Genomic DNA, 254838 nt, shown 5'->3' with positions numbered 1-254838 from the left:
AGGCACCAGCCAGAGGACACATGCTCTCCAGACCCACCTTATCACACCCTGTAAAAAAAATTTGTATTTCAATGAGATCACCTCTTGTTCTTTTGGATAGTTTATGAATAAAGTATATTTTTGCTAAAAATAAAATTGACCATAGTACAACCAAGCAGCAAGACATAGCTTGGTTGGTGGCAAGAGACACCTTCATGTCAGATCTTTATTACATGCCTGGAATCTCATCCCCTCCTCTACGTGGTTATGTTGGAGAAAAGTTGTTGTCTACATCATTGTGGAGTATAGCTTGGCAAATAAGGTCTGGAGAGAGATATAATGGTTTATGTCAAGGTTCATGCTGAGCAGTCTGGGATTCAGGATTCTGTTTTACACACTGTGCCCAGGGATGTACACTGAGAAAAACAAATTGGAGTACCATCACCTTTGGTCTGCTTAAACCCTACTAGTATTCCATTGCAAAGAGTTGTCCTTAACTGAGTGTTGCAGACTGGTGCATTCTCAGGATCAAGACTGCTGAGGGATACATTAAAGTTGGAGCAACTGCTTCAGCAGTGCAATGGGAAAAAGTCATTGCCTAGGACTTTTCAGCCACAGTACAGCAAAGGGCTGGAAATTGTAGTGCTGCCCCTTGGCTGTATGATTTACAAAGAATACACATTGTAAACAAGAGTATTGAAAATGTTTTGAAGCTCATCAGAGAATAACATTTGAACATACTAATAAGGAACAAGAGTGGGCTACTCAGCATTTCGAGCCTGCTCTGCTGTTCAGTAAGATCATAGCTGATCTATTCTAACCTGAACTTTACATTCCTGTATACCCCTGATAATCTTTCATAATCTCAAGAATCTATCTATCATGGCCCTGAAGTTATTTAGAGATTTTGCAGCTGCTGCCTTTTGAGGAAGGAAATTTCAAAGATTCATAACGTTATTTATAGAATTGTAGAAACTCTACAGTGTGGAAGCAGGCCATTTGGCCCATTGTGTCCCCTGACTCTCTAAAGAACATCCCAACCAGACCCACCCGACGCTATCCCTGTAACCCTGCATTTCCTATGGCTAATCCACCTAACCTACACATCCCTAGACACTTTGGTCGATTTAGTATGGCCAATGCACCTAACCTGCATATGTTTGGACTAAGTTAAAAATCACAAACAACAGGTTATAGTCCAACACTATATTTGGAAGCACTAGCTTTCGAAGCACTGCTTTTTTGTAACCACCTGATGAGGAAGCAGCACTTCGAAAGCTAGTGCTTCCAAATAAACCTGTTCGACTATAACCTGGTGTTGTGAGATTTTTAACTTTATCCGCCCCCGCCCAACACGGCTCCTCCAAATCATATCTTTGGACTGTGGGAGGAAACCAGACCACCCAGAGGAAACCCATGCAGACATGGAGGGAATGTACAAACTCCACATGCACAGTCACACAAGGGCTGATTGGACCCCAGATCCATTTTCCCTTTTGTATACTTCTGGAAGCTTTCGCTATCTAATATGTTTTGCACTAGTTTTCTTTACTCCTTTGCTCTTTGCTCATTGTTGATCTATAAAAGTAGCCTAATCTTCCAGCCTACCACTTGCCTTTGCAACATGGTATGCCTCAGTTTTTGTCTTTATATTATCTCTAACCTCCTTGCTTAACCATGGGTATTTTTTTCACTCTTCCAATCTTTCTTCCTTTCTGGAATATATTTTAGTTGGGACCAATTGAGTATCTCCTGAAATATTTGCCACTGCTCATAATCTGTTTTATCTTTTAGGCTTCCCACCCAAACTCCTAGGGTCAAATTTGTCCTCATGCTTATGTAACTACTTTTATTTAATTCCAGAATGCTACTGTAGGACTTCAGTTTCTCACCTGCCAACCTTCCTTTGAAATTCTAGCATGTTATGATCACTCTTCCCTAGATGATCTTTTCCTATTAGATCATTAATTAATTCCACCTCATTACACAATTCCAAATCCAGAACAGCCTGCCTTCTAGTTGGTTTCCCCAACATATTGCTCCAAGAAACAATCTCTACTATATTCAATGAATTTTCCCGTAAGGCTACCCCGCTACTTAATTAATCCAATCTATATGCATATTAAAATTACCCATGATTATTGCTGTATTATTCTTACTAGCCCCAGTAATTTCTTGATTTATACTGTGCCCCACTGTGGAACGACTGTATGGGGACCTATAGATTACTCCCTCCATGGACTTCTTTCCCTTGCTATTTCTTATTTCTCCCCAGACTCATTCTACGTCTTGATCTCCAGTACGACAATAATTTCTTAGTACAGCACTGATATCTTCATTTACTAACAAAACTACACTGTCTCCTTTTTCTTTCTGCCTATTCTTCTGAAAAATTGAGTTCCTTGAATACTGAATTCCCAAACCTGGTCTCCCTGCAACCATGTCTCAGTAATCACCATCAAATCATACCCATTGTCTCTATTTTTATTCTAAATGCTTCATGCCTTTAAGTTTACCCTTTTATTAAATTTTCTTGCTCATGTACGATCAGTTCATGCAACTTAATGTTCTCACATTCTGTTCCTTTCTTTTCAGATAACCATCAGACTCATCACTAACCTGCACCTCCACCTTCTTCTGTAAATTTGATTTTCTAATTTTTCATTTAACTGAACCCTCCCACTATCATTTACTTGTAAACCCTTTCTGCAGTCCTAGTTATGCAATTTGCCAGGACTCTGGTCCTAGAATGATTCAAGTGGAGCCCATCCAATTGGATCAGCTCCCTCCTCCAAAGTACTGGCACCAATGTACCATGAATTCAAACCTATTTCTCTAGCATCAATCTTTGAGCCAGGCATTTACTTCTTTAATCTTATTGACCTTATGCCAATTAGCTCATGGGTTAGGTGGTCATCAGAGATTATTACCTTTGTGGTTCTGCTTTTGAGTTTAGTCCCTAGCCACTCATTCTCCCGGCAGAAATTCTTCACTTGTTTTACCTATATTGTTGCAACCTATGTGGACGATGACTACTGGATCTTTCCTCTGCAGCTCAGTTGAAATATCCTGAACCCAAGCACCAGGGAGGCAATACAGTCTTCAGGACTCTCAATCCGAGCCAAAGCAAGAACACTCATGTTGTGTTGGGATTGATTGATTTTATTCCTTTTATGATCTGCAGATTGTAACACATCTTTGGTAAGAGACCTCTTTTCCTATAATGTGTCCATTGTTGGTAAAGGCTGGACAGTTTTGTCTTCACTGATGTGGGGTTTTGGAACAAAAAAGGTATGGGGTACTGTAGTATTAGATTGTTTAGGATTTCCCATTGATGTCGTTACTCGTGTTCAAATGAGATTTCTGTCTTCTCTGGCTAAACGTTCTATTGTGTTTTGAGTTGTCAAAACGCTGTGTAAAGTCTTCTGCATTAAATGGAACTTTTGTTGTAAAATGCTTCTTGAACAATTTTTTAGACCTTAAATCCTATTTGGATTTCTCATTCTAGAGTTGCAACCTCTTTTGATTAAGAAGTTCAGTGATTGATTGAATGAACAGCCTTATGATAATTCTCTCAAAACAAGCTCTTGTAGTAGATTTCCATTGTCGCGTGTTTGAGATAGTTTTTTTCGATGTGTATACTATCTACAGTTTCACCTGAAAGTTGACATCTGTTATTGAAATGTTATTTGACCTTGAAGTGAAATATTGGTCAAAGGTTGTTAGGAGCTTGCCAAACATTATTTGTTTTTCATTGATCTGTTGCCTGTGCATTATATGATCTAATGTTCACATGTAGTAGAAAAGTGTGCTTATCTGTTCTAGATTTGATTTAGTTTCCAATGTCAAAGCTGTATGAGTAATGGATATGGTGTCATGGTAATGACATTTGACCAGTAATCCACAGCCACAACAGATGGTGATATTTGGCCCCTACTTGCTCTCCATCACCTTCGATTGTTTGCATTGACCTTAATAAGCTTTGAATGTAAATTATTTAATTGGGAAAAACAGGTGAGTTACTATATATATATATATATTTTAAAAAAACAGTGCTTTGGTGATGGAGAAAAACCACCGTTCAGTTGAGTATAAGAGCACTTCTAGATATAAAAATGTTGTGGCTGTTTGAAATGTTCGTAATTTGTTTTCTGCATTTGCTAATTTGTTGGTCTATTGAATGGCACTCAAAGTTTAAACTTTTCTGGTTTGGGGGAATTTTGATGTGTTGGTTGATTGTCTTGAACTTGGTTTGCCTGACTAGTATTAGGATCTTGATCTTCTTATACTAAACTCATTTTGTTACCTTATAGCATTCTTTGTTGACGGAAGATTTTGTTGAATTTTTCTTGTTGCACAGATTGTTGCTATAGCACTAAAACTGATGACTGTTGAAGTTTCTACACTTGTAAAAGTGAACCTCAAAGTAAAGTTCAAGCTTCCTTCACCAAAATAATGTCTTCAATGTCTTCATTGAGGTAAAAGAAAATGAATTTTTTTTTGCAATATCACAGATGCACGGAGGTGTTATAGTGCAGATGGAGGCCATTCAATCAATGAATTGGCTCTTTAGGTGAGCATTATTACCTAGTGGCAACTTCCTGCTTTTCCCCCAAATACTACCGCATTATTTCTCTCCAACTAATTGTTCAAAGACCTCTTGAATGTCTCAATTAACCCGTCTCCACCATACTATGAGGCATTCTTTAAACTGACTTCTTGTTCTGTGAAAAAAATTGTTTCTAACAAAACATTTGCTTCTTTTACTAATCATTTTAAATCTATACTCTCTCACTTTTATCCCACAGGAAATGTTTCTCCAAATCCCATCAATCCAGACACTCATGATTTTGATCTCTAAAATGGCTAAAGGATATTGGTTTTCTAAAATGGCTTCACTTAGTAAGAGTCAATTATTAATTAACTTGCATCAAAGGTAGTGAAATAACTCCAGGAATGTTGGTATCCTGTCACCCAGTCACCCTTTTACACGTGCAGAGTACGTGACAGATTTTAGATTAGAGACTGTTGCATTGCTGTTGCATTGTTTTGGAACTTTGGAAAAAAAAGTCAGAACAACAGCAGTTTTAAAAGGGAGAAGATCAGACAAAGGACGCACATGGTGAGATCATTGCAAGAGAGAGAGAGAGAGAGAGAACCTGCACAGTTACTGCCTTTGATGTTTGAATTCGTGTATCGCTGGACATCGGAGTGCATCTGGGAAAATGATCAAACAATGAAATTCACAACTTTTCTTGGAGGAACTGTTGGGCAAAGTTCACAGCACAGAATCAGATAAGTTAATCATTGTTTTAAGTGTGGCCTACAGAGAATCTGCAGTTGTGAATAGAGTAGGTTCTTTCTTGATTATATGTTTTTGGAGATATGTCTCTTGATTAAACTTAAAATATAAGCCATAACTATTAATTTAATCTGGGGCAATGTTTGTAGAGGAATAAGATGGTTTATTTTCTGGGTCTGTAAATTGTGAAGGAAGAACAATGGCCTTTAATAGAGTGATATGTACTTTTTCTCAGATGTGAGAGTTTAAAGAGAGTTTAAGGGTTACTGCGGATTATATCTGCCATAAATGCTGCTAGCTGCGAATCTTATCAGATTGAGTTGATCGGTTGGAGAGACAGATAGAAGCGATGAGGAATTTGCAATAGCAATAGTATGTGATGGATGACAGATATAGAAGAGGGGAAAGTCTCAGATACAGTCACATAGATGGGTTAACTCCAGGAAGGGTAAGAGAGGTAGGCAGCTAGTGCAGGAGTTTTTTGTGGATATATCCATTTCAAACAGGTATGCTGTTCTGGAAAATGTAGGGGGTGATGGATTCTCAGGGGAACATAGCACGAACAGCCAAGTTTCTGATGTTGAGACTGGCTCTAATACAGTGAGGGGTACGTCGGCTTCCAAGAGATCAATTGTGTTAGGGGATTCTGTAGTCAGAGATACAGGCAGACGTTTCTGTGGCCAGCAGAGAAAAAGCAGAATGGTGTGTTGTTTCCCTGGTGCCAGGATCAAGGATGTCTCAGAGATGGTGCAGAATGTTCTCACGGGGGAGAGGGAACAGCAAGAGGTCATTGTCCACATTGGAACCAAGGACAAAGGAAGGGAAAAGGTTGAGATTCTGAAGGGAGATTACAGAGAGTTAGGCAGAAATTTAAAAGGGAGGTCCTCGAGAGTAATAATATCTGGATTACTCCTGGTGCTACGAGCTAGTGAGGGCAAGAATAGGAGGATAGAACAGGTGAATGCATGGCTGAGGAGCTGGTGTATGGATGGGGGATTCATATTGTTGGATCATTGGAATCTCTTTTGGGGTAGAAGTGACCTGTGCAAGAAAGACGGATCGCACCTAAATTGGAAGGGGACTAACATACTGGCAGGGAGATTTGCTCGAGCTGCTCAGGAGGATTTAAACTAGTAAAGTGGAGATAGTGAGGAAAGAGATCAATCTGAGACTGGTACAGTTGAGAACATAAGCAAGTCAAACATTCAGGGCAGGCAGGGACAAGTAGGACTAATAAATTAAACTGCATTTATTTCAATGCAAGGGGCCTAACAGGAAAGGCAAATGAACTCAGGGCATGGTTAGGAACATCGGACTGGGGTATCATAGCAATTACAGAAACATGGCTCAGGGATGGGCAGGACTAGCAGCTTAATGTTCCAGGATACAAATGCAACAGGAAGGATACAAAGGGAGGCAAGAGAGGAGGGAGAGTGGCATTTTTGATAAGGGATAGCATTACAGCTGTGCTGAGGGAGGATATTCCCGGAAATACATCCAGGGAAGTTATTTGGGTGGAACTGAGAAATAAGAAAGGGATCTTAACCTTATTGGGATTGTATTATAGACCCCCCAATAGTCAGAGGGAAATTGAGAAACAAACTTGTAAGGAGATCTCAGCTATTTGTAAGAAAAATAGGGTGGTTATGGTAGGGGGAATTTTAACTTTCAAACATAGACTGGGACTGCCATAGTGTTAAAGGTTTAGATGGAGAGGAATTTGTTAAGTGTGTACAAGACAATTTTCCAATTCAGTATGTGGATGTACCTACTAGAGAAGGTGCAAACTTGACTTACTGTTGGGAAATAAGGCAGGACAGGTGACTGAGGTGTCAGTGGGGGAGCACTTTGGGGCCAGCGACCATAATTTTATTAGATTTGAAATAATGATGGAAAAAGATAGACCAGATCTAAAAGTTGAAGTTCAACATTGGAGAAAGGGTACTTTTGACGGTATTAGACAAGAACTTTTGAAAGCTGATTGGGGGCAGATATTAAAGGGATGGCTGGAAAATGGGAAGCCTTCAGAAATGAGATAACGAGAATCCAGAGAAAATTTATTCCTGTTAGGGTGAAAGGAAAGACTGGTAGGTATAGGGAATGCTGGATGACTAAAGAAATTGAGGGTTTGGTTAAGAAAAAGAAGGAAGCTTATGTAAGGTATGGACAAAATAGATTGAGTGAATCCTTAGAAGAGTATAAAGGAAGTAGGAGTATACTTAAGAGGGAAATCAGGAGGGCAAAAAGGGGGCATGAGATAGCTTTGGCAAATAGAATTAAGGAAAATCCGAAGAGTTTTTACAAATACATTAAGGACAAAAGGGTAACTTGGGAGAAAATAGGGCCCCTCAAAGATCAACAAGGCGGCCTTTGTGTGGAGCCGCAGAAAATGCGGGAGATACTAAAAGAGTATTTTGCATCAGTATTTACTGTGGAAAAGGATATGGAAGATATAGACTGTAGGGAAATAGATGGTGACATCTTGTAAAATGTCCATATTACAGAGGAGGAAGTGCTGGATATCTTGACATGCATGAAAGTGGATAAGTCCTCATGACCTGATCAGGTGTACCCTAGAACTCTGTGGGAAGCTAGAGAAGTGCTTGCTGGGCCTCTTGATGAGATATTTGAATCATCGATAGTCGCAGGTGAGGTGCTGGAAGACTGGAAGTTGGCTAACGTGGTGCCACTGTTTAAGAAGGGTGGTAGGGACAAGCCAGGGAATTATAGATCAGTGAGCCTGGTGGGCAAGTTGTTGGAGGGAATCCTGAGGGACAGGATGTACATGTATTTGGAAAGGCAAGGACTAATTAGGGATAGTCAACATGGTTTTGTGCATGGGAAATCATGTCTCACAAACTTGATTGAGTTTTTTGAGGAAGGAACAAAGAAGATTGATGAGGGCAGAGTGGTAGATATGATCTATATGGACTTCAGTAAGGCATTTGACAAGGTTACCCATGGGAGACTGATTAGCAAGGTTAGATCTCACAGAATACAGGGGAACTAGCCATTTGGATACAGAACTGACTCAAAGGTAGAAGACAGAGAGTGGTGTTGGAAGGTTGTTTTTCAGACTGGAGGCCTGTGACCAGTGGAGTGCCACAAGGATCGGTGCTGGGTCCTCTACTTTTCATCATTTACATAAATGATTTGGATGCGAGCATAAGAGGTACAGTTAGTAAGTTTGCAGATGACACCAAAATTGGAGGTGTAGTGGACAGCGAATAGGGTTACCTCTCATTATAACAGGATCTTGACCAGATGGGCCAATGGGCTGAGAAGTGGCAGATGGAGTTTAATTCACATAAATGCGAGGTGCTGCATTTTGGGAAAAAAAATCTTAGCAGGACTTATACACTTAATGGTAAGGTCCTAGGGAGTGTTGCTGAACAAAGAGACCTTGGAGTGCAGGTTCGTAGCTCCTTGAAATTGGAGTCGCAGATAGATAGGATAGTGAAAAAGGCATTTGGTATGCTTTCCTTTGTTGATTAGAGTATTGAGTACAGGAGGTGGGAGGTCATGTTGTGTCTGTACAGGACATTGGTTAGGCCATTGTTGGAATATTGTGTGCAGTTGTGGTCTCCTTCCTATCGCAAAGATGTTGTGAAACTTGAAAGTGTTCAGAAAAGATTTACAAGGATGTTGCCAGGGTTGGAGGATTTGAGCTACAGGGAGAGGCTGAACAGGCTGGGGCTGTTTTCCCTGGAGCATCGGAAGCTGAGGGGTGACCTTATACAGTTTTACAAAATTATGAGGGGCATGGATGAGGTAAATAGGGGTTGGGGAGTCCAGAACTAGAGGTCATAGTTTAATGGGTGAGAGGAGAAAGATATAAAAGAGACCTACGGGTCAACATTTTCAGTCAGAGAGTGGTACATGTATGGAATGAGCTGCCAGAGGAAGTGCTGGAGGCTGGTACAATTGCAACATTTAAGAGGCATTTGGATGGGTATATGAATAGGAAGGGTTTGGAGAATTATGGGCCAGGTGCTGGCAGGTGGGACTAGAGTGGGTTGGGTATCTCGTCGGCATGGACAGGTTAGACCGAAGGGTCTGTTTCCATGCTGTACATCTCTATGACTCCATGACTGTATGACATGCATAATACATGGCAGTGGCCCAGCTAGCAACGAGCCAGCTCAGCGAGTGAGCAGAACCTTTGACCTCCTGTTTATATATGTTAACCCCAATCAGGGAATTTTTATTTAATGAGATCTACCTTGCTGACATGATTCCGAATACTGCATCCTTTCCCCTCTTAAATTCTGGGACCTAGGTCAATTCTTTCTCCTGGAGCATTTTTGTACAATGTCCAGTTCCTCCAACTCTGCCTTGGATACTGGCAGTATGTACCGGACCATAGCCGACCTGTTGCGCCAGGAGCTTCCCAGCCGAAACTCATCTTCAGGCAATAACAGTGTCAAAGCACAACATCTGCTGTGTCCATCTCGTCCTCAGAGGTTTTTTCAATGCTAGGCAGAGGGGTGGAATCTACGGATCCTGACAGCTTTGCCGGATATATTTTGCTCCTGCCCCATTTGCGAGGTTGCAGCTTTCATACAGTCTATGTTCTTGTTCAGGACCGCTTCTCCTACCTAGAGTTTGCAGTCATGTGATCTGACCTCGCATTGAACATGCCTCTTACCCTTCAGGGTCATTTCCATGGTTTTGGCACCAAACTTTGTCCCTGAAGTAAACTGCCTCCCTTACTTAGAGAAATCTTGTGTATGGCTTTGGCGTTTCTAATGTGTAAAGCATCTTCTTCCCATTAGAAACTCTGCTGGAGCTGTCCCTGTAGAGGTGGTCTTATAATCAAACAAGGACCTGGATTGTTTGGTATCAAGTGAAGTTGTAGGCCGTTTTTTTAAGTTTGCCTTCAAAGTTTGGACTGCTATTTCCACCAGACCATTGAATGGTATAGAGCTGTCCTTACATGCCGACTGCCATTTGACTTTCAGAAATATTTGAATTCCCTGGTGATAAATGATGGCCTGTTGTCTGTGATCAACACCTCCAGGAGTCCGTGTATTGTAACTGATGCTCGTAACTTTTCAATCGTCCCTCCTGTGTTTAATAAACTCAATGCACGTCTAACCATTTTGAATGGGCATCCACAATCACTACAAACATAGAGCCTATGAAAGGACCAGCATAATCAACATGTAACTGAGTCCAGGGTTAATCCAGCTATTCCCAGTTAGGGCAGCTGGTGTTGGTAATTTCTGTCCTTGTTGGCGCTCTGGGTACTGCCCCATCAATGCAGCTATGTTTGCATCCAGTCCTTGCTACCAGACATAACTTCTCACCAACATGCATTTGGATGCCCTTGGATGGGGTTCAGTCAGTATCTGGCAGCGACCTTTGGGGGACAATCACTCTGGCTCCCCATAAATAATATGCTGCCCTGTACGGTGACTTGATCTCTCCGGGTTCAAAAAGGTTTCAATTCTGGCTGTGATGGCCCTTTTGTTTCTATCATCACTACCAGTTTTGCCAGGACCAGATCCTTTTGTGATAATAGTCTGATATTGTCAGCAGTGATCAGAATGATGTCCAGAAAGTTTAAAACCATAATGGACTCTTTCAGTGGCAGATCCACTGGTGGTGTTTTTGCCAGTGGGAGGCGGCTCAAAACATCTGCATTTCCTACTTGGCCTTCAGGACAGTCTTCCAACTTGTAATCATATGCACTTAGAACGAGAGCCCACCACTGAATTCTACCTGAAGCTATGGGTGACATGGTCTTGACCTCTTTAAGTAACTAGCAGGGTTTGTGGTCCGTTACTATAAAGGTATTAATGGAACTTTCTCAGACCAAAGATGACCTCCAAGTTTTACTTCTCAATCTGGGCACATTTGCGTTCGGCATCAGCTGAAGTCCAGGAAACACACGCTATTAGCTGTTTGTCTTTATTGGGCCACTGGTGAGCCAATACTACCCCAATACCATATGTGGAGGTATCATATGTCAGTACCACATGTTGTTTGGGATTGTAACGTGCCAACAGTTTAGATAATAGCTGCTTCTTTATGTTCTTAAAGGCTACAAGACCATTTCTAGTGCTGACCCCCTTTCAGTGGCAAATGTAAGGACACCAGGATGGAGGCCAGGTTTGAATTTTCTGTAATAATTCACCACCCCAAGGAAAGACCTAATTTCTGGTACAGATGTGGGTACCTTTGATCGCCTTCACTTTATTTTCCAACATGTGTAACAACTCTGTAGCCCACATAGGTCACTTGGGATGCCAGGAACACACATTTTTTCCCTCCTAAGGCATAACCCTATCTTGGAGAAATGTTTAAGCACTATGTCTAAGTTCTCTAAATGCTCTTTATTGATCCTTCCTGCAACCTGGGGGTAGACCTTGTAAAATGGTCTGCCGGAAAATGACACAAACTGATGATACCTCAAAAGGCAGATTCGTATATTGGTACAAACTTTTGTACCTCCCGCCAGTTTTGCATTATAAATCCTCTATGTGAGGCAATTGAGTAGTTATCTAGCTGTGAAAAACTGTTCACTGTTTGAAATCTCACAAAGGCCAACTGACCCGTTGGGCTTCACAATCGGTATGACCGGTGCTGCCCATTCCGTAAACTGTGTTGGTTTGATGATTCCTTCACATTCGAGCCTTCTGACTTCTGCCTCTACTTTTGCATGGTACTGGGAGGCCCTTGCGGAATCATGGAATTGCTTCTTGGTCAACGTGTAAGGTGGCCTTGGTCCCTTTGATAATCCCTATACCTTTTCCTGAAAACCTTCCAGGTATTTAATTAGAACTTCATTCAGGCAGCCATTTTCTAATCGAAAAATGAGAGTCAATCAAGTTGAATCTTTCTCAAACAATTTTACCCCATCAAGCTTATAAGACATAGGAGTGGAAATTCAGCCATTCAGCCCATCGAGTCTGCTCCACTATTCAATCATGGCTGATAAATTTCTCAACCCTATTCTCCTGCTTTCTCCCTATAACCCTTGATCCCCTTGACAACCAAGAAGCTATCTCCATCTTAAATATACTCAATGACCTGGCTTCCATAGTCTTCTGTGGCAGTGAATTCCATAGATTCACCACTCTGGCTGAAGACATTTATCCTTATCTCTGTTCTAAAAAGTTCTTCTCCTTACTCTAAGGCTATGCCCACCGGTTCCTAGTCTCTTCTACCAAAGGAAATATCTTCCCAACATTCACTCTGCCTGAGCCTTTTACTACAATTAGTGGTAATTGGCTGCTTCTCATAAGAGATCAGAGAACCAAAGTTGCACCATTAATCTGTAGGGGTTACTTGGTATAGGTGCTCAGCCTGGCTGACATCTTCTGCAAACTTAAAGATTGAAATCAACTAGGTAAAACCAATGACTGCAGATGCTGGAAACCAGATTTTGGATTAGTGGTGCTGGAAGAGCACAGCAGTTCAGGCAGCATCCGAGGGGCAGTAAAATCGATGTTTCGGGCAAAAGCCCTTCATCAGGAATAAAGGCAGAGAGCCTGAAGTGTGGAGAGATAAGCTAGAGGAGGGTGGGGGTAGGGAGAAAGTAGCATAGAGTACAATAGGCGAGTGGGGGAGGGGATGAAAGTGATAGGTCAGGGAGGAGGGTGGAGTGAATAGGTGGAAAAGAAGATAGGCAGGTAGGACAAGTCATGGGGACAGTGTTGAGCTGGAAGTTTGGAACTAGGGTGAGGTGGGGGAAGGGGAAATGAGGAAACTGTTGAAGTCCACATTGATGCCCTGGGGTTGAAGTGTTCCGAGGTGGAAGATGAGGCATTCTTCCTCCAGGCATCTGGTGGTGAGGGAGCAGCAGTGACGGAGGCCCAGGACAGGGCTGAGCTGGAAGTTTGGAACTAGGGTGAGGTGGGGGAAGGGGAAATGAGGAAACTGTCGAAGTCCACATTGATGCCCTGGGGTTGAAGTGTTCCAAGGCGGAAGATGAGGTGTTCTTCCTCCAGGCGTCTGGTGGTGAGGGAGTGGCGGTGAAGGTGGCCCAGGACCTCCATGTCCTTGGAGGAGTGGGAGGGGGAGTTGAAATGTTGGACCACAGGGCGGTGTGGTTGATTGGTGCGGGTATCCTGGAGATGTTCCCTAAAGCGCTAGGAGGCGTCCAGTCTCCCCAATGTGGAGGAGACCGCATGGGAGCAACGGATACAATAAATGATATTAGTGGATGTGCAGGTAAAACTTTGATGGATGTGGAAGGCTCCTTTAGGGCCTTGGATGGATGTGAGGGAGGTGTGGGCGCAGATTTTGCAGTTCCTGCGGTGGCAGGGGAAGGTACCAGGATGGGAGGGTGGGTTGTAGGGGGGCGTGGACCGGACCAGGTAGTCACGGAGGGAACGGTCTTTGCGGAAGGCGGAAAGGGGTGGGGTGGGAAATATATCCCTGGTGGTGGGGTCTTTTTGGAGGTGGCGGAAATGTCGGCGGATGATTTGGTTTATGCGAAGGTTGGTAGGGTGGAAGGTGAGCACCAGGGGCGTTCTGTCCTTGTTACGGTTGGAGGGGTGGGGTCTGAGGGCAGAGGTGCGGGATGTGGACGAGATGTGTTGGAGGGCATCTATAACCACGTGGGAAGGGAAATTGCGGTCTCTAAAGAAGGAGGCCATCTGGTGTGTTCTGTGGTGGAACTGGTCCTCCTGGGAGCAGATACAGCAGAGGCGGAGGAATTGGGAATATGGGATGGCATTTTTGCAAGAGGTAGGGTGGGAAGAGGTGTAATCCAGGTTGAAGTCCAGAACGAATTTTGTTAAAGACTATTCGACAATCATTGAAACAGCTTCTACACAAACAGTATCGACCTCCATTAGAACCATGTGACACTTTAATCAGACATTTCTTTTGATTGGTTCTGATTTGGATATTGCTGAGCAATTTAACTGTTCCAAACTAGCTGCAGGTAGACTTTCCAGCATGTGCAATCTCCTGGTTACTGGCCTATAAATTCTGTTACTCAAGCCAGGTGTAGTGGGTTTCTTGTGCTGTAATGTGCTCACATACCAGCACCAACTACAATAGCCAGCCAGACTCCCTGAGAAAATTTTCACTCTTTGGCTATTTTACCTTGTAACTCATAAGCTTCACTTGTCACATTTTCTAATGGCAAAGCCAGTTGTAGTGCCTGTTTGAAGTCCAGTTGGGCTTTAGCTATTAGGTGCTTTTGCATAGTCACATCATTAATTTAGCATACCATACAGTTTCTCAACATTTTGCTTAGAGTTAAGCTAAGATCACTTGCCTCTGCCAGTTGTCTTAACCTTGTCAAAGGTCCTGATACACATTCTGAACTAGTGTTTGAAATGTCAACTAAAACCAAAAACATCTTAAAATTAGAGTAGGGTTGGAGGTGTAATATTCCTTAATTAAATCTGTCAACTATTGAAAGATTTTAGTACCTGGTGCCTCCAGGAAAGTTAGGCTCCTATTAACTAAGAAAGCTGTGAGTCCACACACTGTCAGGAGAATTATTATTACTTTTCAAAGTAATTTGCCTAGAAAAAAATGCATTCTTTCCACATATGGGGCCCAGTCTTCAACAGCAGGATCAAATGAGTCAGTTACCCAAATACTGGCTTACCCTAATTTAAAGACTGTTGTGAGTGAATCTCTGCAGGATCGTGTTTTTCCTTCATCACCGATGAAATAATTCCACGAAGGCAGATATTCAGTCACAAAGTCACCGCTACTAAAATAATTCCATGAAGGCAGATATCCAGTCACCAAGTTATCTTTTATTTACACATGCATAGGACATGACACTGACCCAGCTAGCACAGAGCCAGCTCCTAGAGTTAGCAGAACACCTAAGACTCCTATTTATTTTTTTCTTTTCTTTTTTTTTAATCCACTGATCCAGCTCCCTCAGAGCCAGCTCTCAGAGTGGACAGGATGTGTGACACTTTCTTTTGAAGCACCACACACTACCACCTAACTGCGGTAGTGCTTATTTTTCCCCAGCACCCATGTTGTGTGTGTGTGCAGGTGTGAGACACAGTGAAATACACAAGGTGTACAAATCTTTATTCAATTTCAACCACCAGGAAGAAAAGGAACACCCAAGTGGCCAGTGACAAGCAGTGCCCTTCACATCAAATTGCAATGCTGCATGATTAAACAGTGAAGGGGAGGGCAGGGATTAAATCAAAATAGAATTGGACAAGGAAATAATGCACTCCACTCCCTGCGGCGCCCACCTCTCCCTGAACAGCTCAAGGGTGTTGGTGGACATCGCGTGCTCCCTCTCCAGGGACACCCGGGCTCTAACATAACCACGTAAAAAGGGCAGGCAGTCGGCCCTAACGACCCCCTCCACGGCCCGCTGCCTGGACCTGTTTATGGCCAGTTTGGCCAGGCCCAGGAGCAGACCCACGAGGAGGTCCTCAGACCTGCCCTCCCCCTTCCATACTGGGTGCCCGAAGATCAGGAGTGTGGGATTGAAGTACAACCAAAAACAGAGAAGAAGGTTTTTAAGAAAATCAAAAAGGGAGTGCAAGCGCTCATATCCAATATATACATGGTCCACAGACTCCACAGCACCACAGAACAATCAGTTGGGCTCGAAGTCCGTGAACCACTGCAAACTGCGGTTGCAGGAAGACTCCTGTTTATTTTTTAATTCTTCACTCCTGTTCTTCTTTCTTTTTCCTTTTTTTTCTTTTTTCTTTTACCTCCACATTACCTCCTAACTGCGGTAGTGCTTATTTCTCCCCAGCACCCATGTCGTGTGTGTGCAGGTGTGAGACACAGTGAAAAACACAAGGTATACAAATCTTTATTCTATTTCCATCACCAGGAAGAAAAGAAACACCCAAGTGGCCAGTGACATCAAGGACAGCAATGCAGGAGCCTCAAGCTTTACAATTGCACAACTAGTTTAAGCTCTTTCTGTTTGTATAGATGGGGACTGCAGACTGGATGATTTAACTAATTATGGCACTATGGCAGAAAAAGCCAGGCAAATGGGGGAGAAAGAAAGAAAAATTGGCGGTGCAGTGGATAGTGAAGTGAGTTATGTCAGAGTATAATGGGATCTTGATCAGATGGGCCAATGGGAGTCACAGGTAGATAGGATAGTGAAGAAGGCTTTTGGTATGCTTTCCTTTATTGGTCAGAGCATCAAGTATCAGAGTTGGGAGGTTATGTTGCAGCTGTACAGGGCATTGGTTAGGCCACTTTTGGAATTTGTGTGCAATTATGGTCACCCTCCTATTGGAAGGATGTGTGAAACTTGAAAGGGTTCAGAAAAGATTTACAAGGATGTTGCCAGAGTTGGAGGGTTTGAGCTATAGGGAGAGGCTGAATAGGCTGGGGCTGTTTTCACTGGAGCATCAGAGGCTGAGGGGTGTCCTTATAGAGGTTTATAAAATCATGAGGAGCATGGATAGGGTAAATAGACAAGGTATTTTCCCTGGGGTGGGGTCCAGAACTAGAGGGCATAGATTGAGGGAGGGGAAACATTTAAAAGGGAGCTAAGGGAAAATTATTTCACATAAAGGGTAGTGTGTGCATGCAATGAGCTGCCAGAGGAAGTGGTGGAGGCTGGTACAATTACATCATTTAAAAGGTATCTGGATGGGTTTATGAATAGGAGGGATTTGGAGGGATATGTGCCAAGTGCTAGCAAATGAGACTAGATTAGTTTAGGATGTCTGGTCGGCAGTTCTGTTTCCATGCTGTACATCTCTATGACTCGAAATGTAGTAAGGTGCAGTTTAGGAAGGGGGATTGATACTATTCTTCACAACAAAGTGCAAGAGCCCAGAAGCCTGTGTTGCCAGGGTTTCAGTAATCTGCTCAGGGCTGGAGAAGAACTTGGAGAGTGTGGAACAAATCATTGGGGTTCATGCAGGTACAAGGTCAGGTCAAGGAAAGAGATTCTATATAGTCATATGAAGAGCTAGATACCAAATTATGAATTGAAACATGAGCCAAAGACAATTGGCATAATTTGAGAGAGAAAGAGAGTGGGTCCAAGACAATTTTTTAAAAATCTTAAAAAGAAATTGAGAGCATGAAAGTTGCTAAAGTGATCTAGCAAATTAGGTTAAGGGCTAGGTCAAGAGACATAGTTGCAGACATTTAAGGGGACATTTCAAAATATATAAAATACATTCTGAGAAATAAAAAATTCAAGGGAAGGAGCCATCATCCTAACCATTGATCCCATAGAATGTAAGCCTCAGGAATTCACCATGGAAAATAAGGAGATGGCAGATGAACTGAACAGGTATAGAGGTTATGACTAAAATTCCAGAATTAGCTGGAAAACAGGAAATGGAAAAGAGATGAGAAAGTTACAACTGGCAGGAAATAGCATTAAGCAAACAGTTGGAGCTGCGGGCTTCATCCTACAGTCTTAAAAGAAGTAGCTAGTGAGATACTTGATGCATTGTATTCACTTTTACAAAATTCCCGTGATTTGGAAAGAATCCATTAAATTGGAAAACTGTGAATATAACTTAATTTTTCAAAAACGAGACAGAAAGCAGGAAGCTTCAAGCCAGTTGGCTTAACATGTGTGGCCAGAGAAGCTATTCGAGGTGTTGACCCACCTTTTTTTGTAATATCAGCCAACTGAGAAACATTATCTTCAACCCAATCCTCCAAATCATTGGTACAGATCATACGGAGGCTCAATGACTGATCCTTGTGAAACTGTACCAGTTACATTTTTGAATTTGAAAAAGACCCCTTAATCTCAACTTTCAAGCTTCTGCGTGTTAACCAATCTTTAATCCATGGTATCGCACGATCCCCAATACTGTAAATTCCTATCTTGTGCGACAACATTTTATGTGACACCTTATCAAGTTTTCTGGAAATTGAAATAGACCTTCCCTTTATCAGGCCTACTTGTTATATCCTCAAATTTGTCAAACTTGATTTCCCTTTTACAAGATCAAGTATGATTGCATCAACCTTTGTTACATGTCAGGCTATTTCTTCTTTAATAAGAGACATACTTTTTTTCCAATGATAGATGTTTAGCTAACTGGCTTATAAGCTTCCTGCTTTCTGTTTCCCTCCCTTCCTGAACAGGGAATCAAATTAGTAGTTTTCCAATCAGCTGCAACCCTCCCAGAATCCAGAGAGTTCTAGAATATTTTGAATAATCCCTTCACTATCTCTGCAACCATTTTCTTAGAATCCCTACAGTGTGAAAACAGGCCATTCAGCTCAACAAGTCCACACTGACTCCCTGAAGAATATCCCACCCAGACGTATCCCCTCCCCCCATCCCTGTATCCCTGCCTTTCCCATGGTTAACCAACATAGCCTGCACATTCCTGGACACTATGGGCAATTTAGCATGGCCAATCCACCTAACCTGCATATCTTTGGACTTTGGGAGGAAACCCATGCAGACACGGGGAGAGTATGCAAACTCCACACAGACAGTCGTTCAGGCTGGAATTAAGCCCAGGTTCCTGGCGATGTGAGGCAGCAGTGCTAATCACTGAGCCATTGTGCTGCCTCAAACAAAACCCTGAGATGTGCGTGTCTTAAGTCTCCTTAGTTTGTCAAATACTTTGACCTTTATCATAAAAACTGTTACAATATCTTTTGTCCTATTAACACCTTGCTTATCTAGTATCTTTATGATATTAACAGTAAGACCTGAACACCATAAGACACTGGAGCAGAAGGAGGCCATTCAGTCCAAGTCTGCTCAGCAATTCAGTTAGATCATGGCTGATCTGATAATCCTCAACACCAAATTCCTGCCTTTACCCCATACTTGGAACTTGTCGTTATCAGCCTTGAATATACTTAATATCCAGCCTTAGTCTCTGTGATAAAGAATTCCATAGATTCTAACCTTCAGAAAAGAAATTCCTCACCTCTGTATTAAATATACAGCCTTTTATTCTGAGTTTATGTTGTCTGACCCTAGATTCTCCCACAAGGGGGAACAACCTGACATCATCTACACCGCCAAGTCCACTATGAACCTTAAATGTTTCAGTAAGGTTGCTTCTAATTCTACTCTATTCCGATGAATACAGGCCTAAACTACTCAACTTTTCCTCATAAGACAGCCTTTCTATATCTGTTATCAGGCTTCTCTGGATTCCCTCCAATGTCAATCTATCTTTCCTAAGTGGACCATGAAGTCTGACTAGTGCCATGTGTAGTTCTCTATTCATTCCCTTTGAAATGAAGAACAACATTTCATTGCCTTCATTATTACCTGGATTTGGATGCTGGCAATTCTTGTGATACATGGACAAAGTCTCCCAAATTCCTTGGATTACATTAAATGTGGGCTGAAAATGCGTTGCTGGAAAAGCGCAGCAGGTCAGGCAGCATCCAAGGAACAAGAGAATCGACGTTTCGGGCATCAGCCCTTCTTCAGGAATTCCTGAAGAAGGGCTGATGCCCGAAACGTCGATTCTCCTGTTCCTTGGATGCTGCCTGACCTGCTGCGCGTTTCCAGCAACACATTTTCAGCTCTGATCTCCAGCATCTGCAGTCCTCACTTTCTCCCCTTACATTAAATGTTACCTATCTCCATTTAAATTATATCCAGTTTCTCTATTTTTCCTGCAAATTGCATAACTTCACATTTCCCCAAAGTATATTCCATTTGCCAAGTTTTTGCTCACTCACTTCACCTGTCTGTATCCATCTGCACACTTCTTGTGTCATCCTCACCACTTGCCCTCCAACATTTTTGTAACTTCTGCAAATTTGGCTATAGTACATACACTTGCCTCATTTAAATCATTATAACTAATTGTGGCCCCAGTACTAATCCCTCTTGTACATCACTTGTTACAAGTTGCCATTCCTGAAAATGCCATTATCTCAACTCTTTGTGCCCAAGATATTGGTTTAAATAATCTGCAATGGTCTCCCTCTGTATTTGCTTCCTAGTCATTTGCTGTTGGTGCCTTAAAAAGTCTAAATCCTCTAACTTTGCAATTGTTTTCGCTGCTTTGTATGTCTTAGTTTTTGACTGGCTACTCTCCTTAATTATCTTTGTTTGCCATAGGTGGTTCATCCTTCTCATTAAATTCTTTTGATCAGAATACACTTTTGTTAAGTGTGATGAAATATCTGCTTAAATGTGTTCCACTGCTATCTACTGACCTTCCTCTTTACCTATTTCCCAGCCTGATTTAGACAACTCTTTCTTCATACCTCAGTAATTGTCTTTATTTAAGCTGAAGGCACCGGTTTGACCTCAGTTGTGCTTCTTAAGACTTATTTTGAAATTATCTCACATTGCGATTGCTACCTCTTTGAAGATTCAGTAAGATTATCCAAGTTAATTACACATTACTAGATCTAATAACCTGTTTCTGTGTAGATTGTGCAGCATACTGCTGTAAGAAACAACTCTTGACTCACTCTATAAATTTGTCTTCTGTGTTACTCTTGCCTATTCTATTTGCCTAGTCAATATAAAGAATAAAATCATCCAATTGTAGTACTTATTTACACAACCTTCTTCCAAGACTCCATTCCTTCCTGATTCACTTTGCTGTAAAATGAGGCAACTCTTTGAGAGCCGATACACATCTCCCATTCTTTCTTACGTCTGAATCAGCTTCTGTGGTACCTGCTCACTACTCACTGCATTGATACTTTCTTTATTAACAAAGCTATGCATCTCCTTTTCTTTTTGCCCATTTTTCTCGAACTAATACCCTCGAACATTGAATTCCCAGTGTTCATCATCTTGCAAACACATCTCCATAATAACTATCAAGTAATAGAATCATAGACTTTTACAGTACAGGAGGACATTCAACCTATTGTGTCAGTACCAACTCCTAAAAGAACTACTCATCTAGTCCCATTCTCCAGCCCTATCTCCGTAGCCCTCTAAATTAATCACTTTCAAATATATAGCTAGTTCTCTTTTGAAACCTCCCATGGAATTATGGAAGTTAGTTTGGCAGTTATATAGTTAACTTAATGGAGTAATGCATGCACAGGATCATGTAACAGATGAGCAACAGATGAACTCATGCTGAAGATAATGGGAGCAGACTATGATAGGATAGTCAAATCGTGTGATAGATGAGCTAATGCTAAAGATGATGGTGGTGTAATGTGATAGGTTAAGTGTAAAGTAGCAGACCAGTGTGGCAGAGGATGATTAGTTTAGAAAGACAAAGCAAGCTAGTATGATTAGTTATGCTAATTACACCAGGTAAGCACGGGAACTAGAAAAGAATAAAAAGTAGTCGCTCCAAGAATTGGGGGCAGTTGGGATGCCATTTTCTGAGTGTCACAGTTTTTATTTGCAAATAAAAGTTTGACTTTGTGAAGGATTTTCTGTGTCTCCTGGTAATTCTCACAGAGTATCAGGTGATTTTTCCACAACAAAATCTGATTGCACCACTCTCCTAGGCAACACTTTCCAAATCTTCACAACTCTCAGTAAAGAAGTTTCTCCTCATCTCACTCCTAGTTCTTGTTGACAATCTTGAAATTATGACCCCTAGTTATGACATATCAGGTAATGGAAACAAACTATGCTTCTTTACCCTGTCAAATTGTTAATAAATTTGAATGCCTCAATAAGGTCACCTCTTAATCTTCTCTGCTCCAAGGGAATAAGCCCATTTTTTTCCATTCTTTTCCTATATCCCGGCGATTTGCTCCATTACCTCTCAGTAGTCGAGGGTGCTGGGTCACCTGGGTCTGGTGACTTTTCTACTTGGCATGTTGCCAGGCTTCTTAACATCTCTTCTTTATCTATCACTGCATTGCTCAGTTGCTCAACATGCACGTTTCAACTAGGCCATTGTCACCATCTTCTAACTTAGTAAAGACAGAAGCAAATATTCATTTAGTGCCTCTGCCGTATGCTTTGCTTCTGTGAGCAGCTTACCCTGTGTGTTCTTTATGTGCACTACTCTATCCCTCAGTAATCTTTGACTATTACTGTTTGAAGAACATTTTACTGTTGATTTCAGTGCGGCCTGCCATCATTTCCTGATGCTTTCTCTTAGCCTTCCTTATTCCTCTTTCCTACATTTGAGATACTCTTCCTGATTTTGATTCCTATCAGGCTGCACCATATGTCTTTTTTTCCCCTTACTTTCTCATCAATATTCTTAGTCATCCAGGGTACGTTAACTTTGTATACCTGTATTTATGTCTTGTGGGTATGTACCTAGTTTGCACTATATTCATTTCTCTTTTGAAATCTTCCCATTTTTCATGCACTGTTTTATCCACCGAAATGCCATTTTCAATCAACTTGATCCAGTTCAAATTTTAGACCCTTAAAATCTCTTTTCCAGCCAGACATGTTAATCCTTTACTTATTTTTATCCTTTTCCAACATAGTATTGAATGGTATTATATTATGATTGTTATTTCCAAAATGCTCCCCACTCTGATGTTCTCCCATTGGCCTGCCTCATTTCCGAGGATCTCATCAAGCACAGCTCCCTCCCTAGTAGCACTGGAAATACAGTGGAAATGCGATTATCCAAATGAGACGGGCGGGCACTACTTCGTTTGGATAATTGATTATTTGGAAAATTGATTAAATGCCTTTCCTCTGGGGCTCGGAATCTTTAAAGTCTGCTCCCCTTTCAGGAGACTGCAGCAGCACACAGCCTGTGAGACCCCGCCCCCAACTCCATCCCCGCCTGTCCCCCGTCCAACACCACCTCCCTGCCCCTCCCCTGTCCAGCATCACCTCCCAACCTGGTGAAACCCCAACCTCTGCCCACCTCCCCCCCCACCTGGTTCAATCTGTCCCCGCCCCCCAACCTGGTCAAACACTGCCCCCCCTGCCCTCCAGCACAAAGTGCATGAGCCCCTGCCCCCAACACAGCCCACCGCCACACACACAACCCTCCCTGTCCACCCCTGGCCCCTCTCCGGGACAGCCGGAGTGTACACTAACAACAAGATTGCTAATACTGCTGCAGCTGCCTTTGTGGGGTAAGTCTCCAAATAGCACACAGCCAGCCACAGCCACACACACACAATTTTTTACTGCAAAGTTTTGACAGGTTCCGTCTCTGCGCTGCACAGGACAATGTGGGAAGCAGCGGGGGGCTGGGGGGTAGGTTAAGTTAGGGTACACCCCTTTGTAGAGCTCCAAGGAAAGTGTGGGGAGAGGGGGAGAGAGGGAGAGAGAGAGAGAGAGTGGGAGTTCAGTCATTTGGAAATGGTGCCTGTTTAATCACTGTAACAAAAAATACGATCACTGTTGGAAACACGGCTTCGATGTAATGTTTCTGTCGGGACCTCAAGCTCTCCTTCGGATAGTCTGATTTTTGGATAATTGGTATTCGGATAATCAAGGTTCCCCGTATACCGTTGCAGAAAATTCTCCTACAAACGTTGCAGGAATTTCTTCCATTCTTTTTTTCATAGTCTATCCTAGGGTAGTTGAAATCACCAATTATCACAACCCTACTTCTATTGTAGATTTCCATAATCTGCAAATGAATGCTATCTTCTACTGCCTTCCCACTATTTGGAGGTCTATCGTAAATATCTAACAAGGTCACTGTCTTTTTTTATTTCAAATCTATACTTTGTTCATAAAAATATCTTCAAATACATATGTAGTCACTAAAGCAGTTTGGTTTTGTACAGCAGCATAAGAAGAAACAAACATTGGAGTTTGACTCAAAAACCAAAGGCATTTCTTAATTGTACAAGATTATATTACATGTATATGAGGTATCGGGAGGGTCTAATAACTGAATGAAACCCAATTTAACTTCAACAGAAAGACCTTAGACAGTGGTCTTTACCCTCTTGTGCCTTGGTGGTAACTGTCCCAGTCTTTACTGCATCCTTCAGCACATAGTCCTGGACCTTGGAATGTGGGTCGAGAGAGTGGTAAAGCGCAGCAGATCAGGCAGCATCTGAGGAGCAGGAGAATTGATGTTTCAGACAGAAGCCCTTCCTCAGGAATGAGGCTTGTGGGCTGGGGGGCTCAGATAAATGGGAGGGGTGGGTGGGGCAAGGTGTCTGCAAATGTGGTAGGTAGATGCAGTTGGGGTGGAAAGGTGATAGGTTGGCAAGGAGGGTGGAGCAGATAGGTGGGAAGGAAGATGGACAGATCAAGAGGGCAATGCTGAGTTGGAGACTTGGGACTGGCATAAGGGAGGAGGGGAATTGAGGAAACTACTGAAATCCAAATTGATCCTATTTGGTTGCAGGGTCCCAAGGCGGAAGATGAGGTGTTCTTACTCCAGGCATCAGGTGGTTAGGGTTTGGCGATGGAGGAGGCCCAGGACCTACATGTCCTTGGTGGAGTGGGTGGGGGAGTTAAAGTGTTCGGCCATGAGGTGGTGGAGTTGGTTGGTGTGGGTGTCCCAGAGATGTTCTCTGAAATGATCCGCAAGTTGGCACCCTGTCTCCCTGATGTAGAGGAGACCACATCGGGTGCAACTGATACAGTAGATGACGTGTGTAGAAGGGTAGGAAAATTTCTGTTGGATATGAAAGGATCGTTTGGGTCCTTGGACAGAGGTGAAGAAGGAGGTGTGGGTGCAGGTTTTGCACTTTTTGCATTGACAAGGAAAGGTGCCAGGAATGGGATGTGGGCTGGTGGGGTTGGGGGGGAAGTAGTGTGGATGTGACAAAGAGGTCATGGAGGGAATGGTCTCTCCGAAACATAGATAGGGGTGGGGAGGGAGATATTCCTATTGCTGGGGTCTGTTTCAATGTGGCAGAGGATGATGCAATGTATCCGGAGGCTGGTGGGGTGGAAGGCAAGAACCAGAGGGGTTCTGTCCTTGTTGGAATTGGAGGGGTGGGGTTAGGGCAGAGATGCAGGAAGTGGAGGAGTTGCATTGGAGGGCATCATTGACCACTTGGGAAGGGAAATTGTGCTCTTTGATGAAGGAGACCATCTGGGATGTTCTATGGTGGAATTGGTCATCCTGGGTTACAGATGCAGTGGAGGCGGACAAATTGGGAATACGGGATGGCATTTTTACAGGAAGCAGGATGGGAGAAAGTGTCGTCCAGGTAGCTGTGGGAGTTTGTGGGTTTGAAGTAGATGTCCATGGTTAGTCAGTTGCCGGAGATGGAGATGGAGAGGTCCAGGAAGGGTTGGGAGGTGTCTGAGATGGTCCAGGTCAATTTGAGGTTGGGGTGGAAGGTGTTTGTGAATTCGCTGAACTGTTCAACCTCCTCATGGGAGCACGAAGTAGCGCCAAAACAATCATTAATGTAGCAGAGGAAGAGGTGCGGAATGGTGCCAATGTAGCTGTGGAAGATGGACAGTTGCATGTACCCGAAGAAGATGCAGGCATAGCTGTGGCCCATATGGGTGCCCTTGGCTATCCCTTTGGTTGAAGGAAGTAGGAGGATTGGAAGGAGAAGTTGTTGAGGGTGACCTTGGAATGAGCCAGTCTACAACACTCAGCCGACATCAACTCCTTGATCTGGAAGATCAACACGTTTTGGGTAGACCAAAGAGTGTCTTTCCCTGACCTGATGGTCTTACAGGCACAGTTAATGTTATCTCGGTGTGCATCCCAGGGAACAGACCACAGAGGCTAGAGTCTTGTGTCACAGAGCTGTTCGGGACAAACCTCGACAAAAAACACTGCATCTTTGTCCAGACTTCTTTTGCAGAAGCACATCCCAGCAAGAAATGTGTGACTGTTTCAACCACCCCCCCCCCCACCAACCACCCCCACAAACCCTGCACAGCCGCTTCAAAAGTAGTGGCAGTGATGCAGAGAGTCCAAGCACACATGAAGGATCTCTCAGATCGCTCCCTTCTCACTATCAGCCAAGGGATGTCTTGGAACTTGTTGGAAAGTTCTGGTAATGAGGCATTCTGCCAAATGACTTAACCAGTCTGCTCAGGGAACAATTTGACAGGGTTCACCATCTCCTTTTCCACGGGATCTTGAGGATGCTACACCTCCTGGTAGACTTGTGGTTTGCTTTTCTTTGCACATTTCTCAATGAAGGACAAATGATACAGAATGGTTCAATTACTTGGAATGTTCCATGGCACCAAGGCCGACTCATCCTTTGTAATACCAGGGACAATTAGAACCTAGGTACGAAGTGACATTTCGTTTTTACATACTGAGAGTCTACACACTGCTTGGTACAGCCACACACAAAGGTGGCCACCAGGATGAGTGCGGTTTCAGGGGCTAAGTTCTTTTTCCCACCTTAGACCTCCAGTTGAAGTAGAAGATGGCTCGGTTGACTGCAATGGCGCAGGTTCTGGGAATGGGGCAGACCTGCACCATGTACAATAGAGAGAATACCTCACATGACCAGGTTTTTTTAACCTACATTGGAGAGAGAGAGGTGCTCCCAAAAGCCCAGTTTCTGCCTTACCTTCATGATACTCTCCTCTCAAGTTTTTACAGCCCCTCCAAACCATGTTCCCAAACCTTCGGTGACAGTGAAGGGAATAAAGGATTGTTTCTCAAAGAACATGGCCTCGCTCTTGCCTTCATTTACCTTGGCTCCCGAGACTAGTTCAAACTGGTCACAAATGCTCATGAGCCTTTGCACTGAGAACAGATCCAAACAGAAAACGGCAAAGTCATCCACATACAGGGAGGCCTGCTTCGAATAGCCACCACTCTCAGGCTCGCATAGTTCCTGAAGAATTCAGTAAAAGGCTCTGTACAACATGCAAACAAGGCAGAATAGAGTGCCAGATTCTGGATCTGATCAGAAACGTTTTGATTCCCACTCACTGATTGAGACTGCACTACTGATGTTGGTAGTTGGATCTAATTATGGATTCCTTTACCAAAGCCTAAAGTCACACATATAAATGTGTGATATCCTGTCAAAGACCTCCTGGTCCAGGCTGATATTACAAGCATCACCCTCCTGCCCCTTCTGCCCTCCCGCCTGTCCTGCACATAGCTAAGCGTATTGCGAGGTTCTCAGAGATCATCCTGCTTGGTACAGCACAGGTTTGGTTGGGGTGAATCACTGCTTCCAGAGGAGACCTGACTTACTTGGTAATGATGTTAGATAGGATTTTGTAATTTGTATTCAGCAGTGAAATTGGTGCTAATTTCTTATATCCTTGCTCTCCCCCTTCCATTTGTAGATGGATTCACACATGCTAACTGCCAGAAACATACTATCATACACCTCCAACAGGTCCTGGCCAATCAAGTGCCACAGAGATGAATGTAACTCGGCCAGTAAGCCATTGATTCCGAGAGTATTATTCTTTTCGAAGGAATTGATGACCTTGGTCAGTTCATCCAGATATAACAACTGGTCCAGTCTCTCACACAAGTTATTGTTTCAGACCTCCGTGGTAGAGGACAGGAATGACTGGGAGGTTTTCTACAAAGTATACTTGTCAACAAATTGAAACCAATGACTTAAGGGAGTACTGGTGACACAAGTAGGAAATTGGCCTTGGAAAGCAGGAAGTTGTATTAATCAGTTGCTATTAATGAAATTGGCAAAAGAATCAGAGGCGACATGATATAAAAAAGTGTATATTTTTTATTCTGGAGTGCAGTGCCTGAAATAATGTGCAATAGTGGGCTTTGTGTCAAACAGTCGGCATAAAAGGATTTGCTGAGATGACTGAGATGACATTTCTTCAGATTGCTGAGCACAGAGATCTCCCTGTGCCCCTTCTGGATGAAGAAACAGGAACACATCACATTCTGCTCCACAGTTACAGACCCTAGAGCGGTAAATTGCCTTGGAGCCTCCGAGGCCTACAGCGAGTTTTGCTGGCTCCTCACCTTTTGATGATCCTTTACGACATTGACTCTCATTGTCTGCAGCAGGAGAAGGTTCTGCATGTTTTCTGGAGTTTGAACAGTTTTCCCAATCTGTCTCTTACCTTCTCAATGCCTTTGAGAATAAAGAACCCCTTGATGTTTTCCTTGTCTGTTTACCACCAGTTCACTGGAGAGTCAAAGAGGGGATTCACATTTTCCAATCTGTGTAATCCTTTTTGAGCTCCCCAATGTTTTCTGGAGTCAGCAGTATCACATTCAGCTTGCTAGTCCGCTGGTTGTCATTTAGGTGATAGTTGGTCAGCAGGGGGCAGTGGTTAGAGAAGAACACCCACTTGTGGGGTGACATGGTGGCTCAGTGGTTAGCGCTGCTGCCTCAGGTCCCCTCCAGGGACCTGGGCTCAATTTCACCTTGGGCGACTGTGTGGTGTTTGCATGTTCTGTGTGGGTGGGTTTTCACCAGGTGCTCCAGATTCCCCCCACAGTCCACAGGCTAGGTGGATTAGCTTTCTCTTTATTTCAAAAATATACTTTATTCATAAAATATTTTGGTGATCTGTACAATTGGTCATGCCATACATACGTAAACATTCCATTTCTTTGCATACAGAGATCAGAATTTATCATTTGTTATACAGGTCTGTACGTTTACCATCGTATATCCATATGTCTAGCTGAGGCATCAGCGGAGCCCACTTACTGAGTGGGTCCCTTGTTCTTCTTTGGCAGGCAGACGTTACACAGTGGTCTTTTCTCACCACGCCTTGGCAGCAGCTGCCCCAAGCTTCAGCGTGTCCCTCAACACGTAGTCCTGGACCTTGGAATGTGCCAGTCCGCAACACTCAGTCATGGTCAGCTCCTTCAGCTGGAAGATCAACAGGTTTTGCACAGACCAAAGAGCATCTTTCACCGAGTTGATGATCCTCCAGGCACAGTTGATATTCATCTCGGTGTGCGTCCCGGAGAACAGACCGTAGAGCACGGAGTCCCGCGTCACGGAACTGCTCAGGACCAACCTCGACAAATACTGCTGTGTTCTTCTCCAGACTTCCTTTGCGTAGGCACATTCTAGAAGGAGGTGTGTGACAGTCTTGTCCCCTCCACAGCTGCTTCGAGGGTAGCGTGCGGTGCAACAGGGAGTCCGAGTGTGCATAAAGGATCTCACAGGCAGAGTCCTTCTCACCACCAGCCAAGCCACGTCTTGGTGCTTGTTGGAAAGTTCTGGCAATGAGGCATTCTGCCAAATGTCTTTGACAGTCTACCCAGGGAACCGCTCGATAGGATCCGCCCTCTCCTTTTCCCGAAGGGTTTTAAGGACAGTACGTGCTGACCACTTCCTGATGGACTTGTGGTCAAAGGTGTTTTTCTTCATAAATTTCTCCACAAAGGACAGGTGATACGGAACGGTCCAACTACTCGGAGCGTTTCGCGGCAGCGAGGCCAGGCCCATCCTTCATATCATCGGGGACAGGTAGAACCTCAGTACGTAGTGACACTTGGTGTTTGCGTACTGGGGATCCATGCACAGCTTGATGCAGCCACACACAAAGGTGACCACAAAGGTGAGGGTGGCATTGGGTGTGTTTTTTCCCCCATTGTGCAGATCTTTATACATCGGACCCAGTCCATCTTTGACCTCCATATAAACTGGAAGATGGACCAGGTGACTGCAGTGGCACAGGTTCTGGGAACAGGCCAGGCCTGTGCCACATATAACAACACTGTCAGTGCCTCACACCTGATGACCAGGTTTTTACCTGCAATGGAGAGCGACCATAGCTTCCATCTGCCCAGTTCCTACCTCACTTTGCTGATACATTCCCCCCAAGAATTGGCGCACGCCCCAGCCCCCCCGAACCAAATACCCAGCACCTTCAGGTGGTCGGTCCTGACGGTGAAGGGGATCGAGGATTGGTCGGCCCAGTTACCGAAGAGCATGGCCTCGCTCTTGCCTCGGTTTACCTTGGCCCCCGAGGCCCGTTCGAACTGGTCACATATGCACATGAGTCTGTGCATGGACAGCGGATCCGAGCAGAAAACGGCGACGTCATCCATGTACAGGGACACCTTAACCTGCAGGCCCCCGCTGCCAGGAATAGTCACCCCTCTCAGGCTCGCATCCTTCCTGATGGACTCGGCAAATGGCTCTATGCAGCACACAAACAAGGCCGGAGAGAGAGGGCAGCCCTGCCTGACTCCAGATATGACTAGGAAGCTATCTGATTCCCACCCATTGATTGAGACTGCACTGACAATGTTGGTGTAGAGCAGTCTGATCCAATTGCAGATTCCCTCCCCAAAGCCCATTTTGGAGAGAACATCTCTCATATACCTGTGTGATATCCTGTCAAAGGCTTTCTCCTGATCCAGGCTGATCAGGCAGGTGTCCAAACCTCTGTCCTGCACGTAGGCGATCGTATCTCTGAGGATTGTGAGACTCTCAGCGATCTTCCTGCCCGGTACAGCAGAGGTTTGATCAGGGTGAATCACCGACCCCAGAGCAGACCTGACCCGGTTGGCGATAACCTTTGACAGAATTTTGTAATCCGCATTCAACAGTGAAATTGGTCTCCAATATTTGAGTTCCTCCCTCTCCCCCTTCCCTTGTAGATGAGGGTGATGATACCTTACCTCATGGACTCACTCATGGTACCTGCCGAAGCATACTGACATACACCTCCAGCAGGTCCTGGCCAATCAAGTCCCACAGAGCGGAATAGAGCTCGACCAGTAAGCCGTCGCTTCCGGGAGTTTTATTATTTTTGAAGGACTTGAGGGCCTTGATCAGCTCGTCCAGAGATAGCGGCTGGTCCAGCCTCTCACGTGGTCTGTCATCTAAGACCTCAGTGATGGAGGACAGGAATGACTGGGAGGCCGTGCTGTAGGTTGGCTTCACGTCATACAGGCTGGCATAGAAGGATTTACTGATCCTCATGACGTCAGCCTGAGATGACGTTATCGAGCCATCTTCTTCCTTCAGGCTGCTGAGCACAGAGCTCTCTTTGTGCACCTTCTGGAAGAAGAAACATGAGCACGTCTCGTCCTGCTCCACCGAGCGGACCCTGGACCGAAGATTATCTTGGAGGCCTCCGAGGAAAAGAGCGAGGCTTGCTGGCCTTTCACACCCTTGAGGTCCTCCGTGACATCCACCCCCATCGTCTGCAGCAGGAGTTGGTTCTGCATACTTTCCTGGAGCTGGGACAGTTTTACCCCGCCTCTCTCTCGCCTCCTGAACACCTTTGAGGATGAAGAACCTCTTGATGTTCCATTTTACTGTTTTCCATCAGTCCGCTGGGGACTCAAAGAGGGGCTTCATGGTTCTCCAACCTGCGTAGTCCCTCTTGAGCTCCTCAATGTTTCCCGGGGTCAACAGCTTTGTGTTCAGCTTCCACGTTCCCTTACCAGCCCGCTGCTCGTCCTGTAGGTGACAGTCGGCCAGGAGGAGGCAGTGGTCAGAGAAGAACACCGGCTTGACGTCGTTGGATCTGACCGAGAGCATTCGGGACACAAATAGGTAATCTATCCTTGAACGGATAGACCTGTCTGCCCGTGACCAGGTGTATCTATGCTGCGCTCCGTCTGCAGGGGTGCTGAAGATGTCATGCAGCTTGGCATCTTTTACCGTGTCCATCAGGGCTCTGGACATGGCGTCCAGTTTACTGTCTCCCCCACCGGATTGTCCATCTGCATCAATGATACAGTTGAAGTCTCCGGCCAGAATGACTGGCCTGGACGTAGCCAGCAACAGTGGAAGCTGCTGCAGGACGGCCAACCGTTCACTCTTACCCACTGGGGCCTACACATTAATCAGTCTCAGGGGAGCATTCCAGTACATGACGTCGGTGACGAGGAGGCGCCCGCCCACCACCTCCTTAACCTCAGAGATGGTGAAGTTGCCTCCTCGCAACAGGATACCCAGGCCGGAGGCGCGGCTATTGTTTCCCCCCCTGACCAAACTGACGGCCAATGGGCCCACAAGCTCGACCATCTCCTGTAGCTGCTGAGGTGCAGTATCCCACACTCCTGCAGGAACAGGATGTCGGCTTTAACGTTGGCCAGGAAGGCCATCGTAGATACACATCGCATAGCTGATTTGATGCTACGCACATTGATGCTGGCAATTCTTATCCCCATTTTAACAGTTTATGAGGTTACCAGTGTCCATTTGCTGCTGGTCTTGCCTCTCTGGGGTAGCTGTGTGCATCCCCGTGGTGACGGCAAACTGCTGGACCCTCCCAGGGCTGAGGTAGCTGTCCGGCTCCACACTGGAGCCATTTCCCCGCTCTGGTGTCTTCAGGTCAGGCCCAGAGTCCGCACAGTCCAGTTCTCCATCTGACGGCGGGGCTGTCACAGGACCGCCTCTCCCAGTTACCTGGAGCTGTGGGCTGGTGGGTACATCTTGGCTCTCACCGGGTGGGGGGAGGCCTTTACCCATCCCCTCAGAGGGATCGTCTTTTCCTGCTTGGGCGGTGCTCCCTCCTTTTTCCTTGCGGCGCTCTGTCTCTTCCTCTGGTGATGACCCTCCTTGCGCCTGTCCTCACCGTCGGAAGAGCTACCTATATCCTCGTTGTGTAGGTGGCTCTTCCCCCTTTTCTGGGTGGCTTTGGGGGCCTGGCGAGATTTCCTCTTCCTGCTTTTGACAGTTATCCAATCCTCTGCCTCCTTTGTTCCCTCCTCTTCCATTTCCTCCGTCTGTCTTGAAGGAGCTTGGATCGGCTGCTGCACCTCCCCGCTGTCTGCCATCTGCTCCGCTACAGCCTGCCCTTCCTTCTGGGTGCCTCCAGACACCGTTCCCATGCTGTTTTGTGGTGCCTTGCTGGTCTTAGGTGGTCCACGGCTCGTGTTGCCACCTCCGGACATCTGTGCGTAGGTGGCAGCCCCTCCTCTTGGGCAGGCCTTGTACATGTGACTTGCCTCTCCGCACAGATTATAGTTCTTGGCCTCCTTACATTCCTTGGTCTTCCTGCTTGTAGTTTTGGCAGATGGTCACCTTACAATCCGCCGCCATGTGGCCTGACCTCCCGCAGGTTCGGCACACTTTCGGCTGCCCTGCGTACGTCAGGTAACCTCTGCTTCCTCCGGTGGCAAAGCTGGAGGGTGAGTGGAGGATGTTCCCACTGGCATCGACCCTCAGCGTTACCCTGACCTGTTGTTTGCTGCTCCAGATCCCGAAAGGATCGACCACATCGGTAGTCTTTCCCTCGACCTGGACATATCTTCTCAGGAAGGTCAGGACATCTGCTGCTGGGATGTGGGGGCTGTACATCTGGATTGTTACAACCCGACTCCTCTGCGCAGGAAGCACACACAACGGGACCGCCGACAAGATGGAGAACAGAGGTTCCCCTTTCTTCTCCTTGAAGACCTTCAGGAGCTGCTCACAATTCTTCACGTCGAAATAGCCTGCCACAGGGAAATCCTGCAGGCAGTACACGTCCGCTGCTTCAAACCCACAGCACTCCAGCAAAATCTTCTTCACAAACACTGTCCGACCGACCAGTGTGTTCTTCCCCACCTTCTTCACAGTCACCCTGACTGTGTTGCGATTGCCCTGGCCTGGGCTACGAGCTAAAAAGGTAAAAACAATGACTGCAGATGCTGAAAATCAAATACTGGATTAGTGGTGCTGGAAGAGCACAGCAGTTCAGGCAGCATCCAACGAGCAGCGAAATCAACTTTTCGGGCAAAAGCCCCATTCCTGATGAAGGGCTTTTGCCCGAAATGTTGATTTCGCTGCTCGTTGGATGCTGCCTGAACTGCTGTGCTCTTCCAGCACCACTAATCCTGGGCTACGAGCGGCTGCTGAGGCCATTACTCTGAGGTTGGCTGGTACCTGAATTGGCGTTAGGCCGAAGCCAGCATAAAGATCCACCATGAGCAGGTCAGCACAACCAAGCGATCCTCCAATGTCCAATCATGATCCAGCGATGGTCTCCAGCAGCTCCGACGACTCGCAACACAATCCCTGTGGTTTCTTCCCCGCCAGCACACATCCGCTGCATCGAACCTGCAGCACTCGAGCAGAATCTCTTCCTCTGGTCCTCAGAAACTACACATATTCCGAGCCAAAAGGCTGCATGGGCCCCCTGTTCAAATTGCCCATAGTGTCTAGGGATGTATAAGTTTATTTCGGCAGATCTGATTAAGAACTGGCAGACTAAGCGACCCCCTTCTCAGATGTTGTGACTGAGCTGACTTCTCCCAGAATCCTCCTCAAATGCTCAACATCACCGCTCTCTGTTGGATAATCTTCTTCCTATTGAGCACACAGTCCTCCATAAAACCCTTCTCAGATGTGGTCACCAAGCTAACTTCCTCCAGGATCCTACTCAGTTGCTTCTCACTGCTGCCCTCTGATCATTTAATGTCATATTCATTTCTTTTTGTGACGGTCAGCTCATCTTTCTTGTCACAAATACTGTGTGCCTTCAGAGAAAGAGCTTTAACCTTTGACTTTTTAACCATTTATTCTGGCTCTTATTTCTGCTGCTTATATTTTTCTACCCCTTGTGATATTTGATTATTGTTTCCCTCTTCACTATTGCTCCTTTGTTTCTTTATAATCTTGCACACTTCCCTTCAATTTGACTTTCAAAATATATTTGTTTTCAGTAGCAGGAAGAGTGGGAGCTTGGACTAGGGGCCTGCCAGGAAAAATGAGTCACTAATTTAAATCTTTAAAATCTTACCTCCAGATTCAAGATGGCGGCGACCCAGCAAGTCTGAATCTGTAGTGCTCTGCCTAAGTCTCGGGCAAAGTGGGTCACCCACCTTCACCTCACCCTTTATATCATTTAAGATAGCTTTTGCCCAGCGTAGTCAATCATTTTACATCAAACTTGGATAGTTTGGTGTTGTTTCTAAAATGACTAAGGGCAAAAACTCCTGCAGCTCGCAACAGGCAGGGACCCCTCCTCCACCCCCTCCCGCAGCAGCGGAGATGTCCGCTGCCGCCTCGGGGGACTTACCTGCGGAGGCGAGCCTGATCTATGTGATCACCAAACTTCAAGAGAAGATCGACGCTTTTATTGAAGAGCCCTGGTCCAGGTGGGAGCCAATCTCAGTCATGCTTCTGCAGCATCACCGAGAAATCAAAAAACTTGAGCAGCGTGTCAGAGGGGTGGAGCAATGGGCCTCGGCCTCGGAGACTGCTGCCGCGTCATCCGTGGGTCGGGTCTGGGCTCTCGAGCAGCGAATCTGAATCCTGGAGGAGTGCATCGACGACCTTGATAATCGGGGCCGTCGGAAAAATATTCAGTTGCTGGGCCTTCCCGAACGGAAAGAGGATGGCCAACTTGTAGACTTTTTGGAGCGATGGCTCCCACAGTTATTAAAGTTGGAGTCGGGACTGGGCTGGGTGCGGGTGGAGTGGGCCTACCGGATTGCTATACACAGGTCCGAGTCAGACCAGCGCCCCGCCCGGTTCTAATCCAATTCCAATGTTGTAGAGATAAACAAATGCTCCTGGAAACCTCCAGAGTCCTGGGGAAGGCTCCCCAGGTCATGATGCACAAGGGCTCCAGAATAATGTTATTTCAGGACTTTTCTCCAGCCGTGGTCCACAAGAGCAGGGCATTCATTGAGGGGAATAAGCGTCTAAGAGATCTAAATATCCAATACTCCATGCGTTATCCAGCAACACTGCGCTTCAGTCGTGGAGGATCGCTGGAAAAAGCAAAAGAATTCTTGGACTCTTTTAAATAGACTGCGGGACTCGAACCGTATGGATAACGACTTTATTTTGCCCCCCCCCCCCTTTGTTTAACCCCCCTTTTTTCTTTTTTTCCATCCTTCTTCCACTCATCTCTCCCTGGGGGTTGGGGGTGGGAGGGCTTGTTCCTTACTCTTCCTTTGATTTCCTTTTTATAGCTTGCGTGGCTTACTCGATTTGTGGGCAAAGGGGGTTTGTTTTGTCTTGCCCTCTTCTTAAGAGTGGGGTTTTCCTCTTTTCTCATTTTATTTAGTTGTCTAATACTTGCCGGGATTGTAATTTTATATATTCCTATTTTGTACTGTGTTTGCTAAACACACCCAGGTGTTGGTCTTATGGGGGTGGGGGGTGGGGTTAACTCTGGTTTTATAAAATATTTGAATTTGTATACTCCATTCTATAATGCCTGGGCCGAGGGCAGGGCTCTAACTAGGAGAGCTTATGGTGGGGTTATTGATAGGTACATATGCCCCCGGGAGCAAGGGGGAAAGTCTCCTTTCAAATATGTTTTGCGTTGTTTTTTTTACTTAGGAATAGTTTTTAATTGAGTTGGTTTAAATGTTTTAAAGAATTTTCGTATTTGTGAATTTCCTACCATCTTTATTCAAGGTTTTCTGAGTGGGGTTCTTCCTCCTAGGGGGTTTCAAGCTTACCTGAATGATCATGGCTAGTGCACCTGGAATGTCAAGGAGAGTAATTCACCAATCAAAAGGAAAAAGATATCAAGTTTCAAAAAAGAGAGGGTCGATATAGCTCTCTTACAGGAGACACATCTTCTTGACAAAGAACACTTAGAGCAACAACAGGATGGATTTGATCAGGCCTTTTTCTCACCTTTCAGTTCAAAAAGCAGAGGAGTAGCCATTCTTATTCGGAAGAATCTTCCTTTCCAAATGTTAGGCCAGATAAAAGATGAGTCTGGACAGTATATACTGATCAAAGCCCTAATACATGGAGAGGAATATGGAATTTTGAATCTCTAGTGCCCCCAGCGCATCCCTTTAAATTTGAAATGGAAGCATATCCTAAGTTGATGACTTTTGGAGTCCGCCATACAATTATAGGAGGAGATTTTAACTGTATTATGGACCCAGAGACAGATAGGATACCTAAGGACACTACGGGTATATCTCTGAGATCTAGACAACTGGCGGATATGATTAAGCAGCTGGGGTTGGGGATGTATGGAGGTGCCTTCACCCCCAGGGTAGAGACTTTACTTTCTACTCTAATTCACACAAGTGCCATATCAGAATTGATATGTTTTTTGCCACCTCAACCCTTTTGAATTCCATACAGTCTTGTAAAATAGGTAATGTAGCTATTTCTGATCATGCCGCAGTATATATGGAAGTCAAGATTAGAGATGACGGGATAGGCCCCCGACATTGGCGTATGGATCCCTTCTTATTGAAGGATAGCAAATTTATGAAGTATTTTTCTCAGGAATTTAAAACCCTCTGTGAAATTAATTCAAGCACGACCAGTAACCCGTTGATGATGTGGGAGACCACTAAGGCATATGCACGAGGCTTAGTCATCTCATATTCTGCGACCCAGAAAAGACAAAAGGGAGAGCAACAGCTCCTGCTCGAGGCTCGCTTGAAGGCAGCTGAGACAGCGTATCTTAACAGGCCTTCCATTACTAAGTTACGAAGGATCACCCTTCGGGCAGCCTTGAATACTGCACTTACCCAAAGAGCAAAAAGGGAAATATTATTCGCAAAGCAGAGATTATTTGAATATGGCGACAAGCCTGGCAGATACCTAGCATACCTTACTCAAAAGAAAAAGGCTCCTCAAGCCATTACGTCCATTAGAGAAAGTGCTGGTACCCTAACTTGTGATCGTAAAAATGAACAATACAGCATTTAGAAAGTTATATTGTGAACTGTGTAAATCACAGGACTGTGAGGATAGAATTGAGAAGATGGAATCAAGATGGAATCCTTCTTTAAAAATTTGGCCCTTCCGGGCTTAACCTCGGAGCAGGTGTCGATCTTGAATGCCCTCTTGACAACTCAGGAAGTACTCAGTTAGGCAGCTTCAGAGTGGCAAAGTGCCGGAACCAGACGGATTCCAGGTTGAGTTCGATAAAGAATTTATAGGGGAACTGGCCAGGCCACTCATGAATAGGTATAATTATTCACATAGCCAGGGCTGCCACTCATCTTCGTTGAGAGAAGCAAACATCTCTCTTATTCTTAAAAAGGGAAAGGTCCCAGAAGATTGCTCATCATATAAACCCATATCCTTACTAAACATGGATTTCAAAATTCTTTCTAACATGTTAGCATTAAGATTGGAGAGGGTTTTACCATACATCTTAAAAGAGGACCAGATGGGGTTTATAAAGGGCCGCAGGTCAACTAATAATATTAGAAGGGTCTTAAATAAAATACAAGCCTGTCAACAGGGAACAGGGTTTAGCTGTCTCCTTGGACACAGAGAAGGCATTTGATCAGGTAGAATGGCCATATCTTTTTTATACACTGGAAAGGTTCGGTGTTGGAGAGGTATTTACTAAACGGATTTCAGTATTATATAATGATCCCAGAGCAGCAGTGATCACCAATGGTTTAAGTTCGGATAGCTTTAGTATCGGCAGGGGTTGTCGTCATGAATGTCCTCTTTCACCATTATTGTTCACGCTAGTGATTGAACCGTTGGCGGAAGCTATACGAACTGACCCTAATATAATGGCTCCGAGGGTTGGATCAGGCAAACATAAAATCGCTCTATATGCGGATGATGTCCTCCTCTTCTTAAGTGATCCTTTGATATCCGTGCTCCGTCTAATCCAAGTGATCAATTTATTTGGGATGTTCTCAGGCTATAAAATTCATTTTGTGAAATCTGAGGACATGCCGTTGGGAAGCCTTGCCAGTGTATTCAATTTACTGGACAGATCTTGCTTTCCCTTTCGGTGGTCACTAAAAGGTTTTCTGATTTTAGGTATTTTTATCACCCCAGTATTTGGTCAGCTGTATAAAGCTAATTTTGTGCACCTGTTAGAGAAAATAAGTCAGGACCTTCAGTGCTGGGGAGATTTCCCAATATCCTGGTTAGGCAGAGTAGGTAAAAACAAGGACTGCAGAGATGCTGGAAACCAGATTCTAGATTAGAGTGGTGCTGGAAAAGCAGAGCAGTTCAGGCAGCATCCGAGAAGCAGGAAAATCGCCGTTTCGGGCAAAAGCCCTTCATCAGGAATGGAGGCAGAGTACATGCAGGGTGGAGAGATAAATGAGAGGAGGGTGGGGAGAAAGTAGCATAGAGTACAATAGGTGAATGGGGGCGGGGATGGAGGTGATAGGTCAGGGAGGAGGGTGGGGGAAGGTAGCAAAGAGTTGCAGTGGGAGAGGGACTCCCTGAGATTCTTGTAGAGGAGGAAAACCTCTTCAAGGCAGATATCCTTGCAAGAGGATTCGCAGTAGGGTTAAAATCAACTAGGTAAAAACAAGGACTGCAGATGCTGGAAACCAGATTCTAGATTAGAATGGTGCTGGAAAAGCACAGCAGTTAAGGCAGCATCTGATGAGTAAAGTAGCCCCAGTTAAGATGAATATTCTACCTCGTTTTCTATATCCTGTGAGAGTGCTCCCCCTGATGTTGCCGAGACAGGCATTGCGTACGTTCTACGGCTAGTTCGGTTCCTTTCTTTGGAATCATAGATGGCCCCGTATCAAATTAGAAAAGTTGCAGCTCCCACAAACAAGGGGAGGACTGGACTTTCCAGATTTTACGAGGTATCAATTAAGTTCCTTATTATCTTATGCAGTTGATTGGGTCTCTTGTGACCCACAATCAATCTGGTTAGATATTGAGACCTCCCAGGCAAAATGTCCCCTCATCAATCTTTTATATATGGACAAGATAAGAGCTATTATCGACTATTGTAAAAACCCTATTGTATTGAATACAATTAAAGCCTGGAGGATAATGCGACAAGATGAGGGTAACCTGCAAAAAAACCTTCCTTATACTTCTATAGTGGGAGCACCGGGATTTCAGCCAGGGGTGACAGATACTACATTTAAAACTTGGAAGTCCAGAGGTATCTCCAGCTTGGGAGACTTGTTCGATGGGGAAGTTATGATGTCCTTTGAGCAATTGCACCAGACATTTTGACTGCCTAACAGGGACCTTTTTCGATATTTCCAAATACAAGATTATACACAAAAGAAGACCACACTGATAATTAATCCCTACAAATTGGATAGGGAAAGGAGAGTGCTATCGCCAATGGGGTCCCCCTTGGTTAGTACTTTTTATCACTCATTATACAATAAAGTATCCAAGGACATGGAACGATTATTTAAAACTTGGAATCAAGAATTAGGGTTGGAAGTTTCATTAGAAATGTGGGAGGACATCTGGGAAAATGCCAGAAAGATTTCTATTTGTAATAGAACTCAGGCTATTCAATTAAAGGTACTCCACGGGATTCATATGGCACCTGAACAACTCACAAAATTCAACGCAGGAGCATCCCCATTGTGTCCTAAATGTAAAATAGAAGTTGGCACTCTCATGCATTGTCTATGGACATGCCATAAGATCTGTAGATATTGGGACAGAGTAACGAATGCCTTGACAGAGATCTTGAGTATAGAGATTAGATTGGATCCAACGTTCCTGCTTTTGGGCTCTTCAGATTTTTCCTCCCTGGATGTGTACAGGAGGAAATTATTTACTATTCTTTCTTTCTGTGCAAGGAAAAATATTTTAGTGAATTGGGTAGTTGATGGCCCTCCAGAACTTTCGAACTGGCACAGGTTAGTCATGGAATATATTCTCCTTGACTTCCTCACAAATATGGTGCACCAAAAAACGGAATTATTCTATAAAACATGGCAGCTCTTTTTGAACTACATCAACATAGATATTCCAGCCACACTGTCCAGGGCTTTTGTCTAGGTGTGGTAACGGTTCTGGCTGGTTCGGGGTCCCGGGAGGAGGAATCCCGTATAAATACGGGTTTTAATATGATTTGAGGTAAATCTATTTTGAGCATGTATCTAGTTATTTAATTATTTCATTGTTTATTGCTGGTAATGTATGATATTCGATTTTATGTTTTGGCTGTTTGTAGGATAGATTAGTAGTTAGTTGGTTTTTTAAACTTTTTTTGGTTATTATTTATATTTTCTTATTTATTTAATTTTATATTGATGTTTATACTTGTTTGTATTAGTTTTGTAATTTTGTAAAAAATCTTAAAAATTTTCTTTTTTCATAAAAATACCTATATAAAAAAAATTTTACCTCGAGCTTCGGAGCCCTCCATTTCTGTTTTCAGCAGCAGGAAGAGTGTGAGCTTGACCATAGACTTGCTGGGAAAAGTGAGTCACTAATTTAAATCTTTACATCTGACATTGGAGAGCAGAGGTTTCTGGGAAGGAGGGACTTTTCTTTCTCCCTCAGCTATATAAGTGATGTTTTCTAAACCAGAGACCCTACCCTTGTAGGGCCTCCCACCCATCACCTCCTCTATCCTTAGACACCAGGGACACATCAGGTAAGCTTCTCTTCTTTTTTTACTTTCTCACAAGGGGACTAGTAGGGATGGCAGTGCAGGGAGAGAAACATTCCTCCTGCATGATATTTGTGGTGAGAGACGTCGTTAATGTCCCATCCAAGTATATCTGTAGGAAGTGCACCCAACTCTTGCTCCTCCAAGACCACGTATGGAACTGGAGCGGGAGCTGGATGAACCTCAGATCATTTGAGAGGCAGAATCTATGATAGATAAGAGTTACGGGGAAGTAGTTTCTCCTAGGCCTGAAGAAAGCTGGGTAACTGTTAGAAGGGGGAAAAAAACGTCATTGCAAGGATCCCCTGTGGTCATTCCCCTGTAAAACAAGTATACTATTTTGGATACTGTTGGGGCGGCTGACTTACTAGGTGCAGGTCTCTGGCACAGAAGGGAAAGGGGGGAAAGGAGGAGAGTGTTAGTCATTGGCGACTCAATAGTTAGAGGGGCAGGTAGAAAGTTTGTTGGGAACAAAAGAAACTCACTGTTGGTGTGCTGCCTCCCAGGTGCCAGGGTCCATAATGTCTTAGATAATCTCTTTGGGGTCCTAAGGGGCGAGGGTGACCATCCCCAAGTCGTGGTCCACATAGATACCAACGACATAGGTAAAAAGAGGGATAGGGATGTAAGGCAGGATTTCAGGGAGCTAGGGTGGAAGCTGAGAGCTACAATAAACAAAGTTGTTATCTCTAGTTTGTTACCTGTGCCACGTGATAGCAAGGTGAGGAATAGGGAGAGATAATAGCTGAACACGTGGCTGCAGGAATAGTGCTGGAGGGAGGGTTTCAGGTATATGGATAATTGGGACTTACGCTGGGGAAGATGGGACCTCTACAAACAGGGCAGTGTGGAAGAATGTTGCAGGGGGACTTGTATAACCTGCAGAATTGGGTTGAGAGGGGGCAAATGGAGTTCAAAGCAGATAAATGTGAAATGATTCCATTTGGGGAGAATAACACGAAGTCAGAATACTAGGTCAATGGAAAGATACTTGGTAGTGTAGATGTGCAGAGGGATCTTGGTGTCCATGTACATAGATCCCTGAAAGTTGCCACCCAGGTTGATAGTTCTGGTAAAAAGGCATATGGTGTGTTATGTTTTATTGGCATTGGGATTGAATTCCGGAGCTATGATGTCATGCTGCAACTGTACAAAATGCTCGTGTGACCTCACTTGGAATATTGTGTAGAGTTCTGGTCGCCCGATTACAAGGAGGATGTGGAAGCATTAGAAAAGGTGCAGAGGAAATTTACCAGGATGTTGCCTGGTCTGGAGGCAAGGTCTTATGAGGAAAGGCTGAGGGACTTGGGTGTGCTCTCATTGGAGAGAAGAACGCTAAGAGGGGATTTAATGGAGACATGCAAGATGATCAGAGGATTAGATAGTTCGACAGTGAGAGTCTTTTTCCTAGGATGATGATGTTGGTTTGTACATCAGGCAGCACGGTGGTTAGCACTGCTGCCTCACAGTGCCAGAGACCCGGGTTCAATTCCCACCTCAGGCAACTGTGTGGAGTTTGCATGTCCTTCCCGTGTCTGCGTGGGTTTCCTCCGGGTGCTCCGGTTTCCTCCCATAGTCCAAAGATGTGCAGGTCAGGTGAATTGGCTATGCTAAATTGCCCGTAGTGTTAGGTAAGGAGTAAATGTAGGGGTATGGGTGGGTTGCGCTTCGGCGGGGCGGTGTGGACTTGTTGGTCCGAAGGGCCTGTTTCCACACGGTAAGTAATCTAATCTAATAGTGTTGGGGAATGGGCTTAGATTAGTTCACAGGTCTGTGCAACATTGAGGTCCAAAGGACCTGTTCTGCGCTGTATTGTTCTAAAGTATACCTGTCAACATATTGAAATCAATGATTTAAGGGATTACTGGTGACACAAATGTGAATGAGCCTCAGAAAGCAGGAACTTGTAATAAGCAGTTGCTATTGATGTAATTGTCAAAAGAATCAGAGGCGACATGATATAAAAAAAGTGTGTATTTTTTATTCTGGAGTGCAGTGTCTGAAATAGTGGTCATGATGTGGAGGTGCAGGTGTTGGACTGGGGTGTTAAAAATCAAATCCCACAGGGTTTTAGTCCAACAGATTTATTTTGAAGTACAGGTTTTCAGAGCGCTGATCCTTCATCAGGTAGCTTGTGGGAACACTTCAACAGTCAAGGAGATTCGACCTCAGATCTTTGGGTGACTGTCCTCCAAGATGGTCTTCAAGATACACAACAATGCAGAGTCGTTGAGCAGAGACTGATAGCCAAGTTTGGTACCCATGAGGACGGCCTCAACTTGAATTTTGGGTTCATGTCACACTATAGGTGACCCCAGTACATTCTGCACTCACTCAGACCCTCTCTCATACACATGCTCTCAGACACACACACACACACTTATGCACGCTCCCTCACACAGGCATTTACTCTGTCTCACTCATGCACACTCTATTAAACACACACACATACCCTCTCCCTCCCTCACACAGTCACTGCCTCACACATAAACACATAAAAATCTACACTTGATTTTGTTCAAAAAACACACAATCTGCAGGCAGTCAGTCCATATGACATTTTATAAATTCCTACTTTGGAAAGAGAACCAGTCTGACTCAAGGTTGGAATACAGACAGACTTTAACCTCACACCTTTTAATGCATTGTCTAAGCTGAGATGACACTTTTTAAAATACTGATAAAACCTTAAGCTATCTCAGGGCTATGACTTGAAAGAAGTTCTGGGATTTACATATGAATCAATCCAAACCTGCATCCCCATTCTAAGTGATTAAAGACTTAACGGCAATTTAGGTTTGTTCAATTTGGCGCATCGGTTGTATGACACTTTGATTTTTTACTATAAATTCTGTTTCCAATGATACTGCCCCTGACGAAGGAGTGATACTCCAAAAGCTTGTACTTTCAAATAAACTTTTTGGATGAGAACCTGGTATTGTGTGATTTTAAACTTTGAAATAGTGGTGGAAGCAGATTTAGAGATAACTTTCAAAGGAACTAGAAAAATACTTTAAAAGTTTGCACAACTATGGGGCAAGATTAAGGACATTTGAAAAGTATTTTAAAAGAGCTGCCACAGGCATTATAGCTTAAATGCTCACCTTCAATGCTGTATCGTTTGGTGATGCTAATAAACCAAATGATGAATATTCTTTAATATTTGAAGGGACTATTGCTTTTAGTGTTCCTGCTATTTCTGAGCCCAAAATGTTTCAATGTCAAGTAGTTATTTTTACCTTGTCAGAAAGAAAAATGAATTTCATACAGGGGTAAAAATATTAAAAATCAAAACCAAGACTTTTAACATCAAGGAAAAAATTGTTGAGGATCCAGAAGATAACATCCTTGCCTTTCAGCACTGAAAGATGCATGCTGAAGTCCATGACAGAACATCAGTAGGTTATCTAGGTTGAAACAAAAACAGAAATTGCTGGCAAAACTCAGCAGGTCAAGCAGCACCTGTGGGAAAAAAAAGTAAAGTTGATGTTCCGAGTCTGGTGACTCTTCATCAGAACTGTTAACACCTAGGAAAAAGTATTTATGCTGAAGATGAAGTTGGGTGTGGGAGAGAGAGGAGAGAAAAGTGGATAGGTGGAGATGGAGCCCAGAGAGAAAGCGTGAGGAAAGGAGTAGGTAAACAAAGAGATTATGGATAGCAGGCCAGGACCCGAGAAAAGCTGAATAAGTGATATTATGGGTGTGGCGGAGAGAGGAGAGACTAAATGAGCTGTACTAAAAGCAATCTGCATTGTGATAATGGGTCTTGAAGTAGGTGAGAATTGGTTATTGTGCTAATAGCAACCCTCTCATAACAGGATCTGGTGTGAAGTGGATCCGGTGTGAATTAGAGTCTAAAGTTGAGTCCTGGAGGCTGCAGCGTCTTCAAGTGGAAAATGAGATATCGTTCTTCGACCTTGCACTGAGATTCACAGGAGCACTGCAGTAGGCCTGCGACAGACATGCTGGTGTTCGGCCATAGCGCATGTATTTCAGTTGCAGACAACTGGAAGCTCTGGGTCATTTTTGCAGACAGAAGGCTGATGTGCTGTGAAGCAGTGACCCAATCTACGTTTTGTCTCTCCAATGTAGATGAGACCACACTGAACAGCAAATACAGTAGACTAGATTGAATGAAGGGCATTCCTGATGAAGGGCTTTTGCCCGAAATGTCGACTCTCCTGCTCCTCAGATGCAGCCTGACCTGTTGTGCTTTTCTAGCACCACACTCTCGACACTAGATTGAATGAAGTACAGGTAAATCACTGCTTCAATGGAAGGGATGTTTGGGGCCTTGGATGCTGAGCAGGGAGGAGGTAAATGGGCAGGTTTAACCTGTGATTAAATGGGAATGGGGTGTGAATAGGGAATGGCGTTTGACACTTGCTCAGTATTTTGAGCGCTACATCATTGCAGGTTCCATTTTTCAAAAGAAAAGTGAAATTGAGACACCATTAGAAAATTCAGATGCATGCAAAATGTTGCATGGCAATGTATAAAATGTGCAGGGAGTTCTGTCTCCTCATTCCCCACTCAATGTGTGTTACCAAAATAGATTACCCCACTATTTATCTTAATTTTTATTAGTGGGACTGTGTATAAAATAGCAACAACTTTTCTTTAGTGAATCATAAATTCCGCTTCAAAAGCAAAGATTCATGCTAGACATTTGGTGGACAATGCTTTACTTTTCTATTGTAGTCAATGTGTATAAGAACCATTCCCCACAATATCAATATCAGGCAGATACAGGTAGATAAGATATGTTTATTGGTACATACCCATCAGTGCGACGTTCAGTATCATTTAAAACATGCGTCATCCTAAAACAGAAATCCAATTTCCAGTGCTTTCATACATGTAACTGCAAAGCTATTATAAATTATTTTGGGAGGTACTGAGTGAAGTAAACCATATCATGAATGTGTTCCTGTTGACTGGCAAGAAATAAAACAGCAAATACAACAATTCCTATATTACGGGAGTGACTCCTGAAATAATTCACAGAAACAAATCTTACTTAATGCCTCTACAATTCAAGTTTCCTGCATATTTTCCTATGAATAATTCTCACTCTTTACAGGCAGTTTATTCACCATCACATTCAATTCAAAATTATACCCAATATAAAATCTTTAAAATACATTTCACAATCCAAAGGAAAATGTTTAAGCAGATGCTGTTCTTTGAAATTATGATGCATTAAGTATATGGCAGTAAAGGTTCTTCAAAATTAAGGCACTAACAGGACATTATTCCTGTTAAAGTGTCTTGAGCAGAATAATTTATCTTTTAAAACAGTGCACAATTTATCTGTTAAGTTAATGTTGTCCACCATCTGATAGGAATCCATTTGCAAATGTAAGGCAATATATTTATAAAATTACAAAATATGTGTACCCCAGTAAAGTTACAATCCTGATTACTCTGAATTGTTGTTACTTTCCTTATGCTTCTGTTATTTCTAGCTGTTATTTCACCATTAGAAAATTCATCAATAGTGAACCACTATGGCTTAGCAAAAATGCATAGATCAAGAGTGAAACACTGTTCATTTTTTTCTCAGTTCTACACATTTTCATTTGAAGCATTTAGAACAGTAAAATTCCTAAGTACTTATATGAGGAGTTCACCAAACTTTGTCGTCTTAAACACAAAAGACTTTAGGCCTGTAGGTCTCTCAACAGAGCTACAATGAAGGCATGAATAGTTTGAAGATATAACAGATTCAAGACATAATTGATGTTCTCAAGCATTTTACACCATCTTCAAAGTAGGTCCATCTTGTCCCCTTCTTGTACTTTCAGTACTTTGATTCCACGCCTTCCCTCCAAAATAGCATGAAATTATTCCCGCAAGTGCAACTGCCCTATCCCTCACTTATTTAAATGATACAATAATGAAAGCTCAATGAGCTATTCCACAATGATCTATCGTGGTGTTCAACTGATTACAGGAAAACAAAACAGCATCTTATTTATAGCTATGCTTTATCCATTGCAATTGTAAAAAAAACTATGATAATGTGGGTAACACACAGTGAATAGTCTTCTGTATAATTAGATCACAGCAGGAATGGGGAACTGTGGAATGGAGGCAAGAGTTAAACAAAAATTGCAACCCTGACATTTGCAATGTTTGCATTGGAAGGAATTGAATCCGTTTTGCACTACTTTGTGACCTTCAAAAAGCTGGTTTCTTAAAGAATCTTGGACCCTATTCCTCTGGAGGTTAGCTGAAATATGAAACAAAAATCAAGGTCAGCAGAACGTTGACATCTACTTGAACACAGCAGCTAAAATATGAAAAGAAAAATCTGCCATAAGCAGCAAAGAATTAAGAAAATAATGCATTTTATTTGAACAGCAGAATAATCGATTATATCTCTCAATTTGGATCCTTTGATTAGCAGTTTTTATTATTATTTTCAGGTAATTGTAAAAGGAATGCATAGTTTTTTTCTTCTGTAATATTTTGTGTCTCAATCTGTCAAATTTAGACCTTTTTGTTTGGTTCTAGACTTCTTGTAACTGGCAACTCTGTAGTATCTTACAGTTGTGGCAGGAATACCAGAAATTCTACTGTTTAATGTGCAACAGGGCATCACTGGATGATCAGCTTCTTAAATACTTTAAATGGAAGAATTAAGGATGAGCAATTAATGCTGGTTTTGCCAGCAACATCCACATTTACTTGAATAATTTTTCAAAAATATCTATTTCATCAGCAATGCTGTTACATCCATTTTACCTCCAAAACTTTTCTTTTAATTCTTTACATCACACTAATAATCATACAAATGCAATGTTCCCAAGACTTTCATCTACAATAGGATCTGTGTACTGACTGCAACTTACCAGGTGCTGGGGAGTTTGGTGAATTGAGAGAATTAGGGAGAAAGGGAAATAGCTGCCCTTTGCTCTTATACATAAACTTCTCTCACCTTGTTGGAATTGGTTTTACTCTCATCTTTGAATATTCACTTTATAGACATAGGAGAAGAAACTAATTGGTAAGCAATTCTACTTTCCAATCTTCAGTTTAGAATAAATAGTCCAAAAGTAACCTTAAGGTATGCTACATGGAATCCTGTGGCATGCAGGGAGGTGTGAACCCTTCATGTGACCTAGGTGAGCATACGTGCCATAGTCACCAGCTGAAGAAACTTGAGCTCTTGTTTTGGAGCATGACTGGCAGCTGGAGTTACTGTTTAGTATTTTTGAAGGAGAGGACAACAAGTGGATAGCACTCTTGGGAGGTAGTCACAACACAGCAGAGGAAAATGCAGGTGGATTGATAATGGGTGTCTGCTAGAGAGTCCAAGAGAACTAGGAAATTGTCGTGGGCACTCCTGCATTACTTTTTGTGCTGATTGGTTTTCCATTCCGGATTGGGAAAAGGGTAATAGTTCCACAAAGCAATAGCTAAGTCCATAACACTGAGATGGCACAGCAATACAGATGGAAAGGAAGAAGAGCAGTCACGAAAGGGCATGCGAAAATGATGAGATGCACGAGTTATGGGAAGAGATTTCTGCAGCCATAGGAAGGTATGTAGCCTCTCTGGTGTGACTCAAGGATGTCACAGAGTCCCTACAGGACATTCTTCTGGGAAATGCTGATCAGCCAGAAATTGCAGCCCATGTTAATAGCAATGACATAGTTAAGAAAGTGGAAGTGATCCTGTTGTCAGAATTTCGTGAGCTGGGTAGAAAATTATCAAGAACAGCCTCTTCGTGCTATGTGCAAATGAGCACAGGATTAGGAGGATTGAACAGATGAAAACATAGCTGGAATGATGGTGCACAACAGGGACTTTAGATTCTTTTGAGGTACAAAATCTTAGATGGAAGAATTATCCAGCTTTGGCTAATAAGTTAAATATTGATTTAATATGAAGGAATAGGCTTATACAAGTTGTCAAAAAAAAGTAACAAGCTTGAGGGTTGGGAACATTTCAGAATTCATCAAAGCATGACCAAGAAACTGAATAAAAGCAAATTACTGCGGATGCTGGAATCTGAAGCCAAAAGAGAAAATGCTGGAAAATCTCAGCAGGTCTGGCAGCATCTGTAAGGAGAGAAAAGAGCTGACGTTTCGAGTCTAACTTGACCCTTTGTCAAAGCTTTTTCTCTTTTGGACCAAGAAACTGAAAATGAGAAAATAGGATCGGGTGAAGTACCAGAATGTGAGTAATCATTGAAGCAGTCTATGTCATAGTGGCTTTTCAGGGAGTTAGGAGTTAGGAGTCCGGATAGCTCAAGTCGACAGAACATCTGACTTGCCATCTGAGGCTCCACTGTTCAAGATCCTGTTTAGGCGATGCTTTTGTGCATTCGTGTCTCTGGGTTGTTGGTCTAGGGGACTTAAGGGCTTGTTAGCCAGAGGTCCTGGGATCAAATCCTGGACGAGCCCAGTTTGTTACAGAACTTAACCCTGAAAAATGAGAGGAGATACATTTTGGAAGGAGTAATTTACAATAAAGTATTCAATAAATGCATGACACTATGAAGTTCTGTGGAACCAAGGGGCCTTGTCATGTTTGTCTATAGATATCTGAAGGTGGAATGGCATTTTAGTAGGGTAGTGAAAAAGGCATATGGGACATTTGTCTTTATCAATTGAGGCACAGATTACAAAAGGAAGGAAGTCATGTTGGAGTTTACAGAAGTTTGGTGAGATCACAGCTACAGTACTGAGAGCAGTTCTAGTCTCCAAATTAAAGGAGGAGGTGCAAAGGAGATTCACCAGGATTATGCATGGGATGGACAATTTAAGTTATGAGGAAAAATTGAATAGGCTTGGGTTATTTTCATTGAAGCAGGGAAGACTGAAGGGCAATCTGATTGAAGTGTACAAGATTATGTGAGATATGGACATAGTAGTTAAGAAGCAGCTGTTCTCCTTAGTTGAAGGGCCAGTCACAAGGCAATAGGGGTTCAAGGTGAGGGGCAGGAGGTTCAGGGGAAAGTGAGAAAAAGTATATTTACCCAGAAGGTGGATGACGGTTTGGGAGGTGTAAAAGCGAATTGCCTCACATCCTTTAAAATGTACCTGTATGAGCACTTGGCAAGTTATAACATCCAAGGCTATGGGCCAAGAGCTGATAAATGGGATTAAATTGAAGGTCAGAGTTTTCTCATGTCTCAAACGTTTCTGCACTGGATGACTCTGTGATTTAATAAGTCTTTAAGCTAGGTCTTTACAAGAGATTCCAAGTTCTTCTCTTTCTAAGTTTGATAAGCTTTGATTGATAACCACTGTATCACTCCAGTGTGGGGAACTGCTGTAGAATCCATGGAGTCAGTCTCAAATGCATGTTATTTGATGTTGGGTGTCTGACTACTGTATGTGTGTTACTCATATTTATCTCATGTTAATTCTGGATTGTTGAACATAATTGTATAGATGTTATAGATTATATTTCTTTTCCAACTTTATGTTGTAAAATGAATTGTTTATGTCATAGGCTGAGGAACGGCTGAGGATACTGGGATTGTATTCGTTGGAGTTTAGAAGATTAAGGGGAGATCTAATAGAGACGTACAAAATAATACATGGCTTTGAAAAGGTGGATGCTAGAAAATTGTTTCTGTTAGGCGAGGAGACTAGGACCCGTGGACACAGCCTTAGAATTAGAGGGGGTCATTTCAGAACGGAAATGCGGAGACATTTCTTCAGCCAGAGAGTGGTGGGCCTGTGGAATTCATTGCCACGGAGTGCAGTGGAAGCCGGCACGCTAAATGTCTTCAAGGCCGAGATTGATAGGTTCTTGTTGTCTAGAGGAATTAAGGGCTACGGGGAGAGTGCTGGCAAGTGGAGCTGAAATGCGCATCAGCCATGATTGAATGGCGGAGTGGACTCGATGGGCCGAATGGCCTTACTTCCACTCCTATGTCTTATGGTCTTAAAACTGTGGAATCTTGTCCAATTAAAATAAAATTTACTGGCTCCTAACCAGTTTATAATGTAAATTTTGCAATCTGGCCTGGGATCATACCAGCACATTACTGAAAGCTAACATGCAATTAAGAGAAAAAATGGTATGTTAGCCTTTGCTGTTAAGAGGATTTGAGTACAGGAATAAAGAAATTTTGTTGTATGGAACTTTAGTGAAATAGTATCTGGAGTACTGTGTCCAGTTTTGAACTCCTTATCTATTTAAGGATAAACCTACCATAGATGAAATGCAACTTAGGTTGACCAGACGATCCCTGGAATGGTAGGACTATCCAATGAGGAGAAGTTGTGAACTCTGGGCCTATATTCTCTCAAGTTTAATATAAAACTACAGGTGATCTCATTAAAACACATAAAATTACTACAAGGCTTAATTGGGTAGATGGAGAAAGGATGCTTCCCCTAATTTGGGATGTGTGTGAGCAAGCGTATTCCTGCACGTGTCTCTAGGACCATGGGACAGAATGTCAGATTAGGAGGACTGAGGTGAGGAGGGATTTCTTCACTCAGGGTGATGAATTTTAGAATTCTGTACCATGACGGCTGTGGAGGCCGGACATTAAGTACGTTTGAGGAAGAGGATGATAGACTTCTGGATATCAAAGATATCAAGGGATATGAGACAGTGTGGCAAAATGGTACTGTTGTAGAAGATCAATCATGATCTAGACAGAGCACAATCGAGGGACTTAATAATCAATTCCTGCTCCAATTTTCATGCTCCTAAATCCTTATGCACTAATTCTGCTGTGACACCAAATCCCTCAGCTATTATTTTATTAGTTTGTAATACTCATATATGACTTGACTGTACTTTATAAAACTGCAGTAGCTAGTATGTTGAGCTGGCTCAGTGGTAGTGTTCTGCTTTTGAGGTAGAAGGTTTGAGTACACAGTCTAGTTTGACATTTCATTGCATTACCAAGTTAATGCTGCATTTTTGGTGATAATGTTTTCTTGAACAATTATTAAAAGTAGATTAGATTAGTATGTACAGGTGAATAAACTGTTTGAAAAGGAACAGAAAAGTTGTCTCTATGGTCTAGCCAGCATTTATCCCTCAACTAACATTAACAAAACTGATCAACTAATCATATGTTTTAAAACTACTTGTGCAGGAGATAAAATATCTAATAAATAATATAGAATGACAATGAGAGCACCAGAAGTATTTAATTCATCATCATGAGCATTTGAGAAAGCCCATGAACACTATATATTGCAAGTTTCTTTGTTTTTGATGTTTAAAATGGGAGAAGTAGTTAGCCCACTGCTTTTATTTGCATTGACTTAAAGGTCTTACTTTAAGACTGCAGAATTTCAACTTTTTACTGCATAATCCTTCGGCTTCACCCTTCTATGAAAACATTTAAACCCTTAGCAGCAATCATAGGGGATTAATTTAGAGCTATGGTCCACAGGTATAAGAGTGGTATAAACAAACTGTAATACTCAAATGAACTGTTATCTTCATGCTCATTGATTTAGTGAATAAATCAATTTAATTTCACTTGTTTCAGATGACAGGATATTCTTCAGTGTTTGTGGGACCATATTCTATGCTTTTATTCACTTTTCCATGAAAATTGGAAATCAATGAATTCCATTTTGTCACCTTCCAGAAATACAGATCAGAAGAAAACCTTCAACCCATATATTACCTGGGCTTGATTGGAACAACATGTTTGGCAGGTTTGCGAAAAGATTGATTTGGCGCTGATCTTGTGGAGGAAGTCCTGGGAGAGGCACGCACAAAGGTGGAGACTGATGGATTCTTAGGAATCTTCTTCATTAAATGTCCAATCCATCTTTTCTGTTCATCCTGAGAGCATGCCAGTAGCAACATTTCCCTAGCTGTGCTAACGTCATAATTCACTAAGGAGAAAACACACACATTAAACAAAGATTAACATATAAAATTCTACATTTAATTATTTTGCAGTCTGATGAATAAAATTAGTTCCCATATACTTGTCACAAACTTTCTCAGCAGGCACTCTGAGAAGCACTGTAGATTTTCTGGTTGATTTGAACGATATCCCAAGGAATGCCTCATCTCTGTTTGGCATTTTACTAGAGGAGAGGTACAGGTCATAGCTCACACCTTACAAATCTGTGCAATGGCATCTGAATATATCTATGTTCTACCACTCAGAATTACTTTAAACTGAGTTCCATTAACTTTCGCTCATCAAGAAACATAATAAAACACTAGCGTGACAATTATTTACTATGAGACGTGGAGATTAAATATTAATTGTGAAAAATATCTCTCAAAGCTAGGTTGAATGTTACAAGACAGTTTTGTTCCTACACGTTTTAACTTTAATGAAACATTTAGAAACCAAGGTATAATATTATTTTCCAATGGTAAAGGAATTCTCATCTGAAAAAGAGGCACCACAGCAAGCAAACATGGGATACAAAATAAACTTCTGCTGGCCCTACACAAGAAGGCCACTTCAAAGCTCAGAGATAATACAAAATGATAGAGGTACTCTATTTGTGCAACTGACCCATCAATGTCATTGCCATTATAAGCCAGAAGCAACATTTGAGGACACAAAAATATAAAAGATATTAATTTGAGATCTTTCATATTTGGAAGTGCAATATTATTGTATCTTTCGCAACTCAATTATAGGTTTTGGAATGTCTTGCAGAAAGAAATTTAAAAAGAGAAATTCCAATTGCAAAACCTATGCAGAAACAGAACTTCACAGAAAATAGTCAGACATTCCAGTTACATTCTGTTGTGACAAAATAACAAATGCAAGCATTGATGGCTAGTGTGTTGGAAATTAACATGTTTGTGGGACATGGGGGTGGGGGTTGAAGAGTTGGCAGCATGTTGTATTGGTGAGAACACAGGCTGTGTGCCTGGTGTAAATTATACTGCAAACAACAAGTAATTGCTATCCATGCCTCAACTCACGTGGTTAAAAAATCTCACCTTTAGCCAGATTGGCTAATCATTTCAGACAAAAATGTGTATTTGTCCTTCAATAAAGCCTGATTTTATGTCAAAGAAATAATTGATGGCATACAAAATTTACTAGAAAAGACTTCTGGAAAATACAGCAATTTCTTTTAAAACAAACGTTATAAGTCATGTACAGTAAGGAATTTGCAATGTTTTTCTAATTGTGTAATTCACCCATTTGTAAGTAAATTACAACTATTACTTTTAGCTTGAGTATATTGGTCAAGCAGTGTAAAAATAGACGGGAAATCAGTGCGCAGTTCATGAGACACTGAATCTTATGAATCGCATTGCAGAGTATCATATTCAGTTACACAGTCAATATGTAAATTTCAGTTTATGAGGAATATCTGTCCCCATATAGAAGCATAAGTGGTTATGTTAATTGACTAGTAAGTCAGAAGCCTGGATTAATGATCCAGAGACATGAGGTTCAAATACTGCAATGGCAGCTGGGAAATTTAAATTCAGTTAATTAAATAAATCTGAATAAAAAGCAATGGTGACCATGAAACTACCGGAATGTCATAAAAATTATCTGAAGGACATCTGCCATTCTTACCCTCTCCCGCTTATACATGACTACAGACCCACAGCAGTGACGTGTTTTGTTACTCTTACATTATGTGTAGAGTATTTAAAGGCCAAATACATTGAGCTAGACACTGGTTGCAATAAAGACATATCCAGCATAGGAGACCCTGCAAAGTCCTTAACATGAACATCTGGGAACCTGTGCCAAAATTGGAAAAGATGTTCTTCAGACTGGACAAACAACTGTCTAACATAATCCTACTCACAAGAAGCCTAATTTTCAACTATGTCCCAGACTCTTCCATCACCATCCTAGAGTTAGTTTCTATCCCATCAGACACAATGATAGTCAGGGAGGGATTGGTTCTGGGAGTTCTCAACAATGATTCTGGAAAACAATGATATCTAAGGTGCAAGGAAGCTTTCTGCTGATTACCACCAACTGAATTGCCAGCGAATGGATCAGCACTCTGTTGAATATCATTTGGAAGGAACACTGAGCATAACAGGGCTTGGCATGTACACTAGGTGGTGTATTATAGTATCCATCACAATGAGTGGCTTGGCCACATCACAGCTGACTGAGCTTTGAAGGTCATAGCAGCCTGTGCTGGGTTGTTGCACGTCGTGAGATAACAAACACAAAGGATAAAGCTACGTGACCTCATCCTCACCAGTCTAGTTATCCCAGATGCATCTGTAATAGTGTTGGTTGAAACAATCACCACAGAGTCCACAATAAACAGAGTACCATCTTTCTGCTAAAGTCTGCCTCTAATGGCTGTATGGTATTACTGCTTTGCCAAATGGAATAGATTCTGAATGGATTTAACAGCTGAATACAAAGTACTCTGGGTCACCTGCAGCGTCAAACTCCACTGTGATCTGTACGTTGGCTTAGCATATTCGTTATTCTATCATTATCAAAAACCATGGTTCAATGAGAGATCAATAGGTTGAAGTTACATCAGACTAAATGCATGCTAAATAGAAGGTCTGTCTGTAGCCATATTGCAAAGTGGCTTCACAACCAACAGAACAGGTCACAGCTATTTCATCAATTTGCAAATGCTGTTGGACAACTTAACAACTAATGCTACTAGGAGGCTCCATAAACATTACCATCCTCAATGATGAGAAAAGTTGTCATGTAAAAGACATGGCTGAAGTGTTTACAATCATCTTCAGTCGGAAGTGTTAGGAAGATAATCCATCTTGCCTTCATCCCATAACATCACAGAAAACACCTGAAACCAGTTAATTCTACTCACTTCACATGAAGCCACGAAATAGGTGAGTGCAGTGAAAACAGCAAAGATCATTAGCATGTCAAATTCCAGCTGTAACGCTGAAGACCGCTGAGTGCACCAAAACAAGCTGCACCTATAGCTTAAAACAAAATATTGTGGATGCTGGAAATTGCAAACAACTGGAATGCTGGATAAACTCAGCAGATCTGGCAGCATCTGTGCAGAGAGAAAGAAGAGTTAATGTTTTGAGTCCATAATGACTCTTCAAAGTTTCTCCAGCATTCTCTGTGTTTGTTGCACCTGTAGCTAAGCTATTACAGTATAACTACGACACACATCTTCACAAAGTGAAATATTGCCCATGTATATTCTGTCCACAATGATAATACATGATAAATAAAATTAGGAAAATTACTGTTCTGTTAACCCACTCCACATTATCAATGAAGTCATAGATGATGTCAATGATAGTGTCATTAAGTATCGTTTAGTTGTTGATGCTCAGTTTGACTCAGACCTCATTATAGCCTTGAACCAAATATGGAAAACAGTGTTGAATGCCAGAAATGAATTGAGAGTGACTCCCTTTGATATTAAGACAGTTTATGAATAAGTGTGATATCAAGGAATCCTAGTATAATTGATGTCATTCGGAATCTCAGGTGAAAAGTCTCCACTGTTGAGAATCACATCAACATAATGGAAGATGGCTGTTGCTTTTGAACACCTTTAATCTCAAACCAAAGACACCATTGTGGGAGTTCCTCAAGACAGAGACCTTGACCAAATCACTTTCATTTGCTTTATCAATGACATTCCCCCTGACTTAAGATCAGAAATGGGATGCCCGAATGAAATCAATGTTTAATTCCATTTATCTTGTCAGGTAATGAAGTAGTTCATGCCTTCATACAAGAAGATCTGGATAGACTTCAGGCTTGGGCTGAATAGTGGCAAGTGACATTCACATCAAGCGAGAGTTAGGTCATTATCATTACCAAGAAGAGTGAATCTAACCATCTCTCCATAATATTCACCAGTATTACCATTGTCAACTCCCTCACATAAATATCCTGGGGATGTCAGAAGAACATCACTGACCAGAAATTTAACTGGACCAGCCACTTGAATATTATAGCTAGAAAGGTTGTTCAGAGTTTGGGTGTTTTCAGTGTCTCCTCCCGAATTCCCAAAGCTTTTCAACCATCCACAAAACACGAGTATAAGTAAATATTTTTCACTCACTGAGGTTACTGATTGAGGAGTTTTATACCACATCCAGCAACTTAAACATTCGCTACATCCATCAATGGTGTGCTAGAACTGCAATAGGTACCATCCATAAAATGACCATGGTGATTCACCAAGCTTCATCATCAGCATTTCCTAAACCCACAAGCTTCACCACTGACAAGAACAAAGATGCAAGCACATGGGAACACCTCCACTTGGTGCAATTTCTCCTCAAAGATAAAGACCATCCCGACTTGAAACTATGTACCTAATGACTAGAGAGTCCAGACTCCAGCTCACTGTTTAATAATATGAGGTAGGCCATTTCAGACCAGGAAAAAGTGAAAATTCTTTACCCAGAAATTGGTGAGCCTGTGATTTTCTGGCACAGGAAATGGTTGAGGCCAAAACATTGAATATTTTCAAGAAGAAATTAGATACAGTTCTTAGAGATAAAGAGATAAAATGGTGTAGGGAGAAAGCAGGAATAGGGTAGTTGGATGACCAGCCATGATCACAATGAATAGTGGAGCAGGCTCGAAAGGCTGACTGGCCTATTTTTACTCATCTTTTCTATGTTTTCATCGTCTTTCCTTCATTGCCACTTGATTAAAAACCCTGGAACTCACACCTAACAGCATTTTAGGAGGATCTATATTACACAAATTGTAGCAGTTCAAGTGGAACATCATCAATTTTTAAGGATAATCAAGGATATGCAATAAATGCTGGAATTCATAGAGACACCTACATCCCACGAATGAATTTTTAAAAATCTGCTTTAGCAGATACTGTCTTTTGCTGTAAACATGAAGAATGTTGGGTAAAGTTAGCGTAATTTTAGTTTTGATCATGTAAAATACTAAATACCTTTGCATGGCACAATCACATCTTCCTTTTTATCCAAATGATCCTTATGGCACTTAACATGGCATCGCCTGCATTCCAGTGCAGCTGGTGGTTTGAAGACATGCCATAGAGGCTTTGCACAAGCTTCACAATTAGTAGGAAAATGGTACAGTGTAGGAATGAATTCATGACCTTTATGAGATATGAAGTCAGGTTTTTCAACTGACTGCACAGCTTCTCCTTCTCCATCCTTTCGACATTCACCCTCATTGGCATATAATATCTGAAAGGTAACATATTTCACAGATTATTTACACATAAAAACAGAATAATTTAAATAAATGGTTCAAACTACAAAGTTAAATACATCAAAGCTTGCTACATAATGTTTCTGCTTTTGACAGTTATAAGACCATAAGACATAGGAGTGGAAGTAAGGCCATTCGGCCCATCGAGTCCACTCCGCCATTCAATCATGGCTGATGCGCATTTCAGCTCCACTTACCAGCATTCTCCCCGTAGCCCTTAATTCCTCTAGACAACAAGAACCTATCAATCTCGGCCTTGAAGACATTGAGCGTCCCGGCTTCCACTGCACTCCGTGGCAATGAATTCCACAGGCCCACCACTCTCTGGCTGAAGAAATGTCTCCGCATTTCTGTTCTGAAATGACCCCCTCTAATTCTAAGGCTGTGTCCATGGGTCCTAGTCTCCTCACCTAACAGAAACAATTTCCTAGCATCCACCTTTTCAAAGCCATGTATTATTTTGTACGTCTCTATTAGATCTCCCCTTAATCTTCTAAACTCCAATGAATACAATCCCAGTATCCTCAGCCGTTCCTCATATGCTAGACCTGTCATTCCAGGGATCATCCGTGTGAATCTCCGCTGGACACGTTCCAGTGCCAGTATGTCCTTCCTGAGGTGTGGGGACCAAAACTGTTCACAGTACTCCAAATGGGGCCTAACCAGAGCTTTATAAAGTCTTAGTAGTACATCTCTGCTTTTATATTCCAACCCTCTTGAGTTATGTAATATCAGAGACACAAGGGGAATGAACCCACACATTTGGACTCACTCCGCCCAATTCCTGTAACTGTGGGAAACATGAGCAAAAGTCCAAATGGATGTTCAAGTTATTATTTTCCATATTAGGGCTCTTCTGTAGCATTGTTCATGGTGCATCATAGGGTAGTGTGGGTTTACATTATTGTCATTCAGGCCATGTGCTCTCAGGTGAGCCAGAGATGAGGCAGATAACAAAGCTTTTCTGCCCCTTACCCAAGTTGTACAACTCTGAGCTCTCTGTATTTTCTCCCATTTTCTTAAAGGGGTCTTTCACGTTGATCAAACTTCTTTCCTCACCTTCTGCTCAATAACTGAATTAAATATGCTTTCTCTTCTCATTCTCTACAAGAGAGGATTTCTTTTCTCCAATTGTCTCTCTTTGACTTGGGACCAGAATCTCTTCCACTGCCCTTACTCAACTGGGTAACCCAAGAAGATATCTCTGAATGAGATACAGTGCTGTATTGAGAGGAGTAGACCCACATGGCCTGATGACCCATTGTGTACACTACCACAGAAAATCCACGAATGTTTAAAACAAAAACATATTTAGACTTCGCTCATGTTTGCTACTATTTACAACTGTGCTCCCATTCTCCAAAAAGCATCTGCCACTGTTTTTGTCTATTGTCCAGGCTGTAGTGTTGCTGAACAAGCGTTCGTCAGATGCATACAAGAGCAGATATAATTACTAGGCTACTAATTATGTTACTCATTCCCAAATAATCTTACATTAGGGGCCTGCAAACAATTTTCATAGACGCTTAAACCTTTCGAGCAATGAAAATGTTTGAAAATTTGAGAGTTAGTTTTCTCTTCCAGATCTGCTTTCCCTCTTGCATTGATTTAAACCAACTTAGCAGATTTCTCTTTGGAATAATTATCTCTATCAGTAACCCCTTTCTCTTTTGTAAATCTATCAAGATGTGTTTTCTGTTCTCCTTGACAGCTCCCTCAAACATCTTTGTTTTCTTTCTTCCTCTTATAGCTTTTCCATTGCAATTAACCAGAACTTAATATAGAAAGCAACTTTCTCATCTTGTTCCTCTTGAAGTTTGTAGTTTATTAGCAGCAACTGAGTTCATCATAAGGCCACAAGACATAGGAACAGAATTAGATCATTCAGCTCATTGAGTCTATTTTAACATTCAATATCAAAGTTGATCTGATAACCCTCAACTTCAATGTCCTGTCTTTTTTCTATTACATTTAGATGGAATTGAATGGAAATGACAAACCATGATTATTATAATCAACTGAAATGAAATTACCTATTTCAACACACAACTGGATGGCTTCCCACATTTTACTCTTTGTGAACTTTAAATCATCAAAACTCTGCTGCCCATGTCCTAATACAAAACAAGTTCCATTCAACAATGAAACATGCTAGTTAACCTACATTGGCTGTGGTCAAGCTACAACTTGATTTTAAAGTTCTCACCTTTGTTTCAAATCTCTCCATGGCCTTGCCCCTCCTTATGTCTATAATCTCCTCAAACTCGACAAACCTCCAAGATATCGCTTCAAATTCCGGCCTCTTGAGCACTTTAATTCATAACTGTTTCTCATTAATGGCTGTGATGTCAATTGCTTTGGCTCAGAGTTCTGGAATTCCTTCCCTATAGCTCTCCTCCTCTCTACTTTGTTTGCCTCTTTTAAAAACCTTCTTATCTGTTTGTCCAAGCTTTTGGTTAACTGACCTAATATCAGCTCATATGGATCATATGTATATTCTGTTTCTCAATGTTCTTTTTATTGAGCTAGCTTGAGATCTTGATTATAATAAAAGTGCAACTTAAATATAAACTGTTGTCACTGTTGGTAGATCTTCTACTTCTATTATTCTGACCTATCCAGTAATACATCCATCTAGAGGACTGATTCCCAGGTTTATGTTTTGTGTTTCCATTGAAGTATTTTGGATGTCAGCATATGCTGCTGGTTGCTTGGCAGTCAGAGAGAGGAAGAGGATAGTGATAGAGAGAAAGAGGATGGGGAGGGGAAAGAGAGAGGGCAAAAGAGAAAGAGAAGAGTGAGGAGAGAGAAATAGTTAATGTGCAGCAGAATCTGAACCAGGTGATGTCAACAAATGAAAGTGGGATAAATCCAGTTCTGGTGAACTTCATGCCTTTATGTCAAGAGAGTTCAACAACCACTCATTTCCATGCATTTCACTATAGGACTTCTTAGTGAAATACCATTACAGTGCAATTTTGTAAGAAGCTTGGATAGCTGATTTTTGGCCTTTAATTGCTCAGGCACTGTTGCAGGAGGTGGTTGTTCAATTTACAGTTTTAGGTAAGTTCTGTTAATCTCTCTTACTGCTAAAGAATTTCTGGCCGAATATATTTTCACTGTACATGAACAAGCTCTTTTCATTATAACTGTAACATCCTTTCGTAGAGACAAAGTACAGAACAAAATACAAATAAAATCAAAAATCATTTTATGGAAATAAAGTGAAATTGATACCCACCTGGAATATTCGAGGAATTTCAACAGTTTCTGCCCTGTATACATCACCTTGTGTTACAGGACGTACGTGGAATAATTTGCTGGAATATAAAGACAATTACTTTGAGATACAGGTACTTCTCAGATTTCATTACTACATGCTTAGTGATATGTAATTCAAGACAAAATGATTATAAACCTTTTCATAAGCAAGCCAAACAGAGAACAGCCAGGGAATTCCTAGAGGCATGGCACTCATCCACAGACTCTATCAACAAACACATCGACCTGGACCCAATATACCGGCCACTACAGTGGACAGCTTGAACTGACAACCGGAAGCGGCAGAGACAGGCCACTATAAATGCCGGAGAAAACAGCACAGAAGCGCTTCACAGGAGGCTCCCAAGCACTGAAGATGTCACCTAGACAGGGGACGAAACGTTTGCAAGACAAATTCCCAGCTCGGCGAACAGAACCACAACAACCTTTTTAACATTTATTGTTAGATATGCAACATTTTCTTACTTGTACTTATTCATAAAATTATTTGGAGTTAAAAATTGTCTGAAGAGAAAACCAATCAAAAAATTCTCATTCATGGGATTTACAAATTAATTGCTAAAGATGACATGCTGTTACTATATAGACATACTGCAAAACTGTGGAACACATTTTTAATCTTTTGATTAATCATTTGAATCCAACAAAAAAAAGTGTAATAACTAATGACTGAGATTGAAATTTCTAACAGGTCATAGTTATACTGTTTAGTGAAAAAGTACAAGTTCCTTGTTATGTTCTTCACCTCATCAAGATGGTATATAGAAGGCAAACCTGCCTTTGCTGTGCTCAGTGTCAGACTTATCATGCAAATAGAGCTGCATCTTGTTTAATCTCATTTATATAACAGACATTGGTTGTTCTGACAATGTTTTCCAACAGAAAACATGAGGAACAATTTGGAATGAATGGTATTGAGGCAGATTTCACCACTGTCAACCTAAAAGGTAAGTTTCATAGCTTGGCTTTGTTTTCTACTGAAATACGTTGAAGCTGGACTCTTTAGCTGGTATTGACAAAATTAGCAGAGTCCAAGTCAGGATGGTGTGTGAACCGGAGGGAACTTGCTGGCGGTGACATTCCTAGGCATTTGCTACCTGCATCCTTAAAGTGAATAAAGTTCACAAATCTGAAAATATTTGTTGAAGGAGCTCTGGCAAGTTGCTGCAGTGCAGCTTTTGAATGATGCTCCGCTTTTACTGTGGGCCAGTGGTGAAGTTAGTGAGTTGATTGTAAAGGAGTGGTTTGTTTTAACATACTTTGGCTTAACAGACAATCAATTTTTCAATGTATAATTTCAGTTACATCACTCTGCAAATTTTTGCTATAAATTCTGTGTTACGATTGAGCCCTCCACAATCACCTGATGAAGGAGCGTCACTCTGAAAGCTAATGTGCTTCCAATTAAACCTGTTGGACTATAACCTGGTGTTGTGTGATTTTTAACTTTGTTTTAACCTAGATGGTGTCAAGTTTCTTGAATGTTACTGGAGCTGCACTCATCTAGGAATCCTGGCTAATGCTTTGTAAAGGCTTTGATAAGTCAAGAGAAGAATTGTTTTATGACCTGTGCTTGCACCGAGAGTAATTAAATTATTAGTCCAGAGCCTAAATGGCATTTCTGAACTAAGTGGGTTTTTACAACAATCCTCAAGTTTTATGGTCATCATTTGGGCAGCACAGTGGCTCAGTGGTTAACAATGCTGCTCACAGTGCCAGGGACCCGGGTTCGATTTCAGCTGCAGGCGACTGTCTGTGTGGAGTTTGCACATTCTCCCAGTGTCTGCGTGGGTTTCCTCTGAGTGCTCCTGCTCCTTCCCACAATCCAAAAGATGTGCAGGTCAGGTGAACTGGCCATACTAAAATTGCCAGAGTGTTAGGTACATTAATCAGGGGTAAATATAGAGTAGGGGAATGGGTCTGGGTGGGTTAGTCCTTGGAGGGTCGGTGTGGACTTGTTGGGCTGAAGGGCTGTTTCCATACTGTAGTGAATCTAATCTAATCTAAAAATATGCACTAAAATCAACTGAATTTAAATTATATCTGCTGCCAGGTAAAGATTTGAACTCATGTCTTCACAGTGTTAGCTCAAACCCCTGGGTGACTTGTCAAGTAACATTTCCTCTTTGCTACCATTTCTCATTATGTGAAACAACAGAAATACCCCTACTAGGATTTGTTTTAATCAGTATCCACTTCACCTCCTAGTCAGGCATTAAGCTTCTAATCAGTTACCTCCAATTTCTAACTTAAACCAGTTTTTTATCTAACTGTGTTCCACTTTGGATTCTCTATTTGCTTTGTCCGCAACATCCTCAGTATTAAAATGGTTATACTTACTCAATATCCAGTACCATAGATGGATTAGACTGTTCTTTATTCAATTCATCATTGTAAAACAGTATTTTTCTGCTGCTGACCACGACATACTTTGATAAAAGAAGAGTTTGGCATTACAATTAAACATTTTGAATCACATTTAATAAAGAAATACAAAAGATTTTTTAAAAAATCTTCCATTTGTTACCAAATATCCAAGAGGAAAACTCACCACCCTGTTCAGCACAATTTGTTAATCCAAACTGAAAGTTTCTTATCTGTATGATCAAACTCATAGACAAAAGCTTTGAGGTCTGATTTTCAAGATGAACTGTTTTTGCTGGTAAAACTTTGAATTCAGTGGGACAAATGAGAGTTTGGACTCAAAAAAAAAGGTAAATCAGAATACTTTCTAAATGGTGTAAAATCGGAAATTATGGAGATACGAAAAATTTGGGAATTTAAGTTCACAAAGGAACACAGGAACAGGAAGTGGCACTTTGTTCTTTTAAACCATCCTGCCATTCCGTGTCAAGTGGCTTAATTTCATGTTATAGCCCCATTGCCTTTGTTTGGCAAATCAGAGTCAATTTTCAAATTCTTTCATAGGATGTGGGCATACTGGCAAGGCCTGCATTTGTTGCCCATCTCCAATTACCCTTACACTGAGTGGCTATTTCAGAGGGTAGTTAAGAATCAACCAGATTTAAGGTAAACCAGAAAAAAGATGGTGGATTTCCTTCCCTAGTGAACCAGATCTATTTTTATAATAATTAATAGTTTTGACATTAGACCAGCTGTTTAACTGCCGATTTTATTGAATTCAAATTTCACCATTTGCCACGGTGAGGTCAAAACACATGTGGCCTGGACATTATCCTGGCCCTCTGGATAACCAGTCCAGTGACACTACCATCATACAATAGCTTCTCTTGCAGAAATTAGTTTCAAGCTTCTACCGCCTCTCAAAGAGAGGTTTTTCATGGCTTCACTTCTGAAAGGGCCTGCTTCTAATTTTTCAACAATGTTCCCTAGTCTTTGACACCTACATCAGCAGAAATATTTTCTCTCCACTATTCTTTCTGGCCCCTTATAATTTTAAAAACTTTGATATAAATCACTTAATTTTCTAAACTTCCGGACTAAACTAGTTTGGCTGACCTCTCCTTGTAATTTAATCCATGGAGTCCAGGTATAATAAATCATAAAAACTATTGGTGGGTACAAAAGTCAATTGAAAAGACTAATTTCAAGGAAGCTGGAAATTTAAAAGAGAAAAAGATTACTTTGGCTATATGCAGCCTTGCCACGCTTTATCTGGGGTATGACATTCAAATATGGGGAACTAACTTTTTGGAGGTTTATGTTACCTTTTAGAAAGAGGTGCATGACAGGGTCAACACAATGTCTCCTGGAATATTACTAGGCTTGTATTCAGTTCTACTTAAGAGATTGATCAAGGTTTTTAAACTGATGATAGGAGATTGATAAGGGACAAACAAAGACACTATTCCCTTGCTTAAGGTATCACAGTCAAGAAGACACACTCAAAGTTAGAGACAGACATTCAGAAACAAAATCAAAAAGTAAGTTTTCATACAGAGAATCAAACTCTGCCAAAATGTTTGTGAATATGAAGCCAATTTGAGCTTTCAAGAATAAGATTGATAAATTTTGGTTAGATGTGGATATCAAAGCAGGAATAATCAGATGATGAAATGTCCCACCCCGCTACTTGAAAAATTGGTCAGGCGCATCCCAGCAGTCCCATTTGAAACAGGACTTCCACCCCTCACAGTGTCATGGAAGGGCCAACTTTGCATGCAGCTTTGCCCAATATGATAAGGGCATTCTTGAAGGAGGAACTTCCCCTTCCTGCCCAAGGGCAGAGCAGAGTGACCTGCTGGGTTTGCATCCTGCCATGAATACCACTTATTTGTAATTTAAATGTCTCAACTGTGGTGACAGCAGGAAAACTGCTCTTTACCTTGCCTGCCCATGTAAAATTGCAAAGAGGTCAGGGGCAGCAACAGCCCCTGCCACTGCCGGAAAATGAAGTAACATAAAATTCTGACCCCAGGACATGATGCTCAGGGAGAAAAATTGAATTAAAATTCAGAGCAACTAAGCCTAAATGAATATCACAGCTGGTCCAAATAACTGCATGACTATATTCTCTCCTCATGTTCCCAATTTCAATTTTAAATATATGCTGCTGCCTAGTATGAATAAGAAATTTTACTTTCTCATGAACATTTGCATATTTATTCTCTTTATATTTTAAACCAGATATTGTTAGCTAGCTACTTAGATCTACACTAAAAACATTTTATGAAAAAGGACATTTTGTCCATGTTAAATGTGCAATTCAACAGTGCGTTGTACATTTCTGAAATTAAAAAAAACCAAGCTTCATACCTGTTTTTTCCATCCATATCTTTTGATGTTTGCCCTGTTTGGTATTGATAACCAGCCCTCCATCCTGGTTTCTAATTTCAAAAATAGGTTGAAATGAATAAAAACAATCCATAAGAAATTCTTTGGAAAAACAGCACCACCACCTTAGGTCTAGTCACATAGAATTACAGAAATGACACAGCTCTCACAATCAGGCTGCTAGTAATATCTCTTCGTCTCCTCCTTAACCTATTAGGATTATGAGATAAAGTCAAGAGGTATTTTAAACATTATTAAAAGTTCTTAAAGTTGAAATCTGGAGTCAAAATTCAAACTGCACACAACAATTTCATCATTTTAAATTTAAGGCTAAGTACAAGCTTGAGTAAATGCTACAGATATTTCTGGTCTAGTGTGCCAGCAATCTGGTCTGATTAACTGGTCATTATCATGGAACCACTTGTGGCGCTGGCTGAATACTAATTGGCTGCCAGTTTTCATTTTTTAGAGATGGGATTGGGGGACAGTTTTAGGATGACAACCTACACCTAGTGGTATGCCACAGGGATCAGTGCTGCGATCAGAATTTTAATGACTTGATGAGGGAAGTGAGTGTTCGATAGCCAAATCTGTAGACCACATTAAAAAAAGGTGGGAAGGCAAATGGTGACAATGAGTCTACAGAGGATATAGGCAGATTAAATTGATTGGGCAGGACAAAACTCAGCAGATAGAAAATAATGTTGGAAATGTGAGGTTAAGTACTTTGAAGCATTGAGGAACTTAATTTTATTTACATGATGAAAGACTGCAGAAAGCTATGGAACAGAGGGAGTCCTCATACATGAGTAATGGAAATCTAGCATCCATGTTCTATAGCTAATAAGGAAGGTAAATGTAACATTTGCCTTTATTTCAATAGGAATGGAATACAGAAGTAATGAGATTTTGCTAAAACTGCACAAGGTACTAGTCAGACCACATTGGAATAATGTGAACTATTTCAGACCCCTAACTTAAGGAAATATGGCATTGGAGACAGTCCAGAAGAGGGTCACCAGGCTGATATCAGGTATGATGGAGCTGTCTTATGAGGGGAGATTAAGTCGATCGCGCTTGTATTCATTGGAATATCTAAGAATGAAAGGTGCCCTTATTGAAACATACAAGATTCTTGGGAGACTTAGAGTCAGAGATGTACAGTATGGAAACAGACCCTTCGGTCCAACTCAACCATGCCAACCAGATATCCTAAATTAATCTAGTCCTGTTTGCCACTACTTGACCCATATGCCTCTAAACCCTTTCTATTAATATACCCATCCAGATGCCTTTTACATGTTGTAATTGTACCAGCCTTCACCACTTCCTCTGGCAATTCATTCCTTACACGCACCACCCTCTGTGTGAAAAAGTTGTCCCTTTCGAATCTTTCCCCATACACCCTAAACTATGCCCTTTAGTTCCAAACTCCCCTACCCCAGGGAAAAGACCATGTCTATTTACACTATCCATTCTCCTCATGATTTTATGAACCTCTGTAAGGTCAGCCTCCGACTTGACAGGACAGATGTGGAAAGGTTGTTTACCTTTGTGGGACTGTCGAGAGCCAAAGGTCATAATATCAGTATTTAAGATAGATGAGAATTTTTTTCTCTTACAGGGTGGTGGATCCATGGAATTCACAAAGGGCTGTTGAAGCTTAATCTTTAAATATATTCAAGGCTGAGATAGGGAAATTTTTAATCAATTAAGAAAATCAAGGGTTATGTGGAAAAGACAGGAAAGTGGGGTTGAGAATTTAGATCAGCCATTATCTCACTGAATAGGGATATGGGCCAGGTGCTGGTAGGTGGAACTAGATTGGGTTAGGATACGTGGTCAGCATGGACAAGTTGGACCAAAGTGTCCGTTTCCGTGCTGTACATCTCTATGACTCTATAGAGCAGACTCGATGGGGTGAATGGCCTCTTTTGCTCTGACATCTTATGGTCTTATTTGAAAAAATGATCATACTTAAAAAGTACTTCATTGGCTATTAAACACTTTGAGATACTGAAAAAGGGTACATAAATGAAGTTTTTCTTTTCTTCCTGTTGCAGAGGTCCTCACCTGTATCTGTAATAGAATAAGGTAATGCCAAACCTTCTTAATTAAGGCATTGTAGAAGCCCAAGTAGTGTGAAGAAACTCTGTACGCTTTTGGTCAATAGTATTATGAACACAGGATATACCGGTGGGTAATGCATATTGCAATAGCTAGTTTAATGAGTTCAGTTCGTAAAGCTAGTTAATTAGCATGACTGTACCCACACCCCGACCCTGGTTATGTGGATCTGGATGAAATGTCAGCTCTTGGACATGGAAATAATCCTGTTAGGGAAGCTTGCTTACATTAGTAATGCTCTTTTTATAGCCTAATATCCTAAAGCAGGAAACATTCACGAAAACCTTTGCTCCATAAAGACACATGAGCCCCAGAATGTGATATTCTTCCTGACCAAGGTCAGAGCTATTAGCATTTTAGGGCATTTTTTAGACTTTTCTTGCGGTTTGTGAAAGTAGGCAAGTGGTCTATAATTGTACAGATTGCCTTGATTCCTTGCCATTTTTTGGCCTACTTTTGCCTCTGGATGTTCTTGTCAGAGGTTTTGGAAGCTATCAACACAATGAATGTTCTTACCAGTGAAGCAAGGAACAACACTTCTAGGCTCATTCAACCTTTTTTTCTTGAAGCAAGTTAATATCCCCTTGATTACCATGGAGATGAAAGATGATCAAGAATATGCAGGAATGTAGACTTAAGTTTAATATCAGGTTAGCTATGATCTTACTGAATGGCGGAGCATCCTCCAAGGACCAAGAGACCCTCTTGTTCATATGCATATTTCGAGGTAATAATCTCAAAATTGAAACAAACTGATAACTGCTACAACACATACATAACAAAAACAAATATCCTGTAGGATATTTGTCGCTTAGAACAAAAAATGTATAGAGACCAATAGATCCAGGGAGTACTTGGGTATACTGGCTTGTAGCCTGGCCTCTATCTATCTAAGTACATTCCTAACAAAGTTACACCATCCAAGTAGTAAGGACTGGAGATGTGGAAGAACCTAAGTCCCATACATGCAACGGGATATTTTCATTTTATTCAGCATTTGAGAATATGCACTCATTCACAAATAAAGTTACTAAAAAGAACCAGTTGAAGCAATTTGTAATATTAAAAACAGTCCTAAAGAAGAACCATATCAGACTCAAAACACTAACTTTGTTTCTCTCTCCACAGACTCTGCCAGGCCTGCCGTGTTTCCCCACTAATTTCCATTTTTATTTCAGATTTCTAGAATCTGCAGAGGGTGTGGCACACTGCTACAACACAGTGTGCTGCTGCCTAGTCTCCTGAATGGGGAGCGGATATTGCAAGTGGTCACTCTGTCAATGCTGTTGAAGTGAAGCAATGGCGGGGAGAGGCTTCAGCAATGCTGCAGGTCCCTTATACACAAATGTACGTCTGCTCAGAAACAAACCCTAAGACAGAGAGAGAGAGAGAGAGAGAGAGAGAGAGAGCAAAGCAGGCAGAGCAAGGAAAAAGGAAACTTCAGAAAATTCTGAGTCCCAGAAGAGAGACACTGAATCAGTTTTCCAAATAATCAATTATCTGAGCGAAATACTGCCTGCCCATCTCGTTCGGATAATCAAGGTTCGTCTGTAATTTGAGAGTGTAAAGCGAGGATAGACATTATTGCTATAAAGAAAACAATTATCTTTCATTTGACATTTCTTATTTTACAAGATGAATAGCAGATTCCAATTTAAGTGCAATTACTCTTCTTCCCCAAATTAAATTGATGTCAACGTTTTCTCTTCATATGTACTTTCAGAAACACTGGGGTGAGTGTCACCAACTAAACTATTAATGTACATTAAATGCTAATAATTAAGAGTCAAATAATTCCTCTCATTAATCTACTATATGTTGATTAATTAAACATTTCTTTTTACAATCAATAGTAAGTGCAGTAATATCTATTATTTTAAAAAACTGATAGAATACACACAGACCCTGAAGGACTCTGAATTCAGTTACTTCAATAGCAAATGAGTAGAAATCAAGTCAGAAGGTCACAAGAGGGCAGAGTTGGAGAATTACAAGCTTTTCTTTTGTTTTGTAGAGAGGGAAGATTACATAGATAGTAAAGGTGAAATCAAGATTTTGGTGGACGTGAAGCCAGTGTAGATTGGTGATTACAGGGGAGATCGGTGAGCAGAACTTTATGGATGTGAAGATATAGGTAAAAACAAGGACTGCAGATGCTGGAAACCAGATTCTAGATTAGAGTGGTGCTGGAAAAGCACAGCAGTTCAGGGAGCATCTGAGGAGCTGCCTGAACTGCTGTGCTTTTCCAGCACTGCTCTAATCTAGGATGTGAAGATATAGGCAGTTGAGTTTTGGATAAACTGAGGTTTATGAAGTGTCAGCACAGCATAAGTGAAAGCAGGAATGGAAGTTGACAATCATTGTGGTGGAGAGAATATGAAGTCAGGAGCACGATTCAAGGTCAACTAAGATGCTGAGGGTGCAATGGCTCAATAAAGATAGTGACAAAAAAGCTGCAGATGCTGGAATCCAAAATAGACAGGCAGGAGGCTGGAAGAACACAGCAAGCCAGGCAGCACAGTTGACATCAGAATTGATGGTGAGTGAAATAACTTTGTTTTGGGGCCAGAATATGTTGTCATTTGTATTCTTAATTTCAACTTCAAAAAATAAACTGTTGAACTTTATTCAAACAAAGATATTATGGAAGTGAGGTACTTGGCCCTCAGTGTATATGTGCAAGTGTGCTTTTCAGTGATGTCACTAAAGTGCAGCATCTATATGAGAAACAGAAGATTATCATAGTTCAGTACACTAAAACACCATATCTAGATTTCAGCAGTCTTTTCTGAACCTTATGTTCAGATTTTTTTCACAAAATATCACTATGACTTTTAGAATATTTCAAAGTTGTGAGAAACATGTTGACAACTGTCGGTATTTCACTTGCGTAAGAGTAAAGCAACAACGATTGCTTATGAAAATAAAACCATGCCAAGCTGCATTCAATATTTTTACAGTAATGCTATCAAAATTTGAGATTTGAAAGGTTTAAAAGACAGCATCCCTTGAACAAGATGAACTCTGAAAACTACAATGGTGGCTCTACATTACAATAAAAAATAAGGAAATTATAACGTCATGGGAAATTCATAAAATTTCCCTAATTTTACTTTATCATGCTCCATAGAAAATTAGATGATTTTAATCATACATGATAAAACTTAGAACTATTTTGAAAAATATCTGAATATCAAAGGATTATTGCATTACTTTAAACTTCTTTAGTCATTAACTTTTTCTGAAACGTCATGAACATTTCTTAGCCTTGAACATCATTTGAAAATTATGGCAAATGAAAATACTAATGACCGTTTCTTGTTGTGTCTGGGTGTTCCTATTAAATGTTAAAACGTTCTCATGGGTAAATCTGCAGTTCATCAATAAAGACTGTGGATGGACAAAAAGGAATGCTGTTCTTTAAACATCACACGACTTAATTAGAGTCAGACATCAAATGTCAGCCAGCATGCAAAAAGTGCAAATAGAACAAGACTTTCAATTTACTCACTGGAAAAAGATAGATAAGATATGTGTTGCAAGAGGAACACCCAACTAGGCACAAAGAATAAAAAGGCATTTCCATGAAAAATTATAACATTATTTTCTGTCAGAGTTTTAAGAAAAAAAACCCTTAAAGTAAATGGATTTTTAATGTACAAACAAATAATGTGAGCAAGTCAATACCTGAGTAGGAAGATGTCAGTGCAAACTGTGTATTTGAAATCAAGTATCAATAACAGTAGAATATTTGCCAGCAGAAAAGCAAAAATGGAACAGTATCATAGAGATGATGGCAGATGCGACAATTTTAATTCCTCTTTTGTATCTTTTTTATACAATCATAGAATGGGTACAGAACAGAAGATGGCAATTCAACTCAATGAGACAGTATCAACTTCCAACAGAGAAATTCACTAGATTCCCATAGCCCTAAAAGTTATTTCTCTTCAAGAGGCAAATAGGCTATTTTCACAGAGCCTCAGAAACTGGGGGGGGGGGGGGGGGGGGGAATATCTTGTTCGGATTTATAAAATCAAGAGGGGCATAGATAGGGTTAAAAGACAAGGTCTTTTCCCTGGGGTGGGGAAGTCCGAACGTTTAATGTGAGAGGAGAAAGATTTAAAAGGGGCCTAATGGGCAACGTTTTCATGCAGAGGGTGGTGTGTGTATGGAATGAGCTTCCAGAGGAAGTGGTGGAAGCTGGTACAATTACAACATTTAAAAGGCATCTGGATGGGTGTATGAATAGGAAGGGTTTGGAGGGATATGGGCCAAATTCGAGCAAATGGGACTAAATTTATTTTGGATATCTGGTTGGCATGAACGAGTTGGACTAAAGGGTCTGTTTCCATGCTGTATATCTCTATGACTAGTGCTTTCTCTTTTGAAAGCCATGATTGAATCTGTCTCCACCACATTTTAAGGCTGTATTGTCCAAACACCTCATGATTTTGAATACCTCCATCAAAGCTCTTCTACAAACATTCTTTTCTCTGAGGGGACTGTTATCAGCTTTTCAAACTTATCGACATAACTGAAGTCCCTCTGGCCTGGAACTATTTTGTAAATATTTTCTGCAACCTTTCTAAAATCTTCACATTTTCCCTAAAATGTAGTGACTAGATTGTACAAATAATCCAGCTGAGGCTAAATCAGTGTATTTTTATGAAGCTTCTTTAATATCCATTCTTTTGTATTGTATGGGTTAGATTTTCAAGTCTCCTAAAAGGCTGAAACTGAGTGCGGGAATTGGAAAAGAATCTGTAAGGCCACAAATTACTCGTTCAAAAACAGCCTCATGCTAACTTCCAGAAGCAAACTGAATTCAGGTTGTGACCTTATAGGTGCATCCTATGATGAAAGGATCATCCTGACAGGGTTAAGGGACATTTGTATTTAATGCTCTGTGTAGTTCTGGTGAGTTAAATGGGTTTTGGTAGCTTGTGGAAAACCACAGACAGGAGTCTTTGAGAACCATAGGGAAAGCCTGCCAAAGAGTCAGGAACATACCAACAGATAAGAGTTAAATTTTGTGACATATAAATATTATTTGATGTTGTTACAAGTTAACTATGTAATTATTGTAGTGACCAGATCAAAGTGCTCTGTCTTGAAAAGGCAAGTTGACTATTATATTCATCAATATTTTTTGTAAGTGTTGAGATGCACAAGAGTAATTTTCCTAATGGAAAAAAGTACAACTGTTATTTCAGTGTGTTGCTCATACTTCATGTATTTTGGACTTTTTTAGTTACACATATTCAAGTATTAACTGTCGTGAAACTATTAAAACATTGCTGAGCTAACTGCAACTCAAACAAGCCTGGCTTTATTACATTTAAAAGCTAGCACATGTTTATCTTGCATGATCAGAGTTTTTGATGAAAATGAAACATCAGTAGTTAATGATCCCCTGTTAGACCTCTTACTGGAATCTGGAAATGTGCAAAAAGTGCTACTGCATCCATTAGAAACATAAACTATGCACACGGGTTACAGTTGTGTTGAAGGTAAACATTTATGTTTGAGAAAATTATCCAAAGCTTGCTACATTGTCATAGAAATAGGCTGTCAGAAATTTTTAAAAAAATTTTCTAGGCAGTGGCCGTGGAAGCAGGCAGTTGAACTTTTCCTTTGGTGTTGACAAACACCTCACTGGATTGACAGACCCAACAACAGACTGTTAGTTGTGCCTGCATATTGAGCAGAAAAAGTACAAATGTTATTGTCCACCTTGTGGAATGCAGGTTGAGCATAAGCTCAGTTTAGGTTTTGTAAGGGAAAAGGTTTGGGAGGCTTGACTAGTTTGCAGCTAGAGGAAGATATCTCAAGTGGTCTTCATAGAACCTTGTGTAGAAAACAGCAGAGCTATATTGGAAGCAGTGAAAAGGCATTGGGTATCTGCTGCAACCAGAACAATGTGCTGAGGATCCACAATCATAAGGTTTAAATATAAGTTGAAGGGTTGCTTAGTCAAGAAGCTAATGATAATATCCCTATAACTTATTACTTCAGAGAATAACGAGAACACTGAAGAGAATTTTTAAAAATTCTACAGGTCTATGGCATTCCTTGTGAGTTAACCAATAAAGAAGTGAATAAACCTCCAAGATTGATATAATGCATAAGGGATTTCGTGTGTGATAGGATAAACTAAAAGGTAGAATCAAGTTAATGGTGTAAGTAGTTCCAAAATACAGTGTTAAGAGAAAAATGCTTGCTTTGTTGAATGCTTCTCATAGACAATAAAGTTTGTTTCTATGTAAAAATGAGAAAGCTTATGGCACTGTTCTGTCAGTTCATTATGGCATAGTACTTTCAACTTATGTCATTTGCAAATTTTGAAATTGTATAGTCAAGGCTAAATCTTTGGTAGACATCAAAAAATACAGTGGTCCTTGTGAAAGACATTTAGACAGATAAATGAATGAGAAAGATTTTAGTGGGAAATGAGCCAAATGCTGACACATGGGACTAGTTCAGTTTAGGAAACCTGGTTGGTATGGATAAATTGGACTGAAAGGGCCTGTTTCCATACTATATGATTCTACTGATCTCTGGGGATACTTATTCTGTACATTCCTCCAGTGTGAAAAATAATTATTTACCACTACACCATGCTTTCTATCTTTCAGCCAACTTCATAACCATATCATCATTGTTGCTTTTGTTGCACTCGTGACAACGTTGCTCACAAGCCTGTTATATAATACATTATAACATCTTGTGGAACAGCATGTAGACAACATTACCCTCATTAAAAATCTCAATCAAGCTGGTCAAATACAATTTATCTTTAACATAACTATTACTTAGATGTCTGTTAATTTTGACTTGAATTGTCATCTCCTATCACAAAAGGTTATAATAACTGGTCTGTTTTTGGTGTTTTTAGGCTTGAATTCTGCTTTGAACTAAGGAGCAATATTTGCATTTCTTCGGTACTGTGACACCATCCCCTACCTAAGGGGAATTGGAAGAAGGGATTTACTTGATTTCCCCTTTTCTTTTGTCAGCATTCTCAAGTACATTTCATGCTTCAAGCTGGGATGATGTTGCTTTAGAACCAAACACTTTCACTTGTGAATGTGTAGAGTTAGCTCTAAATATTGTTTAGATCAAATATAGCAGTCAGCTCCACAATAAAGTTCCCTCTTTGTACCCAAAATGTTTGAATGAAATTAGAAAGTGCACTTCTTCATGTGTATATCAACTTTTTACTTGCTTCATCAGCCATATTTAGTTCACTAACTTAAAAGTGCGAGATTATGACAATTTTTTAATATTTGGTACTAATCAGGTTATATCAGAATTGTCCAAATTAACTTTATTTGGGATTTGAAAACCACCAGCCAAGGGAGACATTTTTCCAGGTCTGAACTGAAATTGTAGTTCCAGAAATCAAACAATGACATGCTAATCCATTGAACCACCCGATCCTCTTTAACTTGGCCAGCCCCTCATCTTCAGCAAGGATAACTTGGGGAAAAAAAAGTGGATAATGGATGGTAATGTTTTCAAGCTTAGAAAAAAATTAACATCTAAGAAAATGTTTAGTTATATTCAGATTCTGTTTTCTTTTTAAAGTGAACCTGCTTTTATCATACCATCACAAACTATTCTTCAGTTATTCAAAATACGTTTAAATCAAACAATATGCTTTAGCCAAAACAATTAAGTCTGAGTCAACCTTACCAGCTACATTTCCATCAGAATCCTCAGTCTGTAAACTGGATACACTTGTGCTATCCATACGAAGTTGGAGGTCTTGAAGCTTAGAACGAAGTTGCTCAAGATCACTGTCCTTACTATCAAGTTGCATTTGGAGCTCTGTACGAAGGTTAGATTCCTCTGCTAATTGCTGTAATATTGAAACAAAATAGTCAAAATAAGAGAAAAATGAGATCCCTCAGAATAATAGTAGAAATTTGTTGATGTCACTATTAATTAAAAACACTTCCTTCAAATACATTTCATTGCCCACGTGCTAAGTCAACTAGTTATTGATGACTTAAGGAGTGACTAAAAGGAACCATAAATCACAATCTCAGGGCTATAAATAATAAAACTCTGCATCATGGCATTATTTACTCCATACTTGCATAGTTCCTGATCACTCACGTCAAAACATAGTCTGGAATTACCTGATCAAGTCGCAACACTTTCTGACCACATTCTGGAAGTCTTGCAACGCATTTCTACCTTTACTGGTTTGATGTTGCATTTGCTGCAATGTAGTCCACTCTATTTCACTTTTCACTATATACCACCTTCATCTCAAATTCAGGAATGAGACACCAGGAATGCACAGACAAAATGGGTGCCCATTTTGAAATCACTCATTTTGCACTTTTAAAAATCTCTATGATAGAGATCAAATGTACATAATTGTAATGAAAACTGTCTATGCAAACCTGTCATCAAATTCCTTCCAAGTAGACCGCAGTGCTGCAACTGGAGGAGTGTGTGAATAAAATGTGGATTAATGAAATCAAATTACAAGTGTGCACTGCCAAACTTCTAACAGATCATGGTATCAATATAAAGACAGCCAACATATCTATGTAAAATTTTCTTACTGCCTGCATTTCATTTAGGTCCTTCTGATATTTCACAACCATATGACTGTATTTCTCTCTTTCTTGGTTCAATTCCAGTTGCAATTTTTTGTTTTCCTTTTCTTTTTTCCGGACATCTGCTGTATTTGCTTTCTTTCGATCCACTTTTATATCTTTTCGGTTCATAATCTCAGCAAGTTTATTAACAGCCTGATTGAGGCAAACATACAGAACAAGCATGAAAATTAATCAATACAAACTATTCAGAAACTGTATTAGAACATAGCTATGTATAGTTAATTTAGCATTTTTTAAAGAAACCTACTTGTGTTTTCAGTGTACGTTCTTGGTTAATTATCTTTTCATAATTGGTTTTCATGTTATTTAGATCTTCATCCCTCCTCTTCTGTGACTCTAGAAAAAGTTTAAAATAGTCTGCATTATTAATGGACCTTATAGAGTCAGAGTTATACAGCTGTGTGATGAACAAACTTTAAACAAAAAGAGAAGCATCAAAAGAGTTTGTAACACCAAAGGCAGATACTTGCTAGAAAAATCTAAAACCCAAACCCAATGTTCTGTTCTTCAGGACTGAGCATCTTCCTCTGCTTTGAATGCTTATCTATTTCAGTTTAAATGATTTACAGCTTTTTAATAATTTGTAAATAATAACTTATGTATTCAAATAGCTTGGAGTTCAAGATGGTTACCAGACAAATTCTAAGTGTCTTAAATGCCATCTCACGCCATCTTTTTCTCTACTTCCTCTATCAGTCTTGTGCTCACTAACCTACTTTGATTTGATTTGTTATTGTCAAATGTACTGAGATACAATAAAAAGAAATGCTAGCATGCTATCCAGACAAATCAAACCTTACATAAGTATATCAGGGTAATAGAACAGATTGCAGAATATAGTGTTACAGATACAGATAAGGCGCAGAGAAAGATTAACTCTTAGAAATGAGAAATCTGTTCAAAAGTCTGATAACAGCAGGAAAAAGCTGTTCTTGAATCTGTTGGTACATTTTTCAAACTTTTGTATCTTCTGCCCAAGAGAAGAGGGTTGAAGAGATTATAATCAAATACTCCTCCCAACCTGGTTATGTTAGCTGCTTTCATGAGCCAGCAGGAAGTATAAATGGTGTCAATGGAAGAAAGGCTGGTTTTCGCAATGGACTGGTCTGTGCTCACAACTGTGCAATCTCTTACGGTCTTGGGCAGAGCAGTTGCCATACCAAACTGTGATGCATCTGCATTGTATATTTTCTATGGTGCATTTATAAAAAGTGATGAGTGTCATTGTGAACATGACAAATTTCCTTAGCCTTCTGAGGATGCAGAGGTTTTGGTGTGCTTTCTTGACTATAGTGTCAAAGTGGATAGACCAGAATGGATTGTTGCTGATATTTACCCCAAGGAAGTCAAAGCTCTCAACTATCTCCACCTCAGCATCACTTATCTTCCACTGCTTCCTAAAATCGATGACCAGCTCCTTTGTTTTGGTAATATTGAGGGACAAAATGTTGCCTTTACAGAATCTCACTAGACACTCCATCTCTTTGCTGTACTTATGATCCGAGATCCGAAACACTACGATGGTGCCATCAGCAAATTTGTAAATGCAGTTAGAGCTGAATTTGGCCACACAGTCACAGGTGTATAAGGACAATAGCAAGGGGTTGCTTACGCAGCCTTGTGGGGTACCAGTGACGAAGGTTACTGTGGAGGACGTGTAGTCAGCTATTCTTAACTGATTACTGTCTGTGGGTCAGGAAGGTGAGGATCCAGATGCAAATGAAGGAGCAGAGTCCTAGGTCTCGGAACTTGGAGATGAGATTTGTTGGAATTATGTATTGAAGGTGGAGCTAAAGTCAACAATTAGGAGTCTGATGCAGGTGTCCTTATTTTCCAAATGGTTCAGGGACGAGTGTAGGGACTGGGAGACAGTCTCCACCGTGGACCTATTGCGATGGTAGGCAAACTGTAGTGGATCAAAGCAATTTGGGACTGGACTTTAAAATTACCTTCCTTATTTCCAATACCTCCTTGACCTTGCCCTTCCCTGTTTTTGTAATATCCTCAAAACCCACAACCTTCAAAAGTATCTGCACTCTTCTGATCCTAGTCTTTTGTGCATTCCCAAATATGAGAGTGCCACCATTGTTGACTATGGCTTTCATTCCCTAGTCTACAAGCTCTGAAATTTCTTCCATGCGCTTTCTGCTTCTCAACCTCATCTTCTTCTCTAACACTGAAGTTCTTCTTTGACCAAGCTTTTGGCCATCTAACCTAATATCTTGCTGTGTCACTCAGTATCATAATTTTATTTTATAATGCTCCTGTGAATTGCATACTTCATTGTGTTAATGATACAATATAAATAAGTTGTTGTAGCAGCAGTTGATCAGAGTTCTCAAACCATATCATGATAGAACATAGGAAAATAACTCTCTTTCCACTTGCTCTCACATGTATTTAAGAGCAACGCCTCTCCATCTCAACTAAGCTCAGAGATGAGAGATCTTCCCTGGTGGAAAGGAGGATGATAATGTCAGGCTTCTCAATGAAAAAGATAAATTATCCTTTTTTATCAACAGATTATCCTCCTAATATTCTGAATGAAATTTTTAAAATGTGTTTGAAAATAATGGATTTAAGGAGCACGTGATTCTACAGCAAATGTTACTTGGTGAATTAGAAAGGTTTTGTAAAAAAAGTCAAAAGAACTGTGGATGCTGGAAATCAGAAACAAAAACAGAAATCGCCGGAAAATCTCAGCAGGTCTGGCAGCAACTGTGGAGAGAAATCAGAGTTAACATTTTGGGCCCAGTGACTCTTCTTCAGAACTGGAGTTCAAAATGAGTAGGATTTTGTGTTACTATCAATAAGTGGGAGAGAGTCAAACAAATCAAGTGAGTTAATCCATGGAAAACATAATGTTTAGGTCAATGGAAAAGTTCTTAGGAAATACAATCATCAGTTGGCAGTTTCCCTCATTCTGTTCTTTCAGAAATTGTTTGACATACAATGGTTCCTTATTGTTGGAAATCAGCCATCGTTTTGCTTTTTGGTCATGAGATTTTGGTGTTGCTGGCTAGGCCAGCATTTATAGCCCACCCCTAGCAGCCAGAGGACAGTTTTAAGACAACCACATGTCCGTGGATCTGGAGTCACATGCAGGAAAGAATGGTAGATTTCCTTCCCTAAAGGATATTTGTGAACCAGTTGGGTTTTTCACAGTAATCGACAGCAGTTGTATCATTGCCATTGGACTAGCTTTATAATTTCACATTTTATTTCCAAAACTTGAATTCAAATTTCACCATCAGTCACGGTGGACTTTGAACGCATGTCCTCAGAAAATTAGCCTGGCGTTCTGGATTACTAGTCCAATGGTATCATTTCCCCAGTTACTAAAGGACAGGCTGCTGAACTGATAGATTATAAGAGCGAAGAAGTGTCTAAAAGAATATTGTGTCAAAGAGTTTTTAGGTCCTCTTCCATATACAGATCACCTTTATTTTGTCTATCAACCTTATAAGACAATGGATGGTTTTGTTCTGATTTTGACCCATTTGATTTAACACAGATTAGGCAGCCTTGTTTGCGCTACCATACTGATGTTTGCTTTAGCTTTTCATGCCATGCAACCATTTGAGCTTACTGAAAAAAAAGTTGCGTTAAATTCTACTCTCCCATTTTAGATCGCCATTTTCTTTCAAACAAGAGCTACTGGATATTAGTATCCACATTTTACTGAGTGCCCATGAAAATTACTAGATCTCCTCTATTCATTTCAGTGTCTATATAGATGGCCACCAATCAGAACATGACAGCATAACAAACTACAAGTATGCTGATGATAGACTAGCATATAGGGGACATCAGAAATAAGGAAGAAAACTACAGGAACTTGGTGGAGAAGTTTGCAAAATGGTGTATTAACAATTCTCTTAAACCTTACAAAAATAAATCAAAAGCACCAGTGATAGTCTTTTTGAAAAAAACTGGTCACTAATATCATTCTTGCAAAGATTCACGATGTGGGCACTGTAACAGCTATGAGCATATACGTGACAAACTAAATTATAAATTGAATTGATGGGAATAGTATATAGATGTGGTGCACAAGGAGCTTATGTAATTAAGTGGTCTAAAATATCCTTTTCAGCAGATCCTACGATTACGAAATCCTTCCATTTGGTTGTGGTTTATCCTTTTTGGATGTCTCACCTGCTACTATTGTCTTAGGATAGCAGATTTTTCAAGGATGCAGAGATGAATGAACCAGGCAGGATGGATATTTGATGAGTAGATTTAAAAAAAAATCTTTGAAATATTTTGATGAAAGCAAAAGAATGCCATGAATAATTAGTTTTAAGGGGGGATCCTAATTGATGTAGGACAAATTAGTTACTGAACTTATTTATGCCCTTATCAGGACATACATGTATGGACATGAATATGCACTCGGGGTGAGACTTACTGACTGATTATTTTATTGCACTGGTGTAGTTGAATCTCTAAGCTAAAGTGATTTTCATTCGTCTGTTGCTATTATTCATTTATATGTTATTTTCTTTAAACAAAGGAGCAAAGGACCAAAAATGAATTTCTGTATGGACAATAAAGGGCAATTAAATTTTATTGAATTGAAAGCTAAAGGCTTTGTCATCACCAAGAAGGCGGCGCTGGCGAAGCTGATTGTTCTGAAGGTAGATAAATCACCCAGACCAGAAGGACTACACGCCAGAGTTCTGAAGGAGGTAGCTGAGGAGATATTGGAGGCATTGGAGGAGATCTTTCAGGAATCACTAGAGTCATGAAGAGCCCCACAGGACTGGAAAATTGATAATTTAACACATCTGTTTAATAAGGGAGGGCGGTCGAAGACAGGAAAGTATAGACCAATTAGCCTGACTATTGTCATTGGTAAGATTTTAAGAGTCCATTATTAGAGATTGCGGAGAATTTGGAAGTGCATACTAAAATAGGGTTGAGTCAGCACAGCTTCATCAAGAATTCTTTGAGAAGGTAATGAGCAAGTTAGACAAAGAAGATCCTGTGGACATGATCACAGGATTTCCAGAAAGCCTGTGACTAGGTGCTGCATAGGAAGCTGCTAAATAAGGTAAGAGTCCATGGTGTTAAGGGCAAGGTATTGGCATGGATTGAGGATTAGCTGACTGGCAGAAGGCAGACGGAAGGAAAAGGACTCATTTTCAGGATGGCAGCTGGTGACTAGTGGAGTTCCAAAGGAGCCTGTATTGGGATCACAACTATTCATGTTATACATTAACAATCTGGAAGGAACTGAGGGCACTGTTGGGTGATGGTAGTGTTGAAGAAGCGAGGAAGCTAGAGAAGGACCTGGACAGGCTCAGAGAGCAGGCAAAGAAGTGTTATTGAACTGCTAATCTGAAGACTAGGCTTAATGCTCCACAGGTATGAGTTCAAATTCCAGCATAGTTTGAATACAATGTAGCAAAGCATGAGGTTACACACTTTGGTAGGAAGAAGAGGCGCAGACTATTTTCTAAATAGGGAAAGACTTTGGAAATCAGAAGCACAAAGGGACTGTGGGAGTCCTCGTTTAGGAGTCTCTTAAGAGTAACATGCAGGGTTCAGTTGGCAGTTAGGAAGGCAAATGCAATGTTAGCATTCATCTCAAGTGTACTCATGAGGCTGTATAAGGCTCTAATCAGGCCATTTTTGGATCTGTCGGCGGTTTTGGGCCCCATATGTATGGAAGGATGTGGGGGCGTGGTTCTAAGGAGGTTTACAAGAATGATCCTAGGGTTGAAGGGCTCATCATTTGAGGAGCGGTTGAGGACTCTGGGTCTGTACTCAATGGGAGTTCAGAAGGATGGGGTGAAGGAGATCTCATTGAACCTTACATAATATTGAGATCCCTAGGTATAGTGGACTAGTAGGACAGAATAGGACCTTGAGGGCCACAGCCATGGTGTGAAGGAACGAGGAGAAATTTCTTCAGGCTCAGGGTGGTTAATCTGTGGAACTCATTGCCACACAGAGCTGCGGAGGCCAAGTCATTGAGTGTATTTAAGACAGAGCTAGACTGTTTCTCGATTGGTATGGGAATCAATGGTTATATGGAGAAGGCAGAATATTGGAGTTGAGAAACATATCAACCAGGATCAAATGGTGTAGTGTATTCAAAGGGCTGAATGGCCTAACTTTTCATCTTATGGTCTTATAATCCTAAGCACATCCCAACAGATGTTTCCAATTGGTATTATAGGAGATTTAGGAGAAATCATGACTGATATACATTATACTGAATCTAGAACATTATATTGAATCTAGGAAAGCAAAATGTCAGTCAGTGAAGCACAAGGATGAAACATATGCATTTTATTTTTTGGGGTCTTTAATCAAGTGTAATGTTTAGAAGAAAATATTTTCATTCAAAATTGCATGTCTTTTAAAGTAGTTTGGATTGTGTAAATATTAATATGGTCTCAAGAGCCAGAGTAGAAGTCAAGAGATTTGGACCACCTGTAATTGTAGAATGATATTAACTCATGACTACCACTCGATGGTAAAACTTTTCAGTTCATCAAAATATGGTTGCTGGGTATGTTAGAATACTAAGAATGTTATTGAACTGATAATCCAAAGACTAGGCTTAATGTTCCAGAGGTAAGGGTTCAAATTCTAGCATAATGTTTGACTTGACCATTGAGTTAAATGGATTAGGTTCAGAACAGTTCTAGCAGTTCAAAATTGGATGGCCATGAAGCATTGCACACCATCAGCAGCAACATAATTGTATTCAACTCTAGTCTGTAACCTCATGAACTTATATATCCCTCATTTTATCACATCAAGATAAGACAATGATAGCAGATAGCTGTGGCCGCTGGAAATTTGAAATACAAACAGAATGTTGGGAATGCTCAGCAGGTGGCAAACATCTGTGGATAGAGGAACAGAGCTAACATTTCAGTTGCTCTCTCTACAGATGCTGTCTGACCTGCTTCGTATTTCCAGCATTTACTGTTTTCAAGCCAAGGGGCCAAACCTGATTCAAAGAGGAAGGCAGGAAAGCATGACCTGTACCAATGTAAAAATGAGTGCAAACTTGAAGAAGCTAGCTCACATGCTATTTCTGCTGCTTAGCTTAAATACTTTAAAAAGAACTAAGCAAAACCAGAATCAATGGATCAGATCAAAGCTCTGCTTAAACAACTGATGGGAGAGGTCAGTAAGTATCAATGCAAAAATCAGGGCTGAAGCGTTTACAATGACCTTCATCCAGAACTGCTGCATGAATGATCCTGAGATACCGACCATCAAAACTGCTAATCTTCAGACAATTCAGTTCACTCCATGTAATACCAAGAAAAGCTGAAAGCAATGGACATTGCAACCTGACAAATGTCAGGTGTAAAATGGAAAAACTGTGCTCTGTAACTAGTTGAAACCTTGGACAAACTGTTCAATACTTCAACATGTCAGCAACACGAACATTTACTGAGGTGGGTAAAAATTGCTCAGTTACGCCCCGCCTATAAACAGCAGGACTATTTTAATCTGGTAAATTACCATCCATCAATCTATTGTTGATCAGAAGCAAACTAGTGGAAGATGTGGTCAACATTGCCAACCAGCAACAAATTGCTTACTGATGCTCAGTTTGGATTCTGACAGGGCTACTTAGCTCTAGATCTAATTATAGTCTTGGTCCAAACTTGAATGAAAGTGCCTAACTCTAGAGAATTATATACAGTACTACTTGCAATTCCACATATAAAGAAACAATAGGTGCCTGCATACAGCAAGACCTGCACAACATTCAGGCTTGCGATGATATGTTGCAAGAACAAAAAAAAAAGCATCTGTCACAGCGAAAGCATTTATTTGGCCTGAGTTCAATTTTACAAACATTTTCTACCAGTAATTTGGGCTGAAAGTTACCTTCTCCATAATAAGACAAAATATTTTAAATAGAAATAAAATAACAAATACACAGGTTGCGAGCCACATTTGAAACTATACTTAATTTATAACTTATACTTCTTCTCCTTAAAGTATCAATAATGTGGTTTTCTATGGATACTTCTGGTATTTCATCGAAATAGTCCAATGACTTCTTCCAAATTCACTCTCTCCCTTGCTATTCCTTCCTTACGTACAGACATTTTTTCCCCTAAATCAGTCTGTTCAGAGACGTTATTACACATGCCTGGAGCAGGTGGGTCTTGAAATGGAGTCTCCTGGCTCAGAGGTAGAGATATTATCACTGTGCCACAAGACACATCACTCATCAAAGACAACTAATTTAATAAATTAATACCCATCATATTTACCCTTCATATTTATCTGCTTGATATTAAAATTACCACCTGGTTAGCAAATGAATTTGACATTAACATATAATAGGCAATAATTGGCAGAAAGAAAATAGTCAACTTAAAAGTGATCCATTCCATACCTTCTTCCATAGTCTTCAATTTTTCGTCAAGCTCTGCTTTCTCCTTTGATAGATTTTCTACATCTTTAGTCAGGGTTATATTTGATTCCTCTAGCTAAAAATAAATAAACATTAGCATATTTTTAATACAAACAATTTTGCAATGTTAAATATTATTACAGACAAGGACATTATAAAGAAACATAGTTTCTGCTTATAAATGCAATAGTTTAAACATTATAAAAATTTCTGTGTAAAATAGTCTAACTTACTAAGGTAATGGTGTTGTCTTTCTCATTCTGTTCCTGTTTATGTCGAGCTGTTGCTTTCTTCAATTCCTGATCAAGTTCGTTACATTGATCCTCAACAATTGTTCGAGCAAGCTGCTCAGATTCTGCTTTAGTTATAGTTAGATCCATTTGTGAAGATAATGAATCCCTGGTAGAAGACAGAAAAATGAACATACTCAATAATGTTAGTCACATAAAGATAGCGTGGCAAATAATGCTGTAATCTTGTCTGTAGGACAAACACGAGGCCATAAATCAAACAAGGACCTTTCTTTAAATGAATGGGATAGATTTAGCGAGTGACCAATGGCTAGCAGCAGTCAAACTCATTTCACCTCAAAAACTGAAAAAACGTTCTGCCATCCAGCTCTTCAGACCCGCATTATCCCTCACTCCACCTTGCTGGTATGGCTGCAAGTCAGTCCTAGCCAATGCTCTAGACTTAATATAAAACCTGACTCCACAACATGTCTTGTTCAGGGACGGCCTGAAGTTCTTGCAGGGGTGTTACTGCTTGAATTTTCCACTCCTTAAGGAGGGGGTTCCTCCCAAATGGGATGGAAATCTATAGGTGAAATAATTAATTTTGCTTCCAATGTAAAATGCTGCATAATAGCTGACTTTTTGTTGGCAGGCCTCCTAACTACTTTTCCAAGCTGGGGCAGGGTATTTGGAGCCCTGTAAAATCCATCTTAAAGTAGGTTCCATGATTGTGGTATAGGGATATCTTATGTTGCAGTGGTAACATTCATAGCTCTTGACCAGAAACTCTGGGTTCAGGCCTCAGCTCGAGACTTGATGGTCTTTGGAAGGGGTGTTCATAATACACCAAACAGTTTGATTATGAGTGCATAAATTCTTCATGTCCAAAGATGTACAGGTCAGGTGAATTGGCCATGCTAAATTGCCTGTAGTGTTAGGTAAGGGGTAGATGTAGGGGTATGGGTGGGTTGCGCTTCGGCGGGTCGGTGTGGACTTGTTGGGCTGAAGGGCCTGTTTCCACACTGTAAGTAATCTAATCTAATCTAATCTAATCTATGCAGAACACGGTCAGTGCAACAGCTTCCCCACATTAAAATATTCCACATGCAGGTTCTTGTCATGAGCAAGGCCAACTTCATTCCAAGGGAATATCACACACATGAAATTTGTTACCCTGCTTCTGGGAAAGGAATGAAAGGGTTTCAGTTTGAAATCAAAGGGTTTTTCAGCTGTAGATCTGAACTACTGCAAAGTTTACAATTTTCTGGATAAGACAAAAATTAAAATAAACAATCAGTCAAGAAATTTGATGTGGAGAGTAGGTAGGGGAAAGAGTAAGTGAAACCAGAAAAGGCAAATCTTTAAGCTTCTGGAACACAAGGAAAGACAAAACAAGGCAAAGTGGTTTAGAGGGAAAATACGTAATGGTAAAGTTGTACTAACTGAAAGTCTGAGCTCTGGTGGTGGAGCACAGCAGTAAACAATAATTAGAAAAATGGAGGGACAGGGATGGGCAGGGAAAAAAAAAATCAGAGTTGGACTTGAAAAGAAGGATGACTTTCTGGAAATCAACTAGGACAAAAGGAAAATTGAGTTTTCTGAAAGTAGGCAAATAGATGCATAACATAACATACTAAATTAAACAAGAAGTTTAATGTATGTGAAAACTGAGAATAGGGTTTTAATCAAATAATCCTTGGCATATTAAAGATATGGCTAGGGGTTTCAGCAGCAGTTGGAATGGTTAAGGATATAATGCAAAATTCGAGAATTGACTATTTTACTGTCAGACAGGATGAGGGGAAGAAAGATCGGATGTTGTTTCAAGAAAATATCTAATTCCACCATCAAAGTTTTCAGCCTTTATGAGTAACACAATGCCAATTGTACATAGGTATTGGAATAGCCAACAAGATATCCTCAATAATTGAAATTAAAAGATAGAAAATCCTGTAAATACTCAAAAGATCAGGCAGTAAGTGATAACAGACAAATAAATTGAACACTTTACTTCAATGATCTTTAATCAAAATCAGTTACCCTCAGAATTGTCAACATTGAACATACAAGCAATGACTCAACTAGACTCCATGTGAAACAAGCAATTGTACATTATTCCAATAGCAATGAATTGATGAAGAAAGCAAAATGTGAGCATTATTAGTGTACATGTGGAAGCTGACTCAATTTTTGTGAATTATATTAAAGCTGGCAGTATGTAGATTGCTAAGGAGGCAATCAATCAAAGAAAAATTACTAAAACATGACTAAGTAGGCAGTGCAACAGAAGCCGTTTGACAAAACTGAGTGATTGTGGTATGACTATAAAAACATCATGAATAAAAAAGCCAATGTAAACGGTAGATGAAAAACATGCATTAAAAAGTCAGTGGTCAAAATTGGGCCTTCTGCTGTTATTCATGCCAAAAGCAACATAAAAACAAGTCACTGAACCAGAATGCAAGGGGTAAGAATAAAGTCTGAAAAATCTTGTTTAAAGGATGTCCAAAGAGGAGAAAATCAATTGCTACAACAATACATTACTCCACAACTTTGACATTAGTTTAAGGTAGTATCACTGCCTGCCACGTATGTGAACTCTTGAATCAATAAGTCTAGCTTTCGATTAAAGTATTGAATACTGTAGCTTTCTTTGAGCATCATTTGGGTGCATAAATCACAGAAAAATCCACTTATTGTTTAGATTTGGCACTCAAATGATGACTTGAAGCTTTTAGACAATGGATATGTATACTCTGTCACCTAGAACAAAGAAAACATTTATGTCTAGAAATGGAAGTTGCAATACAAAAAATGCAGAGGCAAGTTATCAAAGGCAAACAAACAGCAACAGGCCATATAGTTGCTTACCTTCAGAAAACAAGACAACATTGATGGACAGAGGCACAAGCTGTGAGCAGTGGTGGGTGTTCCAAAAAGTAGAGTAGAGGAGTAAAATTGGGAGAAAGATGGCTTGAACAGTGGAAAAATGTATCTGAACCCTAGAAGGCTACAAGGATTATTTTCAAATTCAGCCTGCAGTAAAGGAAAGCAATTTAATCCAAATGAGGCTATTGAATAGTGATGCTTAAAAAAATGCAGAGGAGCATAGAAGAAAAAAAAAGTGACAAAGGAACATTTTAAAGATGGCCATAACAGATGATTGCTGCAAAAATGTTGTTGAGGATCATAGGTTTTGCAGCATCATTCTAAATGCAGGTCTATCTTTCATTGTAAATGTAAAATCATTTAATTAGAACAAGCCCTTTTACACAAACAGGAAATTATTAGCACTATGAAATGAGATAATAGCTGACAGTGAATAAGGTTGACAAGATAATCATGACTCAAATATGATCACCAAAATGGTTATTTACTATTGGACACCAATTTTCCAATGGCAGGCATGGAATAAGTTCAACATAATCATGATGGCCACTCTGCATCAACATAAAAAGTGTGGAAATATTCAGCAAGTTGGCAGTGACAGTTGAAAAAGCAACAGAGTTAATATTTCAGGTTATGACCATTCATCAGTATTGGGAAAGTTAGAAATGTCATGACTCTTAAAAGAGGTGAATTGGGGAAGGGGTGGAAAAGAAAGGTTGGAAGGCTTGAGACATGAAATGACAGAAGATTTGTTGTGGAAAAGCAGTAAGGAGTAGTAAACAACGCAGAAATTACTGAAAAAGCTCAGCAAATCTGGCAGCATCTGTGAAGAGAAATCAGAGTTAACAATTTGGGTCAGGTGACCCTTCCTCAGAACCAGACATGTTCTGAGGAAGGGTCACTGGACCCGAAACGTTAGGTCTAATTTCTCTCCACAGATGCTGCCAGACTTGTTGAATTTTTCCAGCAATTCTGTTTTTAAGATTTAAAGCATCCGCAGTTCTTTTGGTTTTAAAGATGTAGTAATAGGTCAAATAAAAAAAGAAAAGTCCAGAGGTTGTTTAAAAGGGAGAATGATAAAGACGTGTCATCCAAAACCAAAAACAAGATAAACAAGATTAGATGGACAGAATTGGAGAAAAAGATGGAAATTTGAGTGTTCTTAGAGGACAGAATCATTGAACTCAACAACTGTTGAGTCCAGAGGCTAACAAGTGTATAATTGAAATTGTGCATTCTATCTGATATTGTATTTTTTCAGCACCAGTCAGCACCAAAATTATGAAGTTTTCTACCTTTCACTGATGAGCTCTTGCATCCTTTTTTGTAGTTCACTATTTATTCTGTTTTTCTCTTCATTTTCTTCTTTCAGCTCCTTGACCTGAGTCTTATACAAAGTCTGTGAACAAATCCAATATTATTCAAAATGGTTTATTTTGAACAAATCCAGTATTATTCAAAGTGGTTTATTTTGAAAAACAAAGGCATAAAGTGCATAATTTCCCCAAATTAATTGCTATTATGTCTGTGTTTAAAATTCACCATGCAACTTGAAAAGATGAAATACTGCAATTCTGTTGTTAAGTAAATAATAAAATTTAGAACAAGATTTTGATTCCTTTCCAGACCCTTTACAACGGTGCTACACAGGACATTTTATCATTTCAGTGAAAATCTATTCTTCAACCTAGTAATTGGTGACATTTAAAAATATTTAATATTAAATTATAATACATTTAGAGAGTTTTTTTATTCATTCAGAAGATGTGGGCTTTGCTAGATGGGCCTGAATTTATTGCCCATCCCTGTGAATTATAAAACAAGTATACATTCACTGAAAGACAAATGAAAAGAACAATGTAACCACGGTCTGCAAGAGTGGTTAGGATAAAGGTTACAGCAAAGTGAAAAAATGTAGCAGGAATAAACAACTTGAGAAAAGAAAAATACAAAGAATATAGCCAAAAAGGAGCATGAAAACATGATAATGGTAACATCAAACATTCTATTATAGAATTATTATTTATTGAGTATCTGACAAATGAAGAATTAAACAGAACTGAATGTGAGAACTGTAGATAATAAGGCCCAAATTAAAACGCATTAATTAATATTTGGCTCTGGTCCTCACATTAGAAAAGAAAGATCAAACTCTAGAAACAATATTAGACTGAAAGTGACATTTAAGTAAATTTACAGGGATTATATCACAACTCACTGGTGTAGTGTTCAAATTTACTGAACTGCCCAGGTACTTATTGTAATCAAACTGTTTTAACCAATGGCAAGAAAGGAACAAGAATGACTAATTTATAACTGTTTCTTGCACTCTACCCTTTTTTAAAAAAAATTCCTATATACACACAGACAGGCTGTACAAAAGTGATAAGACAAAGCAGAGTTTTATGGATGGGGAAGTGGGGAAAAAAATCATAATCACAGTTCTAGATAGTAGATACCAATGAGTAGTTGTTTCCTTTGGCTTTCTTTCAAATCCCTTTGAATCTTGACTAATGACATTGGGACATGGATACACTGATTCTGGGCCTTTCATTTGTTGGTTAAGGCTTCACCCGTTCTGTGCTTCTCAAGATGGTTTCTCCCTTTTGATTTTTGACAAGGATATTTACAGTGACAGCAGATTAAAGGGAAATAGTGAATGAGAACAACTATCAGGAGACTTTCTGTTACTTCTGCACACAAGAGAGAAAAAAGCGAGACGTTTCTGCTTATTTTGACTACACAAAGACTAACGCTAGCAGATTAGCTCAATATAGATTAATGTTTCATTGCAACCTTGTTGGAATTACAGCCTAATCAGGATTCATGCAGTTTTCAGTCGTTCATTTACTGAAAAACTGAATGAATCCATGTAAAACTCTGTAAAACTATACAGAGGGTTTGTCAGACTGATGTAGCATTGGGACACAGATAGACTTCACACCTATTGTTTAAAAAGCTGAGCTATCCTGAAAATGTAATTTAAAAGAAGTTCTAGGATTTGCATATCAAAGAACAGAAACCAGCCTATCCCATTATAAAAGACGAAAGTTTTAATCTAAGGTTGTTTACTGTATCACATCTCCATAACACTGGACTCTTTGGCTATAAATTCTGTGAGCACGATCTTAACTTCCACAACCACCTGATGAAAGACCGGTGCTCTGAAAACTAGTGCTTCCAAATAAACCTGTTGGACTATAACCTGGTGTTGTGAGATTTTTAACTTTGCCCACCCAGTCCAACACTGGCAATGGGACCTTGATCAGATGGGCCAACGGGCCAAGGAGTGGCAGATGCTAGTTTAATTTAGATAAATGTGAAGTGTTGCATTTTGTTAAGGCAAATCAGGGAAAGACTTAGACAGTTAATGGTAGGGCCCTGGGGAGTGTTGCTGACCAGAGGCACCTCGGGGTGCAGGTTCACAGTTCCCTAAAAGTGGAGTCACAGGTAGACAAGGTGCTGAAGAAGTTGTATGCACACTTGCCTTCATTGATCAGTGCATTAAGTATTGGAGATGGAATGTTATGTTGAGGCTGAATAAGACATTGGTTAGGACACTTTTAGAATGCTGCATTCAATTCTGGTCTCCTGCCATAGGAAAGATGTTGTTAAACTTGGACGGGTTCAGAAAAGATTTACAAAAATGTTGTTGGGAATTGAGAGTTTTAGCTGTAGGGAGAGCTGGGGCCATTTTTTTGCCTGGAGCATTGGAGGCTGAGGGGTGACCTTATAGAGGTTTATAAAATCATGAGGGTGAATAGCCAAGGTCTTTTTCCCAGCGTACGGGAGTCAAAAACTCAACTGTATCGGTTTAAGGTGAGAGGAGAAAGATTGAAAAGGGACTTGAGGGGCAACGTTTTCACAGAGGAGGTGACACATGGAACGAGTTGCCAGAGGCTTGTATAATTACGACATTTAAAAGGCATCTGCTTTGAAACATGAATAGGAAGGGTTTAGATTGATACAGGCTAAATGCTGGCATATGGAACTAGATCAGTTTAGGATATCTGGTCAGCACAAACAGGTTGGACCAAAGCATCTGTTTCCATGCTATATAACTCTACGATTCCATGAGTGCAAGATGAAAACCTTCAACAAAATTAGTACTTTTTAAAGTATTCAAGTTCTGTATTACCAAATGTTATGAAGGTGTAGGTATGTACTGTACCTTTGAGACAGAGTGGAAGCTGGCATGGACCTAGAGAGGCACAGAGTGTGCTGAACAATTCAAAAATGTAAGATTTGATGAAACAAATAGCTGGAGCTACGTTGCCATGATACAAAATAAATTCAAATTCGGCCAATCAGTTTAAATTATGCCCCAGAGATCAAAATCCAATTGAATTTGAATTTTACTGTTTTGGATGACATCAAACCAATGAAATGATCTGATGTCTTGGGGTATAAAATTGGACGTTTTGAACAGTTAGAGGGTGAATAGCAAAGAGCAGCCAAGCAAACACCAACATAAGGCTAGCCGGATAACTCTCCAAAAGGTACCTGTCCATAAGAAATTTGTGCAGCTGAGGACCGAAGCTGACCTAAAGAAATCTACAGAGAAAGTTCGACATCCAAAGATGACAACTAGATTTGATAGTGATTTGCTGTAAATTTAAGAGGGAATTTATCGGACCAGTATCGTAGAGTGGAAGGTAAAAAATAGGTTTAAGAGAAAGGAGTTGTAAATAGTTGTTGTTTAATATTCTCTTTTGGCCTTAAAGAATAAAATTGTTAATTTCATCTTTAAATAGTGAGATCTGGGTTAATTCCTTGCCTCTCGAAATTTAACAGATTATGGTGCAAGGTGAGATTTTCTGTGTGTCAGCCTTAATTAGCAGAGGGGACCACCTCATGTCAGACACAAACAACGAACAGTTTTTAGGTGTTATTACAATCTTAACATAATGCATTGTAAGATCATTATTTTCTGAATCTGATACTTCAACTCAACTGGAAAACACTAAAAACAGGTGCAAAAGTACAGATGTGCAGGGATCTTCAGTATGCAAAGATTACTGACATTGCCATTTCAGATGATTTTCTGACTAAACCTTTGAAAAATTCTTTTTCGGGAATGTCACCTTGGCAAAAACGCAGCTACACCAGCACTATCCACCATCTTTTCCTCTGCTCCATTGATGACTGTACTGGCGCAGCCTCATGCTCCCATAAGGAGCTTGAACAGTTCATCCACACCTTCTGCCCTGACCTCAAATTCACCTGGACCATCTCTGACAACTCTCTCCCCCTCCTGGACCGCTGTCTCCATCTCCAGCAAATGACTCAGCACTGACATCTATATCAAACCTGATTCCCAAAGCTACCTCGACTTTACCTCCACCACTATGTCTGCTCCCAGGATGAGTGATTCCACTCCAGGACATCCCAGGTGCCCTCCTATTTCAAGGACCATAATTTCCCTCCCCCGTGATCAAAAATGCTCTCAACCGCATCTCCTCCATTTCCTACACCTCTGCCCTTAAAGCAATGCCCAACTTTAGTCCACCGCTCATCCCAACCACAACAAGGATAGAGATCCCTGGTCCTTACATCCCACTAATCTCCAAATCCAGTGCATCATTCTCTGCTATTTCTGCCACCTACATCTTACCCCACCACCAAAATGATATTTCCCTCCCCACCTCTATCTGCTTTCTGCAGTGACCATTCCCTCTGTGACTCCCTCATTAGGTCCACATTCCCCAGCAACTCCTCCTCCACACCTGGCATAACCTGCCCTCAAACCTCCCCTCTTACCTCCGTCCAAGGCCCCAAAGAATCATTTATTGCATCCATTGCTCCCTACGTGGTCTCCTCTACATTGGAGAGACCAAGCACAAACTTGGGAACCAGTTTAGGAAACATTTATGGTCCGTACACTCCAATCAATCCCACCTTCTGGTTGCCAGCCATTTCAACTCCCCCTCCCACTCCCCCGATGACATGTTCATCCTGGGCCTCCTCCACTGTCACAATAAGGCCACATGCAAATTGGAGGAAGAACACTTCATCTTCTGCCTCGGCAGCTTATGACCACCCCCATCTGATCTCAGGTCCATCCCTCCCTCTCCACCCTGCCCTTTGACTTGACCTAACCAGTCTGTCTTCCTTCCCACCTATCTGCTCCACCCTTACCAAAGAGCAATCACAATCACTTCCTATCTGCATCCACCTAATGCCTCTCCCCCAGCCTCACCCCTCCCTCTGTCTATTTCTCAGCCCCCTTCCTCCTCCAGAGACCTGATGAAAGGTTCCAACCTGAAACGTCGAGTCTCCTGCTCCTCTGATGCTATTTGACCTGCTGTGCTTTTTCCAGCTCCACACTTTACCAACAAAAACGTAACATATGAATGGCAAGGTAACATTGCAGTAATATTGTGTGCAGGATTAGTAATCTAGGGATCCACGTTCACATGGAATTTGGATTCAAGAAAGAAAATCTGGTATTAAAAGTCTAACAACCACCACAAAATCATTGTCGATTATCATAAAAATCCTCTGGTTCACCAATGTCCTTTAAGGGTAGAATCTGCTGTCCTTATTGGCCCTGGATTACATGTGATTCCACATCCACAACAATGTGATTAAATCTTACCAGCCCTATGGTCTAACAAGTCAAGTTGTATCAAAGCACTGAAGAAATGAAATTGAATGGATAATGTGTCTCCAACATAAGTAGCAGAAAAGACAAGGGCAAATTCAGCCTGTTGAATCTGCAAATTTCTCCTTACTAATATCTGGGTAAATACCGAAAGAATGCAGATGCTGTAAATCAGAGACAAAATTAGAAATTGCTGGAAAAGCTCAACAAGTCTGGCAGCATTTGTAGAGAGAAATCAGAATTAACGTTTCGGGTCTGGTGACCGTTCCTCAGAACTGACAGCTCCTCAGAGAATGTCGATTTATCTGCAGAAGATAGGGTGGGGGGAGGGAGTAAGAAGTAAATCTAAGGTGGGATAGAGGTCAAAGAGAGAGAAGAGCAGTTGGACAGACGAAAAAAAAGACGATAATGTTGCAGCTGAGAGGGTAAAAGCTATTACTGGGGACTGCTACTGGCTAATAATGGGTAATGTGTAATATGGACTAGGTGATGACAAGGCCTGATTTGTAAGGGTTGGGGTAAGGACTTGGGAGATCTCAAACCTTAAAGTTATTGAACTCAGTATTGAGTCCGGAAGGCTGCAGGGTCCCTAAGCAGAAAATGAGGTGCTGTTTTTCCATCTTGTGCTGAGCTCTGCTGGAGCACTGCAGCAAGCCATGTCAGAAACGTTGGCCAGGGTCGTGAGTGGTATACTGAAGTGGCAGGCAACAGGAAATTCAGGGTCGTTTTTGCGAATACAACATAAGTGCTGTCACCTAGTCTATGTTTTGTTTCCCCAATGTAGAGGAGACCATATTGTGCGCAGCGAATGCAAAAGACTAGGTTAAGAGCAGGTAAAGCACTGCTTCACCTGGAAGGTGTGATTGGGCCCTTGGATAGAAGGAGGGAGGAAGTAGAGTCACAGAGATGTACAGCATGGAAACAGACCCTTCGGTCCAACTCGTCCAAACTGACCAGATATCCCAACCCAATCTTGTCCCACCTGCCAGCACCCGGCCCATATCCCTCCAAACCCTTCCTATTCATATACCCATTCAAATGCCTCTTAAACATTGCAATTGTACCAGCCACCACCACATCCTCTGGCAGCTCATTCCATACACTTACTACCCTCTGCATGAAAACGTTGCCCCTTAGGTCTCTTTTATATCTTTCCCCTCTCACCCTAAACCCTGAACTCTAGTTCAGGACTCCCCGACCTCAGGGAAAAGATTTTGTCTATTTATCCTATCCACGCCCCTCATAATTTTGTAAACCTCTATAAGGTCACCCCTCAGCCTCCGACACTCCAGGGAAAACAGCCCGAGCCTATTCAACCTCTCCCTATAGCTCAAATCCTCCAACCCTGGCAACATCCTTGTAAACCTTTTCTGAACCCTTTCAAGTTTCACAATATCTTTCCGATAAGAAGGAGACCAGAATTGCACGCAATACTCCAACAGTGGCCTAACTAGTGTTGTGTACAGCCGCAACATGACCTCCCAACTCCCGTACTCAATACTCTGACCAATAAAGGAAAGCATACCAAATGCCTTCTTCACTTTCCTATCTACCTTCGACTCCACTTTCAAGGAGCTACGAACCTGCACTCCAAGGTCTCTTTGTTCAGTAACACTCCCTAGGCCCTCATCATTAGGTGTATAAGTCCTGCTAAGATTTGCTTTTCCAAAATGCAGCACCTTGCATTTATCTGAATTAAACTCCATCTGCCACTTCTCAGCCCATTGGCCCATCTGGTCCAGATCCTGTTGTAATCTTCGCTGTCCACTACATCTCCAATTTTGGTGTCATCTGCAAACTTACTAACTGTACCTCTTATGCTCGCATCCAAATCATTTATGTAAATGACATAAGTAAATGGATAGTTGTTGCACTTTCTGCAGTTGCAGCGGAAGGTGCTGTGAGGCTGTGGGGGGAGGGGAAAATGTTGAAATCGAAGGAAGAGTGGACCAGGAGGTCCCAGAGGGAACCAAAGTTGCCAAAGGCTGACATGGGAGGGGAGGGGAACATGTTTCTTGCTGGAGCAGGCAGAAATGGTGGTGAATGATCCTCTAGGTGTTGGTGAGATGGTAGGTAAGGGCAAGGGGGACCCTATCACTGTTGCGGAAGGGAAGAGGAGGGTGAGGACTGAAGTGAGGGAGATGGGTCAGACCTGGCTGAAGGCTCTGTCAAACCACTGTGTTAGGAAATCTTTGGTTGAGGAAGAAGGTGGACATTTTGGAGGCTCATTTGTCGAAGCTGGCATCATCAAAACAAATGCAACAGAGACGGAGAGGTCAATGTCAAAATTGGAAAAGCTATATTAGAAACTTGTCACTCAATCGTCTGATATAGCCATGCTCAAACATGCCTCAAATGCCGCCATTACCATCCCGGTCATGTCATGTCCAACCGACAGAAGAGGCCCAGAAAAGGTGACAGCACAATGCAGTTAGGACACAGTGTAAGTCCTCAACACTGACTATAGACGTTTTGATGTCTCATGTCATCAGGTCAGATGTAGACAAAGGAAATTCCTGTTCATTACCATTTACTATGTTGAACATCACAAAGTAAGCCCTGACAGTGGCAAAGATGCAAAATGTACTCTGGGTGGAGACACCACTGTCCATTATATATACTGGCTCTGCAGGGTCAGCCCTGACCAAACTGATCAAGGTGTAAAAGATATAGCTGCCAGAATGGATCTGAGGCAAGTACTGGGCTTCCATGCTGTACAATTCTATGACTCCTAGGTGAAAAACCAACAAAAGGGAAAAACATGCTGAACCTCATCCTCACATATCTGCTTAGTGCATGTACATCTGTCCATGATAGTATCAACAGGAGACTTGTAGGGATAAAGTCCCAGCTTCACAATGAGGATACCCCTCATCGTGTTTTGTAGTGCTACTGCCAAATTAAATGGTATTAATTTCAGAACATCATATCCTGACTCTACTATTATCATCAAGGTGGGGATCAAATGCCAGGAGCAGCACCAGGCATGCCTAACGAGATGCCAACATGGTGAAGCAACAACAGTTTTTTTACATGCCAAACAATATAAGTAGTACGTGTTACAAAGAGCTAGACAATCCACATAAATGGATTAGATCTAAACTCTACAATCCTGCCACCTTCAACAGTGAATGATGGTGGCCAATTAAATAACTGGAGGAGGCAGTGCAAAATTATCCCCACCTCAATAATGGGAGAATCCATAACATCACTGCCAAAGATAAGGCTGAAGCACCTGCAACAATCATCAGCCAGAAATGCCAATTGGATGATTCATCTTAGCTTCATCCAGAGGTCCCCAGCATCGATGATTCCAGTATTCAACCAATTCCATTTGCTACACATGACACCAAGAAAGGCTCTGGGTCCTGATGTTATTCTGGCAATAGTAATGAAGCCATGTGCTTCAGAATTTGCTGCCAAGCTATTCATCAGTGACATCTAGCCAACAATGTATAAAAGTGCCCAGGTGTGTTTTGTACACAAAATAGAACAAATTAAAACCTGTCAATTACTGCCTCATCAGTTGACTCTCCATCATCACTGATACTCAGTTTGAACTCTGCAAGGGCTGTTCAATTCCTGAACTCATTAAAGCCTTGGTTCAAACACAGACAAAGCTCATCAATTTCAATGGGAAGGTGTGAATGTCTGCCCTTGACATCAAGGCTGCATTTGACTAGAGTGTGGCATCAAGAAGCCCTAGTAACTAGAGTCAATGGGAATTTTGGAGAAAATCCCCACTAATTAGAGTCATACCTGGCACAAAATAAGACCATCATGGTTGTTGTTGATCAATCACTTCAGCCCAAGGACCTTACTGCTGAGGTTTCTCAAGGTTGTGTCTTTGGTCCAAACGTCTTTAGATGTTTCATCAATTACTTCTCCTTAGTCATGAAGTCAGAACTAAGAATGTTCACTGATGACTGGACAAAGTTCAGCACCGTTCAAGGTTCCTCAGATACTGAAATAGTCCATGTCCAAATGCAGCAAAGACCAGGACAATACCCAGGCTTGGGTTGACAAGTGAAAAATTGCATTTGTGCCACGTAAGTGTCAAGTAGTTTCCAACAAGAAAGACTCTAACCATCACCCCTTGACCTTCAATGACATTACCATCACTGAAATCTCCATTATGAACATTCTGGGGTTACCATTTACAGCAACTGAATTGGACTCGTCATATGTATTGGGGCTATAACAGCAGGTCAGAGACTAGGAGTCCTACAGAGAGTAACTCACCTCCTGACTCCCCAAAGTCTGTTCACCATTAACAAAACACAAGCCAGGAATGTGATGGAATACTCCCCACTTGTCTGGATGAGTGTGATTCCATCAATACTCAGGAAACTTAACACCATCCAGGAAAAAGCAGCCTGCTTGATTAGTACCATATTCACAAACATTCACTCCCTCCTCCACTGAAGCACAATAGCAGTATTGTGTCCCAGAAAACAAGATGCACTACAGCAATTCACCAATGCTCCTTAGACAGCGCCTTCCAATCCATGGCCACTATCATCTGGAAGGCCAAGGGCAACAAATATATGGAAATAACATTACCTGAGATTCCCCTCCAAGCCACACACTATCTTGACTTGGAAATATTTTGCTGTTCCTTCACTGCCAGGAGGTCTGAATCCAGAAACTCCTTTCCTAATAACGGCATTGTGGGTGTGTCTACACCAAATGGACTACAGCAGTTCAAGAGGCAGCTCACCACCACCTTCTAAAGGGAAACCAGGCACAGGGAAAACTCAGGCTACGGTGTAAAGCAAAATTGAATCTCAAGAGATTTTTGTAATTAAGGTTGTTTCTAGCTCACAAAACTCATATGTATGCAACTTTAAGTATTTTTACTGTATTCAAAGTTAATTTTTTGAATATCAAAATATCACTTACAGAAAAATACTGCTCTGCCTCAAGCTGGTCCTGGAGTTCCCGCATTTGACCCTCATTTCCTCGATATTGCCTTAAGAAATCATATGAGGCATTATCAGATAGTTGCTTAATGTGCTTTAAATTAAAGCTGTATTATATACAAACATATCTAAAAGCAATATTATTAGGCTGAACTGCCAAAAATCTATACTTTAAGTATGACTATTTGTAAGAGAAATATGACACTAGAAAATGTGACTTCCATTAGGTCCTTCCTCCGATTAAATTGGGTGTATAACATGCATGGTAACCAACCATTCAATTTTGAGAATCTTGAAATAATACTCATACTGAATCCTCATCCATCTACAATGTGGAGTTCGAAGTTTCTTGCCAAAGACTCAAATTGCACTAACCCCAAACAAATTAACACAGGACAGAGCTACAAGTGGAATTTGACAAAGTTAAATGAGCTTTCCAGAGATGCTTCTCAATACTTACCCAGCTTAGATCACTTTAGCAAATCTGATATTGAATAACATTGATAACTAAATTACATAAGAAGAATTCCAGCTTACTATGATAACCAATCCCTCCAGATTTCAGTATTGAGCTAAGATGGTCAGTCTATCAAGCTGGGGTACTGCAGATTTGCACAATTCAGCTCTTGTACTGTCAAGACTGTCATTAATTGCTGACTTGGTTTCAATTGCCATTTTGGAACCATCTCTGTTATTATGAGAATTAAATCCTCTTTGTGACTTTCACTGAAACCCAAGAAAGGAAGCAACCAGACAAAGCCATTGATAGAGATAGGTGTGAGAGTTCAGGCTTGAGGGGATTTATAAAAATACAGGATTTATATAAAGTTCCAGAACTTTTAACTGTCAGTTTGGCTTTGTAACAATACAAGACAAAGTATAAACAATGCTGAATTGTTTATATAATCCTGAGGGCATGTTACTTTGTTCAGGTGGACTGATCTATAGGATATTCACAATAGTGAGAAAGCGTGCACTATTGATTTTTAAATTCTATCAATTGATTGGACTCTCATGGATTGAAATGGTTTCATAAAGTAAAAACCACCAACTTAAAAGTGGACACAGTAATCACCTGATCATAGGTTGAGCCAAGCTTCATGAAACAATTATAAACAAAACCAATCTGAACTGAAATAAACATTTTTATCAAAGACTGAAACCAGTCAGGCATGAGAAGACCTATATTTCCTGTATAATGACTATTTTTAAAAAATATAAACTGGGGAAAAATGGAATTTCAGATACTGTTGTGTTGCAAAGAACATAACTCGTTCTGTTTTGCACTTCTAAGATCAAAAATAGAACTGCGTGATGTACACACATTGGCTGCAAAGAAATCATATAACGTTTGGAGAAGTGGGATTTGATACTTCTGTGAGAGAAATTGGCACTAGGTGCGTTTGGGTTTTAACACTGCTTAGCAACAGTTTTTTGCATTTTCATGTTGTAGTTTGTCACAGAGCTGAGAAAGGGAGTTATACTGACCTCCAGAACATCTGTAAGAGAAAAATGGTCTCTCTCTTTTCTCACTGTCAGAGTGAAAAAAAAACTAAGATTTTGAATGGAAACTTTAACAATTCAAGCAAAGACCTAGGTCCAGTTGATCTGCTGAATTAAGGATTTTCTATCTAACAGTGAATGACAGTAATGTGATAGCATTGTCAAAAACCAAATTGACTGTGACAAAGTCAGCTCATTCCACCCTTGGACTCGATCCACAGTTTGTTGCTTTTTGCCTATGTTTTTCACCCATAAGATATAAGCAGAAACAGGTCATTCAGCAAATTGAGCCTGCTCTTCCATTCAATGAGATCATGACAGATTTGATAATCCTCAAGTCCACTTCTTTGCTTTTTCCCGAGAACTCTTGATTCCCTTAAAAATCTATCTCGCCCTTGAATATACTTAACAACCCAGCTTTGACAGCCTATGTGGGAAATAATTCTACTGATTCACTACTGAGAAATTTTACTCCTTATCTCTGATCCAAGACTCTCTGACAACGGAAAACAACCTTTCCACATCTATCCTGTCAAGAGCCCAGAGAATCTTGTGTGCTCCAATAGGGTAACTTCACATTCTTATAAAGTCGAATGAGTACAGGTCCAACCTACTCAACCTTGCCTCATAAGGCAGTCCCTCCATACCTTGTATCAGCCTAGAGACCCTTCTCTGGATTGCCTCCAATGCCAGTATATCTTTCCTTAGTCAAGGAGCCCAAAACTGTTCACAGTATTTCAGTTAAAGTCCAACTAGTACTTTGCATAGTTTTGCAAAACTTCCCTAATTTTATACTCCATTCTCTCTGCAATAAAGGCCTCAATTGCATTTGCCTTCTTTGTATGCTAGCATGAATTTATGATCCATGGATGAAAATTTCTAATCCCTCTGTTCCGTAGCTTTCTGCAGTCTACAGTCTAAATAATATTCAGCTCTGAACACTACCTGCTAAATTGCACAACGTCTCATTTTCACACATATCATTCTATATGCCAAATGATATGTCTACTTGCTTAGCCTTTCAAAATCCCTGTGTAGACTCTTGTGCATCATTATCACCACTTGCCTTCCCACATATTTTTGTGTCATCGACAAACTTGGTGATAGTACATTCACTTTCATCATTCAAGTCATTAATATACATTGTAAATACCCTGATCTCAGCAGTGGTCCTTGTGGCACTCCACTAGTTATAGAGTGCCAACCTGAAAATGCCCCATTCCTCCTAACACTCTGTCTTCTATTAGCTAGTCAATCCTCTTACCACAGTAATATACTACTCCAACAACATGGGCTCTTATCTTAGAGTCATACAGCACGGAAACTGACCCTTCGGTCCAACAAATCCATGCCAAACATAATCCCAAACTAAACTGGTCCCACCTGCCTGCTCTTGGCCCATATCCCTCCAAACCTTTTCTATTCATGTACATATTTAAATGCCTTTTAAACATTGTAACTGTGTCCACATTCACCAATTCCTCAGGAAGTTCATTCTACATCCAAATCACCCTCTGTGGAAAACATGTGCACTTCAATATCTATTTAAAATCTCTCTCCTCTCACCTTAAAAACATACCCCTAGTCTTGAAATCCACCATCCTAAGGGAAAGACACCTACCACCAACCCAATCTATATCCCTCATGATTTTGTAAAGCTCTATAATGTCACCTGTCAACCTCCTTAGCTCCAGTGAAAGAAGTCCCAGTCTATCCAGCCTTTATGTCCCTATTAATAAAGCTAAGAACACTATATGCTTTATATACTGCTCCCTCTACCTGTCTTGCCGTCAATGATGTGTTCACGCATTCACCCAAATCCCTCTGCTCCTGCACCTCCTTTAGAATTGTACTCCTATTTTATTTTGTCTTTCAGTGTTCTTCTGATCAAAGTGCATCACCTTTGTTGTGGCCCACTGAGGAGATTGAAAAGTGTGAATATTTAGAATTCCTACCTAGAATCCCTACAGTGTGGAAACAGGCTATTTGGTCTAACAAGTCCACACTGACCCTCCGAAGAGTAACCCACCCAGACCCATTTCCCTACTACTCTACATTTACCCCTAATGCACCTGACATTTACCCCTGACTAATGCACCTAACCTACACATCCCTTAACACTATGGGCAATTTAGCATGGCCAATTCACCTAATCTGCACATCTTTGGATTGTGGAAGGAAATCCTTGCAGACACGGGGAGATTGTACAAACCCCACATAGACAGTCGCCCAAGACTGGAATTGAAAGCGAGTCCTGGGCGCTGTGAAGCAGCAATGCTAACCACTGAGCCACCATGCCACCCTGGTGACGTGTGGTGATGATTCACCATTCTTCACCAAGTGGTAATTATATGAAATCTATTTCCCAATGGCACTATTCAAAAAAGAGCAGGGAGTTCTGGAAATCCACGTGCTTCCAACAATATGTATCCTTCAATCAACATTAGTATACCTTATTAACTTTGTAAAACATTAGTGTGAAATTTCTGCTACACTTATTTATAAAACTATACTCACTACACTTCATATTTAATTTATTACAGAATGTGGTAAATTACCATCAGGCCCTGAAAGGCACTATAAATGCAGCTCATTCTTTGATGCAGAGGAAAGAAAGAGCTTGCAGTTATATAGTACCTTTCATAACCTCATGGTGTCCCAGGGTACTTTCCAGCCAATAGAACACTTATGCAGCGTAGCTGCTGTTGTAATGTGAGGATGCAGCAGCCAATTCTGCTCAGCAAGGTTCTATATAGAGCAGTGTAAAATAACTAGATAATCTGTTTCTTTTGTGTTGTTTGAAGGATAGATATTAATCAGAATATGAGGGAGATCTCATCTGCTTTTCCCTTAAATACTATCATTTAAAGCCACTGAACAGCTTTTCTTTATTAAAGTTTAACATGTCCTCAGATTAATTATTCATAGACATAAAATGTCTATTCCTCGATTGTCAGAGCGTGCATTTATCCTTTATGAACTATCACATCATTACAATCTATGTTCCATGGGTGCAAAAAAACATTGCCGTCTAGAGTATAATTAGTGGGTTTGGTTTTACTTTCATTTTGATTCGCACTCATGGCTACAATGAGTAAAATACTGATACAATATGAATGAAACAGTTAAGCACAAGGTTCAACCACAGCAATGCAATCTATATACTTTCAAAAGCAAGCACTATCAGGAATAGTAGATAGTTTGCACTAGTTTGACACACCTATATGTCAGCAAACAAATTGCTGCTATAGCTTTAATTAACTTGTTTAAATTCAATGTTTTTCCACAGGAGATATGTCTGTTAAAAGCAATTATTTTTGTTGTCTTCTGTCTCCTCTTATTGCTCTTCAGACAGACAGACACAATGTGGCTGAGAGCTTGACATGACTGGTCCCACTTCCTAAATCACGACCATACATGTCTGAGCCACTAACTAAGAAGCAGACAGCAGCATCAGGACTCTGAGGGAAACACCATTTAACTTTACCTTGCCTGGGTAATTCTTACTATTTCCCATAGTAGCAAAACAAAGACTGAGAACTTTGCATAAACCTACGATGGACTGTATGTCACATTGGTTAAGCCAAAGCTGGAGTATTGTGGTTGCCATACGGTAGGCAGGATGTAATTGCACTAGAGAAAGTGCAGAAGAGATGCACCAGGATGTTGCCTGGGCTGGAGCAGTTCAGCTATGAAGAGAGGCTAGGTATACTGACATTGTTTACCTTAGAACAGAGAAGGCTGAGGGGAGATCTGACTAAGATGTACCAAGTTCTGAGGGGCACAGACAGGATAGAGAGGAAGAAGCATTTCTTTTAATGGGAGGGGGTTGAATCACCAGGGGACACAGTTTTATGGTAAGGAGGAGGAAGAGGCTAAAAGGGTATATTTGTTAGTTCACAATGGAGTTTTTTAAAAACATAGTTCCCCATTTAAGTTGCATTTTTCTTTAACTTCCTATCTGAGGCATGTAAGAATCTCTACGTTGGTTAACATATTTTTATTCCCTGCAAAAAAAATGCAACCATTCCAGAAATGCCTAATTCAATGTGACATTTATTTCACTGTGCTGTAACTCTTTAGTGGAAAACTATCACTTCAACATCCTGTTGCACAGTCAAACATAGTAATCTTCAAATCTTATGAGTAATTTTTGAAATCATATACAATATTAGTCCTCTTTACAGCTAAGTACCACTGCTCAAAATCCTCAATTTAACATAGATTAAAAAATAAAATTTCCTAATAAATTAATCAGTACAATGTTAAAGCAGAAATAAATACTTTGAGAGCTGTGCCAGCTGGAATTCGAGTGACCGTTTGGATTCCAACAATGAATTAATCTCTTGTTTCAACTGCTTTTCTGAGCCTTTCAGATTGTCTGCTTCCAGTGACTGGGCCTTCAGTTCACTCTTTGTCATTTCTCGTTTATTCATCTCTTGATCCAGCTGGAGTGCCAGATTCTTCACCTGCATAATTAAGAATATTGATTATCATTTCTTAGGTATATTATCTTAGTTTAAGGTGAAATAAATGGTTTGCATTTAAAAAGGCAATATTACATCTATCAGGATGCCCCAGAGTGCTTCACATGCAAAGGTTGATTTTCAGAATATAGCAGCAAATTACACCTACTTACCCATACATCATTCCTGACTATTTTAGAGGATATATAATGCCACAGACCTGGTTATCTTTTCTATTAACTGAAGACTATATATAAAAACCATCTTTTAAAAAGTGAGCATACTTTCTCTTTTCTAATGCTGCAGGGTAATTTAACATATTAATTAAAAGACGCTTCCATGGAAAGCGGCCCATTTTCGTAAGGGAGTGAATCCCAGCCGTCCACCTGCCTGGGTGATTTCCAGGCCCGGTTGTGCCCCCTGGATTCATTCGGGACGAGGTACAAACAGTGTCCCCAGAGAGGGCAGGGTGCAAGCTATGTTCTGACCCAGTTTGAGCAATTTCCCACCATGGGAAGTGGCCTATTTTCGCAAGGGAAAGAATCAAAGACATGCTCCAGCCTGGGGGAGATCCTTTTTTTTGTCTGAAATGTTAATAAACCTGCACTATTTTCAGAGGGGTACACACTGGCACTGACCTTTCTACCTGAACACCGACTCCTTCTATTTGACTCACTCCCTGCCCCACAACCCTCTCCCCCTTCCCATCAGTCATCAGCATAAATACAGCATAATTTCCCAGCTGCTTTCAATTCTGATAAATAGTCACTGAACACTAAATGTTTAACTCTGTTTATCTCCTCACAGAAGACTATTCAATACTCCTAAACATCCATCATCAATTTTGATATCGATTAAAGCATTAATCTCTCATACATTTTCGGTTTCACTGACCTCATCAGCATCTATCACATTATGCAAACAAAATAGCTGTTTAAAATTTCTATTTTCTTTTGGCATCTTTAGTTTTAAATTGTGTCCTTAATACTAGAGTCCTGTGCTTCACAAAACAGCTTTTGTACACCCAAGCTTTCCATACCCATCATTACATCCTGCTGCATTGCCCTTTCATCTACAGTACAGTTTCAAGGTGGACAATCTTTCTCTTTCACTCAAAGTCCCTCAGTTCAGGAATTAATTCGGTAGTCTTCCTTTGAACATCTGAATATTTCATTTTTTTAAAATGAGGAAATCAAAGTGAAAATGGCATTCCAGATTATGCCCGACAAGGATAGGTAAATTTCAATAACAGCTCTTTAGACTGAAAGACTAACCTTTGTTACACAATCCAAAATTGGCTTGGCTTTTTTCACTTACGGATATAGAATCAAAAATTTACTGAACTATTCATCAAAATCCCCAAGATTTCTTCAGTTTTGTCACCTTAAACACATTTATTTTTAATATGTACTCTGTAATTTTACTTCATATACCTAATCTCATTACATTTGTTCATGGCGAACTTCACTTATCATCTCTCTATCTGTCACTGTAGGTAGTCCATTACCCACTAGATTTTTTCACTTTGATAAGCAGCTTTGGTCAGTGTTTTAATCTCATTTCTATTCATAAATTTAAACACTTAGGACAATATTCCATTCATTAAGTAATTTCTGAAAGCTTGTAGACAACAGCAGCCTGAACATCAATCCTTTTGGTCCTCCAGTGGTAACTGACTTCTAATCTGACAAGTCTCCATGTTGCCACCAAGTCAATCTATCAACCATTTTACAGGTTATTTTGCTGTCAATCCCAAAGAACCTTGCGAGTGAGTATTAGATGGAACAATGCCAAATATGTTTCTGAAGTTCAGATATTTTTGTGGAGTTTCCACTTGGTTGCACTTTTTATATGAAGCACACTTTACTTGTAAAGTACAAAACCAGTGCAGCAAATCGCAGCATTTCAAAATCACAGAATTGTTACACTGCAGAAGAATGCCATCTGGCCCACTGTATCTGCACCTGCTCACTGAGCATTTTGATTTAGTAGAAACTCCTGTCTTATCTCTACAACTTTGCATATTGTTTATCTTTAAATAACCATCTAATGTCCTTTTGAGCATCTCAACTCAACTTGGTCTCCACCAGAAGAAAGTGAGGACTGCAGATGCTGGAGATTAGAATCGAGACTGTGGTGCTGGAAAAGCACAGCAGGTCAGACAGCATCTGAGTAGCAGGGCAGTCGACGTTTCGGGCAAAAGCTGTTGGCCGTTTGCCTGAAATGTCGACTCTCTTGGTCTCCACCACCTTCCAGGCAATTCATTCCTGATCCGAACTACTCAATATATGGAAAAGATTTTTTGCACCTTGCATTTGCTTAATGTGCACAATGCTTTAAAACTGTGCCCTCTGGTTCTCAGTTCCCACTCTGTCCAGACCACTCTTGATTCTGAAAGCTTCTATCAAATATCCTCTCTCCAAGTAAAACAGTTTCAACCTCTCAAATTCATCCTCATTACTGAAGTTTCTTATCCTTTTAAATCTTTTCTGTGATCTCTCCAGTGCATTTATATCCTTCCTAAAGTGAAGCACTCAGATACATATGCAACTAGTGTCTTAGTCAATAAAAAGTGGAGCTGGAAAGGCGCAGCAGGTCAGGCAGCATCGGGGGAGCAGGAAAGTAGATTTTCCTGCTCCTCCAATGCTGCCTTACCTGCTGTGCCTTTCCAGCTCCACGTTTTCATCGACTTTGATTTACAGCATCTGCCGACCTTCCTACCTCCAAGCAACTCATGTCCTATATAAGTATAGAATAATATCACATTATCACATTTGAAGTGCACATCCACATACATTTTAAAGGTTCGAAGGTTTCCTGTTTTTCCCAGGCAGTGCATTACAGATTCCCAACAACCTCTGGGTGAAAATAAGTTCTCATTATTTTTTTTCGGTTTTTTTACATATATCAGCAAAAGCATGGACCTTATATTGACCTCTTGGAACTATTCAGTAACCATGAGTCTCTTTTTCTTATCCCTTGGAAAAGTTTGTATCCTTGTTGCAAGTGTCCCTTTTATTCTGTAATTGTGAACTTTCCCCAAGTCTATTGTGTAGCACAGTATTGAATATATTTTGATTTATTATTGCCACATGTACATATGTACAATAAAAAGTTTTGTTTTGCATGCAGTACTGGCAAATTATACTATACAAAATGCAAAGGGTAATAGAACAGTGTGAGGAATACAATGTTAAGGCTGCATAGAAGGTGCACAAAGCGTGAGATCAACATTAAATTTAAAATATAAGACGCCTAGTCAGAGGTCTAAATAACAGTTGGGAAGAAGCTGTTATAGAATCATAGAGATGTACAGCATGGAAACAGATCCTTCAGTCCAACCTGACCATGCCAACCAGATATCCCAACCCAATCTAGTCCCACATGCCAGCACCCGGCTCATATCCCTCCAAACCCTTCCTATTCATATACCCATCCAAATGCCTCTTAAATGTTGCAATTGCACCAGCAACCACCACATCCTCTGGCAGCACATTCCATACACGTACCACCCTCTGCGTGAAAACGTTGCCTCTTAGGTCTCTTTTATATCTTTCCCCTCTCACGCTAAACCTATGCCCTCTAGTTCTGGACTCCCCGACCCTAGGGAAAAGACTTTGTCTATTTATCCTATCCATGCCCCTCATAATTTTGTAAACCTCTATAAGGTCACCCCTCAGCCTCAGACGCTCCAGGGAAAACAGCCCCAGCCTGTTCAGCCTCTCCCTGTAGCTCACATCTTCCAACCCTGGCAACATCCTTGTAAATCTTTTCTGAACCCTTTCAAGTTTCACAACATCTTTTCGATAGGAAGGAGACCAGAATTGCACGCAATATTCCAACAGTGGCCTAACCAATGTCGTGTACAGCCGCAACATGACTTCCCAACTCCTGTACTCAATACTCTGACCAATAAAGGAAAGCATACCAAACACCTTCTTCACTATCCTATCTACCTGAGAATCCACTTTCAAGGAGCTATGAATCTGCACTCAAAGGTCTCTTTGTTCAGCAACGCTCCCTAGGACCTTACCATTAAGTGTATAAGACCTGCTAAGATTTGCTTTTCCAAAATGCAGCACCTCGCATTTATCTGAATTAAACTCCATCTGCCCATTGGCCCATCTGGTCAAGATCCTGTTGTAATCTGAGGTAACCATTTTCGTTGTCCACTACACTTTCAATTTTGGTGTCATCTGCAAACTTACTAACTGTACCTCTTATGCTCTAATCCAAATTATTTATGTAAATGACAAAAAGTAGAGGGTCCAGCACCGATCCTTGTGGCACTCCACTGGTCACAGGCCTCCAGTCTGAAAAACAACCCTCCACCACCGCCCTGTCTTCTACCTTTGAGCCAGTTCTGCATCCAAATGGCTAGTTCTCCCTGTATTCCATGAGATCTAACCTTGCTAATCAGTCTCCCATGGGGAACCTTGTCGAATGCCTTACTGAAGTCCATATAGATCACATCTACTGCTCTGCCCTCATCAATCTTCTTTGTTACTGCTTCAAAAAACTCAATCAAGTTTGTGAGACATGATTTCCCACGCACAAAGCCATGTTGACTATCCAGAATCAGTCCTTGCCTTTCCAAATACATGTACATCCTGTCCCTCAGGATTCCCTCCAACAACTTGCCCACCATCGAGGTCAGGCTCACTGGTCTATAGTTCCCAGGCTTGTCTTTACCACTCTTCTTAAACAGTGGCACCACGTTTGCCAACCTCCAGTCTTCTGGCACCTCCCCTGTGACTATCGATGATACAAATATCTCAGCAAGAGGCCCAGTAATCACTTCTCTAGCTTCCCACAGAGTTCTCGGGTACACCTGATCAGGTCCTGGGGATTTATCCACCTTTAACCGTTTCAAGACATCCCAGCACTTCCTCCTGTGTAATCTGGACATTTTGCAAGATGTCACTATCTATTTCCCTACAGTCTATATCTTCCATATCCTTTTCCATAGTAAATACTGATGCAAAATATTTATTTAGTATCTTCCCCATTTTCTGTGGCTCCTCACAAAGGCTGCCTTGCTGATCTTTGAGGGGCCCTATTCTCTCCCAAGTTACCCTTTTGTCCTTAATATATTTGTAAAAACCCTTTGGATTGTCCTTAATTCTATTTGCCAAAGCTAACTCATGTCTCCGTTTTGCTCTCCTGATTTCCCTCTTAAGTATACTCCTACTTTCTTTATACTCTTCTAAGGATTCACTCGATCTATCCTGTCTGTACTTGACATACTCTTCCTTCTTTTTCTTAACCAAACCCTCAATTTCTTTAGTCATCCAGCATTCCCTATACCTACCAGTCTTCCCTTTCACCCTGACAGGAATATACTATCTCTGAATTCTTGTTATCTCATTTCTGAAGGCTTCCCATTTTCCAGATGTCCCATTACCTGCAAACATCTGCCTCCAATCAGCTTTTGAAAGTTCTTGCCTAATACCGTCAAAATTGGCCTTTCTCCAATTTAGAACTTCAACTTTTAGATCTGGTCTATCCTTTTCCATCACTATTTTAAAACAAATAGAATTATGGTCGCTGGCCCCAAAGTGTTCCCCCACTGACACCTCAGTCACCTGCCCTGCCTTATTTCCCAAGAGTAGGTCAAGCTTTGCACCTTCTCTAGTAGGTACACCCATATACTGAATCAGAAAATTGTCTTGTACACACTTAACAAATTCCTCTCCATCTAAACCTTGAACACTATGGCAGTCCCAGTCGATGTTTGGAAAGTTAAAATCCCCTACCCTAACTACCCTATTATTCTTACAGATAGCTGAGATCTCCTTACCAGTTTATTTCTCAATTTCCCTCTGACTATTGGGGTCTATAATACAATCCCAATAAGTGATCATCCCTTTCTTATTTCTCAGTTCCACCCAAATAACTTCCCTGGATGTATTTCCGGGAATATCCTCCCTTAGCACAGCTGTAATGCTATCCCTTATCAAAAATGCCACTCCCCCTCCTCTTTTGCCTCCCTTTCTATCCTTCCTGTAGCATTTGTATCCTGGAATATTCAGCTGCCAGTCCTGCCCATCCCTGAGCCATGTTTCCATAATTGCTATGATATCCCAGTCCCATGTTCCTAACCAGGCCCTGAGTTCATCTGCTTTCCCTGTTAGGCAATTGCATTGAAATAAATGCTGTTTAATTTATTAGTCCTACCTTGTCCCTGTCTGTTCTGACTGTTTGACTCACTTCTGTTCTCAGCTGTACCTTTCTCAGATCGATCTCTTTCCTTACTATTTCCCTGGGTTCCCCCACCCCCCTCTCCCTACCCTGACCTTACTAGTTTAAATCCTCCCAAGCAGTTCTAGCAAATTTCAGTGCCAGTATATTAGTCCCCTTCCAATTTAGATTCTTGAATCTGTTGGTACATGTGTTTAAGGTTTTTTATCATCTGCTTGACACAAGAGGTTTGAACAATGGGGTGGGAGCGACCTTTGATTATGCTGACTGCCTTTCTGAGGAAGTGAGAAATATATATGGAGTCAATAGATGGAAGGTTGGCTTGCATGATGGACTGGTCAGTATTCACAAGTCTCTGTATTTTCTTACGGTCCTGGGCAAAGCAGTTGCCACATTAAGCCATGATACATCTGGACAGAATGCTTTCGATGGTGCATCTATAAAAATTAGGAAGTATCTTTATGGAGGTGCCAAATTTCCTTAGCCTCCTGAGGAAGTAGTGGTGTTGTTGTGCCTTCTTGATCATTGCATGAACATGGGTGGAGCAGGACAGATTGTTAGTGACCCTGACTCCTAGGAACTTGACAGTCTCGACTATCTCCAGCTCAGTACTATTATGTGGATAAGGGCATGCTCTTCTCCTTGCTTCCTGAAGTCACTGATCAGCTCTTTCATTCTGCTAATATAAGACAAAGATTTTGATATTTACGCCATGTCACCAAGCATTCGATCTCTTTCCTGTGTTCTGTCATGACATTGTTTGAGATCTGGCTTACAACTGAAGTGTCATCAGTGAACTTGTAGATGAAGTTAGGATGAAATTTGGCCACACAATCGTGAGTGTGCAGGAGCATGGTAAGGAGCTGAGTATGCAGCCTTGCTGGTTATCATGGAGGTGGTATTGTTGCCTTTTCTCACTGATTACAATCTGTCAGGAAGCCAAGGATCCAGTTACAGAGGGGAGAGCAGAAACCTAGATCTCAAAGTTTGGACATCAGTTTGTTTGGAGTTCTGGTTTGAAGGCAGAGTTGTTGTTAATAATTAGGAGCCTGATCAAGATATCCTTGTTATCCAGATGTTCCAGAAATGATGTAGGGCCAGGGAGATGTTGTCTGCTGTGGACCTGTTGAAATGGCAGGCAAATTGCAAGGGATGAAGGCAGGCTGGGATGCTAAAGTTGATATGAGCCACATCTAACCATCAAAGCATCTCATAGTTGTTAAGGTCAAAGCCACAGGATAGAAATCCATACACACATCAACAGCATTACCCTCAAGAGCCTTCTCTTCTAGCTTTTCAAAATACTCCCGCAAATAATCATGAGTTTGCCTCAGCATGGTTAACCCACATTTTTCCATGACTCTGTGTCTCTATTCATGCTATCCGCAATAATTAATTCTTCCAGCTTCTTGAAGTTAAACTGACTAGTCTTTAATTGCTAGGTCCTTGCAATCTTTTGTGAACAAGGGCACAATGTTTGCAATTGTCCAGTCCAACTCCTGAGTTTGGGGAAGATTCGAAGATTATTGCCAGTACTTCTAAAATTTCAACTTGCACGACAGAGGTAGTGGATCACCAATCTTGCAAGAATCCTTAGATTCTGAGAAAGTCTCAGCAGATTGGAAAACTGCCAAATCAATTCCTTACTTAAAAAAGAATGATGAGAAAAAAACATATTATAGGGTAGTTAACTTAACATCTATTATTGGGAAAAGTTAATGCTTTATTATAAATTGTGTATAGTAGAGCATTTAAAAACACGTAATTTGATCAAGCAAAATCAGCATGATAGGGGAAATAATCTTGCCCAGCAAATTCATTAGAATTCTTCGAGGAGGTAACAATCAGGATAGATGATTGGAAAGCAATAGATGCAACATATTTGGATTTCCAGAAGCTATTTAATAAGATACTACACATTAGCCTACTGAAAAAAGTAACAGCCCCTGATGGTGGAGGTAGTATATTACCAGGCTTTGAAGATTGGCTAACGAATTATGTTAATAACTTGGATGAGGAATGTGAATATATTATAGCGAAATTTACAGATGACACAAAAATAGATGATTGGGCAAGTGCTGAGAATGACACAAAAAGTATGCAGAAGATGCAAAACTTGGTTTTGTCCCTTTATCTAAAAGATAGACTGGTATTGAGGCAGTCCAGAGAAGGTTCATTCATTTGATCCTGGGTAAGGAAAGACTGTCGTCGAAAGAGAAATTGAGTAGGCAAGGCCTGTACCAATGGCGTTTTGAAGAATGATAAGCACCTTAATGAAACATACAAGATTCTTAGGGAACTTGACAGGATGATTGCAGAAAGTCTGCTACCCTTTGTTGGAAAAGACAGGAAAGTGGATTTGAGGGCAGTCACATCAGTTATGATCTTATGGAATGGTGGAGCAGACATACTAGGATGAAATGACCTACTTCTGGTCCTACACCTGTACCTTATGACCCTGGTGCCTACGCTATTCTTACTATACCAATTCTAAACCTGACTAATGACTGAATATCTTCCTCTGTCTCCATGGCCAAACAACATTTGCCTTGCAGGTAAAGATAGATGCAAAATGTTAATTTATCATTTTGGCCACGTTCCTTGCCTGCATGTTTCAAGGTTCTTTCTAGTCCCTAATTGATCTTTTTGCTTTTGATACACTTACTGAAGACTTTGCAATTTTCCTTCATGTTCACTACCAGTTTTTTTTTCCATTATCATCTTTGGTTCTCCATACTGAACCTTCTGTTTTAGTTTGACTCTCAAATGTACTTACTACCTGGCACCTGACAAAAGCACACTTTTCTTCTTTAACTTTTATCTTTTGTTATCTAGGGATCTCCGGAGTTGTTGTTCTCCCTTTCCCTTTTGGGAGAATATAACTTGACTGTGCCCAAAAAAAAACTTATATCCAAAGGCAACCTATTGTTCAGCTAATTTTCCCATCAACATTTGATTCCAGTCCATCTGACCCAGCTCTATTCTTGTGCCATTGCTCTACTAATTGTTTTTTTCTTACTCTGAATTGACGACTGTTATCTTCCACTGTCATCCTACTCTTATGATACAATGATCACTCACCCCTTAATGTTCCCACACTGTTACTTACTCTACTTGGCTCACCTCATGCCCAAGATCCAGGTCTAACAGTATTTTCTTTCTCGTTTTATTGACACATACCGCTGTAGGAAAGATTCCTGAATACAATCAAGGATTACTCATACTTTACTTTTCTTCCATGACCACTATCCCAGTCTATATTGGATAATTGAAGTCCCACAATGTAACTACTCTACAATGTGACCATCTCTCTGTAATTTTTTTGTAGCTTCTATGCACACTTCCCAATAATTGGTAGTCTACAGATCATACTGAGCAATGCAATTACACCCTTCTTGTTCCCTTGCTCTAGCCAAATCAATTCTGCCCTTGAAGCCTCTTGCTCCTGTACTGCAATACTTTTCTTAATCAAAAGCTCCGCCTCACCCCTTTGTTTCCTTGTCCATCTTTTCTGAATGCTGTGTAATCATAAATATTTAACATTCAACCTTAAGCCAGATCTCTCTCATCACCACATCATCATAATCCCACAAGGCAAGTTGTGCTTGTAACTCCCTGATTTTATTAAGTATTCTGTGTGTATTCACATATATATAGTTCAATACTGATTTATACTTCATTACTTTCTTCCTTAGTCAAACTCCATCTATTAACTTACTATTTCTCTGCCTTTGAGACATTGGTAATAGATCTATAATCCCCTCAGTCAATTCCAACTATTTTGGATGGATCTTTTGACAAGTGGGATGTCATTTAAATTACTTTCTAAATATGCCTTCCCTTGAGATACTAAGGGCTTTAAGTCTGTGTTCAACTCTATACCTCTTTTGAAACTCTAGTAGCTCTTCCTTCACCTCCTCCAATAGTAAAAGTTATAAAAGTTTAGTTCCACAAAATTATTCTTAAAAACAAATTCCCAGCAATATGCATGTTATAGAAATGAAAGTAATGTAACAGTACCAGTTTTCATAAAAATTAACTATATGCTTCACTCAGGTTTGAGTGTCTCTGCAGTTATAAAGGGTATAGAATGCACATTTATCTTTATGGTGTTTTCTGATATACCCATCGTTGGATTCAAATGCTAAAATAAATGATACACACTTTTTAAAAAATCCATAATGGTTATTAACATTGCTTTTTATCCTCTTACCTCATCCTCCAATCTCTCTTTCTGCTTACTCAGCTGTTCCACTTTTTGTTGGAACTGCTTTAAGTCAACTTCCAACATAGAAAGCTTTTTCTCCACTTCCATCACATAATTCTCTGCTCTCTGTCTGGACATTCTCTCCTCTTTCAGCTTGTTATCCATTTCTGAACAAATTAGTATAAAATTATTTTTAAGACAATGCCAATATTAAAATGACATGACTTAATTAATACAACTACAGGTCATGGCAGTGTATCAATGAAGCCACCAAATGAAACTTTAGAAATTGGCAACTGCAAGTAAAGTTATAATAGTTGAGGTGGGGGTTAGGCAGGATTGAGTTTATTTTTCAATAATTGGCTAGAGTTTGATTACCTGTAAGAGCCAAACAAGTGGGAAATATAATATTTCAGACTTCACAGTTGTACAATTATATTAGGAAGTCATAAAAGTAAATTGATGCTAGAAGTAGTTGTTCTATTCAGTCCAGATCAAAGCTTCTTCATACACATATTAAAAGCTGAATTTTCTATACATTCATACTTTTAAAAAAAATGCACACTAACATGGCTAATATCTTTCAGCATTCATGTCGTAAAAAAAAAGTTGAAACCATTTAGAACAACAGCCAGAGAGCAAAATTGTTGATGAATATTCTGTAAGTATTTACTGGCCTTTGTTAACACTTTGAATGGTCCTTCTAAACCATTCTACCAGGAAAGGAAAACTCATATTAAGCCAGCCTAAAAATTCCACTAAACGATGAACTTCATCTTGGGTATTTATCAGTATACTTGTATCAGGGTTAGAGCTGACACGATTCAACAATTTATTCAATTATGAGTGGAAAAGCCTGATGTGACTTGCATGTGCTGGTTGTAACAGGTTGGTCGCAGATTTAAACTGATATACTTGAATTTACTTGCATGTAAAATAATCTTAGCAAATACTAACCGCTCATGGCCACCGACCTCGCTTCTTCTATTGACTCATACTCATCTACCAATCTTGCTTTAGTTACTTTGTGCTCTGTAATTTCTTGATCTAGCCGTTGTTGTAACATTTTATTTTTGTAATTCAAGTCTATTTCCATATTATTCTTTTCCTGTGAAAACAAATCTCAGAATTATTATACACAGTAAGCATAACAGACTAAGTAAGCAATGGTACCATTGTTTTATTTGGTGGAACTGAAAATGACAAAGATTTCTACAATTGTTCACATAAAATTACCAACATGAACTGTACTGATATGAAAAGTGTCAAGTAAAGGCATGTGCTTTCTCAGATGTAAATACCATTATTACTGGATTTGATCAGATACTTGCGATAGTTACGAAAAGCTACCCGTTCTCATACCAAGATATAGAAGGATTCAGGACTAGATATTCATTGACAAATGTAATTTTATTTAAGCAAGCTCTTGTGTAAAGTTCATTTTACAACTTGGATATTTTTCTCCACAATATTTAAGGAGTCAGCTTTTATATTGTTGTTGTTGTCCATACGCTATGTTGTGGACTTAATTAAGAAACACTTCTACTTTTGGAAAAAAGTATAAACACTGGAATTGTTAAAGCATTAAGGAAACTAACATCATTAATTTCAAGTAAAAACATCCGAGATATTATTCCAAAAGAAAATATTGCTGATCTAGGATATCTGGATATACATGAAAGCGAAATGTGTGTCTGTTTGTTGGCAAATTCCACCAAAGACCTGTGGTCAATCTCAACCAATTTTAGTGGAATGATATTTTACATTAACTGTCAGAGAGCAGTTGGCATCTGACTACCCCCACCAGGAGTGAAGGGAGGCTACTTTGGCCTATGAAGGGATCCTATGGCACTGCAAGCATTGTATCCCTGTTGATGTTGTAAATCAAAATTCCAAGAAATAATGTGATGAATATATATTATAAGTGGAAACATGGAAAATGGTAGCAGGCCATTCAGCCCATCGAGCCTGCTCACCATCCAATATAATCATGGTTTATCTTCAAATTCAGTACCAATTCCTACTTCCTCCACGTACACTCTTTGATCCCTTTAGCCTTAGGAAACGTCTAACTTCTTCTCGAAAACATTCAATGTTTTAGCCTCAACTGCGTTCTGTGGCAGAGAATCCCAGAACATCACCACCGGAAGAAGAAATTTCTTCTCAACTCAGCCCTTAAATGACCTATCCCATATCCTTAAACTGCAACCCCTTTTTCCAGACTCTCCTGTCACTGGGAACAGCCTTCCTGCGTTTACTCTGTCTAATAAGAATTTTGCAGGTTTCTATGAAAAACCCAGCTTTCTCCTAAACTCCAGTGAACATAGTCCTGACCGACCCAGTCTCCCTTGATGGGTCAAATTCTGCCATCCGAGGAAGCAGTCTGGTAAACCTCTGTTGCACTCCCTCCATAGCCAGGACATCCATCCACCGATGAGGATGCCAAAACTGCATATAATACTCCAGGTGTGGTCTCACCGAAGCCCTGTATAATTTCAACAAGGCATCCCCACATTTGTACTCAAATTCTAAAATATATTTGCTGCCTTTACTGCCTGCTGTGCCTGAATGCTTAATTTCAGCAACTGGTTGTATGGCTCCCCAACTTTCTTTCATACATCATTTATTTCTTTTCTTATTTTACTTGTTCCATGTCCATCAATTACTGAAATATGATATTTTAATGCTCAGTAAGGGCTGGGGGAGATCAAGATCACAACAAAAAGTCAAAAATTTGACAGAGTGATAGTACCCAAAACAAGCGCTGCAATTAACAGTACAAGACTCTTTAAAGGAGCTTTCAGTTGTGATCTTCACCAACATTACATATTAGATCCAGAATACAATATTGGCAATAGATCAGGTATGTGAACATGGTGCTACCGAAAAACAACCACTAATGTGTTGCAGAAACACTAAAGTACAACTGGCACCCTTAAGTAAGCAACCTGACCCACTGAAAGTTTTTTTTTAATGCAAACAATAAAAAATATTACCCATTTCTTGAAAAACATTGGAAAACATAAAAGTTGAGTAGAATTGCCAAGTTTTATTTTTATTTTCACTCAAGAAGAAAGAGCTTCTGAAATCATCCATCATGAACTATTTAATGTTTCAACAAATACTGAAACTGCAATAATGGCTAGTATCTTATACTCTTCCCTGAGGAAGGTTTGGCAGACATTTAATTGTGTGGGTTGAGGTGATGATATTATTTTCCAGCCTTAACTTTAATGAAGTTAGCGATGGAAAAGTTCATGAATGGCTTTACTGCTCTGCCATCAATTGGACCCTTAAGCGGACAGTTAATAAGAAAATAAGAAATGGGATCAGGGATAGATCATTCATTCCTTTGAGCCTCTTCCATGATTCAATGAGAAAATGGTGATCTTCTCTTACACCACCAAATCTCTTAATGCTTTGAATATCTGGAAATCCATCTATCTCTGTCTTGAACATACTCGATGATTAAGCATCTACAGATTTCTGGGGCACAGAATTGCAAAGATTCACTTGCTTTTGATTGAATACATTTCTCCTTACCTGAAGAACCTCATCACACTGGCACTAGTATGCAGGTGAGGAAGCCATCATGCAGGGACTACGACAAGCAAACACATAGCTCAAGCAAAGGTCAGGGCTCCCTTTATCAAAGACACTCTGTGCTCGCTGGAGGGGCACAGCATCAGGAGGAGAAAAATCTTAACTCCTGTTCTTGTGACTAACTCCTCCCCACCACCTCACAACCATATTCACTGTGGCATGGAGTCTGCCATGGTCTGAAGGCTGGGTGAGCGTACCACCTCCAGCAGCCATTAGCTCCCCGATCACACAAGAGGAGTGCTGGACTTCAAATGGCTGGCAGCTCTCAGCAGCCGGGACTACAAATACTTGAATGTGGGAGAAGGCCCATTGTCGGCCTGTTAAGTGCCTAAGTGGCAAAAGGTGCAGTTGGCCTTCTCAGAAGTGGGTTCTCACTAGCTCTTTAGTTCTTAGTGCCAAGAACAAGTGCTAACGCTTCACAGAATTCCACCCAATTATACTGAAAATGTAGAGAAGGATCTAATGTTTCCTTTGACGCTGACAGTGAAATATTCAGAGTAGTGCTGAACACTGAGAAAATTAATTTTGTCTGAATTTAAGCATTTGTGTTTTATAATTATGGAATTAAAATTGCTGTGTGAGAGAGGTAAGTAAGTGAATTGTTGATGACTATCTGTCCATAGTATGAATAAATCACCTTATTATTTCATAAAACATTTTGTGTTTTTCTTTTAAGAACTTAGTTTTGATTCTTATACTTTTATTTTCCAAATACTAGATGGTTAGCCCAGTTTGTATGAAGTAAAGCTGAAGTGCCGAGAATACTCAGCAGGTTTGGCAACAGCTATGGAGAGAGAAACAGAGTTAACATTTCAGATTGATGATCTTTTGTCAGGTATTATCCAAATTCTTCATCAATTACCTTTTCCAGATTGCTAAGCTTGTCGTGTGCCTGTTTCTTCTCCATCTCTGCTTTTGAAAGGTTAATTTTGATCATTTTCAGTTCTTCTTGTAAAGAAGTGGTCCGAGCTGAAAAAAAAAATTGTCATTATCTCATTATTCATTGCACTTAGAGAACTGAATAAAAGTCTAATCCAACAAAATTCACCCCCAACTCCAGACACTTTATAGAAAAAGCCAACACCCAGTACAATATTAATGCAAACAGACAATGGATCCCAAGTCTGTTCCATGGTCTGAGCTGTGAAAGCAAATTCTCAAGTGTGTTACCAATGACCTCGCTCCTTGAGCCATGAAGCAAATTACTATTCCTATTTATAAAGTCTCTTCAGCAAGTCTTGCCCAAAGTACTCAAAATCAAACTTTATTGTGAAACTATTCTGATGATCATCATCACACTTCATAATAGAATGGCTATTTGGATGAGGCACTGGCAGGAATTCTAATGTCTGTCAACATGTATCTAAAGGGCAAGATAGCTGAAAAGTGAAAACTATAAAAAAAAATTTGAGTTGACACCAATAGAAGAAGGAAAAATCTATGTGATACAGGATGAGAAATGGGTTTGCATCGAATGATTGCTAATCGTGAGGAAAGATTAAGGAATCAATCTGTGGAGGATTCACCTCAAGTGGTTGGGGTAAAGACCATTACATCTTGCAAAGGAAACATGTTTTTGAAAAACTGCAACAAAGGAAAATTTAAAAATGCTCGAGGGAGAAATTATTGCAGTTTGGATTTAACATCTGGATTGCTGCAGCAAAGAACTACGAGATCCAAGGGACAGATTTCTTCTGTACTGTCAAAATAAACTTATTTACATCCTTACTTAAATAAAGTATAACACTTCAATTATGATTTAATCTTATTACAAGGAAGTTAATGAGGTTTTACTCTGATGTTCTTGTTCATTTGTTTATCATTTATAACTTCCCTCCTTAGCATCACTACCACATAATGTCCTTCCATACCCTTAAAAAATTAAATGCTTTTTCTTTTATTGCTTTTGCACCTCTATTCTCACTTGACCTGGCTTGATGCACCATTTCTATCTACTGTCGTGTAAAGAAAGAAAGAACATGTTCTACACAGAATACCCTTCCTCAGGAAATGAGATCAAAACTGTACACAATACACTGGGTGTGGTCTCACCAAGGCTTTGTACAATTTCAAGACAGCCCTGCTCCTCTACTCGAATCCTCTCGCTAGGAAGACAAATATACTGCATACCATCTTCATTGCCTACTGCATGTGCATGTTTACTTTCAGCAACTGGCGTACTAAAACATCAAGGTCTTGCTGCACCTCCTCCTTTTCCAATCTGTTGCCATTTATATCTTAATCTGCCTTTGTGTTTTTGCTATAAAAGTGGATAACCTCACATTTTTCCACATCATACTTCATCTGTCATGCATTTGCCCATTCACTCAACTTGTCCAAAGCACAATGAACTATCTCTGCATCATCCTCACAGTTCATTCTCCCATCTAGTTTTGTGTTGTTTGCAAATTTGGAGGTATTACATATAGTTTCCTAACCTACATCATTAAAGTATCCAAAGCTGGCTTCCAAGCACAGATCCATTTATTGCTTATTCCTATAAGCGTCTGGGGGTTAGAGCTAAGAAACTATGAATCTAACAGAAGACAGCGGCTGAATTGATCAAATGCATTGAAAGAACTTTCTTAAACAGCATGTAACCAGTTCACAGAGGAAGGAAATAATACTGGATCTACTTCTGGTGAATGAAACAGGGCTAGTGGAACAGGTTTCAAACAGCATTTGAGGAGCAATGGCTTATATTTGCATAGGAACAATTACAATAATGCCATTAGGTTTAGAATAATTACAGAAAAGGCAAAAAAAGACTCAACTATACAAATATTCCATTGGGATACAGCGACTTTCAGTGAGTTGAAATCTGGACCAACTGGATTGGAATCAAAAACATTATAGATTGAACAGTAATTGAACGATGAGAGGCCTTTAAACAAACATTCATATGAGAGTATGAACACACTCACATTGGGGAAAGGAAGGGTATCCAAAGCTGGAACTCACTGGATGACTCAAAATATAGTAAGCCTGAAAATGATATCTTATGAAATGTGAAGTTCATAAAACAATAGAGAATCAAGCTGAATGGTGAAAGTAGGGAGGAAATTCAATAGAAAAGGAATGAGAGTGACAAAGAAATGCATAGGAATTGATTAGTAGCTAAAAGCACATTGCCCAATAGCCACACTTTGGTTTGCTGCAATGATTCAAATGCAAATGGTACAATAAACTACCACAGAATGAAGACACCCTGATTGCTGGCAAGGTATCAGGCACTGATCCACATGATTCTCTGTCTATGGCCATACCACTAGCTGGTTTCAATGTGGAGCACAGATGATCTATGCTGCCTGAAAAGCGAAATTCACCAGCAATCCTACTGAAGTCATCAGTTATATGTCTGTATTCCTCTAGCGAAGAGAACAAAATTTCATTAAGGGTCAATGAATAGAGGGCACCAGTGACCACCCCTATGCCACAGCAGATGACAAGCTAGTGTTATTGCAAGTACATCCAACTTCAATCTCAAAGCAGCCAGATAGGTAACATCATCCTTGTTACCTTGATAGCCAATGACAATGGAACTTTCACCTGTTTTGATGCTGCAGGAGAAGAGCGATTTTAATAGGCTGCCTTTACAGAAGCATAGATATTGAACTATTTTTCCTGCCTGAGATTCAGCTAGGAGAATAACTTCAAAAACATCCTGGACTGACATGCTCTCCTGCTAAGAGAGAGTTTACATGATATCTACTCTTCTCAACAACCTGCCCTGCTCTGCATGCCCTTTGGTCCTTAATCAAATTATATTGAACTGTAGGGAACTGCACCAATGTCTGGGAGCAACGAGTAGATGCATATGTCTTAAAGTCAGTAAAGCTTCTTCAATAGCTGCCATACCAATCCAACTAGACTTCTACAACTTCAATCTACACAAAATATCAACTTATGGTAGAATCAGAGCAACAGGTGGCATATATTAACCAGCAATTAATTTGTAAACAGTTGATGATTCTTTTAAATGGATTAGATGAAAGATCTTCCCACTGTTGAATGATTATTCAACTGTGTAAGGTTAAGAGGAGCCATTATCTGGAGCACTGAAGATTAAAAGGACATGATATCACTGCCATTAAATCATTGAGCACATCATGATCTGCTTGCCCTGTTTCTAATAGCAGTCGTTGTGCACATGCCAACAACCAACTAGGCATGACTATCCCAAAAGTCTATGCATACACATAGGCATCATTGTGGTCCCGAAACAGCACCTGTACTACCAAATTGGCAGTATGGATTCCAATTTTGCAGTATTAGTGTCTCCACAAGGACTTTCATCTTAGTTGCTTGGAAAGCATGTGGCTCAGTGGTTAGCACTGCTGCCTCACAGCACCAGGAACCTAGGTTTGACTGCAGCCCTTGGTGATTGTATGGAGTTTGTACGTGCTCCTCTTGTCTGTGTGGAGTTTCAGATTCCTCCCATAGTCCAAGGACATGCAGGTTAGGTGGACTGGTCACGCTAAATTGTCTAGTGACCAGGCACGTACAGGTTAGGTGGATTAGCCATATAAAAATGCAGGTTTATTGGGTTGGGGGCTGCGTCTGGATGGGATGCTCTTTTGTGGGTTGGTGCAGATCCAATAGGCCAAATGGCCTCCTTCCATGCTATAGGCATTCTAATAAGGCATTGCCGTTCACAGAAACCCTGCAAGGGATGCCACGCTAAAGATGAATGTGAAAAAGAAATCTTCATTGACAGGTCTGTGGAAATTTGGTACTTGCCACCATGAGCGAAATCTGGGACAGCGACTTACATGATGACTACAGCATGTTCCCTCCAGAAAGGAGCAAGACTATGTCCATACTAATCTGAAAACCCTTGATCTAGTCCGATCTCGGAAGCTAAGCAGACTCAGACCTGATTAATACTTGGATAGGAGAGCGCCTGGGAGTCCCAGGTGCAGTATGCTTACAGGCTCTTGTGGCACAGAGGTGACAATACTCGTAGACTGAGAGATCTGGCTTCAAGTCCCACATGCTCCAGAGGTGTGTAATAACATCTCTGAACAGGTTGATTTAAAAAAATATGTTTAAGTTATAGAAAAAGCAACACTACAGATTGATTGAGCATGCTACTTCAAGGAGTTCCTCAATGCCACCGTGACGCTGATCAAACAATAGTTATTCTTGGAAGGAGGAAGAAACCAGAGGAAAAGGAGACAAATTTCTCTGTTGGAATTAAGGAAGGAACTGGTCCAAAGATCACAAATGGATAGATATCCTTAAGTACCTTAACAAATATCAATTTCCATATATTGCTTACCTTGCAAATCACTGATCATCTCTGAGCCCTGGTTGCGAACTCTTCTTTCAGATTCCAAAGCAGATTGGTGCTGGATAATATCCTTCTCCAGTTGCAGTTTGGCATTTTCTAAAGCTCGGTTTCTCTCCAGCAGTTCACTATTTACAATCTCCAATTGGCTCATGGCCTTTGTTAAGTCAGTTTGGCTCCTCCGCAACCTCGCTGCTGTGTCTGATTCAGATCGCAGTAGAGCATTTGCTTCTTCTAACTATGAACAATACAATCACATTGTTTAGTCATACCTTGCTTTATTTGATTTTGATGAACTTCTGTATATGGGTTTGGAACTTACTTGTTTTTGTAATTGAACTACTTTCTCATTTGAAATGTGAGAATTCTGGTTCATTTTCTTTAAGTCCTCAAGTTGCTCCTTTAGTGTAGATACTACAGGGGAAAAAAAGTCAAAATTTACAATGCCATCAGTTAAATAAAAACCATTGTGTAAGGGATTTTCTACAAAATGAATGTCATTAAATGAATGTGCAAATGTTAACAAAGATTCTAACAAGACATATTTTGGAACTGGTATGACAAATGACCTTCTATATGGTATATAATTCTGTACTTTTAATCAACAAATGTGAAAAATCAAAACCAGTATGTTTGAAGGGTCACTGGCACCCAACAGCCTGCATTTGTATGGTGTCTTTAACATGATAAAGGTTCTTTACAGAAATGTTTAAAAAAACAAAATTTGATACTGAGCCATATATTAGGGAAGATACACAAAAGCTAAGTCAAAGGGTAGATTTTAATGAACTACTTAAAGAAGCAAAGAGGAGAAGGAAAAGCAGAGAGCCTAGGCAGCTGAAGGGCCAGCAACTGGAGAAAATTTTAAATCAAGCATACCAGAGAGACTAATATTGGAGAAATTCAGACATCTCAGAGCGGAGGGTTGGAGATTACAGAAATAGAAAGGTGGCCAATGGGGAGAGAATGCGTATACAAACATGTAAACTTTAAACGTTTATGCATTGGTTAACTAGAAGTAAAAGTCAGTCAGTGAGCAAAGTTGCGTGAAAGAGTCTTTCTGAGAGTTAGGACAAGGGTAGTTGAATTACAGATAAACTCAAAGATGCAGATTACAGCAGCAGACAGGAAGGATAGAAAGGGAGACAAGAAAGGAGGGAGAGTGGCATTTTTGATAAGGGATAGCATTACAGCTGTGCTGAGGGAAGATATTCCCGGAAATACATCCAGGGAAGTTATTTGAGTGGAACTGAGAAATAAGAAAGGGATGATCACCTTAGTGAGATTGTATTATAGAGCCCCCAATAGTCGGAGGGAAATTGAGAAATGAACTTGTAAGGAGATCTCAGCTATCTGTAAGAATAATAGGGTAGTTATGGTAGGGGATTTTAACTTTCCAACTGGGACTGGGACTGGGACTGCCATACTGTTAATGGTTTAGAGGGAGAGGAATTTCTTAAGTGTGTACAAAACAATTTTCTGATTCAGTGTGTGGATGTACCTACTAGAAAAGGTGCAAACCTTGACCTACTCTTGGGAAATAAGGCAGGGCAGGTGACTGAGATGTCAGTGGGGGAACACTTTGGGGCCAGCGACCATAATTCTATTTGATTTAAAATAGTGATGGAAAAGGATAGACCAGATCTAAAAGTTGAAGTTCTAAATTTGAGAAAGGCCAATTTTGACGGTATTAGGCAAGAACTTTCGAAAGCTGAATGGAGGCAGATGTTTGCAGGTAAAGGGACGACTGGAAAATGGGAAGCCTTCAGAAATGAGATGACAAGAATCCAGAGAAAGTATATTCCTGTCAGGGTGAAAGGGAAGGCTGGTAGGTATTGAGAATGCTGGATGACTAAAGAAATTGATGGTTTGGTTCAGAAAAAGAAGGAAGCATATGTCAGGTATAGACAGGATAGATCGAGTGAATGCTTAGAAGAGTATAAAGGAAGTAGGAGCATACTTAAGAGGGAAATCAGGAGGGCAAAATGGGGACATGAGATAGCTTTGGCAAATAGAATTAAGGACAATCCAAAGGGTTTTTACAAATATATTAAGGACAAAAGGATAACTAGGAAGAGAATAGGGCCCCTCAAAGATCAGCAAAGCGGCCTTTGTGAGGAGCCACAGAAAATGGGGAAGATACTAAATGAATATTTTGCATCAGTATTTACTGTGGAAAAGGATATGGAAGATATAGACTGTAGGGAAATAGATAGTGACATCTTGCAAAATGTCCAGATTACACAGGAGGAAGTGCTGGATGTCTTGAAATGGTTAAAAGTAGATAAATCCCCAGGACCTGATCAGGTGTATCCGAGAACACTGTGGGAAGCTAGAGAAATGATTGCTGGGCATCTTGCTGAGATATTTGTATCATCGATAGTCACAGGGGAGGTGCCAGAAGACTGGAGGTTGGCAAACGTGGTGCCACTGTTTAAGAAGGGTGGTAAAGACAAGCCAGGGAACTTTAGACCAGTGAGCCTGACGTCGGTGGTGGGCAAGTTGTTGGAGGGAATCCTGAGGGACAGGATGTACATGTATTTGGAAAGGAAAGGACTGATTAGGGATAGTCAACATGGTTTTGTGCGTGGGAAATCATGTCTTACAAATGATTGAGTTTTTTGAGGAAGTAACAAAGAGGATTGATGAGGGCAGAGCAGTAGATGTGATCTATATGGACTTCAGTAAGGCGTTCGACAAGGTTCCCCATGGGTGACTAATTAGCAAGGTTAGATCTCATGGAATGCAGGGAGAACTAGCCATTTGGAAACAGAACTGGCTCAAAGGTAGAAGACAGGGTGGTGATGGAGGGTTGTTTTTCAGACAGGAGGCCCATGACCAGTGGAGTACCACAAGGATCGGTGCTGGGCCCTCTACTCTTTGTCATTTACATAAATTATTTGGATATGAGCATAAGAGATACAGTTAGTAAGTTTGCAGATGACACCAAAATTGAAAGTGTAGTGGACAGCGAAGAGGGTTACCTCAGATTACAACAGGATCTTGACCAGATGGGCCAATGGGCTGAGAAGTGGCAGATGGAGTTTAATTCAGATAAATGCGAGGTGCTGCACTTTGGGAAAGCAAATCTTAGCAGGACTTATACACCTTATGGTAAGGGCCTAGGGAATGTTGCTGAACAAAGAGACCTTGGAGTGCAGATTCATAGCTCCTTAAAAGTGGATTCTCAGGTAGATAGGATAGTGAAGAAGGCATTTGGTATGCTTTCCTTTATGGTCAGAGTATTGAGTACATGGGTTGGGAGGTCATGTTGCGGCTGTACACGACATTGGTTAGGCCACTGTTGGAATATTGCGTGCAATTCTGGTCTCCTTCCTATCGGAAAGGTGTTGTGAAACTTGAAAGGGTTCAGAAAAGATTTACAAGGATGTTGCCAGGGTTGGAGGATCTGAGCTACAGGGAGAGACTGAACAGGCTGGGGCTGTTTTCCCTGGAGCGTCTGAGGCTGAGGGGTGACCTTATAGAGGTTTACAAAATTATGAGGGGCATGGATAGGATAAATAGACAAAGTCTTTTCCCTGGGGTCGGGGAGTCCAGAACTAGAGGGCATATGTTTAGGGTGAGAGGGGAAAGATATAAAAGAGACCTAAGGGGCAACTTTTTCACGCAGACGGTGGTACGTGTATGGAATGAGCTGCCAGAGGATGTGGTGGTGGCTGGTACAATTGCAACGTAGAAGAAGCATTTGGATGGGTATATGAATAGGAAGGGTTTGGAGGGATATGGGCCGGGTGCTGGCAGGTGGGACTAGATTGGGTTGGGATATCTGGTCGGCATGGACAGGTTGGACCGAAGAGTCTGTTTCCATGCTGTACATCTCTATGACTGTATGAAATGAAGACAAATTTGAAATTTTACAGAGGTGAAAATGGGTGGTCTTAGTGGTGGTGCAAGATGGTCTAATGAAATTCAATGAAAGTTTGACATAAATTCTCTACTGCTCTTTATTGGCAGCAGCAGCGGGAGTGGTGAGAGTGAGGACCAGGGGGCTGTCGGGAAGATAAATTTCCATCTTAAAAGAACGTCCCTCGAGTGTCAGCGACCTTCTTTTGCAGCAGCGGTGGGAGCAGTGAGATCGAGGTGCTGACTGGGCGTGGTCGAATTGCACTCTGGGACGGTGAGGGAACCGAAATATTTGTGTAGCAGCTGAACCAAAGACATTACACGTGTAGTATCTTTCATCTGCCCTCCTCCTCTAACCAAACCAAAAAAAAAGCGTCTTTGATGTGTTAATAAGGTAAGGGTTTTTATTTCTTTAATTATCGTGTGATTATTAAAAACTTTTCTTTTCTTTCTTTTTTCATTTATCTAAGTTAAGTTTAAAAATGGCAGGAGATCTCAGGCTCGCGTTATGCTCCTCTTGCTCAATGTGGGAGCTCAGGGACGCGGCTGATGTCCCTGACTCCTTTACATGCAGGAAGTGTGTCCAGCTGCAACTCTTGTTAGACTGCATGACAGCTCTGGAGCTGCGGGTGGACTCACTTTGGAGCATACGCAATGATGAGGAGGTTGTGGATGGCACATTTCGTGAATCACTCACACTATAGTTTAGGATTGCTGACAGAGAATGGGAATAGGTGACCAAAAGGCAGAGAAAGAGCAGGAAAGCAGTGCAGATATTCCCTGCGGTCACTTCCCTGCAAAACAGGTATACCATTTTGAATACTATTGGGTGAAAGGGCTTTCCAGGGGAAGGCAGCAGTAGCCAGGTTCATGGCACCGTGGCCGGCTCTGCTGTACAGAAGGGCAGGAAAAAGAGTGGAAGGGCTATAGTCATAGAGGATTCAATTGTAAGGGGAGTAGATAGGCAGTTCTGTGGTTGAAAAGGAGACTCCCGAATGGTATGTTGCCTCCCAAGTACACTGATCGGATGCAGAACATTCTGAAGGGGGAGGGTGAACAGCCAGTTGTCGTGGTGCATATGGGCACCAATAATATAGGTTAAAAAAAATGGGATGAGATCCTACAAGCAGAATTTAGGGAGTTAGGAGCTAAGTTGCAAAGTAGGACCTCAGAGGTGGTAACCTTAGGATTGCTACCAGAGCCACGTGCGAGTCAGAGTACAAATGAAAGAATAGGTAGGATGAAAGTGTGGCTTGAGGGATGATGCTGGAGAGAGGGGTTCAGATTTTTGGGACATTGAGACCAGTTTGGAGGGGGATGGGGGGAGGAGGTGGGACTATAACAAATTGGATGGTACAGCTGGGCCAGACTGGAACCAATGACCTTGGGGGTGCTTTTGCTAACGCTGTTAGGGAGGGTTTAACCTAATGTGGCAGGGGGATGGGAACCAAATGAGGTGATTAGTGGACAGTAAGGAGGTAGCAACTAAAGCCTGTAATAATGAAGTCAGCGTGACTAAGCATAAGAGTAGGACAAAGTGAGGACTGCAGATGCTGGAGATCAGAGCTGAAAATGTGTTGCTGGAAAAGTGCAGCAGGTCAGGCAGCATCCTGACCTGAAGAAGGGCTCATGCCCGAAACATCGATTCTCCTGCTCCTTGGATGCTGCCTGATCTGCTGCGCTTTTCCAGCAACACATTTTCAGCTAAGGGTAAGAGTAGGCAGGAAGCAGACAATAAATACAAAGGAACTGGTGGTCTGAGGTGCATTTGTTTTAATGCAAGTGGTGTAGAGGGTAAGGTAGATGAACTTAGAGCTTGAATTAGTACCTGAGAGTATGATGTTATTGCTAATACTGAGACTTGGTTGAGGGAAGCGCATGATTGGCATAAAGTTAAAAATCACAACACCAGGTTAAAGTCCAACAGGTTTATTTGGAAGCATTAGCTTTCAGAGCGCTGCTCCTTCATCAGGTGATTGTGGAGAATAAGCTTGTAAGACATAGAATTTATAGCACAAGTTTACAGTGTGATGTAACTGAAATTATATAACTGAAAAAGACCCGGATTGTTTGTTAAGTTTCTAATGATTCAGGAGAAGAGTGACAGTAATAGGGTGATTGTTATGGGAGACTTTAACTTTCCTGATATTGATTGGGAAAGCTATAGCTCAAGTTCGTTAGATGGGTCAGTGTTTGTGCAATGTGTGCAGGAGAGTTTCCTGACACAATATGTAGATAAGCCAACAAGAGGTGAGGCCATACTGGATTTGGTTCTGGGTAACGAACCAGGCCAGGTATTAGAACTAGAGGTAGGTGAGCACTTTGGGGACAGTGACCACAATTCGGTGATTTTTACTCTAGTGATGGAGAGGGATAAGTGTGTACTACAGGGCAAGAGTTATAGCTGGGGGCAGGGAAATTATGATGCGTTGAGGCATGACTTAGGATGTGTGGATTGGAAAAGTAGATTCCAAGGCAAGAGCGTAATTGATATGTGGAACTTGTTCAAGGAGCAACTATTGAGTGTCCTTGATAAGTACGTACCTATCAGGCAGGGAGGAAAGGGTCGTGTGAAGGAGCCGTGGTTTAATAAGGAGTTGGAATCCCTTGTTAAATGGAAGAGGGCGGCCTTTGTAAAGATGAGGCGTGAAGGTTCAATAGGGGCGATTGAGAGTTATAAGGTAGCCCGGAAGGACCTGAAGAGAGAGCTAAGAGCAGCAAGGAGGGGACATGAAAGGTCCTTAGTTGGTAGGATTAGGGAAAACCCTAAGGCTTTCTATAGGTATGTTAGGAATAAAAGAATGACTAGGGAAGGAATAGGTCCAATCAAGGATAGTAATGGGAAGTTGCGTGTGGAGGCTGAAGAGATTGGGGAGGCGCTGAATGAATACTTTTCGTCAGTATTCACTCAGGAACAGGACATTGTTGTCGATATGAATACTGAGGCACGAATAAGTAGAATGGATGGCTTTGAGATATGTAGAGAAGAGGTGTTGGAAATTCTGGCAAGGGTGAAAATAGATAAGTCCCCTGGGCCTGATTGCATTTATCCTAGGATTCTCTGGGAAGCAAGGGAGGAGATTGCAGAGCCATTGGCCTTGATTTTTGTGTCCTCTTTGTCTACAGGAGTAGTGCCAGAGGACTGGAGGCTAGCAAACGTGGTTCCCTTGTTCAAGAAGGGGAGTAGGGATAATCCTAGTAACTATAGGCCAGTGAGTCTCACTTCTGTTGTGGGCAAAGTCTTAGAGAGAATTATAAGGGATAGGATTTATGCACATCTGGATAAGAATGATGTGATCAAGGATAGTCAGCATGGTTTTGTGAAGGGCAGGTCGTGCCTCACAAACCTTATTGAATTCTTTGAGAAGGTGACGAAGGAGGTAGATGAGGGGAAAGCGGTAGATGTAGTATATATGGATTTTAGTAAGGCGTTTGATAAGGTCCCCCATGGTAGGCTACTGCAGAAAATACAGAGATATGGCATTGAGGGTGAGTTGGAGATTTGGATTAGGAATTGGCTCTCTGGAAGAAGACAGAGGGTAGTAGTTGATGGCAAAGATTCATCTTGGAGTGCCGTCACTAGTGGTGTTCCGCAAGGATCTGTTTTGGGACCATTGCTGTTTGTCATTTTTATAAATGACCTGGAGGAAGGGTTAGAAGGTTGGGTGAGCAAGTTTGCGGATGATACGAAAGTCGGAGGAGTTGTAGACAGTGAGGAAGGATATGGCAGGTTACAGCGGGATATAGAGAAGCTGCAGAGCTGGGCAGAAAGGTGGCAAATGGAGTTCAATGTAGCTAAGTGTGAAGTGATTCACTTTGGTAAGAGTAATAAAAAGATGGATTACTGGGCTAATGGTAGACTACTTGGTAGTGTGGAAGAGCAGAGGGATCTTGGTGTCCATGTACACAGATCTCTGAAAGTTGCCACCCAGGTAAATAGTGCAGTGAAGAAGGCATATGGCGTACTGGCTTTTATTGGTAGAGGAATTGAGTTCCGGAGTCCTGAGGTCATGCTGCAGTTGTATAAGACTCTGGTGCGGCCGCTTCTGGAATATTGTGTGCAGTTTTGGTCGCCATACTATAGGAAGGATGTGGAGGCACTGGAACGGGTGCAGAGGAGGTTTACCAGGATGTTGCCTGGTATGGTAGGAAGATCCTATGAGGAAAGGCTGAGGCACTTGGGGTTGTTTTCTTTGGAGAAAAGAAGGTTTAGGGGTGATTTGATAGAGGTGTACAAGATGATTAGGGGGTTAGATAGGGTTGACAGTGAGAACCTTTTTCCGCGTATGGAGTCAGCTATTACAAGGGGGCATAGCTTTAAATTAAGGGGGGGTAGATATAGGACTGATGTTAGGGGTAGGTTCTTCACTCAGCGAGTCGTAAGATCATGGAATGCCCTGCCAGTAGCAGTAGTGGACTCTCCCTCTTTATGGGTATTTAAGCGGGCATTGGATAGGTATATGGAGGATAGTGGGTTAGTGTAGGTTAGGTGGGCTTTGATCGGCGCAACATCGAGGGCCGAAGGGCCTGTACTGCGCTGTATTGTTCTATGTTCTATGTTCTAATCTTTTAGAATGACCATGTTGGTTTCAGTTCTTGCATATGTAAATCACAAAACCTTTTTTTAAAAGTTACATTCTCAAGTGCACAGTAACAACTGGTGTCATGTTGGCCCAGGTAAGGTATTTAAGGTGTTAACTCCTTGTGAGGCTGTCTGTTCCACAATGATCAAACTGATTCTAATCTAAAAAAATGGCTTTGTGTATCTTTGGAAGGCAGTAGAAATCGCCTACACGAGAAGTACTTGGGATGAGTGGCCAAGCAGAGGCTGATAGCCAAGTTTGGCACCCATGGGGATGGCCTCAACCGGGACCTTGGGTTCATGTCATACTACAGGTGACCCCCATTGCATTATATGTGTGCGCACACACACACACACACACACACACTCAAGACTCTCTCTCATACACTCACATATACACTCCCACACACACCCTCTCGCAGAAACTCACACTCACAGACATACATATATCCTCTCACAGATACTCATAACATCACCCCCACCCTCACCCCCCAACATATATGCACACACACATGCACACGTACACATAAAAGTTTGTGGGGTGAATTTGTACTTGCAGAATTACATTTTACTTTTGCTCAAAAACTGCATGAATCCATGTAAGATTCTGTAAATCCATTTTTTAGATTAGAATCAGTCTGACCATTGTGGCACAGACAGCCTCACAAGGAGTTAACACCTTCAATACCTTATCTCGGCCGACATCACACCAAATGTTAAAGTAACTTTTTAGAAAGGTTTTGCGATTTACATCTGAAAGACCTGAAATCAATATGGTTGTTCTAAAAGATGAAAGACTTAACAAACAATCCAGGTCTTTTTCAATATATAATTTCAGTTACATCACACTGTCAACTTTTGTAAGACACAGAATTTATAGCAATCTTATTCTCCACAATTTCCTGATGAAGAAGCAGTGCTCCAAAAGCTAATGCTTCCAAATAAACCTGTTGGACCATAACCTGGTATTGTGCGATTTTTAACTTTGTAAACCCCAGTCCAACACTGGCGTCTCCAAATCATGATTAGCATAAATTTCCCAGGATAGCAATGCTTCAGGTGGGAGAGAAAGGGAGGTAAAAGGGGTGGAGGAGTTGCATTACTGGTCAGAGAGGATTTCACAGCTGTGCTGAAGGAGGACACTGTGGAGGACTCGAGCAGTGAGGCAATATGGGCAGAGCTCAGAAATAGGAAGAGTTCAGTAATAATATTGGGACTGTACTATAGGCCTCCCAACAGCAAGCATGAGATTAGATTAGATTAGATTAGATTCCCTACAGTATGGAAACAGGCCCTTCGGCCCCTACAAGTCCACACTGACCCTCCAAAGAGCAACCTACCTAGACCCATTCCCCTACCCTACATTTACCCCTGACTAATGCATCTAACATTATTGGCAATTTAGCATGGCCAATTCACCTGACCTGCACATCTTTTGGATTGTGGAAGGAAACCAGAGCACCCAGAGGAAACCCATGCAGACAAGGGGAGAATGTGCAAATTCCATACAGATAATAGCCCGAGATGGGAATCGAACCGGGTTCCTGGCGCTGTGAGGCAGCAGTGCTAACCACTGAGCCACCGTGCCACCCAGTAGAGGTACAAATATGTCAACAGATTATGGAAAGATGTAAAATCAACAGGGTGGTGGCGATAGGACATTTTAATTTTTCCCAACATTGACTGGGATTCATTTGGTGTTAGAGGTCTAGATGGAGCAGAATTTGTAAGGAGCATCCAGGAGGGTTTTATGGAGCAGTACGTAAATAGTCCAACTCAGGAAGGGGCCGTACCGGATCTAGTGCTGGGCAATGAGACCAACCAGGTCGTTGAAGTTTCAGTACGGGATTACTTTGGGGATAGTGATCTCAATTCCGTAGGTTTTAGAATACTCATGGACAAAGATGAGAATGGTCCTAAAGGAAGAGTGCTAAATTGGGGGAAGGCCAACCATACCAAAATTCAGTAGGAGCTGGGGAATGTAGATTGGGAGCAGTTGTTTGAAGGTAAATCCGCATTTGATATATGGGAGGCTTTTAAAGAAAGGTTGATTAGAGTGCAGGAGAGACATGTTCCTGTGAAAATGAGGGATAGAAATAGTAAGATTAGGAAACCATGGATGACAGGTGAAACTGGAGCAGCGCTCCAAAAGCTAGTGTGCTTCCAATTAAACCTGTGGACTATAACCTGGTGTTGTGTGATTTTTAACTTTGTGCACCGCAGTCCAACAGCAGCATCTCCAAATCAGGAAAAAGGAAGCATACATAAAGTCTAGGCAACTGAAGACAGGTGGAGCTTTGGAAGAATATCGGGAATGTATGACCAGTCTGAAACAAGGAATTATGAGGGCTAAAAGGGTCATGAAATATCTTTAGCAAACAAAGTTAAGGAAAATCCCAAAGCCTTTTATTCATATATAAGGAGCAAGAGGGTTGGCCCACTCAAGGAAAAGGGAGGAAAGTTATGCGTGGAGTCAGAGAAAATGGGTGAGATTCTTAATGAGTACTTTGCATCGAAATTCACAGAGGAGAGGGACATGATGAATGTTGAGGTTAGGGATAGATGTTTGATTACTCTAGGTCAAGTCTTCTTAAGGGGGGAGGAAGTCTTAGGTATTCTAAAAGGCATTAAGGTGGATAAGTCCCCAGGTCCAGATGGGATCTATCCCAGGTAACTGAGGGATATGAGAGAGGAAATAGCTGGGGCCTTCACAATATCTTTGCAGGATCCTTTAACATGGGTGAGGTCACAGAGGATTGGAGAATTGTTAATGTTGTCCCTTGTTTAAGAAGGGTAGCAGGGATAATCCAGTGAATTACAGACTAGTGAGCCTGACATCAGTGGTAGGGAAACTGGAGAAGATGCTGAAGGATCGGAGCTATTCCCATTTGGAAGAAAATGGGCTTATCAGTGATAAGTAACATGGTTTTGTGCAGAGAAGGTCATGTCTTACCAACCTAATGGAATTTTTTGAGGAAGTGACAAAGTTGGTTGATGAGGGAAGGGCTGTAGATGTCATATACATGGACTTCAATCAGGTGTTTGATAAGGTTCCCCATGGTAGGCTGATGGAGAAAGTCGCATGGGTCCAGGGTGTACTAGTTAGATGGATAAAGAACTGGCTGGGCAACAGGAGTCACAGAGTAGGAGTGAAAGTGAGTTTCTCAAAATGGAGAACTCTGACCAGTGGTGTTCCACAGGGATCCATGCTGGGACCACTGTTGTTTGTGATATACATAAATGATCTGGAGGAAGGTATAGGTGGTCTGATTAGCAAGTTTGCAGATTACACTAAGATTGGTGGAGTTGCAGTTAGTGAAGGGGAATGTCAGCGAATACAGAATATAGATAGATTGAAGAGTTGGGCGGAGAATTGGCAGATGAAGTTCAATCTGGGCAAATGCGAGGTGATGCATTTTGGGAGATCCAATTCAAGAGTAAACAATACAATAAATGGAAAAGTTCTGGGAAAAATTGATGTACAGAGAGATCTGGGTGTTCAGGTCCATTGTACCCTGAAGGTGGCAATACAGGTCAATAGAGTGGTCAAGAAGGCTTTCCTTCATCGGACAGGGTACTGAATACAAGAGTTGGCAGGTCATATTACAGTTGTATAGGACTTTGGTTCGGCCACATTTTGAATACTGCATACAGTTCTGGTTGCCACATTACCAAAAGAATGTAGATGCTTTGGAGAGGGTGCAGAGGAGGTTCACCAGGATGTTGCCTGGTATGGAGGACACTAGCTGTGAAGAGAGGTTGAGTAGATTAGGATTTTTTTCATGAGAAAGACAGAGGTTGAGGGGGAACCTGATTGAGGTCTACAAATTATGAGAGGTATAGACAGTGTGGATAGCAAGAAGCTTTTTCTCAGAGTGGGAGTCTCAATTACTAGGGATCATGAGTCCAAAATCGAAAGGGGAAAAGTTTAAGGGAGACAAGCATGGAAAGTTCTTTACGCAGGGGGTGGTGGGTGTCTGGAATGCGTTGCCAGTGGAGGTGGCAGAGGCAGGCATGATAGCGTCATTTAAGATACATGAATGGGTAGGGAGCAGAGCGATACAGATCCTTAGAAAATAGGCGACAGGTTTAGATAGAGGATCTGGATCGGCGCAGGCTTGGAGGGCCGAAGGGCCGGTTCCTGTGCTGTAATTTTCTGTTCTTTCATCGATTCAATTTTCCCAGTAATAACACACCAAATGTTTGTTCGATTTTTCTTTAAAATGTCTTTATTCATGTCTAGTGCCAGTTTAACAACTTGTATTTATACCCTGAAAACCCTCTTTTATTGTATCTTAATTGAGCATCTACATTGTCAGGAATATTTTGTACTTAAGTTTTCCAAAACAACAGTGTGAAAAACAAAATGTGCTAAATGCAAATCATTTTCCTAATTAAAAATACACAATGAAATGCTTTACATTCCTGACCTATAATTTTTGTATTACAAGTCTAAGTGTTGCATTCAACTTTCTTGACCCAAAGTTCTTCTTCATATTTGTATCCCACTCAGTTTTTCCAGTCTCCAGATCCATCTCTCACATGCTGCTTCCACTTCCCAAGCCCATCGTTCCTTCCACTTACCACTTCTGTATATTGAACCCCTCACTGACCATTACTTGCTGCCCCTTTTGCTAAGCCATTTACTGTTCTTGTTCCTTTTTACTTAGTACCCACCTTTTGACTCCCTCGCACCCTTCCTGCTTGCAGTTTCAATCTCCAATTCACCTTACTCTCCCGAACATACTACCTCTCTCACCACCTCATTCACTACCCTTCATTCCAATCTGAAACCACACCACTCACTGATTTCCTCTTGCTGTTCCTTTCCAAGTCCTTGAGCAAGAGCTTGAGAGAGGGCCTGTGAGCAAAAAACAAGAGTGCAAGGGGATTGGAATGGCAAGCGGGAGGAAACAAAGGGCATGAGAAAGGCAGTGGGCAGGAGGAAGTGAAGCTTGGTGGAGGTAATGAGCAAAGCAGCAGGAGGTGATTTAAAGAAATAGCTTATTCATGCACAGTTATAATTCTCCTCCTCAGTCATTAATATCAGTCATAAATGATTGATTTCCTAGGGTCGATCGTTGTGGCAGTCCAGCTACACCTTGCCAACCTGAAAAAAGCATAGTAATCCCAATCCTTGGTTTTCTGTGTTTCACCAATCCTCGATCCATGCAATTACATTACCTTCAACACCATGAGCTCTTAGCTTGTGTAATAGCTTTTTATATGATGCCTTGTCAATTACCTTCTGGACAAGAATATTGGTTCCTGTTCATCAACTTTGTTCTACCACAAATTCATCAAACATGATTTCTTTTTCACAAAACCATGTTGACACTATCTAATTGCTTTAAACTTTCCTAAACGTTTCACTATTTATTCCTTAATAATGGACACAGCAATATCCCAATGACAAATGTCAGGCTAATTGGCCCGTAGTTTCCTGCTTTCTGTCTCCCTCCCTTCTTGAACAGGGTCATCACACTGGCAGTTTTGACTTTTCTGGAACCCTATGGAATCCAGTAATTCTGGAATAATCAACCAATGCCAACATTATCTCTGGAAGCACTTCATTTAAAACCTTGGGGTTCAGGTGTTATGTTGGCCTTCAATTCCATTAGTGTCAAACACTTGTGATAAAAAACTGTGATAAAAAACTGTTACATGAGCTCTTCTTCCATTAGTATCTTGCTTATCTGATAGTTTGAAGATGTTTATTGTATTCTCCACCATGAAGATCAATGCAAAATATTGGTTTAAATTATCTATGTTCGCTGTTATCAATTTCTCAGTCACATCCTCCAAGGGTCTCACACTCACTTCAGCTACACACTTTCTAGATACCCGTGGAAATTTTAGCTGTTTCTTTTTGCGTTTCTTGCCAATTTACTTTCATAATCAATTTTCTCCCCCCATTGATAAGTTTTAAATTATTTGTTGCTGTTTCCTAAAAAAAATTCCAATCATCTAGTTACTATTAGTTTATGCCAATTTGTGTGCCTTAGTTTTTGACTGGATATACTTCATGACTGCTTTTGTTAGCTATGGGTGGTTCATCCTTCTAAGAGTCCTTTTTGATCAGAATGCATTTTTGTTGAGCATTTTGAAATAGCTGCTTAAAGGTTGACCATAGCTGATAGACTAAGGGGAAGTTCAGTCAATCTTCAAACCCCACTTCTAGATAACTCATTCTTCATTCCTCTGCAAGTGCCCTTACTTAAAAGTTAAGGACATTAGGTTGCGACCTGGGTTGCTCTCCCTCAAACTGAATTTGAAATTCTACCATGTTGTGATTGCTATTTCTGAGAGAATCCTTTACTATGAGAGCCTTTATAAATCCTACTTCATTACACATCACTAGACTTTTAATATCCCATTACTTGGTAGGTTGTTCAACATACTGCTCTAAAACAAAATCCCTGATGTACTCTACAAAGTTGACTTCCAAGTTACACTTGCCCATCTGATCTGTGCAAATAACATGCAGATTAATATCACTTATGACAGTGGTAGTACCCTTTTCACATGCTTCCATTATCTCCTGATTTACTCTTTGGTCTACAATGAGGCAACATGTTGGAGGCCTACAGGTGACTCCCACCCATGTCTTTCTCTTGATATTCCTCGTTTCCACATCATAATCTAATACACCTACATCACCTCATACCACTGCACTGATATCTTCCTTTATTAACCCTGTTTCCTTTTCTTCCAGAATACCAAGTTTCCTGAAAGTCATTACTCTGCAATACCTCAAGACAATTATTTAGATAAATTCCAGTCTCACATTTGACGAAAAAGACACTGAACTCACCCTCATTTTCCATGTTTCGTCTCTTTTCAGCCTCTTGTTCCACTTTCCTTTGGTATTCATTGATTTTGTGCTGCAGCATTAATTTTTCCTTTTCAAGCTGGGACACATTAACCTCTAAACATTTTTGTGCACTGACCTACAGAAAAAGACAAAATCTCAATGGAGAAACATTTTCAGTGAACAAAAGAAAATATCAGATTGACGTTATTTAAGTTGAGATCTCTGGTTTGAGGCTGGAGTTGCTCTCCCTCCAACCTTGCTACTTCTGACAGAATCCTTCACTACATGCTCTCAGATAAATTTGTCTACATTAAAAGTACTGCATTCAAAAAATTGCTGTGATATTTTATAAATGTGATTCCTTATCAATCTAAAAGCATAAACTTAGTTGTTTGCCAGTTTTGCGTGAAGGGTTAATGCCCTGCCTGATGAAGGGCTTTTGCCCGAAACGTCGATTTTACTGCTCCTCGGATGCTGCCTGAACTGCTGTGTTTTTCCAGCACCACTCTAATCTAGACTCCGGTTTCCAGCATCTGCAGTCATTGTTTTTACCCAGTTTTGTGTGACACTGGCGATACTCATGAACTTTTAAAATTTCTTTTACATTAAACAAAATGAAGATAAAACCAAAGTACGTGAATTTAATTTAAAGCGACTACAAATTTTAATACAACATATTTTGTAACTGGAATAGAAATCACTTATTGCTCACTCTGGGAAACATACCCAAGCTCCAGCAAATATCTTTAAACCTTAGTTTTGTTATATTTTAGATACAATAGCTTTAAATAAGAATGAAATTGATCCATATTTATTGTATTAGACTGACAAATTCTGATAATTTTTCATAATTCATTTACTTCGTGAAAAACACATACATTACATTTTAAAATGTTCAACTTACTAACAGAAATATTTTAACATTTAATGAACTTGAAATATTATATCGATGGTCATCTGGGATTAGATTAGATTCACTACAGTATGGAAACAGGCCCTTCGGCCCAACTAATCCACACCGACCCTCCGAAGAGTAACCCACCTAGACCCATTTCCCTTTGACTAATGCACCTAGCAGTATGGGCAATTTAGCATGGGAGCAAAAAGCTTTAGTATTGCTGAAAAAAGACACACTTCCATGTAGCTTTTCATTTTACACTCATCAGGACAATTTGCAAGAAGCAGCAAAGTAAAGTGAAAACATTATTTATACTTATACATAGCTGAAGAGAGGAACTGACAATTAATTGATATGCTTTGTTTAAATTTTAAACTGGTCAAGGCATTCCCCTGAGAAATGAACCAGAGAATGGTTGACATCTATTTTATTAGCTTAATACACAGGGCAGTATTATTTGCAGACAGAAAGAACATGGTAATTCACTGTGTTTGTTTCAAGATTTTGGTATTTCTTGTGAATTGTTTTGATGGGTGCAAGATGGAAAGCTTGGACAAAATGTGTGTTTTTCCAGTGATACCCAAATGTTATATTCCAATGTAAGCATAACAACAATGCTTGTAAAGGAAGTAGGACAAATTGTAAACAAATATGAAAACAAGACAAATTACCTCATCATCCAGTTCCTTTGTTATTTTTTCTAACTTTGTGTTTGCTGACCTAAAACAAAACCAATGACATTGTAATGAACAGGAAGCATAACGTGCAAATTTGTGCCCACTACATGCAAGAGCACTCTTAACTATAATGTAGTTTCAAAAATGATGTGCACCTCTGTTCATGGCATGAGTTTTGAGCTGCAAACCAAAAGCAGAGTTAAAGGAATTAGTGGGGACTCCAAAGGACTAATGAAAGGTCAGTTTGAGATAGTGCCTTACCTGTATTTTTGTTCCCATTCATCCTTCAATTTTATTTCATTATGTAATTTCTCTTCAAGTTCATAAACTGTCTTTTTTAAATTTTCAACCTTAAAAACAAGATAGATAAGGTGAAGTACCCATTAGTTAGGCTATGACTTTCAACACATCCAAGAATAAATGTCAAGCAGAAAAAGACAAAGCACGTGATAGCATATAGCACATGACATATTTAAATTCATTGCTGTAAATAAATCGTGGTAGTTACCAATATTGAAGGACTGTACAAACTTGCCCTAATAGATTGCCTTTATATATAAACAACTCATTTGACATTTGCAGATGACACCAAACTTGGTGGCATTGTGACAGCAAAGAAGGTTATCTAAGAGTACAATTGGATTTTGATCAACTGGGCATTGGGCCAGTGAACTGCAGATGGAGTTTAATTTAAATAAATGCAAGGTGTTGCATTTTGGTAAGACAAACCAGGGCAGGAGTTACACAGTTAATGGTATGCCCCTGGGAGTGTTGTCTAACAGACAGGAGTGTAGGTACAGTGTTCCTATGTGGTGTCACAGGTTGACAGGGTGGTGAAGGTGGTGTTCAGCATGCTTATCTTTAGTCAGAGCACGGAGTAAGGAGTTGGGACATCATGTTATGGCTGTACAAGACATGAATAAGGCCACATTTGGAGTATTGGGAGAAATTGGGAACTGCAGATGCTGGAAAGTCAGAGTCAAAATGTGCGGTGCTGGAAAAGCACAGCAGGTCAGGCTGCATACAAGAAGCAGGGCAGTCATTGTTTCAGACATAAACTGTTCATAAGGAATGTTTCAATACTCATTAATGAAAGAAAAGGAGAGCCTGACCACTACCTCCCTGTTTCACCACTAAGCAACAAGTGACATTCCTGTGCAGACAAGGCAACACTGAACAAGATCTCCTATTATGGCCCCTAATTCAAAGACTTCTGAAACAGAATTAAATTGGGTGTCTTAATAAACCAGCTTCAACTGTGTACCCATAAAGTCTTTCAGTTCTTTTTTTCCTGAATGATTGTGTTGTAAAGTCAACTCCCCCTTCAAAATATAACCCATAAAGCAGACAGTTAGGCTAATTAAAAATCATGGAATCATACAGCAGGAATCAGACCCTTTGGCCAAGCTTGTCCATGCCAACCAGGCTTCCTGAACTGAACTTGTCCCATTTGTCTGCATTTGGCCAATATCTCTCAAAACCTTTTCTATTGATATAGATTTCTGATGAAGGGCTTATGCCTGAAACGTCAACTTCCCTGCTTCTTGGATGCTGTCAGACCTGCTCTGCCTTTCCAGCGCCACACTTTTCAAATCCCACATTTGGTGTGCAGCATGCAATTTGGGACACCCTGATAAAAGGAGGATGTTATTAAACTGGAAAGCATGCAAAGAAAAAAATTAACAAGGATGCTACGAAGACTGGAGAGTTTGCGGAGGGTATAAGTAGAGGCTGGAATGGCTGGGACTTTTTTCCCTGAAGCATAGGAGGCAAGTCCAAAACTAAATATGTAGTTTGGTATGTTTTCTTTTATTGATCAGAGTATTGAGTACAGGAGTTGGGAGGTCATGTTGCGGCTGTACAGGACATTGGTTAGGCCACTGTTGGAATATTGCATACAATTCTGGTCTCCTTCCTATTGGAAAGATGTTGTGAAACTTGAAATGGTTCAGAAAAGATTTACAAGGATGTTGCCAGGGTTGGAGGACTTGAGCTATAGGGAGAAGCTGAACAGGCTGGGGCTGTTTTTCCTGGAGTGTCGGAGGCTGAAGGATGACCTTACAGAGGTTTACAAAATCATGAGGGGCATGGATGGGGTAAACAGGGCAAATTTCCCTGGGGTCGGAGAGTAGAGAACTAGAGGGCATAGGTTTAGGGTGAGAGGGGAAAGATATAAAAGAGACCTAAGGGGCAACCTTTTCACACAGAGAGCGGTACGAGTACGGAATGAGCTGCAGAGGAAGTGGTGGAGGCTTCATTTAACTGCAACATTTAAGAGGCATTCGGATGGGTATATGAATAGGAAGGGTTTGGAGGGATATGGGCCGGGTGCTTGCTAGAAGGAGGACTAGATTGGGTTGGGATATCTGGTCAGCATGGACGGGTTGGACCGAAGGGTCTGTTTCCATGCTGTACATCTCTATGACTCTACAGGGTATAAGTTTAAGGTGAGTGAGGAAAGATTCAAAAGGGACTGAAGGGGCAAATTTATCATGCAGTGGGTGGTATGTTTATGGAACGAGCTACCAGAAAAAGTGGTAGAGACAAGTATAATTACAACATTAAAAGGTATTTGGACAGGTATATGAATCGGAAAGGTTTCGAGGGATATGGGACGAATGGGACGAGTTCAGTTCAGGAAGCCTGGTTGGCATGGACAAGTTTGGCCAAAGGGTCTGATTCCTGCTGTATGATTCTATGACTCTTAGTTAGCCTAACAACCTGCTTTATGGGTTATATTTTGAAGGTGGAATTGACTTTACAACACAATCATTCAGGAAAAAAAGAACTGTAAGACTTTATAGGTACACACTTTAAGCTAGTTTATTAGACACCTAATTTAAATCAGTTTCAGAAGTCTTTGAATTAGGGGCCACAACACCTTGTTCAGTGTTGCCTTGTCTGCACTGGAGTGTCACTTTGTTGCTTCGTAGCGTAACTGGAGCTTGGTGAAACAGGGAGGTGGTGGTCAGGCTCTCCCTTTCTTTCATTAATGAATATTTCTGCTTTTTAATAGAAGAGGTATTAGAGAATTTGGAACATAAGGAGCAAGAGGAATCTTAAGGAACACTTAATACAGAGTACCGATAGTCAGAGACAGTGAATCTGTAAAGCAGCAGCTAAGCAGAACTGCAGGAAATTTTCAAGGCACAGAGCTCTAAGGTTACATCAGAATTCAGAAGTATCACTGGGCAAGTGGAAACTGCTTATCGGCTGAGTACAGACAATGGGGATTTGTACTACTATCATTCTTGTAGTTTGCAAAGTCTTAATTTTGTGATTTATTGTTTTTAAGGGTTATGTTCTGTTTTCACGAGGTCAAATGATGAACAACCTTAAACTAATCGATATTATTTCATCTCAAGAGACCAATAAAGGTTCATTCCAAAGGGGTAAGCTATGATAGGAGAGCTCATAACCATGATTTGCTCCTCCTGCTCTGTATGGAAACTGGGACCAGCAGGTATGCAGAAAATGTTTCCAGTTGAAGTTTAGGAAGCCTGGGTTTTGGAACTGGATTGACAGCTGGGGTCACTTTGGAGCACCAGTGAAGTTGGAATTTATCATGTACAGAGAGGTGGTCACACTGCAGGTTAAGACTCCACAGGCAGAAAGGGAGTGGCTGGCCATCAGGGAGAGTAACAGGATTAGGCAGGTAATGTAGGAACTCCTGTGGCTATTCCCTTGGAAAGCAGATAAATAATTTTGGATACTACTGGGGGAAATAGTCTCTCGGGGAAACAGGCAACAGCCAAGTTCATTGCACCACGGTTGGCTCTGCTGCATGGGATAGAAAATGTTGGAATGCAATTGTTAAAAGGGACTCAATTGCGAGGGGAACAGAGAGACATTTCTGGGGCTGCAAACAAGACTCCAGGATAGTATGCTTCTCCCTGGTGCAAGGGACAAGGATGCCTTAAGGAGGCTTTAGGAGAATCTAGAAAGAGGTGGTGAACTGCCAGTGGTTGTGGCATACATCGATAACAATTAAAAACGAGGGAAGCTGTACTAAAAGCCAAATATAGGAAGTTCAGGAGCAAGTTTAAAAGTGGGACCTCAAAGATATTAATCTTGGGATTACTACCAGTGCCATAGAGTGGAAATGGCAAGATAACTCCGTTGAATACATAGCTGGGAAGATGGTGCAAGGGGGAGGGTTTCAAATTCCTGGACCATTGGGATCTCTGAGGGAGGTGGGGCCAATACAAACTGGACAGGTTACACCTGGGCAGGATTGAAATGGTCTCGGGCAAATATTTGCTCGTGTGGTTGGGATGGGTATTAACTAGAATTGAAGGGGGTGGGAACCCAAACAGGATGACAAGAGAAAGAGAAACAAGGAAAGGTCCGGAAATGACAAAAAGGCAAGCCTAAAGCCTTTATATCTTAATGCACAAAGCATTCAGAATAAGGTAGTTGAATTGACAACTCAAATCCTTTGTGCAGATCAGAATTGGAAACTTAACATTCAGGGATATTTGACCTTTTGGAAAGGCAGAAGGGAAGGAAAAGTTGGTGGTGCAGTATTGTTAAGAAGGGATGAAATAAGGACAGTTACGAGAGATGACCTGGGCTTGAATGGAGTTCATATGGGTGGAGGCAACTAACACCAACAGAAAGAAGACACAGGTAGGAATAGTGGATAGACCCCCAAACAGTAGACATACTATAGAAAAGGGTAGAAATCAACAAGTTATAGGCGCATGTAAAAAGAATGGTGCAATAATTATGGGCAACTTCAATTTTTATGCTGATCGGGTCAATCAAATTAGAAAGGATAGCTGATGATGATAAATTGGGTGAGCAAGTTTGCGGATGATACGAAAGTCGGAGGAGTTGTAGACAGTGAGGAAGGATGTGGCAGGTTACAGCGGGATATAGAGAAGCTGCAGAGCTGGGCAGAAAGGTGGCAAATGGAGTTCAATGTAGCTAAGTGTGAGGTGATTCACTTTGGTAAGAGTATTAAAAAGATGGGGTACTGGGCTAATGGTCGGATACTTGGTAGTGTGGAAGAGCAGAGGGATCTTGGTGTCCATGTACACAGATCTCTGAAAGCCAGGTAAATAGTGCAGTGAAGAAGGCATATGGCGTACTGGCTTTTATTGGTAGAGGAATTGAGTTCCGGAGTCCTGAGGTCATGCTGCAGTTGTATAAGACTCTGGTGCGGCCGCATCTGGAATATTGTGTGCAGTTTTGCTCGCCATACTATAGGAAGGATGTGGAGGCACTGGAATGGGTGCAGAGGAAGTTTACCAGGATGTTGCCTGGTATGGTAGGAAGATCCTATGAGGAAAGGCTGAGGCACTTGGGGCTGTTTTCATTGGAGAAAAGAAGGTTTAGGGGTGACTTGATAGAGGTGTACAAGATGATTAGGGGGTTAGATAGGGTTGACAGTGACAACCTTTTTCCACGTATGGAGTCAGCTATTATAAGGGGGCATAGCTTTAAATTAAGGGGGGGTAGATATAGGACTGATGTTAGGGGTAGGTTCTTCACTCAGCGAGTCGTAAGTTCATGGAATGCCCTGCCAGTAGCAGTAGTGGACTCTCCCTCTTTATCGGTTTTTAAGCGGGCATTGGATAGGTATATGGAGGATAGTGGGTTAGTGTAGGTTAGGTGGGCTTTGATCGGCGCAACATCGAGGGCCGAAGGGCCTGTACTGCGCTGTAATGTTCTATGTTCTATGTTCTAAATTCATAGAGTGCATGAAGGACAGTGTCCTAGACCAACAAGTCATGGAGCCAATGAGGAAACAAGCTATCCTGGATGTGGCAATGAGTTAAGGAGGCAGGTTTAATAAATTACCTCAGGGTTAAAGATCCCCTCAGAAGAGTGATTATAATATGATAACATTCAATATTCAATCTGAGTGTGAGAAACTTGTGTTGGAAATAACTGTGTAACTTAAATGAAGGGAATTACAATGAAATGAGGACAGTTAGCAAAAGTGGACGGGACAGATTAGCAGGAAAGACAGTAATCAAGCAGTGGCAGACATTTAGGAGGTAATTCATAACCTCCAGTAAAGCTACATCCCAGTAAACAGGAAAATCATAAGAAAGGGATAAACCAACCATGGCTAAGTAAGGAAATTAAAGAGGGTATTAAATTGAAAGAAAGAGCACTTAAGGAGGCTAAAGTCAGTGGTAAGCCGAAGACCGGGATAAATTCCGAATGCAGCAAAGTATGACTACAAAGATAATAAAGACAGAGAAAATAAACTAAAGGGCAAACTAGCAAAAATACAAAAACTGATAATAAGATCTTCTTTAATTGTTTAAAAAGAGAAAGGTCAAAGCAAGCATCGGCCCCTTAGAAAATGAACCTAGAGAAATAGTGATGGGGAACGAGGAAATGGAAGAGGAGTTAAACAAATATTTTGATGCAGTCTTTACAGAAGATGATATTGTGAATACTCCATTAACACTAAAGAATACTGGGATGACATTAAGTGCCATCACCATCGCTAGAGAGCTAAATACAGATAGATCCTGGTCTTGATGGCTTGCATCCTCTCATCCACAAATAAGTTGCTACAGAGATAATGGACGCATTGGTTATAATTTTCCAAAACTCTTTGGATTTTGGAGAAGTACAGGAAAAGTGGAAAACTGCCAATGTAACACCTCTATTCAAAAAGGTGGGACTAGATTGGGTTGGGATATCTGTTTGGCATGGACAGGTTGGACCAAAGGGTCTGTTTCCATGCTGTACATCTCTATGACAAAAAGGAGGTAACTGTGGGCCAATTTGCCTAACATCTGTTGTTGGAATCAATTAAAGGAGAATCTAGGACCAGAGGGCATAGTCTCAGAATGAAGGAGGGCTGATTTAAGACCGAGATGAGTTGGAATTTCTTTTTAGACGATTGTGTGGTTTTAGAACTCCTTGTCACAGATAGTTATAAGGGCAGAGAGCTTCTGCATAGTTAAGGCTGAGATAGATAGATTCCTGATCAATAAAGCAACCAAGGGTTACAGGAAAAATGCAGTAAAGTGGACATGACGAATGTTGGATCATAATGATATTGAGTGGTGGAGCAGCCTTGAGGACCTTACTCCTGCTCCTATTTCTTATGGTCTTATAAAAACAGAGCCAGGAGTAGGCCACTCAGACTTTTAATTCTGGATTAGTAGTGCTGGAAGAGCACAGCAGTTCAGGCAGCATCCGAGCAGTAAACTGCTGTGCTCTTTCAGCACCACTAATCCAGAATCTGGTTTCCAGCATCTGCAGTCATTGTTTTTAGCCGTTCAGACTTTTAATCCCACTCTGCATTCATAGAGATCAAGGTTGAACTTAAAAGTACGACAAATTGAACATACAGCATTTTGGCAACGTTCTTGTGACAAATGCAGTAAATGATCAAGTCACCTTCTCTGAAGTGTTTATTAGATTACACAGATAAGAATTAACTAACTAGCTTGAAAAAAAACTGGTAAACCCGACAAGATATTCTCAATAAGGCTGTTTATTCACTGTCATGCTGTTGAGGTGTCATGCTTCACACATTTTTATGGACCATCTAATGTACGGAGTATTTTTATGTACACAATTTTAATTATGCACCCAACTGTTAATTTAAATAATTTGTGACTTGCAATTCTATCAGTTCATGCCATTGGCATTAAATCACAAAATACTGTACTACAGCTTTGTAACTTTAAGGCAATTTCACAATGCAGTTTACTCACAATAGACAGAATTTGGAGATTTCAAATGATGTAGTTAAACTCAAATTAATTTAGGTTAAAAAAATAGAGATCCCTTCAAGGCAAAGTAGTTTTTACAGTGACAACTGGTATAATAGTATGCATAGAATATTCTTTATAAGCTGTCTATAATTTGTGGCAAATAGTTGAGAATTGAATTATAGATTTAATATTAAATGCTCTCCACTGGAGTCATACCTGAGGACTGGAGAGAGGCAAACGTAATTCCTCTCTTCAAGAAAGGAAATAGGGAAATCCCCAGCAATTTCAGACCAGTAAGTCTCATGTCTGTCGCCTGCAAGGTGTTAGAAAGGATTCTGAGGGATGGGATTTATGACCATCTGGAAGAGCCTGGCTTGATTAAATGCAGTCAACACGGCTTTGTGAGGGGTAAGTCATGCCTCACAAACCTTATCGAGTTCTTTGAGGATGTGACTAGAAAAGTTGATGAGGGTCGAGCTGTGGATGTGGTGTATATGGACTTCAGCAAGGCATTTGATAAGGTTCCCCATGGTAGGCTCATTCAGAAGGTCAGGAGGAATGGGATTCAGGGAAACATAGTTATCTGAATACAGAATTGGCAGGCCAACAGAAGACAGAAGGAAAATATTCTGCCTGGAAGTCTGTGGTGAGTGGTGTTCCACAGGGGTCTGTCCTTGGGCCTCTATTGTTTGTAATTTTTATTAACAGCTTGGATGAGGGGATTGAAGGATGGGTCAGCAAGTTTGCAGATGACACAAAGGTTGGAGGTGTCGTTGACAGTATAGAGGGCTGTTGTAGGCTGCAGCGGGACATTGACAGGATGCAGAGATGGGCTGAGAGGTGGCAGATGGACTTCAACCTGGATAAATGCGAGGTAATGCATTTTGGAAGGTCAAATTTGAAAGCTGAGTACAGGATTAAGGATAGGATTCTTGGTAGTGTGGAGGAACAGAGGGATCTTGGTGTGCAGGTACATAGATCCCTTAAAATGGCCAAGTGGACAGGGTCGTTAAGAAAGCATATGGTATTTTGGCTTTCATTAACAGGGGGATTGAGTTTAAGAGTCGTGAGATCTTGTCGCAGCTCTATAAAACTTTGGTTAGACCACACTTGGAATACTGCATCCAGTTCTGGTCGCCCTATTATAGGAAAGATGTGGATGCTTTGGAGAGAGTTCAGAGGAGGTTTATCAGGATGCTGCCTGGACTGAAGGGCTTATCTTATGAGGAGAGATTGACTGAGCTCGAACTTTTTTCATTGGAGAAAAGGAGAAGAGGGGACCTAATTGAGGTATACAAGATAATGAGAGGCATAGATAGAGTCGTTAGCCAGAGACTATTTCCCAGGGCAGAAATGACTAACACGAGGGGTCACAGTTTTAAGCTGGTTGGAGGAAAGCATAGAGGGGATGTCAGAGGCGGGTTCTTTACACAGAGAGTTGAGAGAGCATGGAATGCGTTGCCAGCAGTTGTGGAGGCAGGGTCATTGGGGACATTTAAGAGACTCCTGGACATGCATATGGTCACAGAAATTTGTGGGTGCATACATGAGGATCAGTGGTCGGCACAACATCGTGGGCTGAAGGGCCTGTTCTGTGCTGGACTGTTCTATGTTCTAAGTTTAAAATGCAAACCTAAGTACAGGTGAGCGATAAACAGCTGTGATCACTCCATTGTAAGTTAACTGTCACTTAAATGATTCCAGTGAGGTTGCTTTCAGTATATTATTTAGATGAAGCAACAAGGTTTTTATCCCTCTGTCTGCAACATTTCCTCATATAATTGTCAAATTTGATAGTTTTGCCATCTGATATCGATGTATTTGCAGCAGGGTTTACCAGATAGATAGTGATCATCAGAAGAAACCCTGGCCAATTTTCCTCCTCCCTGAACTAGGATCAATGTAACAATTTTAGTGGCCCTCACTCCTGTTTGGATAAAAACAACTGTGCGTTGAACAAAAAATAGGATATATTGGTTTATGTAGCTTAGGTACTCAGTAGATAGGAGATCAACTTGCTGAGCCAATTCTTACATGGAAGAAATTTTACTTCAATGTGTTTCAGTTGACGCCTTCGTAACTGTCTATGAATCTGACAGTTCTAGGTTCAAGTCTCACTCTGGGCTTGAGTATAAATTAAAGCTGACACTCTCCAGCAGTGCTATACGAAGTGCTGTCATTTGGAACAGACTTAAACTGAGGGCCAATTTGCCTTCCTAGGTGAAATGTGAAACATTCAATGGTACTACATCAGAAAGTAGGGGGATTACTCCTGGTGTCCCATGCAATATTAATCACTAAATCAACATTACTAAAACAGATTATCTGGTCATTATCACAAAGCTGTTAGTGAGAGTTCATTGAGTACAGATCAACTGGCACGTCCCCTACATGTAAACAGTGACTAAACTTCAAAAGTGCACTGGCTGTAAAATGCTTTGAGATGTTTCAGTCTTAAAAGCAAAAAACAGAATTTTTTTTTTTTAAACGTTTCTTGACACAATTTATAAAGTCCTTAAATATACAAACATCCTTTTAATAAAGAATCATTTTTTCTCTGCTCCAGCAGAAATAGTCAGAAGTCACATGACATCAGGTTATAGTCCAACAGTATAATTAATTGAAAATCACAAGCTTTTGGAGCATTGCATCTTCATCAGATGGGAGTTTTCACTTGCTGAAGTGTGAATTCTAACTTTGTCCACCCCAGTCCAATACCGGCATCTCTACATCATGGCTACCAGTAGAAACAGTAAGTTCATTCTTATAATTACAGTTTCTTATCCCTGGGCATTCCAATTGGATCTACGTGTTCCCGCTGACTTTAAATGGGGCACATTTCTTTTTAAACAGGGTACCCAAGTTTGAACAGATTCATCATAATACTTTACTCTTGTATTTCAAGACAAGAATAAAACTCTAAATGATTTTAAAAAAAATGAACTTGCATGCAGACCTGTATGAAACTATCATTTGAACTTAAAGATTTCTTCACAACCTTCAATATACACTGTTTTTGTAAAAAAATGTATCACTTTACACCTTCCCCCACTTAAATATGATTTGGAGCGTCGCTCCGAAAGCTAGTGTGCTTCCAATAACCTGGTGTTGTATGATTTTTAACTTTGCCCACTTAATTACATCTTCTCGTGGTCTGGTAACTCCACTAACCTGTTATGCGCTCCTTAACTCTTTTACTGTTCTGATTGCACTTGCAAAACACCTTTTTTTGCATCATTAATATATTTGATACTGTGCTCAAACTCAAACCTCGCACCAACCCCTGGAATACACCATTTATCAGCTTATTCCAATCTCACGATACCATTAATAATAACCCTGAGTTCACTGTAATCAAATAGTTTTTTATACTTTTGTCCTGCAGAGCTAGATCGTCCCTTCCATTCCTAAGCAGTTGCATCTGCACTCATTATTTTATTCTTCCAAAGACACAACGTTTGTTTTTATTTTCTTATCAGCCTTTAGAGTCATATCTACAGCACAGAAAAAGGTCCTTCAGCCCATAGAGTCTGCACTGGTCATCCCATTTTTTAGCACTATGCCTTTGGCCATGCATGCCTTGGCATCATAAGTACATATCTAAATACAAAGGAACCTTGACTATCCGGCATTCGATTATCCAGAATTTGATTAACCAAATGAAATATTCTCCACCTGTGTCCTTTGGATAATCGCGGTTCCTTTGTACATCTTAAATGTTTTGAGGGTTATTGCCTCTACCACATCACAAGTGGACAAACAAGAGACTGGAAGAACACTGCAAGCTCGGCAGCATCAGGAGGTGGAGATATCAGGAATGAAGGTGGGGGTATAGGGAGGTGCAGAAAAGAGCAGGGAGAAGAAGAGTGGTGAGCTAATGATAGGTGACACAGGTGGTAGGTACGACCTAGTAGGTCAACAGGAGGAGTGGATCCATTTCAATTCCCCTTCCTATTCCCTCTCCGACATGTCCAGCCTCAGTCTCCTCCATCGCCACAGTGAATCAGACTGCACATTAGAGGAACAACATCTCATCTTCTGCCTGGAGGACTCAATATTGCGTTCTCCAATTTCAAACAGCCTTCCCACCCATCTCCCACTCCCTTTCCAGATCTCCTCCTTCCTTCCACCCCACTGACTGACCCCTCCTTCCAGCTACCAACCAGATTCATTCCACCTATCCACTTACCAGGTTGTACCCACCGCCTATATTCACCTATCACCACTTCAATCCTCTGTCTCCCCCCCATCCATAACCCTCCCCCCTTTCTCTTTATCTGCAAGTCTCTCTATGCCCACTCCCATTCCTGAAGAAGGGTTATACCCGAAACGTCAGACTTTTCCACCTCCTGATGCCACCTGGCTTGCTGCATCCTTCTAGTCTCCTATTTATCTACTTTGGATTCTAGCATCTGCAGATTTTTTGTCTGTACCACATCACAGGCAGTGACTTCCTCTGGGTAAAAAGGTTCTTCCTCACATCCTCTCTAAACCTTCTGTCCCTTACATTAAATCTACACCCCCTGGTCATTAATCCCTTCACCAAGGGGAAATGTTTCTTCCTGCCTATTCCATGTGTCTCTTGTAACTATTATAATGTTATGAAAGGGTTTACAACATTGACTTTCATCGTTCTAACCTCCATTTCACATCCTTACCACACATTCTACATTATTCATCACTTCTTTTTTGCACTTTCCCTTTTAAATACCATAAACCTAACTTGCACTCTACTTAAGCTTTGCAGAGTCTGTAAAGCCACCTAAAATAAAACCTGGGATAAATCTTAGTGATGGTGCTGTTTCAAATTCTGTTCCTTTCACACCACTCCAAAACCACAAATTATTATTTCGTAAAAACTGGCTTGAGACAAGAATTCATGTTTTAACAAATATTTATATTTAAAAAATTAACTTGTTTTCTGGATTGCAGAGTGCAATGTGATTAGGATAGGGAGATGAACAATCATGACTTTTTTATTTTATACAATATTCGAATATCATCACCCGAAAGCAATATAAAATCCTTACTTGACTATTGTCTATAGTGGAACTCTCTCTACAGTCACTGGCTGGTCTAGAAGTACCAGACGAGCTCCTATAAAAATAGTGGAAATATTGAAGAATTTATGGAAGCATTTCAAGAAAATGGCATATGGAAACAGTGAATACTTAAAGTCAAATTAAACTTATCAATCTTAATACAAAGAAACTATAATTTATACAGTTTTAACAAGACCTTGAGTATGCATGAAGTTAACTTAGGGCACTTATTTTGGGTTGATTCAGTCTTAAAAATACCTTTGACAGAATGCATGATAAAATATCAATAGAATACAAAAGTGCAAGAAAGCATAGGCTATTTAAAGTAGTATGGGAAAACATACATGTAGCCACCTAACTCAAGGATGGTAAAAAAAAACCTTACATTTGTAAAATCTTAATATTAAAAAATATCCCAAGGGGTTGAGCAAAGTAAAAGAATGAGGGGTGGTGACTTAAACTTGTTTTAAGAGATGGGTTTTGATTAAGATTTTTAAAAAAGTCATAAGCAGAAAGATGCAACAGGCAAAATCTTTTGTTGCATTCATTTAAAGAAATCAATTAGAACATTACAGCGCAGAACAAGCCCTTTGGCCCTCGATGTTGTGCCACCCTGTGAAACCAATCTGAAGCCCAACTGATGAACTTGTCTCACTGGAGCATTCCACAGCACTTGATGTTGACGGATATTTTTTAGGTCACGTAGGAAAGCTGAAATATGAACAGTTCAGTCCAACTTGGAGAGAATCCTGAGATGAGTGTTAGAACCTTCTAACATATCTAAGCAGCCAATGCCTACTTTAGAATGCTTTAAAACTGCCCAGCCTTGCACAATTAACAGAAATGTTAACAATTAACACGGTAACTTACGGTGGGAACACAAGGCATAACATAGCAAAATTGCTTCTTCTCTGCCTCAAAGTTATGCCTGAAAAACAGGCACTTTGTTGTCCCAAATTCTATGTTGTAAGGAGAGAGCTGAAACAAGGTTGAACAATGTAAGAGTAAGTTTCCTGATTTAAAGGAATAAGTGGGGAATGCAGAAAAGACCAGAATCAGAGGTGAATGGAACAAAGCATGAACTCTGGAAAAAGTTTTGGAAGTAGAATGGGGTGATGCTATGAAAATGTTTGGTTGAGATTGTTAGTTCAATGCATGGGGCTACTGAGTGGTATTAGTGAGGCTGGCATTTTGGGTAAAGAAAACATGTGGAATAACTTAATGGACATCTTAAAACTGTGAGAGAAATAAATTTAACATATGATTGAAGCATGGTTAAGGATGTCAGCAGTCAAATGGGTCAAGTAAAGGCAACCACAAAGATACATAAAATGTTGCTGGAAACTTGTAACGATGGTTAGAACTCAGATTTGAATGAAACGGAATACTGGTAAAGCACACTATATGGTCCATGCAAAATCTTTGATTTTGGGAGAAGAGAAAATGTAGAACAAGGAAAACACAAATGAGTTTTGACCATTACGGCAGAAAAAGAAACTAACGATAGGATATCTTGGCTGCATTGGTTTAGCTGCAGGTTGAAACATGTAGAACGATTGTTCAGAGTTGGAATCGGAGATGAATACAAGAAAAACACTGTAATCACCATGTTATTGAAGAAAAATGTGCCATCATGTAACCATAGATAATGTTGTACATGACTTTCTGACCAAGTAGACTTGGTGTTATAAACAAAGCAGAAACCGGATTGTAAAAAAAAATGCAGAATCATACAATTTTTAAAAAAATTATGACACAGCAATTGGTCAATTGGACCATCCTGTCTTTGCCAAACAGTAAAAACATGCCAATCTAATTCTAGCTTCTTGCAGTAGGTCAGAGCCTAGCAGACCATGACTCTTCAAAAAGTTTAGATTTCAACTTTTTTTTAAAGAAGTGGTCAGAATTTCTATCTTTACCACCTTTCTAAGAAGTGAGTTTCTCTGAGTTAAAAGCTTTTCCAGATATCCCCTCTAATCTTTGTATCAATTATAATAAATCCATATCCACTATTTTTGACTCCTCGTTGGGGTAAATACCAGTTTCATTACCTAGTTTCTCATTACCTTTCGCAAAAAATGAAATTAAATGCAAAACTTGGAGGACAATGTAGTAGGTTACACTATTAGTGAAAGGACAGAAAACATACTTAAATGGTCAGAAGCCAGATGGGATAACTTCAAAGCTGGGTCACATTAACTGGGCAATATCAAAATGGGCTGGCAACTGAGAGGTTGAAATAGCAGATGTTACAGCTGGGGTGAATTAAGACTGAAGGGTAGCTCGGAACGGGAAGGGACTTGGATTTATCATATACTCCAAGTTAAAGCAATTTACAAGTTTCTTTACTTGGTATTAGAAACAAGAAGGGAATCTGGAGCAACAGGCTTTCAGGGGTAATTTCTCATCAAGATCTGTCAATTGCTTATACTCTAGGATAATCAAAGACCATTGGGAAGATTTGGCCAAGAGGAAGTTGAGAGAATACTTGAAATATTTGACCGAGCTGAGCAGTAAATTAACACCGGATGCACTCATGTGGGAAGCCTTTGGGACTTTTGGTCCAAAATGAAGATTGTATCTCTCAAGAAGTGGGGTTGAATGGTAATATGGCAAGGGCACAATCGTAGATGAATAAGGGAAAACATTAACAGTAGTAATGTCAGGACAGATGTAAGCAAGAGATATAGCAGAAAATGTTTATCCAGAAATAAAATGGAGCAAATTATGTCAACTCAAAGGTTGACATTCCAGAGATGAAAAGGTTACAAGGTTGAGTTATAAAGAATGGCTAGATTGGGTGAGACTTTTCTCAATGGAGGTAGCAGGTTGAGAGGTGACCTGATACGAGTTTATAAAATATTGATGTGTAGATAGAGTTAATAGTAGTTGTCTCTTCCCTAGGATGGAGGATTTCAAGACGGGGGAAGCATTTTTAAGCTAACAGGAGAGTCATAGAGATGTATATCACGGAAACAGACCCTTCGGTCCAACTTGTCCATGCCGACCAGATATCCCAACCCAAACTATTCCCACCTGTCAGCACCTGGTCCATATCCCTCCAAACCTTTCCTATTCATATACCCATCCAGATGCCTTTTAAATGTTGTAATTGTACCAGCCTCCAGCACTTCCTCTGGCAGCTTGTTCCATACACGCACCACCCTCTACATGAAAAAGTTGCCACTTAGGTCCCTTTCAAATCTTTACCCGCTCACCCTAAATCCAAGCGTTATAGTTCTGGACTCCCCCACCCCAGGGAAAAGACATTGCCTATTTATCCTATCCACGCACCTCATGATTTTACAAATGTCTGTAAACTTCCGAAGCTCCAGGGAAAACAGCCCTAGACTATTCAGCCTCACCCTATAGCTCAAATCCTCCAACCCTGGCAACATCCTTATAAATCATTTCTGAACCCTTTTAAGTTTCACAACATCTTTCCGATAGGAAGGAGACCAGAATTGCACACAATATTCCAAAAGTGGTCTAACCAATGTACTGTACAGCCACAACATGACCTCCCAACTCCTATACTCAATACTCTGACCAATAAAGGAAAACACCTTCCTCATTATCCTATCTACCTGCTTTCAAGGAACTATGAACCTGCACTCCGAGGTCCCTTTGTTCAGCAATGTCCGCCTCCGCCCCCGGTCCCCCTCCCCTTCCTCCCAGGGCCTTACCATTAAGTGTGTAAGTCTTGCTCTTATCTGCTTTTCCAAAATGCACCATCTCACATTTATCTAAATTAAACTCCATCTGCCACTCCTCAGCCCATTGGCCCATCTGATCAAGATGCCGCTGTAATCTGAGGTAACCTTCTTCACTGTCCACTACACCTTTAATTGTGGTGTTATCTGCACACTTACAAACTATATCTCCTATGTTCACGTGCAAATCATTTATATAAATGAAGAAAAGCAGTGAACTCAGCACTGATCCTTGTGGCACACCACTAGCCACAGGCCTCCAGTCTGAAAAGTAACCCTTCACCACACCCTCTGTCTTCTACCTTTAAGCCAGTTCTGTATCCAAATGGTCAGTTCTTCCTGTATTCCGTGAAATCTAACCTTGCTAACTAGTCTCCCATGAGGAACCTTGTCGAACGCCCGCCCTCATCAATCCTCTTTGTTACTTCTTCAAAAGCCTCAATCAAGTTTGTGAGACATGATTTCCCACACACAAAGCCAAGCTGGCTATCCCTAATAGGTCCTTTCCTTTCCAAATACATTTAAATCCTGTCTCTCAGGATACCCTCCAACAACTTGCCCACTACCGATGTCAGGCTCACTGGTCTGCAGTTCCCTGGCTTGTCCTTACCATCTTTCTTAAATAGTGGCAACATGTCAGCCAACCTTCAATCTTCCGACACCTCACCTGAGACAATCAATGATACAAATATCTCACTCAGCAAGGGGCCTAGCAATCACTTCTCTAGCTTCCCATAGACTTTTAGGGTACACCTGATCAGGTCCTGGAGATTTATCCACTTTTATGCATTTCAAGACATCCAGTACCACCACCTCTGTAATATGGACATTTTTCAAGATAGCACCATTTATTTCCCCATGTTCTATATCATCCATGTCCTTCTCCACAGTAAACACTGATGCAAAATACTTGTTTAGTATCTCCGCAACTCTTGTGGCTCCACACAAAGGCCATCATACTGATCTTTGAGGGGCCCTCGCTAGCCTCTTTTCCTTAATGTATTTATAAAATCCCTCGATTCTCCATAACCCCATTTGCCAAAGCTATCTCATGTTCCCTTTGTGCCCTCCTGATTTCCCTCTTAAATATACTCCTCCTGCCTTTATACTCTTCTAGGGATTCACTTGATCTATCCTGTCTATACTTGACATACTCTTCCTTCTTTTTCTTAACCAAAACCTCAATTTCTCTAGTCATCCAGCATTCCCTGCACCTACCAGCCTTTCCTTTCACTCTAACATGAATATACTTTCTCTGGACTCTCGTTATCTCATTTCTGAAAGTTTCCTATTTTCCAGCCGTCCCTTTACCTGCGAACATCTGCCCCCAATCAGCTTTTGAAAGTTCTTGCCTAATACCATCAAAGTTGGCCTTCCTCCAATTTAGGACTTCAATTTTTAGATCCGGTCTATCCCTTTCCATCACTGTTTTAAAACTAATGGAATTATGGTCGCTGGCCCCAAAGTGCTCCCCCACTGACACCTCAGTCACCTGCCCTGCCTTATTTCCCAAGAGTAGGTCAAGTTTTGCACCTTCTCTAATAGGTACATCCACATACTGGATCAGAAAATGTTCTTGTTCACATGTAACAAAATCCTCTCCATCTAAACCCTTAACATTATGGCAGTTTTAGTCTATATTTGGAAAGTTAAAATCCCCTACCATAACCACCTTATTAATCTTACAGATAACTGAAATCTCTTTACAAATTTGTTTCTCAATTTCCCACTGACTATTAGGGGGTCTATAACATAATCCCAATAAAGTGATCATCCCTTTTGGATTTCTCAGTTCCAAATATCTTCCCTGTCTGTATTCCCAGGAATATCCTCCCTAAGTACAGCAGTAATGCTATCCCTTATCAAAAACACCACTCCCACTCCTCTCTTGTCCCACTTTCTATCGTTCCTGTAGCATTTGTATCCTGGAACATTCAGCTGCCAGTCCTATCCATCCCTGAGCCACGTTTCTGTAATTGCTATGGTATCCCAGTCCCATGTTCCTAACCATGCCCTGAGTTCATCTGCCTTCCCTGTTAGGTCTCTTGCATTGAAATAATTGCAATTTAATTCATCAGTCCTACCTTATTCTCTGCTTTGTTCCTGCCTGCCCTGACTGTTTGACTCGCGCCCTGTCCCAACCATACCAGTCACAGATCGATCTCTTTCCTCACTATTTCCCTGGGTCTCACGTCCCCACCTTACTAGTTTAAGTCCTCCCGAGCAAGTCTAGCAAATCTCCCTGCCAGTATATTAATTCCCTTCCAATTCAGGTGCAATCCATCCTTCTTGTAAAGCTCACTTCTATCCGAGAAGAGATTCCAATGATCCAGAAATGTGAATCCTTCTCCCCTGCACAGCTCATCAGCCATGCATTCAGCTATCCTCCTGTTCCTACCCTCATAGCTTGTAGGACCAGGAGTAATCCAGGTATTACTACCCTCGAGGATCTCCTTTTTAAATTCTTGCCTAACTTTCTATATTCTCCCTTCAGAATCTTATCCTTTTCCCTCCCTATGTCATTAGTTTCAATGTGTACAATGAACTCCTGCTGATCCCCTTTGAGAACATTCTGCACCCTCTCCAAGATATCCTTGATCCCGGCACCAGGGAGGCAACACACCATGCTGATTGTTTTTGCTGCTGGCTGCAGAAACATCTAGACAGTTCCCTACCGCAATAGATCTCTTGGAACCTGATGTACCCCTCCATTACACTTGAGCCAGCCCAGGTACCAGAAACTTGGCTGTTCGTGCTACATTCCCCTGAAAAAGTATCACCCCTATATTTTCCAAAACAAAACAGCATACTTGCTTGAGATGGGGATAGCCACAGGAGACTCCTGCACTACCTGACTGTATCTGTAGCTTTTCTCTCTTCCTATAACTGCCTTCCATCACACCCCCTATCTCTTGTAAATTCCTCATTGCCTCTAACTGCTGCTCCAATTGTTCCATACTCTGAAAGGATTCGCAATCAAAGACACTTCCTGCAGACATAATCATTAGTAACATGGAAACTCTCCCTAAGTTCCTACATCTGACAAGAGCATATCACTTTACTAAAGGCCATCTCTGCTCCTTCACAATCTACAGACACAGAAAACTGTCTTACTGCTCTTAAAAATAAACACACAGCTCCAGGCTATCTTAGTACTTATGGTTTATATTTTTAAATTTAATCAAGGAGACAGATCTCAATAAAACATAATAAAGGAAGAACCCACTCTACTCACTACTGTCGACTTACAGCAAGTTTACACGTAAAAACTATGCACTTGTCTGTTCCTGTGCTGTGAGCTCTCCAACATAGGTTCCTACAAGGTCAGCTGTGAATTTCACTGTTTGTTAATTTTTCCTTGACTCACTCCGATGTCCAGACATACATGAACTCAAACAGCAAAGGCAGTAACTGTGCAGATTCACTTCTGTGTCAGTTACCAGTGTAGGTTTCTTTCTCTCTCTCCCCCTCACTGACCACGTGGTCACTGACTTTTGTTTGTTTTCCTCCTCTTAAAAGTGCCGTTGTTTGATCTTTTTCCCCCAAAGTTCCAAAACAATGCAACAGTAAGTGCTGCTCCTGGAATTCGAGGAAATCACCTCCAGCACCTAATATACCTCAAAAAAGGAGTTGCTCTTAAATCCACAACTTTTTCCCATTCTCCATCTTGGATTGCCCAGAGATGGAAAGAAAAGACATGAGGGGCAAATAGTTTACACAGAGGATGATTTGCATGAGGAATAAAGATCCTGAGGAAGTGACGGATGTGGGGACAATTACAACATTTAAAAGATATTCGGATAAGTGCGTGAATATGAAAGGTTTGGAGGGATGTGGCCAGGAGCAGGCAGGTGGGACTAATTTAGTTTGGGATTATGTTTGGCATGGATTACTTGGACCGAAGGGTCTGTTTCCGTGCTGTATGACTCTACGGAAAAGTCAAGGTGCAGCTAACTCTAAGAAATTATATTGTAGGTGAGGTTAACATGAGCCTGTAAGCACACAAAGCAGAGTAGAAGAAATATGGAAAATTTAGGCACTGGTTCATCAGTAAAGATGAGTAGTTGTTCATTTAGGCCTTGTTGCTGATTTTATAAATTTATATCCCTTTATTAATGAGGAACATGTTGCAGTCAGCGAATTTTATATCATCCTTAAAGCAAGATGTTTGTATTTCAACTTCGCGATACTTACTGATTATCTCTGTAGTATGTGAAGCCTACAAAAGGTAACTGATTGCCAACAAAGGCTTTTGGTATAGGAAATGTTTCTTCTTCGCCCTTATCTTCTTCCAGATCATCAAAATTGCTAGTGTCGATGTCACTACTTAGCTCAGGCACAACTGGTGCAGAACCTATAATGAAATACAGATGTTGACTAATTGCATTAAAAACTGGGACATAAAATTAAAAGAATGATATTCAATTGAGACTGTTCTGCCATTCAACCAGGGCATGATTTATCCCGACCCACATTCAATACTCTTGTCTAACAAACATTTACCAATCTTATGCTTGAATTTTTTTAAAAAAGACAAATATACAAGGCCTGTGAAGAAGGAGTTTCCAGATTTGTAATATCCGTCCTATGAAAGGAGAAATGCTGCCTAAGTTGCTCCTAGATGGCTTAGCTTTAATTTGAAGATTATTTTCTTGGTTCCAGATTTTCCAATTAGCGGAAATAATTTCTCAGCTAATTAATCCATCCAGTAATGTTTATCAGTCTAAATACTTAGATTACCCCTCCAACTTCTAAATTTAAGGGAATAAAATATAAATTTATGTCACCTATTTTCATAATGTAATATTTTAAACTAGAGTAGAATTCTGATTAATTAACGTTGGACATCTTGCAACCTCCGACATCTATTCTGAGGCTCAGTGTGAAAAACTGATGTTGTCTTTCAGGCAGGCTATTCCAAAATCACTGTGCATGAAAGAATCACTTGCTCACTCTTATTACAAACCCCTTTGTGATAAATCACAATCTTACATTAGTCTTACAGTACTCTTATATTTAAGCACTTACCTTTTACAGATTAACGTACATGGAAATCTAAATTTCCTTTGCTTTATCCAAAGTCTCTCACCAATTTATATTTCTCTAGTCCACAGAAGATGACCTAAAAAATCAGTATGATTTCTGTTCCTAAATTATTTTTACTGTTATATTGTATAGTACGATAGTACATTTAACTTGCAGTAAACTTTGTTTTATCCAGAAATCTGGAATTCTTTGAAACTTCTTTTTTAAGACTGTATTTATTGCCAACACAGTGATCAGTGTGGTCAGAGATAGCTCAAAGTTGTAAGGGATGCAGTCCCTCAGCAGTGATGAGGGTAGCAGTGACCAGCAGGATGGCCCAGAAAGGCAAACCAGAAGGCGCTGCTGCACCATCACAACAACATGTGCAGCCCTGATGTTGGTAGCACATATCCCACTCTTTTAAAAACCAGTTACTTTCAGTGTTTAAATAATGTATTCTTCAAAACTCTAATCATAAATGTAGATTCACTGGGGTTGTTCTTCAACCTTAAATTTAAACTATTGGCTCAGATTTTATTATGTTCAGATTTGGAGCAAATGCCAGTAAAATTGACCACTGTTTTTGTTTGAAGCAAGTTTGTAGGTCATTCTGTCAATTGCGGTGTCAGCCAAGCTTTGAGTTGCTGGAATTGTGCTGTAACACTTTCAAGTGCTCTGGTCTTCATTTACCCAGTTATTTCCCCCTTCTCCTTATACACAGAGCAGCATCTTATCTTGTGACCAGAGTAACATGATTTCCTACTAATCAATATTTCTTTAACTGGCACTATCTATTCCTCGGACATGCAGGATAACAAAGATTTTACTGTTAAAAGGAATGAAAAGAGGGGGAAAAAAACAAACGCAGGAAGTGTGAAATGAAAGCACAAATGTTTAAAATGCGCAAGACTCTGTAGGTACCTAAATAACCCTGAAAAGACACAATGCTATTCTAGATGCAAACCCATATTCCCACTTTCCTTTCTAATGTTAGTTTTAACAAATAATCCAGCCCCCACACTGTGATGTAAATACACCCATCAAACATTTCAGTTTCTGTGAAAAGAGGAGGAATGTTTTCTGTCAGAAGTGAGCATTCATGATCATTGACTTAGTCTACTGTTCTCTTATTCCACTTTGGTCAGTCCTATTAACTGGCTTATTGGTCTTCTAATTTCCAGTTTCAACAGTTCTTCAACTGAAGTACTAACATATTTCCTCTTTGCAGATGCTGATTTTCCAATCAACTATCGCTTGAGAGTTCACTAATGTATCTTGTCTTCAGTTTTACCAACATTGTGATCTTTGAAACTGTTAACCTTGCTTTCATACTCATCTCATCACTAGGCTCCTTGAATTCTGGTTTCCTTTGCGTCTCCAACTTTAACTGAACCACCATTGGCAGTTGCACCTTTAGTTGCCCAAGTGCTCAGCTCTACAATTTTCTGCCTGAATACCTCTCTCTCTTTCCTCTCCATTCTCCTTAAGGCATTCTTTGCCCAAACTTTAGCTCAAATACTAATATCTCATCCTGTGTCTCAGTGACAAATATGATCCTACAAAACACCCTAAAATACTTAAGGTGGTGTATAAATAGAGGTTGTGGTTGTGTTTCAAATATATTTTTGCTTCAGATTTCTGGTATGTGGAATATTTTCTCCTTTTGTAAAATATCTATGGTCTTTATTTCAGGCTAGGAGGAAGTGAGGAGTAAAGGGCTTATATCCGAAACATCGATTCTCCTGCTCCTCGGATGCTGCCTCATTTGCTCTGCTTTTCCAGCATCACACTCTCAACCCTTTATTTCAGATAGTTAGCTTTAATAGAATGTATTTTGTGGCACAAAAGCATAAGGCACTAGAATCAGTTTATGGGTCAGACAGCATTTGTGGTGACAAGTGTACTCTTTGCGCAGACTTCAAACACAAGATTTCTGCATAATTGGATGCTATGAGAACATGTCCTTTCTGTGCTGTCAGCTCCAGCAGTTAGTTGCAATCGGCAAAGTGACTGAAAATAGTTTCTTTGAATTACTGAGCCTTGTATTTAGTACATGCAGAACAATAATTTGGAGGTTACGATATCTAATATAACTGGTCATCCATTGTCTATTAAAATAAACTATGCTAAAGACTAGAATAAGAAATATTCTACAAGTGAGAAATGTGAACTAATCACTGAGAAATAAATCCATTTTTCTATTCAGTTTACCTGAATAAATTATGGGTCAAAATTCTTGGATGTTGCTGGAACTGTATTCATCAAGGCATGTAGAGAATATTTCATCACACTTCTGACTTGTGCTTATAAATGGTGGACATGCTTTGGGGAGTTACCTGCTGCTCGTGGTGAGATTTGAACCAGGTCTCCAAATATTATCCAAGGCCCTGGGTTACTAGTCGAGTAATAATACCACTGTACCATTTTCTTCCTTCAGCCAGCATTAGTTCTTAAATATTTTACTACTGTTTTCTATATTAGAATTCCATTAGCTTTTTAAAAAATGTTGTGTCATTACAAAAAGGTAACAGAACATAAAGCCAAGAGGTTACGATGAGATTTTTAAAAATGTATTCACAAGGTCTGGACTTGCGAGAAATTCCACATTCCACAATTTACTCCACATTCCCATGCAATTTGGAGGCTTTCTAGGTTATTGGAGAAGCAGTTCGGAGTAGCAGTTTCAGATAGTCAGAATTTCCTCTCCACAGGACACTAGTTTGTGGAGGCAGGGCAGGGTACGACTTCTGGTTTCACGGCCATCATTGCTCAAATACCCTTTTTATGTTAGATTTATTTAGCTAAGTTCCATGGAGAGATTGGAGCTCATGGCTCTAGATGATTACACCAGGCATGTGTAATAACCATGAACAATATGTATTACAAACCATGTTAACATAACTTTTATTTTACCTTACCATCTTTAAACCTTACTACATCTAATGTCTGTGCTGCACTGGGTTCCATACAATGAGGATATTAAAGCTTTTAAAAGACTAAAACACTAATTCTAAATGATATTGGTCAATAAAAGTGCTTATGAAGTTATTAAAAATTATGGGACAGGTCAGAAAGGTATTTACAGTTTCCAGTAGTCAAGAGGTCTAAATGAATGGTTGGAGATAGTGAGAACTGTAGATGCTGGAGAGTCAAAGTGGATAAAGCGTGGAGCTGGAAAAAAGCACAACAGGTCAGGCAGCACCAGAGAAGGAGGAGAGTTGACGTTTAAGGTCGGAATCTTGAAAGGTTCCAACCTGAAATGTTGACTCCCCTTCTCTGGTGCTGGCTGATCTGCTGCGCTTTTCCAGCTCCACTCTTACCCACTCTAAATGAATGGTTCTCAACCAGGTTCTGCAGCATCCAAGAGTCTTTGGGAAAGCTTATCAAATCAGTATCTTTCAAAAATAAAATGAGATTAGTGCAGCAAAAGGTCAGTGATGTATAATGTTCACATTGCAAAGTAATGGGCAGAAATATAGGTTAAAAAGTGCAAAAGAATACGTGGCTAATATGTGCTTGAGAACAATGTGGCAGCTGATCAAACAATCTGCTGCTACCAGGAGATCATTTCCTATATCCAGGTTGCAGGCATCATTCACATGAGATGGATTTTTCGCAAGTTGAACTTTCTTACATCAAGAAGTGAAACATTGTGATCCTTATGATATTACGTGTAGGATCTTGCATGCATTTGCTGCTTGTTTTCACCTCGTGACAGAAGCTACACATAATAGTTGCAGGGAATTTAGACAATTTTTATAAGGCAGAGCCATACAAACAAGAAGATCAAGAATCCTTTGCCTTTATTAAAGGGCCAAGAAAATAGATACAGATTTTCTGCAATAACAGAAACCTAGAATTTTTAAAAGAATTGCCAAATGCAAATCTAGGAAAATAGTTCAGATAGAAATGTTGTTGCTGTTCTTTAGTCCTGTATGCATTTTAAAACGTTGTATTTTAAGATACCGAGGCAATACAATTTTCAATTTGGCAGTTAAGAAGAACACTGGGGGTTTTTTAAACACATGAAACACAAATGCTGTCAAGTCTTCTATTTGCAATAATTCAACAGGTTGCGATATGAAGCTATAGCTGAAGTGGTGTAACAGAAATAACTGATGAACAAATGCTAATTGCTTTGATATCACTCTAAAACTAAAATACACAATGCACCATACAAGAAACATTTATGGAAACTTACTCTCTCTGATATTTTCCCATGTCCATTGATCATTTCGGAAGAAATGATGCCGTTTGATCTCTGCCACACCATTTCGACCTAATCTTATTTCCCTAATGAGAAGAAGATATTAAAAATCTATTACCAAGCCAATGCTACAGTTCATTTCCAGGAAAATGTACAGCATATATAAGCACTACAGTCATAGAGATGTACAGCATGGAAACATACCCTTCAGTCCAACCCGTCCATGCCGACTGGATACCCCAACCCAATCTAGTCCCCCCTACCAGCACCCGGCCCATTTCCCTCCAAAAGTTTCCTATTCATATACCCATCCAAATGCCTCTTAAATGTTGCAATTGTACCAGTCTCCACCACTTCCTCTGGCAGCTCATTCCATACACATACCACCCTCTGCATGAAAAGGTTGCTCCGTAGGTCTCTTTTATATCTTTCCCCTCTCACCCTAAACCTATGCCCTCTAGTTCTGACTCCCCGACACCAGGGAAAAGACTTTGCCTTTCTACCCTATCCATGTCCCTCATAATTTTGTAAACCTTCTAGAAGGTCACCCCTCAGCCTCCGACGCTCCAGGGAAAACAGCCCCAGCCTGTCCAGCCTCTCCCTATAGCTCAAATCCTCAAACCCTGGCAACATCCTTGTAAATCTTCTCTGAACCCTTTCAAGTTTCACAACATCTTTCCAATAGGAAGGAGACCTGAATTGCAATATTCCAACAGTGGCCTAACCAATGTCCTGTACAGCCGCAACATGACCTCCCAACTCCCATACTCAATACTCTGACTAATAAAGGAAAGCATACCGAACTCCTTCTTCACTATCCTATTTACTTGCAACTCCACTTTCAAAAAGCTATGAACTTGCACTCCAAGGTCTCTTTGTTCAACAACACTCCCTAGGACCTTATCATTGAGTGTATAAGTCCTGCTAAGATTTGCTTTCCCAAAACGCAGCACCTTGCATTTATGTGAATTAATTCCATCTGCCACTTCTCTGCCCATTGGCCCATCTGGTCAAGATCCTGTTATAATCTTAAGTAACCCTCTTCGCTGTCCACTACACCTCCAATTTTGGTGTCATCTGCAAACTTATGAACTGCACCTCTTATGCTCGCATCCAAATCTCAAAAACAACCCTCCACCACCACCCTCTGTCTTCTACCTTTGAGTCAGTTCTGTATCCAAATGGCTAGATCCCCCTGTATTCCGTTAGATCTAAACTTCCTAATCAGTCTCCCCTTGTCAAACGCCTTACTGAAGTCCATATAGATCATATCTACCGCTCTGCCCTCATCAAGAGTCTTTGTTACTTCTTCAGAAATCTTAATTGTTTGTCAGACATGATTTCCCACTCACAAAGCCATGTCGATTCTCCCTAATCAGTCCTTGCCTTTCCAAATACATGTACACCCTGTCCCTCAGGATTACCTCCAACAACTTGCCCATCACCAACGTCAGGTTCACTGGTCTATAAGTTCCTTGGCTTGTCCTTACCACCCTTCTTAAACAGTGGCACCATGTTAGCCAACCTCCAGTCTTCTGGTACCTCACCTGTGACTATCGATGACACAAATGTCTCAGTAAGAGGCTCAGCAATCACTTCTCTAGATTCCCACAGAGTTCTGGGGTACACCTAATCGGGTCCTGGGGATTTATCCACCTTTACCCGTTTCAAGACATCCAGCACTTCCTCCTCTGTAACATGGACATTTTGCAAGATGTCACCATCTATTTCCCTACAGTCTATATCTTCCATATCCCTTTCCACAGTAAATACTGATGCAAAATACTCAATTTAGTATCTTCCCCATTTTCTGCAGCTCCACACAAAGGCCGCCTTGCTGATCTTTGAGGGGCCCTATTCTCTCCCAAAAACAATTTATACATTCATCGCAAATCAATTCAATTTAAAGCCATGAGCAATCCTTTATTTGTATTCTTCTGTAAGCCATAATTGACAGTTAATTGCGCTTTTCTTTTAAACTAAATCCCTACTAAGAACAACATTTTTGAAGAGTTCTGTTTTTGTGTTCAAAACATTTATTGGTAAATGCTTGAATTAGAACCCAGGTATTCACATGATTTCAATATGGGAGTCTGCATGTTTTGAAAAAAAAATTCATATGCTGCAGAACAATTGTACAACCTTTGCATTTTTGTTTCATTAGTTGCAGAGCTTTTTAGGAAACCTGGAAAGAGGGTGTTAAAGAATATTTTCTCCAGTCATGATAGAATACAAATAAGTTAACTATAATGCCATTATTTCACAATCGTGGGTCAAAATCCTAGAATTTTCTTTCCAAACAGCTCTGTGGATGTATCTATAAAAGATGGACTATAGTGGTTCAAGAAGTTGGCTCACCATCACCAGTTCAAGAGCAATTAGCAATGGGCAACTATTGCTGGCCTTGCAAGCAATACTTGGATCCAATTAAATAATTTAAATATGTAATATCATAGTATTAAATGGAAACAAAGAACTGTGGATGCTAGAAATCTGTAACAAACCAAAACTCAACAGGTCTGGCAGTATCCGTGGAGAGAATACAGAGTTAACATTTCAAGTCCAGTGACCCTTCAGAACTATTGCCAGATCGGCTCAGTTTCATCAGCAATTTGATTTTGTTCATTTCATGTTTCATAGAATTAATTGGCCTCATTGCACTGCAATCTTTTGGAATGTAAATACAGACTTTTAATTAGTTTCTTCTTGTTATGACAGCCCAGGAATAAAAGGTGAACTCATTTGTTTAGTATCTCTATTGGATCTATTTGATCAATCATTTTGTATTTCAAGATAATATATTGAGGAGAATGGTGGCACAGTGGTTAGCCTCTGCCTCACAGCGTCAGAGACCTGGGTTCAATTCCCACCTCAGGCGACTCTCTGTGTGGAGTTTGCACATTCTCCCTGTGTCTGCGTGGGATTCCTCTCGGAGCTCCGGTTTTCTCCCACAATCCAAAAAAAATGTGCCGGTTAAGTGAATTGGCCATGCAAAATTGCCCGTAGTGTTAGGTGAAGGGGTAAATGCAGCGGAATGGGTCTGAGTGGGTTGCGCTTCGGTGGGTCGGTGTGGACTTGTTGGACTGAAGGGCCTGTTTCCACACTGTAAGTAATCTAATCTGATGGGTGGCACAGTGGCACAGTGGTTAGCACTGCTGCCTCACAGCGCCAGAGACCCGGGTTCAATTCCCGCCTCAGGCTACTGACTGTGTGGAGTTTGCACATTCTCCCCGTGTCTGCGTGGGTTTCTTCCGGGTGCTCCGGTTTCCTCCCACAGTCCAAAAATGTACAGGTTAGGTGAACTGACCATGCTAAATTGCCCGTAGTGTTAGGGGCAGGAGTAAATGTAGGGGAATGGGTCTGGGTGGGTTGCACTTCGGCGGATCGGTGTGGACTTGTTGGGCCAAAGGGCCTGTTTCCACACTGTAAGTAATCTAATCTAATCTAGTCTAAATGTCCCCTCCATTTACTGTCTTTTTATACCTGTCAGTAAGGAATGCACAAATAAGGCTTTTTGCATCCTTGGATATTTCACTGTCTTCAGGAAATGTCAATGAGTTTTTGTGATTCATGATTTTGCTGTAAGTTCCAACTAGTGAGTCTGCATAAAAGGGTGTGTCACCTACAAAGAAAAAAAAATCATTATTATGGATTAGTTCAATTATAAGCTTCACCAACATTAACCACAGATTAGAAACAAGAACAGCAGATTATAAACAATTTACATTTTTTTTCTGGTATACTGTCATCTCAATGACTAATTCCAATACTCTTCAACACAATCCCACTGAATAGCACAAGCTGTTGGATTAAATATTAGTATAAAGTATGATACCAATAGCTTAACTGCACCAAAATCATAAAAATTGATCACTGTACTCTATGGATTATGTTTGTTGATAACCTAATGAGAATTAAATCTAATTTTAATACAGATTTAATATTAAAGCATTCAATTGAAAGAAAACTCCTAAATGTGCAAAACGTGCATTTATTGTTATAGGGTTAGCCAATACCCTCAAGTTTCCTTTTGAAAACTATTTTAGCTGATTGAGTTATGAGAATTGTGGTGCACTTTGAGTTTTGAGAATCAGTGTGTACAAGGACAATTTATAGGACAATGAAAGCTACACCAGAGCATGCCAAGTGGAGTGGAACTCTTGTCCAGTCAAGTCATTTTAAAATGAGCATGATTTCTCAGACAGCTTTGATTTGTCCCAGGACTAACCCAAAAGTATTACTGGTTGTGCTAATATCGCTTAATTTTACTATTTACATTCACAAGGCACTTATTAACTCTGCTCCTTAATCTGAATCTTACTGAAGAAAGTTGGCATTTTCCTTCAAAACGCAACACACAAAATAATATGCAGTTATGGACACTGATTTTTAGTTTCAAACTAAAAACTGTAAAACATAATTAACAATTAAACATATTTGCATTTAATATAACATTTTATTACTCACCAACAAGCATTTCATACAGGAACACTCCAACTGACCACCAATCACACTCTCTCCCATAATAACCATCTCCTCCTTGAGACTTCAGCACCTCGGGGGAAATATAATCCGGAGTCCCTACTGCAGTGTCACATCGTACCATCCCTTCCTGCAATAACAAAGAAAATAGTTAGCTAGCACAACTTGCACCTATAAAACTTAATAAACTATCTTAAAATTTCATTAAGAATTATGAAACAAAATTTGACACTAAAAGGCACATAACAGATATTGGGCCGGTGCTGAAATAGCCAGAGCTTATGGTTTAAGCAGCTGAAAGCATGACAATTAATGGTGGTGCAATTAATAACGGAGTGTGCTCAGAAAGACAATTAAAAGTGTGAGCACACATAAGAACTAGGAAGGAAAGATGAGTAGTTAGCAGGTTTTCTTTTCAAAATCCAATTTTGTGATCCGTCGTTGGCTGGCCCAACCCTAGTTGCCCTTGAGAAGGGGATAATGAGCTGCCTTCTTGAGCCACTACAGACCACCTGTTGTGGGGTGACACACAATGCCATTAGGAAAGGAATTAGTTGGATCGGGTCTGAGTAACATCAGGCAGCATGGTGGCACAGTGGTTAGCACTGCTGCCTCACAGCGCCAGAGACCCGGATTCAACTCCTGCCTCAGGCGACTGACTGTGTGGAGTTTGCACATTCTCCCAGTGTCTGCGTGGGTTTCCTCCGGGTGCTCCGGTTTCCTCCCACAGTCCAAAGATGTGCAGGTTAGGTGAATTGGCCATGCTAAATTGCCCGTAGTGTTAGGTAAGGGGTAATGTAGGGGTACGGGTGGGTTGCACTTCAGCGGGTCGGTGTGGACTTATTGGGCCGAAGGGCCTGTTTCCACATTTTAATGTAATCTAAATCTAAAAAAAAAATCAGCTCAGAGAAATCATAAGGATAGAAACATCAGGATGGTGCAAAATTGGGAGGAATTTTGGGCAAAATGATTTGACAGTCCAGGCTCAGGGAAAGAAACAACTGAGGTAGCTTAATGATGGGGTCAATTTTTCTAACAAAAGGGATCCTTGAGTTAACTGATTTTCCCATTAAGTAAAAACGTTTGATTTAATATGATAGAGTACAGAATGCAATCTTAAGTAAAGAAAGATTTAGATGAAAAAGCTGTAATAACTCATGTTCTGAAATGGCACTCTTGCCTAAGTACAAATATCTTGGATTCAAACCTAATTGTAAGATTGAGTATTTAATCTAATCTAACACTCCAGGCCAAAGATAAAGAAATACTGATTTGTCCAATGTACAATTTTTAGAATGAAGTCTGCTCAGATGGATGAAAAAGGTAAACTTAATCAATTAGCCAAACAACCACAACAAATATTTCTGGTCACTTACATGCAAACTGGTGGTTTGCTTGCATAACCAAGGTGACCACGCTTCAAAAGTAATCATTTGTTTTGAAGGGGTTAAATTAATAAAGGTTAAAGCTTGAGCCATATTGTTAGTAATACATAAGCTTGTAAAGTACATAAGGACTAACAAAGAAAGACTGTCAAGATTAACAAGGCCTTGGGTAGAAACAAACAGTGCCTACAAAGTATGTGGGGAAACAGATAATATGAGACATATAGAAAGTGAAGTGTGGGATTATAATTGTAATTGTGATATGCAGGCTGTAATCTGTAGAAAGCTTGAAGGAATTTTGTAAATTTTCACAGTGAGTTTTTATCAGCGTTTAAGCTCCTCTTCAAGCAAGCTGGAAATAAACGACTTATTTATTCTAAGGCAACTTACTATTTAAATGGAGAGAAAATTCAAAATGCTTCAGTACTGAGTTTCCTTGTGCACTAATTGCAGAAAGGTCATATGCAGGAATAAGCAGAGTAAATGGAATTTTGACATTTATTGTTAAAGGAACAGAGCATAGAAGTAGGGAAGTTTTGCTGCAACTTTACAAGGCATTGGTGAGACAGCACCTGGAGCATTGCATACAAGTTTTGCTGAGAAAGCAGGCCAACATTTCGTGTATAGACGGCTCTTCATCACAGAGCTAACACGAAGTGTGGAGGGGGCAGCACTTATGCAATAGTAGGGAGGGGCTGAAGAGTTCAGATTAAGTGATGAGAGGTCATTAAAATCACTGGATTTGAATTATCAACATCCTTTCTCCCCCAGTACTCCACACCTACACCTCCCCCATCCCTCACCTCGTCAACTCTTGCATAAATGCTGCCCCTTCCACACTTCACGTCAGCTCTGATGAAGAGTCAACTAGACTCGAAATGTCATCTTGCTTTCTCTCCACGGATACTGTGCCTGGCCTGCTGTGAACTCCAGCATTTTTTGTTTTCAGTACAGATTCCAGAATCTCCGAGTAAGTTGCTCCTATACAGTTTGGTCTCTTACTTGATGAATGATGTAATTGCATTGGAAACATTTCAGAGAAGGTTCAGTAGATTAATTCCAGAGATGAGGAATTTTACTTATAAGCAGAAATTAACCAGCTTAGGCCAATATTCTTTAAAGTTTAGGAGAATGAGAGGGGAGTTAATTCAGGTACACAAGATGCTAAAGGCGATTTACAAATAGATGTTACTCCTTATGGGACAATCTAGGATGAGAGGTCATAACTTAAGGCAGATATAGTACAAAGATGAGGACAAATTACTTTTCTCAAAAGCTCGTGAACCTGTGGCATTCACTGCCCCAGAGTGAAGTGAACACTGGGACACTGAATAAATTTCAGCAGATAGACAGATTTTTAATTACCAACAAAAAAAATCATTAATACACACCACTTTAAAATGCAAATGCCTAAACTTCATTTTCAGTGTATCTAGGGAGAGAAGAACAACTGCAACAGAAGTACCATCATGTGGAATTCTAAGGTCACTACTGACTAGAAATTTAACTGGAGCAAACACATAAATACAGTCGCTGCATAAAATGGTGTGGAATGCAAGTGCTGCAGAATTATGCAGTCCACTCGAGTGGCAGTCCATTCAACTGGCATTCCACCCACCATGTTAAATATTCACTTGCTCCATCACCAGCTTTCTGTACCATCTATCATGCACCACAGAAATTTGTCAAGCTTTGCTCCAAACATCCTTCAAACCTACTAACACATCCGCATTGAACGAAATGGGCAGCAGACAAATGGGAAAATGACCAATTGCAAGCTCCTTTCCAAGTGACAAACAACTTGGCAACGTATTGTCATTCCTTCAGTCACTGGGCGAAGAACCCGGAACTCCTTCGTTATCAGCACAATCGGTCTACCTGCACCCAATAGATTGCTGCTGTTTAAACAAGAGGCTGATATCTTCTCAAAGGCAATAAAGGATGGGTAATAATTGCCACCCCATGAATGAATAAACTATAAGCACCAGCAATAAATATATGTAACAGGAGTAGGAGAAAAGCTTCTAACCAACACATGCATAACAAGAAGATCTACATTCCTTCCTTCTGCAGTATCAGAGGAATTTAGATTTGAATACGCATGACAGAAAGACAATGAAAATGCAGATCTTCGTAAGCCAGAAAGAATTATTACTAACATTCATAGGAGTCAGTGAGGACTGTGACAAATTACAGGGAGACATTACTTAACTTGCAGCTCCGGCAAATATTTAACAAATCACAGATAAATGTGTGATAAAACTGATTGGTAAAACAAGGAGGTCACTTATGACTTGCAAGATGAAAGTCTAGATGGGGTAGAAGCACAAAAGAACCTCGGAATACAAATACATCAATCACTAAATGTTGTGCCACAGCTTAGTAAGGCTATTACTGAAAAAAAGCAAAGCAAGATTTGGGTTTTTTGCCTAGAGAGAGAGATTTAAAAGTGAGCAAGTTATATTAAACCTGTAAAGCATCTTGCTCAGAAACATTACAGTATGGCAAGACTGGTCACCATGTTACTAAAAAGAAGACACAGAGATACTGAAAAGGGTGGAGGAAAGATTTGCAAGGGCGAAATCAGAAATGCATGGTGTTGCGGAGGTAAGGTGGCTCTCACCCCGATTTTCAAAATACCCTCATCTTCTATACCTTTGATGTCCAATTATTTTCTTTACAACCGAGGTAGTCAAAACCATCAGATTAAAATTCAATTGTGTTTGGCCCTGGTTTAAATTAATTGGCTAATATTCAAGCTGGTTGCCTTACATCAACGAGGTAAAAACAATGACTGCAGATGCTGGAAAGCAAATACTGGATTAGTGTTGCTGGAAGAGCACAGCAGTTCAGGCAGCATCCAAGTAGCTTCAAAATCGACGTTTCGGGCAAAAGCCCTTCATCAGGAATAAAGGCATTGAACCTGAAGCGTGGAGAGATAAGCTAGAGGAGGGTGGGGGGTGGGGAGAAAGTAGCATAGAGTACAATGGGTGAGTGGGGGAGGGGATGAAGGTGATAGGTCAGGGAGGAGAGAGTGGAGTGGATAGGTGGAAAAGGAGATAGGCAGGTGGGACAAGTCCGGACAAGTCATGGGGACAGTGCTGAGCTGGAAGTTTAGAACAAGGGTGAGATGGAGGAAGGGGAAATTAGGAAACTGTTGAAGCCCACATTGATGCCCTGGGGTTGAAGTGTTCTGAGGCAGAAGATGAGGCGTTCTTCCTCCAGGCGTCTGGTGGTGAGGGAGCGGCGGTGAAGGAGGCCCAGGACCTCCATGTCCTCGGCAGAGTGGGAGGGGAAGTTGAAATGTTGGGCCACGGGGCGGTGTGGTTGATTGGTGCAGGTGTCCCGGAGATGTTCCCTAAAGAGCTCTGCTAGGAGGCGCCCAGTCTCCCCAATGTAGAGGAGACCGCATCGGGAGCAATGGATACAATAAATGATATTAGTGGATGTGCAAGTAAAACATGATGGATGTGGAAGGCTCCTTTAGGGCCTTGGATAGAGGTGAGGGAGGAGGTGTGGGCACAGGTTTTACAGTTCCTGCGGTGGCAGGGGAAAGTGCCAGGATTGGAGGGTGGGTTGTAGGGGGGCGTGGACCTGACCAGGTAGTCACGGAGGGAACGGTCTTTGCGGAAGGCGGAAAGGGGTGGGAGGGAAATATATCCCTGGTGGTGGGGTCTGTTTGGAGGTGGCGGAAATGTCGGCAGATGATTTGGTTTATGCGAAGGTTGGTAGGGTGGAGGTGAGCACCAGGGGCATTCTGTCCTTGTTACGGTTGGAGGGGTGGGGTCTGAGGGCGGAGGTGCGGAATGTAGACGAGATGCGTTGGAGGGCATCTTTAACCACATGGGAAGGGAAATTGCAGTCTCTAAAGAAGGAGGCCATCTAGTATGTTCTGTGGTGGAACTGGTCCCCTGGGAGCAGATTCAGTGGAGGAGGAGGAATTGGGAAGACGGGATGGCATTTTTGCAAGAGGTAGGGTGGGAAGAGGTGTAATCCAGGTAGCTGCGGGAGTCGGTGGGTTTGAAAAAAATGTCAGTGTCAAGTCGGTCGTCATTAATGGAGATGGAGAGGTCCAGGAAGGGGAGGGAGGTGTCAGAGATGGTCCAGTTAAATTTAAGGTCAGGGTGGAATGTGTTGGTGAAGTTGATGAATTGCTCAACCTCCTCAGGGGAGCACGAGGTGGCGCCAATGCAGTCGTCAATGTAGCGGAGGAAGAGGTGGGGAGTGGTGCCGGTGTAATTACGGAAGATCAACTGCTCTATGTAGCCAACAAAGAGACAGGCATAGCTGGGGCCCATACGTGTGCCCATGGCTACCCCTTTGGTCTGGAGGAAGTGGGAGGATTCAAAGGAGAAATTGTTACAGGTGAGGACCAGTTCAGCCAAACGAGTGTCGGTGGAAGGGTACTGTTGGGGACGTCTGGAGAGGAAAAAAACGGAGGGCTTGGAGGCCCTGGTCATGGCGGATGGAGGTGTAGAGGGATTGGATAACCATGGTGAAGATGAGGCGTTGGGGGCCAGGGAAACGGAAGTCTTGGAGGAGGTGGAGGGCGTGGGTGGTGTCTCGAACATAACCCCAGGGCATCAATGTGGACTTCAACAGTTTCCTCATTTCCCCTTCCCCCACCTCACCCTAGTTCTAAACTTCCAGCTCAGCACTGTCCCCATGACTTGTCCGGACTTGTCCTACCTTCCTATCTCCTTTTCCACTTATCCACTCCACCCTCTCCTCCCTGACCTATCACCTTCATCCCCTCCCCAACTCACCCATTGTACTCTATGCTACACTTTCCCCACCCCCACCCTCCTCTAGCTTATCTCTCCACGCTTCAGGCTCACTGCCTTTATTCCTGATGAAGGGCTTTTGCCCGAAACGTCGATTTTGAAGCTACTTGGATGCTGCCTGAACTGCTGTGCTCTTCCAGCACCACTAATCCAGAATGCCTTAACATCAAAACTAGCCTAGGTTGCCAGCTGCAGAGCCAACTGATACATATGTTTCAATATCCAAACTGTCTGTGCATCTACAGCTGCTTAGACTTTTTTTTAAAATCTCCAAGCTTTGAAAAGCACATCACTTCTTAAAGGGAACACACACTTTTCTCTCCTCTCCTCTCCACCCCCCCAAACCCAATCACTTTTAAAAACAAATTCTAACCTCTTGCCTTCCAACTACAAGTATTCTGCACAACTTCGCAACAATGGATATGCACATTACTGACAGGCTGGATCTTCTCTAGAGAAAAGGCTTGAGAATATTTAAAATGATCAAATGTTTTGCATATGGACAGAATGTTCCCTATTATAATAGAAAGCACAAGAGGCTATCATAATAACATGTAAGCATAATATAATAGCATTTTACAACAGGGAATTCAAAAGAAAATTTATCATTTAAAGGCTGGTGAGAATAGGGTGTATCTGCATACACAGTATACACAAAACAAATATCACAAATTTATTAGAATTCTCCGTGGATGTCACAAGTATGATGGATAAAGCAGGCTCAATAAATTTAGTGCATTTGGATTTCCTGCCATAGAAATAGTTACTGCAAAATATAAAAGCTTATGTTGGGAGGCAATATATGAGCAATTCAGTTTGAGGGTGAGAAACTGGGGTCTCACACTAATGTTCTGGAGTTAAACAAAGGTTACTACATAGGCATGAGGACAGATTTGATCCGAGTAGTCTGGGCAGAAAGAATAAAAGGTAGAATAGTTGATGAGCAGTAATAGATATTTCAAGAGATATTCAATTCCTCCCAACTAAACCATTTGTCAAAGAAATATTCTAAGAGAGAGAAAAAAAAACATAACCAAGCAAGGAAGTTAAAGATAACATTAGGACAAAAAATAAAGCATTCCATATTACAAAGACAAGTGGCAGGCTGGAAGATTGGTATACTTTTAAAGATCAACAACTGGTTACTGAAATAGTCATAAAAGAAGTAAAGGCAATTTATTAAAGAAAATAGCAGAAGATTAAAAAATGGATAGCAAAGTATGCAAAAAGGATAAGAGTAGCTAAACTAAAAGTTAATCCCTTGCAGAATGAGACTGGGGTGTTAATAATAGGGAACAGAGAAATGGTGGAGACACTTAACCAAAGTTTTGCCTCAGTTTTCACAGTGGAGAACTCTAGTATTATCCCAATAGTAACAGGTAATGCAGACATTGTAGAAAGGGAGAAACTTAAAACAATTATTGTCACTAGGAATAAATTACCAAGCAAACTATTGGGATTAGAGGCAGTCAGGTCCCCAGGAACTGATGGCCTACATCCTATGATCTTAAAAGAAGTGTTGGCAGAGAAGTTACAGAGTCATACAGCATGGAAACAGATCCTTCAATTCAACCAGTCCATTCCAACCATAATCCCAAACTAAACTAGTCCCACCTGCCTGTACTTGGCCCATATCCCTCAAAATATTTCTTATTTTCATTATTCATGGACTTATCCAAACATCTTTTAAAAATTCTCACTGTACCCGCATCCACTACTACTTCTGGAAATTCACTCCATACATGAACCACTTTGAGTAAAAATGTTGCTCCTCTCACCTTAAAAATATGGCCCCTAGTCTTGAATCCCCCATCCTAGAGAAATTATACCTGTTATTCACCTTATCTGTACCCTCATTATTTTACAAACTTCCAGAAGGTCACCTCTCAACATCCTAGACTCCAGTGAAAAACATCTCAGCCTAGCCAGTCTCTGCTTATAACTCAATCCCTCTACTCCTGGCAACATCCTGGCAAATCTTTTCTGAACCCTCTCCAGCTTAATAATATCCTTATAATGTTAGTTTAATTAATAATAATTTATTATTATTATATTCCAAAGTTTCTAGGCTACAGGAAAGATTCCAGCAGATTTGAAAAATGCTATTATAACACTTCCTTATAAGATCGCACACAGGCATAAAATAGTAAACTACAGACTAGTTAGTTTAACATGTGTTGTTGAATTTATTACAGTCCTTTATTAAGGAAGTAATATCAGGACATTTGGAAACTCAAAATGCAATCCATCAGTCAGCATAGTTTTATGAAGGGTAAATCGGGTTTAATTAATTTTCTAGAGTTCGTCAAAGATGCAAAGTGGATAATAGCTAGATGTAATATAGCTAGACTTTGAGAAAGCATTTGATAAGGTCCCACTTAAGACTAATTCACAAGGTAAGATCACATGGAGTTAGGAGTAATTTATAAGCTTGGATAGAGAGTTGGCCAATGAACAGAAAGCAGAGTTGGAATAAATGGATATTTTTCTGATAGGAAGTGGGGTGCCACAGGTTTTGGTCCTGGGTCCTAACTATGTACAATTTTTGTAAATGACATGGATGTAGGAATATGACCAAATTTGCATATGACACTAAAATGGATGGGAAAGTAAGTTTCAATAAATGAATAGGAAATTTATAATTGAATATGGATAGGCCAAACTTTGGCAGATGGAATTGAATGTGGATAGAGTCATAGGCATAGAGTCATACAGCACAGAAACAGACCCTTCAGTCCAACTTGTGCATGCTGACTAAATTTCCGAAACTAAACTAGTCCCATTTGCCTTTACTTGCCTCCAAAGCCCTCTAATTCTTTCCAATTCATGTACCTGTCCAATATTTTTTATTTGTTGCAACTGTACCTGCATCTACCACTTCCTCTGGGAGTTCATTCCACACACAAATCACTCTCTATGTGAAAAAGGTTGTCCCTCAGGTCCCTTTTAAATCTTTCCCCCTCACCTTAAAATTATGCCTCTAGTTTTGAACTCCCCTACCCTAGGGAAAAGACCTTTGCTATTTACCTTATCCATGCCCCTCACATAATATGTTTGTAAACCACTTTAGGGGTTGTTAAGAAGGCATATGGTGTGCTAGCTTTCATTAGTAGGGGGATTGAGTTTAAGAGTACTGAGGTTATGCTGCAGTTCCATAGTATCCTGGTTAGACCACACTTGGAATATTGTGTTCAGTTCTGGTCGCCTCATTACAGAAAAGATATGGAAGCTTTATAGAGGATGCAGAGGAGATTTACCAGGATGCTAACTGGACTGGAGGGCATGTCTTATGAAGAAGGGTTTAGGGAGCTAGGGTTTTTCTCATTGGACCAAAGAAGGATAAGATGTGACTTGATTTGGGGTGTACAAGATGTTAAGAGGCAAGATTGAGTGGATAGCCAGAGACATTTTCCTATGGCGGAAATGTCGATCACGAGGGGCATAATTTTAAGGTAATTGGAGTAAGGTTTAGGGGAGATGTCAGAGGTAGGTTCTTTACTCAGCGAGTGGTAGGTGTGTGGAATACACTGCCAGCAGTGGTAGTAGAGTCAGATATGTTAGGTACATTTAAGCAACTCTTGGATAGGCATGTGGAAGTTAGTACAATGAAGGGTATGTAGGTTAGTCTGATTTTAGATTAGGATCAGAGGCCAGCATAACATCAAGGGCTGAAGGACCTGTCCTGTGTTTTACTGTTCTATGTTCTATGTTATCCCTCAACCTTCTATGCTCCAGGGAGCAAAAGTCCTTGCCGATCCAGCTTCTCAAAGCTTTCAATACAGTTGCAACATCTCAACTCCTATAGTCAATTCTCTGAGAAAAAAAGTGTGAGGTTATCCATTTTGGTTGCAAAAATAGAAAGACAATTTATTATCCAAATGGAGAGAAACTTTACAGAGCTTTGGTGTAGAGAGATCTGGGTGTCCTTGTGCATGAACTGCAGAAAACTAGTACAGCAGGTATTAAGGAAAGCAAATGAACTTTTGGCTAAAGGAATGGAGATAAAAGTAGTGAAGTACAGTTGATGCAACTGTAAAATGTATGAGTGAGATGACACCTTGAATACAACATACAATTTTGGTCCCCTTGAGGAGGAATGCAGTTGCACTAAGATAGTTCAGAGGAGGTCTACTAGATTGAGTTCAGAGATAAGAGGCCTTAGGAAGTAAGCTTAAGCAGTTTAGGCCTATACTCTTGAAAGTTTAGAAGACTGGGAGAAGATCGGACGTAAGTAAGATGCTAAGGGGATCCACAACGTGGATGTAGAAAGGACATTTCCTCTTATGGGTCAATCTGGAAAGAGAGATTGTGGTTTTAGGATAAGGGGTAACAGATTTAAAACAGATATGAAGAGAAACTACTTTTCTTCAAGAGTCGTGAATCTGTAGAATTCACTATCCCAGAATCTGGTGGATTACAGGATACTGAATAAATTTGAGGAGAAAATAGACATATTTTTAATAAGGAAAGTGGAGTCGAGTCTGATGTCAGATCCACCATGACCATATTGAATGGTGGAGCAAATTCAAAGGGGCTAAATTCTCTACTTTTGCTCTGAGTTCTTATGGATAAAGGAATGAATGACGGACAGAAAACAGACTTAGTTTAAATGGGTTATATTCATGTGATGAACTGTAACTCCACAGGGGATCAGTGCTGTTTCTTTGCTCCATATCATATGTAATACATTTCCCATGCAAGTCCAAATCAATTCACAAGCTTTATTAATGACTTGGGTGAGGAACAGATCTCAGTACCAATATAAATAGGAAAGCAAGTTGGGAGGGTGAATCAGAATCTGCATAGGGATTCAGACAGGTTAGGTGAATGAGCAAAGAAATTGATAGGTGGTACGTCATGTGGGAAAATATGGGTTTTTGTACAATGGTGGGAAGAATAGAAAAACAGATTATTATTTAATGCAGATAAACTACAAATCTTGAAATACAGAAAGATCCTGATACCAGTGTCCATAAATCACATGAGGCTAGCATGTAGGTACAACAAGAAATTAGGAAGACAAATGGAATATTGGTCTTGTTAGAAAGTAGATGGAATATGAAAGTAGGGAATTCTTGCTACAACTATACAGAGAATGATGAGAACAGGTGCAGAGAACGTGTACAGTTTTAATTTCTTTATTTGAGGTATGTTCGCATTGGAGACAAATCAGAGAAGGTTGATTTTGGGTTGAAAGGGTTGACTTATGAAGAAAGGTTGAGTCTATCCTCATTAGACTTTAAAAAGTCATAGTAGTCTTGGCAGGGTAGGACACATAGGACCTGAGAATTTGGAGGCACAGTTCCAAAATATTGAGTCTCTTGCCTAAGATGGAAATGATTCAGAATTTCTTGTCTTGAGGCTGTTAATCTTTGATTACTCCTGACAGCAGTGTAGGCTGGGTCATGTGACATATAGAAAACTGAGTTGAACAGTTACAAGGAAGTGAAGGGCTTTAGATGGTAGGCAGAAAAGTGGAGTTAAGGCAACAGTTGGATCAGTAATGCATTTATGGAATGGTGGGGACAGGCTAGTGGGATCAAATGGCCCGATCTTACTCCTATTTCATATGTCCTGTTCTTATTTGCTTATGGAGCCAGACAGCTACATGAGGAAGAAAGGAATAAACAGTTATGATGGTAGATTTAAATTAGAAAAGATGACATGCTCAATTACAGCATAACTGGCATAAACTGGCTGAGTCGAAAGGCCTGTTTCTTTGCTCTATTTCCGATGTAATACATTTCCTAAGCAAGTCCAAATCAATACAGAAGTCACAAAGCATCTATGAGCTGGGATATTTTCACCAAGTTCAGAAAATGTGATTAAAGCACAAGCAGTGCGTTGTCATCTGATCCTTGGAAAGCATTACACTTAGGAATAAATATATCCTGTATTACTCAAAGACACGGTAATGGTTGATTATGTAATTCAGATATCAAGATAAGAAAAAAATCAGGTCACTTCATCAAACTTTGAAACGCTAAATTCAGAAAAAAAAACTAGAGATTAACACGTTTTCAATGAATAATTATCCAACATGGGATAAGGTGACTTACTTTATTCATCTTCATGCAAGTTCCAAAATCTGCCAATTTTAAGTGACCAGCTTTGTCAAGCAACATATTATCTGGCTTCACATCTCTGACAAAAAAAGCAAAAAAGACACTTTTATAATAAAATAAAAGGGTAGCTTAAATGCTAATAATCAAAGTTCTTGCAAACATGTAATTTAGACGCATGGTACACACAACATGCACAATTACATGCACTCCAAGACAAATAATGCAGTTTAATTCACAACCTTAGGATGGCCCAAAGCTCTTTACAATTAATGACATTTTCTTGGTATCTGTTCACTTTTGTCACATCATTTATATGACTGCTGATATGGCCAGAACAAAAAAAAATCGATGTGATAATAATGAACTGGTCTGTTTTAGTGATGTTGGATAAATGAAGTACAAGTATTGACAGATAAGTAGGGAGAATTTTCCTGCTTTTCTTCAAGGTAGTGTCATGGATCTTCTGCAACTGTCTCAGAGGTCAAACAAGACCGAAGTTTAATGTCTCATCCAAAATATGATATCAATGAGAGTGCAGCATTCCTCAGTACTGTTGGCTGGAGCTCGTACTCAAGTCCCTGGAGCAGCAGTTAAACAAAAAACTTTCTGACCAAGATAAAGATGTTACCACTGTGGTACCAAAACACACACATGCTGGTTATGTGAATCTGTCTACACACTTTATAAGACATTAAAACCATAAACACAGCTGCAAGAAATTTGGTTATCAGTTCAATTTAGAAGTAACAATAACTATCGGAGGATGATTTATTACCTGTGAATGAAACCCATAGAATGAATGGCATCCAGGGCAAGCACAACTTCTGCTGTATAAAACCTGGCCCATTTTTCAGGCATATCGTAGTTACTCATTAAATTTACGAGATCCCCACCAGGCATATACTCCATCACCATGTAGAGATAGCGGTTATCTTGGAATGCATAGGATAGCTATTTATAGAATAACAATACATTTATTAATTCATAATACCACATTGTCAAGAGTAGCATCGCTATTACATACTATGCAAATGAGAATAACACTCATGTTGCGTCAAAAACAAATTTCTGCACATGCTGTAAATGAAAATAGAAAATGCTGGAAATGTTCAGCATCTGTGATGAGATATAAGAATTTATTCTTCAGGACCATGACATTCAGTATTGCTGTAAAGGGAAACACGTTGCCAAAACTTTTTGTTATGCAGTCATTAGGATAAACACAAGAATTTCAAATTAAAAATCCTCACAGCAATTTAAATTAACAGAGAAAAAGGTACTGAATGATTAGCAAGTTGATTCAAGATTCGACTGCAATTGCTGCCCAATCACAGAATCACATCTAATAATGTATATTTTGTTGTGGATATGCAACCAAGGACTGGCTGAATCATTCTGCATGCCCAAACAGATGATGTAGCCAATAGAGCCTCTCCTTGCAGCTTTTCAACCTGTCAGTCCAGAGCTGACCAATCATTGCTTCTGTTCCTTAGTGCCCAAATGCTGAATTACTTGTCCAGGTCTCAGCTGCAAATTGTGATTGGAGAAGATTCTGTAGCTGAGAGAGGGAAATGACAGAACCTATGATTGGAGGAAAAGCTGTTTACTTCTCTCTCTCGCCTACCTCCAATTATTGCAAAGCACTCAGTTCCCACTGTTAGGAACTGTCACTTTGATGTTCCTTTTTAAAAAAAGACTAACAATTGCCAACAGTGCATCCTGATTGGCTGTTTTACAGTTTGACAGGTAGCTCACACTCAAACGGATTAAACTGCCTTTCAAGCCAGCCAAATTGAATTGAATGAAACTAACAGAGTTGTATCACAGAGTTCTGATTGCTTTCAGCCTGACTGGTCAGAAATCAACAAAGCTATGTGAGAAACAACGTGTTCCAAGTGACTATCTGTTAAAACTTTCCGAAGGTTGGATCAAAGAATTCGGAATGGATGATTTCCAAATCCCCAGTGGTGAAAGTCCAAGATTTGGTGGAAATTTCTCATCCTTGACTAAATATATAAAAGCAGCTTTCTTGATAAAATCACTGTTTGCTATGTAAATTGCAAACTTACAAATGGGCCAAAGACTGCAACTTTCAAACCAACAAAGATCTCCGTTTACCTCAGATTACACTGGAAAGGCAAAATATTTTAAAATTTGAACAGATAAAGCAAGCAATTTCATATTGCTGTAATGATGAGTCTACATGAGTGGCATTTTATAATGACAGGATCCGCTGTCAGCCCCCCAAAAAATTCTGATTATCACAAAATTGAAATTCATTGTCTGAGAAATACCAGGCACCAACAATTGGCTGATTAAAGCAACATGTTCCTATGGTTGTGTAAAGTAGGCATGTAAAGACAGTACACAACTGGCTTCCGTCTGAAAAACCCAAAACAAAACATCAAATGTGATTCCGTGATTGTTCAGCAAATGGCGCCCAATCAGGACTGTATTCTTTGCTATAAGAAAAGCAGTTCAACATAAACAGTCAAACATTTAGAGCCATGTCTAAAACATTTTCTAGCAATGGCATACATTCATACATTGGGACCTGTTCACTGCAAATAAAATAGGCATTGCCTGCTGACACCAGAACTGCAGGCTAACTGCATATGTGCATAGCTCCAGACTCTCTGCTTCATTGTATCATGTGCAAATTCCACACTGTGCATATGCACAAAACAGATGCAACATCTCAATGGGTCTCAGAAGGGGGTTGCCTGGAGAGAACCAACAAGGTTGAGCAGAGGAGTGATGGAAAAGAGAAAACAACATGGCTGAAGAAAGAGGGAGAATAGATCAGTTGGGCAAAGTGAGGGCCCAGGTACCAGGAAACTTTCTCCCAGTTCTCTCCCATTCCCCCAGTCTCCTGGCTCCCTTCCTACCCATGCCTTCACCCTGGTCCCGATCTCTATATTTCCTGCCCCCTCTTCCAGGGCGCTGATTTCACCTCCACCTGGGTTCCCACTTTTCTCCCTTCTCTGTCCCAATCTCCTCGCAAGCCATATCCCTCCAAAACCAATTGTATGTGCACACGGGATTTACAAGGGTGTACAGCATGCATGCACTGCTGTCAGCAAACACAGCCAACAAAATATGTTCAAGATTTGTGCCTATTTTGAATTACCGAGAAATTTGTTGAGCATATAGTTTCCTGTTACATTTTCATGGCAATGCCTCAGCCAATTAGTGAACTTGCAAACTAATCAGCACCTCTGTGCCCTTGCAGTATAAATTGTTGAGAGCACTTGAAATGGATAATTCTTATATTTGTCCAGCTGCATTCAAATTAAAAGCTTCATAATTATTTACTTTCAACAACAGTTAATGACCTTACATAAAAACTGGCAAAAAATTAAAGATGTAGCACTACATGAAAAGGAAAGAGAAAGGAAAAAAGGGAATAAAGAACAAAAATGCAATTAGGTAGAAGGTCAGAGTGATTAAATGATAAAAGATATGATAGCATGAAACAGAACAGAATGCTAACAAGAAAAAGAAGTAAATATCATGGGGGGGGGGGGGGGGGGAGGAGCAGATTTAAAAGGGATCTATGGGGCAATTTTCTCACACAGAGGGTGATGTGTGTATGGAATGAACTGCCAGAGGAAGTGGAGGAGGCTGGTTCAATTGCAACATTTAAAAGGCATCTGGATGGGTATATGAATAGGACGGTTTAGAGGGATATGGGCCAAACATTGGCAAATGGGACTGGATTAATATAGAATATCTGGTCAGCATGGACAAGTTGGACTGAAAGGTCTGTTTCCATGCTGTGTAGCTCGCTGACTCTGACTCTATTGTGTCATTTTATTCACAATCTAGTATTGTAATGCCGGCTCCCTGAAAGGGATTTAATCTTTTGGTGGCTTTCTTCTGTACAACATTAAAAAGTCCTCAGTAAAGGTACTAAACTGAAAAATATCTTCAACAGAAACAAAAATGTCCGTAAACTCTGGGCATACACTCAAATAAGATCTCGGAATTTAAGAATAAATGTGAACTGGTGAATAATTAACTATGTAATGTTCAATATGTTAATTTCTAGATTGTTGTCAGACTTCAAGAAATTCTTCATGACTCTGTATCTCTTCTTCACACTATCTTAAACATTTTGTGAAATGTCTAAGTACTATGGACCACTCTCACTGATAACATTCAAAATATTCACTACTATAGTAGGTCAGATCTTAAGCAATGATGAGACAAAGTACAGGAGAGAGATAGAAAGCTTAGTGACATGTTGTAAAGACAACAATCTCTCCCTCAATGCCCGCAAAACGAAGGAGCTGGCCATTGACTTCAGGAAGCAGATGGGAGAACACACTCATGCTTATATCAACGGTGCAGGTGGTCAAGAAAGCACACCAATGCCTCTACCTCAGAAGACTAACAATCTAGAAATTTGGCATATGCACAATGACTTCTTACTAGTTTTTATCAATACACCACAGAAAGCATCCTATCCAGAGCATCAGAACTCAGTATGACAACTGCTCTGCCAAAAAACCTCAAGAAATTACAGAGTTGTATGCAGCCATCACACAAAACAGCCTTCCATCCATTAATTCATTCTATACTTCTCACTGCTTCTGGAAAGCAGCCAGCATAATCAATCTGCTGGGCAGAAGATACAAAAGCTTGAAAACACATACAAACAGATTCAAGAACAGCTTCTTCCCCACTGTTATCAGACTTTTAAAAGAGAGCTCTCATATATTAAACTTGGTCTTTCTCTACATCTTCTCTGTAGCTGTAACACTATATTTTGCATTCTGTTCTGTTATCCCCTTATACTTAGGTAAAGTAAGATTTGCCTGTATAACAATACTTTTCACAGTATATTGATATGTGACAATAATAAACCAAATCAAAAATCAAATCAAACTGTGCACAGACCTTGCAGACAAGGGATATTAAAAACAAATTCAAACCACAGGCTTGATTATTGCTATAAAAAGACACAATGTAATTTTTTTCCATCTTGCACTAATCAAGGCTGAGAGACAAGAAAATAAAATTGAAAAGGAAACAACAATTTAAACAGCACACAAAGAGGGTGCTGATTGGTTGAGCCATGGTTGCCATAGAGGTAAAGCTGAAATTGTTAATCTTTGTAGCTGAATAACCAAGAAGTGCAATAGGACAAATTCCTCTTTATCTATATAGAATAGAATCCTTGATTGCTGCACTTCATAAATATTTACATCAACTCCAAAATGTGCAAATCACACATCATAAACATTATACAGGACAGTGTAAGGTATGAATTACGTCTAATACAATATTTTGTGTTCAAGATCTACTTGAATTAGAGAGACATGATCTGCATATCTGGTTGAAAATAGTTTTATTTCGAACTTTTAACTTTGAAAATAGTGTGCCTTGCAACTTTCCTCCCTCCAAAAACCATTGATAGCTTCCTGCATTGAGTGTCTCACACAATAGTTTCCCTTTTGTAGGTTGTGATAGTAATTACTATTCATCAGTCAACCATGAATGGGTCATCAGATTATTTAATTGTGGAAAATTGTAAATCTATTGCCCTTGTCTCAAGCAATGCACAGTGCCTTTGCACATTCATAGTATCACAGTAAATTTTTGCTTTCTTAACCCATACTAGTGATGTCCCAGCTGACATAACATAGATGCCATCAGATCAGGAACAAATCTGGGACCAGTTGTTCAGTTTTAGTTGGTTTTGATCATTTATTAATCTCTCAAATTTAGGATGTCAACTATTTTTCACTTTGAACATCATTGATAATAATTTAAATATGAGGATTTTCAGATAAAATAAACTTGATTTATACACATATTTTCAAAGCCACTCTAGACAATTGTATTGATAGTAATAACAAATTTAAAATACCTGTACAACCCATGGACTATTAGCAAAAGCCATGATGCCCCTCTCTTCCCAAAAGAACGCTGAATCAGATCGCTTAATCATCTCAAACTTGCTGAGTAGTTTCATTGCAAATACTTTTCTTGTACCTCTGTGTCTCACCTTAAAAAGAAATATTGCAGGAGCAGTTAAATCAGAGAACAATAACCATGCTATCCTGTCTTGCCGTCACAGTAATTTTTAGTTAACTACCTGTAAGACTCATAAAGGCTTAATAGTATAGAAAGCCTACAGGAATATGCAAAATAGAGGGATGAAGTAAAAAAAATTAAGAAAACAATGAGAAAATATTAGCAGCTAAATCCAAGGAAAATATAAAGATGCATTTATTAGTAAATTGTGTGTAACAGCATAATGAAAAAGGGTAGGACCAATCAGATATACAAGGTAACTTTTGCACCAATAATGATGATGTTGTTAAGTTCTTAATGAGTACTTTGTCTCTATCTTCACAAAGATGATGGCTGATGCAGACATTCTAGTTAATGAGGAATGTGGAATATTCAATACAATAAGCATAATGCAAGAGGAAATACTGAAGAGATTGACATCCATGAAGGTGGATAAATCAACACAGCAGATGATTGGCGTCACAGGCTGTCAAAGGAAGGCAGGCGCGAATTTACACGTGATCTGAGGTTCAATTTCCTATCTTCACTAGTTATAAGCAAGATACTAGAGGATTGGAGATCTGCAAATTATATACCATTGTTTTAAAAGGATGTCAGGGATAGACCAAATAATTATAGCATATCCAATGATGGGCAAATTATTAGAATCAATTCTGAGAGGCAGGATAAACTGACATATACAAAGACATGTTATTAACAGGGATAATCAGCATGGCTTTATTAAGGGAAGGCCATACCTTACCAACTTAATTGGATTAACAAGGAGACTTGATGAGGGGTGTGCAATGGATGCTGTCTACTTGGAATTTAGAAAGGAATTTGGCTTGGTCTCATACTGCAGACTGATCGATTCAAAGTACTGTAAGACGTTGGACCCAAAATTGGTTCAGTGATGGGAAATAAAGGGTAACAGTCAATGGATGTTTTTGTGAATTGAAAGCAGTCATCAATGGAGCTTCATAGGGCTCAGTTTTGACTCCTTATTTGTTGTACGTATTAATGATTTGGAGTTAAGTCTGGGAGGTACGACTGGAAATTTGCAGATGGCAAAAAAAAATTGACGTGCAGTCAATAGTGACAAGGTTAGTGATTGACTCCAGAATGTTATCAATAATGTGGGTAAGTCGGTGGAAGGGTGGCAAATGGAATTCAATCCAGAGAAGTGTTAGATAATGTATTTGGAGAGAACAAACAAATAGGTACCACATAGGAGCAGCACAGTGGCTCAGTGGTTAGCACTGCTGTCTCATAGCACCAGGGACCAGGTTAAATTCCACCTTTGGGCAACTGCGGAGTTTGTACGTTCTCCTCGTGCCTGCATGGATTTTCTCCAGATTCTTTGGTTTCCTCCCACAGTCCAAAGATGTGCAGGTTAGGTGGATTGGTTGTGCTAAATTGCTCATAACGTCAAAGGATGTGTAAGCTAGGTGAATTAGCCATGGGAAATGCAGGGTTACAGGCCCAGAGTGGGGGCTCTGCGTGGGATGCTCTTCAGAGAGTTGGTGTGGACACAATGAGCCAAATTGCCTGTTTCCACACTGTAGGAATCCTATGATTCTATTCTACATTATAAATAGGAGGATATTGACAGGTGTAGAGTTCTTTGAGTACATATACACAGGTTCTTGAAGATAATAGGACAGGCAGCTCACTGGTAAAGAAAGAATGTGGTACTTCTTTTTATTGCACAATGTAGTAAACATTTTTTTAAAAAACCACAGGGATCCAATGCTGAAACTGGACAAAAGGCTGGAACTATGAAAAAAAATGTAGGTTAAGCCACAGTTGGAATTTTGTGTTCAGTTCTAGTCTCTGAATTCCAGGAAAAGCATTATTGCTCAGGCGAGTGTACAGTGGAGATTTACGAGAATGTTGCTAGGATTTGAAAGAAAAAAGATTGGATAAGGAAAGATTGCTCTCCAAGGAGGCTGAAGGTGTACTTAATTGAGGTGCACAAAATGATGAGGAGCACAGAGCAAAAACCCACTTCGCATAGCAGACAGAATCAGTTCCCAATTGCACTGATTTCAGATATTGGGTGGAAGGTAGAATAAGAAAAAATCTTTTCACTGAGAGGAAAAAGGGGTTCTAGAAGTGCTGCTCATTTGCTGGTGGAGGCAAAGACCCTCAACTTATTTAAAAGGAACCTGGATCCACACCTGAATTTAGAAAGGAATTTGGCTTGGTCTCATACTGCAGACTGATCGATTCAAAGTACTGTAAGACGTTGGACCCAAAATTGGTTCAGTGATCGGAAATAAAGGGTAACAGTCAATGGATGTTTTTGTGAATTGAAAGCAGTCATCAATGGAGCTTCATAGGGCTCAGTTTTGACTCCTTATTTGTTGTACACACCTGCAACTTGTAAGGCTACGTATCAGGTGCTGGAAGATGGTATTAGAATTGGTAGCTAGCTTTCTTTTTCCCTTTTTTTGGCTGGCACAGACATGATGGGCTGAATGCCCCCTTCTTGTGCCATAACTATCCTATGTTGCTATGGCTAGCTCAATCACGCAATAACTCAGTTGGGGGATATAAGTTCATACTGAAGCAGTTAACTTAGTACAGTCTCAGCACACAGGCTTGCATTCGCACTGGTAAAACTTGAAAGTGTAGGAAAATAGAGGTAGTGCATGTTTTCTAAAAACTGGTCCTTATGTAAATAAACACTATGGTTTACTGCTTTAATTGCACGGCAAAACAAAACCATTTTCTTAACAAGATCATGACAATTTAAAAATTACGAACAGAAAGCACATATCTGAATAGCTTTAAAAATGCTTTGAAAAAAATTACACAATAGGCAGGCAGGGGGCTGGAAGAACACAGCAAGCTAGACAGCATCAGAGGGCAGAGAAGCCAACATTTTGGGTGTAACCCTTCTTCAGGACTGGCGGTGAGTGTAGGGGGAGCTACAGATAAAGGGGTGGCGGGGGCAGGGTGGTGAAGTGGGGATAAGTGAAGACAGGTAGAGGGTATGACCTGGTTTGTCAATGGGAGGAATGAATTTGGTTGGCGGCAGGGAGGAGTGGAAGGGAGCAGGATGGGCTGGAAAGGGAGTCGGTGGATGGAAAGGGAGGGTTGGAGAAATTGGAGAACACAATGTTGAGTCCTTCAGGCTGTAGGCTGCCCAGGTGGAAATTGAGGTGTTGTTCCTCCAATTTATGGTGTGCATCATTGCTGCAATGGAGGAAGCCCAGGTCATATCGGAAAAGGAGTGAGAAGGGGAATTAAAATGGACAGTGACTGGGAGGTCCTGTCGGCCCCTGTAGACATGGCTGCCATTCTTGATGAACCATTCCCTAAGTTTACACTTGGTTTGCCCAAGGTAGAGAAAATCACATCAGGAGCATCTGATGCAGTAAACTAGGTTGGAAGAGAAGCAGGTGAACCTCTGTCTCACCTGAAGGACTGATTGGGTCCCTGGATGGAGGTGAGGAGGGTGGTGTACCAGCAGGTTTTGCGTCTTTTCCAGTTGCAGGGGAAGGTACCTGGGTTTTATTTTGGGGGGGGATGCTAGTGGACAGAATGGTGCAAACCAAGGAGTGTCTAAGGGAATGGTCCTTGCGGAAGGCAGAGAGCAGTGGGGAGGGGAAGATGTTCTTGGTGGTGAGGTCTTGTTGGAGTTGGCCGAAGTGTTTAAGGATGATATGTTGAATGCGGAGACTGGTGTGGTGGTAGCTGAGGACAAGAGGGACTTTGACTTTAATGCATGGGGTGGGGGGAGAATTAGAGCAGTGGAACAGGGAATGGAGGTGGTGCGGCAGAGGGCTGCCTGGATGATAGAGGGAGGAAAAGCACTTTGTTCGAAATAGGTGGGCATCTGGGATGCTCGCGAGTGGAATGCCTCCTCGTCCGAGCAGATGCGGCAGAGGTGAAGGAATTGGAAGAATGGGACGGAGTTCTTGCAGGATACTGGACGGGTGGAGGTAGTTTTGGGAGTCTGTGGGTTCGTAGTAAACGTCCATTTGGAGACGGTCGCAGGAGATGGAGATGGTGAGGTCTAGAAAGGAGAGGGAGTTGTCCAAGATGGACCAAGTGAATTTGAGGGCGGGAAGTTATAGGCAAAATCAATGAATTGCTGTAGTTCAGCCCAGGTGTAGGACGCTGCACCGATGCAGTCATTGATGTAACGGTGGAAGATTTGGGGCACAGTGCCTGTGTAGGTACTAAAGAGAGACTGTTCAATATACCAAACAAAGAGGGAGACGTAGCTGGGGTCCATCCGGGTGCCCACGGCCACCCCCTTGATTTGGAGGAAATGGAAGGAGTTAAAGGAAAAGTTGTTGAGGGTGAGGACTAGTGGTTGAGGGTGAGGCGGGTATTGGTGGAGCAGGATTGGGTGAATCTGTTGGAGAGGAAGAAGCAGAGGGTCTGGAGGCCATCCTCGTGGGGTATGGTCATGTATAGGACTGCCTCCAAGTCACCTTCCATTTTAACTCCCCTTCCCAGTCCCTTTCCGACATGACCATCCTTGGCCTACTCTGTTGCCTCAATGAAGCGCATTGCAAATTGGAGAAACAACACTTCGTCTTCCGCCTGGGCAGCCTACAGCCAGGAAGACTTAACATTGAGTTCTCCAATTTCAAAGAACCCCCTTTCCATCCCCCGACTCCCTTCCCAGCAAAGCCCCTCCCCTCCCCTTCCCTTCCAGTCCTCCCTGCCACAAACTGTATTAATTCCTCCCGCTGACCAATCAGGTTGTACCCTCCACCTATCTTCACCTATCCCCACTTCACCACCCTGCCCCTGCCAGCCCCTTTATCTGCAGCTTCCCCCACACCCACTCCCAGTCCTGAAGAAAGGTTTCACCCGAAACGTCGACTTCTCCATCTCCTTTTGCTGCCTGGCTTGCTGTGTTCTTCCAGCCTCCTGCTGGTCTACTTTGGAAACCAGCATCTGCCGTTTTTTTGTCTCTTGAAAATATTACACAGCAGCCATTATCCGAATACCAATTATCCAAAAATCGGATTATCGGAAGGACATCTTGAGGTCCCAATGGAAACATTACATCAAAGACATGTTTCCAAACAGTGATCGCGTCCTTTATTTACAATGAATAAACAGGCACTGTCTCCAAATGACTGACTGCCCATGCTCTCTCTCTCTCTCTCTCCCCACACTTTCCCCGGAGTTCTACACAGAGGTGTACCCTAAACCACACCCCCCTTCCCCAGACAATCTCTCCAACACTGTCCTGCAAAGGCCAAACGTGGAACCTGTCAAAAAGTTGCAATAAAAAGTTATGTGTGGGGCTATGGCCGCGTGCGTGCATGCTCTATTTAGAGACTTACCCCACAAAGGAAACTGCAGCAGCAGCAGTCCTGTTGTTGGTGTCCATTCCGGCTGCCTCAGAGAGGGGGCGGGTGTGTACCGGGTTGAGGGGGGCGGTGTTAGATAGGGTTGGGGACAGGGGGCGTTGTTTGGGGGGGGGGGCAGGGGCAGTGTTTCTCGGGGTTGGGGGCGGGGCCTCATGCGCTGGGTGCTGCTGCAGTCTCCTGAACGGGGAGCAGACTTTAAAAACTCTGAGCCCCAGAGGAAAAGCATTTAATCGATTAACCAAGTAATCGATTATCCGAACGAAATAGTGTTCAGATAATCGAGGTTCCCTGTACACTCATTCTCGGAAACTGTACAAAATACACTTCAGTGAATAAAGCTTCACCTTATGCTGCATGCTATACTTTATTAAATTGGTAAAGAACTAGTATCATCTTAAGGACATCACATTAAATATAATGCTTTAATAGAGTAAGTTGAAAAATGCTAATTGTTAGAAATGTAAAATGCAAGCACATTTAAGAAAGAACCTGAAGTAACCTGCTCTGCATCAATACAATCATGACTAATCTTCGACATTAAACCTCATCTCACCATATAATCTCCTACCATTCCATAATTTTCAAAAATCAAATGGTATTCATGACATAATCCAGGGTCACCATGGTCAACCACTCCAAAGCTTTGAGCCGTTCATTGGATGATGAGCTAAGAAGAATTTCATGGCTCAAATTGAGGATTTTCCTTTTCACCAAAAGGAAAACAAGTATTGTTACAGCAATCCCATTTCCAGGAATGAAATGAAACTGCAATTCTGAAACCAAAGACTGCTGTTCCTTCACTACGTGGTGTTGTAGGCTGGAACATTCCGAATGTTTCATTGCTTGAAAGTCTGGACTCCCAACACAAAATGAATAAGTCAATGCCATAACCCACCAGCTGAACTTCACCAAATGCTCCTCTCCCAATCACTTTAACAACTTCATAATCTTCTGCTTTCATTCTTAAATCCCGAACTTTGCTCATTGCATCTTTGTCTGTAAATTAAATGCAGAAAGTTTAGTCACAATTGCAATGAAGATGAACTCTGCTGACAGGCAAAGTAATGAGGTTTAATACTGTCCATGTTTTGGGCACTGGTAGAGCCATTATAGATTAAAAAGGCAACAACAGTGCATTTTGTACACGGCACGGCATATACCATCTTGGTGAAAGCATTTAGTGTACAGTTAACATCCACTAGAATTTAGCAGAGCATATCAATCGTGACATCAATCAGCATGCAATGCTGGCATGATACCATTGCCTCTATTTTGAAGGACAGTGTTCCAGCTAAAGCCCTCTCTTAAATTTGTACAATTGAACATATATTAAGCATCAGCAAGGCCCTTGAACACCACGATTTAATGGAATCATTAAGTACTTGAAAAGTTTATATTTCATTTACTTTGATTGTTGCTAATATATAAGAGAGAATGTTTCTTCTTTAGATGAAGAGCATAACTAGATGGCATTAACATAAGACTCCAAGAATGAATTCAGAAGAAGAAAATTCTGTACCCACAAAATGGTGAGAATGTAGATATTGCTACCACAGAAAGTGATTTATGTGAATAGCATAGATGCATTTGAGGGAAAACTTGACAAATGCCTGAGGTGAAAGGAAATACCTGATTACGTTGGCAGATTTAGATGAAGATAGATGGGAGGAAGATCAAGTAAAGCATAACACCATCATAGACGCGAGGCCAAATGATCTGTTTCTGCGTTGTTTGATGTAATCCTATGTAAAGCTTTCTTAAAGGAAACACTATCAGCAAGAATTACAAAAAACAATTGATAATTATATAAAAGATCAAGAAGTAGCATGAGCAATTGAGGAAGTATAAAAATAGTGGTATGATTTTTTAGCAGAAATAGTGCATATATGAAATGTGATTGCTCAGCAGAGAAGTGTGGCAAGTGGTTGAAGAGATCCATGTTAGGGATCCTCGTATATGATTTTAGCTTGAGAATTCAGGAACAACATTAAAATGTCAAAAAATATGAAATTGCACATTTTTGGAAGCAGGAATATGGAAATGAATGACACCTTCCATGCTAAAATATTAAAGACAATAAAACAAGTAGCATAAACATAAGGCAAAAATTAGTTGTTATACTTAATTCAAAAGCATGGCATTTATTGAATGAAAAAAATGAAATGATCCATACACTTAAAATAATTTTTAGCAAATCAATTGGCTGTAGTAGCCATTAGGTGAACAGTACTGTCCCAGAGATGTCCCTCAAAGTTGAAGTTCAAGGCTGCTACGGATTTTCTCTTATGCTTGGATAGGATCAGTCACTGGCAAGTCAAGAATTTGTTGCTCGTCCCTAATTGCTTTTGATTGAGTGGCTTATCCTAACATTTCAGGGGCAGTTAATAGTTAAACACATTGTTAACAGTCTGAAGTAAGATGACTTCCTTCCCTATAGATTATTCATGAATCAGCTGGGTTTGCCTGGTCACCAGCAGACTAACACTTAATTCCAGATTTTAATGATTTTGAATCTTATCATCTGCCATTGTAAAATTTGAACTGATGACTCCTAAACATTAGCCTTGGTCTCTAGATTACCAGAGTCAAGATTAGAGTGGTGCAAGAAAAGCACAGCAGGTCAAGCAGCATCCAAGGAGCAAGAAAATCGATGTTTCGGGCAAAAGCCCTTCCCCCAATACAGTCATAGAGATTAGGTCTCTTTTATATCTTTCCCCTCTCACCCTAAACCGATGCCCTCTAGTTCTGGACTCCCCGACCCAAGGAAAAAGACTTTGCCTATTTATCCTTTCCATGCCCCTCATAATTTTGTAAACCTGTATAATGAAGAGCTTTTGCCCGAAATGTCAAATTTCCTGCTCCTCGGATGCTGCCTGACCTGCTGTTCTTTTCCAGCACCACTCTAATCTTGACTCTGATCTCCAGCATCTGCAGTCCTCACTTTTGCCTCTAGATTACCAGTCCAGTGACATTACTATTATGCCACTGCCTCCCCCTAAATACCTGGGAGAAATCTATGATTTTATTTTAAAATATGCTTTCATGAAATGTGGGTGTTGCTGGCAAGAGCAGCATCTGAAAGAGTGGTGGAGATTTCATAAAGTGTGCAAGAGAATGCAGAGACCATTGACACAGCGGAAGAAAGCAACGCTTAAAAAGTGAAAAAGATGGTTGGAGGCTGTATAAAGAGTATGAGTAAGCAGTGGAGACTTCATAAAGAGCAAAATAGATTGGTGGAGATGTCATAATATATTTGAGTAAGAGACAGAAATTTCAGGAGAGCGAGTGTGCAGCAGGGGCCACTGAAGGAGAGCAGTAGAAGCTGCATAAAACATGTGGGAATTTTATGGAGATTGCATAAAGAGGCTGCATAAAGGGCACAGGAGAGCAGCAGAGGCTGCATAAAGTGCACAAGGGCAGGTTGAAGGCTACTTAAAGAGCACAAGGGAGCATGGTGGAAGCTGCATAAAGAGCACAGAGTGGCGGAGGCTGCGCAAAAAACAAGAGAGCAGTAGAGGCTGCACAAAGAACAAGAGTGTCTGGCAGAGGCTGCACAAAGAACACTCAAAAGTGGCAGGGGTTGCATAAAGTGCACAACAGAGTGGTGAAAGCTGCATAAAGATCACAAGAGTGTGGCACAGGCTACATAAAGAGCACAAAAGAGTGGCAGATGTTGACGAAAGTGCACAGCAAAGTGACGGAGGCTGCATAAAGAACCCAAGTGAACAACACTGGCTATATAAAGAATACGAGAGCACAGCCCAGGCTGCATATAGAGCATAAGAGCATGGCAGAGGCTGCATAAAGAGCAAACAGAGCAGCACTGGCTGTAAAAAGAGCACAAGACAGCAGCGCAGGCTGCATAAATAGCACAGGGGAGTGGAGGATATTGCATAAAGCCCACAAGTGTGGCGGAGATTGCTAAACTGCACAACAAAGCGGTGCAAGCTGCATAAAGATCTCAAGAGAGACACACAGAGGTTGCATAAAATGCACCAAAGCATGGCCGAGGATGCATAAAAAGCACGAGAGTATGGTAGAGGATGCATAAAGAGCAAAAAGAGAAGGCTGCATAAAAACATACAGCAGAAGCTGTATAAACAGCAAAAGTGGTGGCTACACAAAGAATGCAGGAGAGCAGTGGAGGCTTACAAAGAGCACAAGATGGCAGAGGCTGCATAAAGAGTTCAAGAGCACAGCAGTGGCTGCAAAAAAGCACAAGAGCACACCAGAGACTACATAACAAGTATGAAAATAGGGTGGATGCTACCTAAAGGGCACAGGAGAGAGGTGGAGGCTTTATGAAGAGCAGGACAGTGAAAGATGCATTAAAAACATAATAATATGGCAGATGTTACATAAAATAAATGAAAGAGCAGTGGAGGCTGTCAGTTATAGCACTAAAACTAATATGCTCAAAATCATTTTTTTGTTTATTGATTTGTGCAACATAATAAATGGTAAAATAGCCTCTTGAATGTTAGTATTGCAACCATCTTCCAGAAATGCAATTTGTTTCCAGTTGATTCTTTGATGCGTTGTAGACCTTAAGAAATAGGAACAGAAGAAGCCTCTCAAGTCTGCTCTGCCATTCAGTAGGATCATGGCTGAACTGACATTCCTCACAACCAATTCCCTGTCCTTTCTCCATAACTCTTGATTCCCCTACTGATCAAGAATCTAGCTATTTTCTAAATATACACAAGGACTCTGTCTCCACAGCTCTCCGTGGCAAGAAGTTCCAATCTTTCACAACCCTCAGAGAAAGAAATTCCTCCTCATCTCAGTCTTAAATTGGCAGTCCTTTATGTTAAAGGATGAAAACAGAACATATGCAGTTCTGAAGAAGCAACAGTGACGTGAAAACCTTGTGTTTCTTTATTTACAGATGTTTAATTGGCCTGTTCAATATTTCCAGTGTCCTCAAAACTTTGCACTTCCTTTTAACTCACGTTATTTCCTCGGCCTTTTGATTTGTTTTTGTCCTTAGTCCTTATATCTTATTCATTAAAGGTGGACCGCTAATATTGTTGTTCACCAAAAGTCACAGGTACTGCACTGTCCTGGCTCAGCTAAAACTTCTGGCAAAACATAGAGCAAAACTGTGGCCAGAAGATGATTATATCAAGATAACTAATAGAACACATAGGAACATACTTTGCTCCAAGAAAACTGAGGCCTCTGCTTTTAGATTTCTTCTAGAAAAAAGCTATACATTCAAGCTATTGATGTTTTGTTTTGTCAAACAATCCTAATAATTATAAACTATACAAATTTGAAACTTATACGAGGTAGTAGTTTAAGTGTTGCCTAGACTATCTGAGGAGGACATTAATATATTTTTACCTATATTAGAAATGTTGATTTCTCTAATACCAGAGTTTGTATCTCTTTATTTTGCAATATCAGTAATGACTTGGTATCAGAAATGTTATTTTTAAATATTTCTTAAATAGTAATTTTATGTACAGTTCTGTAATACTCACATCGATTTATGAAGCTGTCAATATTCTTGTTTTTTCTTAAGGCAGGAAAGTCCAAATCATAAATTAAGGCATCCAAGCTATCCTACAACAGAAAACAAGTTTTGTTTTAAATGAAAGACAGAATGACTACAGTAACATATATGAAAATAAGAAGATACTGTGTTCAAAATGTTTATTTCTTGCACTTTATGACATATACTAATTGAGTGTTTAAAAAACGATCAGACTAAATGGTGACATTACTTGATATTCATCAAAACTGATATTTTAAAAAAATGTTTTCATGGGGTGTGGGTATCACTGGCAAGGTCAGCATTTATGGCACACCCTTATTACCCCTGGCCAAAGTGTCATCTAGCCACTTTCTTAAACTCCTGCTACTCTTGGAATGTAAGGACACCCACAATGCCATTAGGAAGAGAGCTCCAGGATTTTGATCAAATGGCAGTGAAGGAACGTTAATAGAGTTCCAAATCAAGGTGGTGCGAGAGTTGGAGCATATGCAGCTGTCGTTACTCCCATGCACCTACTGCCCTTGATCTTCAAAGCTGTAGAGGCAGTGGGTTTGAAAGATGCTGTTGAAGTAGTCTTTGTGAATTACAGCAATTCATCTTGTAGATGGTACACACTGCTTCCGCTGTGTTTTAGTGGTGACAGGAGTGAATGTTGAAGGTGGTGGATGGTATACTGATCAAACAGACTGTTTGGTCCTGAATGCTGTCAAAATTCCTGACTGCTATGGAAGCTGCGTTCATCAAGATGAGTATTCCATCACACTCTTATGCCTTATAGGCAATAGACCCCTGACTTTGGGGAAACTGGTTACATGCCACAGAATGACTAGCATATGATTTTTTCTTGTAGTCACAGTATTTAGACAACTGACTCAGTTCATGTTTGGTCAATGGTAATCCTTAGGATATTGCTAGTAAAAGATTCACTGATGGGAATGGCATTAAGTGTCAAGGGCGATAGTTAGCATCGCTTGTTTGAGGTAACCATTGCCTGGTCTTGCGTGGCTCAAACGTTACTTGCCACTTATTCGTCCTTATGTGGAGGTGCTGGTGTTGGACTGGGGTGGACAAAGTTAAAAATCACATAATACCAGGTTATAGACCCACAAGGAACCCTTAGGGGCAAAAGAGGAAAGGACCATACCCGGTGATGCTGATCACCCAGTCAGCTGTCAAGGTCCAAGGAGAGGAGGCCTAGATTCATGCCTCCCACATCAATTGGGCATCTCACAATACAGCAGGACCAGATACTGACTACCATGATGTTTGCTATTGTTATTCCAACTGTGCATGTTTTCTTTTTGTAAAGTGTAGATGACAAACTGTTAAGTCTGTAAGCTAGGATAAGGATTGTGTGATTCTCTTCGCGAGGTCTCAGTAGAATCAAAAGGTGGGGGGGGGGGTGGGAACTGTGAGATATTCTGTTAGGAGATATTGTGTTATAGGTTATCTTTATTACCTCACTCACCAATTTGCTATATTCATTAATACTGGGTTCCCATTCATTCATAACCCTTTACTAACCCATTATTGACTCTAACACAGTTTCTTTTATTCATTCATAAAACTGCAGTTCTGTAGTATCCAAATTTAAAAACAACACTTTCAAACTCATCACTGCTCTTCCACAACTTATCAGTCCTGCTGCAAGCAGTGTTTACCTCAGCATACAGAATAATACCACCCCCATCAAGTCTCCACGAAATATTGCCTATTAAATACCTTTTAACTGAGCCATTACCCCTTTAAGAAGCTAACTGACAAAACAGCGCTTGCATGAAATTGCATGAATGAATGAAACTCATACCTGCAAATAGTAAATAGATCTTACCACACAGCTGCAGTAATCAGATTAATTTTCTTTATTCTTTTATTACAATTTCTAACTTATTTAGAGCATATAGGCCTAGTATTTTTACTAACATTTACTAATTTAAAAGAAAAAAGAACACCTCTAATTATACAAGCAGACCAGATAGATATCCCATCAGAAGTAGCAGCCAACAGTTTTGCACAACTTTAACTCCTCTCCTGTCTCCCAGGACAGAAGCTCTTCAAACCTCTGTGTACTGTAGAAGAAAAATGTGACACGAGAGTAATGATACGTAAGAACTATGTATATAAAGGGGCTCTTGTAAGAACTGTATTTCACAATTCTATTGCTGCCTTGAACTTGTGCTGTGATTGCTGAATACAGAGGCTATTTTTGCCAATCACTGATTTCAGTCATTATTTGAACACTTGGCGTAGTCAGGCAGGATCGCTAGGGACTCCATCTAAACTGACTGGTTACTGACAGCTCTTAGAGAGTAAGAAAGCTTCCTTCTTAGAGTCTGATCAAGTTCCTGAACACTATCTCGAACCTTTCGTGAGTTGGCTATTTTATTTTGAATGCCCCACATCCAGACTTCAGATGGGCTAACATAGTCTATGGCAGGAAATTGCCAATGAGTGACTCTGGGAAACTGCCCACAAGAAACCAAACTCCCGCTAGATAGGACAGTGAGGACAACTTATGGAGCAGGAGCTGACAGGATTGAAATCAAACAGAACAAACCCATACACCTTGAATTCAGCCCCCACGAGTTAGCAACCTTTATATGGGTAGGATCTAAAGCCAAGCTGCTCCTCGGGATGGATATCCTCACCCAGCTGAATTTTTCTTTACATATCAATGATGGACAGATAATGTGGTCCATCAGAACCCTACAAGCGAAGAATTAAAAGATCACCCATCTGGGCTAAAAACAAGGATGACTGTGGAGTACTGAAAATGGAATCTGTGACTTTTACAAAAACATCTCCAACTTGTACCAAACAGAAAGAAAGGGACTTTGATGAAAGCCCACAGTACCCTCTAACAGCCCAGTGTGGCCCATTTGAAAGGCAAGTGAGGAATGGATATTAACTACAGATCACAGGAAAACCAGATGGACTGTCATGATATTCAGCACTGTCATGACACTGGGAAGCCTACCCCCTGGAGCATCTGCACAGCAAAAAGACTTAGGGGCTCTGACTGAAACCTACACAGCAGCAGAGGATCAGTCTGCCAGCTTTTACACAGACTCTTGCTGTGCTGCAGACTGTCATCTTATTGTCTTACTGTCAGGTACTAACCGATGCTGTACTGTCTGCTTCCTCAAGGTATCGGCTGCTTGGAAAGATTTGCTGGAGGGACATCACAACACTGTATGAGGCGAGTGGGTTCTAGTGAAAAAGACCCACAAGGAACCCTTAGGCGCAAAGTAGGAAGGACCGTATGAGGTGCTGCTAACCATCCAGTCAGCTGTCAAGGTCCGACGAAAGAAGGCTTGGACTTACGCCTCCCACGTCAAATGGGCATCTCACAATACAGCGGGACTAGAGACTGACTGACTACAAGGATGTTCATTATTGTTATTTCAACCGTGTATGTTTACCTTTTGTAAAGTGCAGTTGCCAAACTGTCAAAAGTCCATAAGCTCAGGTAAGGATTGTGTAATTCTCTTCGAGGTCTCAGTAGAATCAAAAGGGGGACTGTGAAATATTGTGTTATAGGCTATCTTTATTAACTCACTCACCTCACTATACTCATTGATACCAGGTTCCTGTTGATTCATTCATAACCCTTTACTAACCCATTATTTACTATAACATGGTTTCTTTGATTCATCTATAAAACCGCAATCCTGAAGCATCCAAATTTAAAAACAACCCTTTCAAACCCACCACTGCATTTCCACACCTTATCAGCCCCTGCTACAAGCAATGTTTTACCTACAATACCATTCCCATAGAGTCTCCATGAAATAATACCGGTTAAATACCTTTTAACTAGGTCAGAAACCAGTTGGACTATAACTTGATATTGTGTAATTTTTATTAGCCCAACCATGGATGTTCTGTAGATCTTTATGCCTATGGATACTGACTGCTTCAGTATCTGAGGTGGCATGGATGGTGCTGAAAATTGTGCAATCAGCAAACATCCTCACTTCTGACTTTATAACACAGGGAAAGTAATTGCTGAAACAACTAAATGCGGCTGGGCCTCAGACACTATCTCTAGGAACACATATTATTTTTATTCATTCACAGGATTGGGCTTCACTGGTTGGCCAGCATTTGTTGTGTATCCCTATTTGCCTTTGAGAACATTGTGGTAATTTGGCTTCTTAAATAACTGCAGTCAATTTGGTGTAGGTACACCCTGAACTCTGAGACAGAGAGATTTCTAGACTTCTGTCCCTGTGATATTGATGGAATGGCAATCTATTTCCGAGTCAGGATGGTGAGTGGCTTGGAAGGGAACTTGCAAGTGGTGGTGTTTTCATGTATCTGCTGTCCTTGTCCTTCTGGATGATATTGATGATTGGTTTAGAAGATACTGTCTAAGGAGCTTTGATGAATTTCTGCAGTGCATATGCACCTGCGTGTCAGTGAAGGGATTGAATGTTCGTGGATGTGGTGTCAATCAGGTGTGTGGGCTGCTTTGTCCTGTACAATATCAAGCTTCTTGATTGTGTTGAAGATGCACTTATCCAGGCAACTGAGGAGCATTCCTTCACACTCTGACTCATGCCTTGAAAATAGTGGATAGGATTTAAGGATTGCGGAGCCGAATGACATGCTTTAGTATTCCTAGCTTCTGAACTGCTCTTGTACTCAGACAATTTATATACAAAGTCCAGTTCAGCTTCTGGTCAATGATAACCCTCAGTATAGTGGTTTTGGAGGCTTCAGCAATGGTAATCTCAATGAATTTCAAGGCATGCGTGTTAGATTCTCTCTTTTTGGAGACAGCCATTGCCTGACAATTTAAACAAGTGAATGTTACTTGCCACTTATGAAATCAAATCTGGATTTTCTCCAGGTGTTACCACAAACAGACCAGATTACTTCAACTTTTGAGATGTTATGAATGTTGCTGAACATTGTGCAATCTTAGGAAACATCCTCAATTCTGAATTTATGATGGTGGAAGGTTTATTGATGAAGCAGTTGATGATTAGGCTTAGGGTACTATCATGAAGAACTCTGCAGTGGTATCCTGGGGCTGAGATGATTGACCTTGAACAACCATCATCCTTTTTGCTTGGTATGACTCCAACGAACAGAGTTTTTCTCCCTGTAATTTCCACTCTCTCTTAAATTAGGGTTCCTTGATGCCACACTAGGTTAAACGTGGCCTTGATGTCAAGGCAGTCACTCTCACTTCACCTCTGAAAATAAGCTTGTCAGTTCAAGTTTGATTCAAAGATGTAATGAAGTCAGGAGCTATATAATCCTGATGGAATCCAAACTGAGTGCCAGTGGACAGGTTATTGCTAAGTACTGCTTAATAGCACCAGCCAGCCTCCTTAGATCTCATGTAAAAATAAATAAAAATAAATTTGAAAAGTTGTGTAGTGCAGAAGTATTCAAAAGAAGTTCTTGATACTTTCAATCTAACAGAGATTAATTTAAAATACTTGTATATTAAGACCCTGGTAGGTTGTCTAAATCAAAACCTAACTGTTGAGAAAGGAGTCTGTAAGTACTGTCCTGTTCAGCCAAAGTCAAGTTTCAGACAGTACTACTTATTGAAATGTAAACTGCAGCCAATCATCTTAAAAGGTGCAATCACAATCTTAAGTACATAAGGAGATTTAATGGCAGGTGATCATAAACTTGGTCAGAGGTAGATGGGATCAAATTCCATAGTTTTTACCTGAGGCAGTTGAAGACATTGCCACCTAGGTTGAATGCAGAAGAAACCTCAATTGGATGAATACAGAGTCATTGGAAGGTTAATTATTTTTTGTACTTTTAATGAGTACTAGATTTGTTTAAAGTTACTGCACAACTACACGCATGCAGCAACTTAAAAGAGCTGACTTGGGTCACCAGCAAAGAATCATTTGGGTTTTGCCAGCTAGGCAGTTTAGAAGCCTAGGAGATGACTACAGAGCTGAAAGGCTCCCAAAATATATCAATGCCTTAAATTTATAGTAAAGCAAACCATGGCTCTGAAGGGCAAAGGATGAATTAAAGTAACAGAAAAGCAAAAAAAAAGCTTGCAAGTCAGAATCTACAAGTAAAATAAAAATTACAATATTCCAAATACTTACAAAATATAGATTTTACAAAGACACAACAACTTAAAAAAACTAAGTAGAGATCAAGTATCCCTTTATTGGAAAAAATACAGAAACTTGTTTGGGCAACTTGGAAATTAGCAACTGGCCATTTATCCATTTCAACAGTTGATGTAAGGTGTAAGATATAGATGATCAATAGGAGGAAGAAAGCACTAAACAGTTTGAATATAATTCTTGGTCAGAAACCACCTGAGTTCATTTAAGACATTAATATTAGGGATTTGTATTCATTCTCATACATTAACAAAACCATTAAGTTACCCTAATAAATAATGTTAGGCACACATATATCATGGAAGTGGTATTACTTTGAAAAGTGAAAATCTTGATCACAGGCTAATGTATACAATAATTGTGTTTCTTTTACAAAGAATGTTCTGAGAAGCATTTTTTTTCCTATTTATGTCAATTCTGTATGTTATACTTCACAAGAGGAGACAGTTTCTTTTTAAGTTAATCAAATGAAAAGTGAACATGAACAATTAAAACCCTTACGAAAGGGTTTGCCTCACAAAAGGATTGTGTATGATCAAAATCTCACATTTGGAGAGTAAGGTGTAAAACTTGAAGAATTATACAATTTTTGGGAGTCTAGCAAAAAGCAAGGAACTCTGTAAACTATATTGAGTCAGATGGTACAGTGAAATAGGCAAACAGATGGCAGATGTAACTTACTCCAAATATAGAGTAATTAAACTTTGGAAGAAAAACATGGAATAGTAGTAAACAAGCAATTGAAAAGTTCTGAAGAAATTCAGACACCTTGAAATGGATGTTGAAAGTTATCAAAATGGAAAACAGAGAGAGGAGGTACATTTTATATTCACTGTGAATCCAAATGCAGCTATGTAATACATAAGTACATTTGAATTTTTAGTTTAAGATCTGCAGTTTGATGAAAGTTGCCATTTTATTTACATCCATGGAAAAATAGCAGCCCCATTACAGATATTTTGATCAATCTGTTCCAACATGTGATGGTATATGTCTGGAGCAGATAGGATTTGAATCCAGACCTTCTGGCCCAGAGGTAGGGACACTATCACTAAACTACAAAAGTGTTTTTAGAGAAAGCCTATCCTATTTTTCCATGTTTTACTAGTCTAGAAAGAAACATCTGAACATTTTTATATTAAATTTCAACTTCAAGCACAGATATCACCAAAAAAGGTATATAATCATAGACAAGGATCAAAACATACTCTACATTAGTGAATGAAAAGCCTGAACTAGTTCCAAGCTTCATGCAATATAGTGCACGACAGATGAATGAAATATAGAAGTTATAAAGCTATGTAGGGAAATGGAAAAAGAAAAATATAAACTTGTAACAGCCATGATCTTATTCAATGGCCAAACTCAGCCTGAGGGACTGAATGGCCTGCTCATGTTCCTGTGACTGTAGGCTAATAATTTTAAAATACTGTAGCAACTTCAAATAGTAACATAAATAAAGGATTGATCGTAAATTAACAGTAACATTCTCAAGAAGGGTCACTGGACCCAAAATATTAACTGTTTTCTCTCCACAGATACTGCCAGACCTGAGTTATGGGGAACATAGAAGCAGAAGTAGGCTGTTCAGCTCCTCAAGTCTGTTCTGCTATTCAATGAGATCTGGCTGATCCATGGCCTAACTCGATATACCTGCCTTTGCCCCACATCTCTTAATATTTTTGCTAAACAAAAATTTATCTCAGATTTAAAATTAATATATGACCCGGCATCCACTGCCATTGAGGAAGCATGCTCCAGACATCTACTCTCCTTCGTGTGTAGAAGTACCTCCTAACAGCTCTCTTGAACTGTCTGGGCCCAATTCTCAAACTATGCCCCCTAATTCTCGAATACCCAACCAGTGGAAAAGTGTATCTTTACCTACTGTGTTTGCCTCTCAAGAAATTTCTGTTTCAGTTTGTTACAGCAATACTGTATTTATTAATTTGCTATATCTGCACAAACTTTCTGATCATTGTACAGTCACTGTACAAGCACAAACACTTCAAAGTGACTAACTTTATATGACTGAATAATGCATTTAAATTGCGGGAACCAATGAACAATTGAAATGAAAAATATATGTTATTCAAACAGAGGGTACTTAAATCCAACCTTAAGAATTGATTGCATTAAAAGAAGTTCCTTTTGTGAACATTGAATTTGGTTTCATTACATTATTAGTTGGTTCCAATACATTTACAGATTAAACAATAATATTTGCTTCTTTTTAATGTTTGAGATAAAATCCAAATTAAGAACTTACCTCAAAATCATAACACTCAAATAACCACACAGTTGTATGCATATTTTCATTTAAAGGACAGAAGTGAGGTATTGGAGGTAGGTGAAATAGGATGATTCTTGATTACAAAGGAAGCAAAAGATTACTGAGGATATGCAGGAATACAGAGTTGAAGTTAAAATCATATCGCACATGAAATGGTAGAGCAGGCTCAAAGGGTTGAGTGGCCTACTCTTGGCCTTAGTTCATACCATCAGCTTAATTTACTTTAGGCAAGTTTTAAACTGACTGCTGTTTCTGCCAAATTCAAACCACATAGAGAAAATAAATTAACTACCATTGAAACATAAGCACTGTCACAGTCCCTGTTTCATTTATAGACAGTGGTAAAGGGTTGATGAAGACAAAGCAGTGGACATGACGTGTTTGGGCATTTGACAATTTTTGCATGGTAGACTGGTTATCAAGGTTAGATCACATGGGATACAGGGAGAACTAATTATTTGGATAATGAGCTGCCAAAGGAAGTGGGGGAGACTGGTACAATTAAAAGGCATCTGGATAGGTACATGAATAGGAAGGCTTTAGAGGGATATGGGCCAAATGCTGGCAAATGGGACTAGATTAATTTTGGATATCTGGTCAACATGGACAAGTTGGACTGAAGGGTCTGTTTCCGTGTTGTACATCTCTATGACTCTATCCTGACTTGGAGTGCATTGCAATGATCCTGCAACACTGAAAGAAAAGTCCTGGAATTCTCATATCAATAGCATTGTGGGTCAACCTACAGCACACGGACTGTAAATGGTTCAAAAAGGCAACTCACCACCACCTCCTTAAGGGCAAGAGGGGACAATCAATAAATGCTGGCCAGCCAGAGATACCCTTGTTCTATGTTCATTCCACACACGCACCATCCGCTGCATGAAAAAGATTGCCCTTTAGGTCCCTTTTAAATCTTTCCTCTCTCACCTTAAACATATGACCTCCTAGTTTTGGACTCCCCTACCTTGGGGAAAAGACCTTGGTTATTCACCTATCCATGCCCCCATGATTTTATAAATTTTCATAAGGTCACTCCTTAGCTGCCGATGCTCCAGGGAAAATAGCCCCAGCCTATTGTTCTATGCATGAAGAGAAAGAGTGTCCTTTTCCAGGACACGTTCATTCACATTTGAAAGTCATGGAATCTGATGCTACCAGCCTTTCGCATAGTCCTGCCACATCTCATTAACACTTGTGTGATGATTCTGCTTTCCCCTTCTGATAATTACTTTATATCGATATCAGGGAAAACTCTACTTTCTAATAGTTCTACTAAAATCTTTGTTGGTTTGAATATCACTATGCACTGTTTCTGTGTGGAGAGAGCAGCCTCAGCCTTCACATAACGTCACTTACTGTTTTCACAATCAATCTTTTCTTCCTTCAGATTTGGCTCTCCTTCAGCCAGCTATGCTCTTTTATCTTTCTTTTCCTTGTCCTTCTCCTTTTCCATAACTACTATAAACCTAATTATATTACACTCACTATTAATCAGATGCTTTCTCACTGAAACATACTGTACTTGTAATAATGTTGGCAGGTCACTGACCTCTGACATTGTCACAGGAATATGAATGTAACTGAATTCTACTGATACCGCTACGTGAAAATGAAAGCTTTTTCCATCAACATTGTTAATGATAAAACCTTGCAGACTATTACATTGAAGTCAGGTGCACAAAATTTTGACACAAATACTTCAAAATGAGATATACAATCAAAAACTAATTGCCATGGAATTAACTCCATTAATCTTGATGGTTGATGACATCCTGATCTGGAGCTACTGTACAATTTTTGGCTAGGTGGCATTTTTGGGAAGCTTCATAAAGAATTTTCCATCATGGCTAATGGCCAGGTTTCTCAGAGTCATAGAGTCAAACAGCATAGAAACAGACTGTTTGGTCCAATAGACCATGCTGAACATAATCCCTAAATTAATCCTACCTGCCTGCATTTGGCCCATATTCCTCCAAACCTTTCCTATTCATGTACTTATCTAAGTGCCTTTAAACATTATAACTATGCCCCCATCCACCACTACCTCTGGAAATGCATTCCACATGTGAACCATCCTCTGAGTAAAACATTTGCCCCCATGTCTTTTTAAAATCTCTCTCACCTTACCTTAAAAATATGCCCCCTAGTCTTGAAATCCCCCACCCTAGGGAAAAGACACCTACCATTAACCCTATCAATAATCCTCATGATTTTATAATGACAAAACACTTTTTCACTCAATGAATAGTTAGGATATGGAATGCACTGTCCGGAAGTGAGGTGAAGAAAGTTCAGTTGAAGTACTGAATAGGGTATTGTACAATTAGTTGGATAAATTAATATGCAAAGTTGTAGGAGGGAAAACGGGATTGGCACTATGTAATACCCAATTGGAGAGACATTTCAAGCACCATTAGTTGAATGGTCTCCTTCTGCATTATAAGACCTCTGCAATTGTGTGCCTGTGTTGAATTAAATTTCATGGTTGTCAGCTGCCTTCTATTCTTTGCATGCAAGGATACCTATCCATAGTGATGCCATCACTATCATTCCTAATTAGATTAGAGTAGGTTTCCTTCAGTGTGGAAACAGGCCCTTCAGGCCAACAAGTCTACACCGACCCTCTGAAGAGTAACCCACCCAAACCCAGTTCCCTCTAACTAATGCACCTAAAACTATGGGCAATTTAGCATGGCCAATTTACCTGACCTGCACATCTTTGGACTGTGGGAGGAAACTGGAGCATCCGGAGGAAACCCATGCAGACACGGGGAGAATGTGCAAACTCCACACAGACGGTCACTCGAGGCTGGAATTGAACCCAGGTCCCTGGCTTTGTGAGGCAGCAGTGCTAACCAGTGAGCCACCGTGCCACCATTCTGTATGAAATATTTCAAACACTATTTACAGAAATTAATGGACACTCCTGAGAAATTTAAACCTTGGCCCTCAATCCTGGATTTGGCAAGGAGACTAACGAATGAAACTTTACACCCTTTTCCACACTTTACAATTCTACACTTGCTAATGTATTTATTGATTGAGTTATTATCAATGGTTATGCTTTTTTTGACATTTAAACAGGAGTTTTAAATTGGAGAATGTTGGTATTTCCTAACTGACGTAGGAAGAGGAGCAGGTCACCAGTTCCTCAATCCTGTTCTGCCATTCAATTAGGTCATGGTGTATCTATATTTTAACTGATTTATTCACTTTGGCTCCATAGCACTTAATATTCTGGACTCTCAAAAATTCATCAATTTTAGTTGACTTTTTCAATTGACTGACGTGCAATATATTTTCCTCATGGGAAGATGTACTGCTTGAAATCTGCCCTTCACTCTCTTGTTCTGGACTCATCATAGGAAGTAGTTTATCTGCCTTTGTCAAATACTTTAATCATCTTAGACACTTGGGGTTATATCAACACTTAATCGTCTATACTCCAGGGAATACAAGCCAAGTCACACAATCTGTCCTCATAATTAACATTTTTAGCTTAATTCATTCATTTATTTAACTTAATTAATTTCAACCCTTTTTAAGATTCTGATCAATTGGTACGAACCTCCACCAAAGCTAATACATTGTCCCTGAGATGCGGTACACAGAACTGAACATATACTCCAGATGCTGTCTCGCATATTTTCCAATGCTTTGCATTTTGACCCTCTTGAGACGAGATCAATAGGATATTAACCTCTTCAATTTTTTTTGTACTTGTTCATTAGATTTTTCTCAATTTCAGTACTTGGACTGAACCCCTCTGCATCTCCATAGACTAACATTCTCCTACTGGAAATTATATTTATCTTTCTTATATCCAAAGTGGATGACTTCACGTTTAACCACATTGAATTGCATATATAATTTTTGTCTACACACTTTTGTCAGTGTCCCGTTGCAACATTTTGCTTTCACATTAATTATTTAATGCATCGCCTTTTGCCAGAAGAAAGCAATGCACAAAACTATTCCTCCGGCAAGTCATTTATAAATATTTATAAAATGGTAGCACCTGCGCATATTTCTGGAGCTTGTACCTTGTCACATCTTGCCATCCCTTGTACATACTCATCCTTACTATGTCTCCTGCCTCCTACTAAGTTCTCTACCTGCGTTACGTCATTTTGCCATAAACACTAATTACAGTGAGCTTTAAATAACTAACTTCTTGAAGGACTGCATCAGTGATTCATAAAATCTTATAAGTTTGAGACTGTGAAAGAGGAACAGAAGGCAACATTTAACTACAGGACCATTACACACAATTTTAAATGCATGACTCAATTTAGCAAAGATAAAAAAACACTAAAATATCCAAAACGCTCCACAACTGATTAAAACATCTGCACATGACTCTACAAAGTTCAATAAGTTTAAAGTTTGGTTAAAAAAGACATTATTTACCAAAGTATCATATAACCATGCAGCACAGGAGACTTCAGCTCATTGGAGTGCGTCAACATTTTCTACTCTTTCCCCAAGGTCCTGAAAAAGTCTTCCTTTTCAAGTATAAGTCTAATTCAGTTTTGATAATTATTAATAAATCTGGTTCTATTCTCTTTGACACAGTGAATTACAGAATAAAGAAGCCTGCAACAAAGCCTCTTCCTGCAATCCTCATCATCACAAATGCTCGACTTCAGTCGATGCGATCAACTTGTGAGATTTGAAGAAATGCCCAAGTATTTCGGTAAAAGCAATCTGCATTTAAGAACTAACCAAGCTGTTACAGTACAGAGACAGTACTGGCATCTAACCAGGCAATATTTCACACATCTCTTGTTCACACAACAGTAAGGAGAAAACAAACCTGGCCAATTATTGGTTTACCAGTTGACTCTCAATCATCAGCCATGTGATGGAAAGTGTTCATATGTGCTATGAAGAGGCACATGTTAATCAATAAACTGCTCATCTTTACTGATTTGGGTTATGGCAGAATTATGGCTAATGAGCCTCTGGCATCAGGTCAGCATTTGAATACATGTGACACCAAGAAGCTCGATTAAATCTAAAGTCAATGGAGATCAAGTATAAATAGAATGGGTGGAAACCAGGATTGTAGCTGGCCTGGTCACTGCCCTGTACTGGATGGTTTCACATGCAGTATTTTAATCCTTCACCTTCCTACCTTAGTGAGTATTGATGCCGAATGCCAAACCATGGTAATATTATCACACATGATGAAGTCATCCTCATTCCATGTGTGTTTATATCATGTGACATGTCATGGTAGTGTGTGGCTTTGATGGCCTCTGGTGCCCACCATCCTAGTTCAAACTCTCCAGTGGTTTGATTCAAGTCTACCTCAAAGGGAGGTGATTGAGTTTGCATTGATGGTAATATAATGAGTGGTCTTAGAATGAAAAGGAAAGTCTAGGTCAGACGTATTCCAGCTCCATTGCATTTTGTTTTCCATACTGTCTGAGTTTCTCTCCTCATCCATGCCTTTGTTACCTTTCAACTTAACCATTCTTCTGGCCACTCCAATTTTTAAACATCTCGAATTTGAGTTCAGCTAATGAATGCTCTTCTATCTGCATCCGAAATCATACCAAGTATCATTCAGCTGTCATCCCGGTGCTTTCTGACCTGTATTGGCTCCAGTTCAGAAAAGTACTCAACTTCAAAATCTGCAGTTTTCTTTAAAGATTCCTCCATGAGCTAGTCCATCTCCATCCACGAAGCTTCCTCCAGCTTTACAACCGTCTCAGGTTTGTGTGTTCCTCCAATTCTGGTCCCTTTCACATTTCCCAATTTTAATCAATCCACTGTTGGCAGCCTCCTGATATTGCTGTCAAATTTTGTTTGACAATAGTCCTGTGAATTTCTTTGGAGCATTCTACAATGTTAAAGATGGCATACAAATACAATTTAGTGTTGCGGTAAAGATATCTTTTACTAATATCTTACATATAACATTAGACAGCTGGTCTCCCAACATTATCAGAGACAACCCTTGTCTCCAAGATTGCACACACCTTGACTTTGTACGAGAGGTGAGCATGCATTCAAACTATAAGTTTGCTGAGGACAAACAGAATTTTTTTTTCCATAATAGAAAGAAGAGTATTAGATTGTGGTGATGACTAATTCCAGATTTCTATCGTCATGTTCTTCATCCTAATCATCTAAGACAGAGGATGACTTTAGAATTCACGATAGAATTGTGGGTCCTCAGATGACAAAACAATTCAGTGCTGAATCAGTACACCCTGCCATATGTGGGGCAAGTGCTGTCTGAGGATGATGGTAGGGAGGTCCAGATTTCTGCACTCTCCTTACACTGATCATGCTTGGTCTCCAACTGAGCTTGTTAGAGATGGTTTACATCCTCTTTCAAGTTTCTTAGCCAGCTTTGACAATCTTGGAAAAAAGATAACCATAATTCAGTAGGGATATTGAAATTTTCAGGGAAGTTTTGATGACTTTCTTGAAGCATTCCTGAAAACGTCTCGCTATATGGCACTTGGTAAAGAGGGATTGGTTCGGAAATCTTCCATCGAGAATGATGGAGATGTGTCCCACCCCATGCAGCTGACTGGCAGTAACCAGCGTCATGACAGTGGGGTTGTTGGCCTAACATGGAACACTGACACTGGAACCAATGGATTTTCTGGATTTTGCAGAGGTTTTGCTGGTGATATTGCTTTAGGGATTTGTGATGTCTGCTGTACATTGTCTATTTTTAGATTAGATTCCCTTCAGTGTGGAAACAGGCCATTTAGCCCAACAAGTCCAAATACCCCTCCGAAAAGTAACTCACCTAGACACATTTCCCTCGATTAATATACTTAACACTATGGGCAATTTAGCCTGGCGAATTCACCTAACCTGCACATCTCTGGATTGTGGGAGGAAACCAGAGCACTTGGAGGAAACCCACACAAACACGGGGAGAATGTACAAACTCCACACAGTCAGTCGCCTGAGAATGGAATCAAACCGGAGTCTCTGGCACTGTGAGGCAGCAGAGCTAATCACTGAGCCACCATGCCAAATGTTTTCTCACACATACAAAAGAGCAGATAGCACAAATGCATTGTAGACCATGAGCTTGGTGCTGGCTTTGAAGCCTTTCTCAAACACACTGCTCGTCAGAAGGCCAAAGTCTACACTAGCTCAAAGGAGGCAAATTTAGATTTCAATATTATTGTTTGTCCTGCTGAAAGGAGACTCCCAAAGCATGAAAATTGATCCATGTTGTCTAGTGGTTTGCTGTGGACCTTGATAGTTGTGGGTCCGTATTGCAGAACAGAAGCTGTTGATTACCTTTGTCTTATGAATGTTTAGTCTGAGGCTGTTCTTTTATTCTCCTCTATGAATACATCAATGATTGTTTGGAGCTCAGCCTCAATATCTACATATATGGAGGCTGTCTACATATCATATCTTAATGACAGATCATTCTTTGTTCTGTACAGGAGGTAAAGGAGGTTGAATAGTTTCCTGCCTGTCCTGTAGACAAACATCACATCAGCAGGAGGCTACATAAACACAGGGTAAGGAAGCTGGAGAAGAGAATTCTTCTGATAAAACAGTCTCATTTGACCCCAGTTTGCACAGGCCACCATTGATTGCAATGTCAAACAGCAACAAAACTGACCCTGAATAGGTTGGTCTGCAACGAAGTCTCATTCCTGGTGTTAAGCAATGGCATGTAAGAACACACTCGAAGAGCTCAAAGAGAACCACTGCCCTCTCTAAGAAAAAAAGCCATCCGCAGAAACTCTTTGTTTTGTCTGAAGTGTGCTTATCTCAGGTTGCCTTCTTCAGTGTAACCATTTTTCAATGATTATATTCCTGGTTCTGATTAGAAATAATTGTGTTTTCTACATACTTTGGTTAGATCACTCTGATTACTGTGCATAGCTCTGGTCTCTTGATTTTTAAAAGGATTTAAAATCACCAAAAAAAATTCAAGGTTGATAATAGATTTAACTAATTGTATTAATTGTTAAAGACTAAATAGGCTATGGCACTTTTCTCTACAAAACAGAAGTTTAAATGTAATGTAATAGGGGCCTTTAAAAATAATAAAGGGGTTTGAGAGGGTAGAGTAGGCTTCCACTTATGGGGAAAACCATGATCACTGATATTAGATAACCATCATTAATCAAGCAAAAAAATTCAGGAGAAACCTTTTTCCCCAAAATTTCTCAAAAATGGAGCTCACATAGAGCAACTGAAGTGCATTTCAAGGGAAGCAAAATAAATCACTTTCTCTTCCTTTGTCCCTTGTAACTAAGGATATTTTCCTTCCATTCCAGTGTTGTGGAGCAAAAGTGGATCAAATGTCCAATGCTGGATCCACAAACCCTGCCCCAGGTGCATGATATTTGAAGAGAGAGATGGGTGGGATGCTCTAGTTCTTACACACTCCTTCTACTGTTTGGCCCAAGTGGAGGCAAAGCGCAATCAGAGATGTTTAAGGCTATTGGCATCTTCATAGATGATCTTCTTCAGTTTGCATAGTATTGCATTTTTCAGGGAGGTTTTGAGGACAGTTTTAAAGTATTTTTACAATGCTGTTGGTAACTGTTTCTTGTGATGGAGCTTGGAAGGTCTCTACCGCCCATAGTACTTTGTTTTTATTGGATGAAACTCCTTTGTTTGGAAGTTGTGTGTCAGGCATGTGAACAACGTGTCCTACACAATAGCCAACTGACAGTGCCTCAATGCTGAGCATGTTGAAATTGGAGAACCTATCTTGTCGTTGGCTTCACAGGATTTTTCAGAGCAATTGATCAAGTGTATAATTACCAAGATTTGTGATGTTTGTTATACATGGTCAATGGTTCCAATTAATACAGAAGAATCATGGATGTAAATGCGAAGGGATTGGACAAGGGTATAAAAAATTGAGTTAAAGTAAAAAGAGATGAGTTCTTTGGGGAGGGGCAGGGTCAGGCAGAAACAATGGGTCTGCTGAGCAGTCCTGTTTGTGGATTTTAGGAAAGAGGCAGAAGCAGGTTGTGCAGGGTTGGGGTCTTTGAGCTTGGAGACAGTTGGGGATAGGCAGTAGGGGGCGTGGTGTGGAAATCTCTCAATGAAATTAGATTACTGACCACTGTGGACACAATGGCTTGATGTTCCATGGTGGGATCATGGTCCGGGGGAGACAGGAGGAGGTATCAGAGATCTTGTGCTCAGCCTCTGCAATACAGAGGTCAGTATGTCAGACAATAACAGCACTATCCTTGCTGGCATGCTTGATTATAAAGGCAGAGTTGAATTTGAGAGAATAGAGTGCTAATAATGGTTAATCTAATCACTTTTGATTGTTGTAAATACTCAACTGGATCACTTTAGGGATGGAAATCTACCACCCTTTCCTCCAGGCACACAAGGCAATTAGGAATGGGCAATAGTTACTGGCCCACAGAGTTTTGCTCATATCCTATGAAAAATGTTTCTTAAAAAAATAAGTCCTGCTTCTGACAAAATGCCTGGACTATGACTTAATCATGATGAACACCCTATTTCATCAAACTGACAAATACAAGACCTTCGGACATTCACAGTTGCTTCACTAGGTAAGTGGCAAAGTAAGGGGCCACAAAGATATTCACATCATCCACGTCGTGACAGAAGTCAATGACTGTCTGCTTCAGCCTGGTCAAGAAATGGCAACAGAGGTACTGCAGGAGAAAATTCAGGGACTCTGCAAGAGCCTACCTATTCAATCAATACTTAAGAAAATGTCCATTTGTTGCAAATAGGAATTAATTCTTCCCATGTTTGCCATTTCTTACCAGTAAATACTTTAATCAACATCCCCAACTCACCTTAGCTAATTCAGTCCATATACCTAAGTAGTTTTCTTCATTCAGATTTAATAGATGCAAACTTATGAAAATCATTCTGAAATTCAATATGAATTATATCCTACAATGACCATCCATCCCCACACACTTTCATTACAAACTTATGCATAAACCATAATTAACTAATTCATTGTACAATACAAGAGCTAGGATCCAGATCTAAAATAATCTGACTTCTACTTGGATTCTTAAAATAATTATCGAGAAAATTATCTAGACCATGTTCCATCAATTTGACCTCCATGTTATAGCAAATTTTGTCTCATAATCCAAATGAAAACTAAAATGAAAATCCAAACTTACAGAATCAAAGAACTGTCATGGCATATAAGGAAGCCATTCAGCCATCGAGTCAGCAGTGGCTCTTGAAATGAGTATCGAAATTACTGCCAAACTTGTTAACCCTTGCAAACTATTTCTATCCAAGTAATCATCTGACAGTCTCTTGAATATCTCTATTGAACCTCCATCCACCACACTTCTAGGAAATGCATTCCATATCCTAACTACTCACTGCGCAAATGGTTTGCACTCCTCATATTTATTTCTGTTGCAAATCACTTCAAATCTCTGTCCTCTTATTCTTCACAATCACGAATAGTTTCTCCCCATTAATTCTATCAAGCCTGCGAGTTTTAAAACCTCCAACAGATGTCTTTTCACCTCCTGCTCTCCAAGGAAAACAGTCCTAATTTCTTCAATCTAACTTCATAACTGAATTTATAATCCCCAGAACCATTCCTGTAAATTGCTTCAGCACTCTCTCCAATGTATCCACATCCATTGCTATAATGCAGCAGCCAGATCTGTACTGAAAACTCCAGCTGAGATCAAACAAATGTTTTTTACTACTTCAACATTTCCTCCTTGCTCTTGTATTCGACGCTTCTATTGATAAAGCCAAGGATAGTGTATGCTTTATTAATTGCTCTTTGAATCTGCCCTGCTAGTAATTAGTGATTTAGTGATTTGTGCATATACACACCTAAGTCCCTCTACTTCTGCACCCCTTTTAAAACAGTAGCCCCAATGTTATATTGTCAAGCTGGAAATAAAGTGTTTAAGAAGCATTTGGGATACTTGCCTTTACTTGCCGAGGCATAGAGCATAAGAGTAGGGTGGTCATGATGGAAGCGTATGAAAGGTTGGCTTGGTCACAGCTATATTGCTGCGTGCATCTCTGGAATCCACATAATAGGAAGGATGTGATTGAGGGCCCATAGGAGATTTATCAGGATATTGCCTGGACTGGAGAGTTTTAGTCATGTAGAGAAACACCCTGTCTACAAGAGTGGTAAAGGTAGCAACCTTCATAATACTTAAGTGGTATTCAGATGTACACTTGAAATGCCAAGACATTGGAAAATGGGATTGGAATAGTTGAGTGATTGCTTTTGACAGATACAAATTCAAGAAACCAAAGGGCTTTTTTCTATGCTGTGGACCTCTGAGTTAAGCAAGCAGATATTTACAACATTGCTGATAAAGCCAATCTTATAACTTGACTTGTTTGTTATCCCAATGCATATACTAACCAATGAAGACAAATCTGCCTGTATTGCTCATATACAAAGATTTTCACTATAATTAGGTCCATGGACAATAAATAAATAAATCAAATAAATCAGTAGTGAAGCACTCATCACATCGAGGAAAAGACAGGTGTTAGACTATTCTATTTGAAAGAGATTTTGAGTACATATACATGGTGTGTATGTGTGTTGCTGCATATTTTATTAGTGGCTGGATGCTAGACACATTTCATAGAGAACTGAAGCAATTTGTGGGGATCACTGAAAATGCATTCCACAAAAATTCATCAGTTTGAGTGAACATTTCGGTATAATAGTTTTTGGAGCAAACATGGGCACAGATCTACGTTGTGTTGACTTGTTTGCATTCAAAGCACTGGCAGGTAGCCCGATAAGTACCAAATGTCGCCGAGATCCAATTTTATTGTGCAGTGTACTTTAGATCCAGATGGATATCAATTAGACAGTCTCTTTTGTTTAAAAAAAATGTATATAATTCAAAGTTGGAGTAAGTCCATGCAGCATTATACAGTGGGGTCAACAAGAGGGACAAGTTGCATAGCAATCATATTGTTGAAACACAACCATAGCTACTGTAGTGCAAAACCAGGCATTACTGACATGAAGTTTGAACATTATAGTATTGTTTACATTCACACACAAAAAACATCATGGGGTGAAATAAATGTGCAAAAATTGAAATTGCTTATGTGCTTCAACCATTCTTCAATATGCCACGTATGATACTGCACATTTTCAATTAAGATACAAGATGCAATCATCATGATTTTTCGCTGTTGAAATTGATCAACAAGGAACTTGTATAAGGAAGAAAAAACTAAGTTATTTTTCCAAATGGCGGAAATTACATATCATGTTATAGAGTCATAGCGATGTACAACATGGAAACAGACCCTTTCGTCCAACCCGTCCATGCCGACCAGATATCTCAAATCAATCTAGTCCCACCTACCAGCACCTGGCCCATATCCCCCCAAACCCATCCTATTCATATACCCATCCAAATGCCTCTTAAATGTTGCAATTGTACCAGCCTCCACCACCTCGGGCAGCTCATTCCATACACGTACTACACTCTGCGTGAAAAAGTTACCCCTTGGGTCTCTTTTATATCTTTCCCCTCTCACCCTAACCCTATGCCCTCTAGTTCTGGACTCCCCCACCCCAGGGAAAATACTTTGTTTATTTATCCTATCCATGCCCCTCATAATTTTATAAATCTCTATAAGGTCACCCCTCAGCCTCCGACGCTCCAGGGAAAACAGCCCCAGCCTATTCAGCCTCTCCCTGTAGCTCAGATCCTCCAACCCTGGCAACATCCTTGTAAATCTTTTCTGAACCCTTTCAAGTTTCACAACATCTTTCCAATAGGAAGGAGACCACAATTGCACGCAGTATTCCAACAGCGGCCTAACTAGTGTCCTGTACTGCATCCCACTGTAATAATAGAAATTTGTGAAATCAGCCTTGTAGGTTTAATTCAGTAATGAAAGCCCTCAGGCCTGTGTCAATTGTCATTATGAAACAGAAGGCACTTTTTTTAAAATAGAAAGTTATTTTTTCAAATAGTTAAAGCCATTTAAATGCATTGACACTCCTCTTTATGGCTTGTTTTGACTACTCCTTTTGACAGTTCAAATGAGCTTGATCATTCCAATGGGTTTAAGCATTTTTGCACACATTTATGTCTACATTTTACAATCCTAAAGGGCAGATTACCTCTCCTAAAGGGCAATTGACTTTCCCAAGGTGTTCTGGGACCATACCCAAAAGTGTAGCTTACCCATCAAAAGGCTTTTATATCAATGCAAGCAACATTGCAATGTTCTGAAGAAGGATAACCAGATCCAAAACATTAACTCTGCTTTCTTTCCACAGTTGCTGCCAGACCTGCTGAGTTTCTACAGAAATGTCTATTTTTGTTGCAAAGGTCAGATTTGCTCCTATTAGATTCAATCTGCATACAGGTTGTGTTTTCTTACTCCTAGCTGACAAGAATGAGACAGAGCTGGTGGTAGCTGTGGTTTCACCCAATGTGAGAGGGGCTCAAATATGCAATTTTGAATCTGCTTCCCCGAAGTACAAATGTGCAATTTTGAAATTACTCACGTCACCCCTCATGCATCCTTACAAAAGTGTTAGGTGTGTTTGGTGAGGGGGGACTAATTATTTTTGGATTTTTGCTCTCTAACATCAATTCTGCAATAATGGAAAGGCTGTCTATCAGTGTGAAATCTCAAACCTAAGTCTCGTAACACTAAACCCTTTTAAAATCCTGGCCATCATCTTTTATGCGTTTTTTTCTTGCTAAACAAATGACAAAACATCAAGCATATGGCACAATGATGTGAATCACATCACAATGCATCACTCATTTGCAAAAAGCCCTTTTTAGACATTATTTGGTATATCACTCATTTTTGCTTGGATGAGGTCAACTTAATTTCTCCCCGATCTTTTTACTTTATTATCTTTGTTTTCTATTTCAAGGTAGGATGCTCTGCATCTGAGAAATCAGAACCTCTAACTGATAGTGGACAAAACATGAAATCTGCCACTACGTGAGATCAACAGCAAATCTGGTGGACTGTTAACTGTCCTCTGGGCAATTAGGGATAGCCACAAATGCTGCCTTAGATTAGAGTGGTGCTGGAAAAGCACAGCAGGTCAGGCAGCATCCGAGGAGCTGCCTGACCTGCTGTGCTTTTCCAGCACCGCTCTAATCTAGACTCTGGTTTCCAGCATCCGCAGTCCTTGTTTTTAACCTACATAAATGCTGCCTTAGCTGCAATGCCAACATCCTATGAATAAATAAGATGCAAAGACACAGTAACTTGCAGGTTAAAGCAGCTGTTAGAAAAAGAGTTCGAGAATTTGATTCCTTCACTGTCACTGTGTCAATGACATAAATGCAAGTCAGTATGGTGTGTAAGGTGGAGGAGAACTATGCCTTTGTCCTGCTTGTTAGTAGGAGATTTGGGAAAGTGCTACTCAAGGGAGCCTTGGTGAGTTGCTGCAGTCATTTTGTAGATGGTGCCTACAACTGCCACTTTAAAGCAGGCATAAATTGAGTGTTTGTATAAAGTGGTGGCATTCTATCTACTATCAAGCAGGACAAGGGCAGCAGATGTATGGGAACACCAAGTTTCCCTCCAAGTTACACACCATGCTGACTTTTAATTATGGGATTATTCCTCCGTTGTCACTGGGTCAAAATTCTGGAGCTGCCTTTCTAATAGTACTGTGAGTGCACCTATCACACACAAGATTCTACATGACAACTCAGCAATTGGGGATGGGCTATAAACACTGGCCTAACCAGCAATACCATTCTCCACTGGCAGGTCATTTAAATCCACAGCCTTGCATGTGTTTCAACTTCATTTAGAATTTTCTTATAGCTTGAAAGAAATTTGATTTTAATTAGAAAGAAATTAGTTATTTGCTCTGGTGCTCACAGAAACCATAAATGCTGAACATCAAAATTCTTTGATGCTCTGAGCTGTTGTCAGATTGATCTTCTTTATAAATGACCATGATGTGCATTTGCCTCAAGCAGCTTTTTACATCCAATGCAGCAATGTCTGTGTTGTCTCCCATCAATAGTAATCTAAATGTGGGTAATATGGCATTGAAAAATCCAAAAGAATTTCTATTACAGTCCATTTTTATACACAAATATTACATTCACAGGCACAGACGTGTCTGGGCTAACATTGGGCCATTCAGTTACAAAGCCATTTCCATCAGCCTTCAAGTGGCCCCATTTAAGATGAAGTCTGAGATCTTTATACCCTGAGGTCACATGCATATCAAGTGATGACATCATTAGCATATCCCTTAAAAGTATACTGACACACTAAATATAAGAGAACTTAATCCTACCTTGCTAGTTTTGGTGAAACTAATGCATGCCTATTAGACCATAAGATGTAGGAGCAGAAATTAGGCCATTCTGCCCGTTGAGTCTGCTCCATCTTTCAATCATAGCTGAAAGGTTTCTCCCCGTAACCCTTGATCTCCTTGACAATCAAGAACCTATCTTAAATATACTCAATGACCTGGCCTCTACAGTGTTCTTTGGCAGTAAATTCCAGAGATTCACCACACTCTGGCTGAAGAGCTTTCTCCTTATCTCCATTGTAAAAGGTTTTCCCTTTCCTCTGAGACTGTGCCCTTGGCTCCCCATTTCTCCTACCAATCTTCCCAACATCCACTCTGTCCAGGTCATTCAGTGTTCTGTAAGTTTCAATTATATCCCCCCTGATCTTTCTAAACTCCATTGATTACAGACCCAGAATCCTCAAACGTTCCTCATATGTTAAGCTTTTCATTTGTAGGACCATTCTTGCGAACCTCCTCTGAGTAAGCTCCAGGGCCACTTCATCCTTCCTGAGATATGGGGGCCAAAACTGCACACAATACTCCAAATATGGGCTGACCAAAGCCTTATGGAGCCTCAGAAGCACATCCCTGCTTTTATATTGAAGTCCTCTCAAAACAAATGCCAACGTTGTATTTGCCTTCCTAACTACTGATTCAACCTGCAAGTTTACCTCGAGAGAATCCTGGACTAAAACTCCCAAATCTCTTTCCACTTCTAAATTTTAACCTCATTTAGAAAATAGACCATGCTTCTATTCTTCTTACCTCACACTTTTCCATGTTGTACTCTATTTGCCACTTCTTTGCCCACTTTCCTAACCTGTCTAAATCCTTCTGCAACCTTCCTCCCTCTAACTATCTTTGTTTCATCTGCAAACCTAGCCAGAATAACCTAAATTCCTTCATCTAGATCATTAATGTATAAAGGGAAAAGTTGTGGTCCCAACACTGACCCTTGTGGAACATCACACAGCTGCCATCCTGAGAAGGAGCCTTTTATTCCCACTTTCTGCTTTCTGCCAAACAGCCAATCTTCTACCCATGCTAGCACCTTGCCTCTAGAACCATGGGATAGGAGAAAGTGAGGAGTGCAGATGCTGGAGATCAGAGTCAAAATGCGTGGCACTGGAAAAGCACAGCTGGTCAGGCAACATCCGAGGAGCAGGAGAGTCAACGCTTCAAGCACAAGCTCCTCAGCTTATGCTCAAAATGTCAACCCTCCCGCTCCTCAGACGCTGCCCCACCAGCTGTGCCCCTCCAGCGCCACACCTTTTGACTCGAGAACCAAGGGCCCTAATCTTACTCAGCAGCCTCCTGTGCGGCACCGTGTCAAAGGCCTTCTTGAAGTCCAGGTAGATAACATTGATTGATTCTCCTTGGTCTATCGTGCTCATTACTTCCTCTAAGAATTCTAGCAGATTTATCAGACATGACCTCCCCTTGATGAAACCATGCTGACTTTGCCCTATTTTACCGTATGCTTCCAAGTATTCAGAAATCTCATCCTTCACAATGGACTCCAAAATCTTACCCACAACCAAGGTTAGCCTAATTAACTTTATAATTTTTCATCTTTTGCCAGGTTAGTGATTTTCTAGTCCCCTGGGACCCTCCCTGACTCCAGCGATTCCTGAAAAATCACCACCCTAATACCTCAACTATCTCTTCAGCTATCTCCTTTAGAACTCTAGGGTGTAGTTCATCTGGTCCACGCGATTTATCCACCTTCAGGCCATTCAATTTATTTAACACCTTCTACTTGGTAATGGCCACCATACCCAGCTCTGACCCCTCACTCTCTTGAATTTTGGGGGTATTACTCATGTCTTCCACCATGAAGACTGATGCAAAGTAATTATTCAGTTCCTCAGCCATTTCCTTGTTCCCCACTATTATCTCTCCAGTGTCATTTTCCAGAAGTCCAATGTCCACTTTTGCCTCTCTTTTGCCCTTTATATATATCTAAAGAAACTCTTACAATCTTCCTTTATATTACTGGCTAGCTTACCCTCATATTTTATCTTCTCCCTCCTTATATTTTTTTTGTGTTGCCCTTTGTAAGCTTCTCATTGCACCTTCAGTAACTGGCTGGTCAAAGCTAAATACTTACTTTTTTTTGTTGCAATGTGAAAATCTTTTAAACTTCCAGGATACTGATTTCTAGAGCAGCAGATTGATCTTGGAATCGCTAGCTGAATTATTCTCTTGATTTAGTGAATTGGGCCATTTTATGGCTCTCAGATTGCACACTGATGTGAGAATTTGCCCAAGGTATTTGTTTTTCTTCAGAGTTTGGGTTGCAGTAGTTTAAAAGCCAATGATCTGGTGCAGAAGGAATGTGAGGCTACTCAGACAGGCCTCTTTATTTAATGTGCCTGCATTATGACTCCTAACATAGTTTACAGGCACCCCACACCTCACCCCTTTACTCCCACAACTCAAGCCCGAGGTTTCCATGCAGTTGCATACATCTTCCATTCTCACATACCCAATATCTACTATGTATTGTCCACAGAGTCCATGCTATATCAATTCATTATATTCTTAGAAGAACAAGACAAGCCTCTCACCGTCTCATTAACACTGAGAAAATGTGTCCTTCTGCCATATGCAAAAAAAATCTTGTAATCTCACCATCTTGAGTCAACAAAACAGAAACTACATCAAGGGCACAATCAGTTGTAAAGGTGCCTGCAACCTCATATGAATTGAGCATCGAAAGTCATTTGCACTTACAACTCTGCCAAATAGCCATAATGACTGGGCTATCTGAACGGTAGAGTAATCTCTATGATGAAAAGAAACAGAAGGGGCTCATTTAACTTTAAAGCAGAGTGCGTATCAATCAATGAATGGGAGCTTAGACAGTTTAGAGAGTTTAAAATATAACTGTTCAGAAAATCCTACATAGCTCAACCCTCCAACCCTGACAACATCTTTGTAAATCTCTTCTGAACCCTTTCAAGTTTAACAACATCTTTACGAAAGCAGGGAGATCAGAATTGAATGCAGTATTCCAAAAAGTGGCCTATCAAAGTCCTGTACAGTCACATGGTGACATTTCAACTCCTACACCCAATGCACTGACCAATAAAGGCAAGTGTACCAAATGACTTCTTTACCACCCTGTCTACCTGTGAATCTACCTTCAAGGAACTATAAACCTGCACTACAAGTTCTCTTTGTTTGGCAATACTCCCCGGGACCTTCTATTAAGCGTGTAAATCCCTGAGATGCCTTACCAAAATGCAACATCTCACATTTATCTAAATTAAAATCCATCTGCCAATCCTCAGCCCATTGGCACATCTGATCAAGGTCTTGTTGTACTCTGAGATAAGCTTCTTCACTGTCCAATACACCACCAATATTGGTGTCATCTACACCTCCTATATTCACATCCAAATCATTTATATGAATGTCAAAAAGCAATTGATCCAGCACCAATCCTTGCAGAACACTGTTGGTCACAGGCCTCCAGTCTGAAAAACAATGAAAAACCATCACCCTTTGTCTCCTATTTTCAACCAAGTTTCATATCCAAATGGCTAACTGTCCCTGGATTTCCATGTGATCTAATCTTGCTAATCAGTCTACCATGTGGAACCTTGTTGAACCTTGCTAAAGTCCATATAGACAATATCCACAACTCTGCCTTCATCATTCTTCCTTGTGACTTCTTCAAAAGACTCAATCAAGTTAATGAGATACAATTTCCCATGCATAAAACCATCTTGCCAATTCCTAATCAGTCCTTGTCTTTCCAAATACATGTAAATCCTGTCCCTCAGTATTCCCATACTAACTCACCCACCAAGGACGACAGGCTCACCAGTCTGTAGTTTCCTGGCTTTTTTTTTAAACCACCTTTCTTAAATAATGGCACCATCCTGCAGTCTTTTGGCACCTCAGCCATGGCTATCGTTGATACAAATATCTCACAAAAAGTCCAGCAATCACTTCCCTAGCTTCGCATAAAATTCTGGGATACATCTGTTCAGGTCCCAGGGATTTATTCATGTTTATGCATTTAAGATGTCCAGCACCTCCTCCTCTGTAATATGGACACTTTTCAAAAACTCACTATTTATTTCTCCAAGTTCTCTAATGTCCATATCCTTGTCCACAGTAAATACTGACATGAAATATTTGTTTAGCAACTCCCTCAACTCCTGCGGTTCCTCACACAGACTTATAGAAACATAGAAAATAGGTGCAGGAGTAGGCCATTCAGCCCTTCAAGCCTGCACCACCATTCAATACGATTATGGTGCATCGTGCAATCTCAGTATTCCATTCCACTTTCTCTCCATACCCTTTGATCTCTTTAGTCACAAGAGCCACGTCCAGCTCCCTCTTGATTGAATCTAATGGACTAACCCCAACAGCTTCCTGTGGGAGAGAATTCCACAGGTTCACAACTCTAAGTGAAGAAATTCTTCCTTGTTGATCTTTATGGGGACCTATTCTCTCCATAGTTACTCTTTTGCCCTTAATATATTTGTGTCTCTTTGAATTCACTTTAACTTTATCTGCCAAAGCAAACACATGTCCCCTCCTGAGCATACTCCTACCGCCCTTATACTCCTCAGGAGTCACTCAATCCCAGCTGTCTATACCTGCTACATGCCTTCTTGTTCTTGAACAGAGCCTCAATTTCTCTAATCGTCCAGTATTCCCCTCACCTACCAGATTTGCCCTTCACACTAATAGGAACATGTTGGAGTCTGATTATCTCATGTTTGAAGGCTTCCCACTTTCCATCTACCCCTGTGAATAGCCTCTCTCAATCAGCTTTTGAAAGGTTTTGCCAAATACCATCCAAATTGACCTTACTCCAATTTAGAAAATTAACTGTTAGATCAGGTCTAGCCTTTTTCCATAACTATTTTAAAAGCGATAGAATTGTGATCACTAGCCCCAGAGTGCTCTCCCACCGACTCTTAGTCACTTGCATCTATAAGGACAAAGGTTGTAGGTACGTGAGAATACCACCACCTGCAAGTTCCCCTCCAAACCACTCACCATCCCGACATTGAAACATAGTGCCATTCCTTCACTGTGGCTGGATCAAAATCCTGAAATTCCCTCCCCAATTGTATTGTGGGTCAACTCACAGCAGATGGACTTCAGCAGTTCAAAAAGGCAGTCCACCACCACCCTCTCAAGGGGAATGAGGGATGAGCAATAAATGCTGGCCAGCAAGTGACATCCACATCCCACCGAAGAATTTTAAAAAATGTTTTTTTATTGAGCAGTGTCCCTCAAGAGAGGAGTGAAGCAGGGAAAAAGAGTAACCTTTTTGTTTCTGCTGTTAGAAATCCATCTTTCTTCTCTCTTTGCCCAAAACCTGGTGTCTGAAACACAGTTCATTCCCATATTACTGTCCCATGCTTCATTATTTTTTCAAGCTGGATAACTGCAGTTGAGTCCATCATTCCAATATATGAAATTTTCAGGAAGGATAAAATGTTAATCAAACATGTCCATCAAACAGGAAATACTGATCGAAGTCATTCGTTTCAATCACTTTAATGGCATGCTAATTTCTGTTCAGACCGAGTCTTGTTTATTGATAGTTTCATGAGCTTGTTTTGAAATGGTCAGGTGAGCACTGTGGCCATCTTAATTCAGTGTGTATCCCTATTTTTAAATCATTTTAATCCATCAAAGACCACCCATTTTAAAATAAGATGGTGGACAGTAAAATTGATAGTGCATTTTTGCCACCATCATAACAATTGGTTTTGGGGCCCAGGACAATTAGAACTTAGCATTGTTTTTAAAAGAAAACGAGAGTAAGGATCCTTCAAGCCTACATTACTTTTCATCTTACAAGACTGAGGACGAATATATGCCCTATTTCTCCTTAGTCTGTTAGTAATCTGAATGTATGTTTCATCAACTGAATTTTCTTGTGCGAGTGGGCATGTGTTTGAGAGAATGCGTGTTTTGTTGAACTAATGTTCGAGGTGTAGTGTAAATAAACATTAATACTTGCTTTCAACTTCAACTTACAAGAAAACCTGCATGTGTCTATCCTTTAAAATCACACCACTGAAAAGATTTAAAACAATCCTTTTCAAAACATATCTTGCTGCTGTCAGTTGAGAAGAGGCATAAAAGAGGAAAAGTTATTCCATCATCTCTCTTTGACCATAACAATATTAAGGTTAAAGTTCTTAAGATTAAAGGATCAGCTTTCATTAGCTTGGTATTTGTACAGGTTAGTTTCTTTTTAGAATACATTTTCCAGTTAAGAGAATGTAAAATTTTCAAATGAATTTCAAAATGGAAGGTCTTTTTGCATCAAGTGTGCAATGTGTGAGTGATCTGTTACATTGTACTCAGTTGAATTTTTTTTTTAATCGCCATTGCCCAATTGTGGATATTGATAAGTATATACTTAGATAGGACAATAAGACCGTAAGTCATAGAAGCAGAAATTAGGCCATATGCCCCATTGAGTCTGCTCTCCCTTTCAATCATGGCTGATAAGTTTCTCAACCCCATTCTCTTGCTTTCTCCCCTTAACCTTTGATCCCCATGACAATCAAGAACCTATCTATCTCTGTCTTAAATGTACTCAGTTACCAGGCCTCCACAGCCTTCTGTGGCAATGACTTCCACAGATTCAATACTCTCCGCTGAAGAAGTTTCTATTCATTTCTGTTCTAAAGGGTTTTCATTTACTCTGAGGCTGTGCCCTCAGGTCCTAGTCTCTCCTGCTAATGGAAACACCTTCCCAACATCCATTATGTCCAGAATGTTCAGTATTTTGTAAATTTCAAATAGATCACTCCCTCATCCCTCTAAATTCCATCAAGTATAGACCCGGAGCCCTCAAACATTCCTCACATGTTAAGCTTTTCATTTTTTGGATCATTCTCGTGAACCTCCTCTGAACCCAGTCCAGGGCTAGTACATCCTTCCTAAGGTATGGGGCCCATAATTGCTCACAATATTCCAAATGTGGTCTGACCACAGCATTATAGAGCCTCAAAAGTACATCCCTGCTTTTATATTCTAGTCCTCTTGAAATAAATTCCAACAATGTACTTGCCTTCCTAACTACTGACTCAACCTGCAAGTTTATTTTAAGATAATCCTGAACTTAGGCTCCCAAATCCCTCTGTACTTTAGATTTGTGAATTTACTCCCCATTTAGAAAATAGTCTATGCCTTTATTCTTTTTACTAAAGTGCATGACCTACACTTTCCCATGCTGCCATTAATTTAACTTCTTATCCAAATTTGATCTCAATGCTGTATTCCATCTCCCATGCTGTATTCCATCTGCCACTTTTTTGCCCACTCTGACTTGTCTAAATCCTTCTGCTGCCTCCCCGCCTCATCAATACTACCTGTCCCTCCACCTATTTTTGTACCATCTTCAAGCCTAGTCAGAATGCCCTCAATTCCTTCATCTAGATAGGAAGGTGGCATGGGGGATATGAGGTATTTTCATTGATGGTGTTAGGATTCTCGTGTCCTAAGTCCAACAGTGCAAGGCCATGTGCATAATAAAAATAAATCATTTGTTTTATCTTCACTTATTCTAACAGCCTTCATGGATCCCTGCTTTTTCATCCTACTCAAATATCTACTCCTGAACTGTATTGATCTTTTTTCATGCTCATTTTAATTCTTTTTCCACCTATAAATCTGATTGGTGTGTATCTTTATTGTGTATCACTATAATGCTCATCAGTCTGGCTTCCTATGTTTTTGTACATTTCTATTCATGTATAATTCATAACTCCTTCCATTAACCACGAATTGCCTCTTATAACTGACAAAATATTGATGTATTTTATTGCCTATTGTTTTAGTACACTGTACTTGTCTTATCTAATGAGTTTTTTTTGTTGGAATATTGTGCTTTAAAATAATGTGATCGGAGGGACATTTTCTCTTTCCCCATCCATTCCTCCTCCCCCTACCACCCCACCCCAAGGGTAAATTCTTTTTTTTTAAATGTGTTTTTTGCCTCTTTATATTTTGTGGTTAAAGAGGGTATGTAAGAAGAAGTAAGAATTGACAGAGGAGATGGCTTGAATCAGCTTGTCTTAGGCAAGGTACTGTAAGTTGTACCAGAACAGCCCAGACGTAACATCCGATTTTCCTTTTTATTTTAGTAAGGCAATAGCTGGGTTCAAGTTGGAACTGGAGTTGAGGGCTCAACAAAATGGACATTATTGTTGTAAAGAATTTTCTATTGAAGGCAAAAAGATACATTAGAACTTTAACATGAGTTTCATGGTGCTGTGTGGTAGGGGAGGTCAAAAGCAGAGAGCATGGGGGAATGAAAGTACAAGGGGATTGAGTGTTGGGAAGGCCAGCCTAATTAACCTGCTCAGAGATTTTTTTAAAACCTATTTTTTTCAATCAAACTGTTGGGAGATGTTATTACCGACCTCTGAAACAGGTGGGACTTGATTCGGGGTAGCGTGACTGCCTCTGTGCCAGAAGAAGATGCCTATTGGCAAGTTCAAATCCTTGATTGGGCATAAATTAGCTTAGATCAAGAGATCCACCATCTTCCCCAACTGATAGACTGGTTTACCAGTTAGGTGGGCTAGCTGTTTTTATCCTACCTGGCAGTGTGATAATTGAAGCCCTGAGGGAATAGCTATTTCAGTAATTGTTACAATGGGAATTTGACCATGAATTAGCCAGTTCAGCACCTTAATTTGCAACTTTCCCACCTGGAATCTAATTCCAGAGGGTACAAAAATTGCAGTGACAGTCTGATATACTACCAGAGCAACGAATTAAGTGGCTTTTATGTCTTCAGGCTTATCACCTTCAGGACCAGAAGATTCTGCCATTAATTTAACTTCTTATCCAAACTTGATCTCAATACCAGAGTGGAGTGTTGGCTAAGGTTTATATTGGAATTCTGGAGAACCAGTTAAGACTATAACTTCCCAGCTCACAGCAAAGCCAAGATGACAGATAGTCTGTCCACTTATACTGGTTTGCTTATCCAATTATAGAACTTTGTTCTTGGGCAAGATGAGCAATCAGGATGTTGGTGGGTGTCAGGAAGCTGAACACCCTTTCTTTGGAAATCTGAACAATTTTGAGTAACCTATTTGAATTGAAGGGGATTGCCAAACTTAAGGGTGTAAATACAAGCTAAAAATGAAAATTTATGTCTGAAAAGGAAATTCAAGTAGGACTTCCTAATAATAAACATCACACATCACCAGGTTAAAGTCCATCAGGCTTATTTGGAAGCACACTAACTTTCAGAGCACTGCTCCCCCACCAGGTGGCCGCGGAACAGGACCACAAGCAAAAGACCACAGTGTCACGCAACGAAAATTATATGTTGCACAAACCCAGATTGCTGTCAAGTCCCTCATCCTCAGAATGGGTTGCAGGTTGCGGTTCATTAGTATATAAATCCCAGAACTTCTAGCTTCCACCCAAAACATATTAAAACAGCCATCCCCTACAGACAAGCCCTGCGCATACACAGGATCTGTTCAGATGAGGAGGGATGTGACAGACACCTGAAGGTGCTGAAGGATGCCCTCATAAGAAGAGGGTACAATGCTCAACTCATCGATCGCCAGATCCAACGTGCCACCACAAAAAACCGTAATGACCTCCTCAGGAGACAGACATGGAATACAACCGATAGGATACCCTTTATTGTACAGTACTTCCCAGGAGCTGAATAACTGTGCCATGTTCTTTGCAGTCTGCAATACATTATTGATGAGGATGAGCACCTCACCAAGACTATTCCTACACCTCCACTTCTTGCCTTTAAACAACCGCCAAGCCTAAAGCACACCATTGTTCACAGCAAACTGCCCAGCCTTCAGGACAGCATCAACCACAACACTGTCATGGCAACCACTGCAAGATGTGTCAGAGTGTTGACATGGATACCACCATTACACATGGGGACACCACCCAACATGTGTGTGGCAGGTACTCATGTGACTCAACCAACGTTGTTCATCTCATACACTGCATGCAAGGATGCCCGAGGCATGGTACATTGGAGAGACCAAGCAGATGCTACAACAACGGATGAATGAACACTGTGCAACAATCACCAGACAGGGGTGTTCCCTCCCAGTCAAGAACACTTTGGTGGTCAGCGACATTCAGCCTCGGATCTTCGGGTGACCATCCTCCAAGGCAAACTTTGGGATACACAACAACGCAGAGTTGCCGAGGAGAGGCTGATAGCCAAGGTCAGTATCCATGAGGATGGCCTCAACCGGGACCGTGGGTTCCATGTCACACTACAGGTGACCCCACTACGCTATACATTCTCTCACACACACACACTCTTACATACTGACACACTCATGCAGACCCTCTCTCATACATATGCTCTCTTTCATACACACACATACACCCCGACACTCTTATCCACGCACACACCCTTTCACAGGCTTATACTCCATCACACTCACACACACACTTTACCAAGCTTGCACACACACAAACACAAACTCTCTTACATGCACTCTCTCACACACACCCACATGCACACATTCACACTCTCTCGTGCACGCACACACACATTATGTCTATGGGGTGAATTTGCATTTGCAGAATTATATGACACTTTGGGAAAATCTTAATGACAACTCTAGAGCAAATGTTAAGTACATTGTCTGACAACACTCAAAGTGGACAAGACCACTGAACAAATCTAACCTTTGTGGATGGGCAATGAGGTAGGGGCACCCATAAAATGGTGTTAGAGGACTCTATGACCTGCTCAGAGGATATGAACCTTTCCCACTCTGGTAGGCATTGGTGGGCAGGCACTCTGACATTTGGAGAAAATTGGGGCGGCACAGTGGCTCAGTGGTTAGCACTGCTGCCTCACAACACCAGGGACCTGGGTTTGATTCCAGCCTCAAGCACTGTCTGTGTGGAGTTTACACATTCTCCCCATGTCTGCGTGGGTTTTCTCTGGGTGCTCCGATTTCCTCTTACAGTCCAAAGATGTGCAGGTCAGGTGAATTGGCCATGCTAAATTGCCCATAGCGTCAGGGGTAAACGTAGGGGAATGGGTCTGGGTAGGTTGCTCTTTGGAGGGTCGGTGTGGACTTGTTGGGCTGAAGGGCCTGCTTCCATACTGTTGGTAATCTAATCTAAAAACTCTAGTGACATCCTTGCTGATTCTGACAGAAGGGGTGGGATCCTTCCTATCAGGCACCATGGCTCACAGATGAGCCCCATCCACACACAATGGCAACTACAAGCTGTGTACTCACACAATATACTCCTTTCCAGGACCCACCTGACTGGTCCTAATGCCCTCAGCATCAGCTTACCTATTCAGCAGGTCAACTATTCTCACGTACGTGTCGTCAAAACTGGCTTTCAACCTGTTGTCAGGGTTCCCATGATGCCATTAAAATCCCAGGTAAATATCACTTGGAGACAAAAGATCTCAAAGCAAGGAGACAATCAGCAAGAAGACAGGCAGCTGCAACAAATAATGTCAACGTTCTCCGAATAGCAAAAAACACACAATGTTCTCTGAACAGAAAAAGCAAAATTATTTTGGATGGTACATATAAAATGGAAATATATTCAAACATCCACATTATTTTACACCTGTAAACTTCAAGATTTCCAAAACTATATTCTAATCTGCTTTTAGAACTATGTAAATTATTCTGCTTACTTAAATAAAAGAATTTGGCTAAACTTTGAGAGGCATTTAGCAGTCTTAACTAACTTGCACTACAGCCAGATTGTTCATTTTCCCGTAAATGGAGCAAAAAAACATGCACAAAAGCCCAGGAGAGCCAAAAATAATTTGAGAAAAGGACTAACAATCATAACATGGTTGAAATCAATCCAAATTTTGAACCCTATAAAAACTTCCAAAAAACAGTTTTAGCAGGTTACAGGAAAAACAAGAATACTGGGTTATTTTAGTTCAACAAGGAACATTTCAATTATAGTACATTTACTATGGAAGAATCTGAATAAAATTCCAAAGTGCTATGACTGTAAGACAATGATTTATAGAGATTTAATATTAGCTCCTATTCAAGTCTTTTTCAAAAATATGTTCTTCCATAGCTCATCCAAGGAGTGATGCATATATCTATTTTGAAAACACCACTGATGTCAATGAATTTGTTTATATTATGATTATGGCATGCATACTGACTGTGCTCCAAACTCTTTGCTTCTCAGTTCCCACTGAGTTGTATCTAAAAACAGTAAATAGAAAAATAGAAAAAACCCAAAGTTAGTCTCTAATTAGATCTGTAAGTATAAATACAGTACAAGGATACTAAGAGCATGAAACATCAAGCTTGAAGAAAATCCTCCACCTTGCATCCAAGTTCATCCATTCCACTGAAAACTTTCCACCACAAGAGAAACGGGGGTAGCAAATTGGACAAGGAAGAAGTGAATAATTTCTTATATCTCATCTTGCTTTAAAGTTGCCTTTTAACCTAAGTGGTTACTTTCCTTAATACAGTGAATATGCTATGCCACATAGATGAAACAGTTCCCAGACATCACATACATCACCTGCTGATTTGGCATTTGCACCTAAATGTCGGACGACAACCAGCATCTGCGTTCTGATGTTTATACAGTGAAATTTACTGAATTGTACTTGTGAAAACTGAGTATGACTCTTTCTAATCATATTCTGAAATAAGAATATAAAACTATAATAAATTGGAGCAAAGGAGCCTACACATGATGGGTACTGTTGAAAAAAACTAATAAAGAAAATAAAGCCATGTACCTCCCAAACCTAGCTGTGTCATTCAATACAACCATGATTCATTTGATTATGGTCTTAACTCCAATTTTCCATCTGCTCCCAATCCCAAGACACTAGAAACTGTTCATCATACAGTATATTCAACAATGGAAACATCCACAACCCCCATGGTAGAGATTTACAACTCTTTAAGTGAACATATTTCTGCCTAAATAATAAGTGATTGGCACTTTATCATAAGGCCACGCATACATGTTTGTAATTCATAAGCTAAAGAAAACAGACTGTGTCTATCTACTCAAGCGCTTTCAAAAGCTTGAATATTTAATGAGATTCTCCCTCATTCTTCCAAATTCCAAAAAGTACAAATCTAATTTACTCAATCTCACACCTTAAAGCTCTTATCCCAGAGATCAATCTGGTAAGCCATCACTAAAATGCCCTGATTGTAAGCATAGTCATAGAGCCATACAGTTTATAGAGATGTACAGTATGGAAACAGACTTTTCAGTCCAACTTGTCCATGCCGACCGGACATCCTAACCTAAACTAATTCCATTTGCCAGTAGTTGGCCCATATCCCTCCAAACCATTCCAATTCATATATCCATCCAGATGCCTTTTAAATGTTGTAATTGTACCAGCCTCCACCACTTCTTCTGGCAGCTCATTCCAGACACACACCACCCTCTGCATGAAAACGTTGTCCCTTAGGTCCCCTTATAAATCTTTTCCTTCTCACCCTGAACCTATGCCCTCTAGTTCTGGACTACCCCATCCCAGACAAAAGACCTTGTTTGTTTATCCTATCCATGCCCCTCATGATTTTATGAGGTCACCCCTCAGCCTCCGACACTCCAGGGAAAACAGCCTCAGCATCTTCAGCCTCTCCCTTTAGCTCAAATACTCCAAACCTGGCAACATGCTTGTAAATTGTTTCTGAACCCTTTCAAAGTTCCACAACATTCTTCCAATAGGAAAGAGACCAGAATTGCACACAATATTCCAAAAGTGGTCTAACCAATGTCCTATATAGTCGCAACATGACCTCCCAACTCCTATACTCAATGCTCTGACCAATAAAGGAAAGCATACCAAGTGCCTTCTTCACTATTCTATCTACTTACGACTTAACTTTTAAGGAAAATGAAGCTGCACTCCAAGGTCACTTTGTTCAGCAATACTCCCCAGGACCTTACCATTAAGTGTACAAGTCCTGGTCTGATTTATTTTTCCAAGATGCAGCACCTCACATTTATCTAAATTATACTCCATCTGCCACTCCTCAGCCAATTGGCCCATCTGATCAAGATTCCATTGTAATCTGAGGTAACCTTCTTCGCTGTCCACTACACCTCCAATTTTGGTGTTATCTGCAAATTTACTAGCTATATCTCCTATGTTCACATGTAAATCATTTATACAAATGACGAAGTCTTCCATAAATATTCCAATTCTCACCAAAGCCCTACATAACATAAAAATATTTTGTTCTTGTAATCTAATCACCTTGCAATAAAGACCAACATGATATTTCATTTCTTAATTGCTTGCTATATCTGTATGGCAAAAGTGAGGACTGCTGATGCTGGAAACCAGAGTCTAAATTAGAGTGGTGCTGGAAAAGCACAGCAGGTCAGGCAGCATCCGAGGAGCAGGAATCTGTATGCTAACTTTGTTTTCCTTGTGAGAGTACACTCAGGTTTCTTGGAATATCATGACGTTTTAAAAATTCTACTTTTCTATTCATTACCAAAATGAATAATCTCAAACATCCCCAGATTTTAGCCCATCTCTATTTTTTTTTGCTGCTCATTTAACGTGTCTACATAATTTTTAAACTACTAGGAACATAGAAGGACTAAGCTATTTTGTAACCTAGCAACAATGGCTAAGCTATTCAGCCCCTTGAGCTTGCTCTGCCATTCTAGACCATAGCTGATCATCTACTTCAAGACTGTAACCCTGAGTTAGCGCATATCCCTTAACATCATTAGTAACGAGAAACTCTCTGAGGTAGAGAATTTCAAAGATTCCTCTGACTGAGAACTTCCTCATCAATCAAAAAACTTAATCTGATACTGCATCCCCTTGTTCTAAAGCCAAGAACTAGAGGAAACAATCTTTATGCATCTATTCTATTTATCCCTTTAAGCATTTTGTAAGTTTCTGAGATTATCTTTCATTCTTCTAAATTCCAGATAATACAGGTCTAGTCTTCTCAATCTTTCCTCATTAGGATAAAATCAGCATCCCATTCTGATGAATATCTGTTACACGCTTGCTGTAGCAAGCATACCCTTAGGCAAAGGGACCAGGACTGCACATAAAACTCCAAGTGCAGTTTCACCAGTGTTCAAGGAAATTGATGCAAGGTTTTGTTGCTCCTGTACTCAAATCCTCTTGTGATAAAGGTCAACCTACAGAAGTTCTCTTACCTTCTGAACTGCTTGCTGCATCTACATGCTAGCTTTCAGTCACTTATGAACAAGAACAGCTATGTTGCCTTGGACATCAACATTTTTCACATACTCACCATTTAAAAAAATACTCTGCACTTTGCTCCTCCTACCACGTTATGTCCACATGGCACTGCATTCAATCATTAGGCACCTCGGATGCTGCCTGGCCTGCTGTTTTTTCCAGCACCACGTTTTTCAACTCCTTATTTAGATTTAAGACTTTTGTTTCAGATTGAACCACTTCGCTTTCAAAATGAATGGAAAATTCTATCATGGAAAGATCATTATTCCCAAGGTTTTTTTCACAGTAAAATTAATAATTAGCACTTTCTTATTGCATAGATCTGGTTCTAAAATAGTCTGTGCCCTATTTGACTCCTCAACACACTGCTCCAGAAAACACACTTAAAAACATTCCAGGAATTCTTCTTCACTTTATTGGTGCTCATTAGATTTACTCCGTTTAATGCAGATTGAAGTCACCCATGATTATTGCCTTCCATTTGTCATATGCACTTTAAGTTCGTGATTTATAACTAAATTACCACTACTGTTTGATGGCCTATACACTAGCACTATAAATGCTTGCTGCCCTGAACTTCATCCAAGCAGATTCTTTTCCCCATTCTTCCAATTAGAGATTCTCACTCACGAATATATTGACCCTGTCTCTTATAAGCATACCTCTACCCTTCTTTTCTTCTCTTTGGGTCTTCTCCGAAATGTTCAAAATCCATTAACACTCAGTTCTCAGACATAGTCACCTTGCAGTTAAGTCTCCTTAATGCCAATTAAATCATACCCTTTTACTACTACATGCGCCGTCAAGCCATCTACCTTGTTACAAATCCATTTAATTTGGCTTTTGTAATTCTATTCTCTCATTTGATTTTAGGATGTGTTTCTGCTATTTTTAATGTTCACTTATAGCTTTTCTATTTTTCATCATCAGCTTTATTTTTATGCTAAATTAATTCCCTTTAGCTTTCCACTCCCTCAACATGCAAGTGTAGACCCTCACCAACAGTACCAGCATATCTCCCTGTGAGGATGTTAGTCTCAATCCTGCTAAGGTGTCTTCCTTGAACAGGTTTCAATTGTCCCAGAACCAACTCCAAAGCCACAAATTTAAAGTGATCTCTCGGGGGCCATTTTTACAGCCACATTATAATTTCTTCAACCTTCCACTGTTAATATTCACAAGACATTAAAACATAGAAAATAGAAGCAGAGATACACCATTTGGCCCTTTGAGCCTACTCCACCATTCAACATGATCATAGCTGATCATCCAAATCGGTATCTTATTCCTGCTTTCTTCCCATACTGTTCTTAGGACTAAAAGGATCAAACAGTCTCTAAACCCTTCGTAAAACCATGGAATGTTTTGGCCTCAACTGCTCTCAGTAACAGAGAATTCCATGTTAGGGATAGTTAACATGGCTGTGCGTGTGGGAAATCATGTCACTCTAACGTGATTTCAGTTTTTTGAAGAAGCAGAGCTGTGAACATGATCTATATGGACTTCAGTAAGGTGCTTTACAAGGTTTTGAGTGGTCGACTGGTTAAGATTAGATTTCTTACAATGTGGAAACAGGCCATTTGGTCCAACAAGTTCACAATGACCCTCAAAAGAGTAACCCACCCAGACCCATTTCCCTGCATTTACTCCTGATTAATGCACCAAACACTATGGGCAATTTAGCATGGCTAATTCACCTCACCTGCACATAGAGTTATAGAGTCAAAGGTGTACAACATGGAAACAGATCCTTTGGTCCAACTTGTTCATGCCAGCCAAATATCCCAACCCAATTTTTTCCCATCTGCTAGCACCTGGCCGATATCCCTCAAAACCCTTCCTATTCATATACCCTTCCAAATTGCTTTTAAATGCTGCAATTGTACCAGCCTCCATAACTTCCTCTGGCAGCTCATTCCATACACTTAACACCCTCTGTGTGAAAAAATTGCCCCTTAGGTCACTTTTATATCTTTCCCTTCTCACCCTAAACCTATGCCCTCTAGTTCTGGACTCCGCCCACCACAGGGAAAAGACTTTGTTTATTTATCCTATCCTCGCCCCTCATGATTTTATAAACTTCTATAAGGTTGCCCCTCAGCCTCCAACAGTCCACGGAAAACAGCCATAGTCTATTCAACATCTCCCTATAGCTCAAGTCCTCCAACCCTGGCAACACCCTTGTAAACCTTTTCTGAACCCTTTCAAGTTTCACAACATCTTTCCAATATGAAGACCAGAATTGCACCCAATATTCCAACAGTGACCTAACCAATGTCTTGTACAGCCCCAACACTACCTCACAACCCCTGTACTCAATACTCTGACCAATAAAGGAAAGCATACCAAACGCCTTCTTCACTATCCTATCTACCTGCGACTCCACATTCAAGGAGCTGTGAACCTGCACTCCAAGGTCTCTTGGTTCAGCAACACTCCCTAGGACCTTGCCATTACGTGTATAAGTCCTGCTAAGATTTGCTTTCCCAAAATGCAGCGCCTCGCATTTATCTGAATTAAACTCCATCTGCCACTTCTCAGCCCATTGGCCCATTAGGTCAAGATCCTGTTGTAATCTGAGGTAACCTTTTTCGCTGGCCACTACACCTCCAATTTTGGTGTCATCAAACTTACTAACTATACCTCTTATGCTCACATCCAAATCATTTATATAAATGATGAAAAGTAGTGGACCCAGCACCGACCCTTGTGGCACTCCACTGGTCACAGGCCTCCAGTCTGAAAAACAACCCTCCACCACCATCACCCTCTGCCTTCTACCTTTGAGCCAGTTCTGTATCCAAATGGCGAGTTCTTCTTGTATTCCATGAGATCTAACCTTGTTCACCAGTCTCCCATGGGGAGCCTTGCCGAATGCCTTACTGAAGTCCATATGGGTCACATCTACCGCCCTGCCCTCATCAATTCTCTTTGTTACTTCTTCAAAGCACTCAATCAAGATTGTGAGACATGATTTCCCATGCACAAAGCCATGCTGACTATCCCTAATCAGTCCTTGCATTTCCAAATACATGTACATCCTGTCCCTCAGGATTCCCTCCAACAACTTGCCCACCACCGACATCAGGGTCACCAGGTCTATAGTTCCCGGGCTTGTCCTTACCTCCTTTCTTAAACAGTAGCACCACGTTTGCCAACCTCCAGTCTTCCGGAACCTCACTATCAATGATACAAATATTTCAGTAAGAGGTCCAGCAATCACTTCCCTAGCTTCCCACAGAGTTCTAGGGTACACCTAGATCAGGTTGTGGGAATTTTCCACCTTTACCCATTTCAAGACATCCAGCACTTCCTCCTCTGTAATATGGACATTTTTCACGATGTCACCATCTATTTCCCTACGTTCTTTATCTTCTATGTCCTTTTCCACAGTAAATACTGATGCAAAATACTATTTTAGCATCTGCCTCAGCTCCTGCGGCTCCACACAAAGGCCACGTTGCTGATCTTTGAGGGGCCCTACTCTCTCCCTAGTTACCCTTTTGTCCTTAATGTATTTGTAAAAACCCTTTGGATTCTCCTTAACTCTACTTTCCAAAGCTATCTCATGTCCCCTTTTTGCCCTCCTGATTTCTCTCTTAAGTATACTCCTTCTCCTTTTAAACTCTTCGAAGGATTCACTCGATCTAGCCTGTCTATACCTGACATATGCTTTCTTCTTTTTCTTAACCAAACCCTCAATTTCTTCAGTCATTCAGCATTCCTGATACCTATCAGCCTTTCCTTTCATCCTCACAGGAATATACTTTCTCTGGACTCTTGTTATCTCATTTCTGAAGGTGAGGAAGGAGACCGGAGTACCCGGAGGAAACCCATGCAAACACGGGGAGAACGTGCAAAACCCGACACAAGAGTCATCCAAGGCAGGAATTGAACCTGATCCCTGGCACTGTGAGGGAGCAGTGCGAACCACTGAGCCACCATGCCGCCTTAATAAGGTTCGGTCACATGGAGTACAGGTAGAACTGGCTCAAAGATGGAAGACTGGAGACCTGTGACCAGTGGTGCGCCACATGGATTAGTGCTGGGTCCACTGCTTTTTGTTATTTATATGAATGATTTGGATGCAAACATAAGAGGTATAGTCAATGAGTTTACAGATAACACCAAAATTGGAGATGTAGTGGCCAGCAAAGAAGGGCTACCTCAGAACTTACAGGATCTTGATCAAATGGGCCAATGGGTCGAAGAGTGGCAGATGGAATTTAATTTGGACAAATGGGACGTGCTGCATTTTAGAAAGGCAAATCTGGGGAGGACTTATACACTTAATGTTAAGGTCCTCAGGAGTGTTGCTAAACAAAAAGACCTTGGGGTGCGGATTCATAGCTCCTTGAAAGTGGAGTCACAGGTTGATAGGGTAGTGACGATGATGTTTGGTATGCTTTCCTTTATTGGTCAGTGTGTCGTGTATAGGAGTTGGGGGGTCATGTTGTGGTTATACACGACATTAGTTTGCCCACTTTTGGAATATTGCATGCAATTCTGGTCTCTCCCCTATAGGACAGATGTGGCAAAATTTGCAAGGGTTCAGAAAAGATTTACAAGGATGTTGCCAGCTTTGGAGGGTTTGAGTTATAGGGAGAGGCCAAATAGCTGGGGCTGTTTTCCCTAGAGTGTCAGAGGCTGAGGGGTGACCTTCTAGAGGTTTATAAAATCATGAAGGGCATGGACAGGATAAATAAATTAAGTCTTTTCCCTGGGGTGGGGGACTCCAGAACTAGAGGGCATAAGTTTAAGGAGAGAGAGGAAAGATTTAGAATGGACTTTTCCCACGCAGAGGGCGGTGAGTGTATGGAATGAGCTGCCAGAGGAAATGGTGGAAGCTGATACAATTACAACATTTAAAAGGCATCTGGATGGGCATATGAATAGGAAGGGTTTAGGAGGATATGGGTCAAATGTTGGCAAATGGGACTAGATTAATTTAGGATATCTGATGAGAATAGATGAGTTGGACTGTTTCCATGCTGTACATTTCTATGACTCTACAACTCTTCGTGAAGAAATTTCTCCTCCCAATCCTAAATAGCCTACCGCATATCCTTTGATTGAGAGCTCTGATTATGAACTCTTGGACACTGGAAATATCCTTCCAGTGTTTACCTTGTCTAATCCTTTTAGAATGTTACAGGTTTCTATGAGATCCCCTCATTCTTCTAAATTCCATTAAATAGGATCATAGAATCCCTACAGTGTGCAAACAGACCCTTCGGCCCAACAAGTCCATACCAACCCTCCAAAGAGTAACCCACCCAGACCCATTGCCCTATGCTATTAAATCTACATTTACCCCTAACTAATGCACCTAACTTCCATATCCCTGAACACTGAGCAATTTAGCATGACCAATTCACCTATCCTGCATATCTTTGGACTGTGGGAAGAAACCCACGCAGACACGGGGAGAATGTGCAAACTCCACACAGACAGTCGTCCAAAGCTGGAATCGAACTCAGGTCCCTGGCACTGTGAGGCAGCAGTACTAATCACTGAGCCACCATGCTACCCTTAAATGTTATGGTTTAAAATCTTACCAGTTAAATATGGTTTTAACAGATCCAGTCTCTTTTTACATACATTCAGTCCTACGATCGCACAAATCGGTCTGGCAAACTTCAATTGCATTTCATCCATGAATAGAACATCTTTCCTCACATAAGAAGACCGAAACTGCACTCAATACTCCAAGTGTGGCCTCACCAAGACCCTGTACAACTGCAAGAAAACAACCCTGCTCCTATATTCAAATCTTGTCGCAATGAAGGCCAATATACCATTTGTCCTCTTTACTGTTCGCTGCACCTGTGTGCTTACTTTCAGAAACTAGTGTACAAGGTCACCTAGGTTTCATTGCGCCTCTCCCTTTCACAAACTATCAACACTCACAGAATAATCGGCATTCCTGTTTTTGCTACAAAAGTGGATAATCTCACATTTTTCTTCATTACATTTTATCTGCCAAGCATTTGCCCACTCACTCAACTCATTCAAATCACATTGAAGCATCTCTGCATCCACCTCGCAATTCAGTCTCCCACCCCCCTTTGTCATCTGCAAAATGGAGATGTTAGAGTTAGATCACTCATCTAAATAATTAATATACATTGTGAATAGCTAAGATCCAAGCACTATTCCCTACAGTGCTCAACTCGTCATCAGTTACCACTTGGAAAAATACCCATTTATTTTCACTCTTTATTTCCTTTCTGCCAACCAGTTCTCTATCCATGTCAGTACAATATCACTAATCCCATGTGTTTTAATTTTATATTCAAATCTCTTATGTGGAACCTTATCAAAAGCCTTCTGAAAGTCCAAATAAATCACATCTATTAGCTCCTCCTTATCAACACTACTAGTTACATCCTCAAAAATTCCAGTAGATTTCGCAAGCATTATTTCTCTTTTGTAAATCCATGCTGACTCTGTCGATCCTGTCTCCCCAACTGACTCTTTAATAAGGGACTCTAGCATTTGCCCTAATACCAATGTTTGGTTCACGAGTTTATAATTCCCCTTTTTCTCTTCCTGTTTTAAACTGTGGGCATGATGTGGAGAATCCGGTGTTGGACTAGAGTGGACGAAGTTAAAAATCACACAACACCATGTTATAGTCCAACAGGTTTATCTAGAAGCATGAGCTTTCGAAGCACCGCTCGTTCTTCAGGCACTGTTCCAGAGTCTACAGAATCTTGAAAGATGACCACCATTGCATCCACTATTTCTTGAGCGATATCCTCAAACACTGTGGGGTGTAGATTATCATGCCCTTGGAATTTATCAACCTTTAATCTCAATTTCCCTAGCACCAACTCCCTACCAATATTGATTTTTTTCAGTTCCACTCCCTCATTAGTATATAATATGGGAGGAGTTCTGAGATAACTGGCCTTATGTCTTGCTTTTTATTTCAGTCTCGCTCCCTTAATTCTACTTTCAAGGCCTCATTCCCTTTTCCAACAATATCCTTGGTGCTAATGTGAACCACAACCTCTGGCTCTTCACGCTCCCCAAAAATAACACCCTGCAACTACTTTGTGACATCCTTGATCCTGGTACAACAGAGGCCCATAGAAACGCTTGTAGTCATAGAAATGCTTGTCTGCTCCCCAACAATCAAATTGTCTGTTGTTAATCTCTTTCCATTCTTCTTCTTTAAGGAACTTCTCCAAACCTAAATTTTGACCAGATTTTGGTCATCTATTTAATATCTCTATGTGACACAGTATCAAGTTTTGTTTTCTCACAAAATATCTTGGTGCAATTTATTTATATTTTAGACATAAATACAAGTTATTGTTGTAAATATTGCAATTCATGGTTTTAGAAACATACCAAGAAAATATCACTTTGTTGCCAACCAGATTAGAGCTGAAGAAGTAAAATTAGCATTACATACATAGCAAAGAATAACCATTGCCAAGAAGAAAAGTCTAGCACTCTCTCCAACCTTTAATTGTAATACCAAGTTCTCTAACAACATCCGAGAGGTCAATTACTGAAGTTGAACTACATCAGGCATAATGAAAACAGTAGCTAAAGACCATCTCTGTATCCTGTGATCATGGTTCATCTCCCAAACACTCAAAATGTCCCCATTTATCAGGCACAAGTTATGGGTGTGATATTTAAAATGAAAGTCCACGGTGCTTGGAAATCCCAACACACTTTGAACAATTAAGTACTATTTAAAGCGTTACAATGTAAGGAACACACAGGAGGCTCCAAAGAGAAATGTGACAATGACCAATAACCATTTTAGAGATAAAAACTGAAAGAATTGCAGATGCTGTAAATCAGAAACAAAAACAGAAGTTGCTGGAAAAGCTCAGCAGGTCTGCCAGCATTTCTGAAGAGAAATTAAAAGAACCTCAGGCAACTGTCTGTGTGGAGTTTGCACATTCTCCCTGTGTCTGCATGGGTTTCCTCCGGGTGCTCCGGTTTCCTCCCACAGTCCAAAGATGTGCAGGTTAGGTGAATTGGCCATGCTAAATTGCCCATAGTGTTAGGTGAAGGGGTAAATGTAGGGGAATGGGTCTGGGTGGGTTGCTCTTCGGAGGGTCGGTGTGGACTTGTTGGGCCGAAGGGCCTGTTTCCACACTGTCAATAATCTAATCTAAATCTAAATAACGTTTCAGGTCTGGTGACCCTTCCTCACAACTGATGGCAGCTAGGAAAATGTTGGTTTATGTGCAGAAGATAGGGTGGGGGGACGGGGAAGGGGTAAAGAGCAACAAAAAGGAATGGATCGAGCCCAATCTCTCTCAATGGTTGAATAGGTAGGGCCTATTCTTGCTGAAGTTTAGAAGAATGAAACATAAAAGATCCTTACAGGGCTTCACAGGGTAGATGCTGAGAGGTTGTTTCTACTTTACAGATATTTTAGGGCCAGAGGGCATAATCTCAGAATAAGGGGTTACCATTTAACACAGAGATGAGAAGGAATTTCCTCTCGCAGAGTGTAGTGAATCTGTGGAACTCTTTACTGCAGAGGGCCAAGGAAGTAATCTCATTCAGTATATTCAAGGCCAAGATAGAAAGATTTTTAAATCAATAAGAGAATTGTGGTGTGGGGAAAAGGCAGGAATTGAGGATTATCAAACCAGTCAGGATGTTATTGCATGACAATGGGCCAAATGGTTTACTTCTCCTCCTACATTTTATAGTACAGCACTGTCAGTTCAGATTATCTGTACAAGTCTCTCAAACAATATTTGGACCCATAATCATCTGAGAAGCAAGAAAACTAATATTAAGTCATGGTTGATGCCTAGAAAGTGTGATCAAATATTGATGACTTATCTGAATGAATGCATATTCAAGAAATGCAATAATATTCAGGACAGACCAATCTGCATATGCATAGCCAGCACTTCAACTAATAAACTCACTCTGCTTTTTCATCAAAGTGTACCACTGCTGCAGCGTGCATGCAAAGCAGCAACTCACTAAGCTCATCTCAGCAGTATCTCCCAGCTCTGCAAGCATTTTAATGAAAAGAATAAGCAAAGTACATGTCATGGAAATACCATTGCTTCAAAGTCACACACCATCCTCATCTGGGCACATAAATTCCCACAAAGTCTCAATATCAAAATCCTAAAATTCCCTTCTTAACAAAACTGCAACCTGAAATTGTGTGATAATATACAAAGATCTGTTCATCGCATATTGGACAAATTGCTTTTTTTTCCATTTAGAAATGCCAAATTATGAAAATATTATGGAATATTTTGACTTCTCATGTTCCATCTTAGACTACTCAAAGGCTATTCTAATTAGTAGGAACTCCAGTTATCTCAGAAGTTATTTCTAACAATTTATTTAAAATTGAATTAAATCTGTAAAATTTGGGGTGACAGGAGTCTTTCACAAATGACAATGGAACATATTGCAAGCAGTGTAAGATACTTGTACTAAAGCTGTATATCAAGCATGATAATTCAAATTATGTTACTATGATCTACTGGTTCAACTCTTACTTTTCGATTTAGCAATTCAATTCTTCTTACCTGTCAACACAGAAAAAAAAGTGTGCATCGTAAGAGCGGCCATTCAGAAATTGTCTAAATATTTGGACAAATTCATGTCGAGATAATGCATTAATTCAACAGAATTAAACAGAGATATAAATCACTGTTTTCACAAAACATACCTTTGAAAGTAAACATCTTAAAACCCATTGAGCACCTTGCCTTGAAACTTGTAGATCACATTTTATGCGTCTGGTCACCATAATTACAGCATCAACAGAAACATATTAAACCTCACTTACCAGCAAACATTCACTGTTCACTTCGCATTTGGGATCCTTTAACATAAAATCGATCTTTTCAAATCGAACCTCCAAACTGTCTCCAGATGACATGGTGTCCACGTATTATAAAGCTATTTCCAAGTTCAAAAGAAATGAAAATTTGAACAAAATAAGCACTTCCGATATGACTGTCAGCCTTTTTACGGAGCAACCATCAGGTAAGCGCAAGCAAAAATCATAAAAAACACCTTCACAGAATCATTTCACCGAATAGTTTCTTTTCCCTAGTTGGAACCATAAAGACTTTCACGGAACTTCGAATTATCAGTCGCATTTTTAAGAAAATAAACAGAAGAAACACTTTCCTCGTTTCAAGTTCCTCTTCAAAGTTCAGCAGGGCAGTGGTTCGTTAATAAAAAGAATGTACTGAAAATGCATTTACAGATAGATTCGTCAACCCGGCTGTTTGAAAAAGTAGAAAGGTGCAATCTTGATTAAAAATAAAGATAGCACAGTGTCAAGCCTCGTTTATAGGCCTGAACAGCAGCACTTCTGGTACGTTGACAGCTTCAGCTCAGGAACATGAACTTCTGCAAATATTTCTTCAGAGCGAATATCACGGCGCGCGGTTAACATCCTGTGTGCCCATTGCTTCACATAAAACTCGGCTCGCGGATCAGCAGCGCCTTTGCAATCCCAACGAGGTTTTTCTTTAAAAAAACAAAAATAGTCCTGCTTGTGATTCCCCGGCTTCTTTCTCAACGGCGGTGAGAATGCAGAGCGATTTTTTTCTTCTTCCTGAAAATGCACCCGTCAATTTGCAACTTTCTTTTCCTGATCAACATGTCCGCCTTCCTGTTCAAACGCTCCGAGGAAGCCGGCCCGAAGACATTGCGCGTGCGCCGCTTGGGCCTTCAACCGTCGCGTATTCGACGAGCCTGGCGGTAGTTGGAATACTTCTGGAGGAAATGAGAAGCTCCAGGCAGAAAATTGTGGTCTGTCAGCCGACGAGAAGGGAGGCGTTGCCTTTCTGAACAAGTTCGGAGGGATAGCCAACTGTTAGTTCAGGCATGTAGCTTTCCAGGAGGTTTATTTTTGTTTGAACGGCGGGGAGTGATTTTGGGGGGGGGTGTCGAAGTTCAGCACTGGGATGCAGCTTGAAAGCTTTGTCAATGGTGTTGGTGCCAGAGGAAAGGGTGGAGGCACGGATAAGGTTAGATTCGGGAATTCACCGTGCAAGAAAGAAAGGATATAGCGCTGGAGGAGATCGCTAAAGGTCGCAATGGATTTATATTTCCATCTTGAGGAGGGAATGTAGTGGAGTTTCCTAGGGAAGTGTGTTGGGACCCTTGCTTTTCCTGATAGATATTAGTGATCCAGGCCATGGTGTGTAGGAAACAGTTTTGAAGGTTGCAGATCACACAAAACTTGGAAGAATGTTAGATATATTCTGATAAATCTGTTCAGGGATGTTGTTATGCAACTCTGGAGCTGGTGAGGTGTGAATCCATGCCTCTAGTTCAGAAAGAGGCAAGCGACCTTTGAAAGAATTGTAAACCATGATGAGAATAGTGTAGAACTCCAAAAGGACAGACCTATTGGGAGAGATAAATGGCAGATGGAGCTCAATGCAGATGAGTGTGAGGTGATACATTTGAAAGGAGGAACATTGAAAGACGATATAAAATAGAGGGTATAATTTTTAAAAGGGGTGCAGGAGCAAAGCAGCCTGTGTGTATTTGTAAACAGATCATTGAAGACTGCAAGATAAGCTGAGACAGTTAAAGTATGCAGTATCCTCAGCATTACTAATAGAGGCATAAAAGTACAAGAAGGTGATGTTGAACATGTACAAGACACTTGTTAGGTCTCACCTGCAGTCTTATCTACAGTTATGTGCGTGGCATTATTGAAAAAATGTGAAGGCATTGGACAGAGTGCAGAAGTGATTTACACGAATAGTTCCAAGGATGAGAAATTTAAGGGTAGATTGAAGAAGTTGGGACGAATCCCCTTTTGAGAGAAGAAGGTTATCTCAGACTATAATGGATTTTGATCAGATGGGCCAATGGGCTGAGAAGTGGCAGATGGAGTTTAATTCAGCTAAATGCGAGGTGCTGCATTTTGGGAAAGCAAAGCTTAGCAGGACTTATACACTTAATGGTAAGGTCCTAGGGAGTGTTGCTGAACAAAGGGATCTTGGAGTGCAGGTTCATAGCTCCTTGAAAGTGGAGTCGCAGGTAGATAGATAATGAAGAAGGTGTTTGGTATGCTTTCCTTTATTGGTCAGAGTGTTGAGTACAGGAGTTGGGAAGTCATGTTGTAGCAGTACAGGACATTGGTTAGACCACTGTTGGAATATTGCATGCGATTCTGATCTCCTTCCTTTTGGAAAAATGTTGTGAAACTTGAAAGGGTTTAGAAAGGATTTACAAGGATGTTGCCAGGGTTGGAGGATTTGAGCTATAGGGAGAGTCTGAACAGGTTGGGGCTGTTTTTCCTGGAGCGTTGGAGGCTGGGGGGGTGACCTCATAGAGGTTTACAAAATCATGAGGGGCATGGATATCGTAAATAGACAGTCTTTTCCATGGGGTGGGGTATTCCAGAACTAGAGGGCATAGGTTTAGGGTGAGAGGGGAAAAGATGTAAAAGATACCTAAGGGGCAATGTTTTCACGCAGAGGGTGGTATGTATTTGGAATGAGCTGCCAGAGGAAGTGGTGGAGGCTAGTACAATTGCAACATTTAAGAGGCATTTGGATGGGTATATGAATAGAAAGGGTTTGGAGGTATATGCTGGTAGGTGGGACTAGATTGGGTTGGGCTATCTGGTAGGCATGGACGAGTTGAACCGAAGGGTCTGTTTCCATGTTGTACATCTCTGTGACTCTATGAGATTTGATAGAGGTTTTCAAAATTATAAGTGGGCTTGATAGAGTAGATGGGAGAAACTGTTCCAGTTCATAGAAGGTTCAAGAACCACAGGGCACAGATTTGAAGTGATTTGTAAAAGGAGCTCGAAAAATCTTTTCATGCGGTGAATAGTTAGGAGATGGAATGCATTATCTGGATCTGTGATGGAGGCAGGTTCAATTGAGGCATTCAAAAGGGTATTGGATTATTTTTCTATCCTTTCACAGGCTGTGGCCAACCCTGGCTAGGCTAGCATTTGATACCCATCCCTAATTGAAAGAGGGTATTTACAAATCAACCACATTGTTGTGGGTCTGAAGTCCCATGTAGGTCACAGATTTCCTTCCCTCAAGGATATTAGATTATTTGGATAAAAATAACAAGCAAGGGTAAGGAGAGAAAAACAAAGGAAATTGGCAATAGGTAATGATAATCATTTGAAGAACCAGTGGAGATACAATAGATCCTTCTGGCCCAAAACATTTTTGTGAAGGTGGAACTTAGAAACATAAAATAGGAGCAGTACTAGGCCATTCATCCCTATGAGCTTACTTTGACATTTATTATGATCATATAACTCAGTGGCCTTTCCTACATTTCCCTCATATCTTTTATCCCTTTAGCCCAAATGCTATATCCAACTCTTAAAATTATAAAATGTTTTGACCTTGATTGCTTTCTGTGGTAACAGATTTCACAAGCTTACCACTGTCTGGGTGAAGAAATTTCCCCCAGTCTCAATCCTAAATGATTTACCTTGTATCCTTCAACAGTGATTCCTGTTTCTGGATTCCCCCTGCATTCAGGAACATCCTTCCTCCGTCTAGCTTGTCGAGTCTTGTTGGAATTTTATAACTTTTTAAGAGATTCCCCTTATTCTTTTGAACTCCAGCAAATGAAATCCTAACTGATTCAACCTCCACTTATACATCATTTCTGTCAATCCAGAAATCAGTATGACCAACCTTTACTACACTTCCTATAGCAAGAACATTCTTTCTCAGTTAAAGAGACCAAAACTGCACACAATATGCCAGCTATGGACTCACCAAAGCCCTGTACAATTGCAGGAAGACATCCAGCAGTGCACCACCACCACCACACACATCTTCCCCTCAAAACCCCATCTGCATTTTCCAGGGATCGTTCCCTCCCTACTCCATTGCTCAACCACCAACACCAACACCCTCTACTCATGGCACCTTCCAATGTAATTGCAGAAGGTCGAACACCTGCCCCTTCGCCTCCTCCCTGCTCACCATCCAAGGGACTAAAACGTCTTTGCAGATGAAGCAGCATTTTAACTGTACCTCTTTCAATCATATGTGTTGTATTCACTATACCCAATGTGGTCTACTCTACATTGGAGAAACTAAACGCAAACTTGATGACTGCTTTGCAGAATACCTCTGGTCCATGCGCAAGCAAGACCCCAACCTTCCCATAGCCTCAATTGAACCTGCCTCCATCACAGATGTCCATTTGTCTGTCCTCTGCATGCTGTAATTCTCCAGTGGCTCACAACACAAACTAGTGGAGCAACATCTCATCTAACCAAGCAGTTTACAATCTTCTATGCTCAATATTGAGTTCAACACCTTAAAGTTGTGAGCCCATTCCTTCCCTTTCTTTTAGCTTTGCTTGTACATTCTCCGTCACCTTGTCTCCCTTCCCCCACTCCAGTGGAAATGTCTGTTCT

The 254838-nt window shown here is 40.6% G+C and overlaps 1 protein-coding gene across 3 annotated transcripts; it reads right to left on the bottom strand.

The window, feature by feature from the left end:
• Positions 1-45948: 45948 nt before the first annotated feature.
• Positions 45949-251132, bottom strand: rock1 (Rho-associated, coiled-coil containing protein kinase 1). 3 transcript variants are annotated; one of them, XM_072570409.1, is made up of 34 exons: positions 250246-251132; positions 215584-215800; positions 201527-201608; positions 196936-197036; positions 190553-190690; positions 185453-185628; positions 184672-184756; positions 172429-172573; positions 171445-171583; positions 167956-168047; positions 162924-163083; positions 155005-155071; positions 142545-142633; positions 142278-142326; positions 140709-140844; positions 125771-125862; positions 125440-125686; positions 121021-121127; positions 117513-117663; positions 116562-116722; positions 105966-106150; positions 100159-100228; positions 89948-90051; positions 85764-85929; positions 85513-85606; positions 77377-77465; positions 77073-77261; positions 76189-76354; positions 66346-66416; positions 63949-64037; positions 61568-61646; positions 58040-58301; positions 52831-53044; positions 45949-47445 (listed from the first exon to the last, which is right to left on the bottom strand). In XM_072570409.1, exons 2-34 carry the CDS (start codon positions 215617-215619, stop codon positions 47442-47444), a joined length of 4035 nt encoding a protein of 1344 aa, XP_072426510.1. In that variant the 5' UTR covers positions 215620-215800; positions 250246-251132; the 3' UTR covers positions 45949-47441. The 3 variants fall into 3 exon arrangements, with proteins under 3 accessions (XP_072426510.1, XP_072426508.1, XP_072426509.1); XM_072570407.1 differs by lacking the exon at positions 215584-215800 and having other exon boundaries at positions 250246-251131; XM_072570408.1 differs by lacking the exons at positions 215584-215800; positions 250246-251132 and adding an exon at positions 215090-215294.
• Positions 251133-254838: the final 3706 nt, after the last annotated feature.

The sequence above is a fragment of the Chiloscyllium punctatum genome, chromosome 5 (assembly GCF_047496795.1).
Source record: "Chiloscyllium punctatum isolate Juve2018m chromosome 5, sChiPun1.3, whole genome shotgun sequence".
Lineage (NCBI taxonomy): Eukaryota > Metazoa > Chordata > Chondrichthyes > Orectolobiformes > Hemiscylliidae > Chiloscyllium > Chiloscyllium punctatum.
Note: the sequence above shows the minus strand (reverse complement) of the source record. Positions and strands in the feature narration are given on the sequence as shown.

Coding starts and splice junctions, on each gene's coding strand:
- rock1 (XM_072570407.1), bottom strand. CDS start 250,338: ATGTCATCTGGAGACAGTTTGGAGGTTCGATTTGAAAAGATCGATTTT. Junction 171,584..172,428: donor CCTGTATGAAATGCTTGTTG/GTGAGTAATAAA, acceptor TTTTCTTTGTAG/GTGACACACCCTTTTATGCA. Junction 77,466..85,512: donor ATTGAAGACTATGGAAGAAG/GTATGGAATGGA, acceptor AACTTTTTCTAG/AGTCACAGAAGAGGAGGGAT.